Source organism: Cryptomeria japonica, chromosome 6 (assembly GCF_030272615.1).
Source record: "Cryptomeria japonica chromosome 6, Sugi_1.0, whole genome shotgun sequence".
Classification (NCBI taxonomy): domain Eukaryota; kingdom Viridiplantae; phylum Streptophyta; class Pinopsida; order Cupressales; family Cupressaceae; genus Cryptomeria; species Cryptomeria japonica.
Window position 1 is genome coordinate 525,118,497 of NC_081410.1, and position 255,608 is coordinate 525,374,104.

Genomic DNA, 255,608 nt, shown 5'->3' on the forward strand with positions numbered 1-255,608 from the left:
TTCAAGAGCTACTTCAAGTTGTTTCTCCATACTCATCTCCATGGATTCCGGATTCAGGATCTTCCTTAAGCTATTAGACTTACTCCAAGGCACCAAGCTTTGATACCAATTGTTGGAATCCAAGAACACTGAGAGAGAGGGTGAATCAGTGTTATGGTGATAAGATAAGTTTTAACCTCATTAACAAAGTGTTTCAGTAACCGGTAACCATAAAAGAATATAACAACAAGTATAAATAATGCCACCACAAGATTATACACCATAACATAGAGATTTATACATGGAAAACCTCAAAGAGGAAAAACCACTGTGGGATTGGTGACCCACAATATCTATCCACTAGCCAAATGAATAAATATTACAATAGGGGCCTGCACATGCAGGAAGACCAACATCCTAGAACACATTGCTCATCACAAAAGGAGCCTCACTGACTACAAACACCAAATATTGGTTTAGAAACAAAATTCTAAACTCAAAGAATGTATCTGCTATGATGGATGAGTTCCAGTTCAAGCACTAACTATACCAGTTTCCACTATGTCCTCCTTTACCGGTAACTTTCTCTACATCCCAAACCTTAAAACCAATAGCCAAGACTGACTACAGAATATTATATTCGCATACAGTCGATCAATATTGTTCGCACAATATCACATACTATATCTTGTATCATATGTATATCTTTGAATCTCATATCCAAAATATCCTAACCGAACTGACTTAAATACTCTTCCCAAACATAAACATAAATACCTTATGTTAGCTTACAATTTATTTACATGTTGGCCTAGAAAAAAATAAATACATTAAACTTCATGACCGATGTCGTTGATTTCTACCGTGTAGACCTGTTGGATCAATCTCCTATGTCGGCCTCATGTACCGGTTCCTAGTTTGTCAGTTTCCCTGAATGTCGGTTGCTGAATCATGAATATCTGTGAGTAGTGGTTAAGTGTCAAACCCAAAATGATATGTGTTGCCATCAATGACAACACAACTAAACCGGATGAGTGTCAATTGCCAACAATATATACATACATACATGCATACATGCATATATATTATTTTGCCTTGTTTTTGTTTTATTAGTGTGTTATTTATGTCCTTTTAATTATTATTTTTGTGCCTTATGTTTGAGGATTACTCTGCAAGCATATACACCACCTTCCCTATACATTTTTTTTTCTTTCGGTGTAGCCTTGCAGAGTTCAATCCCCTATCCTTCCATGGTGCATGATTAGTATTTTAGGGTTTTTCTTTTGACCCGACACCCTTGCTACATCTATGTGTTCTCTAGGTCGTAATTTTACAAAAAGTTATTATGGTTCAAATTTGGTGTCCCTAGTTAGGGTTGAAAATACATAAAATATAGTCGAGGTGCAATCATAAACCATTAATACAAAAACCATAGGATTCAAAAATGCATTCCAAAATGGTTTGAGAGAGAGATTATCATTGAGTATGGTTTCAATCTTGAGAAAATAATACATTGACATATCTTGTTGTTTATTTATCAAATGCAACAAACGGTCGAGAAAGATAAGGTTTGAAACTAAGATAGGGAAAAATATGCAGAAAGGAGTTAGTTTTGATATCCTCAACCCTGACCTCAACAAGCTTTATCTTGTTGAGAATCAAGGGTGCAAGATACCTATTGAAGATCAAATATACCTCATCCCCAATACCTAATGCCCCAAATTTCTATCTCATATATTAGGTGTTAAGGGTATCCTAACCCTGCTACCAAAGTGTGTCAAAGATGTTTGATTCTGAACCCAAGAATATTTCTAGTTAGTGTATAGTTGTGCCTTATGGTTTTGGGTAGTTCATAGTATTAAGTGTTAGATTTAGTTGTAGATTTAATTTCAATAAACTACAATTAGTAATTAATGAATAAATTAATGTTTGTCGAATTAGTAAGTTGTTGACTTGATTCATTTTTACACAAAAACTATAATGTCTCAAGTGAGAGTTTCTCTAATCAAGTACAACTTTCTCAACTACCTTCCTCCTACCAAGCTTGTGTTCATAGATAGTAATGTCACCAATAGAGATTTGGGATATGTAGACTTAGATAAATTCCTCAAAAGAATGTTAGACCAAAATGGAAGGAGCTAGTAGGCAATATCTCTAACTTGGTATAGGCTAGTATAGGCTACAAGATTCCCTATCTCTTTATAGTTTTTGATGTCAAAGGAAATGGAGACAAGAAAACAACAAAGTTCAATGTAAATAAGTTAGTTTCAACCATAAAACCAAAACAAAGAACTAAAAATCATTCCAAACATATCAAAAGAGATTTCAAAAAGCATGAAAGAAGTTTAACAAAATAAAAGAAAGGAGAAGATCCTCCCTAAGATGCTTCCATGATGCCTTTTGATGCTTCTCCCTTGTTTCTCTCCTCTCCAAGTCCCAAATGAGTGTAGCTCTCAGCTTTTAGCACTAGCCATGGATGCCATATAGAGATTCAAGATGGTTGGATGTGATAAACAAATGCTATGCAAGTGTAGATAGTGATGTTATGAAAAAGCTCTATGCTAATACTAGTATAGCAATAATACTCCAATGTTTCCTTCTTTGCTTGAGGAGAAGGATTCTATTTATAGAAGAAATGGGGATATGAAGGGTTAAGATTGAGCAATCTTAACAAGGGTTAGGATTGAAAGATATTCAATCCATGTGAGACTTTCAACCCAATCCCATGTTGACAAGTGTCACCATGAGGAGGCTTGAGAGGAGAGATAAAGAGCATTAAATGCTTGAGGGCACATGATGATTACCCTAGGGGTTGGGTTAGGGTTAGGTTAATGGATATTCCTTTTATCCAAGGGATAAATGAATGTGAAAGGGTTAAATGGCTACCTTAGTCAAAGAAATAAATGCTTTGAAGAGACCCATGAGTCAAAAGGATGGTTAAGTTAGAGGAAAGTCTCTAACCAAAGGTAAAAAGTGAGTTAACCATAAATGGTTATGTAAGAGCCTTTAATGGTTTGGAAGACTTTAGAGGTTAACCATTTGAAGACATAAAGCCTTTAATGGTTATTGAAAACTTTGGAGGTTTTTGAGAAGTGACTTCCTTTTATTTAGGAATGTGACAATGATTAGGATAAGATTAGGCTAATTAGAAGGAGTTAGAAGAATCTAGAAGGGATTTAGGCATGCAAGTGGATTTTGTAGGAGAATGCAAGTGGGAGGAATTTTGGGATTTTCAATTGAAGTAAAATCATTTATTTCAATTAAATGGTGTAATTTGCATTTCAATAGATATTTAAATAAATATTAATTTATTTAAATGTGAATGTGAATTTTGGATTTTATTTAAATAAATATTAATTTATTTACATGAGAAAAAGGAAGATAAAGCATTAAATGCTTGAAGAATTTGAGGGAAACCATTAAAGGCTTAAGAAGACTCTAGAAAGAAGCCATTAAGTTTGAAGGCTTTAACGGAAACCATTAAAGGCTTAAGAAGACTCTAGAAGGAAGCAATTGAGTTTGAAGACTTTAAAGGAAACCATTAAAGGCTTGAGAAGACTCTAGAAGGAAGCCATTAAGTTTGAAGACTTTAAGGTAAACCATTAAAGGTTTCAAGTGGGTGAGGATAAATAGGAATTTATTTATTTAAAATAGTTGTGCAACTTGCATTTGTACGAAAATGCAAGTGGGTGGAGGATAAAGGTGATTTAAATAAATGTTAATTTATTTAAATGTGAGAGATGGGATTTTGGGGGATTTAAATAAATATTAATTTATTTAAATGTGAGAGAAGATTTAATTAAACAAATATGATTTATTTATTTAATTAATGGTCTGAATTTGGTTAAGTGAATTAAATCAAATAAATTGAATAATTTATTTAATTAATAGGAGAAAAGGGTTAAGATGAATTAATTAAATATTAATTTTATTAATTATTGATTGATGGTTAAATAATCAAATAAATACTAAATATTCATTCAATTAAGTGGAAAAATTTATGTGTCTACATTTTCCATACTTGGTAATGGCATACGCAAAGAACTAAAAACCAGAGGAGAGGAGAGTGTATGGTCAATTTGGGAAATTAATTTTGGATATCTCACCAGATTCAATTGAGAAAGTGTTTGCTATCCCACCCTATGATCAATATGCTAAGGTCACAATAACTCGTGTAGATCAATTTTATGGAAATTAAGAAGACCCTATGACTTATATCAATGAGAATTTGTTGGATAAAATAAGAAAGGGTCAACAATTAGAAAAAAATGAAGATAATTCACAGAGATTTCCTACATGCAGATGCTAGAGATTATGTCACCCTCCTGAGTAGAGTGGTTGAACTACCAAATGCCAATGATTTTTAGCCTTGAATTCTTATGTTCATGAAAACTATTGTAGCTAGGAGAGAATATATTGATCAAGGGAAATGATCAGTGACAAATTGGATGAGTAACTAGTCAAAGTAAAGAGCGAGCCAAAAATCTATATGACATCCTATTTGGTCTATCTACAAGTCACTTAGCCCACTTACCCCAAGCTGAGGAAGAAAGGGTCATTACCTGACCCAAATGTCAAAGTATACAATCAATACCTTCAGCTAACCCTCAAAAAGAGTAGGAAGAAACACATGATAGTCAATGATGATTTTGTGTTTGCTATCATAAGGACCTTGGAAGGGGATTTTGCAAAAAGATTGTCACCAAATGTTGCTATAGAAATGAAGAGGTTTGGAAATTACTTCATTCTATTCAAAATTTGTGCATACATAAGTGTAGTAGGTTGTACCATGGCTCTAAAAAAATTACCAAGATACCCATGTGATGAATTGATTGTACTAGAATTATGCAGATTGGTGGGTAATGGGAACAATTTAGTGGTGAACATAGCTTCCAATTGCCTATTAGAGTAGGAGCACATGCTTGTTTAGAAATGAAGATCACAAAAAATGTAGAAGCAAATTTGTGAGGATTTCTCTAAATCTTTTAAGTGTGATGAGAGGCAAGTTTGATTTTGTCGATACATTTTATCATATGATTGGGTCACATTTCAAACATGTACCTAATATTCAAGACCATTAGGAAACATATGATGATTATTATGAAGTTAGAGTGAGAGATTATTGTAGAATGTATTTAGACCTAGCTAACTAAGCTAAGGGGATGTGGATATTAGATTAAGTTAGAGCCAAAGATAGTAAAGACATGGTACATTCATTGTATAACCCAAAGAGAATTTTTGGAATTCCTATAAATAATATTAAAATGAACATAGTAGAACAAGAAGACGTAAGATACAAATCTTGACATGTGTTACACTTAATACAAGAGTGGATTGGTCAACCTTACCGAATGCTTCCTATTCCTCAAGTGGAAGGGCAACCACAACAAGGGTGGACTAGTACATCAAAGTGCAAGAAGGTTCCTTCTTCTAAGAAGCTACCTCCATCAACTCATCCAACATTTATGCAAGAGTCATGAGGCTGAGTAAAAAATCAATTCTTACCCCCTCATTAGAACATCTCTTCATAAGCTATTTAGTTCCAATTGAGCAAGTAATTAAGTCATCTTCAAGGCAATGGAGGAGAGATAAAGCATTCAAATATTCAAGCACTTGAGTTTTCATCCATGATCAATTTTATGTGTTTCCTCCTTAAGTGAAGGCATGCATGAACTTCTACCTAGCAACATCAACCGTTCATAAGGCTTCAAGGCAATAAAATTCATAGAAAAGGTATAATATTGGCAATTCTATATTTCCTAGAGGTTTTCAGCTTCTACCTAATAAAGGGAATGCTCTCTTTTTTATCATCATTGTCATGGGGGAGGTTAATTCCTACCCAGGGTTTGACTTAGGCAAGCCCCTATATAGTCCAACACTTTTCTCCTCTTTCATATGTGTAGGTGACAAATCCGATGATAGAGAGTGGCAGATCTAGAAAGTGTAGATAAAGATAAATAGTTTCATATTTGAAATGAGAAAAAAATCTTGGACACTATTCAAAATTCAAAAGTGTCTGACATCTTTTGGCTGAATTTTTTAGAGGAAGATATATAGAGAATCCTGATCTAGATTTTGTGCACCTGAGTTGACAAAAACACCCCCTAGAGAATGGTGCCTATTGACATAGTCTAACACTTTCAGGCCTAGATTGTAGACACATGTTCCTCTCTAAAATACTATTTCAATATTTGAGCTTCTCTTTTTCTTTACAGTTTTTATCTTGGTGTTTATGTTGTTTCTTATTCAAATCTCTAGTTCTTGCATCATGTATCTTTCTATCTTATCCCATATCAAATCACAAAAGAGAAAAAATATTCATAGTGCCCAACTCTCCCAAGGGTTTGAAGTTGGGCCTATTTATTATTCTTTAATTTATATTGATGGGATCGGGTTTGATTCCTAGTTTGCATGTTTATACTAGTGAACCCTATTTCCACTACTTTATAATTCATTTCTTGATGAACACTTGTTTGCCTTAACAACACACACACCTTGTTATGAGAATATAGAAAATTATTTAATTGCAAGTATGACACCCCATATTTGTCACCAAGAGAAAGACGCCATTTAGTTAAACACAACTTTCCATATGCATGGGTGGTTGGCTACCTATTCTCTACAAAACTTGATAATGTAATACCCTAAAAATGGTCATCTAAACCATGGGCCCCTAATCTCGACAACATCACCAAGGTCCTAACCAAAGGCAATTAAATAAATCTTGAGCACACAATTAATTCTTTAAACATTAAATGTCACATGGCAATTTAATCAATCAATATTAATTAAATATTTATTTAATTAATTAAATTATCCCAAGTAAATCATTTTAAACAATTATCTTATTTATTTTAATTAAATATCTTTTGCATATTTAATTAAATAAATCAATTTGCCATTAAATCATTTTGAGGAATTAATTAAATCGATTTGCCACAAATCTTCAAAAATGGAAATAAATCAAAAAAGGAATTAATTGACCAAAAAAGAATTAAAAATTTGAGAAAAGAAATCAATTGGAAATAATCTTGAAAAACAAATTAAAAATTGATAAATAATCTCAGAGAAAGCAATTAAAACAATTAAATATTAAAATTGAATGAAATAGAGAATAAATCAGTTTTTTCTAATATAATCTAATTTTTAGTTCAATTTCCTTTAAAACTGAGAAAAGCATCCAATCACATCAATTCACCTGGATTGTGCTTCCTCTTGGAAAATCTTGACCGCTCATCATTTGATCTCAGCCATTGGTTTCTTTCTGAATTTTCTATAAATTCAGGCTCATCTCTCATTCAAAGGAGGTTGGAGAATATATTGTTATTATATTGTTTTTGCTCTAGACTCATTGATATATTGCATATTTATTATTTCATATTGATTAAATCATTTAGTTCATTTATTGTTTAAATCTTGTTAGATTAATATTGCATCCATCTAGCATTCATCATGTTCATATAGATAAAATCCTTAGTCTTGATGTTGTCTAGTCACTGGTATTGCTAAATAATCTGAGAGCAATCTTATACTTGCATCTTTTAGAAGGCAATGGGTTGATTTGTTATGGTTTATTATTCATTGATTATATCTGATTAACCATGCATGTAATGACTTGGTTGAAGTGTTGTGTCTTGCAGATACAGATTCTTAGTCCACTTTTCATACACACATTTCTAGCGCCCATCGTGGGGCAGAAAACTACTTTTTCAGCCTCAAATTATCATTTTTTTAATCCTGTAGGTTTCATCCATATAGCATCTGTGAAATATCGTACGAGCAGTTTCACTACATTGTACGACATTATATTGACACCTGCAATTTATCGTATGAAACAAGATCATATCCTTTAAATTAGCGTACGAATCGGGATTGTCATTCGTATGACATACTGATTCTTTTATACTCTGTCGTTCTATGCTAATTCCTAACTTGTACGACATACTGCTCGTTTTATCTTTTATCATTCTGTGCTGATTTATAACTCGTACGATAAAAGGTTTTTGTCATTCTGCTCTATGAAGATTGTCGTACGATTTTTCTGATAGATTAAAAACAAACTACCTTTCAGGATTTTTTTGGATTAAATTTTGATTATGCTAATACTAACCCTGAACTGTTTTCTGTCTGCCTGATATTTTCACAGCCTAACCAGTTTCTTGCAGGACGTTTGCCAAAGAATTTATCAACCAAACATACGCCTGTCAAAGAAAAAAGAAAAAAAACAACATGACTACTGATGCATTGTTTTTGCAAGTTGCCTAAGGAGAAATCAATCAAACATTGTGTATTTCTTAATTTTTCTAGGCACTTAACTCACTATCTGGGTAAATGAACAAATCTGTCTTTTGTGTCTTTTTGGAAAATTTTGAGAGGTAGGAGAGTATGCTCATCTTTCTAAGAAAATCAAAAATCTAGACCCTTGAGGCTTTTTCTTTGTTTGAGATTTGTACATCTTTAGCAGGTCTGCCCTCCCAAGGAGCTAATAAATCTATAGCCTTTATGGCTGGTGAGAGGGGAACGACCTAAGTGGGAACAGCTAAATGCCAAGTACTCCAACCCACTATAAAATAAATGTGATTTGATGAAAATCAAGTCAACGACAGTGCTTGGGAATAGCTCTCCTCAGTACCTTCGAGTATATTAAACCTTGGTTTTCAAGGGTGGGAGACCTCTTAATTGAGTTTATACCTCGACGCGCTGAACAGAACCCCTACTAGATCCGATAAAAATTAGAAGCTACCCAATTCACCCCCGAAAGGTTGATAATCTTTGTGCAAGAGAGATAGTAACTCTCCCAAGACACTTGCCATATCGTGCCCCCATTAGCGTTTGGAGTCAGCTAATACGGCGTTGGGAATCCATTGCGTGAGACTCAGTGGTCGTATTCTGATTAGCTATTGGGTGTGTACCTAAGTCAACAAGCAAAGGTTTTCTTCTCTAAGCCAACTTCCATAGGGTTTGCATGTTGTGATTGGAGTTACTATTCATACTGCATGTTTTCTATGTTTTCATCCCCCAAACTAAAACTGGAATACTAAAACTGGAGAACACAAATCAACAAACTCAGTGATCAAAACTCTATTCGTGTCACAAACTAGTCTATCCTGGTCAAAAATCAGTCCACCTCAGAATTGGTCATGTTCAGTTGCCTTATCCAATCATTGAAAAAACCCAGAATTTCTAGTCTCAGATCTGTGAACAGTCGTATGAGTCTATTGAATTGTCATCCTGCACCAAATCTTGTGTCGTACAAGTATACTATATTGTCATCTTGAGCCCAATCCTTTTTCATACGAGACCCAGTAGTCTATCGTCCGGAGCCATATCATGTGTCGTACAAGACAAAACTGAACAGAATCATTTGTCATCTGGGACCTACCCATTTGTCGTACAGTACTAGGCAGCAACTCACATGAAACAAAACTATTGTCGTCCTGAACCTGTTATACTGTCGTATGGTTCCAGAAATATAGTCGTATGAGTCTCTGATTCTGTCAGCTGAGAACAGTCAAAACCTGTCCAAAACAATTTTTACAGTGAGCCCAAAACTGGTTATCATCTTCCTGAGCATAAAACAACCTTGATAGTGTACCTCTGCAATTGCATTGCATGATTTTGTCGATCATTTCTCAACTAGTTCAAACGAACATTTTACCAAACCTAAGTCAACTTGGATAACGTCTTACACAGGATAGATCGTTCCTGAAACCAGACCAGATCTTAAGTTACTTCTCTTAATTACTAAGTTAAACGAAATACTAGCTACAATTTGATCTTGACTTCTGCAACACATCTCACTCTCTATCCTATCGGTTAGAAATGCCTATTCAAACCAGAAGTTCTCACAACAAAAAGGACAAATAAAAAGAAATATCCTTTGTGTCAAAAGACAATCTATTCTTTGTGGAAAACCCCTTTTACAATAAACTGTCCTCATCACAGATACCAGTTTACAACATACCAATCTCTGGTCAGCCCCTATCTCCCACCATGTTTGGGGATAGACAAGAAAGAGAAGCTAATAAATAAAATACTCACGATGACTTCAGCAATCATGCCACTGACAATGATTCATCAACTAAATCTGAGCTTCCTGAACCTCCTGAAGATGAAGTACATACATGTCAAAATAATAAAGAATTCTGAAAAATGATGAAGGTCGTCATGGCTAGGGAAAAAGAAGACTATTTCCTAGAATTAGCAAAACAAGGTGCCAAACTCCCTACTGGTTCTAATGTGGAGGCCCTCATTGCTAAAGAGGAAGAGACGCCATGGGGAAAAATGAGCAAAAAAATGCAAGCATTACAAACTACAGTCACAAGAATAGAAAACAAAGACAAAGCACCAAAACAATATTCTCTGGACACAATATGCCCATTCCCATTTGACAAAAACCTTTACATGTCTCCATTTCCTTCACGTGTCGAGATCCCAAAATTTAACAAATATGATGGTACCTTAGACCCTCAAGATCATGTTAGAGAGTTTTGTGCTGCCTGTATGGAGTTCATGCATGATCAAACGTATCTCATGCATCTTTTCCCAAGAAGTTTAGGGGGTCAAGCAATGGAATGGTTCGCAAGCCTACACAAAGGAATAAAAATGTTTGAAGAGATAATCCAACTATTTTTACAACAATACTCGTACAACATTCGTCACCCAGTCACTATGATAGAGCTTTGCAATACCAGACAAAAGACAAGAGAACCCTTTCTCACTTTCCTTCAACGAAGGAGAAAGATGTTCTCTAGATATTCACGGACTATCCCAGATCTTGAGAAAATGGATATCTTTGTCAACAACTTAGTCCCTGAACTGAAGTACAGTGTCCAGATGCAAGTACACCCCTCATTCAACAAAATGGTAGATAACGCCCTCGGAATGGAAGACGTGCTTATCAAAAAGGGAGATATCTCACTTTGGAAAGAAACATCGCAAGGTTCTAGCTCTAAAGAAAAGAGTAAATACTAGAAATATGGCAAAGATAGCAACAAGAATGTCGTTAGTGATGGAGTGGTAGATATTATCCAAGCAAAAACAAAATCCACAATATTAAACTTGGCCAATGGCACACAAGCACTCAAGGCAGCTGAAACTACAACAAAGAATCCCCCAAAGAAAACAAGAGAGTGGTTTAAAGACAAACCTTGGGTCTGCCTAAGCGTGAGTTTACTCCTCTAGATGAGTCATATGAATAGGCTTTTAAAACTTTATTGGCAAATAATCTAATAACATTACCAGACAATTCTAGACCATATGACCGAGAAATTAGACTCAAATGGTGGAGAGAAAATGAATACTGTGACTACCATCGGAACAAGGGACATAACATAAACCACTGCATGAAACTCTGACATGAAATCCAAGATCTCATTGAAGCAGGCAAGATTGTTGTTGGAAATCACGTGACAAATGTTGATCATAAGGCCTTTAAAGATCCCTTACCAACGTATGAACAAGGAGATTCCTCAAAATCCAAAGGAGGAGCTAGAGTCAATTATACCTACAGTAGCAATGATAACGTGATCAACATGATTGAATCTGTTCACACTGAATATTGCAATGTGATCATAGTCCTAGATCACTGAAATCAAGCACAAACCGCTAATGTTGTGACTCGCACTCAAAGGAAGATTTCTCTCCCATGAGCTAATTTCTCAACATTCGATCAAACAACATCAAAACTGCCAAATAGACAAACAGACACAATCATGGCTAAATCGACACAACCAGCTTCATTGTCTTCCCCTGGTTATAGTATTGTTGAACAATTGAAGAGAACCAATGCTCAAATCTCTATTTTAGAACTGCTTAAGATCTCTTCTACTCGTAAAGAGGTCCTGGACAAGGCTCTACTTACCATCAGTGTCCCCAAAGATTTAGACGTAGATCGGTTTCAATCTATGGTGGGTCACCTAACCTCACCCCATTATCTCACATTCTCTGAAGAAGATGATAACTCGTTGAGTCATCCACATAACCAGACATTACACATTAAATCCATGATCCATAAGCACCGCATTAAACGTGTTTTGATAGATGGAGGTGTTGGGTTGAATATTTGTACCTACAATCTATTGACACAGCTGGGATTCTCTGAAAAATGTTATTGATCCAACAAAGAAGATAACAATCAAGGCTTATGATGAAGAAGAAAGAACTTCTAAGGGTCTGGTACTATTACCAATCAGAGTAGGACCTATGGAAAGAGATGTCATTTTTCAGGTCTTGGATCTTCCTCTTTCATACAACATCTTACTAGGTAGGCCATGGCTTCATGACATGAAAGCAGTACCATCTACGTATCATCAATGCTTGAAATTTCCTCATAATGAAGTTGAAGTCAGTATTCCAGCTGATGCAAGCTATACCTGCAATGCATTAACGCAGGGTGCTGATACTTTTGTTCCTAACAATAGAGTAGCTTTTGCAGCTGGAAGTTTAGAATCTTTGCCGAGAGATTTAGAAAAGAAGTTAAAAATCACAAACACTGGCATGGATGGCTACAAGATAGAGCCTATACTCTCACTAACGTCTCTTCCTCCATCACCAAGATGGTCGGGAAAACCATCAGAGGTTATGAAGCCACAAAATTTAGCTCCAAAAGTGATTTATGGTGGCACCTTTATACAGTCCTCTACTTCTCTTGCAAGTGAAATAGAAGAGGATGATGTTCTCAAATCACTCTTCAAAGAAGACAGTGCAAGCAAAGAAATACGACATTGTGAGATTTCTCTGACACAATATGGTCCAAGATACAAGATGCTTCAATGCATGGGATATTCAGGTACTGGTCCTCTAGGCAAGCGTCAACAAGGTATTATTGAACCCATTCAGTTACAAACTAAGTATGTCAATGATAAAGCTGGATTGGGATATTATCCAAGAAGGTAATCAGATCAGAAGCACACGCCTCACCATCAGCGTAAGTGGAAGAAAAAGGTACCACCTTTAACAATACAAGAGATCAATACTCAACAAACTCAAGAAGAGTGTGACAATGAATAGAGAGGATTGCCCACCGAGAAAGAGGAAACAGATGATAGTCAAGATCCAGTTGTATCGGTTGTAATACCACAAGAAGTAGAAATCCCAGAGGATATGAGAGACGGAGTATATAGGATCAGAGATTTGTTTGCACCACTAAAAGTTCCAGTCACATATACTAGCAGACAAGTAACAAAGGATTTAGAACTGATTCAAATGAGTATGAGTGGGGTCCAGATCATATTTCAGATACAATTACTACAGAAACCCTTGAAGAATCTAATGATATCACAGATGATGCACAAGAGCTAATACGCCTAAGAATGCAAAAGGAGATAGAAGAAATCAGACTAAAGAGACAAGAAGACTATGAATGACAGCTAGAGAAAGATCAGACACAAGCAATTCCTTCACCTACCAACCCTTCTAATGAAATAAGACAAGTCAGGTACAGAAATACACAAGAAGAACTAGAGGCTATAGCAACAAAACCAGTCATCAGTCCAAAAGAAGCTGAATGGAATAGACGACAGGGATTAACAGAACCATCAAAGCTATGTTCACAAGTGTGTCAAATACAAGCAATCAACGAACCAAATCACGTAGGGACTTGCAGCATCAAAGATGTGTTTTTGATACTATATATACCTTTACTAAGCCAATTGAAGATGAGTCAGCAACTTCATCCTATGACTCTGATGACTCAGATAGGAGCTCTATTACAACAACTATTCAACAATGCATTACTATCACACCACGGTATGTAGTCCATTCTAAAGTAGATGACGATGCTAGAAGTAGGTCGGTTGGGTTAGGTCCAATAAATACTAACAGGAATTTTGATAATCATGTCGTAACTCTTCCTGGTCTCGAGACACATACACAAGGTGGTCTTCTAGAACTTGACTGGTCAGTCTGAAGTCATGATGATAGTACCATGCACTCCCTTAAGCCTGTTCCAACCTTATCTTTAATACATCCCGAACTGATTGATTATACTCTTTATAACCAACCCTTGAATGTCCCTACCTTTGCCAATGACTATACATTAGCCTACTATCTCAATGCAATTGAACCCATGTGCTCTTCCACCAACGAACAAAATGAGAACATGACTGAAGCGGATATCAAGTATCTTAGTCACAAAAACAAGAAAAATAAGAATAAAAGATCTGATGGTGAAAACCACATTGTGGCGGTGTCAGACTCTAAAAATGAGAAAATAAAGGACGTACCTAAATTGAAAACCTCTCTGAGGCACTTGAAGGTGAGATACTTGATATACTACTGAGTCACTTCCAGGAGAGATCTTCCATATTGATCAAACCAACTCAGCCAGTGAACATTGGGAGTTAAGAGACACCACATATCATTCATTTAGCCCAATCACTCTTAGTAGAAGAATTAAAAGATTTCAACAACCTTTTTCTAGAAAAGAAGATCAACTTCACATGGACATACTCAGATATGCCAAGACTCGATCCTGATCTCATCATGCATCATCTCTCTATCACACCAAGAGTTAAACCAGTCAAGCAAAAACTTTGAAAGATGCATCCCCATGTGGCACTGCTAGTCAAGGCTGAACTAGAGAAATTGCTAAAAGCTGGACTTATCAGAGCTATAGACTACGCAGAATGGATATCCAACATAGTACATGTATCAAAAGTAGACAAATCTATTAGAGTTTGCATAGATTTTAGGGACCTCAACAAGGCATGTCCAAAAGATGATTTTCCATTGCCCAACATTGACATGATAGTAGATATGACTGCTGGATATGAGATGTATTCATTAATGGATGGATTCTCTGGTTACAATCAGATCAAGATTGCACTTGAAGATCAAGAGAAGACAGCTTTCGCATGTGCATGGGGAACCTTTTGCTGGAATGTTATGTTGTTTGGTCTAAAGAATGTAGGAGCAACTTACCAAAGAGCAGTAACCACTATTTTCTATTATATGATGCATAAAAACATGGAAGATTATGTTGATGACACCCTGGTAAAAACTATGAAGAGATCTACATACATTCAAGAGCTAGGCCTCATATTAGATCGAATGGAAAGATTCAAGCTCCGCTTAAATCCAAAGAAATGTGCATTTGGGGTAACATCAGGAAAATTGCTTAGGTACATAATATCTAGAAAAGGAATTGAGGTTGACCCTGAAAAGGTCCAAGCTATAATGGATATCCCTCCACCCAAGAATATCAGCCAAATGAGAAGTCTACAAGGTCGTCTTCAGTCCATAAGGCATTTTATATCTCAGCTAGCTAACAAGGCTCAACCATTCACGAAGGTATTAAGGAAAGGGATTCAATACAACTGGGATAAAGATTGTGAATGACACTTACAACAGATCAAAGAATATCTCTCTAATCCACCCATATTAATGCCACTGATTCAAGGTAAGCCACTAATCTTGTACATATCAGCTACAGATACTTCACTGGGGGCACTTCTGACACAACGGGATGACGATAAAAAGGAACGAGCTATCTTTTACATCAGCAAAACATTGGTGTCATATGAAATGAATTATACTATAATAGAGAAAGCATGCTTAGCTTTGGTCTTTGCATCACAAAAATTAAGGCATTATATGTTGGCACACTCTATTAAGCCGGTAGCCAAGATTGATCCACTCAAGTATCTTCTCAGTAAAGCAACGCTTACAGGAAGACTGGCCAAATGGGTCATGGTCGTTATAGAATTTGACATTGCATATGTGGAACGTACAACCATCAAAGGACAGGTTATTACGGACCAACTTGTTGAAGCTCCCCTTGAAGATGATCAACCTCTGCATATAGAATTTCCAGATGAATCAATCATGCACCTTACTAAACAATCATGGAAGATGTTCTTTGATGGGTCTTTCACTCAACATGGTTCTGGTGTCGGGATACTATTTATTACTCCCCAGAAATACTCAATTCTAAAATCTTACAAACTTCTCTTCCCTTGCACAAACAACATTGCAGAATATGAAGCTTTGGTAAATGGGATCAAGCTCGCCATCGAGTGGAAGATCATGGAATTACACATCTATGGAGATTCTCAACTCATTATCAACCAGATTAATGACCTATATCATATGAAAGATGAGAAATTGATGCCTTACAAAAGGATGGTGGATGATCTCAAGAAATACTTTACTTCTGTATCATTTCAGCAAATCCCCAAAACAACAAATAGATCAGCGGATGCAATGGCCACTCTGGCATCTATACCACAGCTACAAGAGTCTAATTTTCACTTTGAATTCCTAGTGGAAGAGTTACATTACCCTGCCTATGATTCTCCCAAGTCCCAGGTAGTCTATTCTATTATTGGACATGACTCATCTCATTATAGCCACATTTTCTCTTACCTGCGTGACCAATTCGTCTCTGCTAATCTTTCCCGAAAGGAAAAAGGAACCTAATCCAAAATGCGTCATGGTACGTCATCATTGCTAACGACCTATTTAGGCGAGGTTTAGATAATACTTTGCTTAGATGTCTAGAAACTAAGGAGTCTCAATGCGCATTATCTGAAGTTCGTGAAGGTGTTTGTGGATCTCATTCGAACGGTCTGACTTTAGCACGCAAACTACTAAGGGATGGCTACTACTGGCCAGATATGGAGAAAGACACTATAAAATTTGTTAAAACCTATGAAAAGTGCCAACTACATGGGCACCTTATTCATGCTCCAGCAAGGGATCTCATACCCTTTGTGACACATTGGCCCTTTCAGCAGTGGGTGTTTGATCTAATTGGTCAAATATATCCTGCATCATCTAACGGCCACAAATTCATTATCACTGCCACTGAATACTTCACTAAGTGGGTAGAAGCGATTCCGCTCATCAAAGAAACCATAAAACAAGTAGCTATGTTTATTCTTAACTATATCATCTGCAGATATGGTATACTTCATCAATTATAACAGACAATGGAGGACCATTCAAGAACAAAGATCTGGATGACCTCTGTGAGAAAATTAGAATCAAACAACACTGGTCTTCAATATATTACCCTCAAGGTAATGGACAAGCAGAGGCATCTAACAAAAACCTACTGACTATTTTGCACAGAACAGTGAACAAATCCGGGAAGGATTGGCATCTGCAGCTCAATCCTGCACTATGGGCTTATAGAACAAGTATCAGAACACCTACTGGGGCTACACCTTTTTCATTGGTGTATGGGTCCGAGACAGTACTATCTATTGAAGTAGAAATACCATCTCTAAGAGTTTCCTTGCAAGGTCTTGTTATTGATGAATACTATAGAATATCTAGATTGCAAGAGCTCAAATTGTTGGATGAGCATCGGCAAGTGGCATTTGATCATCTTAGAGTGTATCAAAAGAGAATGTCCAGAGGATATAACAAAAAATTTTGACATCGTGAATTTCAAGTTAGTGACTTAAATCTAAAAGAGAATCCTAAAAATCAACAGTTTTGAGACAACAAAGGGAAGTTTGAACCCAACTGGTTGGGTCCTTATATCGTTACTACAGCTTTTGGCTCAGGTGCCTATCAACTCTCAACATCAGAAGGAGAATAGCTCCGTGAGCCGATCAACACCATCCATCTGAAGAAATTCTTTACCTAAATATTCTCTGCTCTAGCAGCCTTTTATAGCGAAAAAAGTCCTGAAGAAATCATAAAAATCATAAAAAAGTCCTTAAGAAATCCTAAAAATCAGAAAGAAAAAAGTCCTGAAGAAATCCTAAAAATCAGAAGAAAAAAAGTCCTGAAGCAATTCAAAAAAAAAACAGAAAAAGAAAAAGAAAAAAAAAGGAAAAAAGAGAGAAAATGCCCCAGTGAAAACCTGGTAAACAAGCACCTTGGTAAAAAAAAATTTTAAAAATGAATCTCTGCCAAGTAGGTGAAAACCTGGTAAACAGGCTCCTCTTGTACTCAAGTGCTCCATCTATCAACGCAACGTCGGCATTCCCGCTTTCCTGCATATTTGCTTTTGCTTGTACATATTTTAGTCACTTTTGTGACATCCTAGTCCGTTGGAACCCTCATGGCTTGAAACCAATCGATGTACCAGTCTTAGGTAATCAACAAGAGCACATTACATTTCCTAAGTAGTATCAACCAATTCAACCTTACGTCAGTGAAACCTGGTCGTCCACTCCAAGTCAATTACCTGTCTCCTGACTACTGAAGAGTTTTATCACAGAGTTAACAAGCAAAACAACAAAACGGAAAACAAATCACTAAAAAGTTTGAGCTATGCATGAAAATTTTATTTGTGTGTTGTCTTTTATATTGGTTTTCGATTATTATCCCTCTTAGTAACTCAAGGAAGTCTATCTTGACTAAGAGGAGCAAGGATTGGGGGCATAATATTTTCTTTGTTTTCTGCTTGAAGGAATGATCCCAATGATCTGGAAACATCTAAATTAGTTGGGTGTCTGTGGTAAGAGCCTTCACATCAAGGTGAAATCGCCTCACATACCTCGACTCCACTTATTTGAATGCTACAGGGAGGTTCCCATCATTTCCTTGTCTATTTTAAGGGAATTTCTTTATGGTGCAATTCAGGTCCATGCGTAATTTGTCCAAGGATATGAATGAAAAAAGGGTCATTGCGGACAAGATAACTAATATTGCACATGAAAAGAAATGAACTCTACTTTGCCTACTATAAATTGTAAAATGCTCAATGATGAAAATTAAGCTGTTCAAATCCAGTGACTAGGTTTAGGTTGCATCTCATTTTGCATCTCATTTTGCATTTTCATTCTGCATTTTGTGAATTTGAAGTGATTTCGGTATAGTAACAATGCTTTCTCTTTATCTTTTGAATGAGAGTTGGAGCATCGTCATTTCTTTGCTAAGTGGTCTCTTTTCATCATTTCTTCGATCGAGTACTTGTGTTTTGAGATGTTAGCTGCATACATGAGCATTTAATATAGATTCATACATTCATTATCATTCATTTGCATCCATACTATTGCACCGAAAAATGAAAACATTGCATCATCCACTATCATTCATTTGCATTCATCTTATTGCATAAAAAAATGAAGAAAAATTGCATTTCTCATTCTAGTTACTTATTTACATCATCATTTATTTGCATATGAAAAGAAAGAAAAATAGACATTCATATTCCATTTGCATTCATACATTTATGCTGAAAAGAAATGCATACATATAGAATAAAGTATATAAAAGACATCTCATAAGCGGATCAACACAAGTATGATGAAGTCAAATCGGATCTCGTATATATATCATGTCAAGTATAAGAGTACAAAGTGATGTCAAATGACATATACAAACTCCCATCGGAGAAAGAATCATATAGGCTACAAAAAAATGGGTGTGTCTACAAAAAAATATCCGAGCTACACAAAAAGGAATAATCTAGCTCGCACCCTCTCCCTCATCGCCTAGTGGAGGAGGAGGAGCCTGATGCCCAGGATCCTGTCAAGGTGCTCATGCTCCCTCTGATTGGGCCATATACTACGAATACGGTTGCACCTGCTGTGCGACAAGAACTACAACACTATACACTGCTACGTAATACGTTGCCCTACTGCTCTGGAGAAGGACCTCCTGTCATAGAGACTCTATCTCTGCTCTCGACTCTGCTCTCAATATTGTGATCTGGCGATCATGCTCGGCCCTCACCTCGGCCAGCTGTCGGTCTCGCTCCGCCAGCTGAGTCTGTGCCACAGTCAACTATGACTGCAGCTCTGCAAGACATTCCCTCATCGACCATCCAGTATCTGTCCTCTGCTCTCTCGCAGGCCCCCCATCTCCACCCCCATCTCCACCTCCACCACCACCTCCACCCTACTCCTCTCTCCGCTATTGCACCTGTCTAGGAGTTGCTCACTCCTCCTCTGTCCCGCCCACTCGCCCTAGGGATCCACCCTCACCCCTCTGTTGTCCTCCCTCAACTAGCACCCTACTACTGCTAGCACCTGGATCACCACTACCTCATCGTGGAGCCTCAGCTCTCTATGCCTGACCCTACCTCTGGCCTTGTCTCTGGCCCTATCCCTGTGCTGGTACAGGGGCATCATCCTCAACATCCTCAATATGAGGATCTTGTTCACCTAGATCTGTAAAACGTGGGAATGGATGCTGTTGAAAATGATCTCTATACTGGGGCAATACCCCCGCATCTGCTACATCATCTAGGTAATCCCACCTCAGGTGGTGTAACCCTGTCAACTCCTACATCGCCAGCGCATATGATAACCATGGAGACCATCCCTATCTCTCCTCATCTACATATCGAGCATATGTTGTATACTCCTACGAGATCCCCTGGGGCCGGCCATACTGCCTCATCACTCACAAAACGACGAATTGCTCCACAATAGCCTGTGACCTCCCATTCAGTGGGCATGTAACAAACAGGTCCCTGCGAACTAGTTGTCAGTCATCCCACAGTTCCAACCCTTTGTATGGTCTCCATACGATGATTATTAGGTCATCAAGTTGTCATCTCCAGAAGTTTGTCTTGCCTAGATGGGGCTGTGTGATATATCCGGCATACCTGTAAATGATCGGTTGCCCAAGCTCTCTACTGTTTGCTACTATGGGTCGACAAACACGAAGGTACTCCTAAGCCCACACCTGTAAAATGTACACACCCATGGCCATGCTCCGCCCATCTCTGTATATGATCTCATGCATCTCCCGATACATTGGGCCAATAAACAAGAGCCCCAGCCAAGCCTCTAAGGGGTCCCTATCAACCTCTCTAGCATCCGACCCCATCCGCTCTGGAAACTCTGCTACCCCCTGTCTGGCATCAAAAAGCACCCGATGAACCCTGCTAGAACACATGCCAGGGGATACTCCTCACTGTATCTGCTCATAAGTATGTCCCAACTCATGGAACAAGTCAAAATGTCAAGATCACTGAAGACATGCCTTAATGCCTGCAGTCCAGGTAACAACGCGGTATCATAATCCACCTTATCCACAACAAAAGGGATATGAAGGATCCTGTACACATCCTCAGGAGTGATAGTCAACTCCCCAACTGGCAAATGAAATGTATTATGCTCTGAATGAAATCGCTCTACCAACGCCGTGGGCATCTCGTGGTTCACACGGATATCAGGTAACCTCAGCAGATGAGTCAAGCTGCACATATCAACATGAGCCTGTTCAACCTCAAATAAATCTTGAACTAATGCCATAGTGGGAGGATACATGCATCTAAAGAGCACAGAAGGTAAGCGCACCTGCAAAAATCCAACAAAGAAGCATCAAAAAACATTCCAAATGAGCCTACACAAGAAGCAAAACATCACGCAAATCCAACTAAGTCAAATGTCAAATCAAATTTTCACGTTTACACCCTAAAAAATGCTCACTGTCTTTCATATGACAAAACACAGAGAAGTAGCATCTCGTACGAGTCAAGAATAGGTGTCGTATGACAAAACAACCCCAAACGACAAAAGTTTAGACCCCGCACGACAAAATGGTCTTTTTATAGACCTGTCGTACGACACCTGGGTGGCTCTAGAACGACAAAACTAATGGGCTCAAATGACAAAAGACTTTTTACCAGTTTCTCGTATGAGACAGGAACCTGTCTCGCACGACAAACCGAGATACCCGACCCAAAACACATGGAAAACTTGAAAAATGCATTAAAATTTTCAAAATTGGAAACACAAACAGGCTTAAGATCGATCACTTACCGTTGGCCCATAGTTTCGGGGTCGATTATGTCTCCTCTTGTGCTCGAATCGATGCTGATGAGTAGGGACCACCATTTTCTTCGTAGAAGGCTTTTTGAATTTTCAAACTTGGAGGGTCAAAATGAATTGAAAATGACACTTTTGTCCCATATATAGCCAAAAACCTAATTTTTCAACTTGCTCCGATGGACACGAAAATTGTACCCTTAGCTAATTTGACCGTCTTGATTCCATTTTTGGGATCGAAATCAAAATTCGAGATCATTTTGCTAGTCAATTTCAGAATTTGGACCACTTAGCGCTTTTCATCAAATGTTCTTTCTTCTAATTACGCTCAATTTCTCGTTAATCAACGTCGAATCTCAATTTAATTTCTGCAAGTCAACTTTGAGCTCAATTTCAATGCAAGATTTTCAAAAATTCCTCTAAATCAATTTGTGCTCAAACAACTTATCATCGCTAAAAATTGCCTATAATCGTCATGTACCCTCACTATCTTCTAATTTCGCTCCCGAGGGGGCATACTCGTGACCTTATGACCTCACATTCTTCAATGTCGAGAAAATTTTCAAATCTTCATCGAAAGTCGAGCAAAGAAAAAATCTTTTTCAACTAAAATCAATCAAACAAGACCTCAATCGCTAGGGGCATCTCAACTTCATCGCTTTATATCAAGTTGAGATTTATGAATCGAATCAATCTCTAGGGGCATATCAATTTTATCGTTTCATATCAAGTTGATATTGTCTTTATCTGAATCAATCTCTTAACGTTAATCAGTTTCATCGCTTTTCATCAAGCTGATTATTAGTTTAAACTCAATCAAGGGTTTAAAGAGTTTCTTTAATCACACTCAATCTAAGCAGGTGTTCGGTATTCATCGCTTTGGATCAAGATGGACAGTTTATCTTTACTCATCGTATCTTGATCAATCAAGTTCAAGATCGATTTTTATCATCACTCGTTGTGTCTAGATCAACCAAGTTCTAGATTAGTAAGATCTGCTTCTTGATCAATCAAGTTCAAGTTTGGTATCTTTGTTAGGTATTTCATTTTCATTTCCAAAATTATCAATATATTAGAAAAAAAGGCTGTCCTTTTTTTATAATATATTGATAAGTTCAATCAATCTAAGTCGATTGAAACCCTGAAAAGGGTAATTATTTCTTTTTTATTTTGCCCAAAATTATCTTATCCTAAGATAAGACCATGACGCTGGAATGAGCAGAATTCTTTGAATAGTAAAAGAAATAGAATTGAATTCTTACTTTAAGGATAATTAATTGGAATCTTTTTTATTTTTTTAAAATAATTTTATCGTTCCTAGTTCAATCAAGTTCGGGATCGGTATCGCTTTAATCAAACTTCATTCAGCTTCGTCGCTTTGAATCAAGCTAAACACCTCACTTTTAATCTAGTTCGTGATCAATCAAGCTCAGAACTGGTATCTCCTAGACATCAAATTTTCTTTGAACTAACGTACTACTCGCACATTAATTCAAAGAGGGGCAAATGTAATACCCTAAAAATGGTCATCTAAACCATGGGCCCCCAATCTCGACAACATCACCAAGGTCCTAACCAAAGGCAATTAAATAAATCTTGAGCACACAATTAATTCTTTAAACATTAAATGTCACATGGCAAATTAATCAATCAATATTAATTAAATATTATTTAATTAATTAAATCATCCCAAGTAAATCATTTTAAACAATTATCTTATTTATTTTAATTAAATATCTTTTGCATATTTAATTAAATAAATCAATTTGCCATTAAATCGTTTTGAGGAATTAATTAAATCGATTTGCCACAAATCTTCAAAAATGGAAATAAATCAAAAAAGGAATTAATTGACGAAAAAAGAATTAAAATTTTGAGAAAAGAAATCAATTGGAAATAATCTTGAAAAACAAATTAAAAATTGATAAATAATCTCAGAGAAAGCAATTAAAACAATTAAATATTAAAATTGAATGAAATAGAGAATAAATCAGTTTTTTCTGATTTAATCTTATTTTTAGTTCAATTTCCTTTAAAATTGAGAAAAACATCCAATCACATCAATTCACCTGGATTGTGCTTCCTCTTGGAAAATCTTGACCTCTCATCATTTGATCTCAGTCGTTGGTTTCTTTCTAAATTTTCTATAAATTCAGGCTTATCTCTCATTCAAAGGAGGCTGGAGAATATATTATTATTATACTGTTTTTGCTCTAGAATCATTGATATATTGCATATTTATTATTTCATATTGATTAAATCATTTAGTTCATTTATTGTTTAAATCTTGTTAGATTAATATTGCATCCATCTAGCATTCATCATGTTCATATAGATAAAATCCTTTGTCTTGATGTTGTCTAGTCACTGGTATTGCTAAATAATCTGAGAGCAATCTTATACTCGCATCTTTTAGAAGGAAATGGGTTGATTTGTTATGGTTTATTATTCATTGATTATATATGATTAACCATGCATGTAATGACTTGATTGAAGTGTTGTGTCTTGCATATATAGATTCTTAGTCCACTTTTCACACACACAGATGATGTTATGTGCAAGTGTATAAGGGAAGATGAAGTTTATAATATTCTTAAGGCCTATCATGATGAGTCTTGTGGAGGACACTTTATATCCAAAAGAACAACACTCAAGATCCATAATACTTGATACTATTGACCAATACTACATAGAGATGAAGGTCAATGTACAAGAAGATCTGATTATTGTCAAATAATGGGTAGACCTACAAGAAGTGATCAAATGACCTTGCATTCGTAATTAAAAATTGCACCATTTGATAAGTGGGCCCTTGACTTCATTGGCCAAACTGAACCAACTTCCAACTATAAGGCATATGTATCAATATGTATTGATTATCTAACTAAGTGGGTAGAAGCTAAAGCCTCATAGTCTGCTAAAGATAGAAATGTAGAAACATTCTTATATGAAGCGATCTTCACAACATATGGTGTGACTAAGAAGATAGTTACAGATCAAGGGCCACAATTTACTTTAGATATGATTGCTCATTTGGTCAAGGAATATGAGATCGGGCATTAAAAAAAAAACACCTTACCACCTACAATCAAATGGGTAGATTGAGGTTACAAATAATAACTAGAAGCCATCTTAACCAAGACAATTTAACTACATAGAAAGGATTGGATAGTGAGGTTATTAGAAGTTCTCTAGGCATATAGGACAACCTATAAAACCACTATATGATTTACACCATATGAATTAGTATATGGAAAAAAGATTGTCCTCCATGTTGAATTTGAATAGAAGACCCTTAGAACAATATATAACTAAAATGGATCTCTCTTAAGCTTAAAAGGGCGGACTACACCAACTTAATACTCTAGATGAGCTATGATTGGAAGCAGTCCATCACACAAAAATTATGCAAGAGGAAAATGCCATGACCAATTCATCAAAACTAAAGAATTTCATGAACGTGACTAGGCATTAATCTATAATTCCAAATATAAGGACCACAACGGTAAACTAAAGATAAAGTTCTTAGGCCCAGAAGAAGAAGTTCATGGTTTTTTTTTTTGAGTGACATTGAAAAAGTATACAAAGGGTTAGAAGAACAAGAAATAAACAATACTCATACTTCTCGAAAGATAAGTGAACTATTTGCAGAAAATAACTTTTTTGAGAACTTAAGTTTTTTGAGAACTTGAGGTCAATTTAAAACGGACTAGAGTGATCAACAAAAAGTTTCACATTCTTCTCCACCAAAGATAACAACAAAATAATCCATAATACTAGATTGGTTGAAGGAGAGACTGAAGCAAAAGAAACCAATAATAGAAACTCCTTCCATTGAATTAAATAGTTTTTTATAAAGAATTAAGAGGCCAAAGGAGAAGAAAAGGGCCAAAATTTGTTCATGTATAGCTAAAATGAGTCTAGTTGTAGGGTTTTGTATATTGCAACACCTACAATGGATAAAGACAATAAGGATCAGACTCCTTCAGTCTTCAACATTATCACATATTTACCTTGTTCTTCATCCAATTCAACATCTGTAGCTTCTTCATCATATTCTCACACCTCTTCATCAGAATCAGAATCAATAGAATGAACCACAACACGATTTGATGATGATTTTTGAGAGGCGGTAGGAGTAGAGATTTCTCCTTGTTCTGAGTTCTTCTCCAGCATGAGGAATTTCTTCCTCCTCTTGTCCATGTTCTCCTTCCTCATCTTGATCAGGTCCTTAGGTTGATTCCTATTGCACGATCACAGAGGAAGATTCCCCTTTCTTTGAACCTTTAAGTGTAAAATTGAACTTTGGCACCTTTAGATTTTGTTGGTGAAGGCGTCTGAGTATCTTTCTTATTCTTAGTTCTCAATTCTGAAGTCTTTCCCATTTGACCATCATTATCTTCCTCACCTGAACTAGCAAGAAGTTGTTTCATCCGGATTCCCTTCTTTAGTAGCCATTGGTTTGTATTTTCCATGATAGGTGAAAACCTCTTAGAGATTGACTTGCTCTCTTTCTTTGACCATTGGATTAAAGGCAAGGGAGTATCAGCAATTTTCTTCTCATAGTAAACAGGGTTTACTATATCATTTGTATCTTCCATGGTGTTTGGAATCTTTGTCAAGTCCAAGTTCTCTATTTGCTCCAATGTAAGATGACTATAGTCCATCCTTCTTACATCTTCTTCACTTTTACAATCTGCCCAAACATCCTCAAGCCTATGTACATGCACATAACTCTTCCTGATTTTGCTTCTGATATTGCAAAAATCAAAGTTTTCTTGGACCTTAAATCTTCTCATTGTGACCCATAACAGTTCATTCTCCATATTCTTGGCCTTGGGCATGGTGAGCACTGAATACCGGCCAATAGATAGGCCATTTGAGACCTACCTTATGAGCAGAAGCTTGCCTTGCATGCACATGCACATGCACCAATTGATGACAAAGTTCCATGAGGACAACCTTGTCTGATGGATACCAAGGCAACATGAATGGCTCACCTGTGAAACACTCGATGCAGATATATGTAAATGTAGGAAATTGCAAGAAAACACAACCAAAGGAAGATACTAAGTCATATGCTACTTCTAAAATTCTCTCCTTGTGCAGATTCTTTTAAAACAAACATCTCCACACTACGAAGAAAGCATCATTGACTCTTTGGAAATGAGATCCTTGATTATTGATGGTTAACTGATCATAATAATCCCAAACAGGTAACAACCTTCTATCTCCCTTTGTAGACAAGCCTGGATATTGCCACATTAAGGCGGCTGCATACATAAGATATGAAGTCATATATAATTTCAATGATGTCTTGACTTCCTTTAATTGAATACAGAGAGCATCACTAATTTTCTCCCCCCAATCAATCTTGGTTGTTCCTTTCCTAGTGATTTTCATGTAGTAACACATCCACTCCTGAAAGTAGTGGGAGTCTTTCAAACCTTTAACACGTGCAAGCACCATAACCATGTCATTGTACTCTTCACTGAAATCATTTCTATGAAAGTACTTGGGCCATCTGGTGATAGCTGAGTCACGTGGAGTGGATAAGAACACGGTGTTCATTGTTTTCTTGTACTTATATGTGTGCTTCTCATAGTATGCTTGTGCGCTCTCCATGGTTACATCAGCAACCTCAAATTCCTTTACATGTTTGAAAATATTATTGAAAAATACACTATCCATTGTCATTACCACATTATTATCAGCGTCCTTTACCTGACGAGTGTTTGGATCAAAGTGCTCTGCCACTGCCAATACAAATTTTGTATCATGAACGACAATAGGAAAAGATGCATATTTGTGTAATTTTAAACTCATCAAATTAGTGATACAAGATGGATCCTTCTTGCATCTATCTTCAAACTCCTTCATGTCCATATGCCCAATTTTAATGTCCCTAATCTCAGACACATTTGAATCCACCAAACTTTTTGGGAACATATTCAAGTACTTGTCATAATTGTACTTCATCTTCTTGTACACAGGTTTGCAAAGTGATGGTTCTGTGTGACTAGGAGAGGCCATGGACTTGCTTGCAGAGGGATTGGACATTAGACAAGATGTTGAAGAGAACATGTTTGTTAGGCCCTGACGAAAAACTTAGTCAAAACTGACTCGGGAAGGAAAAACACTGAAACTAGCAGGTCGGGGTTTAAAACCCGACATGTCAGTGAAACTAACTGGCAGGTCAGGTTTTAAACCCTGACTTGTCAGTTGGAAGGACAGACTAAGCTCGCATGTCGAGATTTGAAACCCGACATGCGACTTGCAAGATGGAAAAATTGTCATGTTGGGTTTTAAATCTCGACATGCTAGTTCGTTTCAAAAGAAAGGCAAAACATCTAACAGGTCGGGTTTTAAAACCCGACGTGCCAATGTTACTGGCTGGCAGGTCGAGTTTTAAACCCTGACCTATCAGTAAGAAGTATTTGAGGGTTCCCATGTTGGGATTTGAAACTCGACATGCGACTGAGGGTATTACATCCTCACATGTCAGGTTTCAAACCCCGACATGCGAGTAGGATTATATGTACTTGCCTACATATCGGGTTTCAAAACCCGACATGCAAGAGAACTTTTCCCCATGTCGGGTTTTGAAGCCCGACATGTAGGTCGAAAGACAAGATAGAACAATCAGAAAAAAAAATTAAAAAAATAATTGGGTTTTAAAACACCATGAGAGGGAGAGAAGCAAGAAAGGGAAGTGTATCAGGCTTTAGAAACTCGACATACCTCTCACTTAACAAAACAAGGAAAACAAACAATAAAAACCCTACCACAAAAACTCAACGCAGAGGAAATAAAAAGCAAAAATAAAAAACCCTACCTCACACGCGTGAAGATGGCAAAGAAATGAATAGATCTGGATGGCAAAGCAACAAGCATGCACGAGGAGGAGGAAAATGAGCTCTGAGCACCTAAGCAGGAGAAATCTGTTGAAATGTGGCGACTGATCAGCAAAGTACTGTACACTCAGCACGTATCCTCACCAGGGTCCGGGGCCGGGCCGAGCCCTGAGCAAGGGTTCGAGGGCGGCAGCCCCCGAGAAAAGCAAGGGTTTAGGGGCGGGAGCCCCCGAGAAAAATTTTTTTGCCATTTTTCGTTGATGAAAATTGACATTGTAATAAAACCCTAAAAAGGCTGACTTTGTTTGTTGCCCTAAAAATGCATGTTATAAACGGTTGGGATGCTTAAGGCATTGTAAGGCTGATGTACTATTTTTGCTAGATAATAAAAAAGATTGGACTGCTATGTATGGTGGACGTAACCCATTCTAGGTGAACCACATTAAATCTCTATGTTATCTGTGTCCTGTTTTATTTCTTTATCTTTTGTATTTAAATCTACATATAATTGTTAGTTCATATTTGCTTTGGATCTGCTTGAAACCCTAACAATTGGTATCAGTGCGAGGTTTTCTGTAAATTGGCAGGACTTTCAGATTTGAGTGGGAGCAATGGACGATTCCAAATTCAAGGTCAAAAAGTTTAACGACCAGAATTATCAGTTATGGAAAATGCAGATGGAGGATTACTTGTATCAAAAGGATTTGTGGCGGCCATTGGAAGGAAAGGCAAAGAAAGTGACCACAATGTCAGATGAAGAGTGGGACATTTTAGATAGAAAAGCACTGGGATCCATTCAATTGTGTCTTGCACCGTCTATAGCATTCAATATAACAGAAGCAAAAATGACTGTAGATTTGATGGCGACATTGGCTAAGTTGTATGAAAAACCCTCAGCTTCAAATAAGGTATTTCTTATGAAGCGTCTGTTTAATTTGAAAATGAGTGAGGGAGGATCTGTAGTGGAGCACTTAAATGAATTTAATACAATTACCAGTCAATTGTCTTCGGTAAAAATTACTTTTGTAGAAGAGGTTAGGGCTCTCTTGATTTTATGTTCTTTGCCAGAAAGCTGGAATAGCTTGGTTATGGTTGTAAGTAACTCTGTCTCTGGTAAAAATACTTTGGTATTTGATGATATTGTTGGTGTTATCCTAAGTGAGGAAATGCAAAGGAAAAGCACAGGTGAGACTCCAACATCATCGGGTAGTGTTTTGAATGTGGAGAACAAAGGAAGATCAAAGGAAAGAGGAAAAGGCCCTGGGAATGAGAAGTCACGAGGGAAGTCAAAGAAAGGACGCTCTCAATCTAGAGGAAAGAAAGATTGTTGGTACTGCGGAAAGCCTGGTTATCTAAAGAAAGACTATTGGTCTCGAAAAAACAAAGAAGGAGACAAAAATGAAAATGACGGTAAGGAAGATAATATTGCAAGTAATACTTTACAAGATGCTTTAATCTTATGTTTGGACAATGTTAATGATTCCTAGGTAATAGTTTCTGGAGCTTCATTTCATGTTATACCCCATAGAAAATATTTTCTAGATCATGTTCAAGGTGATTTTGGACAGGTATATTTGGGTGATGATGAGCCTTGTCAAATTGTTGGAAAAGGAAAGATAAAGATCAAGTTGCAGAATGGAAATGACTGGTTTCTGCAGGAGGTAAGACGTGTTCCTAATTTAAGAAAAAATTTAATTTCTGCAGGGCAACTAGGTAGTGAAGGTTGCATAGTTACCCTCTCAGACAGTATGTGGAAGGTCGCTAAAGGATCATTAGTAATAGCTAAAGGTGCGAAGGTAGGCACATTATATCTGTGTACAGGTAACACTTACTCTACCCTAGCTACTATAGATAAAGTTAGTGCAGGGACAACAACAATAAATGTTGCAAGAACAAATTCGATAATATGGCACCATAGGCTTGGGCACATGAGTGAGAAAGAGATGAAAACCCTTCACTCCAAAAATCTATTGTCAGGACTAAAGAAGATTGATTTAGAGTTCTGTGAAAACTGTGTTTATGGTAAACAAAAAATAGTCAGATTTCTCAAGGTTGGGAAAGAGAAGAATAGTGAGAAGTTAGAGCTTGTACATTCAGATGTATGGGGACCGGCTCAAGTATCATCTCTTGGTGGCTCTTGTTATTATGTTATTTTTATTGATGACTCAACCAGAAAAACATGGGTATATTTCCTAAAACAAAAATCAGATGTTTTTGAAACTTTTAAGAAATGGAAAGCTTTGGTTGAGAATGAGACAGGAAAAAAGTTGAAGTGTCTCAGATCGGATAATGGAGGTGAGTATTGTAGCAAAGCATTTGAAGATTACTGCTCTTTAAATGGGATTCAAAAGTAGAAGACAGTTCCAGGAACTCCACAGGAAAATGGTGTGTCAGAGAGAATGAATAGGACTATCATGGAACGCGCAAGGAGCATGAGATTGCATGTTGGATTGCCCTTACATTTTTGGGCAGATGTTGTACATACTGTTGTCTATTTCATAAATAGAGGGCCTTCAACCCCTTTGGATGGTGGTATTCCAGAGGAGGCATGGACTGGTAAAAAGGTAAATTATTCTTTTCTGAAAACTTTTGATTGCGAAGCTTTTGTCCATGTTGATAAAGAAAACAGAACCAAGCTTGATGCTAAATCTCATAAATGTACCTTCATTAGATATGGGATAGATGAATATGGCTATTGGTTATGGGATTTTGAAAATAAGAAAATAATTAGAAGTAGAGATGTTATATTCAATGAGAAGGTTATGTATAAAGAATAGATGCAGGAAAAGAAGCATGAACATGACAAACAAGAATATGTGGTGTTGGATGAGATTCCTGAAAATGAAATGCCATAGGTACCTAATGCTCAGCAACAACAGATTGTCCCACAAACTCCTGTAAGTATTAGACATTCCACGAGGACAAGTAGACCCCCTGAAAGATTTTCTCCTTCTTTGCATTCTATTTTATTAACGGATTCTGGTGAACCAGAAGAATATGAAGAAGCAATGCAGGTAGATGCCAAACAACAGTGGGAGCTAGGCATGAAAGAGGAGATGGACTCCTTGATGAAAAATAAGAATTGGGACTTAGTCCCTTTACCTGCAGAAAAAAGGGCCTTGCCTAAAAAATGGATTTATCGGCTCAAGGAGGAGGAAGGAGGTCAAAAAAGATATAAGGCCAGACTTGTGGTAAAAGGTTTTGCATAGAAAAAGGGTATAGATTATGATGAAATATTTTCTCTAGTTGTAAAAATGACTTCAATTAGAACTGTACTTAGTCTTGTGGCTGCAGATGATTTACATCTTGAACAATTAGATGTCAAAACAGCTTTTCTCCATGGAGATTTGGAGGAGGAAATTTACATGTTGCAACCACAGGGATATGAAGTCAAAGGTAAGGAGAACTTGGTGTGCAGGTTGAAGAAAAGTCTGTATGGCCTAAAGCAAGCACCCCAACAATGGTATTTAAAATTTGATAGTTTCATAGTTGAACACGGTTATCATAGATGTCATTCTGATCATTGTGTATATTTTAAGAGATTTGATAATGGCAATTATATTATCCTGTTGCTTTATGTTGATGACATGCTTGTTGTTGGGTCTAACATGCAACATATAAATAATCTTAAACAAAAATTAGCCAGGTCATTTGCTATGAAGGATTTGGGTGCAGCTAAGCAAATTCTCGGTATGAGGATTATACAGGACAGGAAAAATAGAACCTTGAATTTGTCCCAAAGTGAGTATATAAAGGTGTTGAAAAGATTTAACATGCAGGATGCAAAAGTAGTTAGTACATCTTTGGCTAGTCATTTCAAATTGACTAAGGAGATGTGCCCAAAGGCACAGGAAGAGGTTAATAAAATGTCTAACATCCCGTATTCATTAGTTGTTGGCAGTCTGATGTATGCAATGGTATGCACAAGGCCAGATATTGCACATGTAGTGGGAGTTGTGAGCAGGTTTATGAGTAATCCGGGTATGGAACATTGGAATGCTATGAAATGGATTATTCGGTATTTGAAAGGAACTACTATGAAGGCATTATGTTTCAAAGGATCTAATGCTGCTCTGAGTGGATTTTTTGACTCTGATCTGGCGAGTGATATTGATTCACGGAGGAGTACTACAGGGTATGTTTTTACTATAGGGGGAACTGCAGTCAGTTGGATTTCTAGGCTGCAAAAGGTTGTTGCACTTTCAACCACTGAAGCTGAGTATGTTGCTGCTATAGAAGCCATCAAGGAGATGATTTGGTTGCAATGTTTTCTAGAGGAATCGGGTCAAACACAAGAGGATAGCCCATTGTATACTGACAGCCAGAGTGCCATTCATCTTGCGAAGAACTCTGCTTTTCATTCAAGGACAAAGCACATTCAGCTCAGGTACCACTTCATCTGGACTATTTTGGAGGAGGGTCAGTTACGGCTTGAGAAGATTCACACAAGTGAGAATCTTGTCGATATGTTCACGAAGGCAGTTCCACAGGAGAAGCTGATTTCTTCATCAGTTTTTGTTGGTCTTCTTGATTGATAATTGTGGAATTTATATCAGTTGAGTCCTAGTGTTTTATCCAGTGGATGCTGCATGTACAGTGGTGTTGTGTAGTATCAGTCTCCAAGTGGGAGATTGTTTAGTGTGGAGCCTGATCATTCTCCAAGTGGGAGATTGTTGAAATGTGGCGACTGATCAGCAAAGTACTATACGCTTAGCATGTATCCTCACCGGCAACCCCCGAGAAAAGCGGGAGTTTGGGGTGGGAGCCCCTGAGAATTTTTTTTTGCCATTTTTCGTTGATGAAAACCGAAATTGTAATAAAACCCTAAAAAGGCCGACTTTGTTTGTTGCCCTAAAAATGCATGTTATAATCGGCTGGGATGCTCAAGGCATTGTAAGGTTTATGTATTGTTTTTGCTGGATAATAAGAAAGATTAGACGGCTATGTATGGTGGACGTAACCCATTCTGGGTGAACCACATTAAATCTCTGTGTTATTTTGTGTCCTATTTTATTTCTTTATCTTTTGTATTTAAATCTGCATATAATTGTTAGTTCATATTTGCTTCGGATCTGCTTGAAACCCTAACAAAATCAACAACTTTAATGCCAAAAAGGCTGATAAAAAAGGCATTTATAACTTGATTAAAATGATAACATGAGCTGCAATAAATGCAACTCATGTTGACAGGTCAGGGTTTAAAACCTGACCTGTCAGCTTAAGACCCTAGCAGGTTGTGTTTTAAACTCTGACCTGTTAGTTCATCAAAACGGCAGGTCGGACTTTAAAGTTCGACCTGTCAGTAAAGCTCAATGACAGGTTGGGTTTTAAACCCGACCTATCAGGGAAACTAACAAGCACATCGAACTTTAAAGTTCGATGTGCTAACTCAAAAGACTGACATGTCGGGTTTTAAAACCCGACCTATCAGTTAAAAAAAGAAAATTAAAAAACTCAAAAATGACCAAACGAAAAGATACGAAAAGAAAAGCGACTAATTGACAAGATCAATTAGTCTCTCCCGGAGCTAGTGAGGTACAAAACAAACAAGTTTTGTAGGGTTGCCTTACGATTTAGGTCACGCCGAAATTGAGGACAACACTACTTGGCAATGATTAGCATGATGGAAACTCGATCACACACACACTTGCATAGTCTATCACACACACACTCACATAGTAAATCACACACACACACTCACTCACATAGTTGCATACAACTTGCATTTTGAATAGAAAGCAACAATGGCTAGAGATAGAAAGAAATATATATAGAGTTCACAGGGATAATAAATAGCCCAAAACTATCTATAACAAAGTTATTGGAGGCATAGAGGTAGCATACTTTGAACAAAAAAATTATTAAACTTTTTAAGGATACATATGTGCTTAATATAAATAAAAATCAAGATTTCTGAGCATAGATTTAGTTCCTCATATGATTGGTTGGACTTCAATTAGATTCATCTTGCTGGTGGTCGATTGGTATTGATGGTGAGAGAGGCAACAAGCAAGAAAGTGTGTTGCATGCTAGAGAAAAAAGACCCAAGCTCTAAAATAGTTTAAAAATTTGTCACAAAATTGTGAACTTAGATCTTGCTTGTGTTTGCTTATGGATTGAACCAAAATTTATTCATCAAAATCATATAAGATAGTGTTTGAAAACTATGTAACCTACTGGAATTCATATTTATTTTGAATACTATAATGAAGGAACATCCCACCAACGAGGGCTTGGTCTGAATGCAATACATGATGTTTGAATTTGAAATGGGATGATGTCCCCAAAAGAGAGGGACATTCCTAGGATTCCATTAGTAGGTGGCAAGGCTAATGCGGTGTGATTTTATAGAATAAGTGGGATACCAATAAGGAAGATAGTGGTTGTGAAGGATATAATTTAAAACTAGGTACCTACAAAATGAAAAACAAAATTTAGAAGTTATGAGGCTTTTAGTCAATCCTTTGTGAGAACTCTGAGGACAACTTGGTGATTGGTAAGCAAAGAGCTATCGATATATAATTCATCTTTATCCATATCATAGATAATATTTGTGCAAGCATGTCCACAAATTCATTTCCTTCCTAATAAGAATGAGATATGTGCGCATTTCCAAAAAAGGATAGGTGAGCCTAGGTCCAAGACACAATGTATTTGATAGACCAGCATAGAGATAAAATTATTTTGAAGGAGTTTATTATAATCTGAGAGCCCCTTCAATACATAGGTAGAGGAGACCTAGATTTTTTACAAGTTTTAGACCTACAAGGAGGGATTTGATCTCTGCTATGTTGTTGGATCCATTTGTGAGTTCCATTGCTAAAGTTGCAATTCAATTTTATTTAGAATCCCCGATAACATACCCTACACCTGATTTACCTGGGTTACCTCAATGTGATCCATCTGAAAAAATTAGCTTAGCCATTGAACCTTTAGGGGGGGACCAAACAACAAACTTTCTATCTACCTTAATCTTAGAAGTCGAGCATATTGATTTTGGGATTTTTATTTGTCACCAATATTTAACCATTTTTTAATCCCAAAAAGTAAACACCTTCGATGCCTACTTCCTTTTAAGGATGTTGGTTGAGGCTATTTCTAAAATGGATTAATCAATATTACTTAACACTTGGTTGATTGGTTGAAATTCCTTTTGCAAGATTCTTTGATTCCTTTCCCACCAAAGATTCCATTTTAGAATCAAAGGAGCTACTATCCATAGGGAAGAAAGGAAGATCTATGTAGGACTAGCCAATAAAGAAAAAGGTCCTTTAGTGTGTTTGAAAGAGAATTTGGCCATATGTAATAGTTTTGATTATAGCTACCTAGACCAACATGAGTGTAAAAATTTCCAATTAACTAGTAGATGGTCTAGACTATTTCTGGTTATTCCTTACAGAGAATGCAATTAAAGGGATCAACTATTTGCAAATTTGAAATCTTGTCATTTGTGAGGATCATCTGATTAAGAGATAACTATGTAAAAGCCCATGCTTTGGTAATAACTAAAGAGTGCCAACAAAGTTTAGATAGACAAAAGGAAGCTTGATCATATGTGTGACTTACCAATGATTTATATCCCAAATTCATTGAGTAGCTACTTGATTTTGGAGCCCAAGTAAGATCATCCTTATTATTTGACTAGAGAATGAATTTCTCCTTTACAATAGAGATTAGGGAGTATTTTTTATCTTGGCAAAAGTTACAAGGAGATAAATCTCTCCATTTAATATTTGAATGGAGAGAGGAAGGATCAACCTGAAAAAATAATCCTTTACTTTGACACCCCAATGGGAAAAAAGAAAAGATTGTGCATCTTCCAATGAGGGAAATTTTTAGAGTAGGGGTGACCATTCCATGAGTCATCCTAAAAAAGAGATTTAACATCATTATTTATTGTCCATGTCAGGTATGGAGTGATGTCCTCACGACATTGTGCAACAAAGTTCCACATTTTGGAGCCTTGTGGAGGATTTGCAATGGTGAAAATCATTTCTAGATCTAATGTGTCCAAGTATTTTGTGTTCACTAACTAGGCCCATTTTGAATGAGGTTTTGAAAAGATACTCTACGCTAATTTTTCTCCCAATGCTAGGCTTCTTGCTTCTAAGTTGTGAACTCCTTCTCCCCCTACTTGCTTGCCTTCACAAAGCTTGTTCCAAGAGATTAATGGTATTTTAGATATGTTCGAGATCTTAATTGGCTATTAATGGGATTAATGTGCATAAACATATCCGATGTCATAAACAAATCGACTCATAAAAAAATTTGTTTTCATAATGTAGTAATAATAAAATCTAAGAAAGAGATTTGGAAGGATCATTCATGTCATTTAGTCACATAATTCACACACACACACACAAACACACACATTTTAATATATTGTTGGTTTAAAAATTAGAATATCAAAGATGCTTTATATGCATTCATTTCATGAGGAATAAAGCAAAAAACTCTTTATTTTTATGGGAAATCTTTATCTTGAATAAATATTTTTTATTTTATTTTTATGGGATAAAGATTACTTTTTCTGCTTAAATAAATTATTTTTGAAATTTGATATCTATTGAAATATTTTACATGGATTTTTAAAAATATAAGTATGCTAATTATGTCGAGAGACGTATTACACTCGTAGATGGATGTAAAAAGCTTTGTAAATAAAAACAAAAGTCATTTAATTTGACGTGCATTTGATTGTTAGCAAATTTGTAAAAAATTAAAAACCCTTTATTATATAATTTTTTTGTAATTTTTAAATGCAAAGCTTTTTTGTTTTCAAAGAAAAAACCTTTTTAAAATTTTTATTATTAGATTATAGAATTTTTAAATACAAAGTTTTTTTTGTTTCCAAAGTCAAAAAAAATTAAAAATATATTTTATTATTATCAAATTTTATAAGTTTTAAGTGTTAAGTTTTTTTTAATTTTCAAAGAGAAAAAAATTATTTCTAATTTAAAAAACATTCCTAATTCTCTTTATTGTTATTAGCTATGTTATATTAAAAAAGCATAATAATGATATGGATAAATATGTCCTTCCAAAAAGTGCATTTTTTTTTTTAATATTAAGCATGATAAGGATATCCATCCTAAAAATCGACTTAATTATAGTATGTTTCTAAATTCATATTTAAAAAATATTTATGATGATTTAAAAAAATATTTATTCCTATTTTTTAAAATATTAAATTAAATATGTCTTATAACTCATCTCATGACATGATCATGATGGAGAGGAAGGGAAAAATGAACTAGAAAAAAATGAACCAGGAGAATGAAGGAAACCATGGTAAGGATGACAAGGAGGATTGAACATGGGTTGTAGATTTGTCAAGAATAGTTAACATAGATATAACAATGTATTATAATTTGGCCATAATCGGTCTGTAAAGTGGAAAATTGAACCCTAGTGACTCCCCACCTAAGAGAGAGAAAGGAAGTCACTAGGAAGATTTTCACTTGGAGGAACTTTATATTCAAAAGAGGGGCTTGAATCCACTAGATCCAAATCCAAGAGAGACAAGGATGTGAATTCCAAGTGGATTGCAAGGGTTGAAGTGTGATTTGCCCTCTTTTGTAAATAGGAAAGTTGACTTGTTGACTATGTGGAACAAAGAGAGAGATTGAGTGAAATGAGGAGCTACCGATTCGGGACCGCGTTGTAACTTTGGATCTGAGTAAATTAGAGTGATACGGATTTTCCCTGCAAATTTGGAGAAAATTCATCAGGACCTTGGCGACAGTGTACATGGTCCTCCACAAAATCCACGAAACAAAAAGGATTCTTCTGTCTCTGCAAATGAAGCCCAAAGCTGCAATTACAGTTGCACACCTGCAACCTACACATAGAAAAGAGGGGGAAAAGGGTTGTGGATAGGGGTTTGCCTCAGTCAAACCCCGGTTGAGGAATCAACCTTGAAAGAAATTAATTGCAAATGCTTGAATGTAAACAATGGAAATGTATACCTTGTAGATCTGCAACTTGTTGATGATGATTGCTTTGCTTCTTGGATGTAATCACAAGTGTTGCATGAAATGTCATGTAACATGACAAAACCCTACCACACACACGTGCTTGCAAATGAATGTTGTAATGTTGCTCCAATGGATGAATGAATAAGACACATGAAGAAAGAAGACTTGATGAATGCTTGAAGACTTGAATGCTTGATGACGATACTGAAGACCTTCTACTTGAATTCCTCAATCTTCCATTCCCTTTCCTTGCAAATGAGAAGACCAATTCCCTTTTTATACATGTGTTAGAAGATTAATTCATCTCACCAAAGGCAGACATTGGGGGTATTTGGGATCCCAAAGTGCAGATAGGGTCGGGGGGACCTATGGGGCCACCCTAAGAGGGTGGGACAGGGGCCTACCCTATCTTGGGGCCTAGATAGGGTCCCGAGGCTATCTCAGGGCTCAAACAAGAAGGGGTCAAGGGGTGAAAATGCAGAAAGAGGTCTCGGCTAGAAGGAGGAGGATGTCACCAAGGTGAGGACCTCAAATGTGGTTAAAAATGCAAGAGGCACAATTTTATGACACTACATGGTCGAATAATGGGAGCACAAAAGTCAAGGGAGTGTTAGTAAGATGAGAGGGGGGGGGGTAAATCATAAAAACTCAATAATCATTGTATACATCATATTCAACCTCGGTAGCCTTTACTGATATGCAACTATGACTGTAAATCATTCAAACTCATAAACAGGTACACTTAAAACATCACAACACATTTAACACCAGATTTAACGTGGAAACCCAAATAGGGAAAAACCACTGTGGGATTTTGGACCCACTAATAAATATACCCTTCTAGAGTATGCTTAGTTAAAAGCCAATCCTGTTACAGATTACATAAACACATTGCTAGATGTGACCCGGTTAAGGGATTTCCCTCAGATTTGTTAGAATCTTGCACTTTGTTAGAAGTGACCTTGTCAAAGGATTTCAAACACTCATTCAGAATGTTACCTTGCTAGAGGATTTACAAATAAGACTGTTAGGTCCACTCGGTTAAGAGATTTCCTGTCACTTACAAAATAAATAATAGTATAAGATATATCTGCAACTTCACATCTGAAATGCTAAAGCAGACTCTATGTGCTCAAAATAATCTTGTCATAAGACTTATCTTGCTCCTTGCTGGGCTTCTCAATCTATTTTTTAATCAGATATTCAATCTTTTGTGCTCGGTGATTATTGTTGTAGTATCATTGTTCTTCTATTTGCCCGCATCTATTGTTCATCAACAATTTCTTATTTATAAACAATTCCTAACCACTTAATCTCCTTGATCACATTTCCCATGATCAATCTTAACCATCAGATCTTCAAACTTGACTAGGTTCATTGTATCCTTCGATTTGAAAATGTTTTATCTCGCCTTGGAACTTGTATTCCTTCCTTGGAACTTGTGCTAGGTTATGACCGATGAATCTGCAATGTAGATCTAACTCCTGTATTTTCATTGTCGTAGATCTTCAACAAACTTCTTGCACGACATACCAATCATCTATACATCTCCGGCTCATTGGAATCCTTTATTTAATAATGCTTTTATCAATCCAATGCATTATGTTATTACTCGGTTGATACCCGGTAAATATTAAACCTTTACTCGGTAGATATTTTGCCTTCTTTAACTGATATCGATAACCTTAGGGTTTACCGACTAGCTTCTTTGCTCGGTAACATAGAACAGTATCAAACCTATATTCATCTATTGAATGAAATCTTTTCTCCTTCATGTTCAGTCTTCGAATACTCATTATATAGGATATCAAAATAATCAAAACAACAAAATCTCATTATTGTTTTACTCGGTAATAGTTGCCCATTGAATAACGTATTACTCCCCTTCATCTTCATTCTTTCTATGTCACTTACCGACATCTTTATACTTATCAAAATATACTCATTAAGATATGGCAACATCATACTGAATCAGAAAATCAATTGCTTGACATCAATGACAAAATAATATTATTAAGACAGTAATCATCCTTTCTTGGTTATATCTATAATCTTCAACAACCTTCTCAATATCCTCATACCAACAAACTTACTAGAATGCCAACAATCTCCCTTTGTGAAATGCTAACAATCTCCCCCTTTGGCATTGATGGCAAAACCAACTTTTAATGGCAATACCAACTTGATTTTATTTCAATTTGATTCGGATTCAGATTGTTATTAATCTTCTTCTATTATCCTTGAATTCTCCCCCAGTCATTAGTTTTCTCCCATCTTCACCTATTAATCTTCACTAATTAGTCTTCTCCCCCTTTGACAACAGTGCCAAAAGTAAAACTAATTCATGATTTCTTCTGTTGTGAAGTAATTTGCTTGCTGAAAATATAAATGTATCATCTCAATCTCGGTTAGAGAAACTTGTCTTCAATCATTATTGCCTGCACAACTTTAGGCAACCTCCTAAAGTGTGTAAATCAACATCAACTCATAAATAGTTAATCTGTAAATTCATAGAATTGATGCTTTCACTGAACTCTGTCAGTGAGTGCTAGATAGGGGTAGGACCCCTAACTTACTTCTGAGATACTCAAAAGTGTCCTTTGGTAGTGGCTTTGTGAAAATGTCTACTATTTGTTCCTTTGAACTAATATATTCCAGCGCAACTTTCTTCTCTTGAACTTCTTCTCTGAGATAATGATACTTTATAGAGATGTGCTTTGTCTTAGAATGCATTACTAGATTCTTTAAAATGTTAATGGCACTAGTATTATCACATAATATAGTTACTCGCTCAGTAACTTTCTCATTCATTCCTTCCAATAGTTGTTTGATCCATGCAATATTAGTACAATTCAATGATGCAACGACATATTCAGCTTCAGCTGTTGACTATGAAATGCATCCTTGTTTCTTGCTAGGCCAACTTACTAGTCTATCTCCCAGAAAGAAAGCTCCGCCGCTTGTACTTTTCCTATCATCAATGTTCCCTACCCAATCAGCATCAATGTAGACTTTTAAGTCAAAATCATTCCTCTTTTTATACACTAAACCATAATTTCTAGTGCCTCTTAAGTATCTGAAAATTCTCTTGATTGATGTCATATGGGTTTCTTTGGGATCTACTGAAAATCTTGCAACTATACCTATTGCATGTGCTATATCTGGCCTGTTGTGAACCACATATTGCAGCTTTCCAATCATAGATCGGTAAAGTGTCTCATCAACAGATGCAGATTCATCACTGTTTGATAGTTTATAATTGTTAGTCATAGGAGTAGTTACAGGTTTAGAATCCTCCATTCCAAATTTCTTCAAGATTTCCTTTATATACTTGGATTGAGTAATAAAAATCTCATTTTTCATTTGTAGTATTTGTAAACCTATAAAATACTTTATTTCACCGATTAATGACATTTCAAATTCTTTGCACATTTCATTTCCAAAGTTCTTGCATAAAGAGTCATTTCCACAAAAAATAATATCATCAATAAATATGGCTGAAAGCAGTATTCCATTGTCTTCATCATTCTTCATATACATGTTGTTTTCACTTGTCCTTATAATTCCAATCTTGATTAAGTAAGAGTGCAGTCTTTCATACCATGCTCTAGGTGCTTGCTTTAGACCATATAATGCTTTGTTCAACTTACATACCTGATCTTTATTCTTGTCTTCAATAAATCCTTCAGGTTGTTCAATATAAACTTCTTCTTCTAGTATACCATTTAAAAATGCAGATTTAACATCCATTTGATATACCTTGAAATTTTTGTAAGGAGCATATGCCAACAATGTTCTCACTCCTTCAAGTCTTGCCATAGGTGCAAAAGTCTCACCATAATCTATTCCTTCTTCTTGAGCATAACCTTTGCAAACTAGTCTTGCTTTATTCCGAATGACCTCTCCTTTTTCATTTAGCTTGTTTCTGAAAATCCACTTTGTACCGATCACATTTTTCTCTTTTGGTCTTGGGACCAGTGCCCATGTTTCATTCTTCTTGATTTGTTCAATCTCTTATGTCATAGCATTTACCCAATCTTCATTACTAAATACCTCTTTTACTATTCTCGGTTCAAACTCAGATATCAAACATGTGTTTTGTCTCAGTTTGTTCCTTATCATCACTGGATCATCCTTATCTCCTATAATTTGACTTGATGCATGGTTTCTTCTGATATACTTGGCTATTATAGGCTCAGTAGGATCTATATGATCTTCTTCATCACTCGGTAATTGGGTATTTTCTTCATTTTCTTCATCAACTTTCTTGGTAGGACTTCTTGGTTGAACATAAACAAACTCTTCATAATCTTCTGGTTCTTTGGAATTTTCTTCATCATTACTTTCTGCAAATTCATCAATTTTCACATTTGCACTTTCCACTATTTTGTTAGATGATTTGATCAGGCATTTAAATGCTTTACTTCTAGAAGAATAACCAAGAATTGTTCCTTCCTCTCTTTTCTGATCAAACTTTCCATTTTTGTCATCTTTGTGAACATAACATCTGCTTCCAAATATTTTAAAGTAACTTACATTAGGTTTCTTGTCATACTAGATTTCATATGGTGTCTTCAAAGTTCCTTTCTTCAGTTGTACTCGGTTCAGGGTGTAAACTGCAGTGTTGGTCGCTTCTCTCCAAAATGTTTGAGGTACCCTCTTTTCTATCATCGGGGTTTTGGCACAATCTACAATTGATCTGTTTCTTCTTTCAGCTATCCCATTTTGCTGAGGTGTTCTCGGTGCAGATACTTATCTCTTTATACCATTATCATTGCAAAATAGGTTAAATTCATCATAAATGAATTCTGCTCCTCTGTCAGATCTTAGACATTTCAACTATCTTCTTGTTTCTTTTTCAACTCTAGCCTTGTACCATTTGAACATTTGAAAGGCTTCTGATTTTTCTTTTAAAAACATAACTGACATCATCCTTGAGTAATCATCCACAAATAATATAAAGTATTTATCGCCAAAACAACTTTGAACTTTCATAGGACCACAGAGATCAGTGTGCACGAGATCTAAAATTCCTTTAGAAGTGTAGGACTTACTTGTAAAGCTTAACTTTGTCATCTTACCCATCTAGCATCCTCGGCATATTGCATTCTCAGGTTTTTCCAAGCTCGGTAGACCTCTTACTCGGTGCTTCTTACTTATTTTGATCAGGTTATCAAAATTTACATGACAAAACCTTTTGTGCCATAACCAGGTATCTTCTATTTTAGCATACAGATAATTGTTCTGAGTTGAGTCAAGATGAAATGTATTACCTTTTGTTTGTGTCCTAGTAGCAACCAGATTTCCATGTTTGTCATGAACTTTGACGCTTCCTTTCTGAAATTCTATTTGGTATCCTATATTGTTTAGTTGTGCTACGCTCAACAAATTATATTTCAAACCTTCAACCCAATATACATCATCACAATTAGCATTGTCAAGAAGTGTGATAGAACCTTTACCTTTCACCGGACATGATGCATCATTACCAAATCTTACATAACCTCCATCACAGTCTTCTAATTTAACAAACTTGTGTTTATCACCTATCATGTGATGTGAGCATCCACTATCTATGATCCAAGAATCATTTTTATTTATGTGAGATATCAAGGCTTTTTCCTCATACCTTTCTTCATCTGATCCATATTTGATAGCCACATATACAACTTCCTCTGTCTCAGTCCCATTAGATTTGTCATTGTTGGATTCCCCATCAGCTACTAGGCATGTCTTTCTATCTCTCCTTCTGAAGTCTCGGTGTCCTCTGTATTGGTTGTCTTTTTGTCTGTCATCTCGGTATTCTCTCTTTTCACTAGATTCTTTGTCGGGATAGTTAGAAGCCATATGTCCTATTCTATCACAGTTAAAACATTTTAAAGGCAACTTTCCTTTATACTTACCTTTGCCTCTTGGTAACCTTCTAGCTAATAATGCTTCAAACTCTTCTTGCTTTCTGATTTCCTCATATAGTTTGTGTACCTCTTCCATGTTTTTGCAAAATCTCTCACTTGCTCCACTGTGATTTCCTTCAGTATACTTATACATTCTATCATTGTAATCATCAGATTCACCAAGATGAAAAGAACTAAATGCAGATTCAACTTTATTTGCCGAAGACCCACTGTTATCAAAATTACTTAACTCAAATGCATGTAGCTTACCGATGGTAGCATCCAAAGAGACTGGCATGTTTGGTACAGACCTTAATTCATTGATTGCAGAGACTCGAATGACATAAGCAGGTAGAAGTGTTCTAAGCAACTTACTTGTTACATCCTTTTCTTCAATAGTTCCTCCTGCTCCTTTGATTTGATTGACAGTTTCCTTTAACCTTGTATTATATTGGGTTATGTTCTCACCTTCATTCATTCTCATGGATTCAAGTTGACCTCTTGGACTGTCTACTTTTGCTCTTTGAACATGTTCATCACCACCATACACAGATATAAGCTTGTTCCACATTGCTTTGGCATCAATGCAGCCTTCTAGATCATTGAACTCTGCGTCAGTTAATGTTGATGTTATTTCAATCATTTCTTGAATATGTTCTTGCTTTTCCTTTATCTCTTCCATTGTCATCGGGTAGGTGCTAGGTGCACTGTAATCATTCTGCAAATAGTATGTTGCATATTCTCAAATTCTGATAAGTGCAGCTTCATCCTTTTCTGCCATGTGGAGAAACTAGACTTGTTCAGCTTTGGTGCATCCCTTTTATACATCTTCGGATCTTGCCTCAAGTACCTTTAAACTTTTCTTCCGGAGTCCAAAGCTCTGATACCAATTGTTAGTAAGATGAGAGGGGGGGTGAATCATAAAAACTCAATAATCATTGTATACATTAGATTCAACCTCGGTAGCCTTTACTGATATGCAACTATGACTGTAAATCATTCAAACTCATAAACAGATACACTTAAAACATCATAACACATTTAACACTAGATTTAACGTGGAAACCCAAATAGGGAAAAACCACTATGGGATTTCAGACCCACTAAGAAATATACCCTTCTAGAGTATGCTCGGTTAAAAGCCAATCCTGTTACAGATTACATAAACACATTGCTAGATGTGACCCGGTTAAGGGATTTCCCTCATATTTGTTAGAATCTTGCACTTTGTTAGAAGTGACCTTGTCAAAGGATTTCAAACACTCATTCAGAATGTTGCCTTGCTAGAGGATTTACAAATAAGACTGTTAGATCCACTCAATTATGAGATTTCCTATCACTTACAAAATAAATAACAGTATAAGATATATCTACAACTTCACATCTGAAATGCTAAAGCAAACTCTATGTGCTCAAAATAATATTGTCATAAGACTTATCTTGCTCCTTGTTGGGGTTCTCAATCTGTTTTTTAATCAGATATTCAATCTTTTATGCTCAGTGATTACTGTTGTAGTATCATTGTTCTTCTATTTGCCTGCATCTATCGTTCATCAACAATTTCTTATTTATAAACAATTACTAACCGCTTAATCTCCTTGATCACATTTCCCATGATCAATCTTAGCCATCAGATCTTCAAACTTGACTAGGTTCATTGTATCCTTTGATTTGAAAATGTTTTATCTCACCTTGGAACTTATATTCCTTCCTTGGAACTTGTGCTAGGTTATGACCGATGAATCTGGGATGTAGATCTAACTCTTGTATTTTCATTGTCGTAGATCTTCAACAAACTTCTTGCACGACATACCAATCATCTATACATCTCCAACTCATTGGAATCCTTCATTTAATAATGCTTTTACCCATCCAATGCATTCTATTATTACTCGGTTATTACTCGGTAAATATTGAACCTTTACTCGGTAGATAGCCTGCCTTCTTTAACCGATATCGATAACCTTAGGGTTTACCGACTAGCTTCTTTGCTCGGTAACATAGAACAATATCAAACCTATATTCATCTATTGAATGAAATCTTTTCTCCTTCATGTTCAATCTTCGAATATTCATTATATAGGATATCAAAATAATCAAAACAACAAAATCTCATCATTGTCTTACTCGGTAATAGTTGCCCATTGAATAACTTATTACTCCCCTTCATTTTCATTCTTTTTGTGTCACTTACCGACATCTTTATACTTATCAAAATATACTCATTAAGATATGGCAACATCATACTGAATCAGAAAATCAATTACTTGACATCAATGACAAAATAATATTATTAAGACAGTAATCATCCTTTCTCAGTTATATCCATAATCTTCAACAACCTTCTCAATATCCTCATACCAACAAACTTACTGGAATGCCAACAATCTCCCTTTGTGAAATGATAATAGGGAGGATATTCGAAGTTAGGTGAGGCAGCATTGGACGAATGCCAAATAAGTTTATATTATGCCTAAGCAATTCTTTATGGTTGAATTTGACAGTGAAGTAGAGAGGAATGTCATTTTGAACAGAGGTATATGACGTTTTGGGGAATTATATAGAGGTGGGTGCCAAATTTCAATCCAACTATCCTTTACCCTAAAGAAAAATCAGTATGGGTACAGTTGTATAATATTCCCTTCGAATTTTGGAGTGAGGGTTGCTTGCAGAAGATTGGGAATAGTATCGGATAAACTCTAAAGACAGACATGGGTGATAGTGATCAAATACATTATGCCCGAATTAAATTTGACGATACAATCCATTTTGAAGGAAATGAAGTTTTTCACCTCTGCTTGTTAGTGGACACAAAAATAGAAAAGGAAAAAGAATTTTTTTTCTATATCAGGTGCAAAAGAAGAAATCATAATGTTGACCGTTGCAAAATAACGATCAACAAATTCTAGAGACAAAGAGATAGGAATGTTACTGTAGATGAAACAAACATTTAAATGGTAGATCCAAAGGAGAAAGAGGAACCACAAACTAATAGAAATAAGGCTAGTGTTGTCGTAATTGATTGAGAAGAAGGAGAATGCTCTAAAGAGAATGTTGAATTGGGGAGAGAGGACACAAAGACATATGTCTCTCCAATTAAGCCTCAAAACACAAGGAGATTCCTATAATTATGTGGAAGGAGGAGGAAGATGACTTAGATATCCTTGAACCAAGATCCATTAGCTAAATAGTTGCAAATTCATCCAAAGAGACACTGCAAAAACTAGAGGGGGGAGAAAAACTAATAATAAGAAGAGAGAAGAGGATGGTTTTCTTCCAGACCAAACATCAATTAAAACATACCTTTTGAGATCTAGGAGAGGCAAATCCTCCCTTGGAGGGAAATTAAGGTTCTTGCTTGGAATGTTAGGGGCTTGAATGCCCCTAACAGAAGGCGTATGGTAAAGTGACAAATAGATAGTCAATTAATTGATATAATAGTATTGCAGGAAACTAAACTATCTAAAGAAAATGCAAAGTCTTTTGTGAAGTATTGTTATGGATGGTCAAGTTATGTTCATGGTGCAATTGGTGCTTCAGGGGGTTTATGCTTACTATGGAAGCCCAATAAGTTATCAATTTCAATATTATCCTCAAATCAAAATTGGATAAAATATCAGGTTAAAATACAATGTATATGGTCCATCTAAAATATCAGAGAAAAAAGAATTGTGGAGAACCTTGAGTTTGGATTTGCGAAGTCACAAATTTAAAGCGATTTTGGTAGGTGATTTCAATACCATTTTGCATCCTAGTAAAAAGGTGGGTGGGTTAGGTATAATGTTGCAAGCACAAGTTGACTTCCATCATTTTGTTTCCTCGACTGGTTTGTCGAACATTGTCCCTCCAAATGGGAAATTCACATGGACCAATAGGAGATCTAGATTTTCAAATATCACAGAAAGACTAGATAGGTTCCTAATGATAGATGAATTGATGGGAGATGATATAATTCCAAGTACTTTGATCAAGCCATTTCCTATATCAGATCACTTTCTAGTGGAATTGAATATAACTAAAGAAGTATGCCATGGGAGAAGCCAAATTAAGTTTAAAAGGATGTGGTTCAGATGACCCTATTTAACATATATAATTGATAATCGGTGGAGGGATTCGAATGAAGTCAGAGGCACGAAGATGTTCATTTTTTGTAAGAAATCACAATTATTAAAAGAAAAATTAAAAATTTGGAACATAAATGCCTTTAAAAATGTGTTTGAAGAAAATAAGAGAATTGAAGGAGACTTGGAGGAATTGAGTGAGCATGTTATACAACAAGAAATGTCCAAAGAGAAATTTGTCAGGGAGAAAGAAAAATGATGGAGTACAAATAAATTTTAGCAAGGGAAGAATGTAGTATGGAGATCAAAATCGGGGGAGAATTGGCTAAAGGATGGAGATCAAAATACTATTTTTTTTCACAATTCCACGAAGATGAAAAGAGGATGGAACAAGATCACAGAAATTACAAAGAAGGATGGGGAGATTATCACAAAGGTGATAGGTATACATGAAGCAGGGGTAAAATTTATCAATGACCTTCTTGGTGAAGGAAAGGTTGAAGTACTAAATAACAATTTCATTAATGAAGTTCCAATGTTGGTATCGAAAGAGGATAATCGAATGTCTATGGCATCAAACTCTTTAGAAAAAGTCAAAGAAGCTACATTTCAAATGAACCCATACAAGGCTCCAAGGCCTAACGAGTTTACTACATTAGTCTTTCAAAAATGTTGGTTGACAATGAGCAAAGATATTGTGGTGGTGGTGGAAGAGTCCAAAAATTGAAGATTGATGCTCAGAGAGATGAACACTAACATTGAATTGATTCTAATGAAATTAGAGGTACATAACTTCTCTACTTATAGGCCCATTTCTTTATGTAATACTATTTACAAGATATTAGCAAAGATTATGGCTAATAGATTAAAAAGGATACTCCCTAATATAATTTCGCTCAAGCAAAGTGGGTTTGATCCAAATAGAAATATAACAGATGGGGTAATTACTGCATATGAGATTCTTCATTCAATTAAGACAAGGAATATTAGTAGCATGATACTAAAACTGGATGTCAAGAAAGCATATGATCATGTGCGATGGAGATTTTTTATGTTAGTAACGAAGAAATTTGGCTTCTGCAACCATTGGTTGGAGTGGTTTTTTAGTTGTGTTTCCATGTCAAGGTACTTTGTTCTCATTAATGATCTTCCATGTAGCTTCTTCCAAGGAGGGTGGGGACTGCGCCAAGGAGACCCTTTGTCTCCATTTCTATTTGTGATTATGGTTGATGCATTTAGCCAAAAAATAACAACTTTGAGGAGATCAGATGTCTAGGTCGGCATTAAAGTTGTTCAAACATTGCCTCACTTTTCCCACAAATTGTTTGTTGATGATACAACTATGTATGGGAAGGCTCAATATGATGAAGCAACAATTATCAACAAAATTTTAGAATAATATTGCATTGTGTCTAATCAACAGATAAATAAGGACACATTTAGGATATATTTTTTCAATACAGGAAGGAATGTGCATAGGAGTCCATAGCCTCAATCTTGGGGTTCGCGGTGGAGAAACTACTTGGAACTTATTTAGGGGTGCCATATTTTGATGGGACTTCTACTAGGAGCAAATTAAGGAAGGAGGTGGTGGAGAAGTGCGGGAAAAAGGTTGAAATTGGAAGGGTAGATGGCTCACTTTGCTAGGCAAGATAATAATGATAAAAGTAATTTTAACAACAATTACCATATATATGTTGTCAACTCTAGAGTTAGCCAGTAAATCCGTTGATGCTTTAAACAAACAATGGAGAATTTTTCTTTGGAACGGTGCTAGTGAACATCATAAGATCTCACTCATGGCATGGAACCTAGTAAAGAGGTCAAAATAAGAATGGGGGGTAGGTATACGAGATTCAAGAATACAAAATAAACCATTGGTGGCTAAGCTTGTTTAGTGTTTGTTCAAAGAACCAAAATCCCTATGGAGTAGAGTACTTAGAAAGAAATATTTAGATGAGGACTCACAGAAAAGAATTTTTACAATAGCAAATCACCCCCATGGATCTACTATTTGGAATTATATGATCAAGTGTAGGAACATTATCACAAATCATCTATCTTGGAGAATTAAAGATGGAGGCAAAGTAGATTTTGGTTAGATTTGTGGAATAGTAATAGACTGATTATAGATATACCAAGAATGGAAAGAGCTCATGAGATATTATCTCCAGAATGGGGGCATAAAGTTAAAGAGTATATGATTACATCAAAGGACTACAGTCTCATTTCCTTCAAATGGAAAGACTTTGGAATGTTAGATGGAGAGATAAAGGTTGTTTTAGTCGAAGAGTTAGCAAAAAGACAAATTATTTGGGTAGAAGGGGAAGATGAAATCTTTTGGTGTGCTACGAAATTAGGAAATTACACTCCAAAATTGGGATATAGTGTCATTTAGGGTGTTAGGGAATAGTGTGAGTGGAATCGAGGTTTATGTTGGAATTCTAACATTCTTTCTAAGGCAAGAGCCTTTGCATGGTTAACAACCCATGTGAAGATATTGTCAGGTGATAGATTGATGAAAATAGGGTTTGCAATCCCATTTAGATGTCTAATGTGTTTGAATCATGAAGAAACATTAGACCATTTGTTTGTGCAGTGCAAAATAGCGCAAGTGTGTTGGCAACACTTTTTGGGGAAAATGAAATATCAAACTCCATTGGCAGCGATACTTAAGGAGATTTTTGTGAGTTGGCCACTTTTAAATAAATGAGCGATTTGGGGAGGATTGTAGTATGTCATCCCAACAACCATAATATGAAACATGTGGAAAGAGAGGAATCAACACATATTCAACAACATGGAATTGAGCAGGGTAGCACTATTAAATAAAATAGAAATTGCTATCTGTGAACATTTAAATGTGGCTATGCAAGAGAAAGTCCATAGTCATTGCACAACATCAGATGATAGAATTATTCTAGATTGGCCTCATCTTATTCCTCCTAAGATGGAGAACATAAAAAATGTATGAGTGCGAAGAATGTCCAATGGATACTACCATCGAAAGGCCAATTAAAATTGAATTTTGACGGTGCAACTCAGGGGAATCTAGGACTCTCTAGAGTCAGGTTCATTGTCAGAGACAATACAGGGAGACTTGTTTGGGTGGGTTCAGTCAAATTGCCAGTAGGTACCAATAATGACTTATAATTCGCTACCCTTTTGAAAGGTTTGTTGATTAGCAGACATAAAGGATTAAACTAGTTAGACATAGAAGGTGACTCCCTGAACATTGTCTTAGCTGTCATTTTGGGTTAGGCTCCTAGTTGGAAGACTAAAATGTGGGTAGAGAGGATATGGGAGATTCTGAAAGAATGTGCAGAGTAATCCATCAAACATGTTTTCAGGGAGGCAAATTTAGCGACAAAATTTCTCTCAAATCACGCTATTGATCAGAGCAAAGAGATGATCATAGCCAACGATTCATGGAGGTGGTAGGGTTTAGATAAGCTTCTGCATATGAAGAGATAAGGGTTAAGTACTAGCCAAAAAATAGGGGCTATCAGGAGATTCCAAGGAAATTTAGTCACATTTTCTTATTTTTGGAAGCCACGAAGGTAAAATAGAATGTTTTGGGTCCTTTAAACTTATAAATACCACCTAATCACTTGGAGATCAAGAAGCGGTTTCTGAAGGAGAGCATCAATGACAGGAGAATGGGTTTCTATCCAGGGAGTGGAGTGTTTGTGTGATCAAGACTTTATGGATACATAGTTGAAAATATTGTTTGCTCTAGAATGAGATGTAGTAGAGGGAGTTGTCAAGGATATCATAGGAGAAGGTGTGCTATGAGGACAACATGTCCATATTGCAACCATGTTGGAGAGATTTATTTATGCCATTGCAAGGACTAAAAGAAGCTATGAATCCATGGAGAAGACCATTAATAGCATGGTAGTAAACCAATTCAAGGAGCAAGTGCTAGCATCCTTGAGGGAGTTGAATTCAACAACTTTCACAGTGCTAGTTATAGATGCCTTTAATGTAGACGAGATTCTCAAGAACGATCATATGTATGACACCATTATGGTCTTGAGAGATGGTTTGGAGAGTAACAAATTAGAGACGTACAAGTATATGATGTTTGAGAATGAATATTGTCCCCCCAGAACAAACTGAGAGAGATCAGGTGGTCATTGATGCTATCAAGACCCTATTGTTCTCTCTTTGTGGCTAAAATGTAAATTTTATTTCCTAAATTAATAGAGAGGTAGCTACCCCTAGGTAGCAATTTGCTGGAAAAAAAAAATATATTAAATTAATTTTTTAATAATAAATATTATAAAATAATATATATTAATATTAAAATTATAATATCATATTATTTAAATAAAATAGTAGATTTTTTTTTATTATTAATTTTATGTTGAGCCATAATTATACAATAGCGCCACACTTTCTTATCTATGTCATAGAAACAAAAAGAATAAAACAAAAAGATAAAGAGTATCTAGTTTTGAAGTTTCTAATTTTTCTAGATTTAAAAGATAAGTTTCTATTTAACTGCACATATTAGATCATTGCTAAAGTTATTTATTTTAAAACACAACATGAGGGTTTATTGCCTTAGGAAGAACATGGGGTGACCATTGTTCTATGAGGTTCCCTTTTAAAAAACTAGCAAATTGATTGGTAAAGCAGGGTTTTTAGTACAATTTAACAACATATGAAGAGTATCGTTTGTTTGTTTTGTTATTATTTTCTTTTATTTTTGTGCATTATGAGTGGGGATGAGACAAAGGGAGATAACATTAGAGAGGTACAACAAAGCTCTGACTATCACCAATGTATTTATACAAATATTGCTATTATCTTTTTTATTATAATTATAGGTTACAAATTTGATGAAAATGACCTGGATTCACCTTCTGAAAAGTGATAGGAATATCAAGAAGATAATTTTTAATCTTAGATCTTTTAATATCATTCAAATTGCATTTCCGAAGACTACTACAATTTCATTTGCATGTAGTGATCTTTGATAAAAGAAGGTAATCGAAACATGTTTTAATTTAATTGCATGGAACAACATTGATTCCTCTATGTTGCATACAGTCACATGTATTATAGTATATCTTGTAGCTGAAGGTTTCTCAAGAAAGAGGTAAATTTCATTTGATTTTAATCTGTGTTATATATCATCCCTTGATTTAAAATCTAGTCATGGATAGGTTCTATTGACTTAATTATTCAATCACAATCTTCAATTAAGTCTGTGTCTATGTATAGTTGAGAAAATATCATCTTCTTAGACAAAAATCTAACTTTTAATTAAATCTTGTTATATGCATGATTATGGAAAAATTGAGAAACTTGGATGAAAATCTTGATTTTGTAGATGTAATGGTAATAATCTTGATTTTGTAGATATAACTAATGATAATGTTGATTTTGTAAATGTAATCGATAATTATCACTTTCATATTTAATCAACGAACATATCAACATCTAGACAACAAGGAATACAACTTTTTGCACAAGTAAAACATAAAAAAACATACAAATTATTTTGGTAAATTTATGCTAAAATATCCATTCAACAGAATATTAATGTTTATTGATTCTTTAAAAAAAAATCTTTTATTTGGAAAGTTATTATCCTCATACCAATCCTAAAAAATAATTAAGGGTTTTCAATTGTCAATTCCATGATGTTTCTAAAATTTACTTAAAAGAAATTAAGATTATGTCAAAGGTATTTCTTCGTATTTATAAATATCAATATAATATAAAAATTGTTATTTTTTAAATATCTATTTATTTCTTTTACATTCAATTCTCAATTCTATGTTGTTTCTATAATTTAATTATTTAAAATAAATTAAAATTATATCAAAATTATCTTTTTATATTTATAAATATGAAGATAGTAATAAAATTATTATTTTGAAAAAATCCATGAAATATTAGTTATATAAAAACGTAATGAATGAGAATAAATATGTTTTTATATATTTAATTCTATGATGTTTCTAAAATTCAATAACTTAAATAAATTAAAAGTATTTCAAAAGTATATTTTCATATTTATAAATACCAATATAGTAACAAAATTGTTATTTTAGAAAAATATTTATTTGTTGCCTTTACATTCAATTCTCAATTCTGAAATATTTTTATAATTTAGTTACTTAAAATATAGTAATATAAACAGTCACCACTTGTAGCAGAGTTGGCTGGGGCTTGGGGTTTGCATCCCTCGAGGTCACATGTTCGACTCCGCTTCGTAGTGGGCAAAGGCATGGGGTCAGTTATATTGTGTGCCAGTTCCTACTTTGCTGACCTGGGGTATAGGAATGGACTTTACTGGTAACATTTTAGCCGCCACTTGTAGCAGAGTTGGCTAGGGCTTGGGGTTTGCATCCCTCGAGGTCACAGGTTCGACTCTGCTTCGTAGTGGGCAAAGGCATGGGGTCAGTTATATTGTGTGCCAGTTCCTGCTTCGCTGACCCGGGGTATAGGAATGGACTTTACCGCTAACATTTTTATGGGAAAAGATTTGGTTACCTTTTTTAGTTCTTGGCCACTCTTGTTTACTTCATCCTTTTATGCGTGTTTATGGGTGATTTACCTATCTATTTTAATCTGGAATATTTGGTTAGAGCATAATAACATGATCTTTAGAAACACCAGCTCTTCTCTTCCAAAGGTCTTACTAAAAATTGAATCGTCCATTTCTGAGGTTGCTTTGTCTCATACAAGCAAGAATTTGGAAAACCTCACATCCTTCTCACATTGGGATAGTAGGGTGACTAGAGTTTGGAGTATGTTATCTGTCCTTCCCTCTCATGGATCAATTTTGAAAAAGGGTGATGCCTTAAATAAAAGAAAATTGGCCTCTTGGAAACCTCCTCCTCTTGGTAAGTTTAAGTTGAATTTCAATGGAGCCTCTCGTGGAAATCCCGATTTGGTTGGGGTAGGTATGGTAATTTTTGACCATCATACTCGCATTATTCATGCTAGGTGCCACACAATTGGTATTCAGACTAATAACTTTGTTGAATTTAAGGCTTTATCTTTGGGTTTGGATTTGGCTATTTCCCTGAGTATTAAAGACCTTATCATTGAAGGGGATTCCTTGGTGATCATTCAGAGTGTGTTAAAAAGGAACTCTCATATAGTTGGCAGTTGCAATATCTTCTTGATCATATTCTCCAGCAATTGGAATTCTTTGATTATTTCTTCATTACTCATTGCTATAGAGAGATAAATAAGGTAGCAGATTTTTTGACTAATCTAGCTATTGATAGTAATGCTAATCTACATGATGTAAGTTTGGATGAATTTCCTGTTTCAGTTTTGGAATACTTGCAATGATATGAGGTTTTCTTGGTATCTAATTTTTGAAAATTGCCTCTCTTTTTCTAGTCAGGGTAGGCATGTTTATTGTTTATGTTCAGCTGGCAATGTGGCTCTGTATGTGGGAATATGTTCTCTTATATATAGCTTGGTTTCGAGCTGACATAGGCAATAAGGGTGGCTATGTTTATTGGCCATTAGAGTGGCGGCTCGATTGTGTTATTATTTACTTATAAAGTCTTTTTGAGTGGTGGCTTGATTTTGTTTCTTACTTTATCTCAAGTCTTTTCAAATTGTTCTTGCATGAGGGGTTTTTTCATTTTGGGGCACGATAATTGTGTCATGCTCTGTCCTTTCAAATGATGATTATTGTTGTACTATTTTTCATCTTAGGTGGTGATATTTTGGTACTTCTCACAGTGGTGATAATAAGGAACAATCGTTATTTATTTGTTGGCTTAATTCAGATCAGCCGAGATGCATCACTTGGAATGATTTTTTTGGATACTTGGCCTTCACACGAGGAGATCATTCTTTATTGTGTAAAGCAGTTAATTAATATAGGTTGTTTGGCTTAGTTTTGATCAGCCGAGATACATCTCTTGGAATGATTTCTTGGATACTTGGCTTTCACACGATCGGATCATTCATTATTGTGTAAGGTAGTAAATTAATTTAGAAATTAGCTGCTTTTTTGCCTCGGCTATATATTGTTTTTTGGTGCAGATTTCATTTAAACAGCTATGTCGAAGGTAACTTGGTGAGTATTTCTCTCTGTGGGAAAGGTAATTTCTTCTCATGTCTATTACACTTCCGATTTACCATGTTTCATTAGTTTCTCCAGAGGTAGACATTGTTGATAATTATGGGTATGATTCTGAGAAGCTTGGGAGAGTTTTTGTTTTGCATAATTTGGAGTTGGAGTCTAAAATTCATAGGGTGGTGGGCAATCATTGGTTGCTTTCTCCTTCTTTTATCTCTTCTTCAGAAGTTTTGTCTCATTTTTTAACTAAATGTTATGATCTTTTGTGGGATAAGACTATGGTCCAATTTATTGCATCAAAATTTGTGGCTCCTACACTGCTTGATATGCATTATCTTGGGTCACCTTTGGATAGTTATAACTTTGATATGGGTACTCTTCCTTATGGGGGTTTCCTTTCTGTCCAAGAGCTTTTGGAGAATGGATTCTGTGGAGAATTGCTTTTTGAAATTAGAATGGGCCTAATTTGCGATACTATTGATGAAGTATTAAAAGCTGTGGAGAGGTTGCTTGAGCTCATCTCTCCTTAGGTTTTGACTAGGGCACGGGATGCGTTAATTGGCCTCCATGCTCTGATTAATTTTTGTTTTGTTTCATCTGCTACTCCTCTCCCTGCAGTCCCTATATAGGCTCTTGTTTAAGATGATGCTCGGCCTACTCCACCTGTGGAAAGCTCGAGTAATCGGTTTATGGCTATTTGATTACATGTTTTTGCAAGTATCTCTTACTCTTTTTTGGCAGGTTGTCTATGGGATATTGGATTTGGAAACCACATTGCACTAATGGTGCAAGTTTTTGGGTGATTCTTCTTGGCTCAATTTTTTGGAGTCGTATATAATTAGTCTATTTCAATTTTTTGACTCCCCTTTGGTACAAATTTATGGGCTCCATGGTGTCTCGGCATGATCTTCTGGAGGAAATAATTTTTATGATGTCCACTTTTTGTACTCTGCGGCTGCTCCCCGATTGATAACAGTTGTTGGGCTCCTGGATCTTCTCGAGGAAACTTTTATATAGTGCAACTATTCATTTTGTAACCAACTGAGTTATAATCAGTTGAGGATCTTTTGTATCTAGATATGTCCTAGCGGACCTCTATATATAGGTCAAATTATATGGGTTTGGATGGTATTTCGGATCAGTTGGATCCAGCTATTTTGTAAGGGTAGATTAGTTCTTTGGTTTACATTTAAGGTGACAACCAAAGGTTTTCTTGCGGGTTCTTTCCTATCGGTATGGCTTTTGAACCCGATGTAAAAATTTCTAAAATTAATAAAAAAGTTTAGTGGCTTGGCCACTTTTATGGAAAATATATATATATATATATATATATAGTAATATAAACCAAATTAAATATCAAACCTAACACTAAAATAAAATAAACCTTAACCATAAACTAAATTGAACCCAATGAATAAATTAAAAACTAATTAATAAGAATAAAAATGTTTCTATGCTTTCAATTCCATGATGTTTCTAAAAATTAAGTACTTAAATAAATTAAGATTATGTTTAAAGTATTTTTTCATAATTATAAATATCAATATTGTAACAAAATTGTTATTTTAAAATATTGTTACTTGCCTTTACATTCAATTCTCAGTTCCATGATGTTTCTATAATTTAATTACTAAAAATAAGTTAAGATTCTATTAATATTATTTTTCCATATCTTTTTTTTATAGATAAGTTTTATCCAAGGGGGATAACTCCCGTACATTTCTCCTACATCTAGAATTCATAATTTTAAAACTAACCAAACTACGCTAAAACAGACATTAAGATAGTGCCTTATACATGATGCCTAATTTCCAATGTGTTGGAGTATCACAACCATGTTCTCTCCAATCTCTATTATTTTGATAGTGGCAGATGCTGAGAGCCAGTTATCATCAGAATTGAGCAGTCTGTGGAAGGGATCTAGGTTCCCATTCCTGACCCCCACCATAAACACCTCTCATGCCTCCTGAATGAAGTTCTTTCTCCTCTGTCGTGCTGCCCTTTTTGGGGCAGTTTCCTCATCTTCACTATCTGACTCCTCCGATTATGAGGAGATGTAGTTGGTGTAGTTGAAGTAGATGTTGAGGGTGCTTACCCAACAATCAGAATCCAAATCTAAAATGACATTTGCCAAGGCTTGTCCATCAGACGGATAGACAAAGTCGTCGATCCTCTGTATGCTCACTTCCTTTGAGTCAAATATATCAATCATAGGGCAAATAACAGCCTCATACACAAACCCATCACACCAATGTTAATTTCTACCTAAGATAACGCTAGCCACTCACCAAACAACATTCCAAACCACATCGTTTGCTTGAAATAACTGACTGCATTGAGCCTAGATCGATTCCTCTCTACACAAGCAACTAAGACCAAAATGATGCACCATCGATCCAGATCGACACTTCCAAGCTTAAAACTACATTCTAATCCATTCCTTATATAGAGTTGCAATATTTCTAGAGAAGTCTAGAGTCCAGAATAGGCCCGACTTCCAAACTAGCTTCGCCCGAGAATCAAATCTTTACCATACTAGGAACATGTCAGGTCGCAGGTCATACCTTTTTTTAACCGATCGGATAACCATGGGAACTCTGCCATAGCACATGATAAAATAGAGGTATCCAGTTTGTCCTTCCACAAAATCCTGGCCTACCTCTAGCTAAATCAAAGATCCCTTGGACGACCCACATACTCCATCATCTAATGCACAAATTCAGAGAGCTCGGGATCCGCATTGGTTATGTCTGTTTGGTCCAATAATAGGAATAATAACTATAGTTAAAGTCTCAACCTGAAGTTTGGACATTCACTCTGTGAAGTTACTATCTCCATAACTCGAGTTCATTTGATTGTCAACCCAGGGATGTATTACTTGAAATGGGTCTGCACTATATATGCACTAAGTTCCTGCGATAGCTACCCTGCATTACCGCAACAACTAAAATCTATTTGGGAAAAGTAAGCAAGAATTAAAAAAACTAAATGGCTATAGGAAAACTCTACATTAACATAAAACTCACTCAAGAAATGCTAACTAAGCCTGAAGCTATCAAACAAGAATTACTCTGTTTGCTTTGGTTGCAGGAACAATCAATGGATCTGTTTCCAGTGGTTGCAGGAACAGTCAATGCAAGGACGTCTACTACAGCGGAAAAAAGAAAACTAAATTTAACAAAGGCACATGAACACTCACCAAGTGGCCCCCCTTGGATGAGTGTATCTAGGCTTCCAAAATAACTCTAAGTGCTCAGAATAACATAACTTTATTCATTGTTTCTCAAAAGTTGATATATTATTCAGAATGAAAGGAAACTCAAACACTACAACTTTATTTCTAAATCTTCTGCTCTTTTTTCCTCTCTTTCTTTCTAACCTCAGAGAAGAGATGAAGACACTTGTTTAAAATATAACAACAACTTCCTACAATTAAGATCACGTTGATGAGAAGAGGCGGATAACATTCATGAAAGAGAACAGACAGAGTTAAGCCACTAAAAACGTGGATCTACACCAAACCACAGCCAAGAATATAGCGTGACGGTATTACAAGATTGATGCCCACTAAAGTCAAACATAAATTAGTCTTGTGTGCCCTACTACTCCTCTATCGTTCCTTACGCTCATTATCTTCTTCGCTTATTTGAACTTTTAGTCACCTCCTTGAATATCTCTAACTGTCATCAACGTGACATGACAACCTTCTCTGCAACATCTCATTTATTCCTGTAATTGAAAAGATAGAACATACAAGAATATACATATCTATTTTAATTAATCATAACATCTATTTATTTCACACATGATATCACCTATGACAATACGTATGGAAACATGAATAAATCACATGGCTGTAGGAATAACAGGCATGTCAACACATGATTTAATGGGTTCAGTTAACACTTGAAATGCATATAGTCACTTTAATACATCATTACCATCCCATTATACAAATCAAAATGTAACAAAAACTTATGAGTTCTAGGAATAAAAGGAGCTAACATCTCAGCTCATCATGCCCCCCAACTTAGTGTCTTGTTGATCCTCCAGCAAGAGGAAAGTTTCTGATTCGGGCACTAACTCTCAAGTCACCAATAGTTCCCTGACCTGTCCCTCTTGAAGCCAAATTCTAATAAAATCCCTTCATATTTTCTAGTCTGGCCCATCTGGCTTCTTCTGTAGCTACCTCATAAGGTTTGTCTATAATCCTGCATCCCAACAATGGCCACATGAGGATAGGGGGCTGGAAGATCAAGGGTAGCCAGTAATTGTTTTTCATCCTACCCAAATGAATGTATTTAGGGGCTCTTTGTATAGCTGCATGAAAATTCGGTAGTGAATGAGGTTCACCCTGTTACAAATCCTCTGGAAGATTATTCCAATGTTGAATCAGATAGTCAATTACAGTTGCACTTTTATTCTCAATCAAGTGTTCACATGCTTGGAATATTTCCTCCCTTATTGGTAATACTCGACTCCTTACATCTGTCCTTGCTAATAACTTCTGCCAATCATAATAAAGATCTTGTGGGTCTTTGGCTTCACTCCTAAGTGGCAATGGACAATCAAATTCAAGATTCTTATATGCTTTGGCCTGAGTTCCCATGCTAATTTCATTTTGCACCCATGACATTAATTCTTTTATGTAGATATCACCGATGTATAACAAGGGATTCCACTCACTATCAGAAGTCACATCATAGTTATGCAAGTAGAATTCACACAATAAATTTTTAACAGTTGTTGGAGAGGTTTGATAAGCATCTTAAAATTCTTTCGGGGTGTCTAAAGAAGGGCTAAGGTCTCTAATAATGTGGTTTATCTTAACACTTAAACACTTCTCTTTTAGATGCAAAGCATAAAATCTTGGTGGAGCCCTACATTGCATCAATTCAGGGACCATACTGGTAATTATATCAATCTTGTCTTCCAATTCTTCAATCTAATTATCCCTCCTTTCAATTTCCCTCTGTTGCTTATCAATAATTTTGTGTCACCTAGCCCTCTCTATCTCCCACTACCTATAAAATGTTAATGCAATAGACAAACTAGTGAGAGATGATGAAGGTCTGATAGTTGTTACCTTAGGGCATGGAATTTCTTCAACAAGTTATTCAAATTGTTTAGCCACGTATGCCAAACTTGAAAGTTTGTCAATGCCATGTTCTTCCTAGAATTTAACCTCTGTTGGATTCCCACATTCCTCTTCTGATGTTTCTACTGAAATGACGTCCGTTGCATCTCTTGTTGGATGAAATTTCTGTGTACTATGTCGAGTCCTTCTTGCATATACCTTTGGAGTAGCTGCGGGAGTATTTCCCTTTGGCTTATACCTCTTAGTTGCAGGAGAAACCTGCGTTGCTTGTGGTTGAACCATAGCTTCTACTTCTGCATCAATTATCTCTAATTTTTTCCCTTTTCTTTTAGAAAATGTTGCTCCTCTTTGGAAATGAGTGGAGGGCTACTCAATGTTTGTTTCCACTACCACATCTTCTGTCACGATCAAAGCTTCTTTGGCAATGGGAGGTTCATTTCCTGCAAAAATTCTAGGAGATGAGGGCTCTCCTATATCCTCCTCTTGGGCTCCTAATTCCTCTGCAATAGGAGCATCTTCAACCCTAAATTGCAGTCTATCTTCAAATACCCCCCATGCCATTTGAGAAACATCCCTAAGAGAACGTTCTACCAATAATTTTATCAAACCATGATGACTGATAGAACGATTTCCATTCTTTCGTGTTTCTTTGGCACTTATGGAAATAAGGTGGTATATAAAATTTGGAACATTTACCCTTTGGCCATGTCGTAAATGACTAAGCAATTTGAAATGGACCAAATGTAAATTTGAATACCTTCCATCACAGGTAATGTATTTCATTATATACAATGTCAGCTGGGGCCATTATGCTGGAAGAGATACCCGTCTGGCTCCCTGCTTATCCACCGTTAGAGGTCCATCTGTGGGGTGTGTAAATTCTGCTCTAGCGCTTCTTGCATCCTTGGATTTAGGAAACAACTCTCCTTCCTGCAACAACCTAGTAACTTTTGCTATTCGTTGTTCTATAGAAATAACCCTCAATCCTTTGATAAAAGCTTCCCCTTGATTGAATGAATGCATGAACTCGGAGGCAATTTCTTCATTATAATTTGTTATTTTCAGGAAGTAATCAATTCACCCATGCAACTGGAAATAATGCTCACATAGGGCATCCTATAGCAGCGTGTCATGGATTATTGGTTCATGGCGGATAGGATCTCCACCCATGACTATCTCTGCTTCACAAAATAATTTCTGCAACTGAGAATGAGGGTCTGAAGTATTCTAAAGAACTGAAAATATTTGCTTGAAAATTCCTTACTTACTTCCAGTTTTAGCGACAAAATTCATTGCTCACTCGTATCAAAGAATATTTCATTAAAAAGAATGATGGTAGGCAATCAAATCAAGTTACTAACAAGGACAAATAATTGCTAATCTTGAAAATTGGACCATAAAACACCCCCCCCCCCCAACTTATTTTGACATGTGTCCACACATGCGGAAAGGACGGAGGAAAGTGTACATGGATTTGAAATATGCAATAATCACAGTAAAATAATAAATGCATAATTAATAAAAAATAAGCTATGTACATACCTGCAGTCATGCGAATAAATGTTGCATGAAACGGTTAGCTAAAAGAACGACAAAATGAAATGATGTGACGTGAATGAAATGATAGATAAAGAAATGAAGTGGGATGACGTGGATGGAAAAATTATTTATGGAGAATAATATTTCTATAAGACATGGAAATATCTTTATGAAATGATGCTTGAAGAATTATTGAGTGCTAGGAACGTTCCCTGCAGAAGCTGCGAGAACCGCACCCTGAACACTTCCTCCAGTTGTTGTAGGAACTTCTCCAGTTGCTACAGGAACTGATATTTGATCTTGACTAGTGAATTGCTGTAGGAACTGATCTTTGGTTGCAAGCTTATGATACAGGCGTAGTCAATGACCATTTACTAAAAGCATGAATCGAACTGGATCAATAGTGGTCAAGCGAACTGCTCCATTTTTTAAAACTTCTTCTATCTCATATGGGCCCAACCATCTTGTCTGCATCTTTCCCATAGTATCCTTATATATAAAATCATACAACAACACCCGGTCACCTGCTTGAAATTTCTTCTCCTTTATGTATTTATCATGCCACTTAGTTCTCTGATTTTGACTAAGTTATGTTTGTTGGACAACCATTTTTCTTAGCTCATCCAAGGCATTCAATTGTTGAATACGGTCTTTTTGTGCTTCAGAAAGTGTCATATTCAATTGTAGAGTTGTTCTTAGAGTTTTGTGTTCAAACTCAATAGGCATCATTGTTGCTTTTCCATATACCATTTCAAAAGGTGTAAAACCAATTGGTGTTTTCCATGTTGTTCTATATGGCCAAATGGCTTCAGGAAGTCTTTGAGACCAATATTTTTTATGAACAACTACTATTTTAGTAAGAATGGCTTCTAGATCCCTATTTGTGACTTCTACTTGTCCATTTTCTTGTGGATGGTATGGGGTAGACTTCCTGTGCCTTATATTGTATTCATTAACCAATGCTGCAATCAATGTGGAAGTAAACTGTGGTCCTTGGTCTTAAACAATTTCTCTTGGAACTCCATACCTGGTAAATATTTCTTCATAGAGAAATTCAGCCACTTTATTATCTCTTGCATGTGTCATAGCTTGTGCTTCCACCCATTTGGTTACATAATCAATACATACCAGAATATAAGATTTTCCATTGGAAGGGGGATCAATTGGCGCAACAAAATCTAATCCCCATTTATCAAATGGTGCAACTAATATATGTGGATATAATGGCATCTCATCAGATCTAGTAGGCCTACTAATGCGTTGGCATTTGTCACATTTGTTTGTTTATTGTGTTGCATCCTTATATAATGTTGGCCAATAATATATTGTGCTCAATATTTTAAGTGTTGTTCTCTTAGCAGCAAAATGTCCTCCACATAGCTCATCATGGCATGCATGAAGGATATCATATGTTTCATCCTCTGTAACACATCTTCTCATGAATTGGTCAGGTCCAGTATAAAATAAACAATCAACAATCCATGAGAAGTTAAAGATTTTCTCAACCAACAATCTTCTTTCTTTAGGAGAGAAATGAATTGGCATTTTATTAGCAGCTAAATAATTGGCAATATTAGCATACCAGGGAGTGTGTACTTTTATAAGGAATAAATGTTCATCTGGAAAATCATCATCTATGGTTGCAGGATCATCATGTAATTGAAGCCTAGAAAGATAATCTGCAACCACATTTGATTTTCCTGGTTTATCAACAACTGTGATATCAAATTCCTGCATCAACAGTAACCAACAAGTCAATCTTCATGTAATTGAAGGTTTATTCATGAGATATCTGATTGCGGTATGATCAGTATGCACAAATATCGGATATCCTGTTATATAATGCCTGAATTTGTTGAGCGCATATATAACTACTAACATTTCCTTTTTAGTGACAGTGTAATTTAGCTTAGGCCCCTGCATGTTCTTGCTGATATAATAAATTGCACTCTCCAAATTATCAATCTTTTGTTCTAAGACTGCTCCTATGGCATAATCTGATGCATCTATATGAATTTGAAATGGTAAGGACCATTTTGGACCTTTAAGAACTAGTGCTTGGTTTAATGCTTGTTTGAGCTTCAAGAAAGCTTCATTGCATGAGGAAGTCCAATTAAATTCCATATCCTTGGTCAAAAGATAATATAAAGGGCATGCAATTTTGCTGAAATCTTTGATAAACCTTCTATAATATCTAGCATGACCAAGAAAACTTTTGACATCTTTTTGCTTTACTGGTGCAGTGATATTTTGAATGACTTCTATTTTTGTTGGGTCAACTTGTATTCCATTTATAGAGATATGATGACCAAGAACTATACCTTCATGCATCATCATGAAGCACTTTTCACTATTCGATGATAAATTGTAGTCTTCACACCATTGCAAAACTTTCTTCAGGTTCTTCAATGCTTCTTCAAATCATGAACCATAGGTTGTAAAATCATCCATATAAATTTCCATGTTGTCCTGGGAAATATCTGAGAATATGCTTATCATTGCTCTTTGAAAAGTAGTTGGAGCATTACATAATCCAAAAGGAAGAACAAAATATGCATATGTTCCCTAAGGACAAGTAAATGTAGTCTTTTCTTGATCCTCTGGGGCAATTTGAATATGGTTGTAGCCATTGAATCCATCAAGATATGAGAAGTATCGCTTCCCTACCAAGGAGTCTAATACCTGATCCACAAATGGTAATGGAAAATGATCCTTTTTGGTTGCCAAATTCAAAGCTCTATAATCCACACATACGAGCCATTTTCCTCATTTTTGGGGAACTATCACTAAAGGTGATACCCATTGACTATCCAAAATAGGATAGATAAATCCAAAATTTAACAATTTCTGCAATTCTTCTTTAACTATTTCTCTTAATGCAGGATTGATTCTTCTTTGTGGCTGTCTAGGTGGTCTATAGTCTTATTTTATGTAGATATAGTGGGTACAAACTGTAGGATCAATTCCATGCATATCCTTTGTAATCCCGTGCAAAAGAATGTTTATGACTTTTGAGCAAGTCCACAAGTGCTACTCTTTGAGTTTTTGTAAGCTTACTGTTGATATTCAAATATTTGTTTGAATCAACTTCCACTTTGATAGTAAGATGAATCTGAGATACTTCATAAAAATGAGAAATGCAAAATTCCTGCAGCAACAGAGTATGCAATATATCAGTGGCTGTAGGAAAGTTTGATTTTGAAATATTTGATACTAACTCCTGTGACTGCTGCTCTTGTCTTAACTCATTTGTCAGAATTTTATAGAGAATTGAGTCATCATCATGAAGTTGGATGAATGGTCCTCTATTAATCATCATAAGGTGATTGATAGAGTCAACTCCTTCTTCAAATTCTTCTCTCAAGTTAGGACAAATGACTTGTTTTTGATCAAATTGGGGCTGAGCAAGAGAATACAGAGCTAATGTTTTGGTAGTATTTCCATCTGAGATAGTCATATCCCTTGACCGACATCCAATATATGCATCCGCTATAGCAAGCCAATGTCTCCCTAAAATCACTGGATGTCCTCCCAATGTGGCCTTAGGAGACAGGATCATAAAGTCTGCATGGTATTCCCAAGAATCCAAAGCAACAACTATATCTTCAATCATACCATCGGGTCGAACTGTGGAACTATCAGCAAGTTGTAGGACTATAGGTGTAGGCCCGAGACTAGTTATTTCAAGCCGCTGCATAATATCCCTTGTCGTAACATTAATGGTTGCTCTCAAATATATCAAAGCATTCTTTATCTAAGTGCCATTGATGACTATATTCACAATAGGGCTACCAGGATTAGCATACCTAGGAATTGAAACTTTTCCTAACATAATATCCGCCAATTGACCCATTACATGCATTGTTTGCAAATCTTTTTTCTTTCTACCAGGCTTCTTTAGACATGCTTCCTTAAGTGCCTTACTGTATACAGGGACATCCTTTATAGCTTGTAACAATGGGATTTTAACACATACGTGTTTCAGCTGATCTATAATATCAAAACTTTGTTCCTGTTTTGGAAGAATCTCTTTTTCTTGCAACCTCTGAGGAAATGGGGGTATTTGCTGATTTTGAGGTATTGGGATTGTTGGACTAGAGATTTATTGTTCTTTTGGTATTTCAGTTATAACTGGTGGGGATGAATTAGGCAAAGTTGTCCTAGACTTGAGGTGAATATCACTTATAGATAGAGAATAGGTTGGGTATTGATTAGGATCAGCTGAATAAACTTGTTGTTGTTGTTGGAATTTTCTATTAGGATTCGACATTGGTTGAGTGGGCAACTGTGTGGGTTTAGGTGGAACATTGGTGGCTACAGGGGGAGGCATTATTGTAGGTGGTTGTGGTTGTTGCATAGGCTGCTGATATCTAGAAGATTGATTTGACCATGGCTAACCTCCCCTCCATTGAGGAGCAGGTTGCCAATTTCCTTGAAATTGCTGACATGGTCCCTGAGGCGGAGACCAATTTCCTTGTGGCTATTACCACTATGGAGTTTTACTGGCAAAATGCCGCCCTTGGCCTTGAGGACCATCACAATTTGGATAACTACCAAAATTTTGAGCATATGGAGATTGCCATTGATTATTTGGTGCATAGGAATTTCCACTATAACCAGAAAAAGAAAGTGGATCGAGAGGCATACCCTGTCTTAGAAAATTAGCAACAAAGAAAACTTATTCCTCATCACCTCGTATTGTCTTGAAGTCAAGAACTTCAAGATTTGCAACCATTTTACATCTGTAGTCTCTTTTCCTTTGTCTATAATGGGGGCAGAATTCTGCAAGAACCGCATCAACTTCCTCATGCTTCTTCTTAGTTGAGAGTGTGTCCACTTGAGTAGCCATATTGTTTATGGTACCCTCCTTAAAGTCCTTCAACAAATGGCTAAGTTCCATTCTAGAAACTCCATTACCGGATGTTGATGAAGAAACTCCTAGCTTGAAATGCCTATTCTTCTTAGAAGTAGACCTGGAATACTTCGAACAAATTTATCCAATTTCATTCCATGTGGATTGTGTTATATCACCTCCTCCCATAAGATCCAAAGCATCTATGCATTCATCACTGATTCCTCTCAAAAATATCAGCTTGAGAGAATCTTCATTTAGAGTTCTATGCTTGGACTTTTTGACACTGAATAGAAACCTCTCCATATAATCTTCAAGACTCTCATCTTCTTTCTGTGTCATTCTAGAAAATATCATCCCCATGGCGGTCAGTGCCTCTACAATAATCCTTGTATTTCATGAGAAACAATCATTTCATCTCATCCCATGTAGTGATTGTGCTACTCCTTAGACTCTTAAACCATCTTAAAGATGATTCTTTTAAAGTGGCAGGGAATATTTTGAGTCTATGGGCATTTGTAGTATAATCAAAACTCCTATAGAGGACATCAAACTCAAACAAGAATGTGTCTGGGTCCTCTGTCATCAATCCATAGAATTTAGGGAGAGAAGAACCTAGAATGTTCTTGAGATTAGCATTATCATGTTGATCAAAGATAGGGAACTCAAATGTTGGTGCCATGGGTGGAGGTGGATTATTCCCACTAGGGGGTGGATTTCCTTGCATTGGGCTTTTGGAAGAATTCACTAAATAAAGTTCCTCTTCAAGAGGTCCAAAGAGAAAATGGAGGTTGTTCTCAGGAAGTTCAAATTTTATGTGATTTGATAGAGTGCAACAAAAGGATTTACATTTGGGGGGTCATATGGATCGATTCCTGCATGTACAATTAATATCACACCGATGAGAAGAGGCAGATAACATTCATGAAAGAGAACAATCAAAGTTAAGCCACTAAAAATGTGGATCTACACCAAACCACAACCAAGAATATAACATGGGGGTATTACAAGATTGATGCCCACTAAAGTTAGACATAAATGATTCTTGCGCGCCCTACTACTCCGCTGTCGTTCCTTACGCTCATTATCCTCTTTGTTGATTTGAACTTTTAGTCGCCTCCTTGAATATCTCTAACTGCCATTGACGTGACAAGACAACCTTCTCCGCAACATCTCATTTATTCCTGCAATTGAAAGAGAGAACATACAAGCATATACATATCTATTTTAATTAATCATAACATCTATTCATTTCACACATGATATCGCCTATGACAATCCATATGGCAACAAAAATAAATCACATGGCTGCAGGAATAACTAGCATGGCAACACATGATTTAATGGGTTCAGTTAACATTTGAAATGCATATAGTCACTTTAATACATCATTACCATCCCATTATACAAATCAAAACGTGACAAAAACTTATGAGTTCTAGGAATAAAAGGAGCTAATATCTCAGCTCATCAATGTCTGCACCCTGGACCATCAAATTACCCATTGAAAGACTCCATGATGGCCCATGTACCATTTTCTGCATTCTTATCTGATCGTTGACTTGACTTTATAGATCGATTTAGCAAAATCGTCTTTTGCTATCTATTTTAGCTCATTCTGCTAGTCAAAAGTTGAGATTTTCTCAGTACATTTTTCCATTGAGACATCAACATTAGCTAAATAATCGACTGCTTTGTTTGCCTCACGAAAAGCATGGGAAATTCTATAATTTTGAAATCAGTTAAGGTACGTTGTAATATCAGCCGAGTAGCGATGAAGCTTCCAATTGGGTGTCGAGTTGTTCTTGATGGCGTTGATTATAATTTGTGAATTCCCCTCTACTTCCACTGATTCAAATCCATTATCAACACAAAATCTAAGACCTCTGGCCAGAGCTATTGCTTCTGCCTCATTATTGGAAGCAATGCTCATGTTTTCCGATACACTGCCCATAATGTCTCTTGTATCTTTCCTAACAATACAACCATATCCCACGACCCCTGGGTTTCCTTTAGCAACCCCATCGAAATTGAGTTTAATCCACCCAACCATAAGGGGTTCCCAACTAGCACTTGCACGTTTGACACATTTAGACACTACATTGATATTTGGGGGAATCAGAGTACCCCACTTCAGCTGAATTATTTTGTCCTAGTCCAGAATATATTCTATCCTCCTGCAATAAGCTTTTGTGTTAGCTATTTCATTGATGCTTTTTTAATTTTCTCAAAGACTTTTTCCATAGTGGATTCTCTTCCTTCGAAGATTCTACTATTTCACTCTTTCCAGATCTGCCATATCAGCATTGATGGAGAGATTATCCATAGAGAACCCCATAGCGATTTCCGGTTTAGAATTGGCCAGCTACTAATCTAATTTTTTAGATTGATTTTTGAAGCATAAACCCAACCCAAACTTTGGCATAGCCAATCCCAACAATGTCTAGTAAAGGGGTAGTCAAGCAATAAATGGTTGATTGTTTCCTCATTTGTTTTGCATAGGACACATATACTTGGATCGTAAATACCATATAGTTTCAAACATTCACCAGTGAGGATTCTTTCATGAAAGGTTGTCCATGAAAAGGCTCCAGCCCTAGGGGCTACCAACTTATCCCAGCAAAGGATCATGGGCCAGTCACTCTTTTCCTCGATTAGTCTCTGTACCTGGTATCCAAGTTTGATGGAATATTCGCCAAATTGTGCAACACACCATATGATTTTGTCATCCATATTCCTGGTTGCAATCATCCTACCTTTTAGTAACTCATTAAGATTTTGTCGATCACTTGCCTCCAAACCATCGAATTGAATAGGAATCCATTCATATAGTCCACTTCCCGGAGAAGATTCCCTCACATAGTCCGCTACATGAACCCCATATTTATTCTTAGCCTCATTTATCCAATTCCAACCTTCAAACATCTTACTCAAGCTTGCGTGTCCATCCCAGGAGTCATCCCAAAATCTAGCTTTCTTCCGGTCTCCAATCTTTCAAGAGAGATGGTCGGTAATTAGAAACCTACACTCCTTTATGAACCTCTAAGCAACAGATCCTCCATGCCCTCCAATGGTCATGAGTATCCTATTGGGATCATCACTATCTAGGTACTTCTTGTGCATGATTGAGCACCATAGTTTCTCGAGACATCTATATATTTTCCAAATCAATTTCACACCCAGTGCAATATTCTGTTGTTCTAACCTTCTAAGCCCTGCACCACCCTCCTCTTTCAATCTGCAAGCTATGTCCCAACTAATGAGTGGAATTCTCTTGATCTGTTTGGCTCCCTCCTAGAGGATTTTTTTAAGAAATATTTCCAAAGCCTGTATAGCTTTGGAGGTTAATTTAAACACAAACATTGCATAAATAGGCATGGCAGACAACACAACTTTAATCAATTGTATTATCCCTGGAAGAGCCAGCCATTTATGCTTCCAGGCGTCAACCTTTTACCTACATTTGGAAATCAGATCTTCCCATAATGCAGTCTTGGCAAAACCAGAGAACAAAGGTATACCTAGGTATTTTGTCGATAGGGATCTAATTGGCCATCCAAGAAGCCTCGAGATTTTTGCTTGTGTATCCTTTTTGGTGTTAAAGAAGAAAATCTCAAATTTATTGTCATGTATTCGTTGTCCAACAACATTGGCATACATTTCCATAGAATCTTTGATGACCCTCTCCTCCTGTATAGTTGTTGTGCCAAAGAGGGTAGTATCGTCTATGAATTGTGAGTGTGTGATCAGCTCCAAATTACGGTGAACATTGACCCCTTTCCACACTGCTTTCTCCCATAGTTTGGATATATACCGACTAAGCGCTTCCGCCATAATCACAAATAAGAATGGGGAGATCAGATCGCCCTGTCTTAAACCATTTTTACTTTCAAAAAAGCCAAAAAGAGAGCCATTGATTGCCACCGAATATTGAGGGGAGCCAATGCAAACCTTGATAATTTTGATCCAATCTTGAGAAAACCCAAATTTCCTCATCACGTCCAACAAGAATTCCCACCTCACCTTGTCGTAAGCTTTTGAAATATCGAGCTTGATGGCCATAGCTTTTTGTCTTTCCACGACAATTGAGTGAATGGTTTCTGTAGTGAGGATGATACTATCAATGATCTCTCGCCCTGGTGGAAATCCGTTGTATTCCTTGGAGATGAGATTTCGTAAAACTTTTTTTAGTCTGTTGGCAAATGCCTTAGTGATAATCTTGTATATCATGTTGCAAAGAGAAATTGGATGAAACTCATAAAAGGAGGAGGGATTGGCTTTCTTAGGGATGACCCCCAGCACAGTGTTGTTTATCTCCCTAATAAATCTTCCTTTCAGTCTAACTTGTTTCACCATTTCTAGTAGCTTAGATTTCATGAACTCCCAACAATTCTGGTAAAAACTTGCAGGCATGCCATCTGGACTTGGGGCTTTGTCTAGGTGGAGTCCAAACACCACACACCAGATTTCAATTTTGGTAAAAGGTTCTAGCAACATTCAATAGTCCATGTCCATTACCAACTTAGGGATTGCGTCCAATAACTTGACAACACACACCTCCTCCCAACAGTCATCAAAGTTTAGAATTTTCTTGAAGTAGGCCTCTGCTGCCTAACCGATACTATCTCTGTCCTTATGACAAGTTCCATCTTCTGAGAGAATTTCATTGATTTGATTTTGAGCTCTTCTGGCTTTGACCGATGCATGGAAGAACTTAGTGTTCTTATCACCCTCCTTGATCCACTATTCTTTGGCTTTATCTCTCCAATAAATCTCCTCTCTAGATAAAGTCTCTGAGATTCTAGCCATCAATTCTTTTTCATGCCTGTAGTCTGCCTGATCCATTCCTTCGATCAAAACTTTCGTATTTAGAATTTCCAACTCGGCTTCAATTATTTCTTTCTTAGAGAAGATATTCTTGAAGACTTCTTTATTCCATATTTTGAGCTGACTCTTGATATAAGCCACTTTTTTAACAAAACAAAAACTAGGCGTACCTTTGATGTGGTTGCACTATTTCCACCATATTTCTAAATTGTCTAAAATGGATTTATCCCTCCACCACATATTCTAAAATTTGAAATAGTTGCTGCCACCCTGTATCTCCGACCCAATTTCCAATTGGACCGGGTATTTAAAGATTCCAATTCCAATCAGACGGTTCAGCTCAGCAGGTTAAAATCCTACCTTGAAACATTGAACAATGATTTGCAATATGGTAGAGTTTTGACAGAAGTCGCCATATTTGCCTCTGGCCAATAAGAACCAATCAGGAATCTATCCAATCGTTCAACAATATTGGCCAATCTGGGTCGTTTATTGTTCCAAGTGAACCAACCTATTGATGGCTTGCAGTCTATAATACCTACCTTTTGCACAAAGTGCCTAAAGTTTAGCATGTCATTGGTGACTTTCTTTGATTCTCCCCTCTTTTCTGAGAGATCAAGAATCACATTGAAGTCTCTCCCAATTATAATTTTTCTGTCTCCACTGGCATATACCAATTGGGTAATATCGTCCTAAAACACCAATTTGTTCTAGTAGTTCATGGGGCCATATATATTCCAAAGTTCCATTTCCAACTGGCTGAGTTTACACTTCACCTAGTAGGCTTGCCAATTCTTTCCTCCAGAGATCTTGACAATATCCACCAAGGAAGATTTCCATAAAATTCCCAAACCACCGACTCTTCCATCTGCTGCCTGAAAGATGCAAGACCAACCTCTGCAATAACCAATCAAACTATCACCATCATTTGAGCTACATTTAGTCTCTTGTAACATAACAATATCGCTTGATATTTTGGCCAAATGTCATTTCAACATCCGACATTTGTCAGGGGCCTTGACATTCCATGTGATGATCCTCATTTCTTCCCAAGGGAGTAGTTTACTCCCTTGGTAATTTTTCTATTCAAAAATTCGGTCACATTGAGAAGCCCTTTTTTGACCGCATCTTTTTCCCTTTTTTTCTTGTTAGATTTTCTTACCTCTTCTGCCCTCAGTCACAGGGTTAACCATAGATTGGTTGATATTCCTAACATCAGTGAATCCCAATAAATCCTTATCCATTTCATCTCTAGACATCCACTCACTATCTGAGTCTAATTCAATTGAAGGCTCAATTTTCTTATCTATATTTTCCTCATCGGGATCTGCCAAATTGGAATTCACATGAATAGTTTGCGTATCTATGCTTGGTAGATACTCATTAGGTCTTTCGATCCAACCTAAACATAATGGCTCCCTAATGGATACCACAACATGCTTTTGCTTGGCCTTCCAAATCTTTTTTTCTTTTTTGGGGATACAAAAATTGTCCGTATCATGATACCTCCTACCACACTTTAGGCCAAAATTCTTATCTTCTTCGATTTCAATCTATTGGATTTGAGGAAAAATCAACTCTACAGCTCCCAAAGATCACCTACATGCAAACCTGTCACAAAAAGAGAGAAGCAAAAAAGCTATGGAGGCCAGAATTCAAAGATCCAGAAAAGAGGAGTCATATTGATTGTGCAACAAAAATGCAATTCAATAATTATAGTTGTTATGAAAATACAAAGAGAGAATCCTTATAAAAGGATACTTGAAACCCTAAAGAATTATAAGATTCCTAAGTTTAGCTTAAGTATAGAGTATAATAGACTAATAATTAAATAAATAATTATTAGCTAATAAAAGATAACTCTAACTCCCCCCCTTAAGATGAACTTAGGGAGTAGCTAAAAAACAATCGAGGACTAAAAAAACATGAAAGTAACAATGGGTCCCGACAACTAGGCTTGATGAGGCACCCAAGTACAAAAGAGTCTCTGTAAGGCGGAGAAATAGAGAAAACCACGTGGGAACAAAACTCCTCTCCAAGAAGAGATGAAAGCTCAAGTGAAGCACTAAGAAGCCTCCAAACAAGAGTGCTCCATAAGATAAAAACAAAAAAAGCATGAAGAACACCACTGAAGCATGAAATAACTGCAAACACTGTCGAAGAGTAACTGCTGATCTGGAGAACCTCCTCTGAAATAGAACATGACTAGGTAGAGAAGACTGTAATCTGCATGAGTTCCCTCAAATGACACTACTCGAATCAAATGGCAAACAAAGGCAAACAACTGAACTCGAAGATACAGATGACATGAAACACCAAAGCCTGAAGAGCTGATCAATCGAACCAAAGAAGCATTAGAACATGACAAACCTCCCCATAATGCTGAAAAGGGAGAGAGACAGGTACACTGAAAAAGAACAACCAACAAGAACTGCATGACGAAGAACTAGGAACAACGAAGGTGTAGAGAAAGTACATAGTGTTGTGGAAGGAACACTCACTTGACACACATCATGAGGCTAATGTCGTGGAAGCAAATATCTGATAGGGACCTTAAAGCTTAGAGAGAATCAGGTAGATACACTCTGTGTCTATCTTATTTTTACCACAACTGTGCAGGATAGATCTGGTGGTTTTAAACTTGTTCAAAAAGTCCTCAATGTGAGGAAAGGACTCAGGTAGCAAGGAAGAGAGCTCTGCCTCAATTTGTAATGCTCTAAACTCATTGATAGTACCAAAGATAGTTTCAAATTTGGACCATATAGCCTGAGGAGTGAGTAAACCATCAAGAGGAAAAAAACAAGTTGTCTGAAACATGTAAGGAGATGACACCCATAGCCTCATCCATCTTATTCCGGTGCTGAAGAATCTCAAAAGGACACTGCAACAATGACTGATCAACATCCAAATAGGACCACAACCCTCTCAAGCTGAGAAGCCTTGTCATACAAGCTTTACAGAGGTGATAGTTCTGGGATGTAAGAAGCTCAACTGAAGAATTGGCCATGTGTACCTGTACCTGAACCTGGACCTGCTCTTGATTTTTTTAATTTAAGTGATCTTTCAAACTAGACAGAAGATGCATAAGGGTTTTTTTGTTTTTGAGTTTAGGTGTTATGATTTTCTAAAGTAAATTACATAAATTAGTAAAAAATAACACCCCCCACAATATGTAAAACAAAAAACCAGTACAATCTAAGAGCCCAAAAAGAAGACAAGAGCTAAAAAAATGCGTTAGACACTATCTTGTGTACCTGGTGATTTTTTTGGAAAATATAACTCCAAATCTGAGTAGGGCTCTCGAAGACCTTATTGACGCCTATTCATTTTCCAAAAAAGAGGAGTCATATTGATTGTGCAACAAGAATGCAGTTCAATAATTACAGTTGTTATGAAAATAGAAATAGATAATCCTTATAAAAGGATACTTGAAACCCTAAAGAATTATAAGATTCCTAACTTTAGCTTAAGTATATAGTATAATAGACTAATAATTAAATAAATAATTATTAGCTAATAAAAGATAACTCTAACACAATTGATTGAATCCAGTCCGATCCTTGGAGTCGCAATTTAACTTTTGGGGGAATTCGCCTAACCGTTGCTAGTTTCGCTCTTGCATACAAACACGAATCTCCTATAGCAATATATGCATCTATTTCGATCAAGGTACCAAGCGATCTCCCTATCTTTTCTAGGGCTTCCTTCATCCAGTATTCCATCGATAAATTGTTTAATCGGATCCAAATCGGCTTATCATAGGGTTTGGTTTTGAGAGGGTTAAAATTCCAGTACCATTTTTGTATGTACAGAGGTTTGGTTTCCATTGTTCAGAGGCCCCCTTCAAGAATTTTTTGGTGCTCTTCTTCCATCGTGAAAACCACAATAAAGAATCCTTTGGACAGAAATTTGGTTATTTGGGGAGTTTGCCATGTATTTTCGATCCATTCGGTGATCTTCTTCCGATCTGATCTAGGGCCAATAAATCTGCAAATAATCGCTAGAACCTTGAGCGATTCGATGTCATCCCCAACCTCTTCTGTGATGTCGATTACTTGGAGAAGATCTTCCTCTGTGTTCGACCCTGGTTCCTCGTAGGCTTTTGTTGCTTCCTTCGTATCCTCGCCTCGACTGCTTTCTTTCGACTTATTCTGCTTTTTTCACCCTCCAATTTTTTTAACCAATTGTATAATAGGGTCTTTTTATTATTTTTCCATATCTATTTATATAGTAAGAATATTATTATTTTGAAAAAAATCTATAAAATATTTCTTTCTTCCTATTATATATATTTTTTTATGAGTCCTATAAAAGTTAACCAATATGATTAGTAAAGAAAGTGGACAAACATATCTATATCTTTCCATGAACAATAAAAATAATTCAATATTAAGGCTTGGCATGTGATGAAGGATGGTGAAATTTCTTGATCTTCACATATACATAATACAATCTATCATTAAAAAAATGGGTCATGAAAATTCAAAAAATATTAATTCATAAACTATCCTGTAATTATTATAAAATTCTTTCAAATTTGATTAGGTGATAATTTTTTGAATTAATGTTTCAAATCACACTATAATCTATAAAAAAGAAAGAAAAATAGTCCAAAAAGCCCCTTGAAATATTACCGTAAGCCAAATTGAACCCAAATCCCAAACTAATTTTATACTTAACTCTAACACTAAACCAAATGAACCCTAACCCTTAAACAAATTTATTTGTGGCCCTAACCCTCAATTGAACTCTAACCCTAATCTTAATTAAATATTAAATCTAATTAAACTCTAACCCTAACCGCGAGCCAAAATCTACCATAAACCTAACACTAAATCAAATTGAACCCTAACCCTAAACCTAACAAAATAATAAATCAAATTTAACCCCAACCCTAACTCGAATCCTAATCAGATCAAATTGAACCTTAACACAAAACCACTTTGAACCTTAATTCTATACCAAATTAAACCTTAACCCTAATACTAAACCAAATTGAACCCTAGGATTAAACCAAATGGAACCTTAAGCCAGATTCTATTCGAAATCAAATTTAAACTTAACCTATACCAAATTGAGCCTAACCCTAAATCAAATTAAACCCAAATCTTTAGGTCATGGAGAATCCTATTGAAGATATAGAAATAATTGACCTTGAAAATCAAATTAAAAATCAAACCATATTGAACTCTAACCTTAACACTTAACCAAATTGAACCTTAACCCTAAACCTTGAATTGAGCCTTATACTCACCCTATTTTAATGATTTTTTAATAAAATGACAATCCTAATTAGTGTCATACCAAGTGATCTCATTTCTAATTAATATGTCCTCATTACATATTTTTAAACTGATAGGATCTAATCCATCATAAATCTTAAACCAAATTAAACCTTAACCCTAACACCAAACAATTTTTTTTTTTAGTTGGTAATAATGAGATTTAGTATTAATATATACCAAAAATATACATAAAGCTTGATCAGTTCATCATTAATAGCAGAGGAAGAAAAACAATACCAGAAATATTGTTCAACCCAAAAAACCAAACAAAACTACCCCTACAAAGAGCCCACATCTACCACCATAAAACGTATGACCCCCAACATATACAAGAAATATTAAATCATTGACAATTTACAAAAACCTTCCACCAAAAACCCACCAACCCCGATCGTGATTAGAAATTACAAACAACATATAAAAAAACTACAAAACCATTACAAAAACCATAGAATTATTGATTTTTCTTTCCAATTTTCAGCGGCCTGTTGTTCCAGTAGTCTTTGAGCTCAAAACTTAGTCAAGATTCCATCTTTGTCTTTGCAGGATTCTTTCCTTTCCTTCGCTCAAATTCTTTTTCTTGGATAAAAGATTTCAGAGAGTCCCATCCGATGAAAGCTTCAACCCTACGCTCATATCAATTCATCCACTTCGACTACCTAATAATAGGTATTAATTGTTATAAATTTCCATCCTGCTTCCCATTCTCCTCCTCCACCGGCAAAAACCCAGCCCCCACAACAAAACGACCCATCATTGATTGCAAACCATATAGCCAATCTTCTGCCACACAACCTTTTACCATCCACTCCACTTCTTCTTTCTTTCCTACCTCCAAACCCCAGGCGACCAACATTGAAACAATGCCTATGTTAGTATGATACTTGCGCCCGACTAACAGAAACTCCTCATCAAAAAGAACATCTAGAATTTGCAAGAAATTGTCATCTTTGAATTTAAACAAACCCTTCAACCACTTGTTAGAAATCTGCCCCATGAAGGTTAGCTATTGTCTCGTTGTGATGAGAGAGAAAGTAGCCTCCATGGTAAAGGAATCCCACCACCCGTTGTATCGTCTGAACACCATCTTGCACACTTTGTGGGATTAAAAACTCCCATGCCAAACCTTGTCACATCCGACTGTCACCTTGCTAAATCATAAATGCAATCTGAGAATGGCGGCATACCATCATAAACTCAAACCCAAATCAAGATTGTGAAAATCCTCTATCGTATGCCTTCACACATCATTCAACGACAACATTCAATTTGATAGCTTGTTAGCCAGCTCATTGTCCGATCGAACCACATGACTAACCACAAAATCCTCAAAGGTTTCTAAAACCGAATTGGCAATGGTGATAATTTTTTTTAATTTCCATGCATGACTATTTCCTGTGTTAATTGCATTAATAATGATCTTAGAATCACCTTCAAGATGAATTTTTTGCAACCCTAATCCCTTTTCCATTTTCAATGCTTCAATCTTGACTTGAACCTCTGCTTCATTATTCGTGCCCTCTGCCAACCTGGTTGCACCAATCGCAACAATATTGCCTTCCTAGTCCCAAGCCACAAATCCAGCTCCAGAGGGACTAGGATTACCCTTGGAAGCTCCATCAAAATTGATTTTGCACCATCATGCCTTTGGCTTAGCCTAGTCCACCTTCACAGGTTTTGACAATGCCAGATTAACTCGACAAGGCCCATTAACGGGTCGTCCCCATTAAGTTAACACCAAACAAAATTGATCCTTAATACTAAACCAAATTGAATCCTAACTCTTAACCCAAACCTAAATTGCACTCTTATACTTATAAAACCTTAACACAAATAAAACATTAACCTTGGACCTAATTGAACTATAATGCTAAATCTTAAAGCCATCATCATCGAGCTTATCTACTCTAAGGTTTAGCGTATCTGGCTTTCCAAAATCTGCTCTCATGTTGGATGAATTTTTAGAGTCATATTGTAGATTCAATCAAGTGATATTAAATAAAAAATACAATCATGTTATAAATGAAATGATAGAATATTTAGTTTTGTATTTGATATGATTGAATCATGGATTAAGATTGATTAGTTATCATAATCAAATATATAATACAATTAAAATAGTGATAAGAAAAAAAGTGTAGAGCATAGTGATTAATGGATTAAGATTGATTAATTATTTATTTGAAAGCAAAGTTTTATTAGATTCTATTGCTAAGTTGTAGGTTTTATTACATTCAATTTTCTTGCATGCATATTTATCTCATTAATAAGACTTCAACATCTCATCAATTAATCAATGCAATATGGTTCTTATATCTGTTTTAATTGTTTTAAATAGTAAATCTTGTCATTTGTTTATATTTATGAATGCTAAAGATTCTTTAAATTTGATCTCTCTCTCCATCCTCTACATGAATTTTATTTATAAAATATAAATATGCTAACATAATTTACAATAATTATTTTACAAATAAACAAACAAACAAGGAAGATAAATGTACGTTCTAAAATCTTACATAACATAAATGCCTGATTATGATGACTTGCCTGACACTTTCGAATGGCGCAATTGCTAGTTATTTAGCTTATTGGCCTCTCTTCACAAATGACAGCTTACATGATCGAGGCTGTACCAACTCAGAGTACTCTGATTTGCTCTATTTTTTTTGTCCATTTCCAGAAGTTTGGAGATCCGAATAGAAAAACCCAATGAAGTTCCCATCCATTAACAACATCACACTATGCAGAACTGTAAATCTCGAGGTATCCATATGTAGTTTTTTTTTTAGGTTGTTATTGCCACGCAGTTGTTTTATTTCTTGCTTTTTGGTTTCCGAATTTAGTTATGAAATTTCATGGGGTGCAGAGGGTGTGGGAAATGAGTATGAAAAGAGGGATTAGCGGCAGCCCTTGTTCATGGAAGCCCATTTCTGACAAAGGACGAATGCCGCTGCATAAGCTTAGCATTGAAGGAGTTAATGATATTATTGCCGTTGCCTCTGGGAAAGGGGGAGTGGGCAAGTCTACCACCGCAGGTATGTATTTTTATATTGAAAAAGTTTACAAATATGGTTCATGGGAGCAATTAGTTACAAATGATACTAAAACTTATTTCCTTACAAGTATTAAGGAGAGTAATTCATAGGTTTTACAATGAGACTAATATATAGCTTTTACAATACTAAGAGATTAATTTATAGTTTCTTATGAGCATTAATATTATATAACAATTTAGATATCTATATTAGAAATCAATAGTGGAATACCAACAATGGAAGATCAAGAGTCATAATTTAGAATTCCACAATAGATGCCAGAGGTTTGAACTTGGATTTTTACAATGTGAACCCAATGTTGTAACCAATTAAACTCAACCCCTTAGAACACTGCAAATATGTTTCATTTTAGCTATCCCTTCTGTCATCAAATTGAATTGAACTCAACAGTAAGTTAAGTGCATGTTATGCTTGTTATATATGCACTTTTGTGTATACATACCTTGTGTATATAATATAATACATAAACAAGTTTGTACAGTATGCCTAAAGTAAGTATTTGTCCGCATATGAATGCTATAACAACATAGTGGGGGAGAAAAGTGCATAGTTGCCATTTTTCTCTGCCCTGTTTGCCCTTTTCTGCCGTCTAATTGAATTGAACTCAATACCAAGTTAAGTGCATACTATGCTTGTTATATAAATGCACTTTTGTGTATGTATATACTATATATACATGCATGCCTTGTGTATATATCATATACATATAATGCATAGAAAAGTTTGTATAATACTTAATGTGGGCACATAAATAGTATAACAATATAGTAGAGTTGGCAGTTTTCTTCACTCTATTTACTTGTCACCGGTATAAATAATCCACTTTTTGGTTCAATGGTCAAGTACATTTTTTTTTCTTCTAAAAATAGGATAGACTATGTATCATGTGTGTGAGGTGATAGGGGGATTGGTAGAGCTGTCATCTTAAGAGTAAGAGATCTCAAGTTTAAGTCACTCATTTTCTCACTTCAAAAATTATGGATGATGTTTAAGTAGCTATTTTAAACTTTTTTTTGGCTTGCCCTCAAATATGTCATTTTGGTGCACAATTCAATATGTTTTAGCGTATAAGCTGACAGAACCCACCCAATAACTCTTGACATTGTGTATAGATATATACAGGGTTCGGTACATACACAAGTTTGTATGATACGCCTATTGTAAGTATATGTCCACACATAAATATTATAATTTAAATTTCAAACAATATATAGTTTCATATAATATTGTGAACATGTATGTGTAGATTCGTAGAAGCATGCGTATATGTTATCATACTTATACTCACATGCCTTTTTATAATAATTATTATGTGTATACTATACATATATTTGTTATAATACTTGTACATCATTTTGAATTCTTATCATAATACTATAGATCACCTGACTGATGATCAAGAAGTTTGAGTTGATGAGCACCTTGATATTGATCATGGAGAGTGCTCGTCTTCTTGGTAACCGCATTATAGGCTTCTCAGTACCAATTTTGATGGGCTAGTCTTCCCCCGAGGAAGAGCTAGGCCTCAAACTATCTTCTGATTGCCCAAGTTCTGCATTGCCCGTTGCTTCTTTCTAACCCTCATTTGCTTTCCTCCCCACTCGAATAAATTTTGAAGGGCTTGTATGGAGTGTTCAATTATTTGTATTTACAATTGGACACAGTTCCTTTTATAGATTTTGACATTTGTAGTAGTAAATGGCTCTTGGGGGTTTTAATTTCGATGACAATAATAGTACTCAAGGTGAGCAGATTTGGTTAAAAAGGCTTCAAGAAATGATTATAACTGTAGAAAATGAATGTTGAGATATATTCCCCAACGAAGCCATGAAAAACCATCAAAATTGATGCTGCTTTGTGCCACTGATACATTGTGATTTGGAATGGCAGTTCTTATTGGCATCATGCAAAGGTGTTTGAAGCCCTTCTTCTGATCAGGCTGTTGTGCATAGGCCTTGTAGACAGCGAGCTAATCTAAATCCTTGCCTATCATAGTCCAATCAACCATAAATTAAAAATCATCTAAATTAATGCTGCTCTCTGTCACTGACATATTGTGATTTGGCATGACAGTCCTTATCGGCCGCATGAAAAAGGGCTTTAAGCCCTTCTCCTGACCAGTCTATTGTTCATGGACCTTGTAGACAAGGATATAATCTTAATCCTTGTCTATCTTAGTCTAATCAACCATAAATGGAAGATTTTCCCTTGGCCTTATATTTCTGGTTTTGCCAAAACTATCTACAGATCTCTGTTCCTGATCGTTAGGCCTAGATTGGTTCCTCAGAATGAACAGGCCCTAGCCTTGGATGTTTACTATGCAAACATATCGGCTGAGTCACAGGTTTCCCGTTTTGCGATTTGGAGATTTGATCTTGAGTTACTCTCTTTACCAATTCTCTCCTTTACCATTACATCACAACCCCCTGGATCTCTCACTTAAATAGCTAACTTTTTACTTTTGTTTTCAGGATGTGTCTTTTTCCTTTGTTTTTGGATTTATTAGTAGCCGGAGAACCTTTTAGGTAATCGAATCATCTACATCTAGTTGATTACCTGCAAATGATGGTGAATATTGCATTTCTTTCCCCCTTTATGAATGTTAATTTCACCAAGACCCATAAGGGTCATGAAACATGCTCCTTTTTTGTCTCCAAACCTAAAACATACATATTGTTTTTGAAAATAAAGAGATTTATTTAAAGATAGAGAGAACGAAAAATACAAGAGCAACAGAGGGACTAAAATATTGCAGCTGGGAGCACTGTTTCCTTCTTTTGCCTTTTTGTCAGCATATGAGTTAGCCTTCGTAGGAATATGTTTGAATTCTAACAAATCAAAATTGGCAGACGAAACATTGATTCTGGCTTTTAAAAGCTAAGTTGGAGAGAGTGAAGGCTTTGGAGGTTCTGCAAGGCTTGGATAACCAGTTTTGAATCTCCATAAACATTAAAGAGTTTTTAATTGTTCTTTGGATGCCATTTGAAGACTGATCTTACATGCCATGAGATCTGCAACATTATTGGTGCTCTTATTGAGATTTGTACAAAATTCAAGAAACTTTTCATTCTTTTTTACCACAATTGTTCCAGCAGCAGCAGTCCCAGTATTAGATTTGGAAGAACCATCAAAGAAAATGTCTGGAAAGGAGAAGAGAAAGAAGCTGTCCATTGTTTGGGAGGGTCAACCTTTGGAATTAAATCAGATAAGTGCCAGTTACTTAGGAGATAAGATTGAATGGTTGAAAGATAGCTTAAGAGATGAGATTGTTTGAAGTGGAGTTTGGCATCGAAAGAAATGTTGGTTCTGACATTGGGAGGAATGGAGCTATTGCTTGTAGTTTTATCATTAAATTTTTTGTGATTTCTATACAACCAAATAAGCCAGACAAAAATGAAAGGGGTGGCATTTTAAATATATTTGAGAAGAGGCTTCTTGCGAAAACGGGCAACATGATGGTCCTTCCAATTGATAAGATAGTTCTATGATTCTATCCATTGAGATTCGTGTGTAAAGTATCTCCCATTGCATGAGCTAAAGCAATCCATTGTTGAGTGGCTTTTGGACATTCAAAGAAGAGGTGAGATAGTTTCATTCTTTTTGATGCATCTATGACTTGTGAGGATCTACTGTCCCTCACTTGAGCAAATTATCACTGATTAGAATTTTGTGTTGGTGGAGGAGGCACTGGAACGATATGACTTTGAGAGTAACTGTCATGCCCCCGCCATGAAAGAAGACTAAAAAGAGTATAAATGCTCAGAAAATTGTCTTATTTATAACACTTAACGATTTTCTGTAGGAGTTAATATTTCAGGCAGCAATGGGAAGACAACAATTCCAGTACATTGAAGGCTAGCATTCCAAGTTGCATCGATGCATAAACTAAATAGATGCAACGATTCATATATTTAATAACAATGCAGCGAATAGTTTTGTACTTACATTGATACGGGGTATTAATCATTGATGAGGGCCAATAAAAGCAGTTGTATACTAGTTAAAAGGCAAAAGACAATTTATTAAGAGTTGCCACTTTTGCAAGAATGGCGTCTGTTGGAAAAGACATAGCCTTCCACCGTAATCAAGGGATATATATACAGCATATCGGCCATTCCAAAGAGGCATCGAATCAGAGAAGGAAGAAACAGGAGGTCGATCAAGAGAAGAAAGTACATCAGCGAATAAGGAAGAAGACCAGATCGGATATTTCACCAGCAAACAAAGAAAGAGACCAGATCGGATATTTCACCAGCAAACGAAGAAAGAGACCAGATCAGAAATTACAGATTGGATATAACAGATCCAATAACATTCAGGAAAGTAGACTTCTAACCCAGCCAAGTTTGGTATGCGATATTAATAAATGATGTAATATATCTATATAGTATAATCTCAAGCTTGGTATGCAATATGAATAATGATGTCATGCATCTATAGTCTTTATATGTCTTTGACCGAGATATTAACCAGCTTTGCCAATCTATGATATCTCTAAAATTAATGAGTTAATCTATTCTTGTCCCACAAGCAATCATACGTGGAATCAAAGGAAATATGTTAGGGAGAGGCAGCAGACTGGTTCTCTCGAATTAAGCTGGTCACCCCAAGTGATGGAATTGTCTTAGTTAGAGGTTTCTGCCACTTGTGGGCCAAGGGGTTGAGTTATCTTAGTTGGATGCTCCACACTCTTGGGGTTAATTGGGCTGAACAGTCTTCAGGTGCCGCGCCCTTTCATACTTTCTCCTCAATGACCCGGTTCCCTTGAGTAAAGTAGGCCACCCAAGTGATCGAATTATCTTAGTTGGATGTTCTTGCCACTTGTGGGCCAAGGGGTTGAGTTGTCTTAGTTGGATGCTCTGCGTTCTTGGGTTTAAATGGTCTGAACAGTCACCGGGCATCCTTTCATACTTTCCTTTAAACCCTTACTATGATTGGCTCCAAGGAACAATCTATAGTTTAGTTTCAAGTAGTGATATTATTCATCATTTCATATGATGTTAATTTGTTCATTTCTCAAGCTTAATAACTTTTAATGAGTTAACTTTAGAATATGGTTGGAATTGTTAATTTTGGGTGAAAACCGGTCTATCCCAATTTGGGGACATTACAGTAACAGCTTGATTCTAGATGAAGTTGAGATTTTTATTGCTTGGATGAGTTCTCTGTAGAGCAATACCAGCCCTCACCGAGTAATGACCATCCAAGTTGAGTGCCCCCAAATTAATTGATCATCATCTTTTGGAGCAAGAGGTTGCAAGCCTGAAAGGTGCTGCATGATTTGCATCCGAGTCTCCTGCTCAAGAAGACTGTGGCCATGAATTTCTCCCGAAGAAATTTGGTTATTATCCCACTTAACCACTTGATCAAGCTGAGTGATTTTCAGAGAATGCATGGACTGCAAGAGATGATGAGGCATATAGTGAGCAAGAGGTTCATTGACAATTATTGAGTCTTCCCAACACTAGATCTGGTGACCATTACCTGGAAGTCAAGATATTTAATCTCTAATGATAGTGGAAGACTTGTTGATCAAGTTCTAGATTTGGGTAGCACCTTTGAGAGTAGAGAGCTTCTCGAGGAGATCTAACCCATGAAGACCATTATCATATTTGTAAACAAGAATACATTTCCAGAGAGTAAGAGGAGTAATAAGGGTCCAATGAGTTTAGCACCACTTGCTTTGCTCATCTGAAGGGCAGATCTAATGCCCAAACCTTCTTGATTTTTAGCCTCAATAACATTCTTCCAGCTCTCCCAGTGAAATTTCTTTTTGGAGTTCCATTTCCCACCTTTCCATAAGAAATTGCAGATCCTTTTATCTATTTCTTGAAGAATGTAAGAGGGGTCATGATCTATCATGAGCTGGTAGATGGGGAGGTTGGAAAGGACAGCGTTACTAATAGCGAGTCTTCCAATTAAAGAGAGCCAACCATCGGTGTAACCTTGTATTCTCTCGTCAAATTTTGCTGAAAATTTGTTCCAGGAGTCTTGATGTTTCAATTGAAGCTGATAGGGACTCCAAGTTATATCCAAAGGGTCCAGCTCCTCTGTGAGGAATTGGCTTCTGATCTCTGCCTGAGAGTAGCAAAGAGTGTAAAATGTGCTTAGCTTCTGTTGAGCGTAGCACAAGATGCATTAAGAAAGGAGTCTAGGACACCTTTGTTCTTTCTGACTTTTCAGGTTTGCTGACTTCACCAAGGACGGTGTCATCAATGAATTGAGCATGAGTAGTTTCCTTGAGCTATTTGCGACTTTTATCCTGGTTAAATTGTGATTCCTTCTGTAGTTAGGAGGAAGTTGTGATTGACTCTGTCAAGTGCATTGGACATGTCCAATTTGATGGCTATATTTTTTTTCTTTCCAACCGGCATGTTGGGACTCATGAATAACTGCAATGCTATTGTAAATTTGCTTAGCGGTATGAATGGACCTTGCTTGTCAGAGATGATTTTGTCAAGAGTTTTCTTGACTCTGTTAGCAACAAACTTATAAGAGAAGTTATGAAGAGAAATGGATCTGAAACGATCAAATCTCATGGATTTTTCGTCTTTAGGAATCAGATCAAGAAATGTTGAATTGATAGAACCAATCATCTCACCTCTTTTTCTGGTATCTTCAACCATGAGCAGTAAGTTCCTGTTGATAAGATCAAAAATTGCTGATAGAAGTTTGGTGAAGGCTTCCGGACGAGGAGCTTTGTTTCTGGGAAGCTTGGAGACCATTCCTTGAAACTCTTCTATAGAGACAAAATGACTGAGAGTTTGCATCTCTCATTGAGAAGATGAAGGATGGAGGCTAAAGGCAATCTTGAGCAAGAGGGTCACCAATTTCAGATTGAAAAGGTTCTTCAAGTCCTGGGAGGCAGCTGCCTTGATTGCTTCAGGTTCATGGATGACAGAGTTATCAGGAAGAGAGATTTCATTGATCAAATTTATATTTGTACCTTTGATGAGCGTTTAGGTGAAATTTTTGTGTCAGTTCCCTTCTTTAAGCCAAAGCATTCTTGATTTGAGTCTCCAAGTGTGATCCCAGCCGGGAAAGATCATTGAGTTTTTGTAGAATGCTCGCTTTTTACAAAGGATTCAGCTTTGAAGTAGGCAAGGCATCTTCAGAAGCAGATTCAGTACTCTCTAAATCACAAGGAAGCAGCATGGAATCAACCTAGGAAGAGGTTTGTTTAATCTAGGCCCCGATTCCATGTTTGACACAATGGATTTTGAGTTTCCACGTTCGTTGTAACACACCCACTTTGAAAATAAAACCCAAATTAAATCCAGTGCCCATCTTTTCCAATAGGTTTTGGGAATTCTGTAGTAAGGGAATGGACTTTGATTCAAATTGTTAATGATATGATATTAAGTTGAAAAAGTAAAAGTTTGTTGTTATACTGATTCAGCCCCCACTCCCCCCCTTCGCCCTCCGCCCTCCCCTCCCCCCACCTCTTAGCATAACCGTGTGCTCAACAAAAACCATCTCCTTTGTGGTTCTTAGTTGGCTGAACATATGCCAATTTATTAGAGCAATTCCTAGAAAAGTGCCCATAGGTGTGACACATGAGACATTAGAAGGGAATGTGCTCATAATCCAATTCCTATTGCTTTAGGGAGCCCTATTTTAAGTTTGACTTGAATGCAAATTCTAGTGCAGCAGGCATAATGGGCTTTAGGACGAACCCAATTAATAAATTTACCTGTTTGATTACCTATTTGTTCAAGAATTGGTTTATTCCAAAGGTGCAAAGGGAGGAAGGGAAGCCTTACCTAGATCACGTTGTCTAGAGTCCATAAACCATTGTCTGCCTTGGAAGATTGAGTCACTTTCTTCACTTGAGTAAAAAATAATGAGAAAGTAGTCATGCCCGTACCAACAGAGCTTGAAACAAGGTTTATTTTAGCCCAAGTATTTGTGATCCACTTTTCCTGGTCAATGGGGGTTGGTCAAAGCCTATTGAAAATGGCCAATCAAAGATTGGAGGGGAGAGTGAGAATTGAGTGTTGGAGGCGGTTAGGAAGGATTTCCACTAGAGGGACTTCATCTAGTTTGGGAATGAAGGCATTCAATTTGGAGGCAGACAATTGAGAGGAGGCTGAAGAAGCAGCCACCGTTTTAGGAAGAAGCTTGGATTTGAACAGATCAAAAGAGGCTGGCTAGAAATGACGAGTGCCAAATAGAACAGAAGCCTTATCAGATATGTCTAAAGGGTGCTGCTCTGTTGCCGGTGTCCAACAGAATTTTTTTAATTATATCTCCCAAACTAAAATATTAGTCAAGCATTAACTTCCAAATATATGATGATACATTTTTGGGAAGTAGTACATTTTTTAAATACAGAGAGCAAATGTATTAGAGATGATAAAGGCAAGGGAAATTGGGAAACCATCCTGATCAATAGCTTAGCTAGAATTTGATGAGCATACAATATTTGACTTTACAGATCGGGAAACAATCTCACTTTTTAAATTGCCTCGTCTTGAACCTGTAAAGTCTTTGTATGTAAAATAAACTCAAATTTTAGTTCCATAACATTACAGAAAAGTTATGATTGAAAATGAATACAGTGAATTTCCATGTTTTATGTGATTTCCAATTCAATTCTGAAGCCTTAATTACATTAATCTATTACTTACTATTCACTGACATCTTTAGCAATGGGGTAGCTGATTAGCATTACATAGATGGATAAAGGTTAGTGTGGATTCTCTCTTTCTTTTTTCTTGATTGGTAAATCTGGAAAATCACTGGGCCTAGGCCAACTGTGGAAATAAAAAGGGGCTCCATTTTCATTGTTTTATCATAACTGCATTATCACTAGATATGGCCTAGTGGTTTCAGGGGAGGATTTTAATTCAGGTCTTCATTGCGGGAATTGTTCTACCTTACCATTCAGTCACATGTCTGGGCTGATGCAGATCTTTCTTATTTTGCATAAACTTGAGTCACAAAATCCATTTTAGAAGACTGGAATATCACTGAAATATTCATCAATGGGATGATGAGTGAAGACATATGGCAAAACATGGGTTTGCTCTTGAATCTACTTACTAGCATAGACTCAGATTTTACAAGTCAATGAAAGGAACTTTCTACATTCATAATGTGATGTAAATTGATAAGGTAATCTCAATCTACAAAAAGTACTCACATCAACTCAAGCTAGTTAAATATATACCTTCAACAACTTGAACATTCATGCCCTTACCTATTACTGGTTAAATATATGCCTTCAATAACCAGAAGTATCATCATCTTCTGTCATATTGATATGATCTTCATATAACTGAGACATAGTAAGACCTAAAATTATTATCTTCTTCTTTTGAATCCAGTAGAAAATTCATTATGCATTCTCTCTATGATCTGGAGATGTAACATAACACACCTTGCCCTCTTTTCAGATCAGTTGGTAAATGTGCATATTCTTTATGCAGGAATAATGGATTTTAACTTTGACTGTACTAACATTATGTTGGAAAATTTATATATATGGTATCATAAAAACTGGAGTAGTATGATGCTGTTTCTCTAGCATCAGGTCTATCCATTCTCTGTCAAGGTAATGTCCTGAGTTTCTGCAAACTTTCAAAATAGGTCTGTGGTTAAGCAGGGGAAATTTTAAGCCAGTTGATTAACCATTTTAACAACAAGCTTGTCAGCTTATTCTCGTTTCTCCAACTAGGTTGTTGAGCAACTTTGAGAACAATAAAAGGCTTTGAAATTTTGTTCTTCTGGTATTCTTCTACCCAAGAGAACAGTGAGGAATTCACATGATACCTTTGTGTGTTCTTGACATGTTTTACCAATACAGATTTTATAACTTCTAAGGCAGTACGGTAATTCCATTCCAGTTAATATTTGTGAATTGTGTCTATTGATGCTTTTGTGGTTTGCAGACTGATACATTGGAATTTAGAGGTCATTTAAACATATTAATTTAAAATCATACGTAATTATTTGGGTAATGGATATTGTCTTCTGACTCTATTTTAACATCTTTTAATAGTATGCGAAAGGTATTGGGAGTACACATAGTAAGCTCTTCTAAGATATTTTTAATCAATTTTAGTTGATTAATAATTTTATTAAGCTTAGAATTCAGTGGTTGATCTTCCTATATCATGTAAAGAATCATGCTAAGTGTAAATAAGAGAAAGCTTATTCAGAAAGTATATTGGTATCTGTTGCAGTGAACTTAGCAGTTGCTCTTGCTGTTACGTGTAGACTGAAAGTGGGTCTCTTAGATGCTGATGTATATGGGCCATCTATTCCTACAATGATGAAGCTTCAAGGAAGGCCTCAGGTTACAGAAGGTACACATTCATGTGCCCTATATTTACACATAGCCTTATTTATATTACTATTCATTTAAAACTGAGAGAACATTATGTTCAGTTTCATAGAGAACTATTGATATTTTCAAATGATCTGTTAGCAATTACAATAAACTACACATTTGACTGAAACTTGAAATAAATGGTGGAAAGTAATTGAAATTAGATAATGTTTTTTAGAAAGTTGAAAACAAGGACAAGTTATGTCTTTAAGAATGAGTACATAATAAATTGGTCAAAGAGTAGGGGTTTTACAGATCTTCATCTAAATATATACATACAGAATAGGGGACTCTCACTATTATTTTTCTAGCCTCTAGGATTTTGTGAGCAATTTAAAATAAAATTATAGCCTATTGTTGTTCTCACTTGGCCAGTTTTGTCCGATTTAACCCAAATTTTTTAGTTTCTAGAGAAAATTTTACAATTTTGGACCTTTTGAATCAATTGATTTTCTAAACCTGATAACAATGCTTCTCACTTTTCTCTTCACTTTTGTGCTGAAATATTGCCCACACAATCTCCTCATTTTGACTCTTTTCTGGAAACTGTTGTGACTTTTTCACATATCGACCCATTGCAAATGGGGATCCCTCTCTTCACTGGCTGGGTTAGGTGTTTTGGTTAGTCTAGTGTTGGCTTGGCACTTAAAATGACCATATCATCCATTGAACTTTTGATATATATTGGAAAAAGAGGACACCTAAACCTTGAAGCAATAAATCATGGTCAATTTTGGTTTACTGTGCTCTTGGTGCTTGCTTTAGTATATAGATTGCTTTCACCAATCTTTACACCGTAGTAGCATTACACAAAATCAGGATTGCCTTGGCAAACCCAATATATAAATGGAATTCAATTGCTTGGGAAAAAATTGAGAAACTAAGAAATGTTGAAATATTCATAAAAACAGGGAAAAAAATTCAATTTTTGTTATTCAATCCAAATAAAGGGAAAATAATGTTGCTTTTCCATTGGGTGCAGCCCAACACAATTTTTAATTGTTTGCTTTTTAGAACTAGAGTAGAGGTTTGAGGTCGGATTGTTGTGTGTAGATAGCTAGAGAGATAAATGACAATCATTGGAGCTTGCTGCAAACTGCATTGTTCTCTACTTTCCTTGTGAGCTTGCCGCCAAATCAGCATCACATAAAACAAAGAAAATATTGGAGTCCTGATGAGCTATCTTCTCTTACTTGCTTTTCGGAATGCAAATTTGGCTGAGTGAGTAGGTCTAATACTCCAGTGTTTGGACTTTGATTCTTGTTCTTGCCACCCAGCATCCTCTTTGGAGGCTTCTATGTGTGAGTGAAAGAACTAAAGATTCTGTAGGACCAGAAGACTGCTGAGTTTTAACAGGCTTGCGGCCTTGTATCATGGGGAGTGTCAGATGAGGAATGACAATTATTTTAGAAGGCACCTCCTCTTGAGGAAGAATATTATATGGGTTATGAGAAATCCTTGATGCAGAAGTAGAAAGGGCAGAAAGCTTTTGTTTGCGATGCACACTTAAACTTAGATTGTTGAGGAAGGGGAACAGAAGACTAAACCTGAAAGGAAGAGAGGCTTTAGATTTTTGAGGACCAGGAACAGAAGGCTAAATGTTGAAGGAAAAGAAGGTAAGATTTGTTGAGTAGAAAATACTTCTGGCTGCAACACTGCAAAAGCTTTGATAAGGTGGTTATATTGACAACAGCTTATAATTAAACATAATGTTCTTGTAATTAAAAGGATGTTTCCAAGCATTACCAGTGTGCATTATGTTAATTTGTTCTGGCAAGGGTTTATCTAGTTTGATATTTACACATATGCATCTGTAGGTCAGAAGATATTATGGCAAGGTGTGGCCAAGCTACCCAAAAAAAAAGTGGTCTAGTAATAGTCTTATTATATTATATTATATATATATATAGGAGTTGAGGAAAAATCAACTCTACAGCTCCCAAAGATCACTTGCATGCAAACCTGTTACAGAAGAAGAGAAGAAAAAAAGCTATGGAGGCCAAAATTCAAAGATCCAGAAAAGAGGAGTCATATTGATTGTGCAACAAGAATGCAATTCAATAATTACAATTGTTATGAAAATATAAAGAGAGAATCCTTATAAAAGGATACTCAAAACCCTAAAGGTGAAAACCCTAAAGAATTATAAGATTCCTAAGTTTAGCTTAAGCATAGAGTATAATAGACTAATAATTAAACAAATAATTATTAGCTAATAAAAGATAACTCTAACACCCCCCCTTAAGATGAACTTAGGGAGTAGCTAAAAAATAACCAAAGACTGAAAAAACATGTAAAAAATGCACGTAAGCAACAATGGGTCTCGACAACTAGGTTTGATGAGGTACCCAAGTACAAAAGAGTCTTTGTAAAGCGAAGAAATAGAGAAAACCACATGGGAAAAAACTATACTCCACAAAGAGATGAAGTCTGGTGAAGCTCTGAAGAAGCCTCCAGACAAGAGAATGTCCTAGAAAACAGGAACAAAGGAAGATCATGAAGAACACCACTAAAGCATGGAGAAGATGCAAACACTGTCGACACTTTATCTTAGTGCATTTGCATAAATAAAATGCTTAAAAAAATGTCTACAATGATCTGAAGAACCTACATTGAAATAGAACATGACCAGGTAGAGAAGATTGTAATCCACATGAGTACCCTCAAATGACACTACTCAAATCAGATGGTAAACAACTGAACTCGAAGATACAGATGGCACAAAACACCAAAGCCTAAAGCGCTGATCAATAGAACCAAGGAAGCATTAGAACCAACAAGAGAAACCCCCCATAATGCTGAAAAGAGAGAGGGACAAGTACACTGAAAAGGACGACCAACAAGAATTGCATGACAAAGAACCAGGAACATCAAAGGTGCAGAGAAAGTGCATAGTGTCGTGGAAGGAACACTCACTTAACACACATCATGAGGCTAATGTCATGGAAGGAAAACTCACATGACAGAGGTAGATGGAAAACAAAGGCAAATATCAACCCCCCCAATGACACTTTATATGGAGTGCATGTACAATAAGGCACAAGATGTGCAAGATCCCAAGTATACAATGCATAGTGGCACTTTATCTCAGTGCGTTTGCATAAATAAAATGCTTAAAAAAATGTCTACAATGATCAAAAGAGACATAAGACTGGAAATATAGAAAGAACCACCAAAGACGAGACATCCTACTCAAAGAAAGAGATCCTAGGACCTGAAACATCCAAGATATTCACCAGAGTGCTGAAAAGAAAAAAAATGAATCAAATGTACCTGGAGTTGAATCTGGAAATAAAACTCATATTACTGAAAAGTGTAGAGAACAAGTTTTCCAACGGTATAAAGTTTTCAAAAAACAGAGTTCGGATGTTCAAGTTATGTCTCCCAGAGTGCAAAAATTAACCTCTAACTTTGACAGTTAAAAACACCATTAAAAAAGAAAAATAAAAAATTCAAACCTCCGATCTGGATAGAGCTCGGGAAGAGATTTCTGATGATATAAGATTTGTCGAAAAATGCCTTTGTGAGCTCAAGATATGGCCAAAAAATTGAAGGTGCTCCGGATGGGCCTAGAAGGGGCCTGAAGGCTGCCTACACAGTGCTGACATCATCTGATCAAGAGCATAAATTTGACGGTCGTATGACCATCACCGCCAAAAAACCAATCTGCTTGGAAAAAATCGTCGAAAAAAGAATCTAGTGGTTGGAAAAGTCTTCCTACCGGAAAAAACAGTTGTCGAAAAAAAGGGCAATGACCGACGACGCTAAGGCGGCGGGGCCGCTTTAGTGGCCGGTGGCGGATTGTGGTCGGGAGTCGATGGAGCGGGGCGGCTGGGAGGTGGAGGACGATGACAGACCCGAGGCGGGGGCAATGTGGACCGGTTGTTGGCGGCCGGAAGCGGGAGGCCAAAGGGCACGACCAGCAAGGACTGGGAGGCGCCAAGGCACGGGGGCTGTGCAGGCAACGACAAGGACCACGACCTGCTGCATGTCGTACGAACCTGCATAGGTCGCCGACCCCCCAAAAAATGCTTTTTTTTGTTTATAAAAAAACAAACTAAACCTTTTTGTTGAAAGGTTTTTCAAAATATTGTTTTGGAAATCCGGCCTGGGTAAGCCGTTAAACTGCCCAATTTTTTTAATTTTTTTCGATCTGTGTGCCCTGAGGCCATACGGCCTAGGGCCGAATTTTTTTTTGCCACCCGAACACTTGACACCAAAATATATCAAATTTTATATCAAAATTTGTGGAATCGATCTCCTGAATCCAACCGTGAGGTCCTTTTGGCACCAAAATGTACCAAAAAATCAGCTACCCCTAGAAATGAAAAAAAAACAATTGCACAAACCCCCGAATACACAGATTTGAAGAATAAGACCCAAAATCTCTTATGATGAGAACAGGGGCACGCAGATATGGAGCTCTGATACCATATAGGAGTTGAGAAAAAATCAACTGTACAGCTCCCAAAGATCACCTACATGCAAACCTGTCACAGAAGAAGAGAAACAAAAAAGCTACGGAGGCCAGAATTCAAAGATCCAGAAAAGAGGAGTCATATTGATTGTGCAACAAGAATAGAATTCAATAATTACAATTTTTATGAAAATACAAAGAGAGAAACCTTATAAAAGGATACTCGAAACCCTAAAGGTGAAAACCCTAAAGAATTATAAGATTCCTAAGTTTAGCTTAAGCATAGAGTATAATAGACTAATAATTAAATAAATAATTATTAGATAATAAAATATAACTCTAACAGTATATATGCAACAAATCATTCTTAAGATACAAATAGAAAGATCCATATTTTCCAAAATGATAATGACTTTCAATTTTCTTTAAGGCGAGTTAGTTACTAAGACCTCACAAATAACATTATTCAATTATATGATCTAATCTCTCCTCACTTTGTTTTACATTTTTATAAAATTTAAATTGCTTTTCTCTTTGTTGCAATTAATTCAATTAAATTTGTGTGAGAAAAAGTAGTTGCATGGGGAAAGCATACGATTCCAAGTTGAAATTTATTCTTAGCCTCAGACATACTATAAGTCTTGTTTCTTGTAACTTATATAAAAGTAGAGTCAAGCCTTCCTTTATTCATCTTGTTAATTATCATTTGAATGAGAATTTTCTTGAATGGGTCGTTTAAAACAAGAAGGTAGGCTCTTAATCCATCTCATCTATTTGTTTTCTTATAATCGTCAACTTTAATTCATTTCTTTAACATCTTTCATGTACATATTTCTCAAGATTGTCAAATTAAAACGAAGAGTGGAGTTATCATGATGGCAATGCCCTCCATCAATAAGAAAAATTTTCATTATAATTTTGTATTACAAATTTTATTAATGCTAAAGACTAGCATACCTGTCTTTAGAGGAATATATGTAAAGTATACCGAAAGATATAATATATTTTTATTATTCTACTTAAAAAACATTGTATTATTATATTATAATCAATATTAAAATATTATTACATTATGATATTTTAAATAATATTAAATTAATATAAAAATATGTTTATGTTATTAAGTTTTATTATATTCTTGTTATTATATTTCTAAAATATTATTATATTATGATATTTTAAATAATATTAAATTAATATAAAAATATGTTTATGTTATTAAGTTTTATTATATTCTTGTTATTATATTTCTAAAATATTATTATATTATGATATTTTAAATAATATTAAATTAATATAAAAATATGTTTATGTTATTAAGTTTTATTATATTCTTGTTATTATATTTCTATATTCCATTAAAATATTTAGAAAAGAAAAGAAAAGAAAACTTTTAGTACAAAATTATTATTATTATTTTATTATATTTCTATTAAACCCTTGACAAAAGCAAAAAATCTATTAAGATTGCATTATTGATATATTATTATATTGGTGGATGAAAAAAACTAAAAGCAAGAAACTATTGAAGTGGGAGGATGACATCCAACAAGGATCTCAAATTTAATGCTTCTAGTTTTTGTTTATCGAGGTTTTTGCGTCCATTACGTAAGTGTAATACACCTTTAGCATAATTATAGTAGCAATGGTTGTTCCAATATAAAGCCAATTTTAGTTGTTTTATTTCAATAGGAGACAAAATAATGTTGTACATACTTTTCAAATGAAGGTAGTGTTTGAAATTGATGAGAAATGATATTTTGTAATGCATTTGCCTTTTAACTCAAGGTTTGCAGAAACCATCCCATGCACTTTACCACCATCTCGTGCACTTTACCACAATCACATTGACATTCATTTAAACTATTTATTTATTTCTGGAAGCAAAAATGTGTATTTTTGCCCAGTGTTAGTTTTTTAAAAATTCCATATTGTTAGAAAGATTAAGGTCTTGTCTTTAAAAATTACTTAATGTGGATCTATTCACGAGTTAAGTTAACGTGGGTCTTAGGAGCGCCTTTCTACAAGTTACTTTTAATGGGGTCATGTATCTTATTTAATTTGAGTTAGCTAGGCATTTAATGTGTGTGCCATGTTTGTTGATCATACTACATTACACCTTGACTTTACAAGAAAGGCATCTAATTGTAATATCTCAATATTCAAGCAAACTTATTTATTGCATAATCTCTTGTGGAAGGCATCTTTGTTTTTGTAGGTGATCCTAAAGTCTATAACTCCTACATGTTATCAAAGCTCCAATGTTGTATATTCTTTTCCAAATCTGAGGGATATTATTAGGCTTCAAGAATTTTTTGAGTACAGATTGGGGTTTCAAGGACCTCACAACTAAATATACATCATCAAATAAAGTCAAGTTTGTCTTTCATTTCCTCAATTTTTGTTATGTTTTATCAAATTTGCAAGGGTTTTGAGTAGGTTTTAATCGTTAGATCTAGGAGGAAGCTAAATATTTGGAGCAATTTGCACCAAATTTGATTCTACCATCACATCCAAAAGGCCTAAACATTTAAGATTCATCCGTCAAATTGTCAAAATCTAAGAATTTTTTTTAGGGGGTGTCAAAGTTTTTGGCATATTCATCGATCGTATGAACTTGTGTTTGTTCATATGATCCATATTGTATGGACCCCCAATCATAAGAAAAAAATCTCCCCTCCCATGGCATAATATTCTAGTGCAAATTCAATGAACGTACCTTTTTTGCAATCATCAATTTGTAGGCTTTGCTTGTGTCTGCATAATTTATATGGTATGTCTATTGGTTAGTTGAATGGTACATTGGTTGGTACGAATCACTTTTAGAAATAAAAATTTAATATATTTTTTTATCATTTAAAAGTTTGATGTGTTGTTTGGTTACCATGTGTTGTTTATGCCTAACCTGTAATCCCATGGAAAATCTAGGGCTTCTTTCCCCAATCAACATGGTCCCCCACCTATCACCTTAGTGTTGCCTCATCCCAATGATATTGTTGCCATTGGTGATGCAGTTCTATTATGCCCTACCAACTATTAAGTTTGGTAAAGAAATCAAATTATCTTCCATTGTATTGGAAACATGTATATATACAATAAGATAAGAGATAACCCATGCATTTTCCAGTAATGACGGGTTTGACAAATTACCAGGTCAATTCCTAAATATACTACAAGACCATAACAAATGAAAATAAACTTTGCATGAGTGGAAAATGGTGGAATATGCCAACATTCACCCTTATTACATCATTGTTTTAAAGTACTAATAAGAGAATCTGGAAAACTTTCAAACTTCACATGTGCAAGAGGCTTGGAGAAGATATTGGCATGTTGTTCTTGTATGGAGCAAAATTGAAGCTAAATATTGTTTTGTTGAACATGTTTTCATATGAAGTGACAATCAACTTCAATATGCTTGGTCTGTTCATGAAACACTGGATTACGAATAAGCTTGAGAACACTTTGATTATCATAATAGAGGACCGTAGATTGATTTTGTGGTACCTCCAATCCTTCTATTATATGGCGTAGCCAAACTACTACACTTGCTACATGATATTATACTTTTGTTGAAGAATGAGCATTAATTATGGGTTGCTTCTTACTTACCCAAGAAATAGGACCAAAACCCAAGAAGAAAAATAATCCAGAAGTGGTTTTCCTATCATCAATTGAACCTTAAGACCCTTTTTGCTTCTAGCCAATGACATGTCTTTGGTTCCTACATGAATCGTGAAAGATAATTAATAGAAAAATTGATATACGATCTAGTATATGTTAGGTAAATCAAACCTCCAATCATTTGATGACAGAGAGTTGCATTCACCCGAGGAGATGAATTAGATATAGATAACTGCAATCACAATTTCATAGGTGTAGAAATGGGTTTGGGATCCATCATTATAAATTTCTCAAGTAGTGTCTTGGCATATTTTTTTTGAGATACAAAGACATGGTGATTAGTTTGACATACCTCTACGCCTAGACAATAGTGCAGTAACCCAAGATCTATCATATCAAATGCCTTCATGAGATCATTTTGGTTATTTCAATCATTGCTTCTGAGTTGTATGTGATAAATAAGTCATAGACATATACATTAATGATCATAATATCACCCCATTGGTCCTTGAGGTAAATATTTGGATCATATGGATATCTAGTGAAACCATGTTGTAGTAGATGTTCTTCAATTTTTATATTCCAAACTCTAAGAGCCTGTTTGAGACCATATAGGGACTTGACAAGTTTGCATACCTTTTCTTCTTTACCAGGTACAATGTATCCCTCTGGTTGGTTCATATAGGCATCTTCCTTGAGGTCTCCATTGAGAAATGCACTTTTTTCATCCATTCGATACAATTTGCATCCAGATTGTGCAGCTAAAGAAAAAAACCATTCTAATTGTTTTAATTTGAGAGCAAATGTTTCCTCATAGTATATCCCTTCTTTCTAAGCATAACCTTTGGTTAAAAGTCTATCCTTATGTTTTTCTATGCCACCATCTACTTTATACTTAGTTTTGAATATCCATTTACATCCAATTACCTTCTTACCAGGTGGTAATTCAACAAGTTCCATGTTGTCCTCATTTTTTGTTTTTTTCGTGGAAATGGGACAACCCCTATGAATTTTTCATAATTCGCCCTCTTTTCCTTCATAGTCAAGAAAGTGAGACATTTTGGCCGTCTCACTTGTTATCGAATATGCGTTATTCGATGTTGGAATTACGTCATTAAGTTAAAATTTTAACTTAAAATGTGAACTTTCCTCTTTTGATGTAAAATTGGGTTTTAACTCTGATTTTGCATTCATTTTGATTGTTTAGTGTAAAATCGGATTCTAAGTCCGACTCTACACTTAGGAATCAATTTGAGTGAGTCTGATTTGCACTTTAAATATGCACAATTTGTAATTAATGTTTTAGAGTTTGTTTTCAAATTGGGTTTCTTCACCCATTTATTTTCTAATTTGGCCATAATCTTCTTATTATCGTCTTCTTGGTGGGTTGGGGAGCTCGATTTCTCAAGATTCTTTCATTACTCATGGTATGTATTGATTTCTCAAGCTTTTTGCTTTGTTTTAATCGTGCCCTAGTTTTTGTGTGAAATAAAATTTGAAACGCGATACATATCGCAATATGCATCAGGTTACAAACATTGTTTCATGATTCATGATGTGTATCACGGTAGGCGACGAGACTGTATGTCTATCACACAACATGATACATATCATGGTGTGTGGTGGGCACACACCCCCGTTGTTTTTTCCTTCACCTTGTTTTATTGCTTATTATAGTGATGGTTGGGCGAGGATATTACCCCGACCCACACCACAATCAATAACTATGGTGATGATTGGGGTCCTATCCTTGACCACCTCTTTTTACTTCCTTTCTCTGTCATGGTGGGTGGGTTTGCACCCCCGACACCCACCACTCTGTGCAATGATGGTGGTCGAAGTTATAAAACCGACCACCATATATTTTGGCCGATGCTTTTGTTAAAGTGTTGTGCGTCGTTTAAACCCCGCCCGACACTAGTTTTGATTGCCCTTCCTTTTAGAAGTGTCGAGCGGGGTTTAAAGCTCAGCCGACAACTTTTTGACTTCAATGTTTGTTGAGTGTTGGTCGGGGTTTAAACCCCAACCTGAAACCCCTTAGCATTTCCTTTTTAAAAAGTACAAATCAAAATTATAACTCTGATATGCACTTTTCTCATTTTGGTTTTATAGTGTATATCAGAGTTACAACTCCAATTTGTACTATTATATGAGTTCTTCGACAATGCATTTCAGAGTTATAACTCCGATATACATTGTCTTTTGATATTGCTTTTTATATCAAATGAAAATCGGACTTATAAGTCTGATATGCATTTGGTCTTGATTTCACTTGTTTAAGTGCAAATTGGACTTATATTTCTGATTTACACCCAAAGCACACACATACAAATTGATGATTTTTGATCAATTTGTGATTGATCGATGAACTTTTTCCTACCAAATGGAGATTTTTATGAAGGCTAATCATTTCAAATGATGATATTTTCATGATGTAGTGCATGCATTGCAAATGTAAGGACCCTCACTGAGTAAGAAATCAATGAAGTTCAAAAAGCAAGAAATACATCCAGTGTTTCCTTCTTTTTCGGTGACATCAAACATTGACAATATTAGGGACACTGAGATTGGTCATGTGGATCTTAATGAGTTCTTAAAGAGGGTGAGATCGCCACCAATTTCTTACAAGATGGAGCCCACCATAAATAGTGAAATTCATCTAGTGGCCACTTTCCTCATGTCGGCTCAAAATCCAAAGTTTGTATTAGCTCTTGCCAATATGATTCTACTACCAGATCAGTGAAGGATGCATATGGGAAAACACTAATAAAACTTGAGGAGGATTTCTTTGATAACATTTTCAAATGTTATCCTATTGATTAGTATGTGGATATTGATATGCAATCCGTGGTGGCGTATTTTGCTAAAAATTCAAAGAAATGCAGGAAGAATATGAATTAAAATTGGCTAAAAACACCTAGGCCTACAATTTCAAGATGGCCAAAAACTCTTCCTCGGTATGACTTCATTGAGGAGGTCAATGACCTAATTACTCTTCTCAGTAGAGTAAAAGGCCTTCCAACTTCTAATACATATAATAAATGGATGTATCAATACATCCATGCCATTAGGCAGAATAAGAAGAAGATCTTCTGGGGCAAACAAATTGCAGATGCCCTATGTGAACAGGTGACCAAGGTGCCTACCACCTTGAAATTATACATGACTTCTTATCTTGTCTATGCAGCTGCCTCGATGAGGCATTTTCCAGGTCTATCAACTACAAGTGACAAGACTTAAATCTTTGTTTACAAGTACTCTCAGTTAACTCTCTCAGAGAGTTTACATCATTTCAAGAGGGTAAATGATGATTTCTTTTTTCACCATATGTGTTTACTTGATAAGAAGCTATAGAATAAAAGAGTGTTAGATGAAGCACGGAGGGTGGTGAGCAAGTATGGTTGCATATTCCTTCAATTTCCTACCTTCACATATATCAGAATTGGATGTTTTGATAGAGAACCATTCATGCTCCTGAGATATCCATCTGATGAGATTATCCTTATGGAGATGGCTTGGCAAATGATTTCTATCCATGAGTGTCAATCTAGAGCTCATAAGACAAGTCTTAAGTTCTCCATCACTATAGGTAGACACTCCATCAATTCCATCTATAAGGCCCATGCCATGGAGGAAGAGATGAGAGAGACTATGAGATTCTTCAAACCCAAAAAAGTTCTTTGATTATAGGGGTATGAAGAATAAGATTAAAAAGATCTATACTCATCCATCAGATTGAATATGTATGGGTGGATTGCAGGATGAAAGAAGACGTGCACAAAATGGACTACTATCGTTTGATAGTAGAACAAATTGAAAACTTCGATCTTGTTGATGTTCCTGAATATCTTGAAGAAGATGGTGACATCCTTGAGTTTGCATATGAAAGAAACAAAGTTGTTGGATTACCTTTGCCTCTTATTCAATGGTCTCAAAAGGAAAATACTTCTATAAGGGCCAGGTTTCAAAAGATTCTCGATAATACCACTGTTTGGATGAACCTACATGGTATTTAGCCAAAGCCTTACCAGACCAAATCATTTGAAGAAGATGTTGTATAAAGTCTAAGGGGAAGACTTCAGAGTTAGGAACAAAAAACAGATAGGAACACATAACTCCCAAAGGCCCAAAATTCAAGTTCACTATTGGAAAAGGGAAAGCTCAAGGTGAGTCTTCAACACAAGAGACTCAAGTTCATGATGAAGTTGAGGAAGAAGAAGAAGTAAATGAAGATGAACAACTTCAAGAAGAATATGAACCAGAGAATGAACAAGAACAAGAGGAAGGAGAATTTGGTGAGGAGGGATTGCCTGAAATCCCAAGTACTTCTCGTTCTCAAGAAACGTATGAAGGAATTCTTCCTACATCATATGATATCACATGTACTACCTTAGTCTTTGTTACTAATGTTGTTATTTTGAATTCTACTGTGTCATTATCATCCCAAGCTCCAAAAGTAATTGTCATTCCTTCCACCTCCACAAGTGAATAAACCCTAGATACACCTTATGACAATGTTGATACCGTGTTCCTTCCTAATATGTCTGAGGTTACTTCTTCCATGTTGGAAGATTTTGAGAATTTCATGTTAGAAACCCAAGTTCCTCCATAGGTTTCTACTATTTCAAACACAACATTGTTACTTTCTCTCCACCCATTGTTACTACTAGTGTTCAGACACATGAATTGGCTACACGACTTTTGACTGCTGGAGTAGATGAAGATTATCATTGCCACAGTGACTAGTGTCTAACTCTCCCAAGAGGAAGAAGCAAGCCATATCTCCAGATGATTTTGATTTTAATCAATCGGTTCCTGTTAAACTCAAGGGTAAGAAGAAGGCTAAAACTCTATCTAGGGTGAAGGTAGATGAATCAAATAACAAATATGTGGAGATGGATATTCCTCCTCCAGATACAGATCTTGATAAAGTACAACCTACTGATTACATCATAAGGAGGATTGATTTGGGAAAACAAACAAATGAAGGTATGGTAGAAGATACTCAAACTTATTTCCAACACCTTGTGACAATGTTCAATGAAGAGAAAGTGAAGAAAGATAAGCTGAAGAAACAAGTTGATCAACTCATAGAGGTCATGATCAAGATCACCAAATCTTCACAGGTAGTCGAGTCGGTCACTTCTTCAGTGGGTGAACAAATTGTCAGACAAGCTGAATAGGTGAATTCTCATGGTAGAACAATTGGTGAATGAATGGATAGATTGTTGAGTTAGGGAATGCATCACTTATGTTTAGCAGTTACTCTTGTCAACAATCTGAAGGAGGTAAAAATTGAAATTGATAAAACTTTGAATTTTTTTTCTAATGAATTATAAGCACGTGAGAAGGACTTTGACTCTTGGTTGAAGTTAGAGGATTTCCAGCTAGATATTCTGGTTGATAATGAAGTGATTCCTTCAAGGGAAATGTGCATTGAGCAATGGGAGATACTGGAAAATCAGATGAATGTTCTTGAGATGCTTATCAATGATTTGAGGAAAGCACATAAAAATGTAGTGAGAAAGGGAAAGACATCATCGAAAAGATTTCATCTCTTCCTTGCACTTTCCTTGATGAGAATCAAAAGCCCCTCCATGAAGATTCTATTGTTAAAGAATTCACTTTGTTTATCAGTGAAGAGGTTGATAAACAAACTTTCTCAATATCCTCAATAGACAAGCTGGTGGATATCCAACTTAATCTGGATGATCTAGCCTCACTTTTGAAGAAGTGCAAGAAATGCTATGTGAACCTCAAAGATTCAATCACCCGAGTCGAAGCCATTACAAGTCACACAAAAGGAATTGATTGGGAACCAATGAAAGAAACTTTGAAAAATTTCGAGGAAGTCATGAAGTAGGATTAGAATGGTGTGTCTGTTGACACTTAGTAATTTTCATAGTAGATGCATTTTTGAATAAGACATTGACACCTTCAATGTCAATTTTGTATTTAGTTTTTGTACTTAGGCAATGCATGAGTCCAAAGTCAATTAGGACTCTTCTTTGAATTAGTCATATTTATTTCCTAGTTTCATCTTGCATCTCTCTTCTATAAATATGAGGTTTCTCTTTGTAATAGAGATCTATTATCTTTAATCTATATGCCGAAACTCTATCGAAGTGAAGAGAAAAAGTGAAACTTTGTGTTCCTCTTGTGATTTTGCAAACTTGATGAAATAAGAAGAAAGCTTTTGGCATCCAGACTTTGTGTTGGATTCATTTGTGTTTATGGTGAGAGTGTTCTTATGTCATTTTCTTTATAAAGTTTTATTTACTCAAGTGAAGGTGTGTTGAGAGAATATTATTAAAGAGTAGAGGCAATTGTTAACTTGTGAACTTTGTTTCATATTTTGACTATTGTTGTTAAAATAAGGAATTGGTGATCGTATTATAATTTTGAAGACTTTGTGCTTCATTTTGATATTTCAAGTAAAAATAATTGATACATATATATTAAGGTTTCACTTTGAAGACTTTGTGCTTGATTGTGTTATCTTGAAAAAGGAAACAGTAACTTGAAGACTTTGAGCTTCATATTACTGCTTCACAAAAGCATTATCAAAGGTGAAGTTACGAATCATTTTAAAGACTTTAAGCTTCATTTTGATTTTCTCAGTTTACTCATTGGGTTACAAAAGAAATTATTTTAAGAAAGGTTGATAGGAGAGTAGCGAATTTAAGACTTTGAGCTTACGTACTCTTTCCCATTCCAAAGAAGCAACAAGAGAACTTTCAGCCCTTCATAGAAACTTCTCTATATTGTAAATTCTTTCTTGAAGTAAGAGGAAAAGAATAACATCTATCTTGAAAAAGAAGATAGGATGATGTTCCACCATGCTTAGAATAGAAATTAAAAATTGTATTTCAATTTAGTAAAATAGAGTAGCAAGTTAAAGGGGTAGTCTCCCCCTAGAATAATAGGAGAGATTAAATCTCATGTGTTGGCATTTTTTATGTTTATGTTGTGATTGTCATTGATGGACACACACTTGCATTGAGATCCCCTTTATATGTATGAGTTAGAGCACAACCGGTATTTGTTCCAACCGGAATGTTGTATTATAGTCTTTAGACTATTGGTGTTTTGTAGAATGTGTTTCCCTGTCTGAAGCGGCATGTTGACCCCAAGCGGTTCGTGGATCCCAAGCGGTATGAGGAATTAAAGTGGCATAGCACATTTTTACCAGTCTTCATTTTTGACAAACCGACAATTGGTATATTGTATGAACTGGTAATACTTTGTGATGAGTTACCAACCGATATTTTGTGATGAGTTACCATCCACCGATTGTTTGATGGTGCCAACACTTTAACGGTGCTTTTAGTGTCGTGTTACCAAGTATGTCCAAGTTCATTGAACCTAGGAAATTATAATGTAATCCTATTGGACCGACATGAAACCAGATTCCTTTATAAGGACATCATGTCTAGGGTTTTAGGTTGTTGATGTGGTTGTAGCGAAAGTTTATGTTGTTGCTAGGGTTTAAGGTGGTTGAGGAGTTGGAGAGAATATGAATGTGTAGAAGACTGAAGTAATGCTAGAACGCATTAGGAACGAGCTATCAAGGATCTAACCGAGCAATCTGTGCTATTAGCTAGATCAAACACTTGTTGATTACTCACATCTTTGACAAGTCTGTAGCCCTTAACCAGATAGGCCCAAAAGCCTTTTGTAAATCCTCTAACAAGGTGGATCACATTTGTGGATCTAAAATCCTCTAGCAAGGTAGTCTTTAATCGGACTTATCTCCTAACAGAGATTGAGATTCCTAACAGGATCTATTCTGGTAAAGAACATTGTAAGGCCTTAATCGGTCTAACCTTAACCGGCCTGGTTCCTATTCTGCAGATAGTTACTTGTGAGTTCCATCTCACTGTGGTTTTTCCCATTTGGGTTTCCACGTCAAAATCACTTGTGTTATGGTGTTTTTGCTTCTGTGGGTGAATGCATTATTAGCTATTTGGTTTGCATGTGTGTTAACCGGTTTGTTTGCTAAACTGTTTTATCGATTTACTGTTAGTCTTGCAAAGTGTTTAAGTGCAGAGATTTTTGGCATACTAATTCACCCCCCCTCTTAGTATTCATCAATTGGTATCAGAGCCAACCTTTCTATAAGTTTAACCACTTGGAAAGAGATATGGGGGAATACTCTATAAGGGAACTTACTCATCGACTCACTCAGTCTGAGCAAGCCTATGATGATCTTATGGTCAAATACAAGGCGTCTCAAGCAAAAAGGAGAGAACATGCAGAAAAGCTGATGGAGCTATCTAAAAATAGTTCTTCAGATGAAGCAGACATGGAAGCCCTAATTGCAGAAGTAAATAAGTTAAATGAATCAAACTCCAACCTGAGAAAGGAGTTGGAAGGACTCACTATCCAGATGTGTCAAGAGCTTGAGAACTGGAGGAAAGCTGAAGATCTGGTGAAAGAAAGAGACCATGAGATCTCCAAGCTGAAACAAGAGATCAGTGCCCTAACTGCTCAGCTCCATGCATGCAAAGTGGAAAAGGAAGACATGCAAGATGAACTGAACAACGCCATCTCTGAGAATGAAAACCTGATGGAAACAAATGCTGCTATTTCCAAAGAACTCTCTGAGTCAAAGGAAATACTTGCTAAGTTCAACAAGAGCACTGTCAAGCTAGAGCAAAAGCTTGAATCTGCCAAACCAGTCAAGAATACTGATGGACTTGGCTATTCCGGTCATGAGGAAGGTGAGACCTCTGGTACAAATGCTGGAGCATCAAAGAAACAATTGGCATCAAAGGGTAAAGGTAAGCAAAAGTTTAAACCTGTTTGCTTTAACTGTCTTAAAGAAGGACATACTACCAATGTGTGTAGGAGTAAGGCTTACAACAATTTTCCTTATTTTCTAAATGATAAGCCTAGATCCTATAGATTCAATGGTAACTATTATGCATGCAACAAGTATGGGCATAAAGCATCTGAATGCAAGTCTATTATGAACAACACTGGAAGATATCCTCAGAGGACCCAAGGAGTTGGTCCTGAACCTTTTGTGAACCGGAATCACAACCGGTTTAATGCCTTCAATCATCAGCCAAGAAGTGGTGGCTATCACGCGGCAACCGGATGGAGAGCAAAGTGTATGGTCTGTCATGGTCATGGTCACACTATTGCAACATGCAGAAGGAAGAATGGAAACATGAACAATGGACCTTGGAGAGGACCTGGATTGGTCTGCTATCACTGCAACAAACCGGGTCACGTTGCTAGATTCTGTAGATCAAGAAAGAATATATCTGATGATATACTGGTCACTCCGGAAGGAAATATTGATGTTGACACTATTCAAGTGGATATGAACAAAATCTGGAAGAAGAAACCAACGATGTTACTAGAGGAACCGGTTTCTGCACCTAGTGTGGAAATTACGGAACCAACAAACTAAGCTTCAGAAAAGCTTAGGGGGAGCAAACGGCGAAATGTTTCGAACCCCCGGTTGACATCGATAAAAGACCTTAACCGGTATGCGATACCTGTCATTTGGCAGAAGACTGGAAACAGTAAAAGGCAAATTAGGGTTTATGCCCTAACAGTGGAGCATTTATTGCGGTAGGTGAGGAATATGTTTAAAATGATTTTTCAAATCATTTCTCACTATCAGTTTTCGAACGAAGAAAAGTTTTCCAAAGAGCAGAGTGAAGAAAAGGTGATTTGTGCTGAGATTTTGAGAAATTGAGAAACCGCGAAGGAGATTCAAATTCAAATTGCAAACGGTCAAGTGAAGAACTCAAAGCAGTGATTCTGCAACTGACAGAGTGTGAAGTGAAGGAGAATATGAAAGCCCTAAATTCACGTGTTTCAAAAGGCATTTCTCAAGTTTTTAAGTTTCTATCATGGCTTCCGCATCTCATACCAGTTCTAGTGCATCTGTCGAGTCTGGAACTTTTATTCAACGCAAGTCTAATTATTATGCCCTATCACAAGTTCCAGTTGGTGTTATAGTAGAAGAAGGGATTTCTGATTACATAGATTGCAAGATTGAAGACCTAGGGTCTCTAGCTATCCACTCCCAGCTAGTTTTGTTCTGTGGACAAGATAAAAAGATCAAACCGGAGTATAGTATCTTGGAGAAAAAGAAGCTCCACAATGCTACTTCTTTCCTAAAGGATTTCACAGATGATCACATTAGGATCATTCTGAGCAGAGTTCATGGTGACAAGATGTACCTAGAAAGAACGTATGATATAACACCACAAGCAATTCATGTTGTCACCGGTTTTTGCAATACAGGGGATGTGCCTGCCCTAAGGATAGTAAGCAAAACTGAAATATCCAAGCTCACCGGTTTAGTGAGCGACTCACGAGGTATGACCGTCAATTCTATCAAGGACGATCTGGTGAAGTATGCATGTATGGTGATTGGATACCGGACATTCTCAGCCAGCAGAATTAACTCTGTATTGGCTGCAGTGGTAAATGCCGCTTATCGAATGATCAAGGAGGATGCATCATTTGACCTATGCACCGATATGCAAAGGCAACTCCTATTGAATCTGAAGTCGATCAAACAGGATAATGCACTGAGGTTCAAGTTTGGACAACTATTGGTTGGGTTGTTCTTTTACTTTCAAGGATAATTCCCAGGAGTGGGAGACATTCAGTGGTCGGCGGACCAACTGGTTACCAAACAAATAAAGGAAAGTTTGCAAGCAGTGGGAACCGGTTACCCTGAAGTTCTGAACAAGTATTTTGATGAGTACAGATGGAAAATGAGCCAAAGAATGAGAATATCAGGTGACATCGTCAAGAAATATGAAGACGATATATGTTTCACCATCAAGGTGGATCAATGCATAATGGAGGTTGTTGAGCCTAGAGTGAAAGAAGTGGAGCCAATGGGCTATGAGGTGATGTATGATATGCTGGAAGGATATGCCTCTACCCTTATTGCCTCACCACTTGATCCTAAGGCAAAGAGAACTGACACCTACCTAGAGAGGATAACACCGATTGAGGAACCACCAACAAAGAAAGGAAAAGAGCCTTCAGTGAAGAAGGGAAAAGAAGTGTCATTCGCATCTGCACTAGTTACAATAGCAAGTCCAAAAGTGACCAAACAGTCACCGGCCAAGAAGAAACCGGAAGTGGCATCAGCTAAAGTCTTCGAGAGGAAAAGGAAGACAAAAAGCAATATACTGGACTCAGAGGAAACTGTGTCTAAGGAGCAGCCCAAGAAGGCGAGACAAACAAGAAAGAAGACAAAGAATGAACCGACATCATCTACACCGGTAAATATAGAGATCTCTTCCTATAAACCTTTGACACATTGTCAAAGAACAATAAAGAATATTAGGAGAAAATTGCTACATGATTTAATTGAGTATTTTGATGACTTTAATGATGATGAAAAGGAAGCGGTTGAAAAGGAAATAATTCAGTATTTATGTGTTAATGACCGATCATCTTCAGAAATTAGATCTGAAACACCGGATTCTTTGTATAAGTCCGTAGAGAATAAATGGCGCATTGCCATAGAGCAAGAACAGGAAATGAGAGAAAAAGTTTTTGCCGAACATTTTCCTGATGTATCAAATTTAGAACTATTCGATATAATGAATAAATACAAAGGTTTTTTCTTCATGAGAAGAAGAAGACTCCTGTTACTGGAAGGGAAGGGTAAAGAAGTGCTCAAGGATTCACACACCCGTGCTCTAGAAGCTCTAAAGATGTATCAGGTGGCTGAAGCCAACCGACAAGCTGAGAAAGAACCGGTTATATCCAAACCGGACGAAGTACTTGATGATGAAGGAAATCCGGTTGATGAACCGGTCGACACTATTGATGTCGATGCCTTGGACGTAGAAGATGTTACTCAGGAAACACCAATTGAGGCAACAAGATAGGAGCAACAGGCTGAACAGGTTGATAAGCAAGCCAAGGACAGACAGGAAGCGACAAAGGAACAGGCAGAGCAGAGGAAGAAGGATGAAGAAGAGAAGAAGAAGGATGAAGAAGAGAAGAAGAAAAAGGATGAATAAGAGAAGAAGAAAAAGGATGAAGAGAATAAGAAGAAGAAGGATGAAGAAGAGAAAAAGAAACAAGAAGATGCAAGTAAGAAGAAAGAGGAAGAGGATGAGAAGAAGAGAAAGGAAGAGGAGAAGCGAAAGGAAGAAGAAAAGAAAAAGGCAGATGAAGATAAGGTAGAGGAGAAGAGGAAGGAAGTTGAGAAAAAGAAGAAGGAAGAGGAAGACAAGGAACAGGAGAAGAAGAAGGAAGCACAAAAAAAGAAGAAGGAAGAAGAAGAAAAGGAAGAGGAGAAGAGGAGAGAAGGGGAGAAGAAAAAGGCTGAGGAGGACAAAGAAGAGGAGAAGAGAAGAGAAGCGAACAAGAAAAAAGCAGAAGAGGATAAGGAAAGAGAAGCGGCAAAGAGCACCCAGATGGAGACTCCAAAGGCAACTAGTAGTTAAGCCAAACCGACTGACCTCACCAGTCCTATCGACCTCCTATCTGCAAGTGAAACAAAGCCAATGCAGAGCATCAAAATTTCCCAAGAACGGCTTGAAAACATTCAGAGGAAGAAGGAGCGGGATGTAATTCAAGTGGTTGTGGACACTCTTACCGGTTTGATACTCGGTACTAACCTTTCGTGCACTGAATCATCACTGGCCAAACTAAAGCTCCTATGCATAGTAGTGGATGATCAGGTGCAGAGCCTAGAAGAGGCAGTAGAGGCAAATGTCAAGAAGGAGCATCAAAAAGCTCTTAATATAGCTCTGGCGAAGAATTTGAATGAGCTCCGGTCTGAACTAAAAAAAGAACAAAAGGATATAAGGGATGCTCTGGATGAAGGGAATCTGCTACTCAGCAAGATCTGCCAACCCCATTTGTTCTATGATGATGTGCTAGCTCAAAAGAAAAAGCTTCAAATGGACTTATAGTCCTACATGAGCACATTCAAGCCACCTTACGATTCCTTTACAACTTATGGGCAAACCGTTCACCGATTTCACATCCAGTCAGCAAAAATGGAGCAAGAGATTAGCACCCGGTCTAGAGATTTGCAGGAGCTACAACTGGTTCTACTCCCACGTTTGCAAATTCTTCAGAAGTGCTATCTGAATCTGGATGCCTTAATAGTGACACATGAGATGAGCACAATTGATGCCATGGAAGAACAGGTCTCCCAGATGCAGACAGAGAAAGAAGTAGCCACCTCCCTACTTGAGTCCTGGTCTTTATCAATGAAACAATTCTTGTAGGACTTTAAATCTATTTTTGACAAGTATTATTCCTTATTGTCATAAACTTTTGTTATTTTAATATCAAATGAAAACAGGGTTGTTCAGTTGTACTTTGTCATTGTTGACAAAGGGGGAGAAGAATTCTATTTGAAAGAAGTATCTGGTAATCAAAATTTTGATATATGCTCTGAATATCTGAATATTTATGCTCTATATGCAAAATTGTTATACATTGTATTGTCAAAGGGATAGTGTATATGCTTAGGGGGAGCAATTTTGCTAATGGCATGATTTTGTTGTAAAACACTTAGATGTCAAAATTTTATTTTCCTAAGTGTTGCCATCAATGCCAAAGGGGGAGATTGTTGGCATTTTTGATGTTTATATTGTGATTGTCATTGATGGACACACACTTGCATTGAGATCCCCTTTATATGTATGAGTTAGAGCCCAACCGGTATTTGTTCCAACCAGAATGTTGTATTATAGTCTTTAGACTATTGGTGTTTTGCAGAATGTGTTTCCTGGTCTGAAGTGGCATGTTGACCCCAAGTGGTTCGTGGATCCCAAGCGGTACGAGGAATTAAAGCAGCATAACACATTTTTACCAATCTTCATTTTTGACAAACCGGCAATCGGTATATTGTATGTACCGGTAATACTCTGTGATGAGTTACCAACCGACATTTTGTGATGAGTTACCATCCACCAATTGTTTGACGGTGCCGACACTTTAACGATGCTTTTTGTGTCATGTTACCAAGTATTTCCAGGTTCATTGAACCTAGGAAATTATAATGTAATCCTATTGGACCGACATGAAACCACATTCCTTTATAAGGACATCATGTCTAGGGTTTTAGGTGGTTGATGTGGCTGTAGCGAAAGTTTATGTTGTTGCTAGGGTTTAAGGTGGTTGAGGAGTTGGAGAGAAGATGAATGTGTAGAAGACTGAAATAATGTTGGAATGCATTAGGAATGAGCTATCAAGGATCTAACCGAGCAGTCTGTGGTATTAGCTAGATCAAACACTTGTTGATTACTCACATCTTTTACAAGTCTGTAGCCCTTAACCGAGTAGGCCCAAAAGTATTTTGTAAATCCTCTAACAAGGTGGTTCACATTTGTGGATCTAAAATCCTCTAGCAAGGTAGTTTTTAATTGGACTTATCTCCTAACAGAGATTAAGATTCCTAACAGGATCTGTTCTGGTAAAGAACATTGTAAGACCTTAACTGGTCTGGTTCCTATTCTGCAGATAGTTAATTGTGAGTTCCATCTCACCATGGTTTTTCCCATTTGGGTTTTGTTGACGTGTATTTTGTACACAATCAAACACAGAATAAAATACCCAAGGGTACCTTATCCTCTCTTGAATAAAGTTTCCGAATGCTGAAGATATCGCGAAAAGGATCAATCGGAGAAACTTCAAGGTTCTTATATGTAGGATCTCTACGTGTGGATAAGCTCTCTGTGGTATGATGTGATTTGCTGGAATCACAAGGGGACTTACATTTGATGATTGAATGTCTGATCTGCTTTGAATATTGCTGGAACATAGGCTCTTACTGGCTTTGACTTGAAAAAAAGGAAAAAAGATGAGGGCGAAGAGAGGATCTAATCCTAATACTAAGAATGTAGGAGCAATGATTGATCTTTGATGAAACTCCAACTAGGTCTTGTTTTGACATCGCAGGACCATCTCCACAAGGCTAGTGTGATCTTCGAAGGGAAGCTTTATGATGTTCAAATCATCACTGCAGGCATAGACACCATCAGGTTGATGCATATCAATGAAGAAGCGACAATTGAAGTTAAGCTTAAGCTGAACGATTCCAGTTGACTACACAAGGCAAGTCTGCAATCAACAAACTGCTAGTAGTATGGATATGCGAATTTCACCATCAATCAAGCATATTTCTTCCACTCATCTAATAACATGAAATCAAATATGAGAAGTATAAAGACCATGCAAATTGTCGAATTGACCCATAAATTTCACCATTTCTTCAATGAAGTTACAAGTCTTTTACAACAACCTCTTGGCAACAATCTTTGCCTTCTCTCTCTACTCTACTCTAATTGCTATTCTAATCACCTTCTAACTACTTTCTATCTTCTAACTGCTTCAACTATTTACATACTATCTCTAATTGCCTTTACAAAATGAAATGCCAGGGCTTATATAGTGCCTTCAATACAATTCGATGGCTTAGATCAATTCGAGATCAACGGCCAAGATTCAACAATGAAAACCCTAATTAGGGTTTGTTACAACCATTACATAACATTTAATGCTTGACTAATGATAAAATTGTATTGCTTGGACACATGTCCTCTCTAGAAAATTCCACCAATGAATAGCCGGGGTAGGTACATCGGAGTTTGTGCCACCTTCCATGAGTTAGGTACATTGAATCTGGACATGCTGAGGTGGACCACACTGACTGGAGAAGTGATGACTAGGATGCCACCTCGTCTGACACTTGTAACTTGGTAAATATTCAACTTGGTGTTGTTGAGAAGCTAGCTTTAATTAATTCATCTGGAACTATCTGCTTCTTCAACAAACCCTTGCTCTAACCTCTTGTGTCCTTGATGTGCAGGATGATGATGTACCTCGCCTTGTAATACTGGATTGGAGAAGGTCGCCCTTGATGACGTTAGTCCAAAGAAGGCCGTCCTTGTCGATGCTAGGCTGGAGGAGGTCGCCCTTGTCCTTGCTTGACCGTCCTTGATTTGGCTTGATTTTCCTTGAGGAGAGTCTTCCGACTTGTGGATCCTCCGAGCTTGGGAGTCGCCATCTTGGTACCTACACAACATTTCAAAATTAGTAATATATCTTTGAAAAAATTAAACTTTAAAAGGAAGATTCAAGATTTTAATTAGGAAACTTCATGATAAATCTTGAGTTATCATTTCCTAATTTAGGATTGAGCTACTGGAAATTCAAAATTTGGACAAGGGAGATCTTGCCATACCTCACTTTGAGAGCTAACTCTAACAAAAGGATGCAAAATTAGGAAATTCGCCTAGGCAAAAATCGAAGTTTGAAGTATTCAACGTGACCCTCCTCTAGCAAAGGCGCCTCCTTACTTAATTTCACCACCTTGAGGACTTCAACGCTTTGATAGAGAATTCGCTCCACTTCTAACCAATTTCGCACTCTTCCTTGGATGGAAATTTCGCACTTTTCCTTGTCTTCCAAAATCGCATGCAAATGAATGATTAAATGATGATTTGAAATGCTTCAAAGTACCCTCCTTATATAAGCGCTCACCTCTTTAATTACCTCTGGGCCGACTTGAAAATAAGGCAAATAATAACAAAAAATTAAAATAAAAGGAGGCCCACTTTTGTATAAATATAAAAATAAAACCCAACCGCTCTCCCTCTTATTTAATTAAATTAATAATTAATTAATTAAATGCCTTCGTAATTAATGATTTTTAAAAGGCTAAATTAATCAATTAAATGCCTTGTGCGCACCCATTAAATGCCAATTTTAATTAAAAATATCAAGGTTCATCGAAATTTAGCATTTAATGCAATTTGAAAATGATGTTGGCGCCTAGACATGGGAAGAATAATGAATATTAACCTCATCGCTTTGGTCCCTGGCAGAGGGACAGGAGTGCTTTAGCATTTTGTTCTTGAATTTCTCGCCTTTTACGTTCAAAGTCACTTCCCTTACGCCCAAATTGGCATTTTAATTGGGAACCTTGAGCTTGATCTTATTCAATCTTTCGAATGAATGTCTCTTAGACCATTTTCGCCCTGGTCCCTTGGTGAGGGACAGGAGCGAACTTTGCTTTTCTCCTTGATCCTTGATCATTTTAATTGCCAACTTACGTCACAAGGCAAGAAATAACTTCATCCATTCATTCTACGCATACTTAACTTGTCCCTTGCAAGGCAAATTTGATATTTGAGTGATTTTCGCCCTGGTCCCTTGGTGAGGGACAGGAGCGAACTTTGTATTTTAGCTCAAAATTGTCAACTTTTAATATTAACTCCTTGTTCATCACCTTTCTAATGACATTTCGGACCTTGCATGACTTCGCCTTGATATGGTTTTTTGAAGGAAATGATTGTTTCAATGAATATCGCCCTGGTCCTTGTCTGAAGGACAGGAGCGAACTTTTGCTCCTTGTGCTAATCCTTGATCATATCGACCTCCAATTGTCTTCAAAGCGTAAAATAGTGTCCCTTACTCCTTCTTGAACGTTTGAAAAGGAAGTGGCATTCAAAATTTAAGCATACTTGACTATTTCGCTCTGGTCCCTGGGAGAGGGACAGGAGCGAGTTAGCTATTTCCATGAAATTCTCATAGTCTTTGTAACTTTGTTTTTCTTCGGAGTGTTCCAAACATCATCTCCATCATGCGTCTTGGCTTGGATCCGACCAATCTTGAAGGAAAAGACTTGATATTCTATATTTCGCCCTGGTCCTTGGCTGAAGGACAGGAGCTATCATTGAAATTCGCCCTGGTCCCTGGGAGAGGGACAGGAGCGAGTTTGACTCTTTGAGTAGATTTTCTCCATCGAGGTGCACTCAAATTATATTCAACTGATAAAACACATTTTCTTTGTTCTCCTTAAATCGCGAAATCATTAAAATCTTGCAAGGACAAGGCAATTTTGGATTTCAAGCTCCGGTCCTTCAGTGAGGGACAGGAGCGATTTTTGTCCTTGAGGGCAAATGTTCAACTTTTTATTGCAAACGGCTAAATCCTGGCGTTCCATCATGTTGATTTCACCTTCCATTACGTCCTTGATGCTTCAACTTGATCAAAATGAGGTCAAAATGGTCTAAGTAAGTCATTTCGCCCTGGTCCTTGACTGAGGGACAGGAGCGATTTGACCTTAAACTTCAAAATTCGCCATTTTGAGTCTCAAAAATCTTCTAAATCTTTCGATTCGTGTTCAACTGCATCTCCTGGCGACCCTACACAAGACAAATGAAATAAATTAATAACCAAGATGCATAAAATATCATTTTCGCCCTGGTCCCTGGCTGAGGGACAGGAGCGATTTTGCTTCCACAGGCCAAATCTTTTTACTTTTCACTTCAAATTTCCTTCGCTGAGGAAAATATCATCTCTTTACACGCCATGAATAAAAGTTCGAGTCCAAACAAGGTCTAAAAATGTGTATATGAATAAAATCGCTCTGGTCCCTTGGTGAGGGACAGGAGCGAATTTACCTTTCTAGACAAATACTCCATCATTTCATCGTCCTTAATCAAGTCTGGATGCTCTATCACGTTCATTTTGCCCTCCATCATGCCTTTGATGTCTCAATTTGTCCAAACAAGGTCAGGAATGACTCCACTAAGCCTTTTCGCTCTGGACCCTTGGTGAGGGACAGGAGCGAATTTTGACTTTTCGAACTCTCTATCAGGACAATTTTAATGGAATATAACATTTAAGTATAAGAAAGGAAATGTCACTTATACTTTAAGTTATATTCCATATATACTTTCAGGATGTTTGAGAGTGGTTTCAGACCTCCAGGAGTTATATTGCAAAATCTAGTTTTTTGAGGTTTTTCAGTTTCCAGACTTAGTCAAATTCAGGATCAGGACATTCCAGACTTAGCCAAATTCCAGGATCAGGACTTTCAGACTTAGCCAAATTTCAAGTTCAGGACATCACTGAAGCCGGACTTGCTTATCCATGTGATCACCTGGGCGACACTCAAAATGCAAAGGCTAACTGACAAAACCCTAAAAGACCTAGAAAACAAACCCTAAAAAGCAAAAAAGCAAGGGTCCCCATTTGCAATGGGGTGATGTGTGAAAACGTCACAACAGGTTTCCACGTCAAAATCTCTTGTGTTATGGTGTTTTTGCTTCTGTGGGTGAATGCATTATTAGCTATTTGGTTTGCATGTGTGTTAACCGGTTTGCCTGCTAAACCGTTTTACCGATTTACTGTTAGTCTTGCAAAGTGTTTAAGAGCAGAGATTTTTGGCATACTAATTCACCCCCCCCTCTTAGTATTCATCAGTTGCCATGTTTGAAACCATAATTTTGTAAATTCACATAGTTTACAAAATTTTCAACCAACTCTCCCAAGTTTTGTTTTTCATTAAAGATTGATATTTTGCATCCATAGGCTCTTTCAAGTTTTTCTTGAATAGTTGATGGTTCAAAATTATCAACAATTGAAGTCGTCAAGGCTAGATTTACCTCACTGCGAGCCATGTTATGAGTCCTTGGACCTAAAGATGAAGTGCTTGGAACTCCGTCTAGCTTTGTATCTCAATGGTACTGGTATACCACTTTGGTAAAGGTTTCATGACACTGGTGGGTGTTGATTGACTATCAATGTTCCCATTATTTTTACCATCCATTTTGAATATAGGAGCACTATTTAAAGTAGATGATGATGTGGGAGGAGTAACCAAATCACTCTTTTCATAAAAAATAACATCTCTACTAATGTATATCTTCTTTGTGTTAGGATCCGTAAGGCGATATGCCTTAGTTTCATTACTATATCCAAGAAGAATACATTGCATTGATTTTTCATCTAGCTTCTTCCTTTTTGGTTTAGTAATGTGCATATAGGCTGTGCATCCAAATACATGAAGATGAGAGATAGAAGGCTTTACCCCCATCCATGCTTATTCTGGTGTGATTCCATCAAGATCTTTGGTTGGTGAATGATTCAAAAGATAAACTGCAGTGTGTATAGCTTCAACCCAATATGCATGATCTAGTTGAGAATCTTTCAACATACTTCAAACCATCTCCATGATGATGAAATTTCTTTGTTCAACAAATCCATTTTGTTGAGGTGTGTATGCTACAATCAATTGATGATGAATTCCATTTTTCTTAAAAAATATGGAGAATTCAGTGTTGGTATATGCCTCCCTTGATTTGAGTAGAGTAGAGGACACAAATACAATGACTTGTATCTTTCTCCACAAGAGTGCAAAACTTTTTAAAATAGGAAAAAGCTTCATCTTTGTGCTGCAAACAATATACACACAATTTCCTTGTGTTCATCAACAAAAAGCTCAAAATACCTATATCCTTTATGAGTAGGTGTCATCGGGCTGCACATATCGGTATGCACTAGCTGCAAAGGTTGGCTTACACGATGCTCACTTGAATAGAAGAGTAATCCATGTTTTTTTCGAACAATACAACTAGGACAAACAACACTCAACTTCTCAAGTGATGGAAGCCCTTTGATCATGCTTTTCTGATTGAGTTTTAGCAAGTAACTTGTGCTCAAATGACCAAATCTATGATGCCAAAGCATAGCAAGATCATTTTCCTTAGTTTCTAAGGCTTGATTATTAGCAGTTGTATCAAACCTAAACATTTTGCCAATCTGAGTAGTACTGGCAAAAATCTTTTCATTTTTAGATTTATCTTTGATAAGACAAATCTTTTAATCCTAATTGCTATCAAACTCTGCCAATCTTAGTAGCATTGGAAAAATATTTTCATTTTTAGATTTATCTTTGATAATACAAATCTTTTAATCCTAATTGCTATCAAACTCAATCCTAAGGTTGTGGTAAATAAACTGATTAACAAAAAGAAGATTTTTGGTAAGTCCTAGAACATACAAGACATTAGTAATCCTACAATAATTTATGCCAAACTTTAAAGAGATGTCACCAATACCTTTGATTTAATGGGTGGTATCATCTCCAAGAGTGATTGTACCATGATGGGGCTTCAATATGAGAAACCACTCTTTCTGTCCAATCATGTGCTTAGTAGCACCAGAGTCCACATACCATATTGAGGTTGATTGTGAACCATCTTTTGAAGTGTGAGCTGAAAGAACGTACTCCTCTTCGAAGAATCTTCTACTTTAGCAACATTGCTTTGTTGTTTTTGTTTTTTCTTCTATTTCCATTATGATTTTCCTATTTGAAAAGTCTTATTTGGAGGTGGTTTGTGGGATGATCCTTTGTTGAAGGAGTTGTACCAACAATTTTTCACATCATGTCCAACTCTTTCATATATTGGACACTTCTTTTGAGGTCTAGATGAATTACTAGATTTGGGAGGTCCGTTGAACTACTTCATAGACTTCTTGCCTTTATGGTGTGTGTTCATTGCATGATCATCCTGGTCATGTTCCTAGCTTATAGACTCTTCTTTTTGAAGAAGATTTACTAAATTCTCAAAAGTGGGTGCCATCTTTATGACATTCAAAGTTGTCACAAACACCTTGTATCTAGACGATAATGCCCATAGAACAAGAGACACCAAAAATGCATCATCAATAGTTTTTTCCAATGCTTGTAGGGAAGCCCTCAAATTTGCAATCCATTTGAGAAAGGATTATAATTGTTCTCTGTTGGCATTCTGGTGCATCTTGTATGACCAGTGACTAATATGTGTCATTGTTGGAAACATCATTTCCCAAGTCCTCACAGTCTATCGACAGTAAGTAGACTAGTACACTGAGGTTAACCGGCTAAGCAATAAGTAAACAGCGTAAACATGAGTAGATCCGCAAGCAATGAGTAGACCAACAAGTAGTAAGTAGACCGACAAGTAGTGAATAGACCGGTAAGCAATAAGTAGATCGAAAAGAAGTGAGTAGACCAGAAAGCAGTAAGTAGACCGAGAAGCAGTGAGTAGATCGGCACAGAAGAGGTCCACCGACTAAGCAGAGAACAAATTGGTATACAGGAGGAAACCAGCTAGGCAGATTCTGATTGGTACACCGGTAGAGTCTATAACCAACAAACTGGTAACATTCAGTTAAACCAAGAGTCTTCTCTAGTAAACCGACGAACTTATCGGCATGTTTGACTATCTTGACAAAGATTCTTACAATGATTTCAGGGGAGTGATTTAAGGCATGGTAACAAAATTTTGAATAGGATGTTTTGGACGGAAAGTTGGCGAAAGACCCAAGGGATAATAAATTCACATAATTCATTCTTGTAAAGAGTTGTTGTTCATGCAAGAAGTGTTAATGTGAAAATGAACACAGGGGGAGACTAACAAGGTGCAGAGCCGAGTGATAGAGGATCGATAGAGTGCAATCCAAGGATCAGTAAATCGACAGAAGGTAGAGCTAGCGGTGCATTTAAGAAATCGGTGTTGTGCAGAGCAGACACAACCGGTGTAGACATAGTGTGAATTTTCAATGTGATCCGATCAAGCTAATCAATAGCCACTCCAGTAGATCATCTTTATGTTTCTCTCTAACCATTGCAACTAAAATCCCTTAATAGGGTGGACTTTAACAGGTCCCATTTTTAAAAATCCCTTAACTGAGTGTCATCTTAATTGATGATCTTAAGACCTTTGATAAGGCTACCTTTAATAGGGTAAAGGCACTAACATGCCTTAGACAAAATCCCTTAACCAGGTGGCACCCAATAGTGTCTTTGTAATCTCCTAACAGGGATGGCTCCTCACCAGGCGTACTCCAAAAGAGTATAAATTTTGTGAGTTCCTACTCACACCGTGGTTTTCTCCCATTTGGGTTTCCACAAAATAAATCTTGGTGTCACTGTGTATCTTTTCATGCATGCTTATTATTTTGCAATAGTTATTTATATTGATGAATGTTAAGTTAGTGATAAATTAAGTTAAAAGTGTTAATTGAGCAAAACCGGTAAAGTGTTGATTCCCCCCTCCCCTCTCAACACCAATTGGGACCAACAATTGGTATCAGAGCCATATTCCTCTGGAGTGAAGCTTGATAGCTCGAGGATAAAGATCATGGAAGAATACCGGTATCAAAAGAAGATTGATGAAGCAAATGAAATTATTGCTCAGCTAAAAGAAAGACTGAGAAAATCTCTTGCAAAAAGAAAGGAATTAGCTCAACAGCTAAATGTGAGTCAGGACATCATAGATCAACTCTCTGAACAAAGTGGATCTGAAGAAGATGAAGAAGCAGTCTCAGAACTCATGGAAAAGAACAAGAAGCTGACCGAAGAAGTCACACATCTCAAAAGAGAACATGAAGGTCAGGCCCTGAGAATGACTGAGATACTGGAAGCCAGCAGAAGTGCTGATGAAAGAAAGAGGGAGGCAAAAGAAGATCTATCAAAATCTGAAAGAGCCAGGAGGCTTGCTGAAGATGCCCTGAGAGAAAATGATGCAATCATGATTGATAAAGATGAATAAATCCGAATTCTCACTCAGGAGAATGAATATATACATAAGCATCTACATGACAACACAAAAGAAAAAGAGAAGATGATGAAACAGATAGAAAAACTCAAGAGTGAGTTGAAAACTGAAAATGAGAGAAATGAGAAGTTGAGGAAATTCAATGAAAGCTCTGAGAAGGTAGATAAACAATTGAAGGCTTAGAGAAGAACAAAGGAAACAACCGGTCTCGGTTACCCCGGTTCAGGTCCTATGGAAACTGGAGAATCATCTAAATCCAAAAGGATGAAGTATGATAAAAGGAACCATTCAAAAGTGAAAGGTATGAAATTTCCCAAATCCTCTTGTAATCATTGTGGTAAATCAGGTCATAAGACTAATGACTATAGAAATAAACCGGTTAGTCAAAAGAAGATTTTCACCTTTTATGGTTACTGTCATAATTGTCATAAGTATGGCCACACTACTTATGAGTGGAGATCTCAATCTAGCAGTATGTCAAATAGAAAAAGTTTTAATGGACATTGCTTCACATGCAATAAGTTTGGACACAAATCTGAAGAATGCAGGTTCAAGTCAAATGCATCAAGATCACCATTCATATCGGTCAATCCTAACAAAAGGAGTAATCAATTCAATGACACCTATTCCATGTGTGGTAATTTTGGTCATGTTGCAGAAAACTGTAGAATGAGAATGGGCCAGAGAAATAATTCAGGACCATGGAGGACAACTGGTATGGCGTGATTCAACTGTCATAAGATTGGTCACTTAGCCAGAGAATCCAGGAACCGATCCTACAACCAGTTTGAAGACAAGAACCAGTTTAGCAAGAAGAAAGAGCAAAATGACTTGAAAGGAAAGAAGACAATTGAAGAAGTAAGAAATGAAATGAAAAAAACATGGATCAAGAAGGAAGAAGGAAAAGAAGGAGAAGGTCATTCTGAAACCAAGTCATCATCCATCGGTGATGACAATTCCTCTTCTAACTAGGCATACCGATGCCTAGGGGGAGCACATATGGTAAGATTACTTTTGAATCCCCTTAACAAATATTAGGATATGTCTATCTGCATAGTTGTGACGCATAAAAGCTAGTCTAAAAGTTCTTGGTTGAAGAATGTCTTATGAGTCAGTTGTTTGTGTATCGATATCGGTAACAAACAACTGGTAAAGTCAAATTGGTGTACTTTAAGTTGTAAGTTTCAAAACTAATCGTTGTAGCATAACGCTAATAAATCTCAAAGGATAAATAAAGAAATGTCAACACACTTTCATTTATCCTGTTTTCTTGTGAAATCTCTCAAGCTCCTATGCGATCAAAGGCGATTTGAATCTTGCTAAGAAATATTTGTGCGGGAAGTTCAAGAAGAGCGATAGTGGTGTATCGTATTTCTAAGGAGAAGGTATTCAACTTTGTCTGAGAAAAGTTTGTTGGAAGGTCATCATGGCAGCGCCGATTTTGACTCCTGTGTTGGTTGAAGCTATCAAAGAACCCCAACCCAAGTTCAAGATGCATCCAATGAAAGCCAATGAAATCGACATGACCGGTGCTTTATCATCTGTGCCCTCCGGTGTATTCTTGGTAGAAGATATTCGCTCCTACACTTATTGCAAGCTCGAAGAAATTGGAGACAAGTTCATTCGAAATGAGTTTAAATGGTTTTGTGTCAATGATCAATTGAAGACAAAATTTCTATCTTTGAAGACCAAGGGTTTGGCTAATGTTGTTGATTTTCCTGACTAGTTTCATGATGAATGGGTTAGGTATGTATTGAGCAAGGTTCATGATCAATTTTTGTGGCTAGAAGCTCAAGTACTGATTAAGATTACAAAGGAGGTGATTCGGAGAGTGATAGGGTTTAGTGCAACTGGTGAAGCACTAACCCTAAGATTGATTTAATCATCTGAAGTCATCCGGTTAACCAAATCCTGATGTGATAGTAGAGCAATGCCAATCACCCATATTGAGGATGCTGAAGTAAGATTTGCCTTTGCAGTGCTGGGTTGCAGGGTTTATCAATCAAGTCAGATGAATAGTGTGCTGAGCGGTGCCATACATGTTGGCTATCGTATGATCAACGAGGATGCAACCTATGATATTTGTGAGATGATTAAAAGCCAATTTATGGTGAACATGGAAAGAATTAAGAAGGACAAGAAGCAATCTTTCAAATATGGCTCACTACTGGTATGCATATTTTTTTTGTGTAAAACTTTTTCCTCGGTAAGGGTAAGGTAGTATGGTCTGAAGAGAAACCTATCATGGTTCAAAAAGGTGAAATGGCTAGGGATCTAGGAGATAAATTTGGTGAAACAATGTGGAGATACTTTAAGTAATTCCAAATTAGGATGCACAAGAGAAAGAATTCCAACCAGAATAGTATAGAAATACAAAGACAACATTTGTTTTCTTGTAGACACAGATTGTTGTATCATTCAAGCAGTTCAACCCAAAACCTTTTGGGTTCCACCTATGGGCTATAAGGGTTCCAACATATATTGTTAAAATTCATGTCAATATGCTATTATCCAAATCGGTAGACTCAAAGGCAAAGATATTTGGAACATATGAGGAGGAAAGCTCCAAAATAAAGCAAGAACTTTAGGTGCCAATCATGAAAAGAAAAGTAAGAAGAATGATTGATACCCTTGATAAGAAAAATGGAGGTGAAGCATCCGGTGCCACTACCTCCACTGGTGCTAGTGAGAAAATAAGGGTCACACCTGCTAAGGATGAAAAATTGATAGGTGGAAAGAAGAAAGTGTCAAAAACAAAATCTAAGGGGACTGCAGCAACCGAGCCTGCAACATACTCAAAAGAAAAGGATCTAGGTACTCCTATATCTTCCCCAAGTAAAAATAGACCGGTAGGAGTGACTTATACCAGAAAGAAGAAGAGTGATACAAAGCTCAAAAAGGATGAGAAAGAGGGTGATATCACTGACACCCTATTAGATGTGGAAATTAAAGAGGTTAGAAGGAGCGGAAGAAACAAAGCTCGAATAATTGATGAATTGGTTAATGGGATCAAAGAGTCTGGAGGTCTGGCTGGTGTTGGGAGAACATATTCCCTCAACAATGAAGAAGACAAAAGGAAAATTCAAGAAGCTCTGATCTAGAACCTGCATAAGTTTTGTAGGACTCCTAATGAATTATATGGCATAATCCCATCAGATTTGCAAGCTCAAATTGAAGGGAGATGGAAAAAAGCTCTAGCTACTGAAAATTAACTTAGAATAAAAGCATTCATGGAAGTGCTGATAGTATGATGAAAGAATAAGTATTTGGTAGAATACTGAGAGGGGGGGGGTAAATCAGTATACTGAAAAATTGATACAAAGTTCCCAAACTCAAATTCAATCACACAAAGTAAACATATCACAGTTAAGATCAATATTCATAAGAATACTTGACATCAACCGGTTTGATTGTTATGAAAACTTAACAGTAAACAACTCCAATCTTGTAATCATCAACAATGCTTAAACATATCTCAACATATTCATCTCTCAATGCTTCTAGTTATCATGCTTTATCAGAAGTTACTCAAATCAACAAATAAGATCATAACCACAAAAACATTCACCACTTGACACAAATGTTTATACGTGGAAAACCCAAATAGGTAAAAACCATGGTGAGATGAGACTCACAAGGATAGCTATCTAAACTCTTATGAAGTTTGCCCTGTTAGGAGCTAAGCCTGTTAAAGCTTTACAATAAGTCCTCTTAAGAACTAATTCCGGTTAGGAATCACCCGGTTAAGGGATTTACAAATATGCCTTGATGAAAAGCACAATACCCTGTTAGGAGTAACCTTGTTGGAGGATTTAAGAAACCAAGCTAATGGACCACCTTGTTAGAGGATTTAATAAGTAATCAAGCTTGTTAGAGGTTACGTAGTTAAGGGATTTCACTTCTGCTGTAATTGTTAGAAAACAACAAGTTTTCTTGATATGTCTGTAGCACTACATTTGCTTGATCAGATCCTTTTAAGCTTCAATCTGCCGTACTCAAAGTGCATATCCATTCATCGGTTAGGCAGCTCCACACTCAATAGGTTTCTACCAATCTTGCCAACAACTTATACAAACAACTTCATCGACCTTAAATACAAATCAATTAGGTCGGTAACACAACAAAAACCTAATTCTCATCATCGAGATTACAAACAAGTCGGTACAATCTTGACCGTTAGAAATCATAACCATCTCTTCACATTCTTCAAGAAAATTCCAACTGCTTCATCGGACTTTGTAACTCATCACACATTGTGCATTAGATGCAATCCACTTTGTTCCTTCCCTAGACAACAAACAAACGCGCCAAAACAATCTGAACATATCCTCATACAATAATCACACGTGTCTTCATCATTACCGCTCATTAGATAATAAACCAACAAACTTGATCGGTTAGGGTTTAACAACTGATAGGGTTTACCGGTTACATTGCATAGAAAAATTTAACCCTTTACACTGGTTTAACTCACAAACTTAACACACCTGTTTACAACATATTACACAAAGCTCTTCTTACCGGTTACTAGCCAATATCAAAAACAACAATCTCAGTAATAACATGAATACCATTACTGGTTCAATTGACATTAATGATAACATATCATTAATGCAATCTATATGCAAAATGCCAACAAACTAAAAATGCCAACAAGTGCAACATGACTTTGACCTTGATCAAGCTTCACTAGTAGCTAAAGCATGCACTCAACATTTCAGAATAAGAAATAGAACTGGGAGAGTGGTAGTAGGTGAAGTTGGAGTAGTGCACGCTGAAGGTGTTGCATTGTGGAAGAAAATTATGGATCAACAAAAGGAAGTTGAAGATGAAATAGAAAAGGAAACAAAACAAGACCAAGGTGCAACTGCCCTTGACAAAGGGAAAGCTAAGGAAAAAGACTCCACTGAAGACTTTGATACTTTCACAGTTGAGGACATCATAGGAAATGTTGTGTTAGACATTCCCAATCTGACAAAGGATATCGAACAACCGGTTCATACTTCACCGATGAAGGAAGCTGATCAAACTAAGCTTCCCGATCAAGATGAAGTGATAGTTGAAGACATTCCTTATGAGGATACACCTCACAGAACCTTATTGACACAAAATCTTATTCTCTCTAAAGAAGGTAAAGAGGAAGAAAAGAAAACAAAAGAAGGAAAAGAGGAAGAGAAGAAAATAGAGGAAGGAAAAGAGGAAGAGAAGAAAACAGAGGAAGGAAAAGAGGAAGAGAAGAAAGCAGAGGAAGGAAAAGAGGAAGAGAATAAAGCAGAGGAAGGAAAAGAGGAAGAGAAGAAAGAAGAGGATAATAAAGAAATGATGAATACTCCTCCGACAAAGAGGAAGTTAGATTTAGAAAATGAAAGTGAGAAGAAGAAGGTAAGAATCATCACAACAACTAGCTCATAAGTTGAGACTATAGAAAAGGAATATGAAACAGAGGAGGAAGAAGAGGGAGACTTGGTCATTGATATAAAGAAAATGACTCCCAAGAAATTGATGAAAGTCTCAGAAAAACTGAGAATCCAAGCTGAAAAGGCTAAACTGAGAGGAAGGAAAAAGAAGGCGAGAATTCTCAATTCTGCCAAGACAATTCTCTCTGACTTAATCCTGGATATTGAAGTTGATGATACTGCATTCATCATTGATCAGTTGAATACTCTTGTTACAACAATTAGTTCAGAGGCAACCGATCTGGAGAAGGTTGCAGTAAGGCAATATGAAACGAAGAGAGGAGATAACTTAATGGAACAAATATTAGTTGGAAAAGTTGCCCTTTCCATCAGAACAAAAGAAGTTAGAAATATATTGCAGCAAGTTGGTCAATTACTGGTGAAATCTTCAAGTTTTCCTGCTTTAATCAAAGATTTAAAAGACAAAAGAAATCAGCTTCAAAAAGAAATTCAAGATTTGATAAGCTCTTTTGATCCTCTTTCTAGTTCAACATCAACCTTTACTAGAAAAGTCAAAATGCTAAATCATGAAATTAGAAGGTTGAAAGAAGAAGAAGACAAACAAAGTCTTAGTTTGTTAGAGCTCCAATGCTATCTAGCACCAATTATTAATTTCACGCAACTAAATATTAAAGAAGCAAACCACCTAATAAATGAACCTGACTGCAAGACAGTTGATGATATGGAGGTCTTCATTGCAGTCTTACATGTCCACTTCACCACCATGAAATAGGTTCAATCTTCATGGGAATCTTCTTTGAAAGTGGCTCAAGAAAACTTCAAAGAGATTTTTTTCTTTATTTTAACAAATTATTTTAGTCTTTTCCATTGATGGCAAAAGGGGGAATTTTGGAGTCTTGTACAGTGTGAGTTACGAATTACAGGGGTCATAATAGGGGCCAAAACTGGCATATTTTTGTAGCGTTTTGTAGTATTTGCCACCAATGCCAAAGGGGGAATTTGTTAGCATTCTGGTGCATCTTGTATGACCGATGACTAATATGGTTGTCATTGTTGGCAACATCATTTCCCAAGTCCTCATAGTCTATCGACAGTAAGTAGACTGGTACACTGAGCTTAACTGGCTAAGCAATAAGTAAATAGGGTAAACATGAGTAGACTGACAAGCAGTGAGTAGATCGACAAGCAGTAAGTAGACCGGCAAGCACTGAGTAGACTGACATAGAAGAGGTCCATTGGCTAAGCAGAGAACAAATCGGTATACAAGAGGAAACCGGCTAGGCAGATTTTGATCGGTACACCGGTAGAGTCTGTAACTGACAGACTAGTAACATTTAGTTAAACCGAGAGTCTTCTCCAATCAACTGGCGGACTTATCGACATGTTCAATTGTCTTGATAGAGATTCCTACAATGATTTTAGGGGAGTGATTTAAGGTATGGTAACGTAATTTTGAATAGGATGTTTTTGAGGGAAAGTTGGCGAAAGACCCAAGGGATAATAAATTCACATAATTCATTCTTGTAAAGAGTTGTTGTTCATGCAAGAAGTGTTAATGTGAAAATGAACATAGGGGGAGACTAACAGGTTGTAGAGCTGAGTGACAGAGGATCGACAGAGTGCAATCCAAGGATCAGTAAATCGGCAGAAGGCAGAGCCAAAGGTACATTTAGGAAATCAGTGTTGTGTAGAGAAGACACAACCGATGTAGACATAGTGTGAATTTTCAGTGTGATCCGATGAAGCTAATCAATAGCCACTCCAGCAGATCATCTCTATGTTTCTCTATAACCATTACAACTAAAATCCCTTAATAGGGTGGACTTTAACATGTCCCATTGTAAAAATCCCTTAACCGGGTGTCATCTTAATTGATGATCTTAAGACCTTTGATAAGGCTACCTTTAATAGGGTAAAGGCACTAATAGGCCTTAGACAAAATCTCTTAACCAGGTGGCACCTAACAATGTCTTTGTAATCTCCTAACAGGGATGACTCCTCACCGGGCGTACTCCAGAAGAGTATAAATTTTGTGAGTTCCTACTCACACTGTGGTTTTCTCCCATTTGGGTTTCCACGAGATAAATCTTGGTGTCACTATGTATCTTTTCGTGCATGCTTATTCTTCTGAAATAGTTATTTATATCGATGAATGTAAAGTTAGTGATAACTTAAGTTAAAAGTTTTAATTGAGAAAAACCGATAAAGTGTTGATTCACCCCTCCCCTCTCAGCACCGGTTGGGACCAACATTCTCCATTCTTCATCTTCAAGTTGTGTAGCTGACTCTGTAAGTTTAGGATTTGATTCTAATTATTTGCCTCATACATCATGTTGAGCTTGTCCCATTCATCTTTGTTTGTGGACGTGTCTCAGATGAAAGGTTGAAGTTCGTCAGACACACTAAACAAAATAATCAATTTTGCCTTTCTGTCATCTTGGTCAAATTTCTTTTACTCATTGTCATCCGTCTTGTGTCGTGATGTGGTACCGCTCACCACATCCCAAACTTCTTCAAACTCAAGTTGAGTTTTGAGTTTGGTCATTAATGTGAAATAGTTATTCCCATGCAATAGCTAAGAATCTGGAAGAAAAAACTTTGGAGAACTGCCTGCCATGTTGTTAGCTACTATACTGTTCTATTTTTCTTCACTCAAAATAGGAAAATTACCACAGAAAAGAGGATAACTTTAAGAATAAAATTAACCTCATAACATGGCTAGGTTGATTAAAACAAAAAAAACACCCTCATAAAATGTCTTTCAAAAAACCCTTATAACAACTTATTAATGATAGTATACTTATTTATCATAAATTTATACTATCTCTACCTAGAGACCTTCTTGGCTTGGTATGTCTCATGTCGAGAGCTATACAATTACAAATGCCATTTAGATCAGCACCTCCTTCTTAATAAGAACTTATAGTCAAGAAAAATTCCAAACATTGACATGGTATGGCATCTTCATGGCTCATGTTCCTTGGTGTGACTTGTGTGGAAGACAAGAGATAGAGGTCAATTACAAATGCCATTTAGATCGGCACCTCCTTCTTAATAAGAACTTATAGTCAAGAAAAATTCCAAACATTGACGTGGTATGGCATCTTCATGGCTCATGTTCCTTGGTGTGACTTGTGTGGAAGACGAGAGATAGAGGTCACTTATTCTAGAAATGTTGTCAATGCCTTTTTGCATATCAAGTGCTTAATGCAATTGTCTTCAACAACGTCCTTCACTATTTCGCATCGTCTTTCTTCTTTGATGAGAGTGAGCTTCTATGCTTCGACATGCCATCCAAGAGAAGCAAATAGATCCGATGTCGTTCAACCCAATTCAATGCATATCACCACTACTTACTCGAAATATCCTCTCTGGGGCTCCAGTCGCCTCCTTAGACTCATAGAATTTTTTAAAAACTTGTTGCAACCTCCAATGACTTAGATCGTTCATCCAAAAGGGTTTGGCTTCAAAAAAATTCATATAACTCCAACTTTAAACCAAACATACAAATGAATGAAGACCAGTCGATGAGTGTGAAGCCCTCGAAATAATAAAATTAAAAAAAATAAAAATCAAAATATCATCTATCTTCATTCTGATAAAGGAAATAGCTTCAAACATGCTAGAGAAGAGTATATATTTTACCTCAAGATGCCACAATTAGAGTCACAGGTAAACTACGGGCTAGTGATGAGGCCGACCTGCCAAGGCAATGATAGTTGAGGATATAAAACCAAATCAGGGGACTTTAAAATGATTCACATCATAAAAACACCAAACATTAGCTTTGATGCAATGCACCCTCAAATCAGATGTTACTGAACATGGCTTCCTACCACTAGCAATTCTATGGCTCCAGACAAAGAGTCAACCCGAATGTTGGAATTTATGATTGTCCTGAGCTCAGAAGTCTACTCCCCATGTAAACACTACCTACCCATCAGGTGTGCATCAAAAGTGCTGCAACAGATATAGCCTGGAAGAGATTGTGTTGGGATCTTCATCCCAATAGCTCTTGATGTGAATTGCTAAGACTGCAGAGAAATTTATGAAGGTAGTTGTGATTTTGAATTTTAAAATTTTTGGGGGGGAGTTTTTGTGTGGACAACAAGAGACCAAAAGGGAGAATATTTTCTCTATAGTTAGTTAGAGAGTTTAGCAAAATCTCCAGAAGAAGTGCAACTCTAGGGTGAGTGTAGAGAATATAATTTAGACAACAACAATCTATAGCTACGTGAGTATTTTTTCAGTAGAGCAGAGATTGCTCATGACTGTGCGGTTTGTCAATTGAGCAATGATTGCTCCTAATTGTAAGCAGCTTCAAGTGAGCATTGATTTGTAGTGAGCTCACATAAGCTCTATTTATGTATTTAAATGCAACTCTTGATCACTGCTTGTAGATTAGATTTCAATAGTTATTTTCTAAGTTTGTATTTTTCAATAGTTTTTCTCCAGCCATTAATTGAAAGAAAACAAATTTACATGTTTCCTACGTTTATTTGTGTTGGATTTGCATTTCCAGCCACCATTTTGAATTTGTTACATGATATCAAAGTTAGAGAGCCTAAATTATAGTGAGTAGGGCATTTTTTTTCTGGATGTTTGAGTTTTGTGTGTAAGAGACATGGCTGGAGATGAAAAAAAGAGATAGAAGCAACCACCATCCTTTAATGGACAAAATTATGATGTTTGGGCCAAGAAAATGAAGACCATCATGGTTGCAAACAATTTATTGGAACTTTGTGTCATTGGGTTTTTGGATACAAATGACCCAACTTAGTATGCTGCCCTCTCTAACAATCAGAACAACTAGTTGAGGGAGACAAGGAGGAAGATTCTAAGGCATTGAGCTTGATTGAAGTAGCCTTGGCAAAGGCAATATTTCCCAGAATAACAACAACTAACTATGCTAAGGAAGTGTGGGAAATCCTCCAAACTAGCTACAAGGTGACCGATAAAGTCAGATTGGTGAAGCTCCAAATGCTTAGAAGATATTTTGAGACTCTTCAAATGAAGGACAATGAGTTCATTTCAAAATTTTATACAAGAGTCTTTGGTTTATTGAACTAGGTGAGAACAAATGAAGAAACCATGGAGGAGCAAAGGATTGTTAAAAAAATCCTTCAAAGTTTTCCATCAAAGTTTGATTCAATAGTGATTGTCATTGGAGAGGCAAAGGATTTGTCAGTGTTGACAGTTGATGAGTTGATGGGTTCTCTTCAAACTCATGAGCAATGCCTAAATAGTTCTGCTACTTCTTCCCAAGATTAAGCTTTCAAAGCTCAAGCCAATGCAAGAGGTAGGGGGAGAGGAAGAAATGGTGGAAAGAGCTCAAGAGGTAGAGGTCATGGCAATTTAGATATCTCTAGACGAGCAAATGTCCAAGAGGAAGCGAGCAACTCTCAAAATAACTCCAAACAAGGCAAGAAGAACCATAGCTCGCATCAGAGGTATGACAAGAGCAATGTAGAATGCTTTAACTGTCATAAGTTTGGCCATTATGCAAGAGATTGCTAGAAAAAACAAGGTAATCAGTCAAAGCAAAATGCTAATGTGGTTGATGTGAATGTGGGTAAAAATAATTAGTCCACAACCTTCATCATGTGCAACATTGGTGAAGAAGGTAAACCTGAGGTTTGGTATTTGGATAGCAGTTGTAGTAAACACATGAGTGGTAATGAGAGTTTATTCTCTGTTATTGACAAAAATTTCAAATCTGAGATCAAACTAGGGAACAATGGAACAATTCTAGTTGTGGGCAAATGATCTATTATGATATGCACTAAGCAAGGTAAGAAGAAGGAGATTGAGAATGTTTATTTTTCTCCATACATTAAACATATCTCATGAGTGTTGAATAGATGATCCAAAATGGATACAAGTTGTTGACGGAGAAGGGTGAGTGTGTCATTTTTGACAAAGATGGGAGTAAGAAAGTTGTTGCAGCAGTACAAATGACAAAGAACCAGATGTTTCCTTTGAGAATAGAGACAGGTGCCTCTTCTTAGTCCATCATTGCACCTCTCAAGCATGCATGTAAAACAATGCAGTAGTTAAAGGCTCCAAGAGCAAAATTGAAGACCCTTCCAAGCTATGTCATCTTAGGTATGGACACTTGGGTTTTGCTGGTTTGAGTTTATTGTCCAAGAAAAAAATGGTAGATGGTTTACCAAGGATAGAAGAGCCTAGTAGCAAGTGTGAGGCTTGCATTTTGGGTAAGCAACATAGATTGCCCTATCAAAAAGGAAACTCTAGAAGGGCAAGATCACCATTAGAGATGGTGCATGCTGATTTGGTTGGCCCTATGCAAACCATATCTATTGGTAGCAACCAATATTTTATTACCTTTATTGACGATTTCATCCGTAGAACATGGGTTTATTTTTTGAAGCATAAATATTAAGCTTTTGACAAGTTTTTGTTGTTTAAAGTCCACATTGAAAAGGAGAGTGGACATTGCATAAAGGTTCTCATGGAGGAGACTATAACTCCAATGATTTTGTGAATTTTTATAAGAAAAATGGCATCAAGAAGGAGCTAACAACCGCTTGTACTCCACACCAGAGTGGCTGAGAGGAAGAATAGGACCATTGTTGAGAAGGCAAGGAGCATGCTCGAAGAAAAAGGATTACTGAATGAATATTGGGGAGAGGCTATAACAACAACAATATATTTGATAAGAGGGAAATGGAGGGCGGTCAGATCCAGAATTCAAATTTGAGCGAGAGTTCTGGATCAGCATCGGGACAACATGCGGCAGATGACACAGAGATTCCTGCAGATGGGGGGGGTTCAGATGGAAAGGACCCTGATGATCCCGTGGTTTTGGGGGACCCAGGGGGAGGACCAACACCACGTGAAGAGCGGTTAACAAATGAGAGCAGGAAAGGGCAGGTTCAAACTTCAAAAACAGAAGACGACAACTCGGAAGGAGCCCAAGGACAGCAAGCAATTTGTGTCTCAGAGAACACGGTGGAAGGAAAAGATCACTCGGAAAAGGTTCTTTCGTCAATGGACCCGAAGGGGGGACCCAATGGATAGACACGTAAGTGGTCCTCGCTATTTGGGGTTAAGCCTAAAGGTAAGTCCTCATCGCCTCCTGTTAAAAACTCCTCGAATGTGTCTCAAGGCAAGTTTGCTATCGTTGTTCTAGACCAAATCATAGATCAAAACATTGCCAGAATGGAAAACACTTTGATTGGTAATTTTTTTGGGTCAAGACCTAATATAGAAATAGTTCGTGGATTTGTCAAAAGAAAGTGGAACCTGAAAGGTCAGGTTGATGTGGTAGCAATGAACAAAGGCTGTCTACCTTTCTCTTTTTCCTGTGATGAGGATAGAAGAAACATTCTTTGTAGTGGATCTTGGACAATAGGTAAATACATTATGTACATCCAGAAGTGGTACCCTAATGTAGCGAAATGAAAGAACTTTTTGGTCCAAGTCCCAGTGTGGGTCAAGCTCCCTGGGCTCCCAATGGAATTCTGGGAGGAAGACATTTTTGCAGGAATTGCCAATACCTTTGGGGAGCTTATCGCTATTGACCAGGTCACGACATCCAGAAGAAGACTGATATACGCCAGGATCTGTGTTGGAGTTAGACCTGACATGAACATGCCAGAGGAAATAGAGATAGAATCGAAATTGGGGAAGTGGAAGCAAAATATTGTTTATGAAATAATCCCCTTTGCCTGTTTCCATTGTAAAAAGGTCGGACACTGGGCTAAAAAATGTCCAAATATGGAGGATAAACCCTTCCCCCAAACTAAGGTCTAGAAAAAAGTAGACAAGCCACTAAAAGCCTTGGAGTCCAATGATCTTAATCAGGAGAATCAGTCTCAGATAGGATGGGTGGAGGAAGAAATTACCAGCGAAATGGGTAATGAACTAAAGATTCAGATGCTGGAGCAGAATGTTGAGGACTCAGAGTACAAAGAAAAAGACAACACTCAGCAAGAAGAACCGAAAGAGGACAAGAAAGAGTTAGTCCCAGATAAAGCGAAAAAAAAACCCTCAGACAAAGAGGAAGGAGATAACTTTAACCTTGTTTCAGAATCTCAAGATCAAGATAAAGAAATAGACTGGTTCCAGGAGGCCCAACCTGATACCATTCTGGGCCAAGGGCTATCGGAAATTTCTCTAATCACCCCAACAAAGGGAAAGCTGGCATTTTTGGAAGAACAAGATCCAAAATGGGGAGATGAAGAAGACATAAAAAAGGCACTGGGGAAGAATGAAACCAAGCAGGAGGATGAAGAAGCAGCAGAGGATAAAAGAAGGAACAAGCAAAAAAAAAAGAATAACAACAACCTAGTCAATAGTACGATGACTAGAAACACCAGAAGCAGGCTTGGTGATGTGGGAGCACAACATACTTCTCCAGGAAGACACTCAAATGCCAAGAAAAGATCTTTGGAAACAAGCAGGAACTTAGCAGATGGTACCCAAAGAACCATCTTTGAGGCAGGTATTTCTAAAAATCCATGAAAATCATCTCTTGGAACATTAGGGGACTTAATAGTCCCCACAAGCATAATTTAGTAAAAAATATGATTAGAGATAAAAACCCTGATATTTTTTTGATTCAAGAAACTAAGATGGTTAAAGATAAAGTTGAAAGTTTGAATATGTTCAAAAATGGTGGAGTCAGTGGAGGTAGTTTAGAAGGTGCATCGGGAGGAATTGTTACCTTCTGGAACAAAAACAATATAGAAGGAGAGGTGTTGATTCAGGACAACAATCTGGCTTGTATAAGATTTAAGCACATTAAGAATTGTACAACTTGGGTTCTAACTAACATTTACGCCCCCAACACAAAGACTGGTAGAAGTGAGATGTGGAGATATCTAACTGGGCTGAGAAGTAGGTTTGCTGAGGACAGTTGGATAATTATGGGAGATTTCAATACTCCCTTGAAGGAAAATGAGAAAAAGGGAGGGAGTCAAGCTAATCTGGACAACAAACTGGACTTGATGGACTTCATAAACAATAATGCAATTCATGATCTGGAGTTGCAAGGAGTCAAATACACCTGGACCAATAGAAGAAGTGGTGAGAATCTGATCTAGGTTAGACTCGATAGAGCTCTTCTTTCCTTAGATTGGTATAATCTTCATGAATGTTCATTATCCTCTCACATAAGGGCTGGATCAGATCATTATCCCATAACCTTCACGGGTGAAGTAAAGAACAAAAGGAGACATTTCCCTTATAGATTTGAAAAAATGTGGACCAGACACCCGGATCTGGAAACTAAGATTAAGGAATGGTGGCAGGTCAGTATTGAAGGGAACGCCATGTACAAAGTGGTCAAAAAGCTGAAGAATGTTAAAGATAATGTTAAGAAGTGGAATAAGGATTTCTTTAGGAACATCTTTATCTCAAAAGCTACAACCCTCTTAGAGCTCAATGAAATCCAAGATGAGATACAGATCAATGGTTACACCAATATGTCTAGAAACACTGAAGATGCTATTCTTATGAGATATCATGATATAATAGCTAAAGAGGAAACCTACTGGAAACAAAGATCGAGGAATGTCTGGTTAAAGGAGGGGGACAGGAACACTAAATACTTCCATATGTCCACCTTAAGACATAAGGCCATGAATAGAATTGTTCAGATTAAAGTGAATGGCAGATGTGTTGTTGATGATGATTCCATGAGCAAGGCTGCTATGGATTTTTTCTCTAATTTACTTGCTAAGGATCAAAATTTGGAAATACAGGCACGGAGGGAACTTTTGGACAGCATACCTACCATTTTGGGGGAGGAACAGAATGATCACTTGTCGGCTATCCCTTCCCATGAAGAAATTTTGATAGCTGTCAAATCCTTTGAAGGTAACAAAGCCCCAAGTCCATATGGCTTTCCCATGTTTTTCTTCCAAATGTACTGGCATATTATAGGAGATGTTGTCACCAGAGCTGTGAAAGAGTTTTTTGGTGCTAGAAAACTGTTAAAAGAAGTTAATGGTACTTTTATTGCTCTCATTCCCAAAAAGATGGGGGCAGACTCTATGGATCTTTTTAGACCTATAAGTTTATGCAACTCTCTCTATAAGATTATCTCTAAGGTCCTAACCTCTAGAATTTTGAAGCTGCTGCCCTCCATCATCTCGCCTCAGCAAAGCGGTTTTGTCCCGGGAAGACAAATTTTGGATTCTATCATCTCTGTTCATGAAAATATCCACTCATTGGCATTCTCTAAAAAAGAAGGTTTTTTTTTTAAACTGGATCTCTCTAAAGCCTACAATAGAGTGGATTGGGATTTTATGGTGGATGTTCTCTCTGCTTTTGGCTTGAGTCCTAGAAGTGTCAGCCTTATCAGACAACTTTTTTCTTCGACTTCTTTCTCTGTTTTAATGAATGGCTCCCCCTCTCCTTTCTTTAAAGCCTCAAGAGGTCTCAGGCAGGGGGATCCTCTATCTCCAGTGATCTTCATCATCATGGTGGAATGCTTGGGGAGATGTATTGGTAAGCTGGTTGAGAAAAGGGAGTTTTGCGGTTTGAATCCTTCTTCGGCAGATCAAATATGCTCTCATCAGCAGTTTGTTGATGATTCTATAATAATGGGAAAAGCCACTATAAAGGACTCTAGAAGACTTAAAAAGGCTTTGGACAACTATGGAGAGGCCACTGGTCAGCTAATTAATTGGTCTAAAAGCTTTATTTATTTTATCAATACCCTAGAGAGGAGGAGGATTAAAATTAGTAACATTCTAGGACTACAACCAACTACCTTCCTGATTTGCTTAAGAGATGTTTCTACCCAAAATTCCTTTGAAAGATCTAAAAAACAAATTGATATTAGAACAAATGTCGGAAGGTTCTTCTGCAGGATTAAGGTGGGAATTCGAAGTTTCATGAAAAACCCTGCATGGCTATTCAGAAGAGAAAATTTTAGTGCAACACCTGTGGTGCATAATCATGATCTCAACCAGGTTGACAGCTTTTGAATTTCATGCTATTTGTTCATTAAGATTGCTTCATGGTTGAGATCCATTTATAAGCATCTGCTGTTTAAAGGATTTTGTTCTCCATAGACAGATTTTGTTATGTATATTGATTTGAAAAGTACAGTGTGCTAGTTGATCATACTGGTTTTGAAGAAAGGCTGGTTGAAATTTTTTTTCACATAATCTGCATATTCCCTTTCCTTTGTCTTTTCTCAATTTTATTCTCTGTTATTTGGGGAGTTCTATGATAATAGGCCATGCTTTTGTCCCTTCAATGTGGGTTCATCCCAATCCTCTAGCTTCAATTTAGATACCTTGTTTCTTATTTCAACTAGATTTACCCTTTAGTATATGTCTATCCATTCACATTTTCTGGGATATCACCCCTGCTGTTATTCTCCCTCTTTGTTGCTTTTTTTTTCGTTCTTGGTTTTTCTGGTTGCATGTGTGGTAGAGAAAAGGTGGTACCATTTTAAGAAACATGGTTGATCTTGGAGTGGCTTTCTGTAGATATGAAGATGGTGCCTATGGAGAATCATGGGGTTAAATGTATTTCAATGGGATTCCTCACGGAAAAAGATGCTCCAATTGTATGGAGGGGTCCTATGGTAAGTTTCTAACAGCTGTTGTTAAAGCATTTCTCTACTATTTAGTCTGGCCTTATTGCCTCCAATCTTTCTTCATTACTTTTTTTATTAAGATAAAGATATTTCATTTGTATTAAGATAAAGATTTCAAATCAATTGCATAGTGTAAAGGGACATATCCTGTGATGATGACTTCATACATAAATTTATTGCATGCCACTGCCAATGGATAAATACTTTTTTATTTTCATTTGTCATTCTTATAATTCGATAGCTTTTTATTCATTTAAGGCTTAAGCCCTACCATAAAAATGATTGTTAGAGAATTGTTTCTCAGGGACATATGTTTCTGGTAGCTTTTAAATATGCTCCATTCTATATGACAAAGAAAGAATACTTTAAAGCTTTAATATGTCTTACCTTTGAAGCTGTTCACTATTGGTGGGTAAACTGTTAAAGTTTTAAACATTTGGTGCTTCATTACATTTTTGTTTTTGTCCATTTCGCTTTGTGGCCTACATCCTTGTATATAATATTGCTATAATGCATCATTCCTCAAAGGAAACTATCTTTTGGTGGGTGCTTAGATGGGATAGGCTAAAGGTCATCTCCCAGTTGCTAATTTGAAAAAGGGGACATGACAGTCGGCCCTTCTTGGAATTTCTTGTCCACAAGCAATGATAAAGTAGGGGGAACTACCCTCTACATGCCAAGGTAATGAATCATGAAGTGATGCTTTTCGATTGTAGGTCCCACACCTATACAATGGAATATCTCCTGCCCAAAAACTTTTTGCAAACTCAAATGAAATATCTTTTGTTCTAAAATCCCATAATTGTAGGTACTCTAACCCCAACATGCCATGATTATGAATACTATCTGTCCGTTGCAATAACTTTGGCCAACGCCTTCCACCTTTTTTCCCCATGATGATTGTAGACAACCTAACATGTTCTTGCTGCACCTCTGGATTATTTCCACATGATTGAAATCTTGGAACACCTATTTGAGCTTCATGGTTGCATTTGTAGGTTCTTCAAAGAGATTGTGACGTATACCTTCCAAAGTCAAGTGCAAATTGCATTGTGTAAGGGCTGGAAATGAGTTAGACTTAGAACAGTCGCAATTCAACTGAAATCTTACCCAAGTAGATACCATGGTGGCTGCAATGATGGTTCCTCTTAACTGAAAACTTTCTTCAACTTCTTCCCTCAAGGATACTACTGATCTCAACACGTGTACCCTCTTACACACTACTTTCAACAAAGGAGTCTCGTCTATACCTGCAGATCTATTGCTGTTCAAGAGAGACCATCTCGGTGCAAAACTTGCAAGTACTGAAGTGATTAGTGAAAACATTATGACACGGCTGGAATACTGCATTATTTTGTTCCAAATCAGAATTGTAATGGCTGGAAATGATATTGTGCTGGGTGCAAATGCCTCAACAATGATAATGGATGGAAAATGCATCCCCAATGTGATTGACAACTCCTTAATGGCTGCCAATAGAATGTGGGAAAACCTTGAAATGTGGGTAACAGCAGGTCTAAAATGAGAAACAACACTTAATGATCCATGGGTCATAATTCTTGCTACCAAATCTCCAACCAGCCATGTTAAGTTGATGATTCTTACTCCAAAGATTCTGTTTGGCCATTGCCTCGGTAGCCATCTTCAGTGTGCCATAATGAACAAAATCAAAATAAACCAAACATTATCATAACAAAATATCCTACCTTGGAGTGGATCCTTGATTAACTCCATGCATTGAGTGGCTTGGTTTCCTCGAACTGTAATGTCCCTTGATTGGGGTATACCTGATTTTGCCGAAAGCAACAATTCCATAACATAATTTGTTTAACAAATAGTACTCTATAATCAAATCTTATAATATCTATTGGACTTTCTAAAGTAAATAAGCAATTAATATCACATACTTAAATGATAAATCTATAGCTTCATTTCTAATAATCAACCATAGTAGGGATTGGCGAGGAACGCATGATAGGGTGCTTGGAATATTCGCCGCAACTAAACCCAAGAACGTGATATAACACCCCTTGGCCCACAAGTGGCAGGTATTTCTTCTCCATCCAACATTGGGGTGGCCTAGTTAGAGGGAGAACCCGTATTTGCTCTCCCAGTCGTGTTTCCTTCCTAACCCATACATGATTGCTTCTATTCTTTAGTTTCACTTCCAACAACCAATCATTGTAGGGGTTGGAGAGGAGTGCATGATAGGGCGCCCGGAACATTCATTGCAACTAAGCCCAAGGGCATGATATAACACCCCTTGACCCACAAGTGGCAGGAATTTCTTCTCCATCCAGCATTGGGGTGGCCTACTTAGAGGGGGAATCCGTATCTGCTCTCCCAATCGTGTCTCCTTACTAACCCATATGTGATTGCTTGTAGGAGAATATATAAATTAAATCAATAATTGTAGAATCTAGATAGTAATTCTCCTTGCTAACTATATCAAACTGCATATGAGAATATATATTGGACATTGACATCACATTGCATACCACAATACTTGTTAGTTCACAAGTTTACTGTTTCTGAATGTAGATTTCTTATATCAGATCTGATCCAATTCCTTCGATGCCTTTCTCCGAATGAGGTGCTGCTATATATATATATAAAACCCTCAAAGAGAGGTTGAAGAGTCACAACTCTTGCCACCTTCCCAAAAGGGACGATTTCCTTTGGAACATCTCCTTTCATAAATAAACATAACTCTCAGATCGCACCTCTTTTCTTTATGATAATTGCTACTTTTATTTTCTAATTTTCCTGATTAACAAATATATACTCGAACAATTTTTCTCCTCCACAATTAAGATTTCTATCTTTTTTCTCTCTCTTTGTGGAGGGAGCCACACCCTTTCATCACTAATGCCCTTTTTATAATGGTTACAACCATTGTCACAAGGTTCAAAATCAAATTTGAATTCGACAGCCATGAAATTCGGTTGAAATTCGACAAGGGAAAAATTCGAAAAAAAAAATTCGGATAAAATTGGCCTTATATAATTCTGTTTATTTTTAAATATATGTATACTTCTAATAAATTATCAAAATAGCTTAACATTGCTAAATAGATTTGAAGTCATTATAAAAAGATGGCACATTTATAAAATATAAACCATAAGAAACATAGGAATTTCAGTAATGCTAGTGATCATATATGATATGCCTAATACAATGTACAGCGGAATTCCTTTTGAACCTGCAGAAGGAAGTGCACTTGACACCTGCATTTCTCTAAGAATTTTTTTACTAGGTGATAGTTCAATGTGGGTTGGCAAGTTATCGTTTTCTGTCTGGCCTTTATATAGCCACAGCCGGGGACCATGTTGAATTGAATCTTAGCGTGCAGGAAACCACCCTCTTATTCTAGGAACTTGCCATTTCTTTTATAGACAAAAGTGTCATTGTATTGGATTACTTTATTTCACATTTGTAGTTTTTGTAAAGTTATTCTGCCGTCTGCCCACTTTTTAGCAGAATTTGTTTATGGTCGAATTTGAATGATTTTTTTATAAAAGTTTGAAATTCGATTAAATTCGAACCTCATCCATGAAAATTGCCGTATTCTGAGACTTAGGTTACAACCTTTCATCTCTATCCTTTATTAATGACTGAATTATACTCACTAATCGCTGCCTTAACTAAACTTATAACTGTCATTTATTTGCTGCTTTTGGCTTATATAGAATCACAGCCTGTAGAAGTCTGACGTGGAGTTTTCAAGATTTTGGTACCATATTATTTCCTCCAAGGAAGGCAACGATTAAAGTAAACAATCTTGTGAGTTTTGGATATCATTGCCACCTCATTATTAGTCAATGCAGCCCCTAAGTCTTCCTAAATCTGATGCAGTATCACAGTGTTTGATGCAAGTTTAAGGGAACCAAATCTGACACTTTGTTGACATCCTCTTAGGGTTGTTTGCTGAAGACATGGGCTCATAATTGCATTAGCTTAAGGAGAAATGAAATTAGTTTTAAGGTTCTCATAAAATATTTCATTGGTGAACAATTTCTGACAAGCTGAAGCATTGTCTGCTGCAAAGAAATATAAGCTGGTGGGTCCCAAATGCTGTCTCAAGAAAAATACAGAATTTATTATTGATTTTCTATTAAAAAGTCTTTACCAAACAAGTTACAAGGCCTTTTAATCCTTCGTTTGGCAGGGCATGACATGAACACTCACCTTCATTCTTTTCACTTCAGCTATGCTTGGGGCTCCATTTAATATGCCTTGGAGCATAGATGCAAGACTCGTAGAGTACTCGTCGACTCTTGAAACACTTGCGAGTTTTTCTGCTTGGCGAGTATTTACGTCAAAAAACTTGCAGAGTTTTTGGGAAAAACTTTTTGAGTCTCTTGCAAAAACTCGGTTGCATAAAAAAAAGGGGGCCTGAATGCATCAAAAAAATATCTTTTTTTTTTCAAGTCCGTCTCATTCCCTGCATTAGAATATATACACGAAATATAACATTTAAGTATAAGTCACATTTCAATATGCCTTTTTCTAAGTCACATTTCAATGTCTTTTTCCTTTCTTATACTATAAGTTATATTTCATGTATATATTGGTAGGATGTTTCAGAGTGGTTTCAGATCTCTAGGATTATAATGCAAATTCTAGGTTTTAGAAGATCTTATAAATTTCAGACTTAGTCAAATTTCAGTAATCAGTAGGCTTCCATCAGCATTCTCTCGTTCTCTCTATCTCACTCACTTTATCTACCCCGAATTCTAGACCTATCTATCTTCCTATCACTCTTCCTCTATCCCCTCTCTCTACCACTCTCTATCTCACTCTCTCCTCTCTCCCCCAAGATCTAGACCTATCTCTCTACCTCTCTCTCACCCTCACCCTCAGGCCCCTGCGAGGGGTGCTATCCTCAACCTCGTTTTAGCGAGGTGGAGCCATATCGGACTCCTAGGATTGGTCCCTCTAGTTCTACCTCTCCCCTAGTTTTCAATGGAGCTAGGAAGAGGAATGTAAAATGTTTTGATGTGTTATTTATTTTTAGTTTTACAAAAATGATTTGCTATTTTCATTTTGTTTACAACTATCAGCCATCAGCATTCCACATGAGGATGCCATTTTGTACCCAATTTGCATTTAAATCAATCAAATATAACTAGATTTATCTTGTTTCTTTTATGTACTCATTAATTGACTCATTTGTTTCTAATGACATTTAAGCAATATTTTTAAGTTGCCGAGTTTTCGCCGTCGCATTTTTCGGGCCTTGCCAAGTTTTTGTCGAGGCCGAGTTCTTCAACTATGCTTTGAGTATTACCTCCTTTCCGTCCACCTTGAATTTGAATTCCATTTTTTGGTGGATTTGAGTAAATTCCCCATGTGATTGTAAACATTACTTTATTTGTTTCTCCTATCTCTGGAACTTAGAAATCTTCCTTAACTTGATGCCTTCCCAAAGATAAGTCAAGCTGCTATATTCGCTTCCTTCAAGGAATGATGTGGCCATCAACAAGCATGGTGTTAAACCCATTGAAATCCTTAGTGTTGATGTGTTTTTTATGACACCTCGAACACATGATAAAATACTAAGTATTCTATCCTCTCTTGAACAAGGAAACCTCAAATGCTAAACAATGTGATCAAATAAGGCAACCCCAAGGTTTCTTTAGTCGGGTCTTGACGTGCAATTGGATACTCTCTGTGAAATGATGTGATATGCTGGTATCACAAAGGGACTTACGCTTTGTTGGAATTGAAAACTAACTTAAATCCTCAAAGAAAGAAAGATCAAAAGGGATATGAAATCTATTCTAACACCTAACAATGCAAGAAATGATTGTTGACTTAGTGAAACCAAACCAAGCTTTGCTTCGCCATGAGGAAAGAACTACACAAAGATGATGCAATCTCCTAAGGGTATGAAAATGATTTTCAAATCACTTATGTACATCAACACCATGAACAATGAGCATAGAGCAATTGAAGTTAAGCTTTCAATATAAGTTCAGAATAACCATGCATTGCAATTTGCAATCAACAAATTCCAAATGGTATGAACATATAGGCTTCACCATGAATCAACAATAAGATCTCCCATTCAACTAATCAACTCCATGCAAACAAATCTAAAACTTGAGAAGTAGAAACCATGCAACATGTTGAAACTCATACAACGATCCACCATATCTTCAATGAATTCATGTATTTATTTCAACATAGTTTTGACAACAATTTCTTGTCTCCTCCTACTCTAATGCTAACTTGAATCTGCAAAAAAGAGGGGGTCCCCATCTGTAATGGGACGTGCGTGTTTACAACACAACATAGTGCTAATTTGAATTTTTTTTCTTGAATATTTCAAAGATAAAAACTCATTCTACACCTAGAACCTCTGGATAATTCTTTCCAACCTATCAAGTGACTAGAAAATTTACTCAAAAGGGAAGAAAAAATCACAAATTGGACCAAGACACTTCATCTTTGATTACCCGAGTGTGTGCAAATGTCTTCATTCCATTTCCGAAAGACCATTGAAACTCTGAGAATCCGTCGTGATGAGCTACATGAGTAGTCCTAACTTCAAAGGCATCTTGGACATTGCCTCGCTGCCAGTCAGGCGTCCATAGCCTCGACGAGGTTATCGCTGTAATTATCATGAATATTGCTCCATTGCCAACTTGGCGTCCACAGCCTCGATGGAGTTACTCGCACGTTCCCAAAGCCAGATATTTGATACTTCTTTTCATTTCATTTTTTTTTCCTTTAATACTGCTTTTCTTTTCACACTTTTTTTGCACTTTGGCTCATAAGCAGTGAAGTTCATATGGGTTTGAGAATTGTAGTGGCGCTGAAGTAGGATTCAAGATTTTTTCTCCTAAGCAACCACAATGATTTAGAGCAATTGATTTAAATGTGTAAAAGATATAATAATCGAAACATTTTAGTATCAAGACACAATAGATGATTCCTTTCCATGTCGAGGCCAAATTCTAACCAAATGATGAAGTTAGAGAAGAATAGCCTCGGATTCTAAAGAACTTCATAAATAATTATCTAGGAAATGAACCGAACATGAAATCAAAATCTTGCCAGTGCATGCGAAAATAACACAACACCTTTCTCACAAACAAAGTTCCCACAAAGGAAACTTAAACTAAGCAACAACTAACACTAAAGCAAACTAAAACTACTCAAGCCAATTGACCCAAGGCAAACCGACAACTAGGCTAAACAAAGCAAACTAAACTAAAACAAACGAAAAGGAAATCTATTCTAAAACAAGAAAACAAACCTAGAATGAACAAGAGTTGAAAGATCTAAGTATATACAAAACCTAGTGTCATGACCCTCGATTGAAATTGAAATTCCCATCCAAAGATTAGCTCTGGGAGACCACCCAAATTCAGAATTTGGAAATAAGATACAATTGATATGGTATCGCAATCAAAAGTAGGAAGAGTCAACTAACTTAACATTTGTTGCAAATCTCCATGGGGCATATGTGTAGGAGGTATCCTTTCCATTTTTGGCTCATTCCTTGATTTGAAATTACATTAGTTTGCAAATGAAATCTGATTTCTGATGTTTTGGTCAAGACCCATGTACCATCCAAGCATTGGTGTCATATGTTGTTGGATTTTGTTCCTCTTCTTCAGGTGTTCCTTTACTCTAGGCAAGAAGGTAGGTAGAAATGACCTACTTTCTCATCCAATTGAAATTCTGTTATTACTTGTGTGATTGGATGGGCCATTCTAATTTGAATTGCTCCCTTCACTTGTGACATTATGCATTGGCTTGGTGGAATTCAAAGTGGCATTCATATTTTACATTTGTTGTGTCATCTGGATTAATAGTTGGTTTGTCTGCTCCTACTTCTGGACAAAGGCATCAAACTTATCCTCCTTATCAGCCATGTGTTTCTTACCTCTGCCTCCTATTCCAACACTAGTATCTTGTTGTGCTGCTTCTAACTTTCTTCTTTCTCTCTTTGAAGCTCTCAGATCTCACTAATTGAGCTGGATACACTTATTAAATGATTTCACAAGTTGGCAGGACTATGCACTCTAATACCAATGTAATGTGCCAGAATAAATTTTATGTTTGTCTGATTTTATATTTACTTTTAAAAAAAAAATGCTAGACGAACAGAAAATAATACTGGAATTCCTTGTAAACAGACTTTGTATTGACTAATTAAATGTTTGACAGAAATCTAGATCAACCAACTGATGACTCATTCAATGTCAAATCAGTACAATGCTGTTTTGGCAGAACTGAACATGGGTTTCAAAATATAGAGACAAACTCTACCCACAAATTGTCAAAACTTGAGAGTACAATGTTGTGCATAGGGCTTATTGATAGTGGCAATGAATGTAGGCATGTATAGTCACCTGTGGCTGGCAAAACCCTCTTGAATCCTGTCTGCCTCCTCCCAAACGATGAGTCGCAGCAGACGGGTTATCAAGGATGGATGATCGATCTGGATTGTTATGCCTGTAACTGGCTCTTTTTTGTGCCACCCCCAATGGATCCAATTTTTGCAATTTGTAGTAAAATAAGGCAGATTTGCCTATTAGTGGATGGCTTGCTGTATATGATAGATTGCACCAAACCTTAACTCCAGAAATCCTGCTATTAGGATGGCGATCAGTCTCCAACAATGGATGCAATCTTTCACTTGCCCTGGGGATATGTCTGTGATCTTGGATGAAACCTATCTGCATGAAGAATATATGCACACCTATTGCCAACAAACTGTGGTAGTCCAACCTGTGGATAATTATGGTGATCAATATATCAGTGATCAGGAAAGGCATCCAGTAGATGAATGGAATTCTAAGCCAGCAGTTAAAGATTGATATAAATTTGCTCAACAAATATGATTTGGTGATCCAGCAATGATATTAGTAGCAACAACTAGAATGAATAAAAACCTTTGAATTCGCTCACAACTTCTTGCCACCAATCCTGAAACTTTGACAATTTCGTCAATTTAGCTCACAATGCATCTCGTGAATGGAATTGCACAAGAGAAGGTAAGAGTATTCATTCTAACCTCTCAAGGTAGCAGCACAAAGGGTTTTTGTCCTCTTGGAGTGCCAAGTGGCAACAAGGGTTTTTTTGTCCTTGATTGGAAAATTTAACTCAAATTCAAAATGAAGAATTGCTTAAATGGATTTTTTTGATGATCAAATAATGCTTCTTGCCACCTTAATATACCTTCTCAATTTGGGCCCTAGGATTTAAATCTCTCACCAAGTATTTAAAAAATACTATTTTATAATTAAATGTTTAAAAACACCTTTTTTTTTGTAATTATAAATTTATATTAAGTAGCCCTTTAATAAATCATTTTGGGCCCAAACGTAAAAATAAAATTATAATATTTTTTTCCTTTTATCAATTAATTCGAAAAGGGGACATGACATATTGGTATCGTCTTTAGGTGCATATGCAAGGATGTAGTATTAGCTTAATAAGACATTTTACTAGCAGCTAGTTAGTCTCTAGCCTAGTGACAAACCTTGTTATCAAGTGTGTACATTGGATATAACTCCTGTTGGTTTAGTCATGTTCTTTGCTCATTTGATAAATTTCCTATTAACGACACCTCTTGGAAAACCCCTTGGGTTTAGTTGAGCCTAAACTGAATGACAGGATAGCCACTCTTAGAAAATGGTTTTAAAGCATACATACTTTGTTGATGAGTCCATGTTCCTCCCCCTTGAAAACAAATCCTTGGCATTGAAGATAGGATATCCTTACTCTATGATTATGGAACTGCAGTAGGGTATATGTTAGTTGTCTAGCTTTCAAATCATAAGAGTTTTTTTTTAAGCTAGTGTATTCGAATTGGCAAATGTTTGTTATTCATGTTGGAGGCAAATCGATTCATTGTGTCCTTCCATCTCTGTTGCTTCCATTGTTAATAAATACACATTCTCTTCTTTAGTAATTCTACAAATTAAAGATTTTAGATTTTCATAGGATGATGCAATGTCATGTATTTAAATACCATTTTGTAACGTTTTAAATTCTAAATGTTTTGAGTTTGCCTTGATACCCCTCTACAAGGAAATTACAAGATCAATAATATGGTCTTTTGGATTGCCCTCATTGCTCTTTAAGTAGAGAAATTAAAGTAGTAATTAATAATCTGAGGAAAGTTGGCGATATGATGATTTTTTTGATTTGTTTTTCTAAAAGGAGGGTTAATTATTCCTAAAAGATTGAATAACTAATGTTAATATTTTAATTCTTAATAATGTAAAAATTATTATTAATATTAATTCCACTTATTTTGTTTTGTAGGTGATGAGTGCTTTGGAGAAATTAACAAGAGGTGTTGCTTGGGGGAATATTGATATTCTAGTAGCTGATATGCCTCCTGGAACTGGGGATGCTCAATTATCAATGTCACAACGTCTACAATTGTCAGGTTACATTTGTAAAATCTAGTTGCAAAGACATTTTCAATATGTGCCAAGCAATTTATTGAAGTATGGTAGAAAATATTTCATTTGGTTGGTATGAGTTGGATGGTTTTGAAAGCATAAGTTTCAGTGAACTGTACTTCTATCACTATTTCTGATTTCATGTCTTTGTATTGTTGGATTTAGGCTAAGATTGACTTTCTCAACTTACTAGAATGGCACACTGTGATCTGTAAACTCTCCAAATAAGTAGAATCTATGAATCAGAAACTAATGCTAACATACTATGCTGCTGGTAATTTTAATGTGTGTGTGTGTGTGAGAGAGAGAGAGAGAGAGAGAGAGAGAGAGAGAGAGAGAGAGAGAGTTGTTGATCAAAGTAAGAATAAACATGCTCTAATAAAATAATTCCTCATAAGAAATCAGATTTTTATCCCAAAAACTCTCCAGAGAAAGAAAAACTAGATTGTGGTAGTGGCAAATACAGTACTACTTATACTCAAAGTGGTAAAATTTCCAAGTACAATAGATTACTTGGATGCAAGCTGCCTCTTGCTCCTTTAATGATTCATTCTATTTTCTCAACAGTTCTATTGCATTACAAATAGCTGAATCCTCGTCCTTTTCTCAATACAACTTTATTTTTTTCCCATTGATTTGAAAATGCTAGTTTTTAACTCCTTTTATAGATTTATGCAAATAGGAAGGTTGTCTCAAGACCTAGAAGTGTTCTCCCACATACTAGAAGGTCAAATGATGCTTGCTTGGTTTTCATTCCAAATTTCTCAGGTCACTGTTGTCTGTAATGTCCCCTTTTGGGATTACCCTAGAATTAGCCCACAAAGATGATTAACAATTCTAATTTCTATTCTGCATAATAAGTCTGGGTCTGATCTTCTAGTCCCTTTGCCTCATCAGTTGTACTTTTAAAGAAGAAAGATGGCACAATGAGGATGTGCATTGATTATAGGGCATTAGATAAAAAGACAATAAAAAATCGATACCCTATTCTTCGAGTCGATGAGCTAATTGACGAACTCCATGGAGCAGTCTACTTCTCTAAAATTGACCTAAGATTAAGGTATCACCAAATTAGACTAAGGGAGGAAGATTCTCGTCTTGCCATTTGGGCTAACCAATGCACCAGCCACTTTCCAATCTTGCATGAACCATATTTTTAGGGGGCAACACTTGAAATTCCTATTGGTCTTCTTCGGTGACATCTTAATTTATAGTAAAACTTGGGAGGAACACCTAAGACATGTAGATGAAGTACTAGAAATACCTGAGCAACATTCCTTATTTGCAAAATTATCCAAATGCGAGTTTGGTATGGAGGAAATCTTGTACTTAGGGCACAAGATTAGTTCTCATGGAGTAAGTGTGGATGAAGAAAAGATTGAGGCTATTAGAAGTTGGCCAAACCCCAAGACTTTAACGCATCTCAGAGGGTTATTGGGACTTTGGAGCTATAATTGAAGATTTGTCAAGGGATTCTCAAAATTGACCACACCACTCTTTGGTTTAATCGAGAAAGAAGCATTTACTTGGAATGAAGAAGTACAAACAACCTTTGAAAAATTTAAGGAAGTGATGAGTTCTTGCCTTGTTTTAGCAATACCAGACTTCTCCTCACCCTTTGAACGATATTGTGATGCCTCGAGAGAAGGCATGGGGGCGATATTAATGCAAAACAAGCACCCCATAGCCTTCGAAAGTAGAAAACTCAAAGACATCGAGAAAACTTACTTAGTCTACGATAAAGAGATGCTAGCAATCATGCATGCCCTAGCAAAGTTCAGATAGTACCTAATATGTGGAAGATTTGTGGTGAAGATTGATCATAATAATTTGAGGTTCTTTCCAAATCAAAAGGACTTGAATGACTGACAACAAAAATGGGTGAGCAATATACAAGCATATGATTTTGACATTGAGCACATTAAGGTCAAAAACAATGTTGTAGCCGATGCCCTATCATGAAGACCTTACCTTGGCTCTATGACAACATACCCACGGAATGGAAAACATCTCTACTCACACAATATGCTAAGGACACGTTCTCAAGTGACCTCATAGAAGGAAAGACACAATATGATAGGTATAGAGTTGTGGATGACTTCATCCTTTACAAGGACAAGATATACATCACTCCAAGGTCAAAACTAAAGAAAGAAATTATGAAGACCTACCATGACGAACCACTATTCGGACATTAGGGATACTTCAAGACATACAAGCAAATCAGGGAAAGGTTCTCATGGAAAGGCGTCAAGGGAGATGTGCTCAAACACACTAGGGAATGCATGGTATGCCAAAGAAACAAGGAAGAACTTACATTCCCAACAGATCTTCTTCAACTCCTACCCATACCCAATCAGAAGTGGGAGAGCATTTCTATGGACTTTATAACCAGACTACTAAAAGTACAAGGCAAAGACCGTATCTATGTAGTGGTAGACTGTCTGACCAAGTACGCACACTTCATGGCCATATCCACTGATTTTAGAGCACCCCAAGTGGCCAAAATCTTCTTCAAGGAAGTCTTTAGATTGCATGGCCTACCACAAAAAATTGTGAGTGACCGGGATAGCTGCTTTCTTAGCATATTTTGGCAAGAGCTATTCAAATTAGTAGGGACATAACTAACCCCCAACACACCAGTTACCACCCACAAGCAGATGGACAAACAAAGAATGTTAATAAATGGTTGGAGGGATATTTGAGTAACTACGTCACCGGATAGCAAAATGGATCGGTTAAATGGCTAGACCTAGGAGAGTATTGCGTCAACACCACCCACCATATGTCTATAGGGATGAGTCCCTTCCAAGCATTATATGGATATGAGGCAACATCTTTTGGAGACTTGATCCGTTCAAAGAGCTGGGTGAGCTAGAGACTTCATACAACAATATATGGATATCATGAAAACACTCAAAGATAAATTACACCAAGTGCAAAATCAACAAAAAGTGTATGTGGATAGTTAAAGAACTAAACGAACATTCGAGGACGGGGATTTGGTCTTTCTAAGGCTACAACCATATAAACAATCATCCATCAAAATAAGTGGAGCCGAGAAACTAAAGCCCAAATTTTACAAGCCATACAAAATCTTGAGGAAGCTAGGGGAAGTTGCTTATGAATTGGAGCTACCCACAAATAGCAGAATTCACGTGTTCCACATATCTCGCCTCAAAAAGGTGCTAGGACGACACATTACTCCATGTCAAGAGTTACCACCATTAGATGATGAAGGCAAGTTGATTTTGGTGCCATAGGCCATTCTTAATGTACGAGAAAAGAGATTAAGAAACAAAACTATCGAGGAGTACCTAGTCAAATGGAAGGGTTTACCTATGGAAGATGCAACTTGGGAAGGAGTGGAAATATTTGAACACCCAAACCTTAAATTGCTCGAGGACAAGCAATCTTGGGAAGGGCAGATTGTCATGTCCTGACCAAACAAAATTGTCTTACTACTATAAGACTTCCCAATTTCTCTCCCTAAATGCCAATGATGATCTTAATAGATAGTCCGTGGTTGCCTTAATAGATTGTGGAAGAGAGGAATTACAGTATACATATTAAGTGATAATTGCCTTCGATTGAACTTCTTTCCAGAATGCGATTTTCTCCAAAATAAAGAAAGGATTGGTTTATGAGGTGATTAACCAAGGGAGGGGTGCGATTAGTAGCGAGAGTTACAATCTAGCAACAAGAGACATGCCTCGCTCCAAGGGTCACAATCACAAAGAAGAGACAAAACCCTCCAAATCCAATGGAGGGATATAAAGAGGCAATGCCCAACAAGCAAGGAGGTAGCTATTAGATCTGGAATAATCATACAAGCAGCAAGGAGATTGTGCAATAACATCTACACCACTGTGGTATTGTTGTGACCATTTCACACATCGCCCCATTGCAAATGGGGACCCCCTCTTTTTGCTCGTTTTTCGCTCGCTTTTCGCTTCGCTTTTTAGGGTTTTGTTAGTCAGTCAATTGTCTGGATTTAGGGTCAAGCCTTAGGGTTTTAATTATCGTCTTTTCAGGCCAGAATCCAGTCAGTTTTGAGAGCTTTTGAGCTTCCTTTCGAAGGATGCAAATTTTGAATGCAATGATTTCGCCAAAATGGTCTATTTTCAATTGGAATTTTGAGTGCAGAGCTTAAATTTGTCTAAGTGTTGATGATGAAATGTGAATTTTTGTCCGATTGAATATTTTGACCAGATTTTGAGTTTTTTGATTTTTGATCCTAGGCATTGTAAATGATTTGTTTTCGCCGTGTGAAGTGATAAAATGTGTAAAATCATGATATTTTGGCCTGTAGGAGCAGAATCGCTCCTGTCCCTCAGTGAAGGACCGGAGCTCGTTTTTGAATATCTTACTGTCCTTGCAGGGTCAAGGCGAATTTCGAGTTGGAAATGATAGAGAAAGGCGTGATCTTTCCGTTGAATATAAATTGAAGATTTTCACAAGCACAGAGGTGCCTCCAGGAATCAAAATCGCTCCTGTCCCTCAGTGAAGGACCGGAGCTACAAATCAAATATTGCTTTGTCCTTGCAGGATTTCAACGACTTGACGATTTGAAGATGTCCAAGGGGATATGTTTTATCGAATGAATATAACTTGAAGAGCAAACATGAAGAAGAATGGTCCAGAATGCCAAAATCGCTCCTGTCCCTCAGTCAGGGACCAGGGCGAAGTACATTATAGCTCCCGTCCCTCTCCAAGGGACCAGAGCGATATTCTTCATAGGGCGAGATTCAGGCAAAGATCAAGTCAAGTTTATGTTTGAAGGCAAGGAAGGAGGTGAAATGAACTCATTGAAGATAAATTGAAGATTGCCAAATGCCAACAAAGGACCAAAATGCTTAAGTTCGCTCCAGTCCCTCAGGAAGGGACCAGAGCGATTTTTGTTGTAGATGATTTTCTTGCCAAGTTACAACCGATCTCAAGGCATAGATGAATGGAATGGGACATTGCGAATCCGTTGAAGATAATTTTAGAGGTTAGCAATGTGATGTGGAGCCTTCAAGAACAAGATCGCTCCTGTCCCTCTTCAAGGGACCAGGGCGATGTGATGATTATGTTGCCTTTTCTCCAAAATTCAAGACACTCCAAGACAAGGAACAAGGTGGCAAAGGCGTTTCAAGGCATCTCAATCAAGCACGAAGTATCCAAGGTTGCTAGCATTGAAGAATTTACACCAAGACACCTAATTCGCTCCTGTCCCTTCCCTCAGGAAGGGACCAGAGCGAAATTTGCGTAAAGGCATAAATTTTGAAAGTTTGTCAAGCATCAAGCGATTAAGGAGGGTCAAGGGACGTCATATCACGCATTGAAGGTAATGGCAAGCTGAAGAACGCAAGCATAACCTCAAAGTATTGAAGTTCGCTCCTGTCCCTTGGGAAGGGACCAGAGCGATGTTTATTATATTAGCTAATTCATGCAAAAATCACGTAAGGTCAAGACTTCACAAGGTTGTAAAAGGTTTAAGGCGTCTTTTGAAGGAGATATACAAAAACTTCAAATGTAAAATGATCGTCAAATTGAATACAGAAGCTATATCGCTCCTGTCCCTCTCCAAGGGACCAGGGCGATTTATATGGAATCATTCATTTTCCTTCAAGTTCATGCCAAGTCAAGGTCTTTCGGGATCACACAATGTATAAGGTGTCATTTGAAGATGATTTACAAAGGTTTCGAACGTCAAAATGTTATCAAATGAGCTATAGAGCCTATATCGCTCCTGTCCTTTGGACAAGGACCAAAGTGATTTTTACTAAAATACTTATGCTCCTTCAAAATCAAGACAATGTAAGGATTGGCGAAGTAAAGGACGTCCTTTGGAAAGCAATGAATGAAGAACAAAGATCAAAAGTTTGCAAATTTGAGCCAGGACACATGGATCGCTCCTGTCCCTCTCCAAGGGACCAGGGCGATATTTGCCAAAACACTTATAATCCTTTGAAGACCACGTCAAAACAAAGTTGTACAAGGTTTTAAACATCATTTGGAAGGCGATACAAAGGGAAATGGACGTTAAATATTACCAATTTGAGCTTAAAATGGAGAAAAGACAAGGATCGCTCCTGTCCCTCTCCAAGGGACAAGGGCGATGATCCTCTAAACATCAAAAATGCCTTGTAAAAAGCAAGTGATGCAAGCGTGGGGTAAAGAGATGATGTTATTTTTCACCTTACAATGAAAACTCGAGATCAAAGATGCAAGATCGAGAAAAGACAAGGATCGCTCCTGTCCCTCTCCAAGGGACAAGGGCGATGATCCTTCTAACGTCCAAATGCCTCATAAAAGTCAAGTGATACAAGCATGGAATGAACAAGCAAGGTTATTATTCACCATACAAGGAAAAGTTGATGTCAAAATGGAGAATTTCAAGTGAAAACATTAGGATCGCTCCTGTCCCTCTCCAAGGGACCAGGGCGATATTACATCCAAGGGCATTCCTTCGCACAAACAAGTCAATCAAACTCGAAGGACCCAGCTAAAATGTCGATTTGAACGTGGAGATAAGGACTTTGGACGTCGAAATTGCAAGAATCATGATGAAGTTGATGGATCGCTCCTGTCACCCAGTCAGGGACCAGGGCGATGAGGTACGTATCTTCTCACTTTTTCATTTTGGCTCTTAAAACACATTTTTTTAAATTTATTTAAATGCTAACAAAATCGATATTTTATTAAAAATGGCATTTAAATATTGTGCTTAACATTTATTAATCATTTTGCCTTTTAAAAAAAAAAAAATCAAATTTATTAATTAAAAATAAAAGGCATTTAATAATTAATTAATTAATCAATTTAAAAATTGGATGAAGCGCTTGGTATTTAGAAGGTCGGCTTTGTTATTTGTTTAAAAATCATTTTAAATCGCCTTATTAATTATCAAGTCGGCCTTGGGGGTGAGTGGTGAGATGAGCGCTATAAAGGGAGAGTGAAATCTTCATTTTCACATCATCATTTTACCTTTCCACATGCGATTTGAGGAAGACAAAGGAAAATGCGAAGTTGTATTCAAGGTGGTGCGAATTTCATGTCAAGCAAGGTGGCGCTAATATCATTCAAGGTGGTGCGAAATTTGGAAATTCATTTGTGCGAACTTGAAGATCTATTTGAGCGAATTTGCTAAGACATTGGAGATCACATCAAAGACATATCAAAAGGGTGGCGAAATTGATATTTTGAAGAAAGAGATCACGTTGAAGACTATATATTCTCGATCTTGTTGCCTAGGCGAATTTTCCTTATTTTGCATTCTAGAGTTAGCTCTCGATTTGAGGTATGGCGATTTGGTTTTATTGTTTTATTTGTTGATCGTCATATTTTAAATTTTGAATTTTGATTTTTTTGAAATTTTGAATTCCTAGCTCAATCGTTTTATTTTAGGAAATGATAACTCAAAGACTTATCATGAAGTTTCCTAAAATTTATTCTCTAATCTATGTTATTCATTGTAAAATCTAGTTCTCATTATGAAATGTTGTGTAGGTATGGCAATCCCGAAGGCGGGAGCATCCACCAGTCGTTCAGCTCTCATGAAAGAAGATCAGAAGACCGAAGAGGTGGAGACCAAGATCGTGTCGAAGTGGAGCCACATTGGAGATACAAACTTAGGCAACTTCAGCACGAAGAAGTTTCGAGAGATCCCTTACATTGGCAAGCCATCGCCTGTCGCCCGGAGAATAATAGAGAGTGGCATCATTAAGGCGGCCGACTTTCCTCCAGCTGTTCAGTGCCATGAGTTGATGATCGAGTGTGCTCGTCATTATGATCCACAGTCCAGAACGATCGTGTCCAAAGAGGGAAATACTTTGGCGTACCTTTCAGAGGAAGCTATAAGTGAAGCTTTCCATCTTCCAGAGCACAGGGACATGATATACAAGAGCATAGAAGGAGCCAGATCAATGTACGAAGATGATCCAGATGCTTGTCTAAGCATTATCAATAAGAACTGGCTACTTAAGAGCCGTCCCCGTCTGAGCAAGGTCCCGAACACACCGCACAGGATTGATTTCCAAGAGGAGTACAGAGATTTGATTACCATGCTCAACCGAGTTACAGGAGCCCCTCATGCCTTCTATTTTGAGAAGTGGATGTTTTACTTCATCCAGGTGATCGTTCAGGGAAAAGGTACGATACATTGGGCTAGGATGATTAGCCATTGCTTGGACGTACAGTTGAGGAGACTCAAGGCTACTAAGTCCTTCCACATGAGTTCATATGTCATTTATGCCTTGATTAGGAGTGTTGAGTACGCAGGACTACCTCACAGAGGAGTGATTGGAAGAGGACCCAGCGAGGTCAGAGCTTGTGATTCCTATACCTACTTGCATCATCCGCCAGGGAGCAACTATAAGTTGGTTAATGATACTTTCACGATGAACATCACAAGGACGTTGCAAGGTGGAATTCACAACAGGTTATCTCAGGATGCCCAGGAATTCATAAAGAGGTACGGTGCTTGGTTCATTCAGTTTCCCAAGTTCACTTATATTAGGGTGCATGGATGTCCTTTACCTCCATACATGTTGCCGAGATATCCGACAGACAGAATTGTGTTACTTGAAGTAACAAGACAGTTGGCAGCATATGTGAAGGCATTTAGACACAGACATCAGAATGGAGTTCCAGTACCTATCATTTTGGGTAATTCAGTTGAGGTATGTCCTAATGCTTTAGCCATGGATGACGCAGAGAAGGAGTTAGCCTTGTATTCTTTTTCATCTTTTGCTCTGAGAGAAAGCTTTGATCCACATGGACATTTAGAGGAGACAGTCGGCAGGAAGTTTAGACATGAGTATCAGATTGAAGATTTTATGATGAATCTCTTAGATGATCTTGAAGTGAAACGAAAAATGCATTCTAGATTACCTTTGGATTTCATCAGGAAATGCAGGATTTACAGAGTGGCCGACCAAGCTCAAGACAGTGGCAGACATATCCAGTCTTCCTATGATCGAGAAAGCAAAACAATAAGGTTAGATTGGAATGAGCCTGAGGTCGTGGATTTAGATACTTTGATGGCACCAGTCTTGTCTTGTACTCGCAGATGGGTTGACATACAACATCAGAAGTTGAGAGAACAAGGCATAGCTATGACTTTCACTTTGGAAGAGAAACCAGCCGAAGGTGGAGCTAGTGTGAGTGAAGGCAATCCTAATCCTAGAAATTCAGGTGAAGGAAACCTTCGATGTGCCAGTGAGGGCAATCTCCATCCAAGAGGTTCAAAGAGGAAAGAGAGACCTGGAAAGGGAGAATCTTCCAAGAGGAAACAAGAGGCTAATAGAGATCGATCATCCGGTACTTCTTCTAGACCTGAGAAGAGAACAATTCAAGTGGAAGAATCCATGGAGTCTATGGTACAGAACGACAGGCAGGAAGGAGGACAGGCACAACAAGGGTCACCAGATGGATCTCTCCAGGACTATGAGTTAGGAGAAGATAATGAAATGACATCTCCTCCTAGAGAAGAAGAAGTGGTACATAAAGAAATACAAGTTCAAGAGACAAGATCGAATATCCCAGATTGGTTGAAGGAAAGATTAACTAAGGTGATCGTAGTAGAGGACGAGGACAATGCAATTGATTTAGAGAGCCTTGTTGGACGCTCACACGAAGTAACAGAGAAGAAGAAGGCTACCAAGATGTCCAAGATGATTCGAGATGAAACTGGATCCAGAAAACTGCAGATAGCTACACCGGCAGTAGACAAATATGAAGGTGAGATCCTAGCAGAGGAATATGATATACAGACTTTTGAGTTAGGACCATCCACAGCAGAGCAGACTTTAGATGATGCTACCGACTCATTTGAGGCATTGAAAGACAAGCTTAGAGAAGAAATGGAGAAGAATAGAAAGCTTGAGAGAGAGGTCGGTGCATGGAGGACGTATTTCAGTCACATCAATGAACCTTTGGGACGTCAGGATCCAGCTAGATCACCAGTGCAAGCACTTCCACTTCAATCAATCAGTGAGGCAGAGAGATTCAGGAACATGGTCCAACGTACAAGTAATTGGATGGATAGATCTCATACAGTGGCCATAGAATTTGTAACAAGGATGATGAAGATTATTCATCAAGCTATCCAAGTTCTTGAGATAATCCACAATTTGATGATAACAGTAGCTGCATTTGCCCATACCAAAGATGTCATCATTCCTGTCTTGAAGGTAATTAGACACACATCAAGGAAAGTTTTAGCGCAAGAGAAGATCTTGGAGGGAGAATCTCACAGTTTGTTTCAGTGGTCAACCTTACTCCATATGAAGAGTGTTTTCTTTGAAGACATCAGTGTTAGATGTGGCCAAGTTGAGGAGGTGATCAATCCGATCCAGGACAGAGTATTTGAGGTACTTCGTACCATTCTTGGCAGAAGGATTGAGGTCGAGACAGATGTGGATATGCAGGAGTTAGAGGATAGAATCAAGGTCATCTTTTGCAAGGACGCAAATGTTACAGATGAGCAATATGATCAAATGTTTGCCACCATGCTCCTGATTGAAAGAACGAAAGAACTTGAAGCTTCATGGGACGAAGCTCTCCTAGATGCATTCGATCAGGTCATCCACTTGGAAGAGAGTATGAAGAATCTTCCCGAGATTCCAATTGCAGAAATCGAAGGAATCGTGACAAGATTCATTGCATATGCCAAAAAGGAACATTGGAAAGGGAATAAGGTTCTAGATGAAAGGTTGTTATAGATGACATGGCATCTTATTTGTCATTGGTTTATGTCTCCTAGGTTTTTGTGCCAAATTTAATATTTGGCTATGCATTTAATATTGTTCAGTAAAAAGGAGGCCATTTGTAACAAACCCTAATTAGGGTTTAGGTGTCATGATCTTGACCATTGATCTACTTTCAATCTAGACCTTTCATTGTAATTGGGGATGCTATTTATACCCCCATTTTTCATTTCATTTGATAATAGTGTAATAGTCAATAGTTGATGTAATAGAGAAGAGAGATTAGAGTTAGAAGCAATTTTATTTTGTAGCAAGATTGAGTTTTGAAGAGAGAAATTCAAGCAAATTGTTGTACATGATGATTTGGAAATCAATGAAATATTGAAGTTATGGTGTTTCGTTGCAACTTTTTTAAGTTATCTTCATGGTTGTTTGATTTACTTGAATCATGCTCAATCAAAGTAGCTTGTTAATTTGAAGGACATAGTGTGAGACTTGATTTTTGGTAGGATTCATAATCCAAACCACTAGCTTCTTGCTGATTGTAGGAACGCCTTGCGTGGTCGACTGGAGAATACCTTGAACCCCTTAATCTTCAATCATTATTGTATCTTGGATATGTACCTTCGTAGTAGTGTCCATGATCTTTGATGCATTGAATATCATTTTATTACCTTAGAAGATCGCACTAATTTCAATTGAGTTGTTATCTTATGGCAAAATTGAAGTTGGTTGAATCTCGCCAAGTCTTGTCCATACTAAGTCATTCATAGGGTTAGACTAGATTAGACCTCTTTCAAACCCTACTCTTTTGTTATTTTTGAATAGTTTCTTAGTTTAGCAAATCTTGAACTTTCGGAATACGTAAGGCCCCTTGGAGGAAACAGCAAATCACATCATACCGCTGGAAGCTTGTCCACACGTAGAGACCCTACTAAAAGAACCTTGGAGTCTACCTAACTGATCCTTTATGCGAATCTTCAGCAGTTAGAGACTATTTTCTCAAGAGAGGATAAGATGCCTATTGGTATTTTATTCTGTGTATGATGGTGTACAAAATACACGTCAACAGGTATGAAGGCATAGTTAGATTACTCATGCATATGGATATGAATGTATATATGTTTATGCCAAAATTGTATGCAGACTTTGTTTCTCAATGTATATATATATGCTTATAATGATTATATGTGAGTGAATGTGTATTTATATCTATACAATGATTATATGTGAGTGAATGTGTATTTATATCTATACATTTGATAATATAATGTACCTGCAATAATTAACCATATTAGGGAAGGAAAGGAGGTGCAAGGAGGGGGAATGGTGATGCCTCACTAGTTACACTGCCTCATGAGAACGGTTAAGGACCGCATGAGGCCAAGGGGGACATGTTGATGTGTTTTTGAGGACACTTTAAACACAGAATAAAATACTAAGTATTCTATCCTCTCTTGAACAAAGAAACCTCATATGCTAAAGAATATGATCAAATGAGACAACTCCAAGGTTTACAATGCGAACAATCAACTTTATTAGCTGGATAGACTTGGTGTATGATGTGAAAATGCTGGTAATTACAAAGGGACTTATGCTTATTAACACGATTGGAACATGGAATCTAACTAAACTAACTTGGAAAATAAAAGACAAAAAGGATGAAAGGTTGAGAAATCTAATCTAATCCTAAGGACAATGATGATAAAGGGTGATGCTTTGATAGATGGATTCCATAATCAAGCCTTGCTTTGCCATGAGGAAACAACTACACAAAACTGATGCAATCTCCAAAGGATAAAGAAGGATTTTCATATTATAAACATTCATCAAATACCCAAGATTGACGCAATTCAAGTGAACATTCACAATCAAACTTGTACTAAATCAAATTTAGACTAACCATAGTTACCATACACTGCAACTTGCAATCAACAAATTACAAATGATATGAATCAGAATTCCATCAAGTATCATAACTTTTCTCTATTATAATCAACTAAATTTGATCGGTAACAAGAAACCATGCAAAATGTAGAAACAACATATAAAGATCCACCATGCATCAATGAAATTCATGTATTAGTTTCAACAAGTCTTGGCAACAACTTCAAGCTTCCTCCTCTACTTCTAATTGCTATCTAATAACGATTGATAAAGAGGGACATGCCTCAATTACAATGTTAAGGGCACCCTATTGCATTTTTATTTCCAAGCCCTATATGGGTTAGTTTTGTGACCTATTTCACACATCGCCCCATCGCAGATGGGGACCCCCTTGTTTTTGCTTTTTAGGGTTTTGTCCTAGCTCTGCATTTCATAAATCCATTTTCTTTGAGAGTTTTGAGTTAGAGTTTTGAAGTCATCTCGAGCCAAGTAGTGAAATCTTGCTCAGAATTATGTTTGAATGTTGCCAAAGTATTTAGGAGGTTTGAAGGATGAGGATCACAATTGCTTTGAGTCATTTCTGACAACTTTCTATTTTTAGGAATTTTTGCCTTTTGCTTTTCTCTAAAAATAGAAAGTTTTGTTTTTGGCACTTTAGGCACAATTCGAGAAACAACTTTTTTGGCTTGCTTTTTGCTTTTTTCTGCTTTTTTGAAAGTAGAAGCTGGGTTTTGTTCCCCAGGTCATTTGATCAGTGTGCCCATGTCTTCAGATTTGAATTTTTTTGCCTCTAAGTACTGTTGTGACCTTTTCACACATCACCCCATTGCAAATGGGGACCCTCACTTTTTCCTGCTTTCTAGGGTTTTTGTTAGTCCCTTGTGACCTCTCGCATCAAGTTTGTCAGTTTTGAACGACCTGAGTTTTGAACATTATGAGTCAGTGTGTGCAAGCCATGGTTAGAACAGAGTCTAGATGTCGTCATTGTGTCTAGAAAGGCCAAAGGACGAAGATTGCAATTGATTTGAGCTAATTTGGACAACTTTCTATTTTTAGAAAGTTTTGCTTTTTGCTTTTTCCTATTTTTTAGGAAGTTTCATTTTTGGCATTTTGAGCACGATCCCCGAAATGGCTATTTTTAGAAAGTTTTTCCTATTTTTTAGGGAACCTTTCTTTTTCTATTTTTTAGAAAGTGGATCTAGGGTTTGCACTATTCACATTGAGATGCATTGAAATGATCGACAAATTCCTCCTAAAATCCAAGTTTTGACCCAAAAAGCTAATCTCCTAAATTTTAGGGATCCCGAGGACTTCAGTGAATGATTGAAGCACAATTTTCAAATTTCAAGGTGATCTGGTAAAAAATGCACAAGTTATGGAGATTTTAAGTTTTGATCATGTGGTTCCTGAAGTTCATAAATTTCGCCCTCCTTGGTTCCTGACAATGATGAAGTCCGCCCTTGGTTAAGGTTGTGGTTCCTGAGATCCACCAAGTTCGCCTTGTAAAAGGTGAGGTGGGTCATCAACTTGAAGAAGTCCGCCCTACCATGAAGTTGAAGGTGCAAGCAAATGTTGAAGTCTGCCATAAGTAAAGAGCATCAAACCTGATAAAGTCCGCCTTAGATAAGAGGCTAGGCACCATGAAAGTAAGCAAGTCCGCCCTCCGAAGGCTCATACATTAGGCCAAGTCCGCCCTATAGATGATGGGGAAAGAGCATAAGTTTAGCCAAGTCCTCCCTAAGGCATATCATTTGGTGCATGAAGCTAACAAAGTCCGCTCTTGGATCAACCATCAATGGTTGGAAAAGCCAAGGAAAGGAAGTTCTAAAATACTCAAACTCCTTGTACGGGCATACTTCAAGGAAGATTATGGAGACCTCATCGTCCTGTTGAACAGGGTTATGGGAAGCCAGCAGGGTGCTCCTTTTGACCATGGATGTACTACTTTATCCACGAGGTCACCGCTGGAGTGAAGATGATTAATTGGGCAAGGATCATTAGTGATAACCTTGATGATCAATTGAGAAATTTGGAAAAGAATAGAACTTTCTACATGAGTTCCTACTTGTTCTATTCTTTGGCCAGAACATATAGGTACAAAGGTCTTGTATGTGCTGTCGGGAACAAGGAGAATCAGTTTCCTATTTATGACTGCTATCCCTAGTTGCACTTAGAAGAAAAGTTCTACCTCAAGAGAGTTAACGATGCATTCCTGATGCATATCACCAGAACTCTTCAAGGGGGTATCCATCAACGACTCTCTCAAGACCATCAATGACTCTCTCAAGAGTCGATGGACCTCATTAGTAGATTTGGATATTGGTTTATCCAATATCACAAGTTCACTTACTCGAGGGTTCAGGGATTCTCAGGACAGCTATATAAGTTGGCCATGTTTCCCACGAACAAGATGGTACTGCTTGAAGTAGTACGACAGTTGGAGAATTTTATGAGTGTGAAAAGAAAGAAGCAGAAAACAGGAGCGTCTTCGCTTACTATTGGGAATGGGTTAGAAACATGTCCTTCATCCCAAGCTGTTGCATTTGCTGATAAGGAGATTCAGCGGTACCCATTTTTCCAGTACCAAGCAAGGAGTCATTTTGACCCTTTTCATAAAATGGGGAAAGTAAATGAAGTGAAATTCAAGCATAGGTCAGACTTATAAGATTATTGGGCCAACGCTATTGACAACTTTGACATAAGGAGGTTGTGGTCTAGAATTCCACTAAATTTAATCAAAGTTTTTGAAGTATTCCGGGAAGTGGACCAGCTTGAGGAGGACAGTGAGTATGAGCAACTGCACTATGCCGTCTTGAAAAATGAGCTCCTTGCCCCTATTGATTGGTCAGATGTTGAGAGGTCTAACCTTGGAGATCTTATGAAGTTAGTAATTGAATATTCCAAATGGTGGGCAGCTCAAAAGACAAAGGAACTTAAGGCGAAGAATGTTTACTTTCGCATATGATCTTATGGGTACAGATGAATCTATGTCTTTGAATCATGGTGTAACGTCCAGTGGCCATAGGAACCTCAAAAGTGTGGGATCGAGGAAAGGAAAAGAGCCCTTTGAAAATTCATTGAGGGTAAAAGGAAAGAAGGTTACTGGAGAGGTAGATGTAAGCAGACTACAACAGTCAGGGGAAGGTCACTCAACCATAAGTGCTTCCTCTACCATGTCAGTGAGAGTGATAATTGATGAGCAAGAGCAAGATGTTGAGATAGAAGAACAAGAAATGAGAGTTCCTTCTCTTGTCATTGAGGAGATCATGGAGGAACCAGTTCGGTTCCCATTTCAGGAATCAGGACAAGAACCCAAAGTGGCTGAGGTTATCAAAGTTGAGAACTTGGAACAGCCAAGAGAATTCTTGGATGGCATAGTCACTGGATCGAAGGAGGTAGAAGGTTATTTTGATGAGAGGCATGGAGCAGTCAACCATTCTTGATTGGTTGAGAGAAAGAATGAAAGCCAAAGTTCCTGAAGAGGTGCACCATATAGATAATACAACTGAACTTTTGGTTGAGTTAGATAAATCCAGCAAGATGAAGCCGCCCAAGACAGCCAAGAGATTCTCCTTGATTTAGAGAGGTAGTGCAGGATGTAGGACAGTTCAGGTAGTAGTACCTAAGGCAGGGAAGACTTAGGATGACATCACTCTTGAGGATTATGTGATTACTACCGTAAACTGGGGTAAGCCTACTAAGGCCCAAGAGGTCCAAGATTTTGATGACTCTTGCAACACTCTCAAGGGGAGGTTGAATAAAGAAATTGAGAAAAGAAAGAAGGTTGAAGCTGAGAATGAGCAATGAAGAGATATGTCCAACATTTGACAAAACCCATTGATTGGGAGGAGGTACCCATTGCTCCGCCCATACCTCTTCTGCAAGAATCATTGAAGGATTACGAGGACATGAGGATGACTTTCAGAGAAGCCAAAGGATGGACTTCTGATGCTTTCAAAACGTGTTGACATACTTATTGAGAACCTGGTATCAGCACACGACTCCACATCTTCCTTATTGAGCAGAATTCAAGACATAGCTGAACCTTGGGAAGATATTGAGGAAGTTCAGAGTAGAATAATTCCATATTTGAAAATAATCAAAGGACTTTCTCAGCAAGATCTTATAGACAAAAAAGTCATATAGCCCAGTGACATATATGATTTTGGCACTTGGTACTTTGCTTTGATTACAAGGGTTGAATCTTTGAGAAAATCTGAGGCTGTGTTTTGAGATTGAAAAGACCATCAGAGATATTCAAGACAGGGTCTTCTTTGTGGCAGTTGAGATATTGCAACAAGACTAGGTGTGAGAGAAGCATTTGCGTGCAGATAATTTGAGGGCCAAAGTTAAAGGAAACTTCTTCAAAGTTTCAGGGACAATTCTGAGGGAGGATCTCTCCAGAATTTTGAGCTTCATACGCATAGATGAAAATTTCTTGGCACAAGCAACTGATTGGGAAGACACACTCGCCCCCTGTATTGATGATGTGGACATGGTCGACTTCCAAATTAGCAACTTGCCAAGTGTCATCGTAGAGGATGTGCGACTTCTTGTGTCCAGGTACATCGAATCTACAAAAAGGGAAACTGGACACTCACCTCAGTGAGAATAGCAACTGCGCCACTTGTCTCCTTATTCATTTTAACTATTAGAGTTTGGGGAAACCCTAATTAGGGTTTTGAACTTTTAATCTGAGCCCTTGATCATTGTTCGATCTTGGCCGTTCATAATTTTTGGATTCCTATATAAGGTTGCCTCCTCTCATTTGGAGAGTGAGGTTTTTGAAATATTTTTTGCAAGAAGGTCATTTCCAGATAATACATTACATATGTGCTTTCTCTTATGGCTGTGTAATCCCAATTGTTTGAGTGATCAAGAAAGGTTTTCAATTTCTTCAACACATTAGTTAGAATTTATTTTACGCTGTTAGATGAATGAAAGATCTGATAAGTATTGGTTTATGGTGTATCTCTGTTCATACTTTTGGTGAATGGATGATTTTCATTCACTGTGCAAAGTTAGTCTGACCTTTCCATTTTGTGTATGCTTAAACTTTCGATTATAAGCACATCCTCGAAGATTGCACCCACTTTGTGTAAGTTGTCTTAAGTGAGGCGGAACAAAGTGTGGTTTATTGAGTTCATCAAATCAATACCGTCTCTGGAATTCATAGGAGTATTGTAGAATTCTCAACCATTATCCCTTTTGTCTTTTTTTTTTTTTGAAAGTCTTAAACCTCGAAAATCCCAAAAGAAAGGAAAAGAGAGAGCTTTAATTGACAAATTCATCTAATTCCCAAAGTTGTTGACAATTCGTTCAAGTGTAAGTCCCTTTGTGTATTACCAACAAATCACAATGCCCATTGAGCTTATCCACAAGTCAAGACTTGACTAAAGAAACCTTGGAATCGCCATATGATCTTCTAGCAATATTAGCATAAGCGGTGATTTTTCAAGAGAGGGTAAATTATCTTTGGGTACTTTATTCTAATGTTTGGTAGATGATAAAACAGACACCAACAAGTACAAAAGGCAAGGTTATGTTTTTTTTTTTTGCTTTTTTCTGAGATTAGGGTTTTGATCCTCATGCCATATCATTACTGCCTATGTTGCCCGAATTGAAAAATTTGGTCTCTAGTGTAAAAAGCAGAGTAGAAACCCTAATTAGGGTTTTGTTCTAGAAGATCACTCCTTAAGCCATATGATCAATACCCATGTACTCAGAATTGAAAAATCACGTCTTTAAGTGCAAAAGGCAAGATGGAAACCCTAATTAGGGTTTTGTTCCATATAATCCAAGTGTAGACATGGTAGATCAGATATGAACATGGCAGTTTCAATGAAAATGGTTTGAAAGAGCAAGCATGGTAGCAAGGTCAAATTCGCCCAAGGACAAGGATGGCCAATGGAAGACAAAGTTCGCTCAAGTAATGTCTAAAGCATTCTTGACTCCGCTCAAGCAAGACATGGCCAATGGTAGGACATCCTTCAAGTCCGCCCAAGCCAAGGATGGAAGCATGAACATGGCACAAACAACATGAAGTCCGCCTTGGCCGATCAGCAATCAAGTCTGCCCATGTCAAGGCACCTTTAAAGTCCGCCTAGGTGTTAGACACAATACGCCACTGAGAGGGGGGTGAATCAGTCGTTCTCAAACTTTTCCTTTTAACTATTCTAGGTGAGCATACCGGTTCATGGATTCTAACTCCATGCAGACTTATCGGTTTGAGGAGAGACCACCACAAATGCTACCACACACAAAAGGACATCACATAACACTAGTATGTACGAGGAAAACCCAAGATGGGAAAAACCTCGGTGAGCAATGTTGCTGGAGTCTACTGCTCCAATCCAGCCTCACAATGAATCTCTGATTACAATGTTTAGGGCACCAACCCAAGGAGCACCAACCCCTGATTTAGGGCACCAACCCAAGGAGCTACAACCCCTGCACCTAGCTCCAACTGAGTGGATACAAAACATATTCATTTACAAGTTAATAGCCTTGTTACAAATGGATTTTGTAACTCTTCCTTAAATCTCTTTGCTGGATCTCTTGTCCAGTTCACCGTCGGTTCTCTCTCTCTGTCACCTTCTCACTGCTGCAACCTAATCTCCTGTTGCAACCTTATCGGTTCAACCTCTTCTCCTTCTCTACTGGTTCTCTCTTTGTCTCTGCCGGTACTCTTTGCTGATTGTCTTTTCTCTCAATTGCTCTGCTGCTCTCCACCGATTCTATCTTCTGTCGGTTCCTTCTTGCCTACTCTGTACTCTTCTGCAATTCTTCTCTACCGGTTTGGTCACTACCGATATACTTCTCTCACAGACTCACTTGCAGACTACCGGTTTCTCACCGTTGCTGGTTGATCCTCTCAACCTGATTCTCACTCCCACACACTCAGTCTCTTTTCAGATACTCGTTGAGTGCTTGATTGATTTGCTCTTATTTGCAGAAGCAACACTCTCCCCTTCAACAACAACCTTCAATGATTTTGGGTTACTTATTTATAACTTGGTTTTCCCGCCAAAAGCCAATTCAAAAACATGGGCGGTTAGGGTTTTCTCATCAACATCGAGGCAAACCAAATCCAATCAGATCTTGTCCGATCTGATTGCCCAGATAGCTGTTTGCTCATCACCACCATTGTCGTGCCTTCTTGATCACGCTTTCTATCTTTGGCAATCTGCTTTTTACTCTGTCAGCTAATTTCTTGGTCAATCACCAAGATTGGTTTTGCAGTTTCCTTCATCTGCCTCGATCTCCTCAATCACTCTGAGCTGGCCCTTAGTTGTCCTCCAGACCTCAAGCCGCAAACCTCTGCAACGGCTCTGCAACACATCCCATGATTTATGGGATCTACCATTAATGTCGACCAACTTTGCAACTACCTCGTCGGTGCGCACTCCATCTACCGCTGCATGCAAGTCCGCAACCTTGACTCCACGTGGCATCCATGTCGACCAACTGCCAGCTTGGATTGGTGTGTCTGTTCAAATAGGATCACCGACCAACCACTCAACCGGTTCTTCTTTTCTGCCGGTTTACTAACCCTGCTGGTATCTTACACTTTACTGGTTAACTCCTCATGTCTGCATCTGCTCAGCCTTGCCTTCTCCTTGATCAACTCGGACCATATCTCAACCAGTTTGTCAAAGAGACAAACCCAACATACTTCAACTGCACCGACATCTCAACATGCCTTCTTTTTCGGTCCAATGCATAACCCTGATTTTATGTACTTGAGGCATCCCTTTGTTTCACCGGTAGATCCGGTGTGAGCCTTTAAACACTTGCCTTTACCTCTTCTTTCTTATATCATAGAATTATCATGCACATTATGCATAATAGGAGATAAGCTCCACTTACCGGTGGAATGACACCTTGTCATCTGCAACCAGCAATGCACTCATGTGACTTTTCGGTTTGTGCAACACATCTTCAAACAAGCACATGTGATTCAGTGTGGGCACATTCATTGACAGTCAACTCTACACATGGTGACTGCATCTCTATTCGGTGGGAGTCCTACTGTTCTGCAACCACACAGGGTACTGGTGATGTGTTCATTCTTCTTCTCCGGTGTTGATGTGATTTAGGTAACATTCTGCCTCTTCATCACAAACAACAACTCAAGCACCTTGCCCATCCAGTGATACACTGTACCGGTAACCTTGCCCTTTCATCCACACAAGTCAGGCACTAACTTGTGTACCGGTGACTCCAGTGATCATTCCTCTGAATGATATTCTCTTCCTTATCTTACCGGTGTTTTGCAACACAAGGTGATATCAAAGATATCTCATTTTGTACTCCTTCATGACAGTGTTGCACATACATCTCTCATACCGGTAGTCATCCCATACCGGTCAACATCAATGACAACACAATGCCAACACTAGGCATATTGGAAGGATGGCTAAGACTCTTCAAAGTCTGCCCATGTACAAACAAGGTTGGCAAGCAAACGCCAAACTCCTCCCTTTAGTTACTAACCCATGGCAAGGGTTAATCAAACTCCTACCTATGGTTAGATTGTCTAAGACAAAGCAAGTTCGCCTAGACATGATGTCTAAGTATCCTTCAACTCCGCCTTGTTCAAAGAGGAGCCAAGTCCGCCTTGGCATGAGGCTATTCAACTCCGCCTTGAAGGTAAAGAGCACTTGGCAAAGGAACTTTAAACTCCGCCTAGAAAGACATAAGGTTGGCATAAAGCAATGATGTCTAGACATCCTCAAACCCTGCCCATCATATTGGAAAGATGGCAACGCATTGTTTAAGTCTGCCTAGCCTTGAGATACTGTTGTGACCATTTCACACATCGCCCCATTAAAATGGGGACCCTCTCTTTTTTGCTTTTGTTTTGCCTGTTCTTCTCTCTGCTTTTAGGATTTTGAGTAAGTGAGTGAGTCGTCTGGACTAGGGTTAAGCCTTAGGAGTTGCCTTTTGATGTTTTCGAGCCGAGTCCAGTCAAATTTTGTAAGATTATTAAGCATCCTCCTTGAGATTGCAATTTTGAAATAGCCTGAGTCTGTCAGGAAGTTGAGTATGTCTCAGGATGGGTCCAGTCAGGATTTTTAAAGGCAAATTCAAGTTAGGTCTAGGGGTTAGCATTTTAATGGAATTATACATTTTGTCTGGGCAAACTCTAACCAAAATTTTGGAAGCAAGGTAACCGATTCCTGGACTTAAAAACGACCTAACCCTGCGTGATGAAGTGATTTGAAGACCTAATTTTTGATATTTTGGCTTATAAGGGCAAAATTGCTCCTGTCCCTCTCTCAGGCACTAGGGCGAAAGTGATATTTTATGCATCTTGATTATTGACTTGTTTTAATTGTTTTGTGCAGGATCGCCAGGGGATATGATCGAACATGAATTGAAGATTTTGAAGATTTTGAAGACTCAAAATGACAAGTTTTTAAAATTTACGACCAAATCGCTCCTGTCCTTCACTAAAGGACCAGGGCGAAATGGTTTTCTTAGGTCATTTTGGGCCTTGGTTGATCGAACTGGAGCATCAAGGACGCAATGAAAGATGAAATGAGCATAAAGGAGTATCCAGACTTAGTCGTCGGCAACGAAAGATTGAACTTTGGGCCTAACAAGACAAGTTCGCTCCTATCCCTCACTGAAGGACCGGAGCTTGTTTTTCAAAGTTGCACTGTCCTTGCAGGATCAAGACAATTTTATGATTGGAAGAGATCAAGGAGGGCATGTCTTGTCCATTGAATATAATTTGAGTAAACAACAAGCAAGGAAATATGCTAAGATGACAAGTTCGCTCCTGTCCCTCACTGAAGGACCGAAGCTTGAATTCCAAGTTTGCCTTATCCTTGTAGGATTTAAATGATTTGGCGATTTGAGAAGGACAAGGAAAGTGTGTTTTGCTCATTGAATATAACTTGAATGGACCACAATGGAGAAAATCGATCCAAATTGGCTAAGGCGCTCCTGTCCCTCTCTCAGGGACCAAGGCGAGTTTCAAAGGTAGCTCCTGTCCCTCTCCCAGGGACCAGAGCGATTTTCCCTCAAGACAAGTTTTTGGCAAAGGAAAAGCAAGTTTTTCGTTTGAGAGGAGTTAAGGAAGGCATAATCGATCCATTGAAGATAATTTTGAAAGATTGCAAAACACAAGTGAAGCCTATAAAGGCCAAGGCGCTCCTGTCCCTCACCCAGGGACCAGGGCGAAAAATGCATTATCAAGTTTTCCCTTCCAAATTTGGTCGAATCCAGGCCAAGGCACATGATGAAGATGATATTTGAAAAGCTTCAAGGGAAAACAAAGTTGCAAAGACCGCAAAACTGGACGAATAATGGCCAAGGTGCTCCTGTCCCTCACCAAGGGACCAGAGCGAAATCTTCAAATTTGCCTGATTGCCTAACATTTTGGAGTGCTACTTTCGTTTACAAGACTCGAGATGGATTAAGGAACAACGTTTTACGCCTTGAAGATAATTAGATATTGATATGATTAAGGATTTGTGCCATAAATGCAAAATCGCTCTTGTCCTTCACTGGAGGACCAAGGCGATTTCTATAGAATCAATCATTCCTTTCCAAAATCATGTCAAGGCGAGGTCATGCAAAGTCAAAAATGTCTTTAGGAAGACGATGAATAAGGAGTTAACCTCAAAGTCGACAATTTTAAGCTCAAAAGCAAAAAATCGCTCCCGTCCTTCACTGAAGGACCAGGGCGAATATCCTTGGAAGAGCTCATTTGGTATTGGAGAAACGAGTTAGGCATGCATAGAACAAACGAGGAAGATCATTGATTGCCCTGCAACGTGAATTGGCGATTTAGAAGATAAAGATCAAGGGCAAAAGTAGAAAATCGCTCCTGTCCCTCTCCAAGGGACCAGGGCGAAAATGTTCCAAGGTACGCCCCTTCCAAAGATCACATGAATCAAACTCAAGATTCCAAGCGAAAACGCCATTTCGAACATCAAGGATGAAGTTTCAAACGTAAAAAATGAAAGATGGAGGACCAAAATGCATGGGCGCTCCTGTCCATCTCCCAGGGACCAGAGCGATGTTGATAGATGTCCCTTATTCCTCCCATGCTTAGATGCCAAATTTTTTGAATTGCATTAAATGCTAAGTCCGCTAAAACTTTGGAATATTTTTAATTAAAATGGGCATTTAATGAGTTCGCATAAGGCATTTAATAATTAATTTAGCCTTTTAAAAAATCGAAATTTTAATTGCAAAGGCATTTAAATTAATTAGTTATTAAATTAAATAAAAAAGAGAGCGCTGGGGTTTTATTTTAAATATTTTAATGAAGGTCGGCCTCCTCTTTATTTAATTTTTATTTATTTTTAGGCTTATTTTCCAAGTCGGCCTATGGGAATTGCAATGCATGAGCGCCTATATAAGAAAGGTATTTTGAAACATTTTGATCCATCATTCAATCATTGTTTAAATGCGATTTGGAGAGGCAATAGAAGGAGCGAAATCTCATCCAAAGAGAAGTGCGAATTTTGATCCAAGGAGAGGTGCGAATTTCAATCCAAGGAGTGCGAACTTTGTTAGAGGTTAGAGGTGGAGCGAGTTTCCCTTAAGGTGTTGAAGACCTAAGGTGGTGAAGTTGATGAAGGAGGCGCCTTTGCTAGAAGACTTCGATCTTCATTTTGCCTAGCAAATTCCTTAATTTTTGCATTGCTTTTTAGAGCTAGTTCTCAAAGAGAGGTATGGCAAGATCTCCCTTGTTTAAATTTTGAAATTTTGAATTTCCAATTGCATAATCGTATTTAGGAAATGATAATTCAAAGATTTATCATGAAGTTTCCTAAATTTAAAGCTTAAACTTAATCTATATTTCTACGTTCCAAGGTATATTGCTCATTATGAAATGTTGTGTAGGTGTCAAGATGGCGACCCCAAAGGCAGGAGCATCCACTAGTCGTCCAGCCCTTATGAAGGAAGATCAAAGGAATGAAGAAATGGAGACCAAGATCGTGTCAAAATGGAGCAACATTGGAGATACCAACTTGGGAAACTTCAGTGTGAAGAAGTTTCGAGAGGTCCCTTACATTGGAAAGCCATCACCTGTCGCAAGGAGAATAATTGAAAGTGGCATTATCAAGGCAGCCGGCTTCCCTCCAACAATCCAGTGCCATGAGCTGATGATCGAGTGTGCCCGCCATTACGACCCACAGTCAAGATCGATCGTGTCCAAGGAAGGAAACACTTTGGCTTATCTTTCAGATGAGGCTATCAGTGAAGCTCTCCATCTGCCAGAACATAAAGATATGATTTACAAAAGCTTGGAAGGAGCTAGATCCATGTATGAAGATGATCCAGACACTTGCTTGAGCATCATTAACAAGAATTGGTTACTCAAAAGTCGTCCTCGCCTGAGCAAGATTCCCAACACACCACATAGAATCGACTTCCAGGAGGACTACAGAGATTTGATAACCTTACTTAATCGAGTTGCAGGGGCTCCTCAGGCCTTCTATTTTGAGAAGTGGATGTTCTTCTTCATCCAAGTGATAGTTCAAGGAAAAGGAACAATTCATTGGGCTAGAATTATTAGCCATTGCTTGGACGTACAGTTGAGAAGACTGAAGGCTACTAAATCCTTCCACATGAGCTCGTACATCATGTATGCCTTGATCAGGAGTTTTGAATATGCAGGACTACCTCACAGAGGAGCGATTAGACGAGGACCTGGGGAGGTCAGAGTTTGTGACTCTTATGTTCATTTGCATCATCCACCTGGGAGTAATTACAAGTTAGTCAATGATACTTTCACAATGAACATCACCAGGACACTGCAAGGCGGGATTCATAATCGGCTATCTCAGGAGGCACAAGAACTTGTAAAGAGGTATGGTGCTTGGTTTATCAAATTCCAGAAGTTTACATATATTAGAGTTCATGGGTGTCCATCACCTCCATATATGTTGCCAAGATATCTGACAGACAGGATAGTACTACTTGAGGTGACTAGGCAGTTGGCAGCTTATGCGAAGGCATTCAGACACAGGCATGGAAATGGGATTCCTGTACCTATCATACTAGGAAATTCAGTTGAGGTATGTCCTAATGCTCCAGCTTTAGATGATGCAGAAAGAGAGTTGGCCTTATATTCATTTTCATTCTTTTCATTGAGGGAGAATTTTGATACTTATGGGTATATAGAAGAGACAGTTGGTAGAAAATACAAGCATGAATGTCAGGTAGAGGACTTTTGGATGAATCTCTCAGATGATTTAGAGGTAAAAAGAAAGATGCATTCCAGATTGCCTTTGGATTTCATCAGGAAATGCAAAGTTTACAGGGTGGCCGATCAAGCTCAGGACAGTGGCAGGCACCTCCAATCCTCTTATGATAGAGAGGACAAGGCAGTGAAGATAGACTGGAACGAGCCTGAGGTTGTGGACTTGAAGACTTTGATGGCTCCAGTTTTGTCCTGTACTCGCAGATGGGTTGATGTGCAACATCAAAAGTTGAGAGAGCAAAACATATCTATGACTTTTACTTTGGAAGAAAGATCGGCAGAAGGAGGAGCAAGTGCAAGTGAGGGTCATCCTCATCCTAGAAGCACAAGCGAAGGCAATCCTCACCTCAGAAGCGTAAGTGAAGGCAATCCTCATCCTAGAGGTGCGAAGAGGAAGGAAAGACCTGAGAAAAGAGAATCTTCCAAGAAGAAGCAAGAAGCCAATCGAGATCGCTCATCCGGCACATCTTCTCGACAAGAGAAGAGGACACTTGAAGTGGAGGAATCTATGGAATCAATGGTTCAGAATGATAAACATGAAGGAGGACAGGCATCTCAACGTTCATCAAGTCAATCTCCCCAGGTCAATGAGCTACATGAAGACCAGAATGACGATGAAGCGACGTCTCCTCTCCGGAAAGAAGAGCCACTACCTAAAGAAATACAAGTTAGAGAGACAAGGTCCGTCATTCCAGATTGGTTGAAGGAGAGACTAACAAGGGTGATTGTGATCGAAGACGAAGATAATGTGATTGATTTAGATAGCCTTGTTGGAAATTCTCAGGGAGTAACAGAAAAGAAGAAGGCCACCAAAATGTCCAAGATGATCAGAGATGAGACAGGGTCCAGGAAGTTGCAGATAGCTACACCGGCAGTGGACAAGTACGAGGGTGAAATCCTTGCAGAAGAATATGATGTAGAAACCGTTGAGCTTGGTCCACTCACCACCGAGCAGGCATTGGATGAGGCAACTGATTCATTTGAGGCGCTTAAGGACAAGCTTAGAGGAGAAATGGAAAAGAATAGAAAACTTGAGAAAGAGGTCGGTGCTTGGAGAGGCTACTTTAGCCACCTCAGTCAGCCTTTGGGACGTCAGGATCCAGCAGTATCTCCTGTGCAAGCACTTCCCCTTGAATCAGTTGGTGAGGCAGAGAGAGTTGATTGACAAATCCCATACAGTTGCCGTTGAGTTTGCAACAAGAATGATGCAGACCATTCATCGGGCTATCCAGGTCCTTGAGATCATCCACAACCTAATGATAACAGTAGCCGCCTTTGCTCATACTAAAGATGTTGTCATTCCTGTTCTTCAAGTAATCAGGCAAACACCAAGGAAGACCTTAGCACAAGAAAAGATAATGGATGGAGGAGCTCATAATTTACTCCAGTGGTCTACTTTACTCCAGATGAAGGAAGTTCTTTTCGAGGACACCAGCACCAAATGCAATCAAGTGGAGGAGGTCATCCATCCAATCCAGGACAAGGTGTTTGGGGTTTTATGTACTATTCTTGGCAGAAGGATCGAAGTTGAGACAGATGTGGATCTTCAAGAGTTGGAAGAAAGGGTCAAGGTCATCTTTTGCAAAGATGAGAATGTTATTACAGATGAGCAAAGAGATCAAATGTTTGCTACTATGCTCCTGATTGAGAAAATCAAGGAACTCGAACCTGAATGGGACGCAGCTCTTCTCAAGGCCTTTGATCGGATTATTCACTTGGAAGAATGAATGAGGAATCTTCCCGAGATTCCTATTGCTGAGATTGAGGGAATCATGTCCAGATTCATTGCATATGCTAAAAAGGAGCATTGGAAAGGGAATAAGGTTCTAGAAGAGAGGTTGTTATAGATGACATGGCACCTTAATTATCATTGGTCTATGTTTCCTAGATTTTTGTGCCAAATTAAATATTTTGGCTATGCATTTAATATTGTGCAATAAAAAGGGAATTTTTGTAATAAAACCCTAATTAGGGTTTAGGTGTCAGAATCTCAGCCGTTGATCTTCTTTTGTTCTGGGCCATTCATTGTAATTGAGGATGCTATATATACCCTCATTCATTTTCATTTTAATAATTAGAAATAGTGAGCAATAAGAAATAGTTAGAAGATTAGAGCTTTTGGAGAGAAGAAAGTTATTTTGTAGCAAGATTGAGTTTGAAGAAAGAATTTCAAACAATTGTTGTTTATTTTGGCTTTGAGATCAATAAAATATTGAAGTTATGGTGTTTTATTGCAATTCTTGTGGCTATCTTCATGGTTGTTTGTTTTCTTGAATCATTCTCAGTCGAAGTAGTATTTAAGTTTGAAGGACTAAGTGTTGGGCTTGATTTTGGTGAGATTCACGTTCCAAACCACTAGCTTCTTACTGATTGTAGGAACGCCTTGTGTGGGGTCAACTGGAGAGACTTGAATTGCTTAAACCTTCAATCGTCATTGAGCTTTGGATATGTGCCTTTGTGGTAGTGTCTATGATCCTTGATGAATTGAAAAATCATTTGTTACCTTAGAAGATCGCATCAATTTCAGTTAGGTTGTTATTTCATGGCAATATTGAAATTGGTAGAATCTTGCCAAGTCTAGCCTACATTAGGTCATTCATAGGATTAGATTAGAATTTATCCCTTGCAAACTCTACCCTTTGATCTTTTTTGAGAACTTGTTAGTTTAGAGAAATCTTGTTCCTACAGCTCAGAGGACGTAAGGCCCCTTGATGAAACAACATTCACAACGACCACTGGTGCTTATCCACACGTAGAGACCCTACATAAAAGAACATTGGAGTCACCCTGATTGATCCTTTTTTTGCGACATCTTCAGCAATCAGAGGCTTTATTCAAGAGAGGATAAGGTACCCTTGGGTATTTTATTCTGTGTATGATTGTGTACAAAATACACGTCAACAGATACATGCCCAAAGCACTTCAAAATCCACCAAGACACATGGTGAAAGTCAAAACAAAGTTGGCAAAGAAGCTTCCAACTCTGCCAAAGCATGAGAACGCATGTCTAATGAAAGCTCAAGACCGCCAAGGATTAAAGCAAAACAAGGATCAAAGACATGGCATAAAGCTTATGAAGTCCGCCCAACCTTAGAAGATGAAGATGTCAAGAAGAAGTTGCAGTCCGCCCTAGTAAGGAAGGTCTAACAAGCTTGAAAGTCCATTAGGCACATAAAGATGGCTAAACCATGGGTAAAGTCCAACATGTCTAAACACATCTCAAGTCCGCCCTAGCAAGCTATCCTTCAAGTTCGCCAAGACATGGAAAATAAAGAATAAAACGAGGTTGTCTAACATGCTTCCAAGTCCGCCAAGGTAGAAAAGCAAAAGATTTTTGGCAAATAAGACAAAGTTTGAAAAGAAAGACTTGGCAGATTGAAGACAAAGTCTGCCATGTCTAAGAGAAGGCAAAGTCCGCCCTACCTTGGCATAATACCTTCCAAGACCACTTAGACATGGCAAAAGGGTTTCAAACTTCGCCCAAGGGGATAAAGATAAAGAAAAGTTTGCTAAGACAAAGATGGGAAGGCATGAAAGGGTGACAAAAGCAAAGACCAAGGAAACTATCAAAGTTCGCCAAAGAGAATTGTCCAAACAACTTGGACAACATAGCAAGAAGCAAGACATTGGGTAAGCACACTTCGAAGAGAAAATAAAATTTTGCCAAAATAAGTTGTCCAAACACCTTGGAAGTTCACTCAAACATAAGTTGGTCAAGATGAATAAACACATACATTCCAAATTTGCCAAGGCATAAATGGAACATGTGAAGATGCCTAAGATAGGATGAAGAATTCCCCCAAGATTTGAAGATCAAACATGAAGACAGTCAATTTACCATGGCGAAAGATAAAAAATGGCTAAAGGAAATATACAAATTTAACAAAAAATTGCACATGAAATCAAGGGTCAATCAACGAATGGGTTGGAAAATAATTTTGACACATCAAATATTTTTAATATTTTCCAACACTTTGAATTATTTTCGAAAGGAAGATAATTTCAACACTCAGAAATATTTTAAAAAATTCAAGAAAATACAATTTGAAATAAAGTTCTAGAAGATTCCTTAGCTAAGGATGGAATTATGAGAGAGAAATAAAACTTTCCATTTTGGAAAGATTTAAAACATTAAAACACAAAAAAATAATAAAAAAATAGAAAAAACAAAAAAAAAACACAAAGATGAAGCTTCTAAGTTTAAAATCCTTTAACTCTATATATTTTCAATCAGTCATTTTCAAAATTCACTATTCAGGTTGGAAATTTGGAGAGCAATTGAGAAGTTCTCTCTCAGATTTTTGTGAAATTTGATTTTTGAAGAAGAATTTTAAAGGAGTAAAATTTTCTGAGTGTTGAAACACAAGAACAAAGTGCTTTTTTCTGATTTTAAGACAAAATGATCAGAATTGAAGGTGAATTTCAGTCACAAAGAACAATTTCAATGATCCCAAATCTGAATTTGACTGAATTCTTCTATTATTCTATCTTATTTCTCTCAAAATTCATTAATTTTTAGGCCAAATTCTTCACTTCCAGTCTGCTTTTTCGCAGAAATTTAGCTTTTTGACAAGCTGAAAGTGAAATTTTCGAGTAAAAAGGTCTGCAAATCAGAATTAAAATCAGCAAGTTGTCTTGAAAATAATTTCAATTTTTCGTGTGTTATGGAGGTTAAAGATTCCATGACCGTTGGGGACGGGGAAATGGGGGGACGAGCTTTGGGGACGGGGGGACAAAGGGAAAAAGTTTTGGGGATGGGTTTCGGGGATGAGGGGACTTGGGCCTGGGGGGAGGAAATGCGTTTCCGTGGAACACTGATGACCACCAAAGGAACACCTTCTAGAAAAGCACCAATGAAGTTTGCCAGTAAAGGAGTACAGTTGGAATCCAAGATCAAATCTAAATGGAAGAATGTCAGAGACACTGAACTTGGACATGTGGACTTAGAAGAATTCAAAAAGAGAATGTATGGCATGATGGATACCTGCCAACACCCATTGCTTGCCGAATAATGAGAAATGGCATCGTCCAGGCAAATTGATTTCCTCTGGCTAAAGAATGTGCTGAGCTGATAGTTGAGTGCGCTATACACTACAATGCACAATCAAGAGAGATCATTGCGCTTGATGGAAGGGTTTTAGCTAACCTTTCAGAGTTAGCCATTCAAGAGACGTTTGGAATTCCAAACTACAATAAAACCTCCTACAAAACCAAAGAAAATACCAAGAGGATCTATGATAACCAGTCTGAACTCTGTGCAACAAATATTAACAAGTCATGGTTGGAAAAGAAAACACCCTAGGGAAAAGTGCCAAAGAATCTGTTACGTCCATACTTCAAAGAAGAATATGGTGATATCATCCTACTGCTGAATAGAGTAATCGATAGCCCTCATGGAGCACCATTTGAGACATGGATGTACTACTTCATAGATGAAATTACCTTGCGAGTCAAGATGTTCAATGGGTCCCGCATAATCAACAATAATCTTCATGAACAATTGATAAATTTGGAGAAGACAAAGACATTCTACATGAGCTCCTACATTATCTACTCATTGGCCAGAAATTTTAGATATTCCAGGCTGGTCTACAGAGGCATAGTTGGCAATGGAGAAAATGAATTCAAGTCTTATGACTGTTATCCTCAGCAACAACTTAAGGAGAAGAGCCATTCAAGCGCATCAATGATGCATTTCTGATGTACATCAGAAGGACATTACAAGGAGGAACTCACCAGAGGTTATCTCCTAAAGCCAAAAGTTTAATCAGCAAGTATGGATCCCGTTTTCGAAATTTACATACATAAGAGTTCAAGGTTTTGTCAATCGTCCTTACCGACTTCTGATCTATCCAACCAACAGGATGGTCCTACTTGAAGTTCTCAGACAACTGGAAACATATGAAGGCTTCTAAAGGATAAGATAGAAGGCAACTATATTTTTTCCATTCTTTATTGGAAATATGCAAGAGTCTTGTCCGACACCGCAGGCAACTGAAAGTGCCAGGCTAGAAATGTAGTGGTATCCCTTTACATTCTATCGGTCAAGAGCTAACTATGACCCTCACAACAATATTGGATCAATGAATGGAGAAAGATTCAAACATAGACTAGACATAGAGGATTTTTGGGAAAATGCTGTAGATGAATTTGACATCAGGAAAAGGTTATCATCTAGGCTGCCAGTAAGCTTGATTAGAACGACTGAACCTTTCCTTGTGCCGGATCAAGTAGAAGACAATGCAAAATATACTCAGCTTGGCTTTGATGAGCATGCACCTCTTTCTCCTATCAAATGGTCAGAACCAGAGCATGCATACTTGACCACCTTGATGCAGCCAGTTGTGAAATATTCTAGGTGGTGGATTGATTAGCAGAGTCATAGATCAAGATGAAGAAATATAACCTTGACTTATGACTTGATGGGTGAAGTAGAAGAATGTTCTTCAAATGCAGAGGCATCTCAAAGTGCCAGGCCAATTCAAAGTGCTCAAAAGAAAGGAAAGGCACTTGTGAATGAAGGACCTGCTCAAAAGAAACAAAGGATAGAACCATCTCGTTCTAGCGCATCAGCAAACAAAAATGACATATTGGCCATTGGTAAGTCATTGGCAGAGATGGAAATTCCTTCCCCATTCATGGAGAAAACGTAGAACCAATCCATCAAGAAGATGAGCAGCCTCCGTCTCCTACCGGCACAAAAGTATTGCAATCAGACGATGAAATGGATGTTTAGGAAGGTGAATTTCAAGAAGGAATGATTTCCGCCCTTCTAGGTATCTGTTGGTGTTTGTTTTATCATCTACCAAACATTAGAATAAGATACCCAAAGGTATTCTATCCTCTCTTGAAAAATCACTACTGATTCCAAGGTCTATACTTGCGAACAAGCGACTTTAATGAAATAGCTACTTGGGTAGTGTATGCTGAAAATCTCAAGGGGGACTTACGTTAACAAGTGTCTTTCAAGCTTCTGGACTTAGATAGATTTATCAATTTTAGGATATTTCTTTTTTTTTTTTTTTGATTTTCGAGATTTAGACTTTCAAAAAAGGGAAAAAGAGATAAAGTTAAGAAAACTGATCTAAACCTACAAATTCTGGAGACGATATTAGCTGGATGCTCTTGGGAAACCACACTTTGCTTCGCCACACTGAGGACAACTACACAAAGCGGGTGCAATCTTCAACGCGTTGTGCTTATGATCGAAATGTTCGCATACATAGAGGATAGGCTCAGACTAACTTTGCACAGTGAAATGGAAATCATCCATTCACCAGAAGTATGAGCAGAGATACATTGTCAATTAATACTTATCAAATCCTTCATTCAATTCTAACAACACGAAAGCAAATCTAAATTAACTTTAACTAATGTGTTGAGGAAATTGAAACCATGCTAATCACTCAAACCACAAAGATTACAAAGCCTTAAGAGAAAGCTCACATGCAATATATTATTTGAAAAAATGACCTTCACGCAACAATATATCAAAATTTTCACACCCTCCAAATGAGAGGAGGTAGCCTTATATAGTTTTCCAGAAAATAATGAACGACCGAGATCAAACAGTGATCAAGGGCCCAGATTGAAAGTTATGAACCCTAATTAAGGTTTCCCAAGACTATTAGTTTGAAAGAATGAGAACATGACAAGTGGCACAACTGCTATTGTCATTGAGGTGAGTGTCCAGTTTCCCCTTTTGCAGATTCAATGTATCTGGACACGATGAGCCTAACCTCTTCCATAGTGACACTTGGCAGGTTACTAATCTGGAAGTCGATGATGTCCACATCATCAGTACACGTGGCAAGGATGCCTTCCCACTCAACTGCCTGGACAAGAAAGTTCTCGTCAATGAGAAGAAAACTTGCAATCCTTGAGAGATTGCCCTTATCAATCATCCCCGAGTCTTTGAAAAAGCTCGACTGAATTCTGGCTCTCAGGTTCTCTGCCTGCAAGTGTTTTTCTCGTATACCCTCTTTCTTCCAGATCTTTGATGCTACACGAAACACCTTACTCAAAATCTCTCTGACACTTTCCTCCGTCTCAAAACACTTGGTTTCAGATTTCTTCAGGACTTCAATCCTGGTGACCAAAGCATAATACCAAGTGTTAAAATCATACCTATCCCCAACCTGAATGACACCTGCATCTACCAAGCTTCGCTTTGACAGACCTCGGATAACCCTCAATTGTGGAAGTATTTCATCTTGGATTTCTTCAACATCTTCCCAATTTGCAGCTAAGTCCTGAATTCTACTAACCAATGAAGAAGTCGACTCATGTGCCGATGCTAGATTTTCCACAAGCATGTCAGCACGTGTCGAAGCATTTGAGATCCATTCCTTAGCTTGCATGAATGTGCCCTTCATGTCCTCGTAATCTTTCATTGACTCTTGCTGAAGAGGCTGCGGAGGGGTGACTGGTATCTCATGGTTAAGTGGCCTGGTTAGATGGATAACATATTTCCTCCACTGCTGATTCTCTTCCTCAACCTTCTTTATTTTTTCCTTCTCCTTGGCTAGCCTTGCCTTGAGGGCATTGCAAGGGTCGTCAAAGTATTGGACTTCTTGATTCTGAGTAGGCTTACCCAACTCTACAGTAGTAATTTTATAATGGGTTTATGGTTGAAAAACTAAAACTCCTTCAAGAATTCCCTCAGAAGGTGATCTCTTGCAGATTGAGGGAACTCTTGAAGGAGTTTTAGTTGAAAGTAGGTGATCTCTTGCAGATTGAGCGAACTCTTGAAGGAGTATCTGCAGATGTTTGGAGTATAACCAGCTAGTAGGAGGTAGATCATTCGAATTTTCTGAGTTTTCCTAAAGATCTTTTTGTCTTCTTGTCTTTTCTTCTCTCCCCATTGAAGGTGAAATTGGTTAAGTGCAGATTTATTACATTCTTTGAGTTTTCAAAATTCGTTGTAGATGATTTTTGTGGATTTATCCATATTTTCAGTAAGAAAGATCATGTTGGATTGAATGGGATGAAAGTGTTCAAGATTATAAGACCTGGTTTTGGATTGAAATCGTAAAAGTGTGGAGTTTATATGTGAAAATTCCATCTTTTTGTGACTAAGTATCAAGAATAGAGTGAAATACCAACCACTTAGTCATCAAAATCCTAAATTTTAAGTTAAATTTCTGGTTTCTAACTTGAGTTTCATTCTTATTCGCAGATTTCAAGCACGATGAAGTTCCAGGTAGCCAAGGATGCTCCTCCTGAATCGAGAATGAACTCAAAATGGAAGAATATCAGTGATACCAACCTCGGGCATATCAATTTGAAGGAGTTCAAGAAGCAGATGTTCGGCTTAGATAACCTTGTGCCTACTGTGACCGCATGAAAAATGATGAAGAGTGTTATTGTGCATGCTGTTGGCTTCCTCCCTACCATGCAGTGCACGGAGTTGGTAGCCGAGTGCGCTAGGCACTATAACCCTGTTAATAGAGATATTGTGGCACCAGATGGAAGAGTGTTGGCTAATATCAATGATGAGGCCATAAGGGAAGCTTTCAGAATTCCAGAGAATCATAATGTTGTATATGTGACCAAGGATGACGCTGATCGAATGTATCAAGACCATTTGGAGGATTATGATGCCATCATCAATCATTCTTGGCTGGACAAGCCAAGAAAGGGTGCCTCCAAACTACAGAGGAAGAGCTTGGTAAGAGCGTATTTCAAAGAGGATATTGGAGATATGATTGTCCTGCTGAACATAATAATGGGTAATCCCCAAGGCGCTCCATTTGAGCGAGTCAAGATGATTGATTGGGCTAGGATGATAAGCAATAACTTGGACAGCCAGCTGAGAAATCTGGAGGCGGATAGGACCTTTTACATGAGCTCATACTTATTCTATTCCCTAGCTAGAACCTATAGATAGAGAGGCCTCACCTGTAGAGGGGAAGTAGGAAATAAAGAGAATCAATTTCCTGTCTATGACTGTTATCCCCAGCTGCACATGGAAGAAAAGTAACATTTCAAGAGGGTAAATGATACATTTTTGATGCACATCACATGAACACTGCAAGGTGGATTACATCAGAGACCCTCTCAAGAGTCTATGGATTTCATAAGCAGATTCGGGTATTGGTACATTCAATACCCGAAATTCACCTACATCAGAATTTAGAGATTTTCCAGATCTCCCTATAAGGTCCCAGTCTACCCTACCAACCGAGTTGTGCTACTGGAAGTTGTGAGGCAACTAGAGGGCTATATGACAATTCAGAGAGATAAGCAGAAGAAGGCAGGAACATCCTCTCTCATGATTGGAAATGGACTAGAGACATGCCTGTCATCACAAGCCGCTGCCATTGTAGAGAAAGAGTTGGCTTGGTACCCTTTCTACCAATACAAGTCAAGAGGGAACTTTGATCCATTCCATAAGATGAAAAAGGTAGAAGGAATGGTATTCGAGCACAAAGCTGATTTGGAAGATTATTGGGCTAATGCAGTCGATAGTTTTGAAATCAAAAGAAGATTTTGGTCAAGGATTCCCTTGAGTATGCTGAGAGCAACATAAATATTCAGAGTTGCCGATCAAATAGAAGACATTCCTGAGCTTCAGCAGCCGGGCTTTGAGAAGATAAGAAATGAGCCACTGGTCTTGGTTGATTGGTCAGAAGGAGAAAAGTCAGATTTGGCAAACCTTATGAGATCAGTGGTCGAATACTCCAAGTGGTGGGCATCTAAGAAGACAAAGCAACTAAAGTCCAAAGGTGTTAGCTTGACTTATGATTTAATGGGAATAGATGACTCTATGTCCTCCAACCCTTGTATCTCTGCAGGCAATGCTCGGAATCCAGAAAGTATTGGGTCCCAGAAAAGAAAGGAACTAGTTGGAAGCTCTAGAAAGGCCAAGGGAAAGAAGGTTATTGGGGAGAGACGTGAATCCAATGAAGGTCATTCCATTCTGAGTGTCGCATCTATTGTGCCTGACCATAATGCAGTTGAAGAGCAAGAGATGGACACAGATATGGGAAATAATGAAGTGAGAGTGCCTTCTCCTTCGATTGAAGGATAATGAGAGAGGCTGTCCAAAACTCAGACGAGGAACAAGTTCTTAATAAAACCATAAAAGTTGAAGAGCCTGAGCCCCTAGTAGTTTTCCTTGATGGTATAGTTACTGGAATAGGAGGGGCAGATGGTGGATTTGATCAAAACACTGTGGAGTAGTCAACCATTCCTGATTGGTTGAGAGAAAGGATAAAGTCTAAGGTTCCTAATGAAACCCATTCTGAAGAGAATACAACAACATTTTTGGCGAAGGTAAACGAACCAGTCGTAATTAAGCCACCTAAGCCATCCAAAAAATTCTCTTTGATTCAGAGGGATAGTGTAGGGTTTAGAATAGTTCAGATAGCGGTTCCGAAAGAAGGTAAAACTCGAGACAATATTGCCCCGGAGGATTATAAGATTACTACTGTAGAGTTGGGTAAGCCTACCCAGGATCAAGAAGTCCAATACTTTGATGACTCTTGCAATGCCCTCAAGGCAAGGCTAGCCAAGGAGAAGGAAAAAATAAAGAAGTTTGAGGAAGAGAATCAACAATGGAGGAAATATGTTATCCATCTAACCAGGCCACTTAACCATGAGATACCAGTCACCCCTCCGCAACCTCTTCAACAAGAGTCAATGAAAGATTATGAGGACATGAAGGGCACATTCACGCAAGCTAAGGAATGGATCTCAGATGCTTCGACACATGCTGACATGCTTGTGGAAAATCTGGTATCGGCACATGAGTCGGCTTCTTCATTGGTCAGTAGAATTCAGGACTTAGCTACAAATTGGGAAGATGTTGAAGAAATCCAAGATGAAATACTTCCACAATTGAGAGTTATTCGAGGTTTGTCAAAGCGAAGCTTGGTAGATGCAGGTGTCATTCAGGTTGGGGATAGGTATGATTTTAACACTTGGTATTATGCTTTGGTCACCAGGATTGAAGTCCTGAAGAAATCTGAAACTAAGTGTTTTGAGACGGAGGAAAGTGTCAGAGAGATTTTGAGTAAGGTGTTTCGTGTAGCATCAGAGATCTGGAAGAAAGAGGGTATACGAGAAAAACACTTGCAAGCAGAGAACCTGAGAGCCAGAATTCAGTCGAGCTTTTTCAAAGACTCGAGGATGATTGATAACGGCGATCTCTCAAGGATTGCAAGTTTTCTCCTCATTGACGAGAACTTTCTTGTCCAGGCAGTTGAGTGGGAAGGCATCCTCGCCACGTGTACTGATGATGTGGACATCATCAACTTCCAGATTAGTAACCTGCCAAGTGTCACTATGGAAGAGGTTAGGCTCATCGTGTCCAGATACATTGAGTCTGCAAAAGGGGAAACTGGACACTCACCTCAGTGACAATAGCAGTTGTTCCACTTGTCATGTTCTCATTCTTTCAAACTAATAGAGTCTTGGGAAACCTTAATTAGGGTTCATAACTTTCAATCTGGGCCCTTGATCACTGTTTGATCTCGATCGTTCATTATTTTCTAGAAAACTATATAAGGCTACCTCCTCTCATTTGGAGGGTGTGAAAATTTTGATATATTGTTGTGTGAAGGTCATTTTTTCAAAAAATATATTGCATGTGCGCTTTCTCTTAAGGCTTTGTAATCTCTGTTGTTTGAGTGATTAACATGGTTTCAATTTCCTCAAGACATTAGTTAAAGTTAATTTAGGTTTGCTTTCATGTTGTTAGAATTGAATGAAGGATTTGATAAGTGTTAATTGACGGTGTATCTGTCCTCATACTTTTGGTGAATGGATGATTTCCATTTCACTGTGCAAAGTTAGTTTGAGCCTATCCTCTGTGTATGCCAACATTTCGATCATAAGCACAACCCGTTGAAGATTGCACCCGCTTTGTGTAGTTGTCCTCAGTGTGGCGAAGCAAAGTGTGGTTTCCCGAGAGCACCAAGTTAATACCGTCTCTAGAATTCGTAGGTTTAGATCAGTTTTCTTAACCTTATCCCTTTTTCCATTTTTTGAAAGTAAAAATCTTGAAAATCCAAAAAAAAAAAAAAGAGCCTAAAATTGATAAATCTATCTAAGTCCAGAAGCTTGAAAGACACTTGTTAATGTAAGTCCCCCCTTAGATTTGCAGCATACACTACTCAAGTAGCTATTTCATTAAAGTCGCTTGTTCGCACATATAGACCTTGGAATCAGTAGTGATTTTTTAGGAGAGGATGGAATACCTTTGGGTATCTTATTCTAATGTTTGGTAGATGATAAAACAAACACCAACAGTATCACACGTGAAAAAGGCAATCTGGAAGTTGAAGGCATTGAGTAGCCCACTGTTCCTGATTGGTTGAAGGAGAGATTGAAAATAAAGACACGAGAAATAGAAGTTCAAGAAGAGGATGATATGGCAGATTTCTTGGCTAGATTAGAACAGGTCGCCACAAAGAAGCCAGTCAGAAGGTTTCTACCATCCAGAGAGATGAAGCTGGCTGCAGGATAGTGCAAATTGTTGTGCCAAAAGTGGACAAGGCGAAGGGAGATATTGGTCCCCATGAATATGAAGTCACTGCAATCAGTTTAGGACCAACTACCAAGAATCAGGAAGCTGAAGACTTGGATAATTTAGTTGCTTCCATGAAAGCAAGAGTGGACAAGGAAGTAGAAAAGAAGAAGGAATATAAGAAAGAAGCTGAGTGTCTGAGGGAATACATTCAGAACTTGACTAAGCCACTTAACCAAGGCTATCCATAAGCTCCTCCACTCTTGAATCCACAAGGAACAGTCAGAAGTTCTGAGGATGAAGCAGTAACAACCAGAGAAACCAAGGCATGGATGGAAAGGACAAGTAAAAAGGCAGCCACATTTGTGGAAAGATTAGCATAAACATATGGACAAACCTCCTCTTTACTCTCCAGGATTGTGAACGTGGCAGAAGCATGGGCTGACCTTTAGGACATCCAAGAAAGAATTAGTCCATGCCTTAGAGAATTGAAGGGAGTTTCGAAGCAAGAACTAACTAATGGAAATGTAATAGAAGCAGTTGTTGCATATGACTTCAACAGTTGGCACTGGACATTGGTTGCACACAGTGAAGTCTTGGAGAAAGTAAAGACAAATGCTGATAGAGCTGAGGAGCAAATAAAAGAAATTCAAGACAAGCTTTACGTTGTAGCTGCAGAGGTACTTGAAAAAGAAACCATCCGAGAGAAGGATATGCGGATGGAAAACCTGAAGGACAAGACACAAGAAATCTTCTCTACTCGACCACTCTTGAAGCAGAATCTGGCTAAGGCATCGAACCTCCTGTCCATCAGAGAAGCTTTCCAAAAACAGGAATTAGATTGGGAAATCACTTTTGCTGTATGTGCAGATGATTTGGAAGGATTAGAATTCAGAGTCAATGTGCTGCCACATGTCACGATGGAAGAGGTTGATCAGATTGTGTTCAAGTTCACTAAACTTTCTGCCTCTCAATAGGAGAAGGGGGAGCAAACCTAAAAGATAACACCTTGTGTCATTTGTCTTACATGCACTGGATATTAGTTTTATTTTGGGAAACCTTAATTAGGGTTAGGTTGTCTTGATCTCGATCGTTGATCTTAGATTGATCGCGGCCTTTCATTTGTTTTCAAAAACTCTATAAAAACTCATTCTCTCATTTCATTTCAGTGTGGAGAAATTTATGAAATTGTTGCGTAGAGCTACTTGAAATTTATTTCATTTCATTTAAAAGTTCATTATCAGTATTGTTTTGAAGTCTTCTTGTTATCAAGTGGTTGCATGGTTGCATATTTTCTTCAACACTTAGAATAGATTTGCTTTGAGTGATTTGCTTTGAAGTTGTTAGATGAACAAAGGATTGATAGCTTAGATTTGTGAAACTTTTGCTCATACTTTCTTTGGAGGGATGATTTTCATTCAATGTGTAAAGTTAGCCTAAGCTTTTGATGTGGATGCTTAACTTCTACTGTGAGTAATATTGTTCAATTGTTGGTATTATTCATAAGTGTGAAAATCCTAAGCACAACCTTAGAAGATTACACATGCTTTGCGTAGTTGTCCAAGAGTGGCGAAACAAAGTGTTGTTTATTAGTTTCACCCAGTCTACACCGTCTCTTGAGTTCTTAGCAGTAGTTAGAATCCTTAAACCCTTATCCTTTTTATCCTTTTTTGAAATCCCAAATCAGAAAATCCAAAAACAAAGAGCATTTATTGATAAATTCGCCTAAGTCCAGCTTGTGAATGATACTTGTTGTCAAGCGTAAGTCCCCCTTGTATTTCAGCACACACTACCCAAGAAGCTATCCACTTAAAGTCGCATGTTCGCACATATAGACCTTGGAGTCGCCTTGTGGTCTTTCTCGCACTCTTGGCACAAGTAGTGATTTTGTTCAGGAGAGGATAAAGTATCCTTGGATATTTTATTCTAATGTTCGGTATGTGATAAAACGTACATTAACATAAATAGGCGCTAGAATGAGGGCTTGATCACGATGAATGTCTGAACAGCTGGAGTTAAGATCATATCAATTTGTACTTGTGAGGAATTGCCCAGAGCTTTTTAACCCTTCTCTCGCGCCCAACATAAATTGGCGCTAGGAGGGCATGATCGTTATCAACTTGAGATCATATCAAGAGTTATCCAAAACTTTTTCCACACGCAACACAAATTGGTTTGAAGATTCTACACATAATTGTTATTCACAAGTTGAAATAGTAGGCATGAAGTAGTATGGTGTTGCCGCATGAGTTTCCTTTTGACATACCTTTTGAGCAACCAAAACTAGGACTACACCAGACGAACATTACCAATCAGTTATGTTCGCTTGCTTGGAAGTCAAAGACAAACGACACTCAATTCAGACAAGCAAGCCACGTTATTGCTGAAGAAGAAGAGAAAGGTCGGCAAATTGAAGCGGAAATCAAAAAGGATTTGAAGGAACAAAGATTCTTGGCCCTTCAACAATAGATTCATAGAGATATACAACAATTTTCCCTGAAATCAGCCATTCAGTCAGAGAAATGATGAAAAATGGGACTACCAATCACTCCTCTTGAACTAGGTAGAGATCTGATCCTGTATTGCAGTCGGACTTGAGTCTCAACGATGAGCAAGAAAATGTCATCACAAAATTGTACACTCTAGCGTGGGAAGTAAAAAGAAATTATCCTGATTGGTGTCGAATGTGCTTTATTCTTCAAGAAGAAGAAATTGCTGATCGTATTGACGCTGAAATACGAAGAGAACAATGTCTACTACCACCGCAAATCGTTGAACCAACTCCTCAACCTGCTTCCACACCACCTCGACAAGATTAAGCAAAGTCACTCTAGTTCGCACAAGTTCTTCTTCGCCAGACAAATTCCAAAGAGTCCTAAGATCAGCTCCGAACTCATCCAAAAAATTGTAGAATTAAAATCTTCTACCATAATCAAGCAAAGGAAAAGAACAGTTGCGACAAGTGAAGAAGAAGGTTCATCAAGAGAGGAGATACCTGTTGAAGAAGATATTTTCAGTTTGTTCCATATTTCAAATTTGTTTCAAACACCTGCCTCAAAGGTTTCAATTCTGAGAGATACCCAAGAAATCCCAATGCTAGAAACCCCGGTCCAAGAAGTTCACACATCTCCAGTTCAAGTGACACCAATTCAAGTAATATCGCCACCAGCATCCCCACCACCAGTTGCTCAGCAAATTCAAGTAGGAGTACATCAAGCAAATGTTCCAATGGCGTGGCATCCAACAAATGCATCTCCTATGACCTTTACTGTTTACCATAACATGCCAAAGAACCCATAATAGTTTTGTTCCATGTTTTGTAGCGGTGACATGAGCCGCACTGTGGACGGACATATTAAATTTTTTGAAGATCTCCTCCAAAATAGAGATATCCAAGAAGAGGACGTTGCCTGTAGATTGTTCCCATATACTTTCGATGAGGAAGCCTCGTATTGGTATATCCATCTGCCAGCCTGTTGTAACCTTTTCACACATCGCCCCATTGCAAATGGGGACCCCCTCTTTCTTGCTTTTTGTGTTGGTTAGTTTAGGCTTTTCGCAACATAATGGGTAATTTTGAGTTCCTGTGTAAATCTTTTGAGCGTTAACATGTTTTGAACATCATTGTCGGTGATTTCACAGTGCTAAGGTGTTTCAGGACCTTTACCTCGAGGAAGTTATTCAAGTTGATTTTGCACTTTATCTCGATAGGTTTCCTTGTGTTTCGCTCAAATTTTGGTAAATTTGTCTAAATCGCGATGCATTTTATCCTGGTGGAAAACCGATAGGCATCAGGAATCATCATTTTAGTCCTTATTAAAGTCATCCGCAGTCCTGGTGGAAAATTGTGGGTTGTTAGGAAGATTTCCCACACTTAGCCAAATTTTACCATCCTGGTGGAAAATTGCCCCATGTCTGGATACTGAGTGGGGGGGGAAATTAGGTCCATTAGGAATCCAATGGAAATCCACCACCAATCAGGATTTGAGTGGGGTAAAATCATGGGTCATCGGAAATGTGGGGGAAAAGCACTTCCCATCAAGAATTTTGACATTTTGAGCCTTAGAACATGGATTTTCATCCGAAATTAACAGTTTAACCACTCAAAATCATCTGGACGCTAAGAACTGTTATGACAAGATTTCGAGGATTTTAATGCGGATAGTGATTCCAGACCTTAAGCGAATTTCCACAAGTGATGATTTTAATGATTTTGGGTCCCGATGACTATCCAGACTGGGGTCGATTTTCCCCCAAGGTGATTTTTTGTGCTAAATGGCAAGTTTGGATTGGAATTTTCTCTCCAGACACAGATCGATTTTCCCCTAGAGACAATTTTGTGCAAAGTGTGATGAGATTTTATTGGGATTTTTATCCCAATAGGGGTCGATTTTCCCCCAGATGTGCATTTTGAACATTTTAACCATTTTTATTTGGATTTTTTAATCCAAATAGGGGTCGAATTTCCCCATGGGTCAATTTTGGATCAAATTTTAAAATTATTTTAATAAATTGACCCCACATTTAATTGTTTTTAAAAAGTGATGATGATTATTTTAAAAATAAAAACAATTAATAAATGATTTGCAATAAATATTAAATGATTTTCACCTTCTAGAAGCAAATCGATTTTCCCCAGGCAAGTATAAGTAACAAAGTTTTATCCCACATTGCCTTGTGTGGTGAAAACTCAAGGCAAAAACAAGTTTAAAAGAGGGAGGCCAGCTTTATAATATTATTATGTTTGCCAAGTGTGTTGCTGATTTGGGCGATCTTCCTCCAGTTTGTGAATTTGGTGAAGTATCAAATTGACACCATTAAGGCTGAAGTTGATTTCATTGTTCATTTCTCTCCATTCCCGGCCTTGGGCGATTTTCCTTGGCAGCCATTGGAGGGCATTTGAAGACATTTTTCAGACTTGGCGATTTTTGCTAGAGGTGGCACCATTTTTGGGAGAAGGCGATTTTGTTTTGGGGGTCATTCACCTCCATTTTTGGGTGTATTTCTTCATGTTTGGTGGCGCCATAGCTGGGAAATTACTAATGAACATTTTTAGACCTGATATTTTCACCTTTTGCTGAGATTCTTGACCTCCAATGTTGGCTGGTAACACATTTTCAGAATTATTTTTCACCAACCAGCTTGTTCCAACCTAGGCGATTTTTGTTTGGGGGTGTTTTCGAGGATTTTTAGAGCATTTTCAGACCTTAATTCTGTTGCAGTTCTGAAACTCCATTGTCAAGGGGCTGTCCTCAGAAAACATTCATTTCCAGCCACCTACCTATTTGGGCAATTTCACTTGGAGTGCATTTTTGCACCATTTCTTGGCAATTTTCTGAGTTAACTATCATTCCTAGAGGTGCTGGTAAGTCTGAAAACTTTTCAGACTTGTCTTCAGACTGAAAATTCACTTCCAGCCCTACATACATGCCCAAATTTATTCATTTTTGCCTTGGGAAACTTATTTTCATCATAATTTTTGCATAACATGCAATTGCAACATGATTTTAATGACTGATTTATAGAGTTGCAAGTTGTCTTCAGACTGGTTGGTAGCCATTGTTGACTTGGGAAGGTGTCCTCAGACAACTTTTGTGTGAAAACACTACTTTTCACACCTTTCCTAACCCATTTCTCGATCCGGTATACTCCTTTGCACTCTAATCTGGATAAAATTTCTAAGTATAAGGAGGTGTATTCAGACTTTGCTAAGTCTGAAAATTGACGATTTTAATGAATTTGATGGGGGTTTCATACCCTAATCTTGTCATATTTTCATTCTATTTTCAGAATTCGTTTAAGATATGAATAAAATTCTTGATTTCCATCCATAACTTGTTTAAATTATTAAGAAATCATAACTTATTTAATTCTGAAAATAGTTATCAGGATAAATTTTCTGAGGTGTCTAACTTCCAGCTTCATACAGGTGCAATGTCGAAGTCCGGAATTAGCATTCAGAGGGAACAAGAGAAGATAGTTGAGATGGGATTCTATCTAGAATCCAAGATGTCATCCAGATGGAAGGAGATCATAGACACGAACATGGGTCAGATGCGGTAGCGGATGTTCGGAATTGGAAGCCTGATTCCTTTCCCACCTTATGTAAACATTATGAAGAGTGGTATTTATCAGGCCGCTAGATTCCCGCAGTCCATACAGTGTAGCGAGCTACTCCTGGAGTGTGAACAATGTTATGATCCTCGCTCCCGAATGATCAAGACTCCTAAGGGTGCCATCATTGCCTACCTTGCTGAGGATGCGATTGCTGAGGTGTTTGGAGTTTCACGTGGAGCAGACATGAAAGATAGAACCAAGGATGAATATGAAGAAAGATATAAGAAGAAGATGGATGCTTGCAAGACCGTAGTAAAAAAGGAATGGATGATCGAACCTAGGTCTCATCATTCCAAGGCTCCCAAGACACTCATTTGCACAAATTTCAAAATATAGTGATTTAGTATTCTTGCTTAACCGAGTGATGGGGATGCCGCTGGGTGCAATATATGATGGATGGATGTTCTATTTCATCCAGGATTGTATGAAAGGAACACTGATTAATTGGTCAAAAATCGTAAGTGACAATCTGGATTTTTAGCTGAGGAATGTGGAGAGAGCCAAGTCATTCGTCATGACTTCCTACTTGGTGTACCTGCTTGCACGATTTGTTACCTACAAAGGATTGATATGCAGAGGTGAAGTTGAGAATGGACAAGGACAGTACAGGAGTTATGAATGTTATCCACAAGTGAACTTGTATCAAATTGAAGATTATAAGAGAGTGAATGATGCATTCACTATGTACATAACACAATGTTGTAAGGCAGGATCCACAGGTGGTTGTCCAAGGAGGCAACAGAGCTAATAGAGAAATATGGATCGTGGTGCATACAATTTCCCACTTTCACATACCTAAGGATTCATGGATTTCAATCCGAACCTTACAGGCTTCCTAAGTATCCTACAGACAAAATGATATTACTTGAGGTGGTGAGACAACTTCTGGAGTTTGATTCTATCCAGATTGACAAACATAGAACGGGCATGTCATTTCCTATTTCCGTTGGGAAGACATTGGAGGTCTGCCAATCTGCCGCAACAGTTAGCACAACAGTTGAAGAACTTGCATTCTATCGATTTGCAACATACAAAAGAAGAGAAAGGTTTGATCCGAATAAGAAAGTTGGAAGGTCAGGGGAGATAAGTTCATCCACAAGGTAGACATAGAGGATTATTGGGCCAACCTGATGGAGGAGCAGGCAGTGAAAAGAAGAATGTGGTCCAAAATGTCAGTGGATTTCATGAGGAAGTGTGGACTTTTCCTCATTCTTGATCAGATATTAGATGACAAGGATCATACGCATCCACAATATGAGAATGAAATGAAGAAGGCAATTCTATTGCCTAATTGGTCAGAACAAGAAGTGACATATTTGAATGTATTGATGAGAGAGGTCTTGAGTTTCTCTTGAGGATGGGTAGATAGTCAGATGAACAAGTTAGTTGACATGGGTGTTACCTTCACTTATGAAAAGATGAAACAAAAGGAATCCTCTTCCGAAGATGATCAAAGGACTATTAGTGATATCAGGATTTATGTGGATGAGAAGAGTCAAGCTCTTAAGCAAAGGAAGAACACACCAAGAGAAGTCAAGGCTAGAGGAAAGAAGATTGAGGAGGTTAAGAAGAAGAAGCAAAAGATTATCATTCCTTCACCTTCCCTCAGTGTCTCGTCAATCAAGGAAGTCGAAGTGCCAGAACAAAACAAAGAATTTGAGCAATGTTCCAACATAGTGATATTACCAGAGAATATTCAGGATTTACATGCCACAACTACATCTGCTCCACCTAATGAAGATGATAATTGGCTGGGATCTCCTACTGTCCTCTTGGAGGTTAGTTTGGGGAAGAATGTATATGATTTGACTAGAGATGATCCTGATGACGATGATGATGTTATCTTGGCATTGAGAGAGCTTGATCGAGAAATGTCTTGATGATGGTATGGAGATGGCCACTATTCCTGATTGGGTGATGAAGAGTATGGAGAAAATTAAGAAGATGGTAGAGGCGCAACCTATTGATGACATTGATGACTTCTTAGCTAGGAGCAACAAGGAAAAAGAACAAAAGAAAGATGAGAATTTATCACATATAGCTAGAGATGAGACAGGAATGCGGATTGCACAGGTGGCTGTTCCTATTGGAGATGCGACAACGAACATTGCTACTCCCATGGATTTTCAGATTACTTCAGTTGCCCTTGGTCGTACTACAAAAGAGTAGGAATTTCAGGAGGTTGGTGATACTCTCAAGGCAATCAGTGCAAGATTGGATAGGGAGATAGAGAAGAGAGAGAAGTATGAAGAAGAAAATATTAGACTTAGAGAGTATATTGCAGGGATAAGGCATGAGAATCCCACCCTTATTTCCCCTATTGCAGTTGATCATGGACTACATACACATTATGAGGCAACAAGAGATACACTCTCAGAAGTGGAGAAAAGGATTGAAGATACAAAGAGATAGGTAGATGATTTCCTTACTCATTTTGTTCAGGCTTTTGACAGGACAACATGGCTCATATTCAGGATGCAGTATTTAGAGGGAGTTTGGGAGGAATTCCGACCTATTCAGGAGAAGAATATTCCACGCCTCAGAGTTTTGAAGAAAATTCCTACGTCCACATTGATCAGGGAGAATATTGTGCATAATGGAGATAGATACGATTTCCATGGCTAGTATTGTTCATTAGCCATGAAGAAATCAACTTATGAGAGTGCACAAAAGAATTGTGTAGAGATGGAAGGATCAATTCATGATATTCAATCAAAGATCCTTGCCTCAATTGAGGAATTATTGAGAGTTGATGTCAGTGAAGCCAGTGGTTTACACTTAGCAGAATTGAGAGACAAAATGAAGTTTATGTACTCAGCTAGACTCTTTGAAGAAGAGTCAAGTGGATGACTTGGCCTCTTTGTTGGTTCATGTTCACAATTTGTAGAAGCTCATGCCAGATTGGGAGAACACCTTGGATGCTTGCTCGGATGCGTTCGACGTGATTGATTTACAACAGGATACCTTACCCAACATTTCCATGGAGGAATTAGATTCTCTATTAGCTAGATTCTTGGATTATGCTATGAGAGAAAGAGATGCATGATATTCCCTATTTGATGACTGGGTGTCTTTCTATTGGGCCATATGTTGGCGGCTCCATTTTTGATGTAAACCCTAATTAGGGCAACTCTAGGGCTTTGTTGGCATGATCTTGGTCCTTGATTTTGATTTAATCTTGGCCATCCATTTTGTATGAGACTCTATATATACCCCATTGCCTCTCATTTGTAAGAGAGATTTTTGAGAATTGTTGGTAGATGCTGCAGATTTGAATATAAATCATTGTTCGACTTGATGGTGATTTTTGTTTAAGTGTTGTTTTGCATTCAAGGTTCTCAATTCCTCCAAGTTAGATTAGAATTTGCTTTCAATGTTTGTTAGATTGAATGAAAGAATTTGTTGAATGTATTTGTGTGGAATCCTTTTATCCATACCTCTAGCCTCTTGCTGATTGTAAGTGTGTCGTGCATGGTCAACTGGAAGTTTATGCAAGCTTAACTTCGATTATTATACGTCCATTGTTATGCATCAACTTGGATGGTATCAATGTTTGATGGTAGTAATTTGAATATCTATGAAATACATCTTAGATGATTGCACTAAGATCATGTCAAAATCTGTTCGGCTTGATGGTGAGACCTTGCCTAGTTTGATTCCATTGAATTTGTTCATCACTTCTTGCATTCTAGGCTTTAGAATAGATTTCCTATCCCTACTCTCTTTTGTCCTTTTTTTAGAAAGTCTTGTTAGAATTAAGTTCAAAACTACATTGCCAAATCCTAAGTTATCAGCACACCCATTCCACATTCATGATAAGTGAAGTTAATTTGAACAATTGTGTAAGTCCCCAAGTGAAAACAACAATTCACATCGACCATTGAGTTACCCACTCGTCAAGACCTGACTGTAGAAACCTTGGAATCATATTAGTCGATCTTACCCTTAGCATCTGAGGTGATTTTGTTCAAGAGAGGGTAAAGTACTTTGGTATTTTATTCTGTTGCTTGCATGTGCATAAAACACACATCAACACGGCCGACTCTATCCACAATTGGTGAGAAATGAAAGAGGCTTTCTTAGAGAAATTCAGGGCACCAATTTCCCCAACAGATTTGTATAGACAATTTGTGGAAGTGAAGAGACAGCTGCATGAACCAATCAGCACGTTCAACAACAGATTCCACAAGGCCTACACCAGGTTGCGAGATCCTTACAACTTGGACAATGATGTAACACTACGAGTATATTACGCAACCTTAGACCGTCTTACCGCTATGTTTGTAAAGTCAAAGAATCCGGTCCCAACAAATTTAAAAGAAGCACACACCACCCAAGAAACTATCCACATAAAGTCGCCCGTTCGCACATATAGACCTTGGAGTTGCCTTGTGGTCTTTCTCACAATCTTGGCACAAGTAGTGATTTTGTTTAGGAGAGGATAGAGTATCCTTGGATATTTTATTCTAATGTTCGATATATGATAAGACGTACACCAATAGTTAGCTATTGAGGTAAACTAGAAAGGGATCCTCAATTAGCAAAGGAGAGAAGGATAGCGTGATGAAGGGGAATGATGTACAGGCTCCGCTAGGTACACAACCTCATGAGCATTGGTAAGACCACAACCAAGGGGGACAGAGATTCCGGTCTTGGGCCTAGGGCCGGGAATAATTAGGGCACCTCATCATGTCCTTCCTATGTTAACCCTCGTTATGGTTGAGCCCATGAGAACTATGTGCTATAAGTGTATTTCTCCCTTTACCCTAGAAATGGATGTATTACATGCATTATGTCTATATTACTATCTAATTTGGTTGCAAGACTCCAAGGCAGGCTTATCGCATCTTATTTTTGGGTGAGTGTTATATCTCTAGCTATATTTTATTCCTTGTTTCATTTGGATTTTGTGAATTTAGGGCAGCTTACAAGGCAATCCAAAAAGGGGATATTATAGTAGGAGGTGAGAAGAAGGTGATGTGTACAAGTTGGAGGAACGTAGGGGGGAGAAGAAGGCAAAGTGTTTAATGTGATAGAGCAAGAGGATTGTTTTTAGGAGGAGATAATAGGAATGAAGGAGCAATGTTGAAGCCGAAGGAGCATAGGTTGGGAATTCGAAGTCAACAATATCTTTTCTAGGAGAGCATTAGATAGAGTGGTATCCTCAAGTGATATAAGTGCTTGGGGCCCTTGTTACCAACCCTCACCATATAATCTAAAAGGACAATTATAGTATGGTGTAATAAAAGTTTTTCTATTATTGATCCACTTATTTCAACATAGTTCTAAGTTAGGGAGGTAATACATATTTGTATGTGAATTGGGACATACATGCAACTTCACATACAGACAAATTAAGTGACCTTGTGACATCTCCTTGGTGAGAAATGACCTCATTAACAATACATACAAATGAGGACATAATTTACCATAAACCAAAATAAGCCGTGAGAATTGGTCTCACAATGCTCATATGAACATGGATGTACTCAATTATTTGCCTAGAAACAATAGTGAGATTGGGTTTCATTACATATCCTTAGTGGGGTTTGGCCTCATTAGACAACAACAACATAAGTGGTGGGAAGTGGCCTCATTGAAGAGACACAATTTGTCTTTAATTAGGAAAAGTAAAGTCTTCATCATCACCTTCATTGTGGGTCACTGTCTTAAGCTTTATAATCTTTTCTGGATTCGTTTGCAACTAAAGCAACCAACTACTCTCCAAGCTGGCAACAAACTCAAGACTAGTAGTTATCCTCCATCTTCTAGATTTTATTTCATCTTGCCAGGCCAATCTTGCTCGCCCTATGGACTATTGACCATTACATGAAGCTTTGCAACAATTTTGACAAAAAATTTCTTTATATTTGTCTCCTCTAGGGGAGTGGGATTCGTCCATCAATAAAACAATGTGTGTGTGTGTGTGTTTTCAAATAAGGTCCTTGGGCTTGCCACCTCCTCTCCCTCTCCTACTTGTGGATACCATTTTATTTTCAGAAAAATGGAAATAAACCCTAGCAAAATAGAAAAACAGAAATAGTTCAAACAAAAATTTAGCAGCTATTGCAAATTAACTCGAAATAAGAAATAAAATGGTAAATAACTAAACCTTGGCACTGGAAATTTAGATTGAAAGCACCGATTTTTTTTAGAAAAGTGTTACATAACTATCTAATGTGGCTAAATCAGAGCTGATAATTTCACTAATCTTAATCAATCATCACTCCTAAATGCCTACAAACAAATGTGCAAGCTCCAATATGTCAAACAATACCAATGCTAAAAAAAAGTGTGAAAATGATGAAAATGGCAGCTTTTTGGGCCAGATTGTTTTATTCCATTTCTGGCGGAGGTTTTGATTGACCGATGAGTTTTTCACAAAAACTTGGCACTGACTTTTTCTGCCAGTTACTTGTGGGCACTGTTTGATCCTTGAGTACTTGTGAATCTGGTGAGTTTTTGCTGGTTTTTTCAACTATGTTTATGATAATTTACATGCGATCGTATGACATGCAATATTAATGTTCTAATTCTAATATATACCTTCTACAACTCATCATGGTAATTGTATAGTAAAAAATGCAAACCCAACATTTAGTATGCTAAAGAGGTTTTTTTATTTATTTTCATATTGCCTTTGTAATGACATACTTTCATTCAGTACAATAATTTATTATGATACATGCCTTATTGCATCCATGTTTGAGCACACTCATTTGGATGATAAATATTCATATTTCAAAGTAGTTAGTTTTATAACTTAATTGGGGCAGTATTCTTCGCATTACTAGATAACTCAAATATACAGCCTGAATTGGCCTAGTGGTGGAGAACTTGTGCTCTTGAAAGAAAGGTCACAAGTTCAAATCCCACAAGGGGGTAAGGTATGAATGCCTCATTTGTAGCACAGTTAGGTGCGTCCCGCAAGGAGTACAGGGCAGTCCCATATTGCTATAAGCCATCTGTAGACCCATAAATAGACCGCCCAGCATCGTGGACCATAAAAGAATCTTTTTTCTTTCTTTTCTTTCTATGCATATTTTCATTAGTTGTTAAACGAGTTAGCTCTTGTTGTAAACTGACCTTTTCAAACACATTTGATGAAGTCTTTACAATTTTTTAAAAAAATTTCTACCTTATAGTTGTAGGCATGTGATATTTAGAGATTAAAATAAAGTTCAGAATTGAAATTATGTTGATGTTGATGAATGACCAAAGTATGTCAACTGGTCTGGATTACACATGTCAGAAATAAAAAATCAGAGCTCCTAGGAAGTGACAACAACAAAGCAAAAGAATGAAATAAAGAAACTACAAAATAGTAAATTTTTTAGAGGGCGCAACTACCTCATTTACTGCAGACGCAAGAGGACAACAGAATTTTGTTACATCTAGATGTTGTAAGAGGAAATAATCATCCAAAATGGTTCATATGGGAAAGAGGGAAGAAAAGGAGGCTTTTGGGGAATCTTCAACCATGAAAGATCTTTTGATGCTTCAAATCAAATCCCTCTTGGAGAAATTTGCTTAGAACCATAATTACTAGGAGAGAGGGACAGGTACTGGTATGAGAGATGGGAAGGGTACTATAGTACACCATTTCTCCAAAATTGGGAAATGGGTACTCAGAGACTACAAACATTCAAAATATTTAAATATATCTAAATAACTATATTACATTTTCGAAAATAATAACTATACAATTTTTTTGCAACAAAAAAATGTAAAATACCCATAAATAAAAAAATGTAACATTTTAAAATATAGAAATATATGTCAACAGAGCAAAGATTAATGATTTTGGTATTTTATAATCACCATCATAATAAAAATGGTTCAAGTTTATACAGTAGTAGCCTAGAGATGGGGATTGAGATGGAATGCCGTTATTCTAAAAATATGGTACAGTGATACTCATAGATGGGCTATACCAGTGTTAGTGGTACAAACATATCATATAGTTTATTAGCACAAGCTTTTATTGTGGAGTACCATCGATTTCGCATTTCAATCAGTTGGTCAAACTTTAGTGCTCGTCAAAGTCTTAAGCCATTTTATTGTCTCCCTTGGATACTGATACCTACTTGGACTTTGTTAAGACAAGTTTTTGTTACTGAAAGAAAAGGCTCAATACATGTTCATGCTAAAAATAGAAAAACTCAAGTCTATTAGTGCAGTTCTTTAGTTCATTTAGCTCTTGTCAATTAGATATCATTGCTTGAGGAAAGAATGATGTGATTTATGTGATATTTAATCAAATTCTATAGGTAGCTTCACAATTTTTAAGGATCACTTCTAGGAGATGTATAGAATTGATCCAAAAAGAATATTTTTTTAACTTATGACATTTTTGGAATTAGGACAACTTTTTAATGCTGGAGAATGTTTAGAATGGAATGGGACATCCATGTACAGGCTGTGTTGAGAAGATCTTCAAAACTGAGTATTTTGCATGTTTTGGTGTAATCACAGGTTTAAGCAGGCAGTGAAAGTGTACCATGGCAAATGTGCCAAATACTGTGTCAAACTCGCCACAACTGCCATAATGTGCAAAGGCCTCACTGGTGGAAGTGGTGAATTCATCAGTACAGGTTGTGCAAATCCAGTGACGTTTCAGCTCTCAAATTTTCCTATTGGTGTGATATCTGAGAGCTTTCAGCTTCCAAATGTCTAGGAAAACCATTTGTAGTGCCTTTCGGATGTGTTTAAGAAAGTTCATAGTGTTCTATCATCTTGGAGAGCTGTAAGTTTAGTTCTTGTGAATTTTCTGTTCATTGTAAATTTCAAGCAGCAGGGGAAGTAGTTTTGAGAGATTTTGGAGGTCATTGGGAGTGGACTCTATTGTTTTGAGGTTCTGTCATTGAAGTGTAAGGGCTGATCTTCCATTGTAATGCCATTTGGAAGCACTAAGTGAGTGTATACTCACATTTGCTGCAGTTGTCAGTTGCCCGAACTCGCCCAAACTCGGTGAGTCCGGGTCAGAGTCATGCCTCCTGAGTCTAGGAGGCAAAATCGCTAGACTCGCCGAGTTTGCGAGTTTGGCCTAAAATCGCCAAACTCGGCGAGTCCAGTGCCTGAAACTCGGCCGTCGGTTGGGTCAAATAAAATGACAAAAAAAAAACATTTTAAAAAGTTTTTCTAAAATGAATGATCTCGTCTTTGTTCACTACAACCTGCGCCTGAGAATGAGAAAAATTAGGGTTACAACATGTCAACCAATATAAAAATAACACCCGACGCCTTTATTAAATAATAAAAGTCTTTTTGGCCTCGTAGGGCGCTGCCCCTCGACCCCGCCCCGTATCGCGAGCGCTGCCCCTTGACCCCACCTTGGGGGCGCTGCCCCCAAATCCCCATCAAAAAATATGGGGGGAAACTGCGTCGATAGAAGTAGGGAAAATTTAACCTCCAAGTTTGACACTGATTGGATCGACCAGGTAGATATAGAGGTTGAGACTATAGCCATGGTAGAGGAGGAGCGAAGAGCACGAGAAGAGACAGGAGATTCAAAGGCAGATAGTGACACAGATGTTCTTGATGTTGGTGAGCATGGCATGGTGTCACGAGGAGCGGCTATGGTTGTCGAATCATCATGGACCTACCTTAGACGCCTTCGCAGGGGGTCAGGGCCGGAGGGTGCAGGCTCCTCTGAGCCATAGGCTTGTAGTTGTATTTACCTTTGGTATTTGTATGGAACATTTGATGATGATCATATGATGACATGGATTTTTTATTTCATGAGTTTTGTAATATTGTGTACATTTGACAATATTTATATATCTATGTTTGTTATTTCCTTCAGCTACAATTTGCGTTTATGCTTATGTGATTGATGTATACTTGTGTATGTAATCAAATGAGCTGAGTTTGATGATGTTATTGTGTCTTTAAGGTGTATTCAATAAAGGGTGCATGAAACAAGTTTTAAATCTTTAAAAATCTCTAAATTTCTTGAGTTTTTCACTTTCCTGAGTCTAGCCAAGTCTGAAGCCGAGTTTGACTCCAAGTCTCGAGTTTGAGTCCGGGTCGGCCTTGCCGAGTCCGAGTCCCGTTTCTTTGGTTGTTACCCACAAGGCATTTCTCTAGGGTAAATCTGTTTTCTTATGGTGTTTATTTTCTATCTTTGTTTCCATTTCCTTGCACATTTCTTGCTCATCAGTTTTAGTCATGTGTGCTCTCTTAGATTAAGAATTAATAAATAATTTCAATTGTTAACAAGCCAGTCAAGGAATATCCTTCTAGTTTATGGATCAATAATGCTAAGAAACGTTGTCTCAAGCCTCCTCATATCTGGAGATGTCTCCATATGTGTTCTTTAGATGGGGAAGCATTTCTAATAGGGGACATGAGTACTGAGGGTCATAGTAGGAGCCTTCGGGTAACTATGCTTAGAGTTAGAATCAATAATTAAGAGAAGTCCAAGGATTGTATGAGAAAACCCTTTCCCGACTATTGTTTCTTTTCTTGAATTTCTCACAATCAAGTCTTCAAGGGGTGAAAAGGAATGTGTTTCACTTTTGAGATGATTTATACCATATCATATTTAATTTGAAGTCATGAGAAACAAGAGCTGTGATGCAGCTAGAGTCCCTGCCTTTTGCTAAAAATTTGAGATTTGTTCTATGTTTGTGTTAGAAAATGTCTAAGATACACCAAAGAGGTAATTATTAGTTTCATACTTTTGTGTATTAAATGAGGTCAATTGGTAGGCCATTTAGCATGTGATGTAATTTGTGCAACAAAGGTCTTAATGGAGAAATGATATCTTCAAATCAACTATGCATCCACTTATAATCATTCATTCAAGAGTGAAATGAAACCTATGAATTGAGAAGATAGGCTAATGTTATGTTCATAATAGGGAGAGAGGGAGAGGTGGAGTGGGGAAGAGTGAAAGAGAAGGGGTAAGGAGATGGAGATAAAAAAAGGTATAGATAAAGATGGAAATGGAGGAAAGGAATATGGAGAGAATGTGAGGAGGAGAGAGGGAGAGAGATAAAGAGATGATAGAGATAAATATGCGGTGTTAGACTTTTTTTTAAAATGAAAGCCTGGTACTCTAAGTTTAGAACTACTAGTTTTATAACTTTCTTGATCGATGAAGACTGAGAGTAATTTTTCTATATATGTACGTTGATCATAAAATTCTTTTCAATGAATAATACAGATCATTTTTTTTAGCCTCTCTTGTTCCCACAACACAACTCGTATTTTCTAAGTTAATTCTTTATTATTTCATTTTGCTACTCAAATGTCTATTTCTAATTTTATTTTTGAGTTTTTCGCAATCAACATAATTTAAATTTCTAATAAAAAATAGAAAATATAATAATCAATATGACCATTATATTAAAAAAAAAATTAGATTATGTAAATTGATATCCATTTTTTTTCATTTAATTTTCTAATATTTATTTACCTCAATTTTATTATTATTTACATTTTACATTTATTATAACGTTTAATTAATCAATCTATAAAATCACTACAAAAATAAATGAAAAAAAGATTTGGATATATACTAAGAGAGTTTAAATTTATATTTAAAATAAAATAAAATAATTCTATTTATCCAATTTATATTTTTATATATATATAATTTTATTTCTTTCACAATTATATATTTTTAACCTAGATATGTTTCAATACATACGAAATTTAACCACCTGTAAAAGTATTATTGAACATCACATCACACAGGGAAAACAAAATTTAAAAACTATAAAATTTTATTTCTTTTACAATTATATTTTTTTTTACCTAGATATGTTTCAATACATACGAAATTTAACCACCTGTAAAAATATTATTGAGCATCACATCACACAAGTAAAACAAAATTTAAATATTATATATATATATATATATATATAATTTAAAACTATAAAACTTTATTTCTTTCACAATTATATTTTTTTTACCTAGATGCTTCAATACATACAAAATTTAGCCAGAGTGATTCTACATTAATTTGAGGATTTCCACTATTATTATTTATTAACTGCCCATATAAATTTGTTATGCCAGAAAACATCACATTGGACAAATAAAATAGTATTTATTGCCTACAATGTGGTTTCGTACTTCCTCTGGATCTCACAAGTTTGCTGCAGGTTAAACATAATTTTTTGGGAGTTGATGGCGTATTTGTAGGTACAGCCAGCTGGGAGGACAATAGCTCCGATCGTAATGATGGTAAATGCCAGTCTTAAATGTCAGTCTTAATGAAACCTGCCAACATTCTACAATGAGTGCAAGGAAATATTTAGAAAAAATAAAACAAAATAAACCCCAGCTGAAAAACAAATATCCAATGATAAATCAGAAAATAGATAAATTTTAAAACAGTTTAATAAAAAGAAAAAAGAAAACTTTAGCATAAGCTTAAATTTTTTTACCTTGCACGACTACCAATGTAAACTAATTGGAGAGATGAAAACATTAGTTCCCTGCTTAAGGCAGGGACTAATAAAGGAATCAGATGATAACATGACTGATGTCGATTTTTAGTGCATGGAACTATGGTAAAATCACTAAAATGATTTTAGCATTAGAAAGTTGAGTGCAGGTAAACGAACAAGTTCTTCCATGCCAATTGAGTTTAGAAGTTGAAATTCTAAAAGAAATGTTTATTGTCCATTAATGTTTTTTTTAAATCTGAAAGTAGGCACTGTTTTCCAAATGAAGATTGTATATTTTCTTGGAAAATATGAAATATACCTCCAATATAAAAAAAGGAATCTTGATCTCACCAATACTAGAGTGTATTTATTAGTTGTTTGGTGAAGTATGTTTTATAGAATTAAATCTCACTTTGAGCTTAAGCTTTAAAACCATGAGTTTTTTTTCCTTTAATTCTTTTGGCATAGATGTTGCCATTGAATCTGCATTTATGCATTATTGATAAAATTTGTCCTAGTGCCTTAAATACCCCTTTTGTCTTTCTATTTTCCTTTTTTCACTTGCAGAATGTTGAACTCAAGTAGGTGTTTCTGTGTTCAAGTATAAAGTTAGCAATGAAAGGCATTAGCAGTGGCAGATAGTAAATGATGAATGTTTGGCAAAAACGTATGTAAGATGAATTTTTTCCTGTCCCATATTTAGCATTTCATGTATCACTATCTTATATCTTGGCTCTTTAACTATGGCAGTGACAACTACATTGTGCATATTAATTTCTAGGTGCTGTTATTGTATCCACTCCTCAAGATATTGCCTTACTGGATGCACGAAGAGGTGCCAACATGTTTCGAAAAGTTGAAGTTCCGGTATGTACTCTTTTATATCAGCTTTGGTATCTTCAAGACTTCAACCACCAAGACGGGCAATAAATTAGATTTTCGTTTTGAACTGGACACATAAATTGAATGTATTATAGGTGGTACTGCAATATTGAAAATGACTCGTTTTCATTAGTTTTAAAAATGCATATAATTGTCTTTCTCCTTTCTAGATAATCTTTATTTTCTTTTAACTTTATTATATTTTCAGATATGTTTTTTGTACAAGTAATGTTCTGAAATGTAAAAATCCAAAAAGAATGTGACATCTCTTAAACCAATTTAAGTGCATTGTTTTATCAGTTTTCTTTTGCATGTATAGTCATACGGTATAGTTTTAGTGCCATGACCAGCGACTTCTATTTTACTGTACTTTGTCGACCTACAAGGCTAAAAATTTATAACTTTAAGATAATTGGTCAAAATCCAAATTAGGGAAAGACAGTAGAAAGGTCAGCAATGTCTTATGACTATATCACACACAATGATGTTACAAAGAATTCTGTTGAGTATATTGAACAAGAGATGCAAAAAGTATATTGAAGGTTGTTTTCCCCAATTCTCATTGCAAATGCATGTGTACAATCTATGAAAATATCGAGCATTAATTTGCAATTTAATCCAATTCAGTTTTAATGGTATGCAGTGATCAATACACTTGTACAATACACCCAAGCCCAACTGACTCACTAGTTAACTAACTGTCAAGACAAGCCAACTGCTTAATGCCTACTGACACTAATGGTTATCAACGACCTTGTGGAAGACCTGTATTGAGTTTGTTAACAGTCATACTTCACCACCCTTACTTGACTTGTACAATACATCCGAGCCCAACTGATTCACTAGTTAACTAACTGACAAGACAAGCCAACTGCTTAATGTCTACTGACACTAATGGTCATCAACAGCCTTGTGGAAGACCCCTATTCAGTTTGTTAACAGTTATACTTTAGGGTAATTACTAACAAGTTTCCTGTTCTGCTGAACAGGACTTTCACTATCCCAACATTTCAGGAGTTACTCTAATTGACTGAAGATAGTTGATTACATATGGATAGATCCATTAAATTCTATTTTACCTTATTTCATGATCAAGAACCTCTTCCCTAAATTGTGAAGTAAATGACCATACTGGTTGGGTCCATCGATCATTGATGATGATATGTTAATTTATTATAGAAGAGATTTATTTCAACCTTGCATATGACTAGAACAAAGAGGCCTTATGTGGCTCAACAATGGTACATGTCAATGCTCAACACATTATGAACCTGTATTGCTATGTTGCAAACATACACGCTCCATTGCAAATGGGGACCCCCACCTTTTTTGCTTTATAGCTTAGTGTTTTTTCTTAAGTTGCTTAGCTTGGCAATAATTTCTTGATCTTTTAGCCTTTGTTGGTGAGAGGGGATTTTGTCTTGTCAGTCCAGGAAAGAATGTTTTGATCGACCCTTTAAATGTCTTAGGAGTGCAAAGTTCGTCCTTAGGGTGTGATCAGGTCAAGAATTCAACTTTTGAGTCCGGCGACTGTGATTGCAGTGTTAAGATTGAGAGTGGAGGCCGAGATTGTAAGGAATGCATCATGTGGTTGAAGGTTGTCAATATATCGAAAGTTGTAAAATCTTGTAAATGTTTTCAAAATTGTCAATGTTGCAATGTTGCAAGATGTTGTCATAGCTGTCAAAATGCGAGAAATGTTGCAAAAGTTGTCAGGAGGACAGAGGTTTGAAAAATGAGGAAAATTTCGAGAACATGATGTCAAGACAAGGAAAATTCCTTCTTAAGTTTGGATTTTCCGACCTTGACATGAGGGGAGAAAAGGGAAAATTTGTAGAATCCTTGGGCAAAAATGCAAAAATCAAGTGCAATCCTTATTTAAAAGATAGAATTCATAAAATTCTGATTTAAAATCTTTTGATTCTTTTGGAAATTCCGAAGTATATGATGAAAATTCCTCTCTAAAGTGAATTTCAATTGAGGAAAATGCAAAGTCCTTGTTCAAGGCATTGCTTCATGTGGAATATTTTAAAAATCCTTGTTATTCATTCTTGATAGATTGGAATTTATCTTAAAATCCATGGAACAGAGTCATGATTTAATTAAGGAATCCTCGGATTGATATCGATAGCACTCGCATTTGTTCTTGTCATCTTTGCATCAGTGCCTTCCTTGCCCTTGAGCACCTTGGATCAGTGCCTTGTCTTGTCCCTCCCCATATCTCAATGCCGCCCTTTGTTGTTTTGAATGACCTTGAAATGCCCCCAACACGTCCTTGGGACTCCTCGATCCTGCCTTGCATTGTGCTTGACTAACTTGCTAAGCCACTCGTCATAGTCCTTGCACATCTAGGAAACCTGCCTAGCATTATCCCTCTACACTTAGGAATCCCGCCCAGCATCTAGTCCTTGCTTCACAAGGAAATGCACTTATGATTGTCCTTAGCAACTTGGAAATAGCGCCCTTCATCAGTCCTTATGCATCATCAAATCCTGCCCAGCCTCTTCATTAGTCCCTAACAACCCCTAAAGTGCGCCTTGGGCTGTCCTTGGAGGCATGGGAATTCCACCCTAATTTTCCTTATTCACCATGGATTACCGCCTTGTTGAGTCCTTGAGTACACTTCAAATGTGCCTAGTCCTTTGTCCCTCATACCCCATCAAAACCGCTTTGCATTTGTCTCTCTTCCATATGAAAATATGCCCTAAAGGGGCAGACTTAAAGTGTAGGTCTAATTTGCACAGCAGAGCAGAGCAATTATTATTAAATGCAATGAGAAATGTGTTGAAAGAAGTGCGCTCCACCTTGCTTATATACCCTTTTAATGGTGAAAACATGGAGGGCCGACTTGACCAAGAGGTGGGGATTTGTCATTTGAAAAAACTTAAAAAACCCAGCCAACCTAAGCATGAAAGACAAGATGAAACATGTAGGAGAGGTATAGGCCGACCTAGATTGGGGAAACAAATGCAAAGCATGTGAAATGTGAATGATGAAATAAGAAGCCGACCTTGCAAAGGGATGTTTGGAAGCATATAAGAACAGAAATCAAAGTCATTAATTCTTCATGATTAAAAATGCAAATCATTCTAGAGTAAATTGCAAGCACACCTGAGGAAAAGTGAAAGGCAGATCTTAAGTGCAGATTCAAATCAGACTTAAGGTGCAAATTACAGCAGGATAGAAGGACAAACAAGAACAAAAGTGCAAGTTTATGTGCAGAAAATCAGACTTGGAAGGAGTGAATCAACCCGAAATCTTGCATTTCCAGACCTGTGTCAGCATTCTCAAACCTAAAGTGATCATTTCCAGATTGTAGAGAGGTTTATATGGAGCGATTTTTATGAATTATTGATGATATCTCACAATGATTATCATGTGGATTTGAATGCAAGAGTTTTGAGCTTTGAATTTTTGTCATAATAAACTAAGGGTTTCATCTTTCATTCATAATCAAGATATAAATGTTTTCGTTGTCTTTTGCAAGTTTGATGCAAGCAATGCGGTGCATGGAGCGTGGAATGAAGGACTTCACCACATGTGAGGACTCTATAGCAACATACAAGAAGGAGAAATCAAAGTTCAAACGATTGTATTATGTGGATGAAAGACTCAACATTTGCAAGGACAAGATCAACAATTTCAAGAGGAAATGGAGTGGTGAAACAAAGAAGAGGACTTGCATCACCAAGATCTAAACATGGGATTTCGAGGAGTGGTTCCAAGAATCAAGACAAGGACAAAGAACAACATTGCTCTACAAGGAAAAATTTTACATTGACCTTGGAAATCCAAGATCAACATGAAGGTCTCTACAACAATGTCAAGGAAATTAAAGATTTTCAAGACCAAAGTGAAGATGAGGACATCAAAGACATATTCCACATTTCAAGAGGACGTTAAGATGCACAAGATGAAAGTGAAAATGAGGATTTGCTCAAACATGAAGAAGACTTCACAATGGTGGTGAACATAAGATAATTGCAACATGAAGTCAAGAGCTACACCAAGGAAAGAACAAGTTCAAGACATGATTCCAAGGATGAAGGGACATCATAAGAAGGATTCCAAAACATGAAAATGGAAGGTTCATTAAGGAAGAAGATAGTTTCAGAATAGTTAATCAAAGTTAGAAACTTGATCAAGATGATGCAATTTGGGAATATGAACCATCACAATCAATCTAAAGGTTCAATGATGTTGAGTATCAAAATATATCTAAGCTAAGGTGGTGCCCACACAATATCAACCAATCAAATAATTTCAAGTCGACATGTCCAAGTTCAATGAACTTGACTCATCAACGACAAATGTTGAGGGCACTAAATTAATGTACCTAACCTCAATTCTCTTTGGTCTGAATTTAAGGGGAGGACATGTGTCCAAAATGTTGTAATTTTTTCATTGGTCAATGAGGTGTTTGTTGTAACTAACCCTAATTAGGGTTTTCTTTGAATTATCTTGGCCATTGATTTCAAATCAATACTGGCCCTTCATTTGTAATCAAGACTTCTATATAAGGCTTTGCCTTCTCATTTGTAAAGGGGGATAGAACAATAATTAATAGTTAGAAATTGATAGTTAAAAGTAGTAGCAATAAAGTAGGAGGAGGAAGCTAGAGATTGTTGCCAAGACTATGTTGAAATCAATACATAACTTTCATTGAAGCTATGGTGGATCTTTGTGTTGTGTTTCTACATTTTGCATGGTTTTTTGTTACTTCTCAAAGTCAGTTGAAGTTCATTGATTGTATTGGAGAAATGTGAAGATGTTTGATAGAATTTCGGTTCATACCATTTGTAGTTTGTTGATTGCAAATTGCAGTGCATGGTTAGTTTGAACCTAATTTAGCAGTAGTTTGATTGTAGATGTTCATTTGAATTGCGCTGGTATTGGGTATTTGGATGGATGCTTACAATATGAAAATCTTTCATTAACTTTGGAGATTGCATCAAATTTATGTAGTTGTTTCCTCATGGTGAAGAAAAGATTAATTATGGAATCCATCTATCTTACCACTATTTACTATCATCATTGTTCATATGTCTTAGCTTAGATTTCCTTAACCTTTCATCTTTTACTTTTATTTTCCAAATCAGTTAGTTTCCACGTTCCAACTAAGCATAAGTCCCTTTGTGTTACCAGCAATATCATATCAAATCATTGAGCCTATCCATTATTAAAGTCAATTGTTCGCATTGTAAACCTTGGGGTTGCCTTGTTTGATCACGAAGTTTAGCATTCAAGGTTTCCTTGTTCAAGAGAGGATAGAATGCTTAGTATTTTATTCTGTGTTCGAGATTGTTCCAGTCTTGGAACATTACAAATAAACACTAGGTTCTGACTCTAAGCTCGACCCCAATACATAACAAAAATAAAGTATTTCAGGCACACATTACGTATACACAACAATAAGAGATCGGATCTTTGATAACTCATGATCAATACCTTTCTATGACATTCTTAATTCAATCAAGCTAACAAATGATCTTGTTGTAAACACTGGAAAACCATGGACTAGTAGTATTTGACATATGAATTATATTGCAGTGCAGAAAACAGAGAGTATTCTCTTTCCATTTATATAAACTAGATAGAACAGATACAACTACGTTCTCAGTCCTTATAAGATTACATATCAGATACCTAACTCAAATTACGAGCCTATTAAATGGTTACTAAATATATCAATGATCACTACATTGCGATTACTGATTCTTATCATTCAATTTAACAATGCTTATAGAATTGCATTTATATTCCACAGAGATAAAATGATAAAAACATGCCTGTAATGGCTTGACAGTCAATGAAGAATTTCTGTAGCTTTTGCTGCCTTAGACCAGTTTCCTTCTTACTCGAGTCCCCAAAATACAAGTGATTTGGTCTGAGAAATCTCAACCCCCAAAATAATAACGTTAAGAGTCCACAATGGAAAATGATATGAGACTGAGACAGAAGTTTCTCCCACGATACAAGCCTTTTTAAATGATCATTGACAATATCTCCAAGACATATGTTTCTTGGGAGCTTACCTTGAAGGAGGTGTGATGGGCGTTACACCCCCCACCTCAAATGGATTAATATGTAACTCATGAATATTCAGCTATAACAACCGTAGTTTATCAATTCACATTTCTTATTCAAAATGCAATATATATATATATATATATATATATATATATATATATTGCATCTCATATCTGTATATGTATTTTCATGTATTATATAATTAATGGTTGAATTATATAATATCTTGTTTTAGTTCAAATACTGCAAGATAAGATTATGGTCTAACTCTCTTTCTTTAAATCATTTAATGTTGAGACATGGACCAGCTAGGACTCGAACCTAGGACCTTCCATTCGCTGCTGGAGTGCTCTACCACTGAGCTACTGTCCCCTCTTGGACCAGTCCATCGTCGGCCCGGGTGTGGCTTATTTCCAACACCAACACCCACCCTTAAGCCACACCTCTCGTGTGCTTGGGGCTCCTAGCCTGGACCTGGCTCTGATACCATGTTGAGACATGGACCAACTAGGACTCAAACCTAGGACCTTCCATACGCTGCTGGAGTGCTCTACCACTGAGCTACTGGCCCCTCTTGGACCAGTCCATCGTCGGTCCGGTTGTGGCTTATTTCCAACACCAACATTTAAGACTATTAAAGGTATAGACCAAGATCCGACCAACTAGCTGACAAGGTCACGACTTAACTACCCTGACATAAGGAATCAATAGGCTCTAACCCAAGGCCAACCTATCTCTACGTTCATGGCTCGATGGCAATTTCGTCCTCTTCCAAGGTCTACATTCCTCTCCTTGATGGTGCTCTCCCTTCCTTCCGAGGGTGTTAGTTATCCTGCATCCACTTAGACACGAAAAAGGTAGTTAGACCGAATCTTAGCCTTCCAAGATTTATTAGATTAAATAAAACATTATTTGTCAACATCATTATATATATTCAAGTCAATAATTTCATCTATCTGATGTTCATATCAACTTCAAATGTTAGCAAAATATATCTCTTAATCAAAATAAAAATCATTCATGTAAATAGGGATGTAACTGTTGTCATTTTATGACACCCTTGGTCCATCAGTCAGAACCGATCAGAGATATGTTCCATGGACCAGCGCTGACTAGTTGATCAAGGAGAAAAGCAGTGAAATCATGGTTTGAAGTGTTGCCTTGTCGGAAATTCCTTGGCCCTCTCTTTCTCTTCTCCGGATCTCCGGAACCCCAAGGTTCCGGGTTTCTTTGCCTTAGCCTCTTTCTTTGCTCCGAAACTCCAAGATTCCAAAGTTCCCTTCCTTTCCTTAGCTTTTCTTCTGTTCTCCTCCCCCGGAACTCTGGAACCCCCAAGTTCGGAAGTTCCTTGTTCCTCAACCTCCGAACTCCGGAACCCCCAAGTTCCAAAGTTCCTTGTTCCTCAACCCTCGGAACTCCAAAACCCCCAGGTTCCGAAGTTCCTAGTTCCTCAACCCCGGAACTCCGGAACCCCTAGGTTCCCAAGTTCCTTGTTCTTCAACCCTGAAACTCCAGAACCCCCAGGTTCCCAAGTTCCTTGTTCTTCAACCCCGGAACTCCGGAACCCCCAAGTTGCCAAGTTCCTTGTTCTTCAACCCCGGAACTCCGGAACCCCTAGGTTCCCAAGTTCCTTGTTCCCCAACTACAATGACTCCGGTCTCCGAAGTTCCCCAACTACGGTGACCCAGGTCTCCGAAGTCTTCCAAACCTGCTTCTGGCTTGCAACACTTCCGGATGGCGTGATCGACACTCAAGGGTTTAAATGCTCTGATAGTTTTGGTGACTTATGCACTTTTTTTGTGGAGGCACAGGGGTGCATTTAATGTTTTCGGCAGGATTTCCATCAAGGGAGGTACGGGGCCATGCTTGGTGACTTATGTCATGCCCGACTTTGGCAGGATAGTCAATCCACCTTCTCAGGATTGCCCTTTGTGGTTATAGCTAGGTTGCTTGCATGTACAAGTCAAGTGCATGCACTTCCCTGCACCTCTAGACTGACATGCAGGGGTCATGATCACCCTTGTGACCATTTTTTCTATATAAAGGCTGTTAAGCCTCATTGTAAAGGGTTCTCTCCCTGTTGCCTTGAGCTTTCTTATGCTCTTCTCTTCTCTTGAAGAGTTGTAATCTTTTGCATTTCTGCAACTGTAAGATTGGCCTTTGGCCTTATGATTAATTGAAAATTTCCATTCTTGCCTTCCTTCAATTTATGTATGATGCGTATGTGTTCTTGCCTTCATTATAAGTGCATGCTCGTGGTTTCCTTTCACATGTATGCTGTGTTAACTAGTTTTTTGAGTGTGACTTTGTGGGAATCCTTCTCCCCTCTTAACACTTAGAAAATTCCACCCTCCACACATGCATTTGGGTTACTCATGCAATTGAAGCTCGTGCATCTCTTAGGCTTTTCAATTGATTCCTTGTGCCATTTCGGGTGGGGAGAGGAACAGTCTCTTCTTGGTGCATCACCTCCTTTTATTTCAAGCATTTTCTCTTCCCTTTACCTCTGCAAAATTGTTAGGATAAGTCTAGGAGTTAGTTTTGAAGTGTTGAGTTGGTTCAACACCTGCACCTAGATTGAGAAGGAAGCCGGCCTTCTCCGGAGAATCAACCCCCTTGCGCAAGGTCCCACACTTCGGGGTTGTTTCCATGTTTCACAAGGTTGCTGAGTTGATAGCTCAGCAAGGGTGCAAGCTTTTGTGATAACAGTAACAATTAAGAGCTTAAAGATAGGCAATGCATCGTATAAAATTAAAGATAGGGAATGCATAATAATAAACAAACATATCGTAAATGTATGATAATCCTATAGGATTAATAAAAGTATTGTGGGTGTTCATTAGAACATATAACAATTGTTATCAAAGCAGGTGTGAGCAAGAAGCCTACACTAGAAGGTTGTATGCTGTTTTGAAGTTGATCAAGGGGCAGATCCGCTATGATTTTGGTTGCTTGGATTGATGATAGTTTCATCTATTGCATTTGTAGTAGGGGGTAGCCATGAGTTTTCTATTTTCTTTCTAATTGTTTGATTATTTGTTTGTGTGATTAGAGTTCAACGAATTCTGGAGCATTATCAAGAAAAGAGCATGCAGAGTGAGCTTGGAGAAGTAGAGTTGCATGGAAATAGATATGGTATCAGACACAAATATGGTATTAGATATGGATATGGTGAATTTTCAAGTTTCCTTTGATACAAATATTGCTAGATATGATGATTATAGAAATACACATGGATTCTATAATTTATATATTTAAGGGTATAGAACATAATGTAAAAAGTACTTAAATATATATTTTGGTTTTTATATTTTAGTTATGGTACTTATTTTGTTATGTTACGTTTGTGTCTTTATTGATGTGTGTGTGAGTGAACAAACATTGTTACTTACACACATATTATTCAAATTTTGAATATTTTTAATAAACCCTATATCGGATATACCATTAATTGTTGTGGTGTCATAGCTAAATGCCTTGGATACAACCTAAATATAGCTGATTAGGTCCCTCATTACTTTACTCTCTCAAGGTTGCATAACATCAAGCATGGCTCCTCTTCAAATGTGATAGGCGTTTTGGTTGCAAATGATTTCTAGGAGCTGTGGGGTTAGGTATCAGCTCCAACATGGTACCGGAGCACCAAATCTATGACTTCTTAACTGTTTTCTGAGAGACACGACCTTGGGAGAAAAATCGGTTTATCCTAGAGCAAAATGGGCATTACTGTTGGATTTAGAACAACCAAAAACATAAAGATTGCTTGTTCAATTGCCAAATTTCGCATAGTTAAAAAACAATTTTTTTAGTAGTTGGGCAATCATGCATAAGAATCTGTGCACACCCACCCACCATTCTTCTCAATTTGTGTGCACAAGGGCATATCTGAAAATTTTGGTTTTTCAAAATTTTAGGAAAAAAAAAACTGATCTAGTTTTTCATCAATATTTTTTCTAAATAAAAATTGCAAAAAACAAAAAAGAAAAAGAAGCAATTTTTTTTTTCCAAAAGCAAAAAAAATTGTAGAGGAAAATAAAGCAAAATAAGTAAAAAATGGACCTTTAATAGCATAGGGTACCATGGTACCTTCTTGTTGGTGTTGATAGGTACCAAGCCGGTGGCAACACCTTTAATTTTTGTTGTAACTATTTTCTTGCTGTCGATGGCTATCCCCATTGGCCACTTTGTTTTAGCCAATCACTCCTTGTCTCGATGGGCTCCCTCACTCTCGTCGATAGCCACAAATCAAGTTGGTGACAAGATTCCTACACCAGCGACATTCAACCAACAGACACAAAATTGTGCTATCAAATGCATATTCCAATCGTCACAATATGCCAACAATAGGAGAATATTCGCTCAAGAAAATCGACATATTTTGACAACTCTTTAGTTTCTAGGCAAGTTGGCAATTTTTTCTAGGTGGGGGGAATATTCCCCAAGATATTCCTTGATGTCATGCTAACATTAGCATGATGTTAACATGTATCGATGCCTTAGTTGCCCCCCTCCTTGCCCCCCTATCGCTCTAAAAGAGCCATTTATTTATTTTGGCCATAACTTGGGCATATGCAGTTGAAATTGGGAAAATGAGATATCGTTGGAAAGCTGGTTTTGAGCACTTTCTAGTAGCATAGGATTATACTTCACATTTTGCTGCTAGTTTATGTTATTCTTAGTCAAAGTTAGATCTTCATTTTTTGCTTCTGAGGTGATAGCTTTTTGCCATTATCTCTGATTTTCACGATTCTTGTGGAATTGGAAAGGTATTATAGAGCTCTTTAGATCCATTCATGTACTTTTTTCAAAATTTGCCCCATGAACATGTTATTCAGTTTTTTTGTGTTTTCACGTACTAGTCAATTATTTGGACATTTTGGCATCTAGAAAGAATTTGTTTGCATGAGATGATTTCATTTGATCTGCTTTTCATGATTGAGGCTATTGAGATCTGATAATTTTATTTGAGTAGGAATCATGGGTTTTTTTGTTCATCCCGTTGTTGTCATCTTGGATGAGGATAATTATGAGTCTTGGCGAAATGGCATCCTGACACATCTAAGGTGGCTAGATCTTTTGCCTTATTTGTATGGGCTCATATGTGAACCGACCACACGAGGGGGTAGATCCGTTTGGGGTATTATCATTGATCGTGTTGTAGGATTGATTTGTTCTAGTATTGATCCTGACACACTGTGTGCTATATTGGACATTGATTGTCCTTGTACGTGTTGGACTAGACTTTGGGTTATCTGTGGAGACCCTCAACTTTTCATTCCTAGGGGATCTTGTAACAGATTGTCTCATTCCCCTTGCACATACAAATTGTATACCCTATGATGATGATACTTTAGAGGAGCTCGAGGATATCACAGGTTTTGCATGTCTCGATGGATCAGAGGCTTGTATCCTAGTTCCTATTCATATTGAGACCCAATCTTCATCATCTATTGTTCCTAATCATTTGGCATCACCATATTCGTGGGCCCCATTGATTTAATGCACCAGGACATTCATCTTCTTCCAAACGTAGTTACTTGGGATTTGTATCTTGTCGACATATCATCCTTGTTTGTGGAGTCACAAATTGCAATTTTGGAGGATTATCTCGAGTACATTTGTGTCTTCTTTGTTGATAACCACATCATTGCGGTTAGCCCACCATCTTCATCAATTCCAAACATAGCTACTTGGGATTCATATCTTGTAGACATATCATCCTTGTTTGTGGAGTCTCAGATTGTAGATTGGGAGGTTTATCTTTAGGACATTCATCTTCTCTTTGCTGATAGCCATATGAGTGTTGTCAACCCATCTTCATCGTCTTTGGATCTTGTTCTACATCAGTCTTCTTAGGTTTCTGAATTGACATCATCTCATTTTGACATGAGGATAGTTGAGCAGTTTTCAGAGGCACACATCATTTGGATTTGGATTCCTCATTCATCCATTTTATGGGAGTGGCTTCTTCAATCACCATTGGATCTATTTCTTCCTAAAGGGAGAAATGTTGTTTGTAGATAGTGGATTGTGTTTTGTCTTTAGGCTTTCATCATTGGCACGAGAGTTACTTCTTTAAGGGGGGATCCCTATCCTCTCTCTCTCTCTCTCTCTCTCTCTCTCCTATGGTTGGGACATTTATTGTACTTGTGTGGCAAAAGAAGTCCTTGGGGGTTCACATTGAGTCCTCCTATCCTTCTTTCACTAGTATAGTTATTTCATTTTTTCTATTTTGTAGAGTATTGTTTTTTCATGTGGTTTTTTTCTGTTCTTTGGTTATGAGAGGTTGCATTTGTTTGTACACAAGAACCTCATTAGGCCTTGTGCTGAGACCCATCCATGCATTCATCATTAGGTTTTTAGCTTTTGCCTAAGTTGATCTTATGGGGGGTGTTGGAGTAATTAGGATAATCACCTAATCAATTATCTCTAATTAGGTTCCTTGTTACTTTATTACACTTAAGCTAAACTTGGGGTGCTTTGCTATTATTAGATTGAGCTAATTATAGTTCATATTGTCTCAAGTCATAGGACGAGGACACTTAGGTTTAGATCTAAGGTTTTATCTTTATCCTTTTATAACCATTCATTGTAATCAATCTAGGTTATTCATGTTAATATAAATGTCATATTCTTCCTTGGATCAATCTCTCTCTCAAGGTTGCATAGCCTCAATCATGGCTTCTTCTTTTCAGATGTAATAGTCATTTTGGTTGTAGGCGATTGCTAGGAGTTGTGGGGTTAGCTATTAATTCCAACATAGATATTATATCCATACCATATCCATGGAGTATCATATCCATATTGAGTTTTGATATGTGGATACATGCGTCCAACTAGGATAGATATTTTAAATGCATCTATCTAAAAAACCTTGAGAGATATTCAAGTTATTTTATTTACTTAAGAGCTACGTTATTTTACTAAAGAACTATTTTATTTACTATATAGATGTATGGGCACAAAAATTAATTTACATATGAGTATTATTTTTTACTTTATGCCTCTTAGTGTAAACAAGGGAGAGGAAGTATCTGACAACTCTATGAAGAGTTATTAAGCTGGAATGTGAAGGATAGGCCATTGCTGTTTTGTGGGCTGTAAGAATGCTGCAAGAATTTGTCACTAAATTCCAGCAGATAACTCTCAGTAATTTAGGTGTATCTTTTTAATCCCAATGTTGGATTGAAGTCATTCTTTTTTGGATGGAAAGATAAAAAATAGACATCAAACTTTCTTGTTTACATATTTTCCATATTTGGCCTATGAACCTGTCAAAATAGCTATGTAAATACTAAAAATTGTAAAAATATTTTTTCAAAAACGGTTTTTTGGAAAGCAAAAACAAATAACATCAAATTAATTGTTGAGGAAAGCATTGAGAGGTTGCAGTTGTCAAATCTGATCCAGAGAGTCTTTTTGGCTTTGTGAGAGAATCTAGGCTAGAAATGCCACTTAAATACGTTAAAGAAGTTTGCAGAAATGTAAGCACAAACAGAAAAGCCATACATTGGTGCAGCAGACTGAAGCACAGGCTTCATAAACATAGTTTTATAACAAATATTTTAATATGTTATATGATTTTAGTATGAATTTTTTGAAGTTTTAAACTTATTGTTATAAGACTTGGACTTCCCAAATTTAATGGCACTCTTATTAGGTTTAATCTATAGAAGCACTTTTTCTCCCACTTCAAATTGCATGGGAGTTCCCTTTGCATCTGCATAGCTTTTCTGCTGATCATTAGCTTCTGCTAACCTTTTTTTGATCAACTTCACTTGCTCTTCCATTTCTGAGAGCATTTCTGGACCGAGGGTTATCCTACCTTCCAGCTTATCCCAGCTGATAGGAGTTCTACACCTCTTTCCATATAGTGCTTCGAAGGGTGCCATCTTAATCGATGACCGGTAGGAATTATTGTAGGCAAACTCAACCAAAGGAAGGTAATCTTCTCACTTGTACCGCTGATCCATGTAGTACATTCTTACAAGGTCCTCTAACACCTGATTGACCCTTTCTGTTTGACCATTAGTTTTTGGGTGATATGCAGAGCTGATAATCAACTGAGTCCCTAAGGCTGCAAACAGAGCTTGCCAAAATCTGGATGACATTTTGGCATTCCTATCCAAAATTATTTTCTTTGTTATCCCATGTAACCTAAATATCTTGTGAACAAATTTGTAGGCAATGATAGGCGCCCCATCTATTAGGTTTCTTGGTATAATTTAGCTACCTTGGTTAATCTATCAACCACTACGAGAATGGCGTTATGCTTGTTCTTGGACATAGGCAATACTTGGACAAAGTGCCATTTCCAGTCAGGAACTGCGTTAGGTTGTAATAACCTTGCCGGTCGCTAATGTTCGACTTTAACTCGTTGACATTCAAAACAACTGGTCACAAACCTTGCGGCGTCCTTTTTCATCCCTTTCCAGAAATACAAGGGTCTGATGTCAGCTAGGAGTTTTGTAACTCCCGGATGTCCAGAGTAGGGTGCTGAGTGTACTTCTTTCCACACTAAACTCTTTAATTCAAAAGACTCGGGTATGTACATTCTACCTTGGTACCTCAATAATCCGTCTTTTTCCATCCGGAAACCTTTGTAGCTTGGATCCTAAGGGTCAAGTCGTAGGGCTTCTTTTACGTGTTGGTAATATCTATCTCCCCCTAACTGTTGAAGAAGGCGATTTCTAAAATCGGTATGTACTGTTGTAATGGCACTAATGTTATGCCGACGGCTCAAAGCATCTGCCACCCAATTTTCTTTACCCTTGATGTAGTTAATCGCAAAATCATAATCGGAGATCATTTCTAACCATCGTCTTTGTTGTGCATTGAGATTGGGTTGAGTGAAGATATATTTCAACCCCTTGTGATTTGATCGAAGCTCGAACGATTTGGCCAACAAATGGTGACGCCACATTTGCAAGGCATGAACTATTGCTGTGAGCTCCAAATCATGTGGTGCATAATTTTGCTCATAGTTTTTAAGCTTCCAAGACTCATATGTTATAACCTGTCCATTCTGCATAAGGACTCCACCCAGTTCTTCCCTTGAAGCATCGGTTACTACCATGAAATGGCCTTTGGGATCTGGCACCTTTAGGATTGGTGCCGTGGTCAATTTCTTTCTCTTTTAGGAGCTCAAAAGCCGCTTGACACTTTTCAGACCATTCAAATCACTTTCCCTTCCTCTGCAGTGATGTGATGGGATAAGCTATACGCGAAAAGTTCATGATGAACTTCCTATAATATCCTGCTAAACCCATGAAACTTCTTACTTCATGCACATTCCTTGGAGTTGGCCACTCAGAAATTGCTTTAATCTTTGCGGGATCTATTGCTATTCCCTTAGCTGAAATTATATGTCCTAGGTATTGTACTTCTTTGTGAAAGAAAGTACATTTAGATAGTTTCTCATACAACTTATTTTCCCGCAAGCGTTGTAAAACAATTCGCAAGTGCTGCAGGTTTTCTTCCCCATTTCTAGAATATACTAGGATGTCATCTAGGAATACCAAAATGAACTTGTCAAGGCAGTTGTGAAATATACTATTCATTAAATTCATGAAAGCAGTTGGGGCATTGGAAAGCCCAAACGGTAAGACCGTGAACTCCTAATGCCCATAACGAGTTCTAAAGGTGGTCTTATGGATATCCTTATCTCTCAATCTCAACTGATGGTATCTTGAGCGCAGATTAATCTTAGAGAATACCGCTGCTCCACACATTTGATCAAATAAATCATCTATGTGAGGCAAAGGATGTTCCAGATTGTCAGCTTATTCAACATCCTATAATTGATGCAGAGATGGAGGGTTTCGTCTTTCTTCTTGGTAAAAACCACTGGCACCCCCCATGGCGACACACTTGGTCTTATCAACCCCTTGTTCAAAAGTTCTTGCAATTGTGCTTTCAGCTCCATTAGCTCAATTGTTGTCATGCGGTAGGGAGCTTTTGAATATTTATGTTTTAATTTCATGCTTATATATTGAGTGTGTATGTGTGTGTGTATATATATATATTAGAGTTCCAGGACTCATAGAGTCTGGCCTAGACTTAGTGAGTCCTGAGGCGGGTAACCTTTGCAGAGGCCAGAGGACCCTGGACTTAGACTCGCCGAGTCTATCAGATTTGCCAGACTCGGCGAGTCCCGCGGCAGACTCTGCTGCCCAGTACCACTTAAAAAACACAAAAAAATAATAATGTCTTTGTTTTAAGTGACATAAAAGTTCAATATGTTTTCTCCCATACCCTAAAAAGTCATTTTTCTTGTTTGCAAACATGAGGAGGAGAGAAAAAGAGGGATATGAGTAAAAAAATAGAGGTATTGAAGAGCAGACCAGCAGATAGATTGAAGAGGAGATTGCAATTGTTGATTGTTTGTGCAAGTTAGTAGCTTGCATTCAAGCATTTAAAGGAGTTCAAGAAGGATTCAAAAGAGGTCTATACAAATTTGAAGGTGCATTTCTTCAATTTTGGAGCAAATTTAAAGAGGTAAGTTACATTTTTTTTTTTTATAAATTTCTTACTTTCATATTTCAATTTTTTTGTACATTTGTTTTGTTTTTGTTTTATTTTATATTGATGGAAAAAATATGAAAGTTGAAACCCTAGTTTTGTTTTTTCTTTCTATTATTTATATTTAGGTTTTAACGTAATTAGAATAAGAGGCATTATGCTGATTTTTTTTATTTATAATATATTGCAGCATAATGTCTTAGCCTAGTGGAAGTGGTGCCCAAAAGGCAGGCCAAGTTAGAAAGGATAAGGCTTGGAAACATGCATCCCTGGTTCAAAAAAAGGAGAAACAAAATATAATGGGGAGGTATTAACCGGTTGAAATATCACATTGCACAAATAGAATGCCATGATGCAAAACCATGCAAAAGAGCACCCCCTGAGGCTATACGTGAAGTGCAAGCTCAATTAGAGGAATTTGAAGAGAAAAAAGAAGAAAAAAGGAAGCAAATGGAAGAAATGGCAGCTATTGGTGGAGAGGCTTCTTTAAATCCTCGACCTCCATTTCCTGCATCTAGAAGTAGTGGTAGTGCGAGTGTGAGCATTGGGCCTCATATTCGTAAAAATAAATCCACATTAGACTCATTTTTTGTTCCACGCACGATTCCAGGTGCCCAACCATCACTTGAGAGCATGGGTTGGAATAAGGAGAAGCATGATGCTGCGAAAATGGCAATTGGAGACTTTTGGCTCTACAACAACGTTCCATTTCATGCAATGAGGTATTCTTTAGCATTTTGATTTCTTTGTCTTAATTTTTTTCTTTTAAGAAATTGAGAATTTAAGAAATTAAGAGTATGCCACATTCATTATTTTAACTTTTAAAGTTACAAGTAAAACTTAATAGTTAATAGTAAATAATTATTCCATTTATTTAATTTGTTTTAGGTCTCCATACTAGCAAATTATGGTAGATGCCATTACTGTTTGTGGTCAGGGGTTCAAAGCCCCTAATGATGAGGAGATAAAAGGCCCTATTTTGAGTCAAAAGGTGGCTGATGTTAAAGTCAAAATTGCCGAGCAGCATGACTTATTGAGGAGGAAGGGTCGCACCATCATGACTGATGGTTGGACCGACAAAAGAAATAGAACACTGCTGAATTTTCTTGTCTTCTCATTAGGTAATTGTACTTTGTATTTTGTAAAGTATATTTATTATTGATTTAGTGATTAAGTTTTTTAATTTTTATTTTATTGAATCTCTTTTTTTTTCTTTCTTAGGTAGCATAGTGTTCTTGAAGTCAATTGATGCTTCTGGGAATGAAAAAAATGCAAGTTACCGGTACTTCACATTTTCCCCCTAATCCGGATACAATAAGTATCTAATTCGGATTCGACCTGGAATCCCTGTGGATTTGGACAGGGTTCTGATTTTTTCCTCCTGAAACGAATCTGCTTTTTGAGCCACGAATCCCGACACATCTGATGTAGACGTGGCGATTCCATGGGGTTTTTTTTACGAATCCGCGTCACGCACAAATTTTGAGGGTTTTTTATTGACTTTTCACGGGTAGAATCGCGTCGTTTAACATTTTAAACCCTAAAGCGAAAGTTAAAAAACACAGAGTGAATACAGAGGCAGAGAGGAAACCATTCCTTCCATGCACAGTGAAAACTAAAAACCATTCTTTCCGCACATCAGCGACGGCACATCAGAGGCACGACGACACAGAGGAGGCGAGATGATAGGCACAGAGGAGGCGCGACGACCATTCTTTTCGCTACGACAAGCACATGTATGAAATAAAAATAAATAAATTCTTTTCTATAGTTTGTTTTGAGATTTGTTTGTTTATTTTAATTTGTTTGTTTATATTAAAAAATTAAAATCATATTTGTCTATTAAAATGAAAAATCATATTTTTATTAGTTTGTTTGTTTTTATTTAAAATCATATTGTAAAACTAATCTCATATTTAAATATATATAAATAATAAAACTATTTTGCGAGTTAAAATGTTTAGTAAATACAAATCAAAGTATTATTATTTAATTTATTTTAAATAGGTATATTTTAATAAGTTATTGTGTAATTTAGAAGTTTGTAAATATTTAAATGTTGTTATAGGTTACTTTCATAATTATAATAAGTTCACTTTCATTTTAAATTAAATTTAAATATTTAACATTTATAATCTATTGTTTAATATTAAATTTTAATAATTATTTTTAAATTTGTTGTAGAAATCATAATGGCAACGACTGCTAGCTCTATTCCTCAACGGACTTTCAAAACCGACCCAAATTCACCTTTATGGAAATATGTCAAAATAATAGACCAAGTAAAAGGTGGTGGAACATTTAATTGGATATGCAACTTTTGTAGTGTGAAAAAAAACTAGCTCCTTCAGTCGTGTCAAAGCCCATTTTTGTGCCATTCCCCAACAAGGAATCAAACCATGTCTAGGAAACGATGGAAATGGGATGTCACCTTAAGAAATAGCAGGATATATTAGAGAGCAAGAGGAAGCAGATGCAAGAGTTGTTTGTGCCTCAAACCATCCTTTGTTGACAGGAAGAGGAAGTAGATCAAAGAGGCCCCCTACTTCTCCATCTTATAGTAATTTTCCTCATATTGTGGTAGAGAGCCCACCCATTTTTTAACCCAATTAGTGAAGAATCTGTTATTGTGAAGAGAAGCAGGGGACCATTAGAGAGAGCATTTAAGAATGATGCTAGAGAGATTGCAGTTCAATCCGTTGGAAGATGTCTATATGCAAACAGTTTGTCATTTAATGTGGTATGATCACCATATTGGTAGGATATATTGAGAAAGGTAAATGAGGCTCCACAAGGGTACACAGGGCCAGGTTATGAGAAGTTGCGTAGCACCTTACTAGCAAAGGAGGTAAAAAGCATAGACAATGCATTGGCTCCCTTTAGAAATTCATGGACACAAACAGGGGTGTCCATCGTTTCTGATGGATGGAAGGATACCAAAAATCGACCATTAATTAATGTAATTGCAGTGTGCCCTAAAGGGGCAATGTTTCTGAAAGCTGTGGATTGTGAGGGATAGGTGAAGGATGCACAATTTATTACTAACATCCTTATACAATGCATTCAGGTTGTGGGACCTCAAAATGTTGTCCAAGTAATAACGGACAATGCAAAGAATTGTAGAGCTGTAGGTATGCTGATTGAGACACTATTTGAACACATTTTTTGGACACCTTGTGCTGTCCACTCTCTCAACCTCATGCTACAAAAGATGCGTAGGAAAATACATTGGACCAAACAAATTTATGCTGAGGCTGAAGAGATCCAAATGTTCATCACAAACCATAACATGTCACATGCCATTTTCAGATTTTTTTCACAGTAGGAGTTGCTAAAGGTAATTGAAACACTTCAATTTTTAAAATCTACATTTCACTTTAGTAATCATTAATTTATTTATTTTTTGATCATGTCTTCTTTGTATTCTAAATTTTATTTTTAATTTTTGAATAGGTTGCTGAGACTCGATTTGCATCCAACACAATCGTCTTGAGGCAACTTGTGAAGTCGGGGAGCCACTTGCTAGCATGGTAATTAGTCAAAGTTGGTCCCTATGAAGGCAATCCAATATTCAAAGGGCAACAAATGTAAAGCACATGATCCTAGATGACACTTGGTGGGTTCGAGTGGAATATCTTTTTAGTTTCACTGAGCCCATCATGAGTATGATCCGTTATACTGACATGGATCACCCATGTTTGGGAGAGGTATATGATGGCATTGACTCGATGATTGAGAAAATGAAAGTCATCATCAATGCAAAAGAGCAAGATCTCGAAGAAACTTTCTTCAAAGAGGTTCAATCAATTTGTGTTGAGCGGTGGAACAAAATGACCACCCCACTACATCTGCTTGCGTTTACATTGACTCTCAAATTTTATAGTGATGAAATGCTTGCTAAGCCATCAAGGGTGCCACCATATAGAGATTTAGAAGTCAGTGAAGGGTGTAGGACAACACTTGCTAAACTCTTCCTCGATTCTGGAATGGAGGATTTAATGACAAGTGAGTTTGCTGATTTTGTAGCCTCGAATGGTCAAAGTGTTTCTGCTCTCCGTGACAAGCCTAAGAAGGATGCTCATGCTTGGTGGCACCTCAATGGCCATACATCACCAAACCTTCAAACTCTTGCAATCAAACTTTTATCGCAAGTTAGTTTCTTAATTTTTATTGCTCGCTAAATTTATATTTTCTGCTATTTTATAATTGTCGCCCTCTCACTTTGTGTCAATTATTCAATAGCTTGCTAGTTCCTCTTCATCTGAGCGAAATTGGAGCACATACTCCTTTATCCACTAAGTGAAAACCCAACTGATTGGTAGCAAGTAAGGTGGAAGAGCTAGTTTATGTGCATTCAAACTTGCGCCTTCTTACTCATAAACAAAATGAGTACAAGGATGGGAGCACAAAGTTTTGGGATGTAGATCCAGAGCGAACTGATTTGGATTTTTCAGCTGCCACACAATCTTTACTTTCTGGGGAGTCCAATAGCCAATTTGCTGCTAGTGCAAGTGGCAGTGAGGCTGCATGTGGTTCCACTACTCTACCTACATCATCTAATGTCAATGATGATGTTGATCTTGATCTTCCTAGTGACCCATATGATGCTATTGCTGATTATTAATTGTGTTATTTTATTGTTGAACCAATGAACAATGAATTCGATATATCTATCATAACATTCAAATTTTGACAAATGGATATATCATATTAGATTAGACTTACAGTAAATTTGTAATTTTGTTATATTTATATCATATATGATAGTTCCAAGTTTTGTTTAGCATATGGATGATATGTGGGATTCTAAATTTAATTTTTGTTTCTACTTATTAGACTGCATATATGTATATATTTATGATTTTTACATTTTTTTGTACAGACGTACCCAAACGTACCCAGCCCCCCCCCCCCACAAAAAAAAAATTGTCGTACTGGCATACCATACCCGTACCGACAACTTAGAAAAAATATTGAGTATCTCTGTGGGGTGTTGGAGGGCATGGGTGAGGAGAATGTGGTGCAAATAGTGATAGATGATGTAGCAAATTGTGTTGTTGCAGGTAAACTTCTTATGGAGAGGCACCCCACCTTGTTTTGGACCCCTTGTGTTTCTCATTGCATTGACCTCATATTGGACGATCTTGGTAAACTTCCATGGATTAAAACATGTGTAGAGATTGGAAGGAATATTTGTAAATACATATATAATCATGCCTGGGTCCTCAACCTTATGAGAAATTTCACAAATAAGAAAGAGTTGTCTCGTCTAGGAATTACCCAATTTGCAACAAATTTTTTCACATTTCAATCCTTGCTTCAGTCCAAGGCTGGATTGAAACACATGTTTGTAAGTGAGGAGTGGACTGCATCATCATATGCAAAGACTACTGCAGGGGTTGAGGCGGCTGATCGGGTTTTTGATGAGCATAGCTTTTGGCAACCGGCCAAGGAGATTGTACAAGTAATTATCTATTATATTTTTCATTTTTGTTCTCATTTCCATTTCATTTCCTTATTTTTATTTACACCTGTTTATTTAAAACTTAAAGGTTAATATTGCAACTTTCAACTTGTGATCACAGTTCATAGAGCCTCTTGTTGTTCTCCTACGAGTTATTGATGGAGAGAAGTCCGCAATGGGCTACATTTATGAGTATATGGACAGGGTGAAGGAGGCCATTAGAGCCATTTATTTTGGGAATCGGGTTAAGTATGGTCCCATATGAGAGGTCATTGATCGATGATGGCACAATCTGCTTCACAGGCCTATACATGCAGCTGCCTACTACCTTAATCCGACATTCCAATTTCGCCCAGATTTCAAGGCCGATGATGAGGTTTGGAGTGGGCTCTACGAAGTTGTAGAGCGAATGTCACCTGATTCATCAGTTGGAGCACACATAGTCCGTGAGATAGAGATGTTTAGGAATGTACAAGGAGACTTCTTCTCACGAGACATATGCAAGCAAAACCGGACACAAATGATGTCAAGTAAAAATCTAATCAAGGCATAGTTTAAAATTTAAATCTTAAACTTTTCTATCTATGATTCTATTATCATAATCATAATCTCAAAGTTTAGAATATAAATGATTTTTATTATTTTTTGTTTCAGATGCATATGGGAGATCTTTGGTAATAAGGTGCCAAATCTACAAAAGATTGCAGTTTGTATTTTGAGCCAGCCATGTAGTGCTTTAGGATGTGAGTGCAATTGGAGCATGTTCGAGCATATTCACTCCAAAAAGCGCAATAGGTTGGCGGTGCAAAGGTCGAATGATCTTGTGTTTGTTAATTACAACCTTTGCTTCCTTCACAGACAAATCTTGGGCACTGACACATCTCCTATCACTTTAGAGGAGGTTGATCCACAAGCAGAGTGGAACATTGAGGTTGATGATGCTGTCTTCAGTGATGAAGACTTAGAATGGGTTGATCAGGTGGATTGAGAGGTAGAGGCAGTAGTGATGGCAGAGGAGGATGCTAGAGCATGAGGAGACCCATTGGAGGACCTCGAGACCGAGGATGATTTGGATGAGGATGTGGATGTCATTGAGGCTGATCCTGAGCCTGAGACACAGGCAGAGATCATGGCTACAAAACGTTCCAGGACCTATCTTAGGTGCACACGTAGGACACTTGCGTGGTCGAGTGATCACTGATATTGGCTCCTCTGAGCCTTAGACTTCTAGGCTCTAGCTTTTATGTTGAACTTGATATATGTTTTGAACTTTTGATGACATGGATTTCATATTCCATGAATTTTGTAGACATTTGACACTATCTATATTTCTAATGTGTCATTTAGTTTAGCTTATTTCCTTCAGCTCAAGCCTAAAATTTGCATTTATACTTATGTGATCAATGTAAACTTGTGTATGTGCTTCTATTTGATGAGATTATTGTGTCTTTAATGTTTATTTATTAAAGGATGCATGAAACAGGTTTTAAATCCTCAAAAAAATTTGAATTTCTTGGGTTTTTCAATTTGCCGAGTCTTGGCTGAGTCTGGGCGCCGAGTCTGAGTTCGAGTCAAAAATCAGCTTGCCGAGTTCGAGTCTTGTAACTTTGATATATATATATAATATTTATGTATAAGCAATCAATGAGGTTAAATTTTCATAAATAAAATAATGATAATAACTTGGCTTGGAAAACCAATTCTATGACTAGAGTGGTGAAACCCTAAACATCTACTTAGACAAAATAGGGTTATTTGGCACAAGTTGACGGAAACAAGGTCAACATGAGAGAATTTGACTCAACTTACGGTTAGGGTTTTCAGATGGCATTGAGTTTCTCTTTCGCTATATCCCAACCTGATGATACTTCCCCTCCCTTCTCGGAGGACGGCGATCTCTTGCACACACTTGGCCAATTCAAGTAGTTAGCCTGAAATCTTGTCATTGCATTATTTAACAACAAAGGTAAACATCTTAATACCATCATGTTTAATATCAAATTATCAACATAAAAGTTGCGAGTCATCATTCATCATACTAGCACAAATAACATTACTCAAATTAAAATATAACATGAAACATCTAGGGCACAAATAACATTGCGTAAATATAGCATAAAAACATCTAGGGCACAAGTAGCATTGCGTAAATATAGCATAAAAACATCTAGGCAACAAGTGGGATGTAACATTGCGTCTCAGTGTTTGGTGCGTATATTCAAACAAGTCCCAAGGCGATTCAGCGAGTCCTGAGACGAGTGACCCTCGGCAAGTCTGGGAGACTCGCCAATTCTTGGAAAATCCAACAAGTTATACTCAGCCATTTTAGTTACTTTTCTTAAAAAACTTAGAACCTTTTAATGCTTGTTTGGTTTATGACATGCCCATCTAGGATTTACCAAAAAATATGAAAATAGTGTGCGCAATGAAGGTTTTCATTTGGGCTTGGCGGCTGCCCCCAGACCCCACAAGGAGCATTGCCCCCAAACCCTCATGAGGGGCATTGCTACCAAACCCCCATCAAACTATAAGTCTAAGGAAGTAATAGGCTAATGATGATTCATGATCATAAAATCTATAAAATATATATCCTCTGTTGCAAATCTCTGTATCTTCACAATCAAAGCCACAATCAAGGATTATCTTGTTTCATACATTGGACAACTTGTTTAGTATACAAGGACTGCCATAGGCAAAGTCGGTATGCTACAGTCATTGTACTGCTGAATACAAGTTAAGTCTTAGTTGGCAAGAAATGCCATTTTCATAATGCAAAAATGTATCAATCATGCTGTAATGTCCCATTGTTGAAATAGGATTTATTAATAAATGATAATAATAAATTAAAATATAAAAGAATAAAAAAAAAATTAATATAATTAAAATTTAGTTAAGTTTAATGAAGTGTCAAAAGGCATGGAATGAAACGCCAAACATGAGATATAAAAGGGAGAGAAGAGAACTTCATTTGGAAAAATAAGGGAAAAAGGAAGAAAGAAGGAAGAAAAGGAATTAAGGAAGCATTAATGGGAAGAAGATAAGAAAGTGACTCTTTCAAAGGGGCAGCAATGATGAAAGGTTGTGACCCTTTCGAAGGGTGCTAATTGTGAAAGGTTGTGACCATTATGAAGAGGTGCGACTCTCCCTTACATTGGAGGATATAAAGTGGAGAAGTTTTCATTTAAGAAGGTAGGATCCATGGAGTAGAACAAAATATCTGAAGCGTTAAAAGCAGATTCAGGAGCAGACCTAAATCAGAATTATAAGAAAATCTGGAAGAATGATATGAACATTTATCAAATAGATCAGAACACAAATACAAATCTGCAAACAATAATAAAGCAGGCATCGAAGGAAAAGAAGAGGAAACATTAAATCAATAATCAGAGAATCAGACCTGATGGAATAGAAAGGATTCTCATACACATATATATATCTGAGTATAGGTAGCAGATCAGATTGATATAAACAGCAGACCTGTGCATTTGAAGAGGGAAACAACATCAAATTGAATCTGTCCAAATTACTACAGCAGACTGAATATACATAACTTGCAATAACTCTACAAGTATATTAGGCAAGATTCAGTGTCCTCCAAAAAGGGGACATTACACATGCCCTACACAGACAAGTCATAGAACAATCCCATCTATTAGTATCCTAGCTAAGGTCAAACTAGAACATAACCATTATTTATCTTTTCCCTTATTCATTCCTCTTTGTTAATGAGCTTGACAACAAAACATGCAATCTTGAAGGCTTCAACACTATTTAAACTCGATAATTTGATTTCCTGTTTGTGTAGTACTTGGAGGATCAAATTAATTGTATATCCTTGATCTTGTAGGTACTTTTTAATTAAAATTTTCCAGTATGTATAAAATTGTATTTTAGACCTTATAGCAAAAAGGTTTTGTTTCAGTTCTTATGAGTTGTAAAATTTATTTAGTTTTCTGAAGAAGTTGAATTATAAGTTGTGTCTAAAACATTAAGTTGAAAACCTTTGTATATGGGTCCATTGTTGGTGGTACTTGATACCCTTACAAACTTTTTGCTTTAGGGGGGAATCCTGTTACCGTTGGAGCAGACTAATATTGGAAAAAATGCTGCCAAAATCGTCAAAAGATTTAATGTAACAATTTGTGGCCAAAAGGCCATCTGGATCATATTCCCATTTGTAAGAGGACTGACAACAAAGTTTGTGTTGTTTCTTGATCAAGTTTGAATTTTGTTGTGCAACGTAAATCAATTTAATTAAAATACATGGTAGGATTTATATAGGAAAATCTCTAGAAATTCTATCATTTTAAGCCCAAAATAAAATCTGAAATTATTTTATGTTGCTGATTTTTGACCTTTCAAATTACAAGTTTATTCAATTCATAGTGGATTACAAACAGTAATTTGAATTGGATCAATATTTGAATTTTGAACAATCTAGCATAATTTGAAGAAACCCTAGAAATTATCAAGACAAACATCCAAACAGGATGCGGCATTACCTGGTGTTTGCTTGGGAACTATGTGAAATAGAAAATCTGAAAGGACATTTATAGAGACGATGTTTTATAAGGTTCACAGTTTATTTCCATTTGTGTTTTGATAATGTGAATCTAGCCGTTCTACTTCCTGATTGTTATTACCAATAACAAAAACTTACAACTGTATCTTGGACAAATATTACAATATAAGATAGAGGGTTTGATTTTTAAAAATTTGATCTGTTAATTGACAATTGAATGGAGTTTGGGCACAATTAATAGCATTTGTTACTATAATTAGTGAGAGCCAATCCTCAATTATATTTTGAGTCTTGACATAAAGGGCTTAGTATGATTGTACCTTTACACGTTATAATATAAAATGATTTGTTCATAGAGAGGCCGGTAAGGCTTTATTCTCAGCAAAATATTTGGGAATATATTTTGGTCTTAATGGATTAACTGCCTTTTAGATGTATCCCTAAATTAATTGTAGACTATGACTGGAAAGAGTGGTTTATATTTGACTGCAATATGAGCAGTTTTGGTTGCATTTGAATGCAGCTAGGATTAATAGGATAATATTTTATCCTTTGTGAGAATGATGGCATGCATGTTGTTTCCAAAATGTAACATATTAAATGTTGAAGTGGTACCTGATTGGTTGAACTTGAAATGCCAGAAATACCTAAGCTACAATGGGGGACATTTTTATTTTGTTTGTTGATTTTCCTTTTTACTTATATAGGAGACGGCCCTTTTCTATTGCAATCTCAGTGCCCAAAAATAGTTCTGCATTTGTCTTTTTTGTTACTATCTTGTAAGCATAATTTGCATAATTCTACATGTTGATCATACTTTTCCCAAGACCCACATCAAAAATTTAGGAGCTTGCTTGATATTCAATGAAAGCTTTATAATGCAGCACAATGAAATATCTTGCGCTATATCAACTAGATGTTTGACATTGACTGACAAATTATTTCTTGCAAATTCTTTTAGATACTGGGACTGATAGAGAATATGAGCTGCTTTAAATGTCCTCACTGTGGTCAAGATTCATACATTTTTGGAAATAAAGGAGCTCAACTGACAGCTCAAGAAATGGAAATGGAATTCCTTGGAGAGGTAAAACTTCTGATTTTATGGAGAACTTAGAACTTTTCATTTCTTTTCTGCTCTTTTTTACCCTTGTTTTCCCTTATACTGATTTTGAAATTGCATTAATTCTTTTTGTCCTTTATGTTTTGTCACTGCAATCTAACTTTTCTTTCTTGCTACTGGGGAGTAGTATGATCCAAAGTTTAAAGTTAATACACTAAGTGAAATTAGTTTGTTAAATAATGAGGACACCCATGCCAACATCAAACGTAATCAAGGAAACAACAACCACCTCTAGAATCAAAGTTATCCAATCAGAAAATCATATGCTTGCTACCTTTGAAAGGATAGCAAGTGTGTTGGAAAATGTGAGCTAAGGTATTGAATGGTAAAAGAAAATAGGCAATACTGTCCAAAGGACAGGTTGGGTAGAGAAGATAGGTGCGGAGATGTGGAAAACTAGGCAATTTTGAAGTGTATGTATGTACGACTATGAAAATGCCAGATCTCTTTTCAAAGTCCTAAAAAACTATATTGAAATATGTTATTTAATTAAGTTGATGTCAATCCTTACAGATTAATTATGGAAAAGAATTGTGAGACTTGAATTTATTAAGGCTTTGATATTGGGCTAACTAAAAACCATAAACAAACCTAGATGAGTCTGGGTCTGGGCTGGGTCTAGCCCCAGCTTGGCCATTCGTCTTGGATATGTCTAAAAAGAAAGAAATAAGTCATCTCAATATCTATGGGTAACTAAAAGTATGACAATGGGACTTGAGAGCACATCTGATTACAATAGAGAGTTTGAGGAAGAGAATTCCAAGCAGGCCCACAGAGTGGAAGAACCAAAAAAAATATACAATACTACTGGGGACCTCCAACACGTGGTCGAGAAACCCAACTTACTGATCTTGGTAGTGGTTTGGGTGGTTTAGTTCATGGATTTGGTCAAAAAAGATTTGGGGTGAGGTTTGTTTTGAATTTGCCCATACAAAAACATATAAAAATTCATAAATATATACATATTTCCAACAAGAATTAAGTTCAGAATACCACAGCATCATATGATAAACAAAATCACCATAAAAATAAAAAATATTACAATGTCAACATATCAAACTGGAATACATTACCGAATAGGTTTTGGATGGAGAGCGGGAGCGGGAGTGGGAGGGGTTTCCTGTGTAGGAGTTGCAGAAGATGGGGAAGACGATGCTGCGGATGAGGATGATCTCATCCCTCTCCTCCTTTCACCTTCTAAGCCGTCTGATGGGGCTCTTCGTGGCTCTTCTTTGCTGGAATGGTGGGTGGAGGAGTTTGGCACCGAGGAAGGAGTGGAGGCTGCGTCAGCAATGGAGGCGTTTTAGCAAGGGTTTTTTGTGGCCTCTGTTTCTCATCAGGGGTGTGCGGTGGTGCTTGTCATTGGCCTTTTTTCTGCTCTTTCTTTGGTGGCGAGTATTATCCTGATGGTGTTTGGGCGGATCTGGGACCCTGGCGGATCTCTTGTGGAGAGGCTCTATGTGTTCTCTCCTCTCCTTTGTGCTGAGGATTTGTTGCTGTTTTGGCCTTTGGCGCTCTGGTTCTTCAAAGGAGCTTCCTTTTTCGGTTCTTCTCTGTTAGGCTATCCTCCTATGGATGTGGAGAGTTGGCTTTGGTGTGAACCTTTGAAAGGGGTTTCTTGGCTCTTGCTCTCTTCCCCTCCTTGTCTGTTAGAGGTGACCATATTTCCTATGGAGGTGGATATTTGGTGGAGGGGAAAGGGCTGGTTTTTGCTTGCTGCTAGAGAGTGTTGGTTGTTGTCTTTCTGCTTCATTCTTTGTCTTGTAGAGGTGGAGCTCTTTCCTATTGAGGTGGAGAGATGGAATGTTGGGGATTTTCAACTTTTGGTGCTCCTCTTGCAGAGTTGTCTTTGGTGCGAACCTTTGAGAGTGGTTTCTTGGCTCTTGCTCTCTTCCCCTCCTTGTCTGTTAGAGGTGACCATATTTCCTATGGAGGTGGATATTTGGTGGAGGGGAAAGGGTTGGTTCTTGCTTGCTGCTGGAGAGTGCTGGTTGTTGTCTTTCTACATCATTCTTCGTCCTGTAGAGGTGGAGCTCTTTCCTATTGAGGTGGAGAGATGGAATGCTGGGGATCTTCAACTTTTGGTGCTCCTCTTGCTACTGGCTATGGATGCCGGTTTCTTCTCTCTTGGGAGTCTCCTTGGGTGGGGCTGGAAGTTATTTTTTCCAGACTCCCAGCTTGCCTCCTGGACTGGTTCCTTTTTGTTGTTTCTTGGTTTGGCCTCCTTCCTTCTGGTTTTTTGGGTCTTTGTTCCCCCTTTTTCTAGTTGTGGGTTCCTGGTTTATCCTATAGGCAGGACGGTTGCTAATAGTTTTAAAGGGCATAGTCTGTCTTTTTGCTGTCTTTGGTTTGGGGAAAATCCTGTGTTTGGAGTTATGAGCTCATCATTTAAGGTTGAGAGTGCCTGGAAAAACCCTTGGTTGCTGGTTTTGGGTTCCATTTTAAAACCCAGTTTGAAGGTTGAGGGAGCCTTTCAAAACCCCTTCTGGCCAGATTCAAATTGTATGAATATCTGCTGTAATCTGGTGTTGTTATTGAAGGTTAGGGGTACCTTTCAAAACCCTGATAGTTGGCTGAGGGTGCTTGGTATACCCTTGATTATTACTGTTTCGTGCTATAGTTTGGAGCTGTAGCTTTGTTGGGTGTGGCATGACTATGCTGGTTGTTGCTGGTTTTAGTCATCTTTACTGGATTTTGGCTGCGGTTTTTCATAGTTTATTTCTTTTAGCAGCCTACTTTGTTAGGTTCTAGATCCTGATAAAATCTATTGGGTTTCGGGTCCCTCCAAAACCTGTTGTATGGGGTTTCGGGTCCCCTCAAAACCTGTTTTTCCCCTAATCAAAAACATATCAAACTGGAATATTATGATTTATATTAAAATTAAAACTAATAATGCCAACAATCAGCCACCACTGATTTGGCTTTAACATGAGATGGGTCTTTAATAATACCATCATCACCATCAACATAAGATGATGTAAGTACTGGTATATTAGAAGAATAACAAGTAGTAGTATGGCATTTGCATGCTCACTAGCTAGCTTGTTCTCGCCATCAAGTGCAACAAGTTGGGAATTGGAAGCATCTAAGTCAATATGTTCTGGCTCAATATCCCACATCCTTGTGTCCCATTCCTTGTAGCCAATTTTTTTTGGGAAAGGAGTTACAAGTTGGATTTCATGTATACTAAGTCCTTTGCCTTCTTTGAGTACAGTTGGTTGCACTTTATTGAGTGGATGAGTATGTGCCCCAATTCCTCTTAGATGCAGATGAACCAGAAACCTATTAAGACAGATTTAGAGTTATTAAATCTAAAATTATAATGAAACTTCAAAGATTAAGTTTTATTTTTTATACATTGAAGTTACTTGCCATAAAACTTTGATTGCAAGAGGTTAAGGTGTGAGACCGCTTGGTCATGGAATTACTACCAACTGTGAGCATCAACCCTAAACTTGTCACAAAGGGCAAACCGACCACATTGGAACCTTCATCAATCAGTCTTGAACTCTATTCCTGTGACGGCAAGCAAAAATGTAAGTTCAACAAGAATGAATGATTTTTGTGTTTTGCATTCACAATGAGATTAACTAGTTTTTTTTAGTCTTTCAAATGCTTTAGAAAGAACTTTGTAAGGTTAGTGATTCGTTTTAATGCATCCAAGTCAAAGTCTAATGCCTAAAACTACAAGAAAAAAACAAAAAAAACAATAAAAAATGCTGTAAAATCCATTAGGTTCGCTGCAGGTTCTGCAAAATTTTGATGGGTTTGCCTGGGTTCATTTAGGATGAACCCAAAGGCTAACACAGAACTCTAGCCAATTTCCCAATTTGATTGCACTAGAATCCAAATGGGGAGTGAAGTGTACCCAAATCTGGGGGGTTTGGTCAGGGAACCAATGACATAGCAGGAAACCAATACAAATAACCCAGTAGAGGGAACAAGAACCCCAAAGAGCATAAGCTGAGTATTGGAGAGATAAGGAAGTCTCTTTGAGGAGCATGGTGTGGGCATGAAATGGAAGATTCACTGATTTCATTGTTGATCTTTGTGGAAGGACTGATACAAGATCTGATGGTGCTCACTGGTGAGTATTGGAGAGATAAGGAAGTCTCTTTGAGGAGCATGGTGTGGGCATGAAATGGAAGAGTCGCTGATTTCATTGTTGATCATTGTGAAAGGACTGATACAAGATCTGATGGTGCTCACTGGGGAGTTCCTAAGGCATGGATGGCTAATTGTGCCATACTTGAGAAGAAAAAAGGTGAACTGCTGAACCCAAATCCAGATCCAAACACGCACTGGAACTTGTAACATAGTACTAAAAGTTTGGTTATAAGGTTGAAGCATATTTTTTTAATTGTCACATGTCAGTGCATTTGGTCAAATTTTGATGTGTGTATTTGTGGGACTATGAAGGTATCAATAAAAAAAAAAAATCCTTTTAAAACTGTATTAGAATCTGAACTTTGGCATTCCTTCCTCCCTTTTGATCCCGCTGAAATTTTCAAACATTGTATGTCTTTATTAGATAATGTTCTTTGATTGATTTTTCAACTTGACTACTTAAGCAATCAATATTGTCCTCATATTTTTTTTTTGATCGGTAATGGGCCGAAGCCGATGAGGCGTCCATACCTTAACCCCCTTGTGGGATTTGAACTTGTGACCTCTCTTTCAAGAGCACAAGTTCTCCACCACTAGGCTAACTTAAGCTGTACAATATTACCTTCATATTATTTACTGATTCAAAATGCAAATTAACCTAGAAAATTTCTCTTTTCTTTGTATTCCTCTGTTTGTCTTATCAATTCTTTACAAGAATCCACTTTTAGTAATGCCAGCATTACTAAAAGTTCATGTCCCAAAGTAGCCTCCAATGTCATAAAAAAGCATGGGCATACGATGTGGTTTATCTTTGTGTACGTATTATTTCATATAATAGAGCAGCCGTACCAAAGTTCTTGATTCTCAAAAACTCTCAACATTCCCATCGAATTTGGGACAAGTTGCCTGAAATATTTTTGTCAAAACCATCATGATGCCATTTATATATGTAAAGATCAAAAGCATATTGCTTAATTTTTTAATATATTATAAGCACTTTATTATTCAGTAAGAGTTTTGTTTGTTTCAGGTTCCTCTGAATACAGAAATCAGAGAGACATCAGATGCAGGAAATCCTATAGTTGTGGCATACCCTGACTGCGAAGCTTCTAAAGCGTACAAGAGAATTGCTGGCCGTATTGTAGAAAAACTGTATGAGTTGAAAACTAGTAAGGTAAGCACACCACAGATCATAATCTAGTGATGATAAGAAATCTGAGAAGTCTTTGAAGATGCTTGAGGTGACTCTGCAGAAGCCTACAGTTTCCATGCCAATGATGTAGTTCAAAATTCAAATGCAGCCAGCTTGGACCAATCTCTTGACCAGTTTATTGAAGGACTTGGGACTTCATTCTGTTTCATATACTTTTACTATGATCGCTGCTATAGCAGTGAAGTTACACATTGCACCGCATGGATTGAATTATGCTGATAGTTCTTTGTAGTGGTGAGCTGCAATTCATAATAGTATTGTTGCACCCACCTAAATCTGTTGACAGACAATACATGAAGGAATATGTATATAGCCTAAATGAGTCTTTAGATAAAGCCATCCTTTATTATCGTTAATGACTTTAAAGTGAAAGACCAATGACATGTTTATGCGAGTTCTATTTTATATTGTTCAACAATTGTGCTATTGCTTTTTCTTTCTTGTTTTGGTGGGATATTATTTGAACATGCCCCGTAGAGATCATACTGCATACGTAAGATTATCCATTTTATTTGGTAAGGCTGCAGTTTAAAAGTATTTCTATCATGCCAAAATCTGCCCATGACTTATTAAGGGTCATAATATTCAAACCTTGACAAGTGGGTTGAAGCTCATCAACCTGACTTAGCATTACATAAAAAACAAAACATCTTATTTTAAGACATTTACTCCCAATAGACTCCACTATATTTTCGAAATCTCTCCTTGTTTGCAAATAACTCTGCATTATCAATGAATAAGGTCAGTTAACCAGTGCCATGATAACTTTTTACATGTTTGTGAGGTTAGTTTGTTGATTACAAACAAACTGAAAACTGGTTAATATATATTGTGTAGTTGGATTTTATACCATTTGGGTCTTTCTATACTTTATCTAGCCATAGAATATATGGAGTTATAAAATTACAATTAAATCTCAAATCAAATAAGTTTTAGGTGAGGTTGCATGTTTCCTTTCTAACTTAATTTCGGTTGAACTTCAATTATACTGTAATAGTTCTCCATAATTCTTAACACTATAACCTTAGCACATGTTTAATGAGATTATGAATCACCTTTTCATAGTGAGGAAATTTGAATTATGACATTTCATAATTCTTTGAGCCTCTGAATATATCTCATAATAATATTTTTGCATAATTCTAGTATAATCTTAAACAAATTAATACAGTAACAATATTCATATATCTTTCCTTATTTTTCTTTTTTAAATTGTAAATGTATTTCTCTTTTGACTTGTCTATTGTTAATTTTATAGTTTTATTTAAGTAACAAACTATATATATATAAAACTTGAGTTCCTCTATAAGTTAGATAAGAGTTGTCGTTAGTTATTCATAGGTTAAGTTGGGAAAAGAGACCCACTCCTACGAAGTTCACAGGAACAGCTTAAAAACCAAAGTTCAACATAATAACATCAAAAAGTTGCACCAATGCAGCCACACTAAGAGCGAAAAGCTAAACACAAATTATAAAACCAAATGTACTAAGCAGCTATCACTTAAGTAGTCTTGAGGTTGTGGAGGCTCATTAGAGCATTCCACTCACCAGCTAGCAGGTTCAAATTTTTGTTTCACATTCCTAGATCCACCTCCTTGCCCTTCTTAGTAAATGTTACTGCATTGCCTTCTTTAAGAGTGTGATGCACCGTAAAGTCACGAGCAACTTCCAGGTACTGGAGTATATGATCAAACCACATAATCTCTAGTTTGTGGCTTTCCTAGCTATTATTGCATAAACAAAATTTTTGAATCCCCTTCAATGATTATTAAGCCTGCACCTTTTTCCACACATATCTTCAGGCCTTAAGAAAGGGCAACAAACTCTGCGTCATTCCTTAGCATACACCCAACATGCACAAATGATAATTCTTGCATCATTCCTTAGCATACATCCAACACTAAAGGCCCCTGGACTGACTCATGGGGACATCGAAATTTAGCTTGAGACCCCATCGACAAGAAAGTGTTTAAGTTCATAGCGAGCTAACAAAGTGATAGAGCAAACAGCTTCATATAGAGAGAATTAAACAATATATAAATGACAAAGTAAAGGAAGCAAAAAGTAATTTGGAGACATGATACGATAAGATTAAAATGTACGATGAGATCATATTCAGAGATATGATAGAATTTAGAGAAATTTTAGTCTATAATCTTATGAAACAATAAATTTAGTTACATGATCTTGTTGAAGGGGTGATAGATAAACAATCGGCTCATAAGAAAATCAAATTGTTGAAGGCTTTTAGGAGCTTAACTTTGATGGATCTTCAAGGTATGGACCTTACGACTGAGACCAATTCTTACTTAATTCAAAACAGAGAATAATGCAAGTAAACTAGATCTATAACTATTTAGCATAGCAACAACACAAGAAAGATCATGAGAAGATACATATAAAGAACAAAACACAAGATATATGTCGGGAAAACTCTTAGAAGGAGAAATCTTAGCCTCCAAAACACACCCCAATGTATTACTTCTCCAAATATATTATAATACAATTATGAGTTGTAGTGCTTTACTTGAGATCAACATCAAATCTTGAGGACTTATGACATCATAATATTGCATAAAATTTACTAGAAATCTTCATCCTAGGCCCTCAATATATAGGCCAAAAAGACCTATGGAACCATCAATGGTTTATGAAAACCATGAGCTAATACCGGGTCCAACTAGTCCAAGGTGGACCCATGCACCCTCTTCCAAAATTAAATATTTTTAGACTATAATTTCACTCACAATGATGACCGTTGGCCCTCATCACCAAGGAAGCATTCCATGTGAGTGCGATAATATCTCATATACACCACAAATGATAGCTCATCAATATAGTGCAATAATATCTTGTCATAAGACCAATGACAAATGATGAAAAGTGTTGACTAAAGAATCTCTAGATTCCTTTAGAGTGGGGTACCTTTTTTTTTTATTTTTATGTAGACACATTATCTATAGTATTACACAATATTAAATAATTGTAACTGTATCTAGGACTTGCAAGGTATACAATTCCTAGTCCTTATAACCTCTCACTTGTATAGTCATCTTGTACCATGTGAAATTCTCTATGTGCATGGATTTCATTAGTGCATCTACAATGTTTATTGAATTACTTACTTTATCGATTGTAACTCTCATGTTGTCCATGTCATGAACAAAATGATACTACATATTGATATGCTTATGATGCAGAGAACAGAAAAAACTTTCACAACCAATCTTGACTCATTACAAGCATAGCTTCAATATAGGACCATGACTAGTTCTTCTTAATGAACTTGATGAGCATTCACCAAACACAAGCATGAGGTCTTGGAATTTTCAACCCTTTTACAATGCATTTTAATGAAATGACAACAAACACCCTTCAAATCATACCAATACAATACATTCTTGTAAGACTTTCAAATTGCTCAAATGCCAAACTTCTCTTTAGACCCACGAAGAGCATTTTTTATTGATCTTGTTTCAATCCATCCAAGGACAGGCATCACACGTCTTCTACAACACCTTAGGAGTGTATTCAAACAATTTTTAACTTGAGAACATCCAAAATAAAACATTGATTCAACAAACTCTCATGAAACTAGGTTTTAAAGACTATCCCACTGTGAAATGCAAAGAACAAATCATTAATAACTTTCACAAAACAAATAACTAAGCCAATCTCTTTGGTGAGATTGAAGGTAACCTAGATACAAACTCTTCCTCAAGTTTTTATCAAGATCCAAGGGTGGAAATGAAAGTTATGGAGTTTTTTCAAAAATTGGAAACCCTAGTTTTTGAACAGGGTTCCTAGAAAGATTGGATTATTAGACCAATCACACAACCTTTTCTTTAGGACTGGTAAGAATGAAAAACATCTGAAATTAAACTATCTTTCCATCCATATAAGTTTCAGCCCTGTACCAATCCGTACAAGGCTGTACCAATTGAAATCAGACTTTTACACACATAAATACAAGGTAAAAATGTGCAAAAGAAGTCTTTTCCATTCAATCCTTCTCCAACCTTGGAATTCGAGTTGGACATATTTATAAATTTTACATCATTCCACAACTGCTCCAACTATTCAACCAACCAATTTGTTAACAAAAACAACTTTTTGACAACTTTTGGAAAGTTGCTTGACAATTTTTTTGAGCAACATGACTGCTTTGTGCAACTTTCACAATTTTTGATCAATTAATTTAAAACTTTCCAAAATAGTTCAAAATGGTCTCAAATGACCTTATTTGACTCAAGAACACTCAAACAAACTAAAACCAAAAAGTGACATAATGCATGCTTATGAGGCTCTTGATGCCCCTACATCATACTCCCCACGGAAAAGAAATTTGATTTCCATCTCAAATATGAATCTTCTTGTGTGTCTTCCAATTCCTTTGCATGCATGCATTGTGTTTGTTTCGCTAGATCTCAACTACATTTGCATCAACTGGCGCACTTGTGCTTTCTGGTCCAATAACAAGCTTCTTGTGCCAAGGCCAACTTGGTGTTATATAGCCATGGTTTATTGGAGATTTGTCTTCTCCTTCATCCACTTTGTCTTCTTGACCTGCACAAGGAACAAACATATTAAAGAAATCATATTCTTTGTTTTCATACTTCACTTCTTCATCCACCTCCCGTGGCTTGCCAGACATTCTTTTCTCCTCATTATTCTCAAAAATATTTGGCATCACCTCAACCTTACTCAACCATTCATTTATATTTTTGAATTGCTCATCCATTCTTTTGTTCTCCTTGACATCAACATTTTCAACTCTTGGTTCTTCTTTTGAGAACCATGCCATCTCCTTACCCTCCATAACTATCTCCTCTCCTTGGACTATCCTTGAGTCCTCTACAACTTCTTGTGCTGTCACTTCCTCTTCCTAAACATCACCCACTTCAACATCAATGTCACTATTACTTTCATTAGTTTGAGCAAATTCAAAATAAATTTCTTCTACTTCTTTTTCAACTGGTTTTTCAAACAAAATGGTACTGTCCAAATTGTTACCTCAACCATTACCTCATGTGTATTTGCCTCATTGGTGTTGGAGCACCTCATAGGTCCTCATGGCACAATGAGGTCAAGTTGGTACAAGGTCAATGGTTTTCTATTTATTCTATGTAATAAGGTCAATAATGACCATTTATGATGTAATAAGTGTCTATAAGTCTATTTGTTAAGGCTTTGAGTCCTAAAGTTGTAATATTGACAAAATTGTCAAAAGTTGTCAATATAGTGCAAGTATGTGAAAATGAGTCATGTAAGGGAATTTATGATGTAAGAGGGTTTATTTGATGTATTTGGACCTATATGAATCATTATTGGGTCATGGAAGTCATAGACATGGTCTATGTTCAATTTGGAGCAAAAATTGACAAAGTTGACAAAAGTGGTCAAGCAACTTCTGAGTTTGTAAGGGGTAATTAGACATGGTTTGTCCAAAATAGGTTATGAGGGTTGTTGTAACCGTATGAAAGCTTGGAAGGCATTATAAAAGCCTTGTACACGTTTGGAGGTGGTTGTTGTTCAATGTATTGAAGAAGAATATCAATAAAATTTGTGATTTCTTGCACTTTCTTGTGTGTTTCAGAAGTAACAGTCTAATATCAGTAGTTTTCTTATTGAAAACTTATTCATTTGCGTCAAGAAGCAATTGAGAATGATAGAGGGGTGAACCTCCAACAGTTTGGTCTTTATTTCATTCTTTTTCATTAAGTTTTGAGAAAGATCTACTAATTTTTGTAAAACACTGTCAAAACCCTACTAGGGTAAACAATGAGGTTGTAAAATGTATTACACCTCCATTCCACGTTGATCAAAGGCCAAATATTGGTGGAATGGAGGGCACTTGTATATATTTTGTTTTTACTTTTCTTGCAGGGATCCATGAATGATGGGCACGTGCAAACAAGTTGTAGAGTGACTAAAATTGTGTCTCAGTCAGGGTATAACAACAAGAGAAGGGTGTAAATGATGAACCACATGCAAAGGGGTCATTGGGTGAGTGAGGGAAGGAAGTAAGGAGTGTGTTAAGAGGTTATTTAAGTGTGTCAAGTGGTTGCAAGCCAAGGAAACAAACCAAAAGTACAAACACATTGACTGTTCCAGAATAACAATGAGTACATTAGTTTGTCAATGCAACAAGAACTTGTGTTTGCATGAATGAATGTTGGTTGGGTTTGTGGTCAGGGTTTGGAGGGGTGTAGGAAGGCCCTATTGAGTACCTAATAACCTTTGAAGGCATTGGGAAGTGGGATGGAAGACATTCTATGATTATCCCTACACTTAGTTGACTGTCTTAATTTGACAGTGATAAAAACATCTCCATTTTTTGTGCAAGACTGAGTGAGTGTTGATGAGAGTTAGAGTGGGGGAGAACTGAGGAAGTTCTAGGAGGTTCTTTGAAGCCTTGTGCAGTGTTTGAAAGCCCTTGAGTGAGGAATGATTTATGTCAACATGACTGTCCTAAATGAGTGTTGTGGTTGTCTAGACCAGTATTGTCACAACAGTATTCATTGTGAGTTCTTGGGAGGTTGGATGGGTAGAGAGAGTCAAGTTTGATCATGTTGACAAGCCTTTTGGGGGTGACAAGAGAGTATGTGTGTTTGTAAGAAACCGTTGCATATTGTGAGTTAGCATTGGTGGAAGAGTGGAGGTCCTATTTGGAGGTAGTCTAGGCTGAGTGACCATAAAAGGATTTGAAGGTATTTGAATGCTTTAGAGCATGGATGTGGGTCCAAGATGGTTGTATATTTGAGGAAGAATGTGTGTGAGAGGTTGATCAAGGGTTTGTGAAGATTGAGCGAGTTTTGGGCTATTGGAGCTTACTGAGTAGTTTGAGAAGTTAAAGAAGGGTTTCACCTATTGGATAGGTGAGTTGGGAGAAAGATCTCCCTAATGTGGTTAAGTGTCTTTGGATGCTTTGCATCATTCATATTGTTGTATATATGTCTTCTCACTTAACAACAAGCTTTCAATTCCTATGCTTTCATCCTTCAAGATTGTTAATGCATACTTCTTCCAATCTTTTTCCAACTCATATGTGTTGTTTTTGTTGTTATGCTTTGTTGTCTTGCTATAATGCCACATCCTTCCAAACACAAGGTGACATACATCCAAATGCATAATATCACAAACTATTTCATCCTTATAATTTCCTATGTGTAACTCAACTTACATTTCTCACTTACAGTTACCTAGGTACCTGTTTGAAGCCAAGTCACTGAATAGGGTGCAGGGCGTTGTATTCTTTCCAAACCCAATTTATCTACCATATGTTCAGAAAAAATATTATCCATGCAATTATCTAAAATCACAACTTGACAACATTTACCTTTGGACTTGCACGTTGTTCGGGATAATCTTTCTTTGGCAACTTGCTTTCTTTCTCGACTGCCATTTCTTCCTCATATCTTCTTTGTCATTTCTTCTTCCTATAGCCTCTTTGTCACTTTGAACAATGTATTTAACAATGTTGATGCCCTTTGCCCATCTATCTTCTTAGTAAGAGCCATCCTTCCAAAACACAAACTTCCAAAACTTCCCTTGCCCAGATCTTTGGGCTTTGATACCAAAAATGATGCAGAGAAGAAAAAAAACTTTCACAACCAATCTTGACTCATTACAAGCATAGCTTCAATCTAGGACCATGACTAGTTCTTCTTAATGAACTTGCTCAAGGAACTTTATGAGCATTCACCAAACACAAACATATGAGGTCTTGGACTTTTCAACCCTTTTACAATGCATTTTAATGAAATGACAAAAAACACCCTCCAAATCATACCAATACAGTACATTCTTGTAAGACTTTCAAATTGCTCAAATGACAAACTTCTCCTTAGACCCATGAAGAGCATTTTTTATTGAGCTTGTTTCAACCCATCCAAGGGTAGGCATCACACGTCTTCTACAACACCTTTGGAGTGTATTCAAACAATTTTTAACTTGAGAACATCCAAAATAAAACATTGATTCAACAAACCCTCATGAAACTAGGTTTTTAAGAGTGTCCCACTGTGAAATGCAAAGAATAAACATTAATAACTTTCATAAAACAAATAACTCAGTCAATCGCTTCAGTGAGATTGAAGATAACCTAGATATAGACTTTTTCTCAAGTTTTCATCAAGATCCAATGGTGGAAATGAACGTTTTGGAGTTTTTTCAAAAACTGGAAATCCTTGTTTCTGAACAGGGCTCCTAGGAAGATTGGATTATTAGACCAATCAAACAACCTTTTATTTAGGACTGGTAAGAATGAAAAACATCTGAAATTAAATTCTTTCCATCCATATAAGTTTTAGACCCATACCAGTCCATACAAGGTCATACCAATTGAAAAATTAGACTTTTATGCACAAAAATACAAGGTAAAAATGTGCAAAAGAAGTCTTTTTCCATTCAATCCTTCTCCGACCTTGGAATTCGAGTTGGAGGACATATTTATACATTTTCCATCATTCCACAATTGCTCCAACTGTTCAACCAACCAATCACTAGTACAATTGGAGCGATTTTACGATGAGCATTTCCGACGAGCTATGGGATTTCTTTTGTTTTGTCGGATTACTTTGTTTTTTTTTCAAAAATTACCCCGTGTTCGTCAGAATTCTGACGTGTTAAAATTTCCCGTTAGAATTCGGACGAAAAACCGATGAACATTTCCAACTGGCTATGGGATTTCTTTTCTTTTGCTTTGTTAGATTTTTTTTTTTTTTTTTTAAAGTATCCCCCATGTTTGTCAGAATTCAAACTAGTTGAAATTTCACGTCGGCATCGCGACGAACACGGATTTTACCTGTTGATTGACATATGTTGGTCCGATGATTTTCACGACGTCTTGATTTTTTATTACTCATCGGGATAACATTAGTTGATGACCTCTCTTCCTGTTGATCGGTGTGAGTTATCCCACTAGTCTCATCGTGCATCGGGATAGCTTAAAATGTGTTCAGGCGATGGGCATAATTTCCCCGATGTCTTTTCCCTCAGCGTAGCTCCTCCCGATACGTTATGTCTCCTCAGCATAAGCTTTGACCCTTTATCAATGTAACCTTTGCCGATGCATTTTACTTTTGCCAGTGTACAACGGGATAAGTCGTACTGATAGCATCATCGACTATCGGCAATACAAGATTTCTCCATTGCCGCCAATGTGTGTTTTGCCAATGGACTTCATCGGTGTATTTTATCCCGATCACATGCTTCTACTTGTGTGTTACCATCGGGTTGACTTTTTCCAATAGCGCAGATTTCATATTTAACGTCAAAATTTCAACGAACATGTGGTATTTAAAAAAAAAAAGTAATCTCGTGCCATCATTGTACGCGGGCTCCGGGTGCGAAAATTGGGAGGAAGCAGACACAATTGCTACAGATAGATTCTCGGCAGCAACTGTACAAGAGGTTGGTCCTTTCGTTCTTGTCATTAAGATTTTTATGCAAGTTCATTTGCTTTCCTTGCATTGTCTTGTTCACTTTGTTTAATGGTATCGACTTTGGAAAAATATGGATCCTCAACATTCTTAACCTCTCCATTCTGCGACTGCCAGTTATAAAGACAAGTCGTTGGACATACCAATCTCCCCAATTATGATTCAGTATCTTTCTGTCATCAAAATCTTTAGGTCTTAAAAATCTTTAATATCATCTGAGATTGATCCATCACAAGGAAATCCATACATCCGATAAATTGGCTTTACTATCCATTCCTCAATTTTGATATAATTTGATCTTGTGTAACGAGAATCCCAAACAAAAGTCCATAATTGAATAGGTTGCTCATCCCCTTGGTTGTTTCTGACGTTAAGCCTCAATTTCTCGGGCCACATACCCCTAAAACGTCCATAGAATAAGATTAAATGCATCAATAATGAGTAAAACTTAAAATTAGGGCAATTATTAGGGCACAATTGCTGCAGCTAGATGCTCGGCAGCAACTGTACAAGAGGTTGGTCCTTTCGTCCTTGTCATCAAGATTTTTTTGCAAGTTCCTTTTCTTTCCTTGCATCCTCTTGTTCATTTTGTTTAATGGTATCCGCTTTAGCAAAATATGGATCCTCAACCTCCTTAATCTCTCCATTCTGCGGCTGCCAGTTATAAAGACAAGTAGCTGGACATACCAATCTCCCCAGTTATGATTCACTATCTTTCTGTCATCAAAATCTTTAGGTCTTAAAAATCTTTAATATCATTTGAGATTGATCCATCACAAGGAAATCCATACATCCGATAAATTGGCTTTACTATCCATTCCTCAAATTTGATATAATTTGATCTTGTGTAACGAGAATCTCGAACAAAAGTCCATAATTGAATAGATTGCTCCTCCCCTTGGTTGTTTCTGACGTTAAGCCTCAATTCCTCAGGGCACATACCTCTAAAACGTCCATAGAATGAGATTAAATGCATCAATAATAAGTAAAACTTAAAATTAGGGCAATTATTAGGGCACAATTGCTGCAGATAGATGCTCGACAACAACTGTACAAGAGGTTGGTCCTTTCGTTCTTGTCATCAAGATTTTTTTGCAAGTTCCTTTGCTTTCCTTGCATTCTCTTGTTCACTTTGTTTAATGGTATCCGCTTTGGCAAAATATGGATCCTCAACCTCCTTAACCTCTCCATTATGCGACTGCCAGTTATAAAGACAAGTCCCTTCATAGCTTCTAGAGGGGTGAACAATTCTTTGCGACTGTAAACCCTTCTAGCCCTCAAAAGAGCCCTTTGTATGGAAGCAACTTTTATACGATTATTTAAGACTCTACGCGAAGATGCTTGTACAATTTTCCTCGCTGAAAGGGTCTCTCCATTTTCTCCAGTTAGCAGATAAAATTCTTCATCCTGGGATGGCTCTTTATATGGTGTTCGTCAATCCTTAAATCCATGTACCAATTCAATCTTTATGTTAGCAAGAGTTTCCCTCTTTTTATTGGATGTCCGTTGTTCCACACTTCTAGCATATTCATCAATATCTAGGGCCTTTAACACATGGGGATATTTTTTGACATGTTCAACTGCCATTTCTTGTGTTTCCTCATCCATATCATCTATATAATGCCCACATCTTCACAATATACATCGTCAACCAATTTTTTTGGCTAGTTCATATGACTCTGGATGAATTCTAGTATCATCCAATGGATCCACAACATGGTTCCCAGAAGCTGCTTGCCCGGTCCCTCTAACCCTTAAAAAAAAAAACATTTATAAAGACAAGTCGCTTCATAGCTTCTAGAGGGGTCAACAATTCTCTACGACCGTAAACCCTTCTAGCCCTCAAAATAGCCCTTTGTATGGAAGCAACTTTTATACGATTATTTAGGACTCTACGGGCAGTTTCTTGTATAATTTTCCCCACTAAAAGGGTCTCTTCATTTTCTCCAATTAGCAGATAAAATTCCTCATCCTGGGATGACTCTTTATATGGTGTTTGCCAATCCTTAAATCCATGTACCAATTCAATCTTTATGTCAGCAAGAGTTTCCCGCTTTTTATTGGATGTCCGTTGTTCCACACTTCTAGCATATTCATCAATATCAAGGGCCTTTAACACATGGGGATATTTTTTGACATGTTCAACTGCCATTTCTTGTGTTTCCTCATCCATATCATCTATTATCTTGTCCTGCATCTTTACAGTATACATCCTTAGCCATTTTCTTGGCTAGTTCATATGACTCTGGATGAATTCTAGTATAGTCCAATGGATCCATAAAATGGTTCCTAGAAGCTGCTTTCCCGATCCCTCTAACCCTTAAAAAACCAGCAACATTTATAAAGACAAGTCGCTTCATAGCTTCTAGAGGGGTCAACAATTCTCTGCGACTGTAAACCCTTCCAGCCCTCAAAATAGCCCTTTGTATGGAACCAAATTTTCTAGGTCCAAGGCTGTAAGGCCTTCCCCAAACCAAGCTTTGATTAACTTAGTTGACCATGTTTGACCCTACTAATAAATGCTATAATTCAATAGGATGGGCTATGTTAGATAGATAGATTGGTGAGAAAAGCAATTGAACTAGGTTATGAAATCATTTCACCTTGAGGGGTACATTTTTATGCATTATGGATTTAGAACTTATAAGATTCCAGGATTTGGATAACATTGATGTACGTTGATGCTTCATTTATATGCGTTATGATATAGAACTCTGTATGATTCCAGAATAGGATTACTTTGAGGAGATATATGTCATTATTGGATTTGCAGGACTTCACTATGATGGTAGAAATAGGATGCATGTGTTATGTGTGGATCAAAATTATGAGAATCATGACGATTGCTTATGTGGATTTATTTGGATATAAGATGTATTGATTTGTTTAAGTGTATATTGTATGTAGAGTGTTTGATGTGTATTCTTATTCACATGTTTTATATTTTATGAGGTTATTTGAAATTACTAATGTGTAATTGAGATGCGTAGGAAAAATTATCCATGTGACCATGGAAATATTATGGAGAACCAAACCTAGACTTATGTGCATTCGTCAAACCAAGGTTTGTCTATTTGGAGAGACAACACCCCATTTGTATCATATTTTATTTGTGAAAGTGATTGTTGCATGAATGCTAAATTGAATTTTGTTTATTTGTGTAAATCCAACAAGAGATAAGATTTCATGTGTAATTTTGTAAAAGTATTTTCTTTGTGTCACTTGACACATGTTTTGATTTATGTTGGGTTTTTAAATTTGTCTCTTGGAGGGAGTTGTTTAACTATAGTTTTTTCTCTATTAATTTAATATGATTCCATATATGCCTTGGGTAAAGAATCTTTGGGATGGTCAACTTAGGTTTGACCCGAAAATAAACTTCAGAGGGGTTTAAAAAGAGTTAAATGGACTCCTAGGGGTAGTTTATTAGGGTTTCCTAAAGCCCATAAGGTATACCTAAGGGTTAAGAGTAATTTTAGGCATGTTTCTACTCCAATGTGACCATTTAGACACCCTAAAAAGTGACTTTTATAAGTTGTGCGAAAATGGAAATTAGAAGGCTTGAACTAAGTTGTTAACCTTCCTTTTTGAATGAGAGTCCCCTTTCCCATTTTACCGTACTTTCCTTTTCAGTTTTAGAAACTTGAGAGAACTCACACTAGTGTCTTCTTAAGCAAGAAAGAGAGATTTTGGGGGTAATCACCCACTCTCCAATTTTGGAGACAAAGAATTTTTGAAAAGAAAAAAATAGATTTGGGATTGAGAATTTGGCTAAGTGTAGAAAGAAAAGACTTCTGGAATTGGGCTGCTCATCCTCAGCAAAACTAGCATACCCTTGGGTAGTTTAAGGTTGGTTCTACCTTTCTTGTAATGTTTTCTTATTGCATATTGGATTGAAAGAATTGCTTGTGTTAAAGGCTAGTTTGCCTTGCATGTATTCCTTGGAAATTTATTTGGTGTTTTGTGATTATGCAATTTATGTGTTTTGGGAGTAATTAAGACCTCCTACTCTTGGGAGAGAGGATGTTCTTGTGGGTGGTAGAAGTGACAGCCCTTGAGTGAGAGGCTCTCGTTATGAGAGTGATCATAAGGGATTTTATGTGACCCTTGCTGCATGGCTTGTTTATGCTTTGGGGGTCATAAGGAGGGAAATAAGGCATGAATGCCTTGGGGGGCATAAGGAATGTG

At 37.1% G+C, this 255,608-nt stretch overlaps 1 protein-coding gene across 2 annotated transcripts; it reads left to right on the top strand.

The window, feature by feature from the left end:
* Positions 1–80,645: 80,645 nt before the first annotated feature.
* Positions 80,646–242,380, top strand: LOC131067968 (iron-sulfur protein required for NADH dehydrogenase, mitochondrial). 2 transcript variants are annotated; one of them, XM_058003148.2, is made up of 8 exons: positions 80,646–80,874; positions 80,955–81,146; positions 91,355–91,477; positions 139,775–139,872; positions 150,172–150,298; positions 208,897–208,982; positions 236,496–236,621; positions 241,795–242,380. In XM_058003148.2, exons 1-8 carry the CDS (start codon positions 80,853–80,855, stop codon positions 241,963–241,965), a joined length of 945 nt encoding a protein of 314 aa, XP_057859131.1. In that variant the 5' UTR covers positions 80,646–80,852; the 3' UTR covers positions 241,966–242,380. The 2 variants fall into 2 exon arrangements, with proteins under 2 accessions (XP_057859131.1, XP_057859130.1); XM_058003147.2 differs by having other exon boundaries at positions 80,647–80,874; positions 80,978–81,146.
* Positions 242,381–255,608: the final 13,228 nt, after the last annotated feature.

Excerpts from the sequence above, each read along its gene's own strand:
- LOC131067968 (XM_058003147.2), top strand. The coding sequence starts at position 80,821 with ATGAAGTTCCCATCCATTAACAACATCACACTATGCAGAACTGTAAAT. Across the intron at positions 81,147-91,354 it reads GGGCAAGTCTACCACCGCAG|TGAACTTAGCAGTTGCTCTT; the intron begins GTATGTATTTTT and ends TATCTGTTGCAG. Across the intron at positions 208,983-236,495 it reads TTCGAAAAGTTGAAGTTCCG|ATACTGGGACTGATAGAGAA; the intron begins GTATGTACTCTT and ends AAATTCTTTTAG.